At 28.9% G+C, this 288,358-nt stretch overlaps 5 protein-coding genes and 1 long non-coding RNA gene across 12 annotated transcripts; 3 read left to right on the top strand and 3 right to left on the bottom strand.

Annotated features, from left to right (window-relative positions):
• Window positions 1-6,005: 6,005 nt before the first annotated feature.
• LOC141536826 (protein turtle) lies at window positions 6,006-156,287 on the bottom strand. Of its 4 annotated transcripts, none has more exons than XM_074257581.1 (16): window positions 155,805-156,287; window positions 68,904-69,009; window positions 66,371-66,538; window positions 61,052-61,392; window positions 58,935-59,056; window positions 42,676-42,901; window positions 40,628-40,903; window positions 37,259-37,546; window positions 33,792-34,201; window positions 31,881-32,152; window positions 29,665-29,879; window positions 29,017-29,082; window positions 28,476-28,664; window positions 24,710-24,937; window positions 24,530-24,623; window positions 6,006-7,702 (listed from the first exon to the last, which is right to left on the bottom strand). In XM_074257581.1, the coding sequence occupies exons 3-16, from the start codon at window positions 66,517-66,519 to the stop codon at window positions 6,487-6,489; spliced, it is 4,092 nt and encodes a 1,363-aa protein (XP_074113682.1). In that variant the 5' UTR covers window positions 66,520-66,538; window positions 68,904-69,009; window positions 155,805-156,287; the 3' UTR covers window positions 6,006-6,486. The 4 variants fall into 4 exon arrangements, with proteins under 4 accessions (XP_074113682.1, XP_074113681.1, XP_074113683.1 ...); XM_074257580.1 differs by having other exon boundaries at window positions 42,676-42,907; XM_074257582.1 differs by having other exon boundaries at window positions 29,704-29,879; window positions 58,923-59,056.
• Window positions 76,189-82,812, top strand: LOC141537025 (uncharacterized). The gene is made up of 3 exons (XM_074257865.1): window positions 76,189-76,938; window positions 77,125-77,264; window positions 82,732-82,812. Exons 1-3 carry the CDS (start codon window positions 76,824-76,826, stop codon window positions 82,810-82,812), a joined length of 336 nt encoding a protein of 111 aa, XP_074113966.1. The 5' UTR covers window positions 76,189-76,823.
• Window positions 156,288-168,490: 12,203 nt separating the features above from the next.
• LOC141536740 (uncharacterized) lies at window positions 168,491-183,727 on the bottom strand. 2 transcript variants are annotated; one of them, XM_074257454.1, is made up of 7 exons: window positions 183,374-183,727; window positions 183,170-183,266; window positions 181,761-182,149; window positions 181,439-181,693; window positions 172,001-177,714; window positions 169,483-169,605; window positions 168,491-169,384 (listed from the first exon to the last, which is right to left on the bottom strand). In XM_074257454.1, exons 3-7 carry the CDS (start codon window positions 182,110-182,112, stop codon window positions 169,310-169,312), a joined length of 6,519 nt encoding a protein of 2,172 aa, XP_074113555.1. In that variant the 5' UTR covers window positions 182,113-182,149; window positions 183,170-183,266; window positions 183,374-183,727; the 3' UTR covers window positions 168,491-169,309. The 2 variants fall into 2 exon arrangements, with proteins under 2 accessions (XP_074113555.1, XP_074113554.1); XM_074257453.1 differs by lacking the exon at window positions 183,170-183,266.
• Window positions 183,728-191,434: 7,707 nt separating this feature from the next.
• Window positions 191,435-192,797, top strand: LOC141536890 (uncharacterized). The gene is made up of 2 exons (XM_074257674.1): window positions 191,435-192,208; window positions 192,583-192,797. Exon 1 carries the CDS (start codon window positions 191,462-191,464, stop codon window positions 191,912-191,914), a length of 453 nt encoding a protein of 150 aa, XP_074113775.1. The 5' UTR covers window positions 191,435-191,461; the 3' UTR covers window positions 191,915-192,208; window positions 192,583-192,797.
• A 7,692-nt stretch (window positions 192,798-200,489) lies between these two features.
• Window positions 200,490-212,475, top strand: LOC141536741 (uncharacterized). The gene is made up of 3 exons (XR_012480788.1): window positions 200,490-200,652; window positions 210,587-210,703; window positions 212,265-212,475. It is a non-coding gene; the product is annotated as an uncharacterized LOC141536741 (long non-coding RNA).
• An 8,831-nt stretch (window positions 212,476-221,306) lies between these two features.
• Window positions 221,307-278,406, bottom strand: LOC141536849 (uncharacterized). Of its 3 annotated transcripts, none has more exons than XM_074257615.1 (2): window positions 276,875-278,406; window positions 221,307-223,281 (listed from the first exon to the last, which is right to left on the bottom strand). In XM_074257615.1, the coding sequence occupies exons 1-2, from the start codon at window positions 276,890-276,892 to the stop codon at window positions 222,010-222,012; spliced, it is 1,290 nt and encodes a 429-aa protein (XP_074113716.1). In that variant the 5' UTR covers window positions 276,893-278,406; the 3' UTR covers window positions 221,307-222,009. The 3 variants fall into 3 exon arrangements, with proteins under 3 accessions (XP_074113716.1, XP_074113718.1, XP_074113717.1); XM_074257617.1 differs by lacking the exon at window positions 276,875-278,406 and adding an exon at window positions 225,417-226,700; XM_074257616.1 differs by lacking the exon at window positions 276,875-278,406 and adding an exon at window positions 225,780-226,699.
• Between the last annotated feature and the right edge of the window lie 9,952 nt (window positions 278,407-288,358).

Below are 288,358 nucleotides of genomic sequence, written 5' to 3' on the forward strand. Positions count from 1 at the left end.
TATTATTTTAACAGTGTCCTTTGAATTGTCATTGTCGTCCCGACAATTTGCGCTCAATTGACTTCAACCTCAAAATAACTTCTCTATTGAAAAGTACTTGCGCTCTAAATTATTTAATGTAACGTTTATTTTAGTTATATTTTTGGCAATTATGTACAAGTGGGGTTCCATTTATTTTTAGCCATTAAAAATCGGAAATTTTATATACTTTTATTTTTTCTCCGTTTAACGAACCAAAAAAATAGAATTTCTTAAAAATTTTTAGCATTAAAATTTGAATTCGAAACCCGAAAATTAAAAGCAAAGTAATTATTTTTCATTTTACGCATCAATAGACAATTAAAAAAAATTTCAGGTGGTATATTTTCAAATTTGATAGTTACCATTTTAAATGTATGAAAATTGTCAAAACCCAAAAAAATATAATGCTGAAATTAGCCGTCAGCTGTCAATTTTAAAAATTTCAATAACAAATCAATTAAAATAAAAAAATGCTTCTAAAAATTTTCACTTGTAATTTTTATTAATTTTCACATGTGAAACTTTTTAATTAATTTTTTTTTTTTAATAATTGCATTATTATAAAACTTTAAAATAATTTTTAATGTCTGCCAACTTCAGTGTCATAAAAAAATGTCATTTTTTTGTTTTACTTTTGATGAGCAAGAAGAATAAAATAGGAAAAATTTTTAAAATTAATGAAAATGAAGTTAGTCGACATCTAAAAATTTTTAGAATTTTTTTTTATTGATAATATTATTACAAAAAAATAAAAAAAAAATTTGCACATGTAAAAAACTTTAAAAACTACAAGTGCAATTTTTTAGAAATATCTTTTTAGTTGTAATTTAATTAATAAAAAAAAAAAAAATCAAAAATTTTCAGACGTCTGCTAACTTCAGTGTCATAAAAATTAATGCATAAGTTAAAATTTGTTGATAAAAAATAGAATTTTTTAATTTCGGACTTTTAAAATTCTTTTTCTTCTGTTAAATTGAAATTTTTATCATCAATTTAGCAAAAATGGCTAGTAAATCACTCGAGTCTTCAATTTCTTCCAATTCAAAATAAATGAAACCCTACTTCTACAAAATTATAATTTCTTCCATTACAGATACTTGCCACTTGTCACAATCATATTTTTAAAAATTAGTTGTATTAGGTATTCTAAATTTTTAAATAGGAAACTCTTTATATTATAAAACATTTATTATTTAATTACTTGCAAAAAAAAAAAAAATTCGATTGCTATGCAAGATTTTAATACCTAACTTTAATTTCCCTATAAAATGTTAAATTAGTTAAAAATGATCGATTTTAGGCACTAAGTGTATGTAAAAAATGTATTTCCTACAAAAAGTTTAGACTGCCTCGCGCCCAGCTTAGGCATGACAAGTATTTATTACTTTGACAAACAATTTTATTTCCATAATTTAAGATTAGCCTTTATTAATTAATACAATACAAGTAATCATTAATGGATAAACTTTAGAGTAACATAACTTGAGAAAAAAAAACTGTAAAATCTGTTTCGCAAAGTATCGAGACCACGCAGACTAGTACAAATTGAAACATTATAATATCTTAAACTTTATAAATGTTTTAATTTTTATTTAAAAATTCATATCTTCACTTTTCAATCATCAAGTATGATACAACGGCAATGACCGACTACTAATCGAACGTTGAATAAGCTTTTTAATTCACTTTAAAAACACACACTTACTCTCAGAGCCTTTCATTAATCATTAATCATTACCACCATCATTAATCGTTATCATCTTTATAATCATCAACTTATTAATTATAATAATTATTAATATTAATATTAATATTATTTTTATTATTTTATAATCATCGTCTCGTCGTTGGTTAATACGCTACAGCCTACAATTAATTATGATTTACAATTATCAAATAATTAATTCAATTATTAGAATTACTTTAGAATATTGGTACTCTGTGTGTCACCTTCACATCTTACTATTCATTATTTTAAATAATATAATCTCATTCTCACGATAATCATATCTATTTCATTCTTCTTCTTCTTCTCTTATTAATGAGCTTACATACAGCGTTATCGACGTTTACATTATTTGTCGATACATATTTTATTTAATTATTTATTTACCTCAAAGTATAGTTGAATCGTGAGTAGAGCCCTATTTAAACCATTGTTTATTTATTTAATTACATTTATAATTATATTTAGTTTCTTCTTTAATTATTTATTATTTATCCATATATTATGCATATATACACAAGTTATGTATATATACACATATACATATATGTGTATGTGTTTGTACTATAACAAAAGTATAAGATATTGATAAATAACTCGATGACAAATTTTTTAAATTATAATATAATATTTAACGATTTTTTATTTATTTTATTTAATTATCTAATTATTTACTCATTAATTTTTTTATTTATTCTTTCTTTTTAACAAAAAAAATTCATGTGTCGCGTTTCTTCTAATACCAAAGATGCTCGAAACTAATCTTACAATTTAAAAATTTGTTTTTTAAATGTATACAAATACACAAATAAATCAAAACTGTGTTTTACATTTTTTTATAATTGCTACATTTATTTTTGACCATAAAAATTTACGAATTTTTTTTTTTCACGATATTACATTTGAGAATATGAATTTATAAACGTGAAAAATACATATATTAACTTGAAATAATAACTAAATTTTCTCTAAACATTCGCATATTTTTTTTTTAATTTTATTATAAAAGAAATTATTTGAAAAAAGTGAGTTTTAAACATTTCTTCTTTTCAAATTAATGTTTTTGTAATAAAATTTGAGAAAGAAATATGTGATTGTTCAAAAAAAACTTAATCATGGTAATTTTTCAATTGTTTATAGTCAAAAATAAATTTAACTTCAATTCTAATCCATTAAAATTTAGGTTTAACATTAATAGTTTACTAACTCGATGCAGAAGAAAAATTAAAGTCTAATTTTGAAAAAACGAACAAATTTTAATAAAAAAGTATTAAAAAAAGAAAAAATTTACTTTAAAATTTTAAATATATATAAAATTTTTAACACATTTTTATGACTTTCATTTATGTACATGAAAAGAACTTATTGATTAAATTATACTCTCTTAACATGAGCTTCAAAATTAAAAAAAAAAAATGAGAAAATTTTTTTAAGATTGTAAAACAATTTTTTTTTCACGCCTCAATATGCAGAGCTTAGGTATAATATTCTTTTCTTCAATATTATCTCGAAATCTTCCGAACATTTGGTGTTGAAAACACGACATGATTTTTCATGATTAATTTGTAATATCAAATAAAGTACCAAGGAACAAATTATTTTTACACGTGTATTGAAACAAAGATTTGAAAATCGGACGATATTTTCGATTAACGATATAATCGATTGATGAAATTTATATCAACAAATACAAAGTTTCATTATCAAACTAAAAAAATCAACGTTCTAGTGTAAAATTTTCAAAAATTTCAATCTAATGTTCCAACTGATATATTTACAAAAAACAATATTTTCTAATTCAAACTCTTCCAACACCCAAGCTATTTAAATTTAGATTACATTGAAACACTTATATTTTTAATAGAAAATTAAATTTAACTAAAAAGTAAATGTTTTATAAAACTATTCAAATTACACTATTTTACAAGAAATCTTTTACAAAAAATGACAACGAGTTATAGAAAAACATTTATATATGTAGTGAATTTTGACCGAATTTCTCTTAAAATAATGTAAATTAATTACTTTGATAAAACACTTACAATATTTGGTAAATAAAACAATCTAAAAAAAAAAAAAATAAGTGATATCTAAACAAATAGTTAAAGCGTATGAAGCGTTTGAATGAAAAAAAATGATTTTTTTTTTCGTTTAATATTTTAATATAAGGATATATTTATTCATTAACGATGGTAGTCAATAATAAATCAACAAGAGTCATCCACATTATAATAATTATTTAAAATACATTGTGTATTAAATAATTATTTTTACGTTGCTTAAGAAAAATTATTGTGCCGATAATATGTTGGGTTGCTAGCGAAACCCTAAATAGGCAGTGCAGTACGAGAACTTTTTTGAGTTCTTAAGCAATCTCGAGGCAAGCTTCGGCCTAATATCACGTTTCGAGTCCATTGCTCATCGAATTAATTACTTTGTCTTTTATTTTATTTTATTTTAATTATTAGTTTCTCTTTTTATTTTTTTAAACATTTCTTCTGTGATAATTTTACATACGTATTATATAATAAAGTTAACTCCGTTAGGTGTACGCACATGTTTTTTTATAAATTTCTTTGGCGTGTGTTTTTCCCACAGCCATTTTTAGATTCTTATTTGCGCTTAAATGTTTACGTTGAGCCGCCGAAAACACTTGGCACGCAATACAAAAAATTTTACCATTTGTTTTTAGTTTATTTTTATTTTTATTTTATTTTATTTTATTTTTTTTTTTTTTATATTATTACTAATATATAAAAAAAAAAAAACGCTACTTAATATCATATCACTATGTCACAATAAATTTAAGTGCAAATCGATTTTACAATTATAATTAATAAAGAAAATAAAATAATTATCATTCGTTAATTAATCCAGCAAATGTATTTTTTAAATTTTATGATTGTAAAAAAACTTTATAAATTTTTTTAAATTCTATTGACGTTAAATTATTGTTTACTTTTAAAGTAAGTTTGTTATTTTTATTTATAAAATTACTTTATGAGTTATTTTCGATTAATTTACATTTTTAAATTATAAATTAATTAAGTAAAAAAAATATTTAAGAATTTATATCATTTAAACTTAAGAATAACTTTCAGTATATATTAACTAATTTTTATTATTATTTTTACCTAAATTAACATTAAAAGTTTGGTAATTGTTTAGATGTTTTTCGACAATTTTTGATAGTTATTTCGAATAATTTTTTTTAACCGATAAATGTAAACGATCGATTCACTTTTAAAATAATTTTTTTTTTTTTTTTTGTAATAATAAATTGATTTTTACGTAGGTTATTTGATGTCAAATTAATGATTTTTCAAATAATTTTTTTGCGAAAACTCAAGAGAAATATTTGCCAAAAAAATTTAAGTATTGTAGTTTGTAAAAAAAATTTTAAACGACCAAAAGTTATTAAAAATTGAAAAAAATAAAATTTTTTTCATAACGATATCGCAACAAATAATTTTATGATAAATTTCAAGAAATTTATAAAAAATTTACAATTAATTATATTTTTAAATATTATTAGTTAAAATTTAAAAATCTCTCATTTAAAATCGTTCACAATTTCGGGATTTTTAAAAATTACAACTCAAAAATTTTAAAACAGTTATTCGCTTTTTTTTTTAACACGATGCTTTTCTCATTATTTTAAAATCGAATAATATTGAAGATTTTTGAGATTTTTATAACAAATCAATTATGATAAAAAATATTTTTTTTAATTCGCATTTATAATGTTTTTATTTTTACACAGAAAAAATAATTCACTTGAATCAAGTAAATAATTTTGAAGAATTTGATTTTCTTGGTTTGAGTTAAAAAATTCTTAAACTAAGAAATTTCACTTAATTTAAGTACATTTTATTTGATTTAAGAATTTTTTGTCTTGCTTCAAGACAATGAGCTTCTTTAAAATTATTTTCTTAGTTCAAGAATTTTACTCTTGATTCAAGTGAATTTTTTTTTCAGTGTACCAGTGAAATTTTTTCATGATAATATTTTTAAACTTTAATAAGAAGTCCCATTTTCTTGACCTTCAACTGTCTCTATCTTTATTTCACAATTACTTCTCAGAAATCAAAAGTTAATCTGACATAAAATTACCTAAATATATTTTCATTAATTTTCAACCATACTTCCATCATTTCAAGTAAAAACATTAAATAAAAATGTTCATCTTTTGAGATCATTATCATTATCTTTTATAATTATTTATCTGAGTATTATAAAACTGAGTATTTGTCAGAACTTGTTTACGTATAAATAGAAGTATCTATTTATTAATCAATAAATCAAAGAATACAAGTAATTTTTACAATTTATAATAAAAAGAAAGTCAACATCCAAACAATCACCAAAAGTTTTTGTACAATGGTGAATAATTACAATTAAATTAATTAATTTAACAGAAACATACTTATCAATCTCAAGTTACACAAACTTAGTAGCAAACAATTAAAAATTAAGTAAATAAATAATTTCACAATAAAAATAAACGATATATCTTAATAAAGTGAATACTTTAGGTGTGTGAAGCATTTCAATATTAGCAACCTATTTAAAACTCTACAGTAGCGAAAAATTAATATTTTCCATTTAAAGTATTTAAAGTACCTTCTGATCACTAAAGTGTTTTCATTTAATCACACCATTAACAAAACCTTTTACTCGAATAACCGAAACAATACAATCAATAGTACTTAATATCAAAGCAAAAAAATAATTATTTATCAGCAAGCACTCTCTAACTGGGCACTTCGTTTCCTTCTGGCCTGTCTCTGTCTAAACTGATGAAACTCAGCCTTCATAGCCTGGACCCTAGCCTCAATGCTGTCCCTAGAGTACCTCGATGGTTGGTGATGGGTGGTGGTGGTGGTGGTGTGAACCTGGTGAATCGGCAGCTGGATGTGAATGTGGTGAACAGGCGGTCTTTCTTCCCTTGTAGGAGTTGACGCTGAAGTTGGCGTCGGAGTACAAGAAACAGGATCAAATTCGTAGTGTCCGTCCACACTACCAACATCTACCGCCGGATGACCATGAGGAATTTTAACCGGCTGGTCTTGGAGTTCGAGCCATCGGCCCAGAAGTGGTGGGGGTGGCGGTCGATAAGGCGGAGGACGCCATTCAGCAACAGTACTGCCACTTCGTGAGCTTTGATTCTGTTGTGAAGTATTTTTGCTACCAAAACCGGAACTGCTCGAGCGGCTCTCCGGTGAGGTTTCTGACAAATGGAGATCTGGAGAGGCTGCTAATTCTGGAGCAGATCGCGCGTGTTTGGCATGACGAGGAGGCAGTCTAGCACGTGGTCTACCAGCAGTTTGAGGCGGGGATGAAGTTGCCAAAGGATGCACTGGAATAAATCGTTGGGACTCTGCGTGGATTGCTTTCAGTGATGGCAATTCTTGGCTGTAGCGTTGATGGAGGTGTCTTAGCTGCTGGTGGTAGCCTGGAGGAGTTGGGAAAGATCGCTCCACTGAAGATGGCTGTCGGACTGAGCTCAAATCGCTGAGGTACATGGTCGTTGTCGGGCTCCAGGGAACAGAAACTGGAGCGTTGGGGGAACTGGCGAAGAACCCAGGGGATATGGTGCAGATTGTTGGCATTGGTTGCATCAGCGGATTGGTGATGCCGAGGTACGCTGAGGGAGGCATGCTCACTGAAACTCCACTGCCGTCGGAGCGCAGGCTCATTTGGCTCGTACCCACCAGAGGACGTCGCCAGGATGATTTCAGGCGGCTTGATTTTGGAAGGAAACCACCGTCGTCGCTGCTAGATGCATCGAGGATGCTGTTGTTTGCTGAACTGAGCACGGAATCTGCGATTACAAAACGGCCGTCTGCTGCTCGGGATATCTTGCTGAGAGGCCGGCACCGATAAGTGTCCGGGCTGTCTGCAGCCAAGATCTCTCGGAGAAGATTCAAACCTGGTACTCGGCTTTTTCTAGATCTATACAAAATTATTTTCACGTTAGTTTTCGTTGGAAATAAACTTTTACGATTTAGCGAGATATTCAGGTGATAAGATGGTTTGTTTGTTGATATTATCTAATTAAACTTTCATTGTACAATATTTGATTATTCTAAAAATTATATTTTCTTTTCAAGTTCTTGCTTAGAAAACAGAGAAAACTACAATATTATTCAATTACACGATGGAAGAAGAAATTGATCACTTAAAATAATATGCATTTTTTTTATTTTTGAATAACAAGAAAATTTAACTTTTTTTATGGATTCTAGGAATTATTTTCTAAGATATAATAGAACTTTGATCAAAATTTGCTCGCTTTAGGCGAGTACTTTAGATCCTTCAATTTTTTTATTTTTCACTTAACAGCGTTAATTATTTCAAATTTTTGATTACTAACAATTACCTGGAATTTTCTTGATCAAGACTAATTTATTACAGTTTCTTTAAATTAATTAATTCAAATTTTTGAAACGTTGACTAATTTTTAAATAAATTAACACTATTGTTCAAAAACTAGATATAGAAGCTCAGTTTTCTTTGAATTATATAATGACACTAAAATTAGCAGACGTCTAAAAATTTTTGATTTTTTTTATTAATCAAATTACAACGAAATCAATATTTCTAAAAAATTGCACTTACAGTTTTTCAAGTGTTTTAAATGTGACATTTTTTTTAATCGTTTAATTAAAATTTTTTCAATAAAAAATTTCTAAAAATTTTGAAATGTCGGCTAACTTCATTTTCATGATTTATATTATTTTCAAAAGTTTTTGTAAGCACCGCAAGAAGATCTTAGTCAAATTTATTTGGTTCTCAACCAAATTTTTTTAGTTTCCCAATTAAGTTATAAGAATAATTTGTATGCCTAAAATGTCAAAACTACCGCGTACAGTGATCAATTAATCTTTCTTTTTCGCGCTACAAATAGTTTTTATGAAATAAAAAAATTATTTTTCTTTTAAAAATAGAGCAATCAAAATTGTTATAAAATTTTTCAATCATTTAAGAAATTTTTTAATAATTTTATAGCTTAAGTATTTTTTCAGAATTTTTATCAAAGCCAAAATGTAAAAATAAATTGAAAAAATAATTTATCATGCATGAGCTTCAAACAAAAATTCTGAAATGAATTTATTAAATGTACAATGAAATTATTTTGTAAATTTTTTAAGTAAGAATAATTTTTGGTTTTTTTTAATCATTAACATACAATAATATAAATTGTTGATTCAGAAGAAAATGAATCTGTCTCATCAATTAATGTCTCACTATATCGTAATGACAAATACGTGCAACGACGTAATAATAAACACAAATAAACAAGAACAGCAACAATTAATTATGTTAATTAAAATTCATAAATTTGATCAACTCGAATTTAGGATGCAGGCGGGGTAGCATGCACATGCGCATTCTTGTGCAAAATTGGTTGTGAAATGTGAGGAATTTTCAGTGGTGGCAGTGAATGGATTTTTTTTAATCCCTCAAATGATCTTTTTTTTTAATTTCCAATTTTATCATTCAATTATTTATTTTTTTTGTGAAGTTTTTTTTTCTTTAATTTTTTTTTTTTATTATATTAAACATTAATTATTTTTATTTATTTCGTGGTAGCAATTGTGGACTTTTTACAAGGTGCACCGTATATTGTCACCTTTTTTCCTCCTTCGGGTCCGGCGCAGCAGGGAAAGATCGGGGAGAGAGAAGTTTTTGTAACACAACGATTACATTCACAAAAAAATAATTGTGATACTAATAATAATATAGTAAAAATAATAATAGCAGTAATAATTAGATCAATAATAATAATTATAATTATAATGGCAGTATTAATAAATAGATTACTAAATTCTAAAATAATTAAAAATTACATTATCTAGGCGGTGATATTAGGGAGCAAATAGATGTGATATGATCCACATTTTATTTTAAAATACAAATGTTATTTTTAATAGTGTACGAATTTTTTAATGTGCGTCGCTTTATAAAGAGGAAGACACATATTTATAGTAAGGATTTTTGTAATAAACAATATTAACACTGTTATGTGATTTAACTTTAAGCGATTAATTGAGAAAGTGTAAAAACAAAAGTATTCTCATTTATAATTATTTTATAGTCGTAGATAATTATTTTGATTGTCAAATTTTAGAAAAAAAAATTTGTAAAAGTGTCCAAGGCTAATAAATAATCTGTCTTGATTCAAGAGAAATAATCTTTCTAAAAAAGTTTACCAGTTGTCGTGTTTCAAGAATTTCTTGTTTTAAATTTCGTCATCTAGGCTTAAGACATCAATATCTTAGGTCAATAATTATTATTACTTAATTCAGAAATATCGCGTTGCTGATGCTATAAGGACGTATAAAAATGATGCGCCCTTATGGCACCCCGGAACCATAAGGGCGTGTAATAAAAATCCTATTTTTTTTATAAGTCCAAAAAAAATTTTTTTTTTACATTTCTTTACGTTTCATACAAAAATACGTTGATTTCCGAAAAAAAAATTTTTTTTACGCCCTTATGACATCCGAGGTGGGTCCCTGGAGCCATAAGGGCGGATAAAAAAATTTTTTTTTGGAAACCGACGTGTTTTTTCATGAAACGTGCAGAAATACAAAAAAAATTTTTTTCTTCAAACTAAAAATTTCTTTTGACTTAGAAAAAAAAATACAATTTTTATTATACGCTCTTGTAGCATCCGAGGTGGGTTCCAGGAGCCATAAAGACGTACAAATTTTTTTTTTGCATTTCTGCTAATTTCGGACAAAAATACGCCGATTCCCGAAAAAAAATTTTTTATTCTTCATCGATGTAGAAAATTTTCAAATGTATTAAGACCTTTTTTGATTTTAATGACATTTTTGAAACAAGTCCGTAATGTCTTGAACTAACGTTAAAGCGTTTTTTAAACCGTAAAGTGTTTCGTTAAAGTAAAATTTTCTTGGAAAATTTTCAGCTTATTTATTTGAAAATATCTTAAAACAAGACAGGAATTTTGAATAAAACATTCTTCTTGAATCGAACAATTTCTTCAAGTTATTTCATATTAAATAGCGAAAATTCTAAATTATAGGTAATATAAAATAATCCGGGTCACGACAAGTATATTTTTTAGTACTTAAAGTAAAATTTTAATCGAAACTCGTCGACCAATAAATATTAAAAACTTTTCAACAAGATTTAACAAAAAGTTATAACTGTGCTGTGCAATCTCCTATAAAATTTAATACAAATAACTTTCTGAAGAAATTTAATTTTTTGGAGAAAAAAGTTATAACAAGTCAATCGTTCAAGTGTTATATACACACTAAAATAATATTAAGTAATTTATTTTATGAATTTATGAGAATAGTTTTGTTAAGCACTAAAATAGCAAAAATAATATATTTTTGTCGTGCATACAAAAATAAAGTCGGAAAACAGTATAAAAGCTTAGAAAATAAAGTCAAGGAAGTAATAGAATAAACAAAGAATAAAAATAATTAATTTAATTTTTTCATTTTTCAACAAAACCCGAGCAATATTGTTGTATTGCTGAATAGTATTCATGAAATAAATATCGATTATCGAATTCTAATAATGAAGGACGCGATCGACTTTGAGTGGTATCGTGCAAACAAAAATGAAAATAATAAAATAAAAAAACGAATATATATATATATATATATATGAATACAATAATATAAAATAAGAAAGAGCGACAATGAGAATCCGGATAGCGGCAGCAGCTGTGCACAGGAGAAACCGGGTACCTACTTTTATTTAGTGCGGTGTATGAGTGTATTTCATTTTTATTGATCGTCTAAAATTGAGAAACTGAAACGAATAAAAATCAAGAATAGTTAAATTTAGAGTTATAATTGTTAAGTTATTAGACTCGAGTATATTATCATATTTATATATATATATATATATATATATATATATATATATATATATATATATATATATATATATTAGTATTATGGTATGTACTCAAACAAGTGTCAAATCAACTAGTTTTATCAATTTTATATTTTTATGCTGTTCATTGTTATTGCAGAGAATTGGATGTTAAAACTGAGAAACTATCTGATGTGAGGAGATGATGGTAAAATTTTGAATTTGTTGTTTTAAAGTTGTTTAAAAGAGTACTAAAAAATCTAATTTTCACTAACATTATCATCATATTAACAATCATCACCATGATTACTGTCATCACAAATATTACCACTTTAATTATCACGATTATGATAATGGTCATTATGATGGTAATTGTGTTCATGACGATGATGATAATGCCCATGGTTATTAGTAAATTTCATAGAAATCTAACTATTACAATGGTCCTCACGACGAAACTTTTGAAAAATTTTGATATATTCCGACTTAACTCGACGAGCTGAGTCAGAAAATACAAATGGTTCAAAAGTTTATAAATGTATGTATATTAGGGTGTGCCAAAATTCAATTTCCGTGAAGAACCTTTTAAAATTGGAATGTTTAGGTTCCGCTTTTAGCAGAAGCTGTGTTTAGGTATTTCCTAAGATATTTTGGGTGAGACGATTTGACTTTTATAGAATTTTTTACCAGGAGTTTAGTTTGGATATTTTCGCTGAAATTTCAAATTTTGGCCGGAAGTGCCCAACTAAATCTCTTGTTAAAAATTCTATGAAAATCAAATAAATCGTCTCACCCCAAAATATCTCAGGAAACGCCCAAACACAGCTCCTGCCAAAAGCGGAACTCAAAATTCTAATTTTAAAAGGTTCTTCATAAAAATTGAATTTTGGCACACCCTAGTATGTATATAAATATTTATATATGAGGAGATGATTTCCAAAAGGGTACCTTTTCATGTTTTAAAAGAATAGTTTTTTGATCTTTTAAATAATAAGTACTTCAAGAATTATAAAGATTTCTAAATGAAACTCGAATTGTAGCTTCATAACCGATAGCACTTTATAGCTAAATTAAAAAAGTTCAATAAAAATATTTATAATTAAAGATAACCAGTTTTTTGTCTCGATTAATCAAAAATGAAAAGATACCCTTTTGAAACTCAACTCTCAAATATATACGATATAACGCGGCTTGTCACGACGATAGCGTCGCCAATTAACAATGGATCTTTATCAAACTCAACATACTTATTTCAAAATTTTCAAAATCACAGAAATTTATATTTATTTTCGTACTTGAATAACTTTTGAATGGGATAATTTATCGAATTTCTGTAAATTGCATCTGAAAGCTCTTTAAATAAGCTTCAATTTGAGTACCATATCATATGTGTAATCCCAAAATTATGTCTTATTTCGCTATGCCAATTAATAATAATACTTATCATCCTAAGGTGGAAATAACAAGACTAATTAAGCTCATCTTCGAACATGACCTTCATATTTATCTGTAGAATAAGTATGTTAAGTTTGAAAAATTATCCGTATTCATTATGGCTATCGTCGTTTCCGATCAAAGTAATTTTTAGATTTCTACATTTATTATGAAATTTTCTTCGTTTTCGGCTGCCGAATGGAACTTTTTTTTTTTTTTTTTTTTTTTTCTAATGATAATAGTAATGCTAAATTCTTCCATGTCGAATCAATATCGAAATTGAACAACAATTCCTCGTGAATTTTGTGTTAAAACAATGGATAAGTTGTTTGATTTGTATCTTTTTGACTGTAGAGTGAGTTAAATTAATCAACAAACGTCACAAGTAACAATGCACTGAAAACTATCGAACTAAATAGCTATCAACGCTGTCCTTGAATTAAAATCTAATCAGAATTAGTTATTTCTAAAAACTTGACTTTAATTTTTGCCTTCAAAAGCTCAAAAATTTGTTATTTGTATCACAAGTCAATTAACTGACTAATTATTGAGCGAAAAAGAAAATTACTGTAAAGAAACCGTGGTGAGCAACCTGGACAATTTTTACACTGAAAAAAAAGTTTAAGCCCTATTGATATACACTTTTTTAATGAATTGGTATTGCAAATATGATAAAAAAGTTTAAGTATTATCGCAATACTCTGTTTAAGTGAGTGACTTATATTTTCCATACGATACTATTGCAAGTCTAGAGAGTATAGTAAAAAAAGTTCCCGCGTAAAACTCAGCGCGTATTTCGTTCTTTTTTTCCCCGTGTTTATATACCGTGTTTATACCTTTAACCTAAACATGGTTCTCAAGAGCATTAAAAAAAAATATTTATATAATTGACATTAAAAATAATGATTTATGGATCCGTGGGTGAAAAATAAATTAACCGAGTGGAATTTGTCATCCTATCATCAAGTGTTTGAAGGTATGTAATTTTATGATATTGTAAAATTTAACCATTGTGAACCGAGGTTAACCTTTATTATAATAAATGTAACATCCTAACATTAATCTTTAATCATTATTTTTTAATAAATAAAATAAAAAAAATTATTAAAAAATAAAAAAAATTAACATATTTGAGTCACCAGGAACAATTTTGTTATTAATTTTTAAAAATTTTTATAAACAAATATGACAACTCTTATGAGTTTTTTATAAGTACAAAATTAATATCACATTAAAGTTAGCAGTCACTTGATAATTTTTTAATTTTATTTAACAAACAACTTTATTCCAAAAAATTATTTTTTAAAAATTAATATTAATATACCTTGTCCCATATATGTCAATATTCTGTATTTTATATTATAATTATTATTAATTATTTATTAATTTTTAAATAAATTTAATTTTAAAATAAATGGGTTTATTGTCATTTCTTTAATGTATAGCAATATTTATTTACATAACCTTTCTTTTTTTATTCTGTAAATTTATTACTATAAGGATTTGAGTGTATTGCTGATATGAGTTTTGCGGTGGCACTCAAACTCAGTATAAGTGTATGACAAACGAGTTTCAGTGTAGTGCTTAAAAATATTGCGCTGAGACTCAAACAGTGTTTAAGTATATTCGTAATACCAAGTATTTCAATATCACTGAAATTTATAAGTGTGGGACTCATACTTTTTTTTCAGTGTACGGATTATACCAAAAGCCTATGCACAATTGCTTAATGATCAGCTGATACAAACGATTACAAATTGCTCAATAAGATGTCGAGAAGGATTGCATGTTCATGTACTGCTTATATATCAAAAGCACAATCAATTTCTCTTTACTAATTTCACAATGATTGTACGCAGCAATTGAACCTACAATTATTAGTTGAAACAATTCATCCACGAGCATTGAAGCAGTAGACAATTGTACTGATACCGTTTGATATAATCGGCCAAATATGAACGCAATGTCTTTGTACGTAAAATTTTTTTATCAATGTAACTAAAAATCAAAATATAATTTTTGCAAGTTATTCTTGAAGTTTAAAGAATTCTTAAATCGAAATTTATTCAACAAAATGCCATTTTTTCATTCGTTAATTGATTCAAATAAACTTTTGGATTGTTAGCAGTAAATTATCATTTTTTACTCGAAATAACTGACGTTCCAAAGGACATTTTTACTCTCCTTAAATTTAGCATTGATAAAACTTCGAACAACTTTAAAAGCTTTTGAAACCATAAATTCCATTCAGACTAACTGATTATTTTAAATCGGTTCCGTTTAATCTCCCCAACAATTCTTCAGTCGAAGCGTTGCATTGAGATTTATTCTATCGCAAATCCATTATAATCTCAACAATATATTTAGCGCACATTTACCATTAATTAACTAAATTAGCCAACTAAACTATACCATACATCTCAACAACAAATTAAACTTTACATCCTTTACTCCATTTTACCACCATGTTCACTATAGCTACTGACATATATTGTACACGATTTATGATAATGAATTCTAGCAATAAACTAGTGATTGTACAAGTTCGACACATATCATTAAAACAGAAAGTACACTGATAGAAAAACTATTTTGATCCAAGAAATTATCTTGAAGACAACCGAAAATTTTTTTATCTTTGATCTTGTAATCTTGGCTCAATAGAACATCATATTCGGCCGATAACTATCCACTTTATTTAAAAGCTTATTATCTTCAATCGATACCATAACATTTTTTATCCAATAATAATTTTCGGAAACTAACAATAATTTTTTTTTTTTTTTTAATTTTATATGATTCCTTCAAAAATTAGTTTTTTGTATTTAATAAAAATATATTTCAATCGTGGAGAAAAAATTGATTCAACGTGTTGAACGTATTGAACGTTAAAATCGTCATTTGAACTAATGAAGATTAAAAACATATGTTGAACGTATCCAATGTATTATGAATGTGAAAAGAACTAATAATGGGTGAAAATAGTAATATTAAAACTACTCAAATAACGACACATTTTTTATTTTCTTAGCAGGAAGTTAGAAATTTTAAGTTTTTTTTTTTTTTTTTTTTTTTTTTTTTTTTTTTTTTTTTGTAAAAATCCAATAGTACAAAATTTTATAAAATTGTATAAAAAGTTATTATTTTATATAGAGATTTATAAGGTCATTTTTGGTATAAAATCGTATAAATGATATTTCATAAAATTATACATAATTTTGGAAACCATTCCGAGAGTAAAAAATTTCGAAAAAGCATTTCCGTCAAAAAAAACGGTAAATTTAAGCTAAGAAATGTAAAATCTCCGCAACAAAATTGAAAAAAAAAAAAAAAATTTTTTTTGCCTATTTACGTTTGAAACATGAGTAGTTATTTGAGTAATTCTTATATTACTTCTTTTTACCAGTTATCTTCGTATTTATAGTACGTTGGATACGTTCAACATATGTTTTTAACGTCCACTATACGTTTAAATGACGATTTTAACGTTCAATACGTTGATCTTACGTTTTCAACGTCTGATACACTCAACCTACGATTTGAACGTTCAATACGTTGAATCTACGATTTAAATTTCGACTCGGAATATAACTTTAAAATAAATTTGACATAAAATCATTACAATTTTCTTATAAAAATGAAGAAAAAACCTATAATCTGAATTTCGCAAATTTTTTTATAAGGTTAATGCAGATTCTAGAATATGTAGAAGTATTATATCGTTCTTTTATTCAATTTTTCTATAGTTGAAGTGCTTATACACAATTATCAGTTTCTATCGAAAAATATCATTAAATGTTTCACGTTATTACGTTTATTTACAAAAAACTTTTACATAATCTACAACCCGCGATTCGAGTATGAACAAAATTCAATAAAATTTCAATCATTTTTTTTTTCATATTTTTCAGAAAATTCTAATGATTTTATATAAAATTCATTATGAAGTAATACTGCTTGTAAAATCAAAATTTTATATAAAATATACAATATTTTAATCCTCGAGAAAGAAATTCTTGGACAAAGTACAGATGTATCTCATTTAAAAAAATTCGAGAGTTAATTTCCTGAATATTTTGAAATATCAATATTAAATTGAAGAAAAAATTTTTCTTGAATCAAGCGTTTTTCTCAATGCATAAATAGCAATACTGATAATAATAAAAAAGGGAAATGTGGCCAAAATAATAAATGTTGATAAATCAATGACCACATAATAAAATTGATAAAAAAAAAAACTAAAAAATCTATGTACTCCCTAGGCCGCCGAGCGAAGATAAGCTCTGGGTACTGACTGGAAGAACTAATGAGTCCTAGTTTTGCCTGTATTGCCTGAATGTTCATCTGACATCTATAGTTCAAGTTATCACTCATGACAATCATCTCATGACTAAGTAGTAGACAGTAGGTATCGATGGTAGATTAGTAGGTCCTATTAATTAGCAGAGGTAGTAAACATTGCAGAGCGGAGTGTTGATAATAATTTAATATATCTTTTATCTTTTCTTAGTTCGTCCGTACATTGTTCATTAGTTATGCACTCTATCATTGAATAGTTAAACAAAATCAGTCAATAAATCAATTGGTCGGTCATGCTAGATGGTAAATCACTGTAAGGTGGTGTGACTGCGTTTATCTGCGGTCCGGGTTGAAACTTTAATTGGTCTGGTTAGCGGAGATTGGGCTTACTGTTCCGCCTCTCTATGATAAACACGCTCTCGTAATCTCGATTATCGAGATGTAGTGCATGGTGGTCACGGTCACGATTCGAGGGTGCCTCGTGGATCTGCTCCGAGGTGACTGTCACGGGGGTTACTTGCGTAGGAAGTGGTTGATGATGAGGTTGTGGTTGCGGGTTCAACGGGCTGCAACGGGTCAGCGTCGATACTGACTCGCCGCACGCGTTTAAGTTTGTCGACCTACAGAACATACAGAGGACAAGGAGACCATCCACGTTATTCATTTTTCGGCTTGTTTTTTTTTTTTTTTTTTTTTTTTTTTTAAAATACGGAAAAATATTATTTTTTTTTATTGTAGCGAGAGTTTTAATTTTTGATGCTAATTATTCGGTTAAAACTTTCTATCATTGTTGTGCTTTTCGCCGGAGGTTCAATCACTGCAGGAATTTATTAAGAGTTATTACATTCAATGGTAAAAAAAATCCAAACGAGAAAATAAAATTGTTTCTTTTTTTTTTTTTTTTTTGTGTTATGATATTAATTTGCGCAGATTATATTTAAAATTTATGCATAAATGCACGAAAATGTTAGTACATTCTGTGAACAGTTTTGAATATTCAAAAAAATCAATCTACTGTATATAACAATACATAATTGAATGAGTCCATTTTGTTCGCATGCCTGCTATTTTGTCATACACACAAAAAGCAAATTTCTTGCGCCAAGAAACTTTGATTTCATTCAAGAAATTTTCAATCTTCCTTGATATTTTCTTGAGCCAAGAAAATTTACACTCCAGTCAAGAATTTTTTTTTTCAGTGTACTACAAACTTTATTTATTTCAAAATAAGATTTTTTATTTCATTTAATGTTTCAAAGTTTCTTCAATTTTTAAGTTAACGATAAGTTGATGTTTTTTATGATTATTTTCCAGAGGAGCGGCAGTATCTTACGCCAAGTGCGCGTTCAAAGATAAAAATTTACTTGCACCTGGTTTTACACTGCACTTGGGTTACCGTTGTGCTTTTAATAAAAGTATTGTTAAACATTTTTTAAATAATTTAATATACTATCTCAAATTTAACTTCCTGAGTAATAATGATAAAAATATGAATAATACAAATTTACATTGTCGGAAAATTGTCTCTTTGCGGCTTAATGACGTATAACTATTTTTAACGTGATAACAAACGCTTGAAACAAAAAATTTGAGAAATGACAATATTTATTAATATCTCCATTAAATAAATTTCCAAGTATTAATTTTACGGTTTTTAAATTTAGTTCTTATGAAGTTTATGATTTTGGTTAAATTTCTTAAAAATGGTTTCTTACTATGAAGTTTCAAACGACGCAATACGCGTGTCCGTAATTGCACCGACAAAAAAATTTACTCGAATCAAGGAAATAATTTTGAAGAATTTTATCTTCTTGATTTGAGTAGAAAAATTCTTTAACTAAGAATTTTTATTTAATTCAAGAATTTTTCGTCTTGATTCAAGACAATGAAACTCTTTAAAATTATTTTCTTGGTTCAAAAATTGTTTTCTTGATTCAAGTTAATTTTTTTTTTTTTCAGTGTAATTACAAAGAACAATTTACTATATTTGTTAAATTAAAACATTAAAAACTGTAACGTGAATATTATTTTTGTCAAATCAATTTCTATACTTTAATTAACTACACAGAAAGAAAAAAAGTCTTGAGTTAAGTGTAAATTTTCTTAAATCAAAAAAATCTTAAGGAAAACTGAAAATTTCTTGTATTAAGTTAAAATTTTTTGGACGAAGTTAAATTTTTTTAAGCCAAGAAAATTTCTTGCTCCAAAATAACTTCAGTCTTCCATATAATTTTTTTGGTTCAAGAATTTTTTTTTTTGTGTATAAATTGTTAAATTGAATACGTTCTAAGCGCCTCAATTGAAAAACATTTCGAGCGAGCACTGCTTCAATGCAGAGACCAGTTTAAAATTAAAAATTTAAATAGCTCTAAACCTAGATATTTTTATGCTGACCCTGCTGGTATTTTTATAAAAAACAAACAATTTTATTTCCCAGAAAAATAATAATCTTCCATTGAATAAACACGACAATTGAAGCGTGACAAGTATTTAAAAATATAAATGTACAGGAAAATACTTCTGTTAAGCTCTCATTGCTACAATAATAAAAAAAAAATAAGAAAACAAAATGACGAATTTTTTTCCGTACTATAAACGAGATATGTGCACGTGAAGCTCTTTTTTGCTTGCTTCACTTGACGATTATAAGCACTGAAACGGAAGCAATCAAAAAAGATTCACTGTCACCAAAGCGATTACCCCAGTTCCTCTCACTAATTTATCTCTCATTTATCCTGTGCTCTGTACTATACTTCGTCCTTTTCATATTTTAATAATAATAATGATAACAACAATTATTTGTATATTAAATTGTTTTTTTTTTTTTTAATTTTGATTAAACTTTAATTAACCTTACAGAGCGGAGGATAATTAAATTCTCGGCAGTGGCTGAACCGTCCAACCCGTTCTGGATATTATGTAGGCACATGGATGGCATAAAGATCGATCAGCGACACAAAAACTAACCGCGAGAATTTAGCAGAATAAATTTTTTTTAATAATATTTTAATAACGGAAAAAAAACTAACCGATGTGTTATTAAAATTTTTGCACGTTTTTATATAAAAATAAATTGAAAAAAAAAATAAATAAATAGATTTTATTATTAATGAATAATTAGACATGATAAAAAAAGTTCGAAAATTACAAGATAATAATCCAGAATAGGCATCACTGCAGTCGTATTGTGGACTTTTGGATGCCGTTTAAATAATAATTTGCATATTAAAACTATCATTTAAATATATTTATTGATTTAAGTACAATTATTCGATAAAATGATTACGTGCTTGTGTCTTAAACGTTCATTAAATTTACGAGGGCCGATTTGAGTGCACGAGGAACGTGAATAAATAGACCGAGTGCAGTGATTATTCGTCCGTAATGTCAAAAGTAATTCGATGTTTTTTATTTAGTTATTAATCAATACACTACGTCGCACTCCAACCTCGTCCAAAATACCTCTGCTGCTGCGGTTAAATTCTGCCGGTCTAAATAATCTAAGGCTCATTGTTTTCCGAGATTATCAAATTTTTCAATATTCAAATTAGCCTTAATTTTACCTATCGATCAATAAAATACTCTATGCATATATACTGATAATGTTTTCAGCGGTATATATTCATATGTATTTCACTAAATTAAAAACGATTGTTATTGACTCTATAAATTGATCGTGAGAGGTTTCATTATTACTGTGGTGCTTCGGTGGCCTATTGCTCGGGGACTTAAATGCTAAATCTTTCTATTCCAAATTAACTTATTTAAATCATTTGAATTGCATTTGTAATAATTAATCATTAATAAATATTAATGTTACACGTATATTTTCATTCTTGAAAAATAATTACGTATTGTGTACATAACTTTTCACGATTTTGAAGTAAAACTTCTTTACTGATGATTACCTTATAACAACTGTTACCATGAAATCGTTACAATAGAAACAGTTATTATGGCTACGGTTTCCATAGAAAAATTACCATAACAACAGTTACTAAGCAAAAAATTATCATACACAGAAAAAAAAAAATTTTAATCAAGAGAAAAATTCTTAAACCAAGAAAATAATTTTGAACAGTTTCATTGTCTTGGATCAAGACGGAAAATTCTTGAATGAAGTAAAATTTACTTAAACCAAGAAAAATTTCTTAGTTTAAGAATTTTTTTACTCAAATCAAGAAGACAAAATCCTTCAAAATTATTAACTTGATTCAAGTAATTTTTTTTAATGTTTAGCAACAGTTACCATAGAACAATTACTATCGAAACAGTTATTATAGCAACTATTATCATCAAAAAAATTACCATAGCAATCGTTACTATGAAAAAATTAAAATAGCAACGGTTACCATAAAAACGTTTATCATAGCTACTGAAAAAAAAAATTTTAAAAATCCAAATGCAAGTACACAACCCATAATGCTCATTTAATTGTGAAATAATTAAAAAAAATCTTAAACAACTTTACTAGGACGATAATTTACAAGCACTCCTAGTCGATGTAATATTAAAAATTAAATTTCTAGTAGCGAGAAGAGTTAGCGACCATGCGCCACCTGTCGGATATTTTTAGAAATAACTTTGAAAAATTATATGAAACTATACTTTTTATTTTTTTTTGTTTTATAATTAGATATATAAAACTTTACTCTTTACTAGGGAGAAGATTTAGCGGCCGTGCGCCACCGGTTGGAATTTTTTAGAACTAATTTCTAGAAAAAAATTATTTGTGGAAATATCAAAGCGTGTACGGCTGAATAAAGATGTATTAAATTTTTAAATATGAAATTATGAAATTATTGATAAGGTAAAACCCGCAATTATGGACAGGGGTCTAAATATTGACACCCTAAATTATTTTTAAATAGATTTAATTATCTTTAATAAGATTAACTATCATATAAATTTTTATTAAATTCTAATTAATTAAAAAATTTTTTAAAAATTACTTTTAGTTAAAAATATTAAATATTAATTATTAAAAAAAATAAAGTTAGTTAAAATTATTAATAAAAAATAAAGTTAAAAAGTTTAAATTAATTTCTTCATCTAATTATATGATCTTATTTTTTAATTACAATATATGAAAAATTTATATTTGAAATTAATCGTATATTTTACAATATTTTAATAATGGGTGTCAATAATTAGTTCATAATTTTTAAGTTGAATCTCATATTGACAGCCAGTTTACAGCGCTATGACGCCTTTTTTTACTTTAACTTGAAAAATTTACTGTAAGAGTTTGAACTCTTCTGATTAAATAAATTAATTTTTATATGTTTTATAGTAATTAATCATTTATGTGAATTATTATTAATAAACTTTAATAATATTGATTACTTAATAATACGTTTCGATAAATAAGAATAAGCAGATGATTCGGTGTATGCGCAATATAGGTGTCAATAATTGGGGTTAAGGTATGTCAATAATTAGATCAATTAGTTTTTTAACCTGTCAATAATTGGTGTATTTGGATAATCTATTTAAATATTTGAAATTAATTAGTAAATATCACTGGTTACCATTTTAAAAAAATAAATTGATTAGTTAAAACATTGCTTGAGACATTACCACAAAAAAAATTCAACAATATTGATATTTGATTGCTTAAAAAAAATTAAATCATAACTTTGTCTCTTATAGTGTCAATAATTGGGGCTTAACCTTATATCACCATAGATGTTGAATTTAAATAAATATATGGGGCATTCCACGCCAACTCGGACGGTTTTCAAAATTTTAATTTTAGATTTTCACAATTTTTTTATATATTTTAGTGCCCATGAAAAAACTCATCCTCCTAAATTTTGAGATTTTTTTGATCACCGGTATAAAAGATATCGAATTTCGAAAAAACCCGCTCTTTTCATGGTGTTTTGTTTATAACTTCTTAAAAAACGATTCAAATAAAAAAACTCAAAGACTAAAAAAGTTTCTTTTTTTCTATGTACTTTTAGAAAAAAAATACAAATAATTTTTTGGAAAAATTTTTCCGTGTGATTTTCGAGTTTTAAAACGTTAAAGTCGTTTTCTGAAAATCATGCATATTTTGATTTTCCTGAAAATTTCTGATAACAAACTACTATTCATTCCACAACTTTTCAGGTGGGTCCGGTCGTGGGACCTCCATGGTTACTATTTTTGTTCGATTTTTGAAAAATTTTTTTTTCCCTATTAAAAATTATTAATTGTCGTTTTTGTCATTATATATTAATTCTAACATCATTTTTTAATATTTTTTTACAGTTCTACGCAATTAAAGGATTTTTTAAATAATTCGTTTCAACTGTTTATAAATAATCGAAACAAAATATTAGTTTATTTATGAAATTTTTTAAAAAGCTTACATATACACTCTTTATTTGAGTTTTTTCATGGGCACTAAAAAATATAAAAAAAATTGAGAAAATCTAAAATTAAAATTCTGAAAACCGTCCGATTTGGCGTGGAATGCCCCATATATAAATACACAGTCTTTTGATTTTTTATTTTATTTTGTTCATTAACTACAATTAAACGATACTGAGTTACATATCCATTTGCGATGGAGGATCTACAATTCCTTCTAAGGATTTTATAAAAAAAAAAAAAATTGACTGAACTAATAGATTTTTTCACAAGTTACACACTTATATTTCTGGTTTTATACTAGATTGATAAACGGGAAAATTTTTTGAACTATTTTAATGTTTTTTCCGTTTGTATTGAATTAAATCAATTTTTAAAAAATATGGAATAAATCTTCATTAAATTATATTTACAATAGTGTGCAAAATATCTTGCTTCAACAAAAATAGTTGCCGAAATGGTTCGCATTATGAGTTGAGCAAAATGCACTAGCTTTTACGCAATTAATTTTTCTTTCGTTCATTTGAATTTTTACTGTTCTTATTAATTATCTTTTGGTCAATGAAATAAATAATTATAATTAATCTCTACCAAAGTAAGAAGTTTTACTTATATCGCGTATGGCTTACCCGCCCAAATTATTCATCTCAAATAAATAAACCAATTAGTTAAAAAAATTATTACCAAGTGCAATTCTCAGTCTTAATTATTTTCATAAAACATTTCCACAATCCCTAAGAAGGGCCGTGATTAAAAAATCATTAGTAATAAATTATTAAAAGGAATTATCGTTGTAAGATTAAATATTATTTAAATATAAAAGCTTACTTTTTCAAAGGCACTGTTCCCTGGGGCACTTGGCCAGCCCCATTGCGAGCATCTGTCGGCCTGCAGGCTACCAGATTGTATGCTGAAATCAGTTCTATAATTTTACAAAAAAAAAGAAAAGAATAATTAATCGGGGCTCAGGATAAATATATTTTTCTTTAAATTGCTGGTAGAAAATACCTTTTTCTTGTTTTCGCCGTTTCCGCTTATTACATATTTTAACTGCACATATACTGAGGATTATTGCGACAATGAAGAATAGTATACCACCTACAACTCCGGCAGTGATAGCCTTGTGCTTGACGCGAGCTGGCACTGGGAATTTTACCTCATCACTCGAGCTATGAGTCGTCGCTGCGTGTGCAAATACTCTAAAGTAATATGTTCTTCCACCGACAAGATTCTTAACTGCAAAAAGGAAATTATTTATTCAATTATTGCTTCTACGAGAAAATTTTTGTGACGATTTATGTAATTAATTTTTTATTTTGTCAATATAGTATACTTATTAACGTATAATTGAACTAATTATAAGTAAAAGTGAAATTAAGACCTTAAATCCTTGATTCTCCTTTTAAATAATTATTTACCAAATGAATGCCGATGTAATCCTAAATTAAATTTATCTAAAATATTCTTACTTATATAGTTGTTCATGTACTCACAAATAATGTTTAGTTATGTAACAAATGTATTTACTATGTAAAAAAATTTGCCATTTGGCCTGAGCCTTGGCATTAATAAACAAAATTCTAAATTCTAAATTCTACACAGAAAAAAAAATTTCTTGAACCAAGAAAATTATAAGGAAGACCAAAGTTATTTTGGAGCAAGAAGAAATTTTCTTGGCTCAAAAAAATTTAACTTTGGTCAAGAAATTTTAACTTCATTCGAGAAATTTTCAATCTTCCTTAAGGTTTTCTTGATTTAAGAAAATTTACGCTTGACTCAAGACTTTCTTTCTTTCTGTGTATAGTAACATCCAAATAATAATAATAATAATAATTTAATGTATCAAATTTACTAAGTACTTTAAATAAAATACATAAATATTGCTACCTTTTGAAGTATAAGAGCATTTTTCCAATTTTAAACGTACGAAAGTTGTACTTTTTACGTTCAAAATTAGAATTAAAAATATCACTATCTATTTTTTTTATCACTTTGAATATCTTGGTGATGAATCAAAAATTAGGTTTTATTTTTTTAATATTATCAGTATACTTATATAATTGTAATAATTTACAAGTGGGGTCAAACGTATTTTTGGCCATATCTAGGTGAAAAATTAACATTTAAAAATTTTTTTCATTCTGCTTGCTCTTACGGCGGATTTATGGTGGTGTTATTGAAAATATCAAAAAATTGATATTACGATAGCTTTTTTACCTTCAATAGTCGAAAAAAATTTTGGCTTTCATGTTTTTGGATAAAATTTTTATTTTATCTTTTTTTGATGTTTTTGATATATTGTTTTTTTGAAAAGTACATAAAAAAACGAACAATTTAAAACAAAAAATAGTTGAATATCACAATTTTTTGAAAAATTAATAATTTTTTTTTTAAAGTTTGTAAAATTAATTAAAATTGTGGTAATTAAAATTTTTTTTTAATTGTTCATTTTTTTATGTATTTTAAAAAATAAAATATATCATAGTTAAAACAAACAATTTCGTTCAAAAAAATGAAAATTAAAATAGTAGACCCCACTTGTAAATAAATACCTTGTATAATTATTCTACATTAATTTTTTAATCAGATATTTTGAATGAAAATGGTTCAAGTGAGTGACATTAATTAAACATAAATATTAATTATTATTTCCTTATCCTCAAAATTTTCTTTTATAAATTCATTATTATTTTTTCTGTAGATATTGATTGAAAATATATAAAAATTGGCCTGAATTTAACTCAAAATATTCTCTATACGTTATAAAAAATTTTTTCTTATTTAGACGTGTAGCTGATTACTTGTAACCGGATAGAGATGAAAAACTCAGTTTTAATATTTAAAAAAAAAATAAATTTTATTACTGTTATCAAAAAGTTCATCCAAGATAATTCAATATTTGTAAATTTTTTTTTTAATTTTCAAAAGTGGTTTATTATTTCTTGTTTTATGATTAATTTGGTTTAATAATTTGACATTATTTTAAATATTTATAAAAATTTGCCATTTAAAATGATAAATTTAGGCTTAATGATGTTTGTTCTGGTTAGCAGATGAAATATTGTCTAATAAATGTCATTACGGTTGATTCACCGCGCCAGTTTCTCTATATGTTTATTAAAAAATCTCAATCAAAACAGATCAAGGTGAAATGTTTGAAACCCACTTTTTAACAAATATTTTGGAAGTTATCTTTAAGAAATTTCTCTCAACACAATTAACAAAATAAATTTTTGTCAGATATTTTCGTAGAAATGAAGTTTATTATAAATTCAAACAAAATTTTGAATTCTCAGACCAATTTAATCAGTTGATAAATAGGTTCTATGATTCTTTATCCTCGGACAAAATATTCATATGACAAAAAATCCTCCAATATACATGAACGGAAAATCTTTGGATAAAATATACATAGGGGAAGGTAGCCTAAAGCGGGTACCTCGCCCAAAGCGGGTAGGTGCTGTTTTATTGTGACATTATGAGTGCGAATATCAAAGTATGCATTTGTAGTGATCATGGGAACACTCCTGAGTATTTGAAAATTCTGATTGGGTGTTCGAGTTTTAAAAGAAAGTAACAAAATACAAAATAAAGAAATTGCTAAATTTTTTAAAATTACGAATGGAATGTGTCATCAGATGATTTGAACACTACTACACTTATTATAATATTGATGAAACCATATTATTTTTGTACCATTTAACTCTAAAGGACGATACAAATTCGGACGGTTCCCTTTGTATTTTTGACTTCACAATTTTATAGCAAAAAAACGTGTACTGGGGCAAAGCGGGTAGGGCAAAGTGGGTACCTACTTGCGTTGCTCTGATCCAATTCTATATTTATTTTGTCATACAATATTATCAAGTAATACGTAAATATAAGAAAAAAGCGAAAATACATTCTTTATTGAAAACTTATTATCAATTTCAATAGAAAAATGATTATTTTGCTTAAAATTAATGAAATAAAAATAAAATCATTATTTGAATGATTGCAATGCCTAAAAATCTTTTTTTTATGTTAGCTAAATACACAATTTTATTATTAACATTAGTTTTATCATTAGATTTATCTACTTATAGTGCTTATCCGCTTTGGGCTAAGGGGTAGGGCAAAGCGACTTTTTAAACAGTTTTCATTTTTCATTGATAAAAAATTCTTAGGACCAAACTAAGACAATATTCCTATCTAATATTGAAGTGCGATCATTACTATGTCGGATATAATATTATTTATTAGAAAGTCGAAGAAAAACTGAAACTTCTAGGCCTTCTCCGTTAGCTTACCCGCTTTAGGCCACCCTCCCCTAATTTAAAGAATTAAATTGTGTGTGTTTATTCGATATTAGACCAACACAAACGCGGGTAATCGTGTCGCGCCGTTTTAATATGGTTTTTGTGTATGTTTATTCGACATTAGACCTACACAAGCGCGGGTAATCGTGTTGCGCCTTTTTAACATGGTTTTTATTTGTGTTTATTCGATATTAGACCAACACAAACGCAGATAATTGTGTTGCGCCCTTTTAACATGGTTTTTGTGTATCTTTTTTGAAATTATAATATTTTGGATCTTAAACTTCTTTTTTAATGAATTTTAAGATATTTTGTCCACAGATATTCTGACAAAAAATATTTTATCCTGAGGATATTTTGTCTTAAGGAAATTTTGTTCGAGGATATTTTGTCCGAGAATATAGACTCCGGTTACCGATCAATATCAGAGAAAAAAATTGATGCATTAGTATAGATATAAATGGAATAAAATTTACCAAGATAACTAGTTTCTTCAGGTCGAATTTGTCCTTTATTAAGAGTCCTATAAGGTCCATCAGTTTTGTACTTAATATCATAGTACTGGATAAGATGACTTTTTTCCAAAGGCTGCTGCCAAGTGATTAAAAAACCATTGCTTATTTCCGTAACCGTTAAATTTCTTGGGGGCCCAGGTCTTGGTCCAGCTAGAATCGTCAAAATTTATCGTATCAACATCAAGATCACTTATAAATACCAAAAATAATCAACAATTAAGAAAGATACAATAAAAATTTTAATTCTGTAAATTTTAAGGAAGCAACTATTAAATATTAAACAAGCTTTACAGCAATTTTCATTTAAAGTAACAGAATAACCAAACATTAATGTCCATCGGCGACAGCTGGAACTATTTCCTCGGTTTATGAGCTATCAGTTTAAAATAGTTGACCAGGTTAACGATAGCACATCTATGTCTCAACTATTTGAGTGAGCAATATATCCTCAACAGTTTTTATATTATTACTTCAATTATTATTCTGACCAAGGAAAACTTACCGTTTTGATCGGATGTGATGCCTCCAGTATTTATGGGGGTAGTTGCTGGAGGTGCGATGCCAACGTCTGATGAACAAGATTGAACTTTATATTATTTTCCATCCAACGTTTTGTTATTTTGCGAATGATATCCAGAGGTTAGTGAATGTAATTTTTTTTAATTTTTTTTTCAAAATTTTCAAGAATTTAAAAACCAACAACTCTTGATCTTGAAAATGAGATTAAAAAAAATATGAAATGATCTGATTTGAGCCGATATGTGAAATTTTACGGAAAAATATTTAAATAAATTCAGATGGCAAATGGCTGCAGGTCAAGAGATATTGGCATTTAAAAATTCTTAAAGTCCAAAAAAAACCTCGTGTTAATTTTGAAATTTGTTTTATAAATTTTAGCCCCTGACGGCTCGAAATTACGGTAAATTACGGTAAAAATACCGATACCGTAATGTTAAAATTGATGCGTAATTTGATTGTCTGATTAATTGATTGATCTGAAGAAATGAATGATTGATCATTGATGAAAAAGTTTACAAAATCACCGCAGTGTAAGTGACGGTGATTCTGCAATACTTGTACGATAGTTATCGATTGAAATTTTTAGATGGCATTTCTACTGTATTTTATGGTAGTTCTACTGTAAAATTACCGTAATTACGTGTCCGTCGGGGTGAAGAATTAATTTTACCGAGCGTTTTTATTGTTGTTATTTTACTGGTCATATTGTCGCTGATAGCATTTTTACCAACGACCTGAAATTCATATAAGGTTCCTGGTGATAAACTATTGATCGTCACTGATGTACTACCGGATGGAGTAACTGGTATAGGAGTTCTCCAAGTTGATGTGCCGGCTTCACGATACCTGTCATTTATTTATCATTTATTAGTCATTATTGTATAGAAAAAATAACATTTCACTGAGACAAAAAAATTCATTAAACAAAATATTTTATTTTCTTAAATGCCGAGAAAAAAATTTTCTTAATTGTTAAAATAATCAGAATTTTTAACATTTAATGAATAAAAATGTAAGTAAAGTAGGAATATATTTACAGCAAATAAAATATATATTATTCTTCTTGTACTATTTTCTCGCAATTGCTGTAGCAAAAAATTGCTTAATTGAATCCAAATCTCTATTCTAATTTTAAAATTAAATGTTCATTTAGAACGAGATTGAAACTTTAATTAGATAATCTGAGGATTTATTTTCAAGTTCACATTATTTAGGCATAATAATATTGTTAAAAGTAGTTGACAATCAAATTCATAAATCTTCTTCTCAAATCGATGTCTTAAATGATCGAAAATGTATCAAGTTGAAGAAGTATCGAATTTAACTATTTAATGGCACTTAAATATTCCATGAATTCAATTCTGTTTATGAAAACTTTAAACTACTTCTCGCCACTTATCTACTGAATCGGAACTATTTACTGATGATTAGGGTGTGTCAAAATGTAACTTCCGTGATGGACCTCTTAAAATTGGAATTTTAAGAGGTCCATCACGGAAGTTACATTTTGACACACCCTACTGTTGATAAAATTTGTTTCACTACAATTAACAGAAAATATGAAAAAAAAAAATCAAGAATACTGTAAAAAAATTTGGAAAACCCAAAAGTCTGCGCCTCAAAGAGCTCATTTAATTTTTAAGAAAAATGTAAATCGTATTACTGAGTTATTTGTTTTATATGGACAATTGAACAAATTTGACTTTAGTTTTAGATCAGTAAAAATTACTCATTTTAAATATCAATTAGGGTAGAAGTACCGTTTTTGGCCACCTTAGCACCGTTTTTGGCCAGTTAAAATTTGAATTAATCTATAAAAAAATTACAATATTATAACTAGATTTTTGTTGAGTTTTAAAAAATTTGTATTAAAACAAATTGAGTTTGTAATGGTTTATCAATATAAATTTATTTCTATCGTTTATTTAGACAATAAATGGTCACAAATGGTACTTCTACCCTACTTATTATTTTAATGTTCTTCTATAAAGTTAATTTTTTTTCATCTTATAGAACAGTAAATTGTTTACAAATTGAATTTAGAAAACATTGATATCACTTGTTTAAATATAAGGCGCGCAGTAGCCTATCAGATCCGGCCCTTGCTTACCAAAGCACTGGACCGGGTTCGAACCCGGCGTACACCAATGAATGTTATCAATATTTAATCGTATTATGTTGCTCAGCTCAAAAAAATAAAATGAGTCATACCACAAAAAGTTTAGTCCCTACCATAGTCGCTCATGACCTTAGTAGTTTATGCGACTCAAAACAAATGAAAAAAAAAAAAAAAAAAATTAAAATAATTAGTAGAAACATTGGGAAAGTACAAAATAAACTCAATAATATCGTAAAATTTACTATTACCATCAATTTGCTTAAAAAAATTTTTTTTCTTCTATAATAAGTGTTTGAAAAAATAAATAAATTGTTTCTAGTAAAATTTTCCTATAATTGTTTTTTTTTTCTATCTAATAAAATAATATTTTGATCAAAATAAAAAATTACCGTGAGTTAGAGTGTTTTCATTAAATTGAAGAAATTAATATTTGTTACAAATAACTCGAGCTAACAAATAAAATTCTTAATTAAAGTAATAAATCTTCAAAATAAGTAATTTAGTTCAATAAAAATAACTTATTTCAAACATCGATTAATAATTGCTTGAAGAAAATTTTTTTTTCTCAGTAAAATAAAAATTTATAGAAATATTTATGTGTAATCAATATAATTTGAAGTTATACTTTTCTTAAATGATGTATTGTATGCTATGATTAGTTTAATTTGTTGTGTTTATTATAAAGAATAGATACGTCAATTATAATAATAACAATCATGAAAACATACCAAATTGTATAATCTTGCTTATAATCGGGACCTCCAGAGTAACCTGGAAGCCAATGAAGCGTCACTGAAAATTGCGAGGCGGTACCAGTGACATTGTAAGGCGCATGTGGCTGAGACCCTTCCACGATTAATTGAGTCGATGAAAGAATAACTGCTACTTCATTAGAAGCAACACATTGATAATAACCAAAATCATTTCGACGTAAGCCTTCTATCGTCAGATTACCACCAACCATTTTTGCTCTATTGCGTTCCAAGGGCGCGCCATTCGCCTATTTTTTATAAAAAATTAAATAGATAGTAATGAAATCATAGTTGCGAAGCGAAAAATTCATATTTTTAATTAATAAATTGATTGCCGGGATGTTATTTTATTATAAATTTGTTTTTCCATCAATTAATTTTTTTAATTAAAAGGAAATTAATTTAGCCAATTAAAAAGAAAAAAGTTCATTATTAAAAAATTCTGGAACGATATTATTTGAAAGATAAATAATGAAATTTTTTTAATGGAGTGGGAAATTTAAAAAAATTGAAATAGGGTAAGTGTGGATATTACTGTGGTTTTTTCAGTAGGTCTTACTTCAAAAGCATTTTTATTAAATTTTTCAAAAATAACAATAATTTTTTTTTTTTTAATCAAAGTTTGACTCATTATTGACTCAAAAAAAAATCAAGAGTGCGATAAACTAATATTTTCTTTAAATAATAAGCATTTAAAAAAAAAATTCACATGCATGTATTACTGCGGACATAAAAGGAGTTTGTCTCTATTACTGCGTGCCAATTACTGCGTGCCTATTACTGCGGATCAAATTCAATGATAAACAACTTCGGGATCATATAAGAAATTAACCAAATACGTTTGAAAGATAATTATTTGTTTAATAAAATGACTGGATTAGAACGTATTCCTGAAGTCATTTGAATTCATATCAATTAATAATAATCACCGGAATAGTGATGTATAACATAACAAGCCAAGTTTTTATAGTAATTAAAAATATTAGCTTTATCGAAGAAACACAAATCCTGATTTAAAAAAATCATTTTGAATTTTTTAAAATCATTCAGAAAAAATTTTGAATAAAGTTACATTCACTTAATTTAATGAAAATTTCTTGGTTTGAAAGTTTTTCTGCTTAATTTAACACAACAAATTCTTGATTACAATGACCGCTTGTATTTTTTATCAACTTTGATTTATTTGTTTCATTTTTTATCAATTTCTGTTTATAATTTATTTTTAAGATTATTTATTTTTAACTGAGAGGAATTTGAAGGCATTTTGAACTGTCAATTGACAGGCAATATTTTATTTTTAGGGTAGAATATATGCATTTTACACCCGCAATAATTGGTACAAATGCATACAAATAGAGGTGCTTCTATTACTGCGGATTATTGAAAACATTCGCAGTAATACAAGCATGTTTATTTTTTTGGTACCAATTACAGCGTCCTTAAATAAATAATATTAATTGATGAAAATTCAATTTTTAATGCATAACTGATATTAAAGAAAGGTTATCTTACTTTTATATTCAAAAAATTTTTAATTTGAACCATTTTATGTAAAGAAAAAGATCTTTTAGTAGCACCTTTTTTTGTACAGAAACTCACAAAAAAGATATAGTTTACTACCTGTTAGCCAGTCAATTTTAATTTATTAGTAACAAATTGAATAATTGTTGTATGTGTAAAACTACTATGCAAATATTTTCTTAAAGATTTCAATTACAAGAAACAATTTTTTTTTATTCGAAAAGCTCAAGTACGATTTATTTATAATTGAATTAAAAAATTCCGCAGTAATACGCACACTTACCCTTATTCAAGTGTAAAAAATGGAAAAAATGGAAAAAAAAAAAAATTATGTAAAAAAACTGAAAATATTTTCTTTTTACGAACCCTTTGCCATTGAATCGTTGGCTTTTCTGTTCCTTCAGCTTCTTGAGCATCACAAGCCATTTCAACATTTTCACCGATTTTCCTTTGATACATCGGTTCGGGCTCCAATGTAAATACCGGGGGATTTCTCACTAAAACTTCCATAGGTCCTGATCCACCTTGTGTTCCATGAGCATTGTAAGGCGTACATGTGTACTTTCCCTGATGATTTTCGTTAACGCGAGTAAAAAGTAGAGAACCATTATTCATTATAACGATATCCTTAGTCTGATAAGGTTCAAGAAGACGTTTATCTTTGGTCCATGTCACGTATTGTAGAGGAGGGTTTGCTTTAATATAACACTGAACGACACCAGCCAATCGGAACGGTAAAAATTGGATTGTAGGCGTAAAAGTCACCTTTGCAGGATCTTAAAAATAAAAATAAATTATTAGATTATTTATGAGGGAAATTAAGTCAGGGCGCAGTATTAGTTTCTATTGTTCTACACAATGTGTTTAATTATCATCAGCAACTGTATAAATTCAGTCATCTTTAGACTGTTCAGTATGATAATGATGATTCACAACTTTATACATAAAATTTACATTTATTAGCTATCAAGAAACTTAGACGTTTCGCATCGACCGCCTGTTCCTTAGGACGCTTAATATTTTTTGAATACTTAATTCTAAGATAACGACCGCAGTTTTAACAAAATTATACTCGAATATGAAAATAATTATTATTTATTGACACTCGAAATTGATAGGAAGAAAAACTTTTTCGCTTTTTCCGCTTTCACTTATCAGTGATGAATAAAGGTCAGAAATTTGTATACTTTTTATAAAAAAAAAAAAAAACTTTTGGACGAATAAAAATTAAGGAATGTAAAACATATTAACGTTAAAAATATTAAGGTAAACAAATTAGAATACGCATCTGTAAAAATATATTAATTCGATCTAGAAGACAAAATCTTGAATCAAGCAGAACCGTTTTTGTTACTGAATTAAAAAACGTTTCTTGATTTAAAAAAATTTTACTTAATTCAAGAATTTTTCTGAATAATCCAATAGAGTTGCATTTTTCAAAATAATCTTCTTGGTCCAAGATTTGAATCAAATAAATTTTTAACTTTCCGCTAAAAAAATCAACGATTATCTAACAATCGAGAAGTTACTGGTTTCACCTCGGTTTTTAAAAATCGAGTTTTTGTTAGATCTCCACGTTTTTTTTTTTTTTTTTTTTTTTAATAATAATGAATGATTTATTAGCATTAGCATCAGCTATTTACAACAATTTTAAAAATTTTGAGGTCTTAAGAAGCTATTCTGATCATTCCTACGAAGATGTCACTATGTCTGTACACTGATGAAAAAATTAACTTGACTCAAGAGCCAAAATATTAAACCAAGAATACCATTATAAAGAAAATGATTTTCTTGAGTCAAGAGAGTAAATTCTTGAGTTAATAAATTATTGTTGATCTAAAAAAAATTTCTTGTTTCAAAAAAATTATCATTATTTTTTAAATTTGCGGGCGGGATAACTCAAAAAGTTCTCAACCGATTCCAATGAAATTTTTTACACGCCTACTTTATAGTAAGCTTCTAGTTAAGCTTCCAACATTCCAAAAAAATTTTCAAAAATGAACCCTTTTTACCAAGAAATTATCGAAAAAAAGGGTAAAAAATCGAACTTGTTTTCTGAGGTGGGCCAATTTAAGATTTTTTTGATTTTGTTATTGGTTTAACTAAAAGATATATTTTTTATGAACACGTACAAACTAATTTTTATAATTTCCGATCACCGAATGAGAAGTGAGAACGCCCGCAAATTGATGTTTTTTTCCGAGAGGGTTTCGGCAGATTCATTTTTACGGCGGCTATTTTGAAAAAAAAAATTTTTTTTCTGTACTTCAAATATATAATAAATAACCCTACAAAATTTCAAAATGATTCATTCATTCTTTCCCAGTTAAAAAAATCCTCAGAAAACGGTAAAAATTAAGGCGTTTACATGTAGCTTAGCTCGAAGATCATACACCGATAAAATAATCAGCTTAATTAAAGAGAAGAACTATTAAATCAACAAAAGTATTCGAAAGAATTTTTATTACTTTAAATCAAACAGCAAAATTTTTGAGCCAAGTACAATTATTTAAAGAAAAATTCTTAGTTTTAAGAACTGTTTTGTTTGAGTCAAATTAATTTCTTTTGTCAATGCATCAGTTTTGATGAAGAAATTGAATTAATATACAGTTCATAAAAAAATATTCACCACCAGTAACAATTGTATTTCAAATTAAATTCTCACGCTCAAAAAATACTGTGCTTTATTGTTACAAATTGAAAATCATGGAACGTACTCATCTTAAATTATTTCTGCTATTGTTACATTGCTCTGATATTCTATAAAAAGCATCATGTTATAAAAAAAAAAAAAAACACTTCAATTCACAAGCTTTATATCAAAATGAATTCTTGAGTCGAGATAATTATACAAAAAAATCCAATTAAAAATTTTATCGTGGACGTCAATTAATCTGTAGTTTAGATATACGGATATAATTACGGTGACATGATGCTCGAACGACTTCATTAATTGAGCTGATTTTTTTTTTTTTATTATATCTAGATATATTGAAGACATCTGTTCTCTCAATTAAATATCCATTTTGTCATAATTTTCAGTTTATTAATAATTAATAATTGATAAAAAAAAATTTTAATTAAAGATAGCCTTAAGTTTCCGATAATTAACTTCAGTCGTGAGTTATAACTGGTTATTTCCATTATTGAATAGTTTTTATCATTTTTTTATGAACAATAATAAAATTTCTTTTATTCAATTTCATTCAAATAAAACGAAATAAAATTGATTTTTTATTAAAAATCAAATGAGCACTATGAGGCACGCAGTTTTCATTTTTTCAATTCAATAATTCTTTTAAATATTTGATCAAAGTAGTTGAAAAGTATTTAAAAGCGGTGAATATTTAAATTTATTAACGTTATGATGATTTTAAATAAAAATGAAATTACCACAAAGAGTATAAAAACAATTTAAGAGAAATGAATTAATCAAAAATTGAAATTCATCGGAGCACTTTTAACGTAATTGCACCAAAAGCTTGCAGGGCGTAAAAACTCGATTTTTTTTTGTATAATTTAAACCTTGCGATGTGAAACGATAAAATATTTACAGAAGAAAAATTTATTGCTGTATAACATTTTAAATAGAGAATGTTCGAGATTATAAAACGCGCGCATTTACGCGGCTATAAAAATCCAGCAATTTCTATAATAAATTTAATGTCAAATACACTAAAATTTCTATAAATTTTTTATCAGCAAAAGATCAAGAATTATTAATAGCCATAGAGTTATGACCACTTAAATGTGAAAACTTAGCTCGTAAACTGTAAAATTGAAAATAAAAGTGGATTTAATATTTACAAAATAAATAAATAAATAACACTTACATTCAACATTAAGATAGGCGGTAGCACTCTGGGGTTCCCCGATGCCATTAGTTACCTCGCAGAGGTAAAAACCAGAATCGTCGGCACTCACTGGATTGATGACTAGACTTCCATCCATGCGGATAGATACACGAGTGTCTAATGCAGATACCTCTGTAACAGGTGCTCCTTCTCGAAACCAACGAACGGTTACGTTCCCTGGGAGAGCTTTTGCTTCGCAAGAAAACTGCGCTTTTTCTCCTTCCAACTTTGTTTGATTTGTCGGCGGTACTATTATTATTGCTCCTCCTGTAATTTTTGTTGATTTAATGTATTGCAGTATAATACCATTAATTTCAGTGGCGGGTATAATTAAATAAAATTAAATGGGGTATCAGTTTGAAGTAGTTCACTCGCGGATCCAGTTTTTTTATTAATTCTATTAAAACTATTGATATCGATGTTCTCTAAACTCAATTTGTAAAGAATTGACTGTTCTATGCGATGGAAAAAAGATTAAGTTTATTGAAGAACTTTTATATAATTAGTAATCGATATTTGAAATTAGTAATCTTTATTGATCTAAAACTAAAATGAAATTGGTTTAATTTTTGTAACGAATTGTTTTTCCTTAACAATTAAATGAGCTCTCTACAAATTAAACAAAGTCAACATGCTTTATCTGCCCAGGTGGAAAAATATCATAATGTAATTATAATGATTTGCGCATTATAATGTCATTATAATGCGTGTCAAAAAAATTTGTATTTTTCCAAAATTTTCCATAAAAAATCTAAAAAATACCAAAAACTCTGCTTTAAGATAATTAAGTTTGAGCTGGAACCAGTCATAGCGAGAGAGGTCAATTGATAAGTTTAAAATAAAATTTTCTAAAGGATCAGGAACTCAGCACTAAGACGTTTTTTCCATAAGCTTTACTTAAACGATTAAATCAAAGGAGGTTTACTCAAAGTTCACAAAAAAATTGTACAACAATTCAGGAACACTGCGCCAAAATATTTTTCTTGACCTTGAAACGCTGAAATTTGAGCTAAATTAATTTATTAATTAATAATTATTATATCATCTTGAATTTTTATAACTGTTTATTGAAAAATAAGAAAAGGAACTCAAACCTAATTATCTTAACACAGAGTTTTTGGTATTTTTTAGATTTTTTATAGGAAGTTTCGGAAAAATAAATATTTTTGACACGCATTATAATGTCATTAAGTCATTATAATGACATTATAATATTTTTCTACCTGGTTGTCGATAAGAACCAAGGTTAAGTTCGAAATTGAGCTTAATCAGGTGAGTAGTTTGGAAATTACAGGGTTTTGAAATTTTGAAAGTCCTAAAAATTGATGATTTTACCAGTTCAACTTGGTGTAATTACTGAACTAAACAAGATATTCAAATTTGGTAAATTTCTTCGTAAAGCTCTCTTATTAAGCTTAAATTTTCACTGCTCAGAAGTAGTAATAGCCTCAATATTACTCTTTTTAGAGTTTGTTTAATGAATCAGTTTTACTGTTGCAGCCGTTTTCGAATTATTGATTGTATCATAGCATAAACATAATGTAGATTCAATAATCCCGATAATGATCAGTCTTTTGTCTAATGTAATCGAGTAAGTCATCAGTAAATATGTCACAAATTATTTCTAAATATGGTTTTCTTCAACTAAAATTTTATCCGGTTTCAAAATTCTGAGTAACTTGGAAATTGTTGTTTCTAAGCAGTTATTTAAAATTTAGACATTGATAATTCAAATCTCATAATCTTCAAAATCGTTTGACAAATATTTGAAAAACTATTTCTTTACAAGATAATTTTTGGAACAAAATTAGTTCTGAATAATTTTAAATTTATTATTGAATTTTGTTTTTAATAAATGAATTAATTTATACATTATTAGTATCGATATTATTTTACTTCCATTTGGGCTGCTGAATGGTCTTTTTTTTTTTTCATATTTTTTCAATTCTAGTAAAACAAATTTCATCGACAGTAAATAGTTCTACTTTAATAGATAGGTGGCGAGAAGTAGTCTAAAGTTTTCTTAGACAGAGCGGAATACATAGAATATTTAAGTGCCATTAAATATTTAAATTCGATACTTCTTCCACTTGATACATTTTCGAACATTTAACACGTCGATTTGAGGGAAAAATTTATGAATCTTATTGTCAACAACTTTTAACAATATTTTTATCTTTAAATAATATTGAACTTGAAAAAAAATCCTCAGGTTGTCTGATTAAAGTTTCAATTTCTTTTCAAGTTAACATTTAATTCTAAAACTCAAACAAAGAATTGAATCGCGAGAAAACAGTGCAAGAAGAATAATAACACTAAGAATAATATATATTTTACTTTGATTTTAGTTAATTAAATATTAAAAATTATAATGACTTAATTCAAATTATTTTATTTTTAAATCAAAAAATCCTTTTACTATGAAGACAATTTTTTCTCGACTTATAATAAATTAAAATATTTATTCAACCAATTTTTCTTTAAATTTAATACTTATTTCTCTAAGTAGATAAATACAAATATATATAAATACAAAAATATTGTATTAAATTAACGCAAACTATTAAATATACTTATTTGAACAATGTTTTATTTGTATTCCCTATTTTTAACGATAAGATAAACGTGTATGTTTGTATTTATTAAAAGTTTATGTTGAAAACAACCTCCGATAAAAAATAAAAAATTTTTACTAGTCGAGGTTCTAACTTTGGATTTCTCGCTTGTTATTATGACACTATACTTCTAGCTACGAATGTCACGAGTGAACTGCCTTATTAACCATATAAAAATTTAATCCCGACGTAGTCAAACAAAAATAAAAAAGTGAAACTCGGAAACGTAACTCGTTATTCTGACGAATGTTTTGCTATTACGTAATAGCAGTAACCGTCGCGAAACTTTGATAAATAATTTTGCTTACAGTAATAAGCGTAATTACGCTTTCAAATTAGTAACTTTTATGAACGATATTGAAGCCAATGAAAATAAAAATTTACAGATAATGGTAGATTAGTTTATTATTGTAACTACACGGAAAGAACAAGATGACACTGGATATCATCCCAAATTATACTGAGTGGTAAAAAATTTCAGATAGTAGCTAGTATAATCCAGATTATAATGAGTAAAATCCAGATTATAATGATTATAATCTAGATATCGACCAGTATAATCTAGATATCACCCAGTATAATCTGGATTATACTAGCTACTATCTGAAAATTTGTTTTACCACAGATATCACTGAGTATAATCTGAGATGATATCCAGTGTCATCTTGTTCTTTTCGTGTATTATTATTTACAATTGACATATCTTAAGTTTATAATAAATGAGTATATTTACCAGCAATTACTACACGAGCAGAGTGACTAATTTGGCCCTCTCCATTCCTAGCGATACACGTATAGTCACCAATATCATCATTTTTTATTGATGCAATCCGTAGCTCTGTACCCTCATTAAAAATTCCGATAGTACTTGAAGTAGCTACTGGATTGGCGTCCTTGTACCAAACTATTTCCGGTGTCGGTGTGCCCTCTGCTTGGCAATTTAATATAATTGCATCGCCTAGATTAACGTAGATCATCTCTTCGGGAGTCATCGTGAATCTCGGTGGTGCTAGAATAATATAATTTATCAATCGTTTGGATTCATTCACAGAGAATTTGTTTATTTTATTCAAGTAATTATTTAAATCGAAATTTATGTTGAATATTTAATGATAAATTTTTAATAAAAAAATTTCCTTGGATTATTTTTCATAAAAAGAAAGGAATAAACATATTGACACAAATTTTATTAAAGAATTGAATTGTAAAATGCTATAGTTAAGTGGTATTTTTTTGAGATTTTTAAGTGAGTTTATGTAAATATTTTAATTATTTGTGAATCCATGTAAACAAAATAAATACGTGTGTTATCCAACATTTTTTTATGTAACGACTCTTTCAAATGTTCAATAGAAAAATTTAATATTCAAACGATAACAAAGATAAAAACAAAATATGGATTTATTCGACATTGAAGTTTGTGATAAAAATCTTAGTTAAAATTATTGAGTACAAGGTTAAAATTTTTATTTTAAGACTGAAGAAAATATTTTTTCATCCAAAAATTTTCTAATTTTTTTTCTTTAAAAAAACAAACCAACAATAAGAAGATATTTTGACAAAATTAAACACTTGATTCTTTAATTTTTTTTTCTAATCCTAAAAATTCGTAAAAATTATCAGATGTTTCTTGCACGAAACGAACAAAATTACACTGCACATCCTCCCATATTATACTCAGTGTAATCTGTAGTGAAAAAAAATTTCAGATAATAACAAAAATTATCCAGATTATACTAACTTATCTTTGTATTATACTCAGTGTAATCTCCGATGTGACCAAGTAATTTTTCTGATTATACCGCCCCATATTACACTGGATATAATCCGAAAAAATATCCCATATAATTTGAATTATACTTAGTAGAATCTTGGATTATATAATTTTTTCAAAAATTGTGATATTCAAAATTTTTGTTTTTTAATTTATACATTTTTTTGAAAATTTGTAAAATTTGTGAAAATTGTGATTATTAATTTTTTTTTAATTGCGCATTTTTTTTTTAATACATCAAAAAAATCAAATAGAAATTTCGTTCAAAAAAATAAAAATTAAAATGATGATCCCACTTGAAAATATTTACCAAAAATTTTTCAACCCCAAATTATCGGAAAAATTGTGCTTAAATGATCCTTAAATATTTTCTATCCAAGCATTGCATTGCATTTTTAAAAAATACATAAAAAGAATGAACAATTTAAAAATAAAAATAATTATTACAATTTTAACAAATTTTCAAAAAAATTTATAAATTAAAAAAGAAAAAAGTTAAATATCACAATTTTCGAAAAAATTATATAATCCAAGATTCTACTGAGTATAATTCAAATTATACAGGATATTTTTTCGGATTATATCCAGTGTAATCTTACGCGGTATAACCAAAAAAATAACTTGGTCAAATCGGAGATCACACTGAGTATAATACAAAAATAATTTAGTATAGTCTGGATTATATTTGATATTATCTGAAATGTTTTTTTACCACAGATTACACTGGGTATAATATAGGAGGATATGCAGTGTCATTTTGTTCTTTTCGTGTACAAGGTTTAAATTTTTATTTTAAGACTGAAGAAAATATTTTTTCATCCGAAAATTTTTTTATTTTTTTTTCTTCAAAAAAACAAACCACTAATAAGAAGATATTTTGAGAAAATTAAACACTTGATTCTTTAAATTTCTTTAAGCAAATTTTTTTTTCTAATCCTAAAAATTCCTAAAAATTGTCAGATGTCTCTTAGTTTCAATTCAATAATAATAAAAAAATCAGAATTTACCATGAACATCCAAATGAAACCAAGTCCCATTTTTGGGACTATTGGGCGACCTATTGAGGAAGACAACCTTGCACTCGTACCATCCTTGATCATTTTCTTGTATATTGGTGAGGTTGAGACTTGCGGATCCGTAAGGTGAGTTTGGACTGACCCTAGAGACTCGTCCTTCATAGCCCTCTCCACTGTGGGTTGGATACGACTCGTACCAAATGTATATTGGTATTTCCTGCCCCTTGCACCAACATCAACAAGCATCATAAACGAGAGATCGTGACAATTCGTGTCAGTCAAGCTGGCGCAAGTGAATCAAGTACACGCCCATTATTATGTACATACACCCATCATTTTCATATTTTATTTGTGACTTTGACTGTGCATTAAGTACATAAATGTATTAATCTAACCACACAATTGTCACTTATTTATAACCGTACACTTGCGCCAGCTTGCCATTTAATAATAGGAGTAATAATGAACAAATGGATGCAGCATGACAAGGGTGTGACTTCCGATTAATTGTCTGTTCTACCGGAAATCATCTACCCGCAATGAAAGCGTGTGTCAGTGGCCATCCAGATGAAAAAATCAATAACAATTCGCATGCCTCTGTATATTTAGTCATAGTAGTTCCATGATACACCTACCAAATGTCCTAACGTTATTCATATTACTTCATTTTATTATAGTAATATATATTTTATATACTAGGGTCTGACGTTATTTATTTCTATAGTCGAAAATAATTAAAAGGAAATTTATTACATCAATAACTTATTCAAAGAAGAAAAAAGAAAAGATTAACTCAAATTCACAAATTTGAATGCTTGGAAAGTATAAATAATCAAATAAATCGTGACGTAAGTTGTAATTGAAATATTTTGCGGCATTTTCTTATCAAGCTGTGGGTGATCAGCTGACATGCAAGTAAAAAAATTTAACAATTTTTATAGAAGAAATATAGAGGAGTAATTTTTATTGATTTAATGAAAATTTGATAATTATGAGCTTCCATCTAAGAAAATTAATTTTAGCGTAAAAAAATATTTTTATAAAATGCTCATATAAAAAATTGAAATAAAAAAATGCATTTTATTAAATGATGCCTAAAAAATAAGTTTTTTAAAGAAAAGTTAAAAGCAATAAAATTTTTATTGACTTCAGTTTAAGTTCATTTTTTTCTATATTCAATATCATTAAACAACACGGAATTATAAAGCTATTTTTAATATCGTTCGTCTTTACGATAAAACAGATTTAACAGGAAAAAAAAAAATAAAGTAGTCAACTGCAACGTGAAATCAATTTCTGGAACTGTGAGGGTTAAGATATGTGATGGTTGTATCGTCGATATATTTTTATCGTTACTGTTACTATGTAAATATATTTATAAATGGATATATAGCAGCACACTAAAGGCTACTAGGAATGACAATGAAATATAAACATGCGATGTTTTAGAGAATATACAATAATGTAGATAAATATGAGAGAGTTTGTTTTGTTAAGCAGTTTACTGACTAACAAAACTTACTTTAATTAAATTTAATGAATACGTTAATTTGATTGCGGCATATGATAATTAACGCTATTATAGTTCTGGGTTTTAATTAATACGAGTTTTTCAATGGATTGATTAATGCAAACTGTGGTTTTTCATTCAATCTTTTACCGCATAGCGTAGAGTGGTTTGAGTATTGATTTGTATTATTAGCATACTAGCGACTCTTCAAACTTTTTTTAATTGAAAGCGTTTTTAATTTCAATTGTTCTATAAGTTTTATTGTTATTATTATTATTATTATTTATTTTTTTTTATTTATAACGTCTATGTAGCGAGAAATGTAGAACTTGTTTAAGCAAGTTTTTCTAACAACTTTAGAACATTAAGTGAAAGCACTTACGTAATAGTCAACCTTAATACTTGATTTCAATGTCATTAAACGTGTAATTATCAATTATCCGGTACATTTAACTGCAGATAATTGTTACTGTCACTAACCGTCGGTCAATCAACTAATTGCATACATTCAATGACAGAAATTGAATGTTAAAGCTCACAATTGTGCAATAATATACCATGAACCAATTATGCTCAATATATATCATTATTAATATCGAATACAAATGAAGATATATTATATAGGCTTTCATATATTAATAAAGTCTCATAACGGTTATAGAAAAAAAAACTGCTTTTGTCTTTACAAGCTAATTAATTAATACTTATATACAATTACGCGTAGAATAGGGGAAGAATGCCGCCACCTGCATATAATGTAGACAATGAAAAAAATTCTACGATAATAGCGGAACATACGCATAGATTATTTAATTAATTTCCCCTCTTCCTTATTTATGTTTAATTAAAATTTTAATTATTGGAATGTATAAGTTATATTCACATTGTTTTTAATCACTATAGCCAAATCAAAAAACAAATATATCTCCCTTCGAACAAAACTTCGTCGGAGTTAAATTCTTTTGGTACTTTACACCCTTCTAAGAGTTTTCATTTATTGATTCGCGGGTTTAATTTTTAAATTAAGAAAACAGACTACCTCGAAAAAATTTTCGTGAAAAATTCATTTGATTTTAAGAGTAAAATTATAAAATTTTAATTATTTAAATCTTCAGCAAAAATGAATTGCGATGTAGAATGTCAAAGCAAACAATTTTATTTAAAAACCTTAATTGATCTTCGTAAATTATTGAGTTTTTTTATGAATAACAAAATTTCAAATGTTCGAGACCTCATTGTGTAGAAATAGCTTGTCTGACGAAAATTTTCAATTTATGATAAGAAAATCCGTTCAAAAGAACATTAAAAATGATAATAGGACCTCTTAGTGTTGCAATATTAAGAGATCAAACGGTATTTTTTTTCGTCACCCCGAATAATAATTTAGGTACATGTTTGAAAATAAAAAAAATTCGTAATCAAGCGCTCAAAATTACGTTTTTTAACTCGAAGAACTCAAAAGTCTGATAGAAGTTTAATAAAACACTATTTTTTGAATTTTCAAACCGCAATAACTTTTGAATGAATGAACCGATTTTCACGCGGTTGGCGACATTCGACGCAGTTTTTAAAATTCTATAATATACTTTCAAACACAAATTGATTAGACCAGAAATTTCGGTGTAATCCGGAAAAAACACTTTTTGTCGATTTTTTTCGTCAACGATAACTCAAACGAATCAACCGATTTTGATAGGCTTGGTGGCGATCGACGTGGTTTTTTGATGTTAAGAGCTGATTAGTTTTTAGAATTGATCGGTCAAGCCGTTTAAAAGTTATTAAAAAAAAAACCATATTTGAAAAAATTTTTTTTCATAGTTTTTTTAAGATTTCTCAAAATCTACCCCTCGGAATCAGTCCAAATTGTATTCAAAATCTAAGTTCAGTCAAGCCCTTTCAAATGACATCAACTGCGATTGAATCGGCCAAGTCCTTCAAAAGTTATAAGAGATTTACATACATGCATACATTCAAACAGACATACAGACACCATCGCGGTAATAATCAGGGAAGCTTCCTGGGACCTCAAAACGTCAAGATCTGACGAAAACTCGATTTTCGGAAAACGGAGTAAAAACAATAATTTCTCGATTTTCAAAATTTTTCAATTTTCTTAGCGGGAAGTTAAAAATATCAAAAATTATAATAGGACCTCTTAGTATTGCAATGTTAAGAAATCAAACATTACATTTTTCCGTCACTTCGAATAATAATTTAGGTACATGTTTGAAAATAAAAAAAAAAATAGTTCATTTGTTAGGCCCAGTGTAATGGCCACGTATGACCATTTTTAACAGGTAGTGAAATTTAAAAAATATGTACTTGAATAAAATAATTTTTCATAATCTAAAATCTAAAGTACTTTCCGAAGGACATTCCATCTAATGGGGGAGTTTCATGTCTCTGAATAATTAATAGTCTTTCATGACATCTCTATAGATCGCAACGGCATAAAACAATTACTATCACGGAGACAGCCTTCAGGAGAAAACATGTTTTAAATTTAGATAAATAAACCACAATAGTTTATAACAGTGAGGTATACTAAATGTTTTATCAAAATGATCGAATGTTCAATATATTACAGCTATCTCTACTGTTTCACATACATTCTATTTGTAGTGTGGCCTAGTTGCAACGATCGAATTCAATATTAATCGGTCCTGGCGCTTTCTAAGCTCAATATGTATTACTTACTCTTACTATACCTATCTCACTCTCACTCGCACCCTGTTCAATTTATCCCTTATCAATTTCGATTCTTTCTCCCTCGCTCGCCCAGATATCGTGTCAGCTGCGTTATAATTTCATCAATAACGGAAATAACATTCCCGGCTTCGAGTACGAGATTATATGTGTTGTAATATAGCCTATATATGTATTAAATAATAGAACAACATGAGTACCCAGATACTAATCAGTACACACCGTTCTGCATTTACAAGTTTATCAGGATGTTAATATCATTTGCAATATCTGAAATACAAATGTCGTGCAAGAGAATTTCCATTTATTTTACGGATTAGATATATCTATATATATTTTTTTTTTTTCAACACTGCTTTAATAGCCCTTTTCTATTATTACAGCACATTGACGACTAAATATAGACAGAGACAGCATTAAGTAAGTAGACTTTTGATTTAGGTCAGATGGTACGTTGGAGTCTGTCGGGCGTGCTACTCTCGTTGAGCGAATTTTTATAATTTATAATTCATCCCCTAACGACTCGGTGTGGGCTTGGCAGCAGACTCATACCACTTACGGAATAGAAAAACTTTATTGTCCTGCCCTTAATGTAATTCCAGTAAACTCGCGCTGATTATATTTTTAAATACCACCCTCATTTTAATCATCCTCTATAGCTTAATGACAATAAAAAATGCATATTTTGTTCTTTAAAACTACACAAGTTTTTTTTACAAAAAAACACTTTTACTGAAAAATTTTAACTTTGTGTAACATTTTTTAGCGGAATTTAAGAGTTCAATAAATTCATTCCATGCTAAGGTATAAATCAGGAGTTTTTAATTTTTTTTCCGTTGTAATTTATTAACTACACTTTAAAGTGAAGTAAATTTTTTTATGACGTGTTAAGTGTACTCAGAGATAATCATTACGCAATATTTCGTCTGTTAACCCGAGCAAACATCATTAAGCCCAAATTTATATTTTAAATAACAAATTCTTATAAATATCTATCATTATGTCTAAAATAAACTCATCAAAGTTGAAATTATAAAAATTGAGTTAAGATAATTTTAATAATATCATCAACTAAAAATAATCATAAAACGACAATAAACAATAAATCACTTTTAAAAATTAAAAAATAATCTGCAAACATTAAACTATCTCGATTGAAATGTTTAAAATAACAGTTATGAGATTATTTTCTTTTTTTAAATGTTAAAACTGAGTTTTCAATTTTTATCCGGTTAAAAATAATTACACGTCTAAATAAGAACAAATTTTTTATTATCTATAAAAAATACTAAGAGTTTAAATTCAGACGAATTTTTATAAATTTTGAATTGTAATTTCTACAGACAACTACTAATAAATAAATTATTTTAAATTTTCAGTAGAAAGAAAAGTAATATCTTTGACTGGAAATTATTTTTTCTTCGAAAATTCAACCTTTAATATTTTTCGTCGAGTATAACGAAATAAATATCTAAATTTTTAATTTTTTGTTAATGAAATTCGTTAATTATTTTATCGAAAAAATAAATTCTTCGTAGTTGAAAAAAAAAAAAAAAAAAAAAAAAAAAAACAAATTTCTGAGGGCGTATAAGGTTTGAAAAAACCAAAATAAAATTTTTTCGATAAAATAATAACTAATTTTAATAATTAGTTAAATTCACTCAGTTGAATCACTTCTATTTAAAATGCCTGACTAAAAAAGTTGATGAAAAATTGTATACTTATACTGATATTAGAAAAATAAAACCTGATGTTTAAATCATCACTAAGATATTTTCAAGTAATGAAAAAAATTAGAAATATTAATTTTTTGAATTCTAATTTTGAACGTAAGTGGTACAATTTCTGTACGTCTAAGATTGGAAAAATTCTCTTATGCACAGAAAGAAAAATTTCTTGACTGGAGAACAAAATTCTTAGCTCAATTTTCGGGTGCCTGAAGGAAGACCGAAGTAAAAATTTTTCTTGGAATTCTATTCTTGGTGGAAGTAATTTTTTCTTAATTCAAATTATCATAAATACTTGATACAATAAATTTTTATATTTGATCAAGATTTTTAGATACTTTAGGGAAGCAGCGCCATCTAATTCAGCTGAGAAAAAAATTTTCTCACCCTGAGAAAATTTTTCTCTTGAATATTTGATACCCATTTTATATTATTTTAGCGCGCAATTATACATATTGAATGAAAAAAAAATGATTCAATATTATTTGATCTTCTCATTTGACATGTCAATCAATGAAAATTTACTATCGAGATATTTAATTTTTTGGAGCAAGAGAGAAATTTTCTCAAGACAAAAAAATTTACTTCTATCAAGAATTAAAATTTTTGGAGCAAGAGGCTGAATTTTCTCAAAACAAGATTTTCTTGACTTAAATAAATTTTCTTGGATCAAGATACGTATTTTTTAAAGCAAGAAAATTAATTTTGTTGACATAAGTGAAATTTCTTGTGTCAAAAAAAATTTTTTTTCGCTCAAGAAAATAATTAGGAAGAAAAATATTTTCTTGACTCAAGTGAACTTTTTTTTGTGTGTTTCAAAATTAAGCAATACATATTTGTCGCACGAAAGTTACGAAAAATGTCTTCTGAAAATTATAGGTATTGAAAAATTTGAAAAGTAATATCGACAATAATAATAACAACAACAAGTAGGCTTTAAAAGTGAATGATAAATAGAGTATGAGAATGGCGAAATGGTGGTGCGAACGGTGCACTGTTCTGTGCTGGTGGTATCGATTGCCCGTTAGCCAGTTAACCTATAGTTATGTGGCTTAAAAATAGGACAGGAGCACCTCTTTACTTCATGTAGAGTATTTAAGTTGCAGGTGGTGGTTGCGATGACGCTGGAACCGCGTAAACATGAACTAAGTGCACCGTATTCACCGCAGCAGAGAACAAAAAAACTCTGTGTGTATAAAAGGGAACTGAAAGTATTAAAGATATAATGTGTGAGAGCTAAGTATTTTGCGGATGAGCGTGACTGTGCGGTTAAAGGGATGTACTACATTATACAATGCACATGTATATGATTTATAATCATATGATATATTATACAAAATCCCAACGGAAGTCTTTAAGCACTTTCAAGTATGAGTCAGGGTTGCTGGCTCTCGATGACACCCCACGGTAATAATAAAATATATACGCTAGCCAATGATCGAAAAAATAAAGTTGAAAAGTGCATCAGTCGAGATGATATGAAGAGAAGAGTTGGAAGACTGCTATAGGAGCCACTCGACCTCCTTATATTATCAAAGTCTAGTATCAACACCAAAACTCGTTATCCCCTGTTAATTGGCTGACGTGCTTTATTATTTTATTATTTTACAAAATACAACCACTTCAGACACACCTGCTTCAAAGTTTTTTTTTTAGAGTGGCACTTAACGTTTTTTGTCTCTTCACAGCCAAAATATTGTTTTTTCTATGAGAACATTTTTTTATGTTAGACGTATGCAAAGTGTATCAGTTATCATTTGCCGTATATTTTATTGATAATTCAAAAATCGGGTTTTTTTTTTCGGTAAAATTATCGATATACACAGAAAAAAAAATTATCTTGAATCAAGTAAATAATTTTGAAAAATTTCATCTTCTTGATTTGAGTAAAAAAATTCTTAAACTAAGAAATTTTTCTTGGTTTAAGTAAATTTAACTTAATTCAAGAATTTTTCACCTTGCACAGTAAAAAATTTTGCGTCATTGCGTCAAAAAATTTTTATGTTAAATATTTTGCACTTTTATGTGTAAATTTAACATTTATTGTGTTAAATTATTAAAATTAGCAAAATTTTTTACTGTGTGATTGAAGACAATGAAGCTCTTCAAAATTATTTTTTAATTCAAGAATTTTTCTCTTGATTCGAATTAATTTTTTTTTCAGTCTAACAATACAATTTTTCAGTATCAATTTTTTTAGTTAGACATGTCAAATAAAAGCAACTCACGTGAGTGATTTTAATGAATTGTCAAGATTAATTATCAGAATTGATTAGTATTTATTCAAAAGAACTTTAATTTAGTTTTTTAAAACTTTGTTCACCTCTCATAAATTTATTTTTTTTAAACTACCAACAAATTTTTAAAAACCGGTGAGGTTAGCCGAGTGGTCTAAGGCGCACGGCTTATGGAGCACTCGGACTGGCTCACCGGCTGGATGTGGGTTCGAATCCCAAGCTAGTCTTAGAAACTATCTTGGTTGACATTCGATCCTTGCCATGTAGATTACGATTTTCACAACCCAAAAAGACCCCAACGTACCACTCCCAACAGTTAAAGTCGGCGATATGACCACAGAGCAGTTAAAACCGACTCTAAATAACAAGTAATTAAAAAAAAAAATAATTTTAAATTGTCTTAAATAACTAATAAAAATTTTATTTTAGACAGTCACTTTGTTATACTTGATGAAAAATATTAAGGTTGAATTTTTGAAGAACAAAACAATTGCCATTGTATTAAGATTTTATATTTTTTAATATGATGATTCAAAATTTGAAAAAATTGATCTGATTTTGACAGCATTATCTAAACGTTATGAAAGAATTCGTCCTATTTAGAATTGTAAATTATTTTTAACCGAACGAAAACTAAAAATTCAGTTTTTCTATTTAAAAAAAGAAAACAATCTCTCTACTATAATTTCAAACACTTCATTTACTATAATTTTATTTCTACACATTATTTTTATCTTTTTAAAAATGCTTTTTTTTTTATTGCCGTTTTACGATAACTTGGATTCAATGATGTTATTTAAATATTTCAAACTCAATTTCGATATTATTATATATATTTATCAAAATTTATTATTTTTAATTTTTAATTTAGACTTAATGATGTTTGCTCTAGTTAGCAAATGAAATTTGCCTCATAAATATCATTGCGATTGATCGGCTGTGATTTTCGAACTTTGACATAAAATTTCATAATTTGCTTTTTCATTTTTTTTAATTCGATATAATATCAACAGGTTACACAGTATTTATGAAAAAAAAAAAAAAAAATTATCCAACACTATTCTAAAAATTCGAGATACAATGAGCTTTGAATTCAATCGTCAATTTTTTTATTTCTTTTTTTTTTCAAATAAATCGTAGATTACATACCTAGGCCAGTAAAATAAGAAAAGTCTCAGATCAGGGCAGAAAAAAATTTTTTTGACTCACCAACAAATCTCAAGCAAAATTTTTACAAAATTTCATATCCTCTGATATGTTTGATACCGTTGCAAAAACATTCCGATATCAAAATCCCCATGACTTTGATCAGCTCTTACATTCACATGCATCCGATTATTTTTTAATTTTATAGAGTACTCCAATTAAACAGTCTAGTTGGCATATTCGTTGGAAATTAATTGCAACAGCTAACTCAAACTCAGTCAGTACAGAGCTATGTATATGTAAACAGCAACATACATCTACATATGTGGATATACATGTTTTGATACGTTTAGAAGAGATACATCGGTGGAATTTTATGCGGGTTGCCGCTTTCATCCACAAATGCTTGACCCAAACCACCAAAAACCACTGGAGCGCAAATAAAATTCATTCCCGTGTTTGCCCGGTGGCCATTGCAACTACGGCGTATACATACATATGCGAAAAGCGGATGTGCGCGATGCTGCTATCCACTTTTAACCCCTGACCCTACATTCACACATACGTATATACGTAGATCGTATCCAAGCATTACTTTTACAACACTCACCACCCACAGCAACCCAACCCTTTTTACGTTTTTCTCCCTCAGCAAAATTCTCTAGTTACCCAATACTCAAAGTGCACGGCTTACTAATGGCTGGTTCTACAAATTACACGAAATTGAAAGAACAACCGATGTGGATGACCGACAATACTTTTTAGATTTTTCAATGTAATCTACTCGACTTTTTTTTTACTTTTTAATTAAATGTGGGAGAAAGTAGAAAATTTGTTGTCGCCGATAGATTAAAAACTTACGTATATACATACATACATACGGTGCTTTTTTGAATTTATTCAACACGATTGTCATATTTAAATTACTCTTATAACTTTTAACTTTTAAATCTAATTTTGTGGCACTTATTCAAATTTTCTAGAATTTAAAATTTATTTCTCTATTTGATAAAATTCTCGAAAAGAATATTTTAAATTATCTAAATGACGTTGTGATTCAAATAAGTGAGAGTTAAACTATTGATTTTAGATATTGTGTTATTTATTAATTTCCCTTTTTATACAACTATTCAGAGATTTATATTTAAACTTCATAGAGACGGAATTGAGTGGAATGACAATTGCTGAGAATTTCTTCAGAAGAACTGGGCCGATAATCGGTGTGTTGATTTATTCTTGACTAAACTGTTGTAAGAAATAATAAAGCGACCAAGTGAACTGAGATTGAAGGTAAGCATTGTGGAAAGTTTATTTTCACAAAGAATCTGCGCGGTAAAGAAAGAATTGTAAATCATAACAAAAGATGAAAATAAGGAGCGATTTGTCGTGACAATGAAGTGATCTTCATTAATGCAACCCCGAGAGAAACTGAGTATTGATAGACAATTGGAATGAAAATTTTTGAAACCAATAGAAAATTTTTGATTTAAAACTTCTTTGCTGAATTTACGACAGATAACTTCTCCATGTTATTTTTTTGTTTTAAAATTTCTTCACTTGAATAAAGATAAGTTACAAGATATGTTTTATGATTTATTTCAATATTGCACGCGTCAGACCAAAATTTGGTGATTCGTTTAAAATATTAGAGCTGTAAGAAATCTTTAAAGTAGTCGAAATAAAGACCTTTTAAATTTGATAAACTGAATTTTAAACTCTTAGAAAACTTTAAAGAATTCTGGTAAAGAACATTGAACAAAAAAATTCTAAATCGAAGTCATTTCTTTCACAAAAAAACCGTGTGATAAAATTTAGTACAAACGAGTATCCATCTACTAAATGGACTGTAGTAACATATAGGACAATAACCATGTATATACAAAAAATGTGATGCCATTTAATACACTCGCTAGTAAAATGACTACATGATAAATTACAAATGGAGGGAAAAAATTGAGCTTCTACTATTTTTGATGGGAGTTATTATTATCATTGCACCGTAAACAATCCATATACTTGTGTACTAACAGTTAAAATACGTGTAGTTGGATTAATTTTTATTCCTTCTCAAAATTTTTGAAAACTTTTAGAAATTACTGATTAATTAAGTCTTAATTTTTGTGAATAATTCTTTGAATGAAGAATATTTTGGCGGTACACAGAAAAAAAAATTGACTTGATTCAAGAGAAAAATTCTTGATCCAAGAATATAATTTTGAAGAGGATAATTGTCTTGAATCAAGACGAAAAATTCTTGAATTAAGTAAAATTTCCTTAAATCGAGAATTTTTCTACTTAAATCAAGAATATTGAGCTCTTCAAAAATATATACTTGATTCAAGAACATTTTTTTTCTGTGCAGTAAAAAAAAAAGTTTAAAATTTTTTGATATTTTTCAAGTGTTTTTTAACTTCCTGCTAAGAAAATTTAAAATTTTCAAAAATCAAAAAGTTATTGTTTTTACCCCGTTTTCCGGAAATCGAGTTTCCATCAGATCTTGACGTTTTGAGGTCCTAGGAAGCTTCCCTGCTATTCCCGCGATGGTGTCTGTATGTGTGTATGTATGTAAACCTCTCATAACTTTTGAACGGCTTGGCCGATTTGATCGCGATTGGTGTCATTTAAAAGGGCTTAACCAAACTTAGATTTTGAATACAATTTGGACCGATTCCGACCGGTAGATTTAGAGAAATCTTAAAAAAACTATGAAAAAAAATTTTTTCAAGTCAAGTTTTTTTTTTGAATAACTTTTAAACAGCTCAATCGATCAATTCTAAAAACTAATCAGCTCTTAACATCGAAAAACCACGTCGATCACCACCAAGACGGTCAATATCAGTTGATTCGTTCGTAAGTTATATTTAACGAAAGAAATCGAATAAAAGCGTTTTTTTCGAATTACACCGAAACATCTGGTCTTATCAACTTGTGTTTAAAAATGAATCATAGAATTTGGTTAACTGCGTTGAATGCCGCCAACCGCGTGAAAATCGGTTCATTCATTCAAAAGTTATTGCGGTTTGAAAATTCAAAAAATAGTGTTTTATTAAACTCCTATCAGACTTTTGAGCTCGGAGAGCTCAAAAACATAATAAGTGCAATATCGAGCGCTTAATTACGAAAGTAGCGGGAAGTTGCAGGGATGGCCGTCAGGGTCAACTGTTTTCCTAATTTTTTTTTTGTTTATGCTTAGAAAATTTATGCTTAGAAATGAAACATTTAAAAAAAAGCAATTTTCGTAAAAATGAATTCATAAATTTCTACTTAACTTAGCATTTGAATAATTTCTACTGAGAAGCAAGTAATAAACTAAGTAAGTAGAAAAGGAACATAAGTTTTAAGACGATAAGCCGCTATTTGTTAAAATATTTAGCAATGAATACAAATATAGATCATGCAATCATAGCAACCATCCAGATACCAGAGAGACAGAGGCATAGTTTAATCTTATCATATTATAAATAATATTTTATTCAAATTGTACAAATAAAATTATTATTATTATTGTTACCGTAAAATAATTTATTCCCTTATCCATAAAAGTTTAAATTGGAATTTCAATCAAGGTACTCCGACTTTTTTTATTGTTAATCTCATAAAGATTATAATGCATGAATGGAAAAATAGAGCACTCGATATTAAAAAAGATAAAAATTAACGAGCAGAAGACCGGAAATTCTCGGACTAATATTACATTTAATATCGGTATATCGGAAATTTAACCGTGAAATAACTTAAACTCAATTGAAGCCGCATTTGATTGAGTCAAAAGCGATCAATTTTTAACAAAAGTTGAGTTTCAAATTCCGTAATCGGATTACCTTTTCATGAAGTAATAATTACAGTAGATTAAGTCAATGAAAAGGAATATGTTATAAAATGAACATTGTAACATTTACATTAATTTTAAATTTATTTACTAAACGATAAAAGACGCCTCCTGCCCTCTTTGCTTTTTTCTACGTTGCAACATAAATATAATTCAAAAAAGAAATAAAATTTTGAACATGGCAATTATCTTTTGCCAAAAATGCAAAGTACTTTTGTAAGTTTTTTTTTTTTGTTAATAAGCTAATATGAAGCTCTGATGCCAGTATTAAGACATTATAAAAAAAAATATATATACACTGATAGATAAACTATTTTGATTCGAGAAAAATAGTTGTTCTAAGAATCTGATTTTAAAGACAACCAGTTTTTGCACTTTAAGAATTTTTTTCTTGAATCTCGTGATCTTGGCTCAAAAGACCAATATCTTCTGTCGATAATTTTTCTCACTTGATTCAAGAGTATATTATCTTCCATTGATACAGTTAAATTCTTTATTAAGGGACAACTTTAAAATACTAACTATCATTTGATTTTTTTCTAACAACTTTATAGTTTTTATTAAAGAATTAGCTTTTTTTATTCAAAATATCCAAAAAATCTTTTAAAAAACAAAATTTTTACTTTAAAATATTCTGAAACTGATTTAAGAATTCTTGAAGAAGGTAGCAGATATCTAACAATTTTTAGTTCTAACGGCATTTTTGAAACGTCAGTAATATCTTATATCAACGTTACCCCGAGTCGGAATCTCCAACGTTATTCCAACATCTCAAACGCAATTCCAACGTTTCCAACGTCTCAAACGTGATTCCAACGTTTCAAGCGTTAATTTAAAGTTTTGAACTTTACCAATAGATAAAAATATATCTAGACTCGAAAGACAAAAAATTTATATAATGTATAGTGATCATTTCACGTCAAATCGACTACCTTTGAACCCGATCTCTTCCGAATTTTTTCAAAGTGGGATTCCTTCATTTAATATATCAACTTCTCGCTAAGAAAATTGGAAATTAAAAAAAATCGGGAAGTTATTGGTTCCACCCTGTTTTTCAAAAATTGAGTTATCATCAGATCTTTACATGTGAGGTCCTAAGAAGCTAATTTGACTTTTCTAAAGTGTTGTATTTTATTTGAAATTGTTGATTGTATGAGTGTAATTTTTTAGCAAAGAGATTAAATTATAAATCAATCCATGATACAACTTCCAATAATTAATTATTATGTGTGATTTCAAGTTCGTTTTTTTTTTTTATAAAAAAAAATAATATTACGTCAAACAATTGGAGACATACCGCGCCAATAAAGTTAGTAGTCAGAGTAGGTTCCTAGGGCCTCTAAACGTAAAGATATGACTATCTCAATTCTGAAAAGACAGTATGGAACCAATAACTTCCCGATTTTTGAAAATTTTCAATTTTCTTAGGAAGAAGTTAAAAATATTGAATAAAGGAATCCTACTTTGAAACAATTTGCATGGAAAAAAAAGTTTTCTGCTCGGCACTATCCACTGTATCGTAAACAGCGTATTGCTATTGTCACGTTACAACTCGTGAACGACGCTAAACTGTACTGTAGTATTTGCGTTATAAGTCCGAACATGCACTATACTAGAGATATTAACATTAGAGATTTAAAGTTTAGTCATTTTTACAATATGGCATTTATGAGGCACGATTCAATGAATCGCTGTTACTGCGATTCAATTGTATCGTAGATATTCTCATCCATATAGCAACGGTCAGTGAACATATGGTAAATATAACGAAACGGGTCCCGATAGTTACGATCCACACTCGATGCGCCGGTCCTTAGCGTCAGTTTCTAACCTCAATTTCTATGTGTCGATTGAATAACCTTTTCACTTGGTATACATTTTTTGTTTTTGTTATCATTTTTAAAATAACAGTGAATGTTTTATAAATTTAAAGCATGAAATGATTCTGAAATTAACGGGTATTAAAAATTTTTTGAATTATAAGAAAAATTTTATTTTCAATTGAAAAAAATTTTCACATGATTGTATTTTTTTTTTTTTTTTTAATAAAAATAACATAAAAAATAAACAAAGCCAATTGAGTTTCTATGTTATCGTGCCGTATACGATCCGGTAGATCGCTATAGTTACGAAACTGGATCGTAACCGTCGCGATCCAACTTGACTGTCCGTAGATCGTGTCTGGCGTGATCCAACGTTACGATCCGATGTATCGTAACGTGCGTATCGCGTCAGCAGCGATACCGTATCGTGCGCGGCAGAAAACTTTTTTTTCAGTGTGGAAGGGATCGGGTTCAAAGGTGTTCGATTTGGCGTGGAATGATCACTATACATTATATAAATTTTTTGTCTTCCATGGACTAGACATATTTTTTTATTTGCAAAGTTCAAAACATTGAATTAATGCTTGTAACGTTGGAATCACGTTTGAGACGTTGAAATCGCATTTGAGACGTTGGAAATGTTGGAATAACGTTGGAGATTTTGACTCGGGACCGCACATCTTAATCAACGAGAAAAAAAATTTTTGCATGAAAAATATATATTTATCTTGAAATGTGTTGAAAAAATAGAACTACCCTATAAAATTTTGTACTCATTCAAAAGTTATAATTTATTAATACGCAAGTTATCTTTTTGAATCAAGAAAACTAAATATCTCGAAACAAGATAAGATTGTGACAATCATATTTTTTTTGAATCAACTAGCTTATTTCAGTGTATAAATATAAACGATTAACAATCAAAAATCATGTTATAGATTGAACATTATTCAACAAGAACGTAAATTCGAGCTTCACAATAATAGCATTATTCCAATGACGTTACAAATGTATTGATGGGGTTTCGCTCAACACTCGCTTCTGGTGGTTTCAGTTTGTATATTGCTGGCTATAATGATGAACGCTGGTCAGATTGATTTCACTTGATTGTGTTATTTAATTAAGGATAGTCCAGTTAGATTTGATTGATCATGATAATAAATATCAGAACCAGATGCGGGTGTATAATAACAATGAACGAAACCCCAAATATTTAACTCACGAATAGAGAGCAGAGAGGTTCATTGTCCGATATCGTACCGTGTCGCCTACCTTCTTCTCCCATTGGAGAACATAGGGCACTGGATGCTCACCGGGGAACTCAACATGACAGTTGAAGACTACGCTTTCACCCAAAATAGCTGTTATATGCACCGCATCTTGATGACAGAGACCTGAAACAAGTGTAACAATGATAGTTAAGTGTGATAAAGAAAATTTAACAAATTTTTCAAAACATGCTTCAAATTTTGTAATTCAAGTATAAGAAATTCGCTGAAAAATATTTTAATCATGATTACTAATATCTTTGATGGGACATTCAAATTATAATGATAGTTATTAATTTTATTTTACATAAGAGGTACAAAATGTTTTCATTTAATAATTCGCAATCCTAAATCAACGAATCACTAACCTAAAATAATATAAACGTTTATGTAAGAATCACGGCTGCGGTAACTTCGAGATTTTCTAGCAGATGATGATAGAAAATTTAACTTGACTCAAGATCAAGAATCTTAAACCAAGAACACCATTTTGAAGAAAATAACACTTTCGAGTTAAGAAAAAAAATTCTTAAATCAAGAAAATTTTCTTGAACCAAGAATTATATCTTGACTAGAGAATTTTTCCTCTTGACTAAAGAAATTATTTTTCTTCAAAAGGACGTTCTTGGTTCAAAATTCTTGCTCTTGAGTCAAGTTGGATTTTTTATCAGTGTAGCCAATTTAGCTATTCACATCTTTGCGTTGACCAAAAAATTGTTTCTATTAAGAAAACTGGATATGCTTACAAGAGTTATTTGTTGTATAATAAAGTTAAACAAATAGATCCTTAAATCAAATAACAAAATCGTGATTTTTACAAAACGTGGTTTGAAGATACGTTGGATCGTTAATAGATAGGGTAAAAGTACCGTTTATGACCACTGTACCGTTTATGGCCATTTATTGTCCAAATAAATGATAGAAATGAATTTATATTAATAAACTATTACAAACTCAATTTGTTTAAATATACATTTTTTAAAACTCAACAAAAATATGGTTATAATATTATAATTTTTTATAAATTAATTCAAATATTAACTGGCCAGAAACAGTGCTAAGGTGGCCAATAACGGTACTTCTACCCCAGTAGTTTTTAGAAGAAATTAATTTTTAACAAAAGAACGCTATTTTCACATTAAGGTAGCTGGGCCCTGCGCGCAAAATTTCAAGAAACCTTCCAAATCTATAATATAAGTAATTAAATGCATAATGCACGTGCTGTTAAAATTTGGAGACGATTTACCACGTCTAACCGAAGATAATTGCAATTGAAAATGATATTTTTACACAGGCAGTATGGGAGAAGAGAGAGAAAACAGCAAAGTTTTATTATTTTTGTATTGAAGAAATTTTAAGAATTTTACCAAAAACTAATATAATTAGATTAATACAGGTATAATTACCCTAAAAAAATTTGGAATTCCCTACCACACAGTTTTTGATAAATTATTGATAAACTAGTAAAGGAAACCTTAAGTGTATATTGGAGGGATATAAATGTTATTCGATAATAAATGATTGGTACCTCGGAAAATTTTACAAAAATTTCTTGTCATAGAAAAAAAAAAATTGATTTTGACTAATAAATTAAGTATGAAGGTTAACAATAACTTGACTTTGAAATGCGAATATGTAACTTACTGGAGGCATAATTAACACTAAAAATAATACAATTCTCATAAAATTAACGTTTGAATAAAATAAATATATTTTTTTTTGTTCTAGTGTAGTAAGTAGAAACATGCAATATGTTGCAAGTCTTGAGTTTCTCACGTGTTTTTAAAAATTTATGCAAGAATGACAGGAAGAGCAGAAATATATTCAGTAGGGGAACGAAGAATAGTGAGAATAGATAAAGAAAATTGCTGTTATAATTCGACAAATTCTCACACTATAAGAATATTCAATTATCACAATCACAAGGTAATTAAATAATAACAACAAAAAGATAAACAGTTATAGGCAAGTGATAAAAAGATGAAGGAATATTTCTGAAGGAGGGTTGAGTCGAAGAAAAATTTTATGATTTTCTAAAAAAAGTTACGAGTTGTGATCAATAGCGTTGATGTAAGACTCATGTGAGTAATTATTAGTTGCAAGTTACAAATTATAAATTACCTGGTGTGATGAGTAAAACAACCCCAAGTAGAAACGTTCCAACGAGCATATCCGTGAATTGTCGGAAGCCTCTGCACCTTCGTAACCTTCTTCTCTCCATCCTCTCGTTCTCTTGATCCACATTCTCAACTACACTTGACTCACTACTAAGATTGTTAAACGAGGCTTTCAGACTCTCTTGTCGATGGCTTTGCTGTTTCAGACTCACAAACTTATCCTGAATAAGATACGGCCACGCAATGCTGTCATGCACCGTCGATTGACGCTTGCTGCGTGTTTTGCCGATCCCAAGACAGGTGGGCTGTCCGGAAGTGAAGCCTGCTGTTGTCCAGGGAATCGATCTGAAATTAAAAACATTTTCTTATTATGATACGTCCTATCAATTTACGATTACTTGTGGGGCTTTGTTAACACTTCATTAATTACAATAATAATTTTATTGAATTATTATTTGGATCAAGTATTTTATTTTCTTACAAACCGAGAAAAAATTTTCTTTATTGTAGAAAAATCTCTTAATTCAAAAATATTAGAAATTTGACTTTAGTAATTAGGATTTTTAACGTTAAACGGATTCACTATTCCAGTTTGAAAATTTTGCACGACTCATGATGTGAAACATCAGAGAGTGCTTTACGATCGAAAAATTTTTTTCGCCTCATTTTGGCGGCTATTTTTATTATTATAGCCTTGTTAGTTCACGGAATCAAGATATTTTGTATACTATTGTCGAGATAATTTAATGGAGATTAATTCCATACTTTTTAAAAATTGATTTACTGCAATAGAATTTGGAAAAAATACCAAAATAGGTCAAAAAATTTTTCTATCCGTCATGTGTGAAACCCGGAAACACTGTAACTTGTGAAAAAATCCATTATTTGAGTTAAATTTTTTTTTTTTAATTCTAATCGACGATTGTAGGTCACTAAATGCGAATAATTAATTCAGTGTCGTTTAATTGCAATTAATAAAAAACGAAAACTACAAGACTGTATATCTATATATATCCATGTAAAATTAACATGGATGGTGATATATCTATATCTATAGATATTATGTACATTTTATTCCACCAGGGGCGCCTGTGCATCACTTTCCTAGTACAGCTGTTATTTAAAAAAATTTTTTTTTCTTTTTATTTTGCACGACTCATGTGTTTTTTTTTTTTTTTTCGTTATTTTCGTTATTTATTGACAAATAATTGGATAGCTATTTTTTTTTAATTTTTTTTTATATTTCATAATTAAATGAGCATTATGAATCGTATAAAGCTTTGAAAATTATCATTCAAAGTTTGAATTAGAAAAATGTTATTTCGAACTGTAATTTTTCTAGTTTTGATTATGACGGGACACTTATTACTATTTATAATGTAATTTTTCAAGTTTTCTTTTTTTCGTGTAGTTTCAGAGTTATATGTGTTTCTTAGTTTGGGCACTTCCGCTGAAAATTCAAAATTCAGTCGGAAGTGCCCAATTGAATTTCCTGTTAAAAATTCTATGAGAATCAAATAAATTCGCTCACCCCGAAATATCTCAGAAAATGCCTAAACACAGCTGCTGTTAAAAGCGGAACTCAAAATTTTAATTTTAAAAGGTTTCTCACGGAAGTTACATTTTGGCACACCCTAATATATATATATATAAATTTCTTCACTCCGATATATCCTGGAATATATTTTAGAAATCATTTTCAAGTTTTATTTTATTTAGACATTTTTATATTATTAAAAGTAAGTGGCAATAAAATTTCTAAATCTCTTGCCTTAAATCGACGTGTTAAATTTTCGAAAATGTATCGTGAAAATACAAACAAGGGGAAGAAGTATTAAACTAAACTATCCAATGCTAATTAAATACTCGACATATATCGCTATGCATAGGAAAACTATGAACTACCTCTCGCTATCTATCTACTAAAGTAAAACTATTCACTGGTAATAAAATTTGTTTCACTAAAATGAAGGAAATATAAAATAAAATCGAGAACAAGAACAATTTAAGATTAACTATTGCCATCAGTTTGCTTAAAATAAATCTTTCTTCTACTTTCAATGTTTGAGACAATAAATTTATTTTCTTATTTCTAATAAAATTTTTCTTGTATTTAAAGAAATAGTTTCTTGATTAAAGCTAAAGTTTCGATAAATTAAAAAGTGTTTTAGGGAAAATTTTTAAATTACGCGATTTTTTCAAATATTTTATAGCCATTGTTTAAAAAGAATCAACTTTTAGAAGACAATTTTTATTTTATCATTCAAAATACCACCCTTCACCAGATTTCATGTTTACTAAATAGTTAGCAATTAGTTCCAATCTTAATCCTAGTCCTTTGTCTGGTCTATTAATAAAAATCACTTCTTTCCGATATAGAACACATAATTTGCTATAGAGTCAAAATAATTTTCAAATTACATAATTCTAATCATTCACTGGCATTAAAATCTCAAAATTACAATAAAAACTAGACTTTGAACTGATCAAAGTTGACATGCTTCAGTTATCCGATCACTGCATACTAAATACTCCACAGTAAATAGAAGCATATGATAATTTATGCTATCCGCCTTCGATGATTACCAAGCTAATGCAATAAAGTTCACTACAGTGGTTCGGTTCCGCTGGAACTAGTATGAGTAGTTAGTCTAAGGCTGAATACGTCAACATTAGCTTTATTGATGAATTCGTTGACGTACTAGGGACGACACTGTCATATATTATAGACTTAACGGCATCTTACACATGTAACATAAGTTTCGGTAGTTGGCTTAAAAATTTATCGATCATGAATCATGATTAAAGTTGTGACACTTTGTATACGGATCAAAAGTTTGGAACCAAAATTTCATTTTTTAAATCAAAACTTATGAACAGTAGAGATAACTTACATGAAAATCAAATTATCTAACAACATAGATAATTTCAAATCAATTTATTGAACTAATTACAATCGACAAATCCGAATATTTGTTTCTAATTTATTATTGTAAATGAATTAGTCACTTAAATTTAGTTTATTCATCAATAATTATTAACCAATATTGACCGAACGATAAATTTGTTATTCCTCGGTCGTTTTCAATCTGGTTTTATTGAAATTAGTTTCATTAAGGTCTAATGTCTGTTTGTAATAAGGCTTGTCAAAATATTAACACCATAATTATTTTCAAACCATTCAACTAGCTTATTTTGTTAGTTGCAATTGATTGTTATTGATAATTATAGAACAGCAGAACTTTTTGCAAAACCACATTTAATGATATTTATATTTTATTTTGTATTTTTTTATCAATCATAATTTCAGTGGGTAACATATGACTGCGGTAAAACGCGCTAGCAAAAGACTAATCGTGTTCTTCACCTGCGTTACTCAAGCAACCACTTCTCACCCATTTCAGTTAGCTGGCGGTATGTGTACGTTATAACTTTTTGTGCGACATATGTTACGAATACGCCAGCTATCTTTCAAACAAATACGAGGAAATATTATATACGGACAATTTAAACGTTTCATTTGCTGTGTAATACAAACTTTCATGAATAGCAAAAAGTTAAATCTTTGACACCACAATTGGTGCAAAAAAATAGTGTTTTCTTGTGTAGTTATAACCTTGTTTCTTGAACAATTATCTTGAATAAGCTCGAAGATGAACAAAATCGGTGTATTAGTTTAGAAATGCCAGCTATTTAAAATTATCAAAATTGCAACCTACTTTCAATGAGTTTATTTAACTTGTTCGTTATGATAGTTTTATTAAAATATGCAAGGCGAGAAAAACATAGGGATTTTTCCTATGTTGACATAGAAATTTTTCCAATGTTAACATGGAAATTTTTTTTTCATTAACATGATAGAAATATCCATGTGACATAGGAAAAATTCATTTATCACTAAAATTTATGTAACTTAATTTAATAATTACTAATTTACATAACAATTTTCTCATTCGAGTAATTTTAGATAATTTAAAGGTAAAACAGTGATATACAGTCGGTTTGTGATAAAAAAATTCGAGGAAATTTTTTTCAAATTTGGCTTTACATTTCGAAAAAATTAAAAATCCAGTACATTATAGACGGTGTGGCTTAAATTGCCATAACTTTTTCAAAAATTGGTTCATCGGGACGTTTTTTTCTTCAAAATTTTTTTTATCCAATGTTCTGTTTGGAAAAAAATAGAAAAAAATTATTCGAACTTATCTTCATCGTCATTTTTTAGATTTTCCAAAAAAACTCCGAATTCCTCGATGATAAACATTTTTAATTTATATTTTTTTTCTTTCATATCATACTTTCACATTTTCTACAAATATCCTGAAAATTTCAGAATGGTGTTTTTTCGATTCCTATTTTTTTTCAACTGAAAAAAAAATTTTTTTCATGTCGTAAATAAATTTTTCCTATGTCACATATTTCTATCATATTACCATTGGAAAAATTACTATGTTAACATGAGAAAAATTTCTATGTTAACACTGGAAAAATTCCTATGTCAACATAGGAATTTTTCCTATGCAAAAATAGAAAAAATCCCTATGTTTTTTTCGCCGTGTGGAGTTATTTTATAAAAACTATTCTATAAGAGCTACTTTCTATTATTTCTGTGCTTTTTGTAATAATTATCAAAGATAAAACTCAAATTAGGTGCGCAGTAGCCTATTGGTTCCGGCCCTTGCTTTTCAAAATGCATTAGACCGGATTCGAGTCCGGCGTACACCAATGAATATTTTCAATATTTAAGTGTATTATTCTGCTGAGTCTAAAAAAGTTTAAAACGAGTTCCAATCTCAAAAGTTCCACTCATGTTAATAGTAAGTCGCTCATGACCTTAGTAGTTTATGCGACTTTAAATGAAAAAAAAAAAAAAAAAAAAAAAAAAAAAAAAAAATTTCAACAAAAAATCAATTGAAACACTGGGTACAAATAGATTTAAATAATAAAACAGCAACAATATTGATCTCTATAAGAATAGTGAAATCATAAAGCAATAAGATACATGCAACGGATGTCTCTTTTTCTGACAATTACTGTCAATAGCACAAGTATCGATCAAACATTCAACATACATTAGATTACTAGCTAGGTTTCTCCTAGCTATTTATAAGTTCTGTAACATCGCTAAAAGTATTATCTTTTCTCCCATTGATTCTTATGATAATATGATTGTCATTGAAACAACAATGTCGAAAATGGCACAGTTTTTACGAGTTTCTAATTAGATAAAGTAGATATATATAGTTGTCGCGGAGACGCAGGGACTCTTGACAATAGGTAGCTAATGAATTACGAAACATAGGACTACTTTTAATTAAATTACCTCTCGTCATCGAGAGAAGAAACTTCCGCTGAACATTCATTCTCTAAGGGCTGCAAAAATCTTCGTGAACTCTTAGTTCTTCTAGATGTCGTTTTATGGATAAGCCGCCGGTGGAGGTCCGTGGCCTGTAGCCCTCCTCCGCCCTCCATTCCCCAGCTCCCATAGTACCTTAAATACAGAAATTACTTTTTATTAAAATATGCTTTATAAAAAAAGTTGTGATTTATATTAATAAGAAAACAATTTGTCAAGCAGTGAAAAAAAAAACTACGCAATAAAAAATCTATTTTACATCATTCAAAAACGGTATGTATTAACAATTTTTATGAGTTCAAGTAACACTTTTTTTGTAGTACTATTTGAAAATATCGATAAAAATTCAATAAAAATTTAATTCAATTCTCAACAGTCAAAATAAGAATTAATAATTATTATATCAATATAAGACGGTTGATGAAAATACATCTGATCAATAACAGTTAACATTTACTTCGTGTTCATTCCTAAAAAGTATACAATTTTTTGTTCATTTTTTGGAACAATATATCAACACAAAATTTTGTGTTAAAAATATAACAAGCTATTTGTTTATTTATTTATTATAATAAAGGCAAATATTTTATAACACAGGCAGGTATTGATATTGTTTTTTCAAAAAATTAATCAATTCTTGAGCTAAGAAATCTTTTTCTGCATTAAATTTTTTTTTCTCTCAGTGTAAAGACTAATCTAGTTACACTTGAGATAATTGTTTGTATTTACACTAGAAATACATTCATACATTCACCGTTGAATTTATATCAATATAATTATTACAAGCTTTAAAATTTTGTTAATTCCACTGTTTACAATTTACTATTATTTCAGCCTTTTTTTGCCGCCAGTATTCGAAACAATTAATTATTCATAAGCATTATTTTAATAAACCTAATTAATTTAAACTTAAAACGTCGAAATAAGCGTAAATTATACTAGCATTTCATAAATTTGATGTTCAACGTAATTTAAGTTTTTTATGTTTCAACTCCAAGTTTGGTACGAGTATCTACTATGAGAAAAGAAAAGAAAGAAAATTAAGAAACTTTACCCGGAATTGAATGCATAAATAAGATATGTGTTGTAAAAAAAATTAAGCTTTGAATTTTATTAAATTTTAAGAACACTTTTATTCAGTAATTACGGAGCTTTCATGGAAGATAATGTTTGAATTTTGTATAGATTTTTTATCTATCTTTGAGTCTATGGTTAAAACAGTAGATGTAAAAAAAATTTATAAAATTATTTCTCAAAATAAAGTCAATCAATTTACTAATTTTAATGAGAATGACGATGTTTTACTAAATTAAGAGACAAGGGAAATGTGAGCGATCAACGAAAAACGCTACTGCGATCAAAGTGTGGAAAAGAATAAAATCTTTGATCTTACATGCAGGATCGCCTCAAGCATTTACTATGCTCAAAGAGATATAATTAAGTATTCTTATCAAGAAATCAATTGACTGAATGAGCGCTTTGAAGTAGTATAAGTAATTATAAATCTTGTTATTATTGAAACCTTTCATCGCATTTTCTTTCAGTCTCAATAGCTAATTTGAAGTCTGAATAAAAATTTTATCGGAGAGCATATAAGGTTGCTATAATGTTTAGTTGATTGAATATAAAGCATGAAAAGTGACAAGTTATAGTTATCACATTAATGATTATCACGTTAAGGAACTTTTTTGGTTTAGAAATCTAAAAAAAATCGATTTTTTGTATATTTATGAAATTCAAATTTAAAAGTGTTTTTTTTTTTAAGAATTTTTCAAAACACATCGTTAAATATGCTCTTCTCTAAACTATTTTTTTTTTTCAAAACGGTGAGGATATTATCTCAGGTTCTACGAAATCAATTTATATACAATTATTATACATTCCTTTATCGCCTAAACTAGGTGAATAAAAAATTGTCAATTTTAAGTGACTGTGTAACTTTTTGAATTATTTCATTTAAATATTTTGTTGTATAGTCTAGAAGTATTAATAAATATCTCACAAAAATGTTTTTTATTTTTTTTTACTGCACAGAAAAAAAAATTTCTTGATCCAAGAAATTTACAAGGAAGAACGAAGTTATTTTGGAGCAAGAAGAAATTTTCTTAGCCTAAAAAAATTCAACTTTGTTTAAGAAATTTTAACTTCATTCAAGAAATTTTCAGTTTTCCTTACGATTTTCTTGATTTAAGAAAATTTACGCTTGATTCAAGATTTTTTTCTTTCTGTGTGGACTTAGCCATAATTCATAGCTAATTTTGTTATTAAAGATAAATTTGGGCACTGCGGAAATATAGGATAAAGGGTAAGGGGAGACTTTTACTCAATAGGAATTTTTAGTAACTGACAGAACATAAAATTTTGTGCTTCGAGAACAAAATATCCTTCTAACACGAAAAATTTTTAGTTGATCTCAATTGATTAAGTTAATGAAGGAAATAAACATTAATTAATCTTTCTAAATAAATATTTTCTTAAAGACTCATCAATATTATCTTACCCCTGCCGTTTCGCCGCCACCACCGCTGTCCGTCTCGTCTATATATTCTTCTGGCGCCAACGTAAAATAATGTTCAGCCGCCGCGAATTTCAAACACGAACATTACCTGAAACAAAAAATAAAGTTTATCATTAATTATTGATGACTACTTCAAATAAATCATGAGTTTCATTATTAATTCTTCTTGACTGAAGTTTTTTGATCCTACTCTGGAATTTCAGTGATTCCAATCAGTGAATGACAATTTCACTGATGCATCAGTAAAATTCACTGATTGAATCAGTGAACAAAATATCTGCGCGCACGCGCACTGCTATGTCCACTGGTTAAATCAGTGAAATTCACTGATTCAACAGTGAAATTGTCATTCACTGATTGGAATCACTGAAATTCCACTGATTAATTTTAAAAGAGTTTGCAATATTTGTTTTAATAATTTTATTTTTACATTATTAATAATGTTATCAAAGTTTTCATTGAAAATAATGTTTCTTACAGTTGATATGAAATACAAACTACCGACAAGTTATACCTCCGACTATTAATTTTCATACATTAGCATGTAAATAATAATGTATTAATGGAATATTGTATGCCGACATAGTCAATATAGTTATAATGAATTTCTAACTAAAATTCAATTTACCTACAACATTTAGTTTAATTGCGTATAGTTTACTTAGAGATTATATGACATGTAATTGAATTAAGTAAACAATAAATACTCTATCGTTATAAAGTTTTTTAATTAAAATAAATCTTTCTCTCATGAGTATTTGATGTGCATTGTTAAACTCTTTGTCTGAAACTTGCGAATTCACTGATATAACGATTTCCGGAAATGTGGAAGTCGTCAATTAAACTAAATCAGAAAAAGCTTCATTTCTGTATCAACTAAATGTTCGACTTCATTTCAATTGAGACAGACTTCAAAAATTCAACAACTCATGAATGTCAGACGTTAATTAAATACAACAAAACTTTTTATCGATCTTAATGGTTCTCGTAAAATAACCATAAATGCAATCACTTTTTTGTGTCATTAAGCTCTTTTTTTCGAATGTAAACAAATAGTGCATCTCTGATTTAAATAACTGCAATAAAAAAGAAAAGCTATTAAAATGTTCAAAAGCACTCGAGGAAACGTTAAATAGTTTTTACTACAAAACGGGCCGTTCAATACATCGATACAAGATTAAATTGTTACAATAGCTATTTTCGGTCTCGGTGAATAGCATCGCTCTTATAACTATTTAGATTGCATCAAAGATTATAAATACCTACACTTCATACTTGATAAAATTTCTTTACGTTAAGTCGGCATGGAATTTAACAAGTGCAACATCTACAAGTGAAAAAATAAACCACAATTAAGTTTCGAACCTATAACTTCTGACTTCAATAGTATATCTTCTTTTGTGAAAACATTTTTTGATATGGCCATTATAGAAAAGGAAATTGAAAGAAGAAAATTTAAAAGCAAAAGAGTACCGGCTTGTTTAAAAAAAGAAAAAGAAGTTAACATAATATATTTTGAACGTTGTGTTTTATAAATTGATATAGATTATTAATTAATATTCAAATTGTATCAATACATATTTTATGTTGTCTTGCACAGGGGAGTACGACGTGTTTAAAAGATAATAAAATTACTTTCTTATATATTTTGAAAATTATTATTCAATTTGGCACCTTTCTTTTTAATTCTATAAAGTTTTAGTTTTTCGGAGATAAAATTAATAAATTTATCATTTTTCATGCAAGCAATAAAGTTGAAATATCGTTTGTAAGCAGAGTTCATCTATTGGTATCAGCTGTCCATCTACTGGAGATTTTATTCATCTATTGGAGTTTTGGTCTTTTTCTTAAATTTTTCTTTTTTGTTCATTACTACGAAATTTTACCAAGTTTATACTTATTTTTTTCTAGTTAATTAGATATTTTTACATCAGCGGCAGAATGGCCGAGCGGGCTGTCATTATATCTTTAGTTCGTTCGTACATGATGCCGTGAGGCGAGGGTTTGAGCCCCGACGGTTATTAGAATAGTTCCAAACCAACCGTCGGGGGTCGCTCCGGTAGCCGACTTGTACTGGCATGGGTTTTCTCTGTGGTTTCCCCATCGCCACTATTCCAACAAGCCATTCGAAAGAGGTTAGGAATAGGGTAAATACAGTATAGAAAGCACAAGTCGGTCCACAGCCGCAAAATATAACGCAGTAATTATAACAATTTGAAAAGAACAGGTTGGTGATATCTATGTGCAAAAATTGAAAAAAAAAAAAAAAAAGGCAGAAAAAACTTGAACGCAGTGAAAAATTTGAATGAAATTCGAACGCAGTGAAATAGAGAGAGGCAGGACAATTGCGAAGAAAAAATTGTAAAAGGCAGTTCTTACTGCTGTACAATGTAACAAATCTATCTATCTAGATATTTTTACATGTATATGATTTGTTTTATTACAATTTATTTATATTTTACTAAAAAAACATGAAAGTTTGCTTAACCGTTCATCTATTGGTGCATTTACCCTATCCACTGCATAGAAGTTAGATACGATGTCGAGGATTTTTTAAACAACTGATCACTTATTTTAGACACTTCAAATATTTATGTTTCTCAGTTTACAAATATATATTACACGCTTTAACTTTTATTTCCATTGGGAGTTATGATTAATAGAGGATATTGATCTGAGTCTATATGCGTAAAAAAAAGTATCACCAACAAATAGAGTCCGTAATCCAAAACACAGCATTTGATATTGACAATCTACAACAATACAGGGTGATTCAGAATGACCTTCACAGCGGGAAACTGTAGATAGAGGAGACGATTCTATGAATAAAGTTCCTTAGTCGCTTTTCGATATTCTCAATAGTTTTTGAGTTATTCAAAATGTAAATTGACCAATCACAGACAAGCTCTAGAAATAAAAAAAAAAAAAATAAAAAAGAATAATAAATAAGTTAAGTAACACTGTCACAGCAGACTTCAAGTTAAATGATATTTATTTAATTTGAAAAGTTTGATTTCTCACAGAAAAAAAACAAAACATGCAATTATAACCTAGAACGTATTTATATATATATATATATATATATATATATATATATATATATATATATATATATATATATATATATATATATATATATATATATATTTTTATCTTTTCCTTTTCACAGAAAACATTATTGATTTAAGATGATGCAATTATTAAAAATATAACTTCCGGAGAATTGACAAAATAAATTATGTATTTTTAAATATATAAACTTCAACCAAGAATAAAGAAAAAAATTTTAACTAATAAAATTGTCTTACTGAAATAATAGCAATTTCAAACAGACAAAAATATAGATATAGACAATACATAAAATAATTATTGAAAAATATTTGATTTTGCTTGCTCGGTCTCGCTCAGGACTTCGCTAAGCGCTTGATGTATGTCATAGCATATTTGCGAGACTCTCAGCGAGACGGCCAGCGAGATATTCAGCGAGACGTATTTAAAAATACGTAATTTATTTTGTCAATTCTCCGGAAGTTATATTTTTAATAATTGCATCATCTTAAGTCAATAATGTTTTCTGTGAAAAGGAAAAGATAAAAAAAAATATACAAATACGTTCTGGGTTGTAATTGCATGTTTTGTTTTTTTTTCTGTGAGAAATCGAACTTTTCAAATTAAATAAATATCATTTAACTTGAAGTCTGCTGTGGCAGTGTTACTTAACTTATTTATTATTCTTTTTTATTTTTTTTTAATTTCTAAAGCTTGTCTGTGATTGGTCAATTTACATTTTGAATAACTCAAAAACTATTGAAAATATCGAAAAGCGACTAAGGAACTTTATTCTTAGAATCGACTCCTCTATCTACAGTTTTCCGCTGTGAAGGTCATTCTGAATCACCCTGTATATAAATGTATGTATTATATCTGTATGAATATATCGATTGCTGTGCGTGTATTTGTCGCTATGCATACCTACATGATCAATTACTGAGAACATTTAGGAACGTTTGAAGGTGTGTGTGTGTGACATCGACCAATTAGTTTGGACTCTTGCAACATCACTCAATTTTTTCGAGTATCTGTTCTATTTACTATTTTCAGTTCGTATTCTCTTTCATTATCCACTGATACACTTTATTTATATTTATTTTCTTTTTTTAATTCTCTACCATCCCTGTACCTTGAATGTTCGAAGTTACGGGGCCGATAATTCTAAGAATTAGAATTTACGGCAACCTCTTCCGTCAGACCATCCATCTAATAAAAGGAAGGAAGCATTCGTCCTTTCTTGCTTAAAGTATTGCTGAGGAACAGGAGAGGCAACTTCCTTTCTAAAATAGAGAAAGTCGAATTTAAGTGGTTTTAATTCATAGAATACAGAAGTCGACTGTAAACAACTTTTATTTTTGAAATTACGAAATTTCAAGCTATTCTAAATTTTCTTGCTGGAATTTCAAAGGTATAATTTCGCATACTTTGAGTTCATATTGGGTGTGTTCGACTGCTATGCAGAAACTTCTCACTCATCCGCTTACGGTTGATAATAACTACTGATCCTTTAAGTATACTTATATGATATGATGAGTTGAGTAAATGATGTTAAATAAAGAATCGTGTTAAATAAATTTTATGACATTTTAAGGAGCTTATAATGTTTTTAAAAAAAAAATTTGCTAATAGTATATTACACTCTTCGACACCTCAAATACGGCTCAGTAAATTAAGCGTATTAAAATTCAATTTTTTTTTTTAATTTATCCAATTAGGTTACTTACTTGTCAATCCGAGGGAAAAGTGAACTTTACTAAATTGACTTGTAACATTTCATATTTTTAATATTTTCTATTTTAATTAATTATTATTTTCGACGAATAATTGAGAAATTTTCATACGAATCATAAATTGTTTTTTTAGACACAAGAAAATAATTTCATGTAGATTTTTTCTAGAAATAAGAGAATAAATTTATTGTTTCAACACTTGTTATAGAAGATAAGATTTTCTTTCTATCAAACTGATGGTAATAATAAATTTTATACTATTCTTTATTTTATTTCATATTTTGTCAATCTTAGTTGAGCAAAATTTAATATCAGTAAATAGTTCCGGTAAGCAGAGGAGTATTGATTTAATATTCAACTACCATTCAATACTTGGGTTCGATATTTTTTTCGTGATAAATCTTCAAACATTTAATAAGTCGATTTAATGTAAAAGATTTATAAATCTTAAGCATAAATTTTTAATTGCTTAACAAGAGAAGTATTTGTTAAAATATTAAATTAAGCTAATACTAACTATGGAATATACATGGAAAGTTTGTAGATGTTAGACATAAGTGGGCAACGTTTATTGAGCATCAGAGGCCTTAGTGTACTCCCTAAGAGTAATTCGGGCGTGCGGAGCGGAACACAATGCAGTGTCTCACGTATTCCAGAAACGAACAGAGGATTGCAAGTGGAATTTACTTTGTATGGAAGTATGAAGCTCCTTCTATTGCAGGTATACCACTAGTTAAATATAGAAGGAAAGCCTACTCTACAACTACATAATACTAGTACAAATATAGGCTAGAGCTATACACATATACATATAATAGACATAGATAGTGCGAGCAGTGTCTAACTCCTATATTCTTGTCCGCAATATTGCGGCTGCTGGATGTACGACCAAGTTTCCTCGTCTCAGTATACGCAATTATTTGTCTCTCGATATACATAAAGTACAATATAATTTAGTACTGTTTATATGTATAGCGGAATATGCTTGTCCACTTTTACGGAACTATATATATTTGTTCATTAGGGTGATTAAAAAAAAAAGAATATTTTTTTTTTCGTTTGGTACTCTGAAAAATAGGTTCCTAGACACCTCTAAGAAAGCCTCTCCAAGCATGAGTTCTTAATTGTAACGGGAAGGTCCTCCTTCTTACAGTTTTCTATTTTTTCTTATTATCAGATAGAAAAATTTATATCTCGCTTCCAACTACTTGAAAAAATATCTTGTTCCTTAGATTTTGTAGGAAATTGAATGCTCTACAAAAAGGTCTCTTACGATTTTTTCGTAAACCCAACCGTTTAAAAGATATTAACGGTTAAAGTTTGATTATTTTTGGGAAAAATTTTTTATTTCTTATGAATTTTATAACTCAATGAAAAAAATCATTATGAATGATGAAACTCATAGTTTTGTAGGAAATTTACAGCTCTATAAAAATGGTCTCTTATGATTTTCGATCAAGTTGAGCGTTTACGAGATATTCATCGTCAAACATCAATGCATATCAATTTTTCTAGTTTTTGATCAATAATTCGAAAAATTTCAATTTATTCTGTGAGTTTCAAGAAAATTTAGACAAATTTGAGTTTTTATTATAAAAGCAACTCCTATAGATGTTTTCTGTTCAAAAATTCATTTGAAAGTTTTTATTCTAATAATATATTTTTTTAATTTTATCTTTAATAATTTAAAATCTTAATCGCGTTGTCATTTATTATTATGAAATTTGTTCAGTGCGTATTTTTAAATTGTTTTTCACAAAATATACATAAAATTTTCGTTCGAGGGGATTTTTGTTTTGAATTCCATTTCTTCTTCTGTTTGTCTTCTGAAACTAACGCCATCTATGTTTTTACTCTCAACTATCTTCAGTATCTACCCATTTAATACCGTATTTTCAGTGTTCCTAAAACTGATCATCTTGAATACGTAATAAAATAATTCATTTTAAATAAGTCTTATAATCATCACATAAATTTATTTATCATCAATTAACCTACAATGAATAAAGAAATACGTTTTATCGGAATACCTCTACAAAGAATTTCGGAACGTAAGTTACCAAAAGTGAAAGAGGTTATGCGTGTGTTTTTCTACCAACTTAAAATTTTAAAGTATTCAATCAAACAAAGTGCTAAAAATTCAGTTGACCAAGTTATTGAACTGTGGAGAAAAATCAGATTCCAACTAGTGGAGCTCCTAATGCAGTCAAAAAATTTCTTCGCTATCACAGTCAATGGTTAAAATTACAAAAAAATTTCGATAAAAAGAATTCAGCGCAAAACCAAAAGGAAATGAAATTTCAGACTGATCTTGAACAATTATTCGACATTGTGAGCGAAAAATCCTTAAAAGTGCTTGATGATAATATTAGAAAGTTGTATTTGGATCAAAAATTCGGTACTCATAAAGAGATTCTTTCTAATAATGTACCTGTATCAAACTTAACCACAACTATGATAGGAATAGATGAGAGTAGTAAGTATCTGAGATATTTAATTATTATAAAGTCAAGTAGTAGTGTAACTTTTCATAGATGACTAGATGACATTTGACTAGACAATTTTTGGAGTCCTTTCTTAATTATTTGTCATCAAAATGAATAAATTCTATACATTTTCTTCGTTTAATTTATAAAACAGATCTTATTCCAGACTTAGATCAACCGTCTACCAGTCATGCGATTGTTCCAAGTGAAAAATCAGAGTCGTTCTCTACGTATACATTAAGTGGAGTTACAAATTTTGGATCTGATTCAGAGTAAGAACCTCCAATTCCGACAAAACGAGCAAAACTTGATGTCTTAACTCCTGAAGTCATTTTTGGACTCGACCGAGCTAATGTCAGCAGTAGAAATGCGATGTTTATTATTGCTCCGGTTTTACTAGCAGTAGGTACTAAAATTGAAGATACAACGCTCAGTTATAGTTCAATTCAACGAGCTCGTATGCTTCAAAGAGAAGACATTGCTAAAGGACTTAATGACAACTTTAAGACACACGATAAATACGTTGTGCATTGGGACGGAAAAATGCTGAATGACCTTGTTGGATCAAAATCTGTGGAACGGCTACCAGTTATTTTAACTGCATTTGGTACCGAACAATTGCTTGGGGTTCCAAAATGAATTCTGGGACGGCAGACAATCAAACATCAGCCATTTTATCGACATTGAGTGAATGGGGTATTACTAATTATGTTAAGGCGATGTGTTTTGACACGACGGCAGTTAATACAGGTAACTTATCAATGATAATTTAATCTAAAAATATTTAATTATTAACGTTCTGGTTTAATTTTTATTGCTTACTGAATTTCACTTTTGAAATTATTGAGAATTATTTACTCATTTGGATTTTAAATATAATCTACAATTTGTTGAAAATATTAAATTTAACGATAGTTATCTATTTTCTTTATACAGGAATTCATAACGGTACATGTAAGGCAATTGAAAAGACTTTGGGAAGAGAGTTAATCTGGTTACCATGTCGTCACCACATTTTTGAGATCATATTGAGAAGTGCATTTGAAGTATATTGGCCTGTGTCATCTGGGCCAAACGTACCAATGTTCGGAAGATTTAAAAATCATGGGATGAAATAAATAAAACTAATTATAAATCTGGAATTGAAGATACTGTTGTTGCTGATATCATTTTGGATAAAAAAATGAAATATCTAGTTTAATTGCACAATCCTTACAGGTATGATTTAACTGCGATTTTAAGAAAAAAAAATTTTCTTGTTTCTGACAAATTTTTAATTGTTTTTGATAGTTACTACAACCCCGAGATGACTATAAAGAATTGTTGGAATTGTCGTTGATTTTCCTTGGAGAAATGCCTCAAGAAGAAATTTTTTCAAACGTCCTGGTGCAATTCATCATGCTAGGTGGATGGCGAAGGCAATTTACAGTTTAAAAATGTTTCTATTCAGAAATGAATTTAAACTTTCTAATAAAGAATTGGACGGTCTTCGGCAAATTTGTATATTTATAGTTACACTGTATTTAAAAGCTTGGTTTTCATCAACTTCTGCAACAACTGCTGCTAATCATGACTTGCAGTTTTTGAAAAATTTATTCGAGTACAAAAATATCAATTCATTGATTTCTTCAGCAACTTGTGAAAAAATGATTTTGCATTTATGGTATTTAAGTGATGAACTTGCCATTTTATCATTATTTGACGATACCGTTTCATTGGAAGTAAAAAAATATTGTTGGAGCTGTTAATACTCGTAACGGTACAGATTTTAAAGCTAAAAAATTTATAATTGATAAAAACGATTTGAATTCATTAACGCAAAAAGTCTGAGTGACTTTGTTTCTAAAAAGTCTTTAAATCTCTTTAAAATCTTTGATTTACCATAAGACTTCCTTGATAAAGATATTGAATCGTGGCCTACTAATGACAGTTACATTGAAAATAAAGAATACTTTAACCAATTGAAAGTTGTTAATGATTCAGCAGAACGAGCTGTTGCATTAGTTAGTGAGTATAATCAATGCTTGACAAAAATGAAGAGCAATTCCAATACTTATTGCAAATTATCAAAGAACATCGAAAAAACTACCCAAACTGCAATAGAGGAAATTATTTACAGTAAAAGTGTACCGTTATGTTGAAAATATTGAAAATTATATGGCAGTTGATAATTAAATAAATAAATTCTTCGATAAAAAAGTGAAACACATGTGAAACACACTAAATTGAATTATATATTTAAAAAAATGCACTAATTTTTTGTTTTAATGTAATCAAACATGTCCAAGACTAAAAAAACTAATTAAAAAAATAGTTCATAACATATTTCTATTCATAGAAACTCAAATTTGTCTAAATTTCCTTGAAACTCACAGAATAAATTGAAATTTTTCGAATTATTGATCAAAAACTAGAAAAATTGATATGCATTGATGTTTGACGATGAATATCTCGTAAACGCTCAACTTGATCGAAAAATCATAAGAGACCATTTTTATAGAGCTGTAAATTTCCTACAAAACTATGAGTTTCATCATTCATAATGATTTTTTTCATTGAGTTATAAAATTCATAAGAAATAAAAAATTTTCCCAAAAATAATCAAACTTTAACCGTTAATATCTTTTAAACGGTTGGGTTTACGAAAAAATCGTAAGAGACCTTTTTGTAGAGCATTCAATTTCCTACAAAATCTAAGGAACAAGATATTTTTTAAGTAGTTGGAAGCGAGATATAAATTTTTCTATCTGATAATAAGAAAAAATAGAAAACTGTAAGAAGGAGGACCTTCCCGTTACAATTAAGAACTCATGCTTGGAGAGGCTTTCTTAGAGGTGTCTAGGAACCTATTTTTCAGAGTACCAAACGAAAAAAAAAATATTTTTTTTTTTTGAATCACCCTATTGTTCATTGTCTTAACTTTCGGCTTTCATACTACCTTTATTTGACTATGTTCAATCACTTGTTTCATAATTATTTACTTGTTTCGTAATTGTTATATTACCGACTTAAGAACAAAAATAAATCAACAGTACGGTGGAAAAACTTAAGTAATCAATCATATCTTGAAAGAATAAATTTAAAAGGATTGAAGATCTATTTATATATAGGAGACTTTCTATAGATATAGTCACTCATTACGATATCTTTGGAACTATAAGACCGAGAGACTTGAAATTTGGCAGGAATATTCCTTTCGCCGAGTAGAGGTCAGCTAAGAACGAATTTTACGAAATTCCATCCACAAGGGGGGTTGCGGGGGCGTTAACTATGAAAAATTCCCGTTTTTAAACTATAGCTCGTATCTACTTCAAATTTGGTAGGAATCTTTTGTAAGAGATGTAGAAATAATCTATCAATGAATTTTACGATATCTCACCCCCCAGAGGGTTGCGGGGTAGGTATTAGCAATGAAAATTTTTAATTTCTAAGCTATAGCTCCTATAGACTCCAAATTTAATAAGAGTCGTCTACATGTGATACAAAAATGATCTAAGAACGGATTTTACACCGAATCACCTCCAATAAAGATCGCGGGAGTGGGTGTTAACAATAAAAAATCTTAATTTTTAAAATATAGCTTCAAAAAGCTGCAAATTTGGTAAGGATCTTTTATTTGTCATGTAGAGATCATATCAATATGGATTTCAATAAATTCTACTTCCGATTCGATAGAATGTGGAACCTGTGCAAGTCAAAATAATACTCCAATTGAATTTCAAGTCTAGATCTAAAACTACAATTCTGTAAAGTGCCCAGCGGAGCGGGCGAGTAACAGCTAATAATTTTATAAATTTTTATAGATAAAATTCTGTGGAATTTTATTAAATTTCATTAAATTATTTAAAATTTTGTGAAATTCAAATCTGAGATTTGATTAAATTTCACAAGAACAGTTCTTTTAAAGTATTGAAGGTCTTTTTGATCGAATATTGTGCATATAATCTTCATAAAATCTTGAAACTTATGAGAAAACGTTTCTCAAAAGCAACCAGTAACTATTACCATGATCCATGATATTCGTTGATGTAGGTTGCTTTTGGCGTAAAAGAAAGCCATTCTAAACCGCGTTCATAAAACATGAACGGAAGTTACTTCAAAAGATCCTAAATGCATCTACATGGATGTGAGGCTTTTAGCTTTAGAGTGTCACAAAAAAGTTGAAAATAAAAGTTATAAACGTGAAAATTTAATGTTAATCACATCGCATCTGGTAAATCCTCAGTTTCTTCAATAGTATTTTGTCATAAGAATAGTAATTTATGCACCTTGGAAGGAAAGTAGGACATTTTAATCCACGTGTAAAATTTTATTCCAAGCTGAAGGCGAGGGTGGCGGAGATGCGGATTGTAATATCCTACCTTTCCCGCTGGCGCGGGAAAGTTTTAAAGCAACCGAAATTCTCTTACAGTTGTGCAAACTGTCGACTGTTGCAATGTACCTAAAAGCTTAGTATTAGTTTCTAGTTGCGTTAGAACCTTCAAATTGTAGTGGTCACGCAAGGAATGACAAATCTGTTTACCCTTGCAAAATATTTGTCATAGGAAACTAGTGTTGCGTTATTTGTCAACGTCAGTCAATTCGACAAGCAAATGAATGCAGTGAATAACAAAAATAAAAGTTAACTGTTAAATTTGAAGCAGTTAGATTGTAACGCAGTTGTATTTTTTTTTCTTTTTCATAGAATGCTATTTTTTAAAACTCTTTTTTTAACTCGTGTTTTTAAATAGGAAACACAGCACACTTCATACCACTTTACGATGAAATAATCTTTTTCCATTTATAGAGTGAATATTTTAAACTTCGTCATATCATTATTCAAAATTTGAAACTTGTAGACTCTGGAAAACCTTTGGTAAATTCATCAACAACGTTTAAATTACAAGTACAATTAGATTAATAAAAATATTTTCTAGAAAATTTTTCTCTAGTTTTATTTCATTGATTTAAAATCATAATTCAGTCATCAGTTGTCAGAAATATATTGAACTTTAAAATTCAAAATTCTTTTATTTTCGATGGCCCAGTTTAGAAATTTTAACATTAGCGCAGATCAACTAATTGAGGCGTGGTATTTTCTGTGTACGAAAAATTCTATCCTAAACTGAAAAAATGTATTAGCTTCTCTAAGAAACTCTTACTTACGTTCGTTTATAATTTTATGCCCAATATTTAACTCTAATTTGATATCTAATTTGAAATCTAATTTGATACAAAATATTTGTTAAGTAGATAATTTGTATTAAGTTAGTTATGTGACTGTGCTATGTATCATTAATGGCATTAAACATATGTAAAGTTTCTCACCAGTAGGTTATTTTGATTAAGTGAATCTGTAAACTGCATGGTAATCCATTTAGAGAATTCCGAAAAGGCAGAGAACATTCGCAGCTGGTGCTGATCCTCATCCATAAAGAAAATGCAGCGAAATAGGATTTAAAACTATTTACGATAGTAACATAATTTATGATCAGTGATCAGTATTGGTATTAGATTTAAAGCACACAAGTCTCAGAATTAAATTTTTTACCGGATCAAAACTAAATTTTCGGCATATGGAGAAACAACTGGTGTTACATAACATGAGAGTAAAGCTGAAATTCATCATTTCAATTCAAATAACGATAATTTTTTATCTTCTCTGTGTAATGGCATTAGTGAAAATATAATGTCTATAGGAGTTCAAAATATATAACCGATCAGAAAAGCTTAGTGAATATAAGCTTGCTCCACTGAACTTTTGAATTTAAAACTTTTGCAATGTGAACTTTCATAAGCTTTTTATAATTAACTTATAGTTTAGTTGCAAACACGCAAACTCATTCGTTAAATTTTCGTTTTAAGTAGGAATTTCTTCGTTCAAAATTTTATTAGCTTAAACCAAGAAGATTAAATCTACATTTGATAAAACGAAGTTTTTAACTGCTACTTAAATTAACAAATATTTAACATTTTTTATTTTATAATGATTAAATTATTGTGAAAAAAATCCCACATATAGGAATAAAAAAAAAAATCCTACAAATTTTTAGAATTTTATTATTAATTATTTTGATGTCAGTTTATTTGTTATTTCCACCATAATTATGGTCTTGTTTTTCAGTGTGTCAAAATTATGTAAGGCGTGACGGAACGAGGTCAATAAGTCATCAAACTTAGCTTAAAAACTTCTCAAAAATAATAACTAACATCTCGATTGAAATTCCTAATAAAGCCATGTAATACCTAAGTATCATATTATACAGCAACCTCGGGTATGAGCACTTGCGCGCTCATAAAACAGAAACCCTGACTAACCTGACCTATGTCCGGGCGAAGGCGTTGCAGACAAGACTGTATAAACTGGAAACGGCGTGCCAAAACGAAACGAGGCCATGTGCAGCATCTAACTATACACCACACACTCTTAAATCTTTTGACAAGTAAAGCTAAAAAATGAATTCTTGGACAAGTAGGTTCTTATACAAACCTGATGAATTGAAGTTTTGAATCTCAGTTTCAGCTGTTTGCACCTGTGTCCCTTTTCAACATGAATTATTTTAGTCAACTGCAATGCCTTTCCAGGTTAATAACAACCCGAGAAGACTCAGAGATCGGGCGGGGCAAGGATCACCCTGGGATTAAGGACTTTCAAGCTAGGATTCACGCCTGAGTGTCTTTTTTTTTCTACCTGTGCCTGTGTAGTACTTTGCACATTGTCACTTAAATGAAATAACAAACCAATGAATTGGGATCCAGGTGACTGGGTGAAGGGATTGGATTGGGTAAGTTACTTATACTTTGACCTTCGCTAGGACATTTTTGAAAAAGAGTGTTCTTATTCTCCGTTAGGAAGTTATTCGTCAAATTTTTACCTCGTTTTTAGAAAAGTTCGACTAATTTCAGTGCTAAAATTTCCAGTTGCTCGTCATTTTAGTGACAAGCGACACTGATGAAACTATCTTTGGTCTCAAAACTATCACTGATTATTTTTGGATTAACCACTTTAACACTTGCGTCAAAAATTAAAAAATTATTTAACAAATTCTTCAGTCACTAGCTCAGTTCCAAAAAGCTCAGATTTGTTTTAAAAAACTCACTTTTGACTAAAATTTAATAATCTTTAGGTCAGCTTAAAAAATTTGACAGTTCCGATTCACATCTTTCAACGAAATGTTTAAGAAAATTCGTTCAAACCGAAAATACTCGATTAGAAAAATTTGTAACATTTAGCAACGAGTGCATGCAGCGCCATGACAGTGTGCTCAAACTGTTTCGCACCCCCTTTCATGCCCTCTTCTGTCTTCATGTACCACTACACCCCAACAGGGCAGATGGGGGTGGTCGATCCCCCACTCTGATTTTCCACCGATGGCAAATTTCTAGTCTCTATGCTTGGCGTTGTGCGCGACTCTAACCCCACCATGAGAACATATTGATCGGTTTGAGGGCGGCTGCCAGGAATGTATCATCTACTCATAGATCCTGATGCCGAGATTTTTTTGCCAACGTAAATATTCAGGGGAATAGAATAGAAGCTGCTTTAAAAGTTATTGTGGTTCCCGGAAGGACCGTCATTAACGAATTAGGCATTACTCAATATCAACTAGGTTAAAAACTTGAAAACTATTTGATCGAATGAATTTTGAATCAAGACAAATTTAATTGATTGAATTGAAGCAGCAAACTTTCAAATGACGATATAAAAAAACTTTTAGAGGTTCAAAAATTTGGAGTTTATTGTTAACTTTTGATTTTATTTGGGACTGAAAAATCTGCGCGTGCTCATCAAACTCGCCAGATCAAATGAAGCAGACACTAACGAAACTATTGAAATGCAAATAATGTTCATTGATGTGTTGGTATTACATTCACTGGAGGTATATAGATAAATTATATAACTTATAACTTTAACGTACTTTTATATTATTTATGAAAAAATAGTAGAGTGCGCGTTACATTCATTCGATTTATTACTAGAAATATCATTTTGAATTCACACTGATTGTCAATATAGGAGACTTTAGTTTGTGGCAATACTATTATTTTCATTATATTTTATATACACTGTATTGATATTTTATTGTATTATTAGATTGATTTTGTTATTACTATTGCACTACTTAAAACTTTACTATCGGAAAATAAAACTGTCACTAGATCTATTGGTGATTTTTATTGATAAATATCTTTATTTTTAGATTTTCTATTTAAAATTTTTTTTCATTTACTCTATTCTTAACGGTAACGTCATTAGTTAAATATATTCTTTATAACTTGAAAATAAATTTTAATTAACTGCTAATAGACAATGACTTTTTTACGTCATTTCCGTTCATGACACTTGATCAAAGCACAATTATTTAACTATTATTGAATATTTTTTTTAACTTTGTTACTATATCAAAGATAACAGCTATGTATTACGATTCCTTTTTTTTTTCCTTATCTTTATAGTATAATAAATTTTAACATTTGAAAATTTTTGCGCTCGCCAATCCGCCTATAAATAATTTAAAAATAAAAAATTTTTACAATCCCATCAATCGCGAAATTTTTTCAAAAGATCTAAAAAATATAATGTCGGAACTTGAAAATGTTCATTTCTTGATATGTCGATTTTTCAACGAGATAACCAAATCAACACCTTTTAAGAAATCATTAAAAAATATAAGGCCTTTTTCTGCTCCTTTAAAATTATATTTTAATTTTCAATTTTATTTTATAGAGAACTAAGTTGAAGTTCATTATGGAAAAAAATAAATACACTCTTAGTATTCATTGAATTTAATTGAAATTCAAATACGAGTACTAAATTATTAGCATCAAATTCAAGGATAATATATCAATTACGGACTGTCAAAAGGAAAATTATGGAATACTTATCTAAACTTACAAGAGAAACATTACAGTAAATACTTTGAAGTAAATTGAACTTGAACGCATGGAATTTGTTAATATACCTATGATTTGAAATTTACAAAATACACTGCTAATTATAGAGACCGTACCCGAAAAAAAAGTTTTACTTAAACCAAGAGAATCTTAGAAAAACCTAAGCTGTTTTAGGGCAAAAAGAAATTTCCTCAAGACTAGAAGGGTTTATTTCTACCAAGATACTTTTCGTTTTTCTCCATTGAAAAAAATTAATTTGATTAAAGAGAAAAAATTGAGTACTAAAAAAATTATCTTTTTGAATAAAACCCTACAGGCCAATCCTACTAAATCAGAAAATTTGATAGTGACAAATTTCATAATTCGCACGTAATTCCAATATTTTACCCTTTATATTTGCCAATTCGGAACAAATTTCTATTTCTATTCGATCAAAAGATAGCGAGTGATCATTGTTTATAAATTATGATAATAATTTATGAAAAAAACAAAAAATTTTTTTCATCATTGCGTTTAAGAAGGTTCAACTAATCACCCAAAAATTCAGCGGGAACAAAAAATTTGAATTCACGATTTTACAGAAGTCTAAAGTTGATGCTTATTTTGAGACCCCAAAAAACCCCATTTTTTAATCTTTTATTGTTTATATTTCTTGTCAAAAATTTTTTATAAATTAGCAATTTTGGATAGAGTTACATGAAACTTTGACTCATCGATCGATATGTGTCATATTTTAATGACATTTTTTTAAATATAAGTCACTCGCGTTTTAAAAAAATAGTCTATTCTTTTTGACTGTTTAGTAGGATGTAGTATACCAGTAATATAGTTTAAAAAAATTTATCTGTCAATTCTTGTTTACTACTAAGATAGGTGTGGAAAACTATGAATAATAACTGAATTCTACATAGTCAATGCTATATTTAAGTCAATTTCTTCACCTAAAATAAATAAGACAATAAGTTAAAAAAAATGATCATTATAAAGGAATTAAGTACTATAATATGCTGTTAAATAACTTAAAGTATCTTAAATGCAAGAGAAAATACTTGAGGGAACAGATAGTTAAATGATTCGGGAAGGAGGAAATTTTAGCCTCTTATACACGGAAAGAAAATTGAAGCAATTTTTATTATTTCACTATTGTAATTTTTATTCAATTAATTAGTAACGGTGGACTATACTTCTCGTTTAGTAATTTTTACGATCTACTATTGTAAATTTTATCCAACAATCAAGGCTAGCAAGAAACTTAATAAGTCGAATAATAGAGCAAATTATACAATATGTGTTTGTAAACTTTACAATTCAACTATTGTAAAAATTGACACTCGGTTTTTTTAAAAGAAATTTTCGGGAGGGAGAGAGATAGGAGATTGGACTAATTGACACCTATACAGTAACCGTAAAAAGAAATCGGAATTTTCGTCCTATCCAGGAATCGAACCCAGAACTTTTTGCTGGTAGCCAGAGACTCTCCCTCTACGCTATCCGAAATAAACTAGTACTAATGTCTTTTAACATTCACATAAACTCAGAGTCTAGCGCTGTGCACGGCCATTATTCATACTAATTGAGAAACATTCCAATTCAATTATTGTAAAATTTGTTACAGTTCTATTGGAAAGGTACAGAGGCAGCAATGGAAATTTTAATCTCTTACTTTTTACAATAGTAAGTTGTAAAATTTTATAAATTTTCTTCTAAATTATTTGAAAATTTATAGTAATATAAGTATAGTCCAGCTTTACAATAGTTGCATCGTAAATTTTCCCAGAAAGTTTTTTCCGTGTACTTGGCCCCTATTTACCTGATTGTCATGAAACTTTTTTAGTTTTAATTTCAAATGCCTGTGTTATCCGGAGGCACTGTCGTGCCTCAAGCCAAGTACACGTTCAACACACACATAAAATGTGTGTGAACGTGTAGGCGTGAGGCTACAGTGCCTCTATTCTCGAGTCAGATGTCAACATAACCTCACTCTATTTTCAACTTGATTTATTTTGTTACTATATACATGTCCACACTTGTCACACGCTTTAAATAGTTTAATTATTAGTTCTTTTTATGAAACAGCAATAATTATATAGTTTCTTTCATTTTTTAACGTTATCTTATTTTATAAAATTTTCGCTCCCCCGTTTTTCGATACTACGAGAGATTTTATTAATTTCGGTCGAATTTTTTATTTCGAAGTTGGTACTGTTCAATTTTCTGCGAATAGTATACCACTTCGAGTATGAGAGTTAGTCCGTTTCCATTTGACGCCTGAGATCCTCTCCGGATAGTTACTCTGCTCCAGATTTTTTATTTTCAAGTCGGTACATTCCATTTTGTTAGAATAGTATACTACTGTATAGTATCAGAGTTGTTCCATTCCCATTGAAAGTTTGATAAAATAGGCGGTTAATTCAAATCTAGTCTATTTAAAATTGTAATCATATTCTATTTAACGTTTGATTTTCATGATTCTTTTTATTGTTATTATTAATATTATTGTTATCATTATTTAACGTTGTTATAATAATGAATATTTGTTGTAGATATTTGATGTAAATATATAGTGTGAATTGTTTTCATTACTTTTTCAGCTTTGAACTGGGATACTCCTAAATGTATCCAGCAGGTGTCACTATGTGCCAGAAAGGCGCGAATTTGAATTCATTTTAAATATTATATTAAAATTAATTCAAATTTATTGTACTCATACATAATCCTAATACATGCCCGGCTGTAAGCTGTATTGCTTCTAGATGCACCTGGCATGTCTGAAAAATTAAGCTGTTATTTTGAATTTAAATTCATTGACTATTTCTTTACATGTATTTGTAAAATAATTAACACAACTTTATTTTAGAAAACTTTTTGTTATTTTATTTTTTTTAATACTTGTATATTTCTGTCTTTATCATAATTATTGTTATAGAGATATTATTATTATTATTATTATTATTATTATTATTATTATTATTATTATTATTATTATTATTATAGTTATGAAGATTATTATTTAATTAATCTAACATCCGGCTCTCAGTCGAAGGAATTCTAAGTAAACACATAGCGACGACTAATATAAATTATAGTAGTTATAATTTCAAAAAACGCGGGAAATTTTAAAGTTAAAAATTCATATGAAATTTTATTATTATCATTGCAATAATAATAATAGCAATTATAATTCTTCCTGTTTAGAAAAGGATGCTAAATTATTAGTTATTAAGAAAATTATTCAATTTTATTCCAAATAACGCGCGAAAATTCAATTTTCCAAATTTCAATCAAAATTTTATTATTATATTTATAACATCTTATTCCTTGAAGGGGAAGGATGCTATACTAAAATAATAATTATTATTTGTTAATACCGATGTACATACACTATTTGTATGACTTGTATCGTTATAAGTCGACTAAAATTACGTACAGTAAGTCATTTAAGTGTTTCCAGGTACAAATCAAAATTTACTATCAATTTTAAATCACATAATTTTGTTTCGTTTGCTGATAAGACTATTGATTTCTCGAGTGTTAATTTGAATAATAATATGATTAAGACAATGAATTGTGAAAAATTGCCGTAGTTAACAAACGATGGAAATTATCATGCGCAACAATTACTGGCTACCATTAATGATATCGAGTATAGGTTATATATACCAAGCACAAAAAGCTTGCAAAATATTGTACGGTGACTTATTACATGGTGAATAATATAATGATCAGTAAGTAATTTTTTTCTCGACTTCTGTTTTTTTCCTTTGATGTAATTATTATCATTCTCTCTTTACAGTGAAGCACAACGAGAATAAGAGCGTAAAAGATGTGATTATAACAAAAAATGCGAGATATTATGTATGTAACAACTATTTGTTAGTAAATTATGAATAGAACCCTCTACTAAGCCTGCCTATGTATATGGTTGATAAATCCATTTTTTTCAGTCTCTACAAGGGACAAATTTGAAATACTCTGTGAGAATGTAAAAAACGAAAGAACAAATGCAACGTTTTTTATGAAATATGTAATTTCTGTATTTCTAAATGGCGGAAATTGTAATTAAGAAAAAATTTCAATGTAAATATAATTTCTAAAAAAAATCTTAAATTTACTTTGATGATTTTTTTAACTATCCATTAAGAAAATCGAAGATTTTCAAAAATCGTGAAGTCATTGGTTTTACCTCGTGTTTCGAAAATCGAGTGCTCATCACGTCAAAAGAAGAAATTTTCACAAAAAGATGTAAAATCTGAACAAAAACAGTTCCACTGTAAAAAATTACGCCAAGTACACGTTCACAACTCTTGATTTACAAAAATGCCAAGGAGAAATTATCATTTTACAAAAAGATGTAAAATAAAAAAAAAACAGACCAAGTAGCCGTTATGATCTTTCATAATTGAAAAAATTTTGTGATAAATTCAACGAATAAAAACAATTTTTTAGACGTACTTGGCGTGCGTCATTGAGTACCCAAAATTTTTTCATTTCTGATAACTGAGCCAGAGAACTGATATGAAAAGAGATTTTACGGACAATTCTTTCAGCCCTTCCTCACCAAGTCATTAACCCTACTGATGATCATTTTGATGCAACCATATGAATCGATAACAATTGAAATTCATGCTTGTTTTCATTATTTCACGGATAAGATTGATATTTGTACAACTAAATAGCTTCCGAACATTTCATTCAGATCGAGAAAAAATGAATCAGTTTATTAATTGAATGAACTGTTAATTAAATTGACTTCATTAGAAAATATAGCATTAATAAATGTTCAAGAAACATTGGAGCCCTATTTTAAAGTAAGATTTATTTCTCTTATAAATTAAAAAAAAACACGATTTTATCACGAAATTTGATCATTAATTTACTAAGCAATTTTTATAATTAATTCAGTAATCATTTTTCTTGCCACCAGTATATTTTTAACTTCTCGCTAAGAAAATTGAAAATTTTTTGAAGGTCACAGAAAACTTACATGAGTATCCCCACGAGGGTGTCACTGTGTGTGTGTGTGTGTGTGTGTGTGTGTGTGTGTGTGTGTGTGTGTGTGTGTGTGTGTGTGGGTGTGTGTGTGTGTTTGTTGGTTTGGGTGTGTGTGTGTGTGTGTGTGTGTGTGTGTGTGTGTGTGTGTGTGTGTGTGTGTGTGTGTGTGTGTGTGTGTGTGTGTGTGTGTGTGTGTGTGTGTGTGTGTGTGTGTGTGTGTGTGTAAACCTCCCATAACTTATGAACGACTTTACCGATTTCATCGTGGTTGGCCCATTTGAAAAAACATGAACGAACTTGGATTTTGAATACAATTTTGACCGATTTCGATAGATGGATTTCAAGATATCTCAAAATAACCTTGAAAAAATTTCAGAAAAATTTTTGTTTTCAAGTTGCTTTTTTGGAATAACTTTTAAACGGCTCAGTCGATTATCTCCAAAAACTAATCAGCTCTTGATCTTGAAAAATCACGTCAATTGCCGCTTGATCATTCAAAGTCGGTTAATTCATTCAAAAGATATCGTGAACGAAAGAAAACCGAAAAAAGTGTTTTTTTCGGAAGTACTCCTAAATTTTAACGTTCGATTAATGCGAACTTAAAAATTCTTTACGGGGCTTAAAAAACGGCGTTGAATGCTGCCAGCCACTTGAAAATCAGTTCATTCATTGGAAAGTTATTAAAAGTTGTACATTAAAAACGATGTTTAATCAAACTTCTATCAGACATACAGCAATGCTGTGTAGAGGGAAAGAACAGGAGATAAGATGATTATTGAACTACTGATATTTGACATCAATGAGTTACCTGAGGGATATTATCACGTTATCACGATTCATCTAAGAAAATTTTGGGTACTCAATGACGCACGCCAAGTACGTCTAAAAAATTGTTTTTATTCGTTAAATTTATCACAAAATTTTTTCAATTATGAAAGATCATAACGGCTACTTGGCGTAATTTTTTACAGTGGAACTGTTTTTGTTCGGATATTATTTTCTAATTATACATTATTATTTTATATTTTCATAACTCCGACATTATGTACAATAGATACTGTTTTGTATCTAGTGCCATGTATAGTTGTTTAATCAACTCTATATGATACGATAGTATCGTGTTATTATTCGTAAATAAATTAAAGAACTTTTCTAAACGATTCAAATAATAAATTTTTTCAAAATGATTTTTTTAATTCAAGATTTTTTCTCTTTAATCAAGTTAATTTTTTTGTCAGTGTCATTATTTTCTTGATTCAAGAAAATTGATTTTTCAACGAATTGTTTTTTTTTTTTTTTTTTTTTAATATAAAGTGTCACTAATCAGTTAATACATTAAAATGTAACTAGATATTGTCAAATGTGCGAAAAAGTTTCATTATAGAATTAAAATGTATGTTTATACTTTATAAGTAAGGTTTCAAAATAAAAAATGCAAGAGATTATTTTATTACATACAATGCTGTTAAAGATCAAACAGAATTTCCTAATAGAGGATATATAAAATAAAATCTCTTTAAAATTTCACGGGTAATAATAATAAATAACGCCATTAGTAACTTAAAACATTTATAAAAATGACACTGCACAAAAAAAAAATTATTCGTTGGAAATTCAAAAGTATCTTGTCTCAAGAAATTAAAAAAAAAAAAACATTTTTTTTTTTTTAATTTTCTTGATTAGAGTATTTTTATTTCCTAGCAATTTTGAAAATTTTCATAACTTCGCTTACTAGATTTACGATAATAATAATAATATAAGCTTTATTAAATAACAAAAATACGACAGTTGCTTTGAATAATTGAAAGATTATTATATAATCCATGGATATTCAATACAAAAAAAAAATCTCGAAAGTAATGACAATTTATAAATAGTAATAGAGCGGCAAATTTTTTTCCAGGCGTGATAAATATTTTATAAGGTATTTTGAAATATACCAAATTTATCAAACATCATATTCGTGAAGATAATAAAACTTTCTAATATCATTACTTGATATTATTATTAGATCAATTACACTGGAAATTACCATACAATAATGTATAGCATATTTTTATATTTTTTTCATGAAATTGAATTTAATATATAACTATATAAATGCTGTTCCAGGAACAGAGAGCAGTGGGACAAGTTGACATAAATCGGATTGTTCAAAGTTATTAAGAATAGAAATATATTTTAATAATGAGATATTTTTTAAAAAAAATTCTTCCGATGCCCAACCGACATTTCGATTAGCTAATTCGTTCAAGATTAAATAAAATTTTCATCCGCAAACTGATTCATTAAAATAGTTTTTCAAGACTTGAACGCGTCGTTAAGAATCGTCTGTTGAAAATTTGATTTTTAACTGTCAGACTGACGAAAATAACGCTTCAAATCTACTGAAATATTCGACTATTTTATTTTTATTTATAATTAAATTGAAATTGTAAAAAATTTATTTATGGTTCATTCAACTTATAAGGTAGCGTTTTATTTCTTCCTGCAATAATGATTTCATGATGCGTGAATATAAGGGCCTAACATTCACGTAACGTAGATTTTTCAGACTTTTTACGGGTGAATTGAAGTCTTCTATTACAATTTGTGCTCAGAATATGTAATGATGTTATCATATATTTTCATTTTCTTCCGTTTGGATTGAGATATGCGGTAACGTTGATTCAAGATAGTACCGACGTGTTTTAATTATGCCGTTGAACCTAAAGATTCTCGGATTTTTGCTACGTTTTTATAAAAAAAAAGTCTTAAATACAAATCAGAATACTTTGAGTTGACAATTTTATTTTTTGGAAATAAAATTATCCCTGTAAATAGTATATTACACACTTAGAGAAGTAAAGTAGAAATGTCTCAGACCACATGTAATTGTTGACCGAGGCCAGCCGAAATTTTTTTTGCTCGACGAGCAGAAAGCGCCAACTTTCGGCCCGCTGCGCTAAACGAAGTTGCCGCTTCCTGCCTTTGTCGAGCAAAAAAATAGCATATCCTCGGGAAGTAAATAAGAAAGCCTCAGATCACATGTAATTGTTGACCTCGGCTTCGCCTCGGCCAACAATTACATGCGATCTAAAACATTTCTTACTTTACTTCTCCAGGTGTGTAATGTGATATCCCCTGTAGATGGATAAATAGGGATAAGTTTCTTATTTCTAGAAGTGATGACAAGTCGAATCTAAAATGATTGTAATTTTATTAAAAACAATGTCTTACAAAAAAAATGGCACGTCTTTGTCAAATGCTCGTATAGAACAAACTGTCACACTCAGGTCAACTGACCCTCAGCACTCATCCCCTTTTCCTACTCCTCGTACTTACTCTGACATCTCTCAAAAATCATACCTACGTACCTTCGTACATACTCTCGTTCTCATTCTATCTTTCCTGCACTCACACACTCCAGACATCGTATCTTACAGCTAGACTTAAATACTACCTGATGGCCTACACTTTAGGCGTATACTCTTTTTATTTTCAATATTACAGTAATATACTATTTTGATATAGCGATTAATAGTCTAATTTGAGTTATAAATGGCTATATCAGGCTATCTATGAGATGAAAAAAATAATTTGTCATAATATTCTATTTTTTTTTAAAATGTGCACGTTCATTAACATATTTTACTTAATGAAGAATTGGTTTGGAAACAGATTAAACTAAAAACTAGTGACAGATAAGCTCTTTAGAAAAGTGAAGAATCTGAAATTGATATATGACCCTGCAGGCTATCCCCAAAACTTTCCCCATAACAAAAACTCTAAAGGCTCGAAAAATTTCTTATTATCAAGTTTTGTGCTTTCCAAGCTCAAAAATACATTTACACATTTTCGTGCTCTTTGCACTGAAAGAAATTTTCTTTAAAAATTACCGTTAAATTCATGATAGGGGAGGAGGGGGTTAATTGAGCCAAAAAAAGTTTAGCAATTTTTTTATAATTAAATTAAAACTAAATATTAACTTTTTTTCTCTTAGAAAGGTAGTTTGTTAAGTCTACTATCATTATCAATTCATAAATTAGACAATAAATAATGAGAATTTTTTAAAATTATTAATTTACGCAAATGCGTCAAATGACTCAATTGACCCCCGCTCGGGAGCAATTGAGCCACTGCTTGGGGTCAATTGAACCATCAATATTTTAAGTATGAAATCGAACTTTCAATAAATAATATATTAATTATTAATTCTGCAGCTACTACAATTCACACTTTATATAATACTAAAAAAGTGTAAATTTTATTAAATAATTTCTTACCAGTCGAAAAAAAATTTTGCATACCTAAAAATACAAAAGTCTCAATTTTTCAAAATTTATTGATTGTAATGATTTCAAATTTTGACCATGTATGAGTTAGGCACATTAGAATTTAATTCTAAGAGGACAGAGCATTTTTTCAATTTTTTCGATTTTTTAAGTCGAGTGGCTCAATTACCCCGTGGCTCAATTGACCCCCTTCTCCCCTAATCGTGGGATGCATGACGTGACCTAATCATTTGTCGGTAAGTGAGATAATTTTTAACCCCTTTTCAACTAATTTTACCTTAGTCTAACGTAAATTTTAGGGTTGGTATCATATCGAGCAAACAATTAGTTTAAAAGTTATAAACAAAAGTGGTGAAGAAAAAAGAGGGGTTGGTTTTTTGCAAATATCTCGAAAAGTTTTTGAAACATCGTGAATTTGAAAAAGATCCAAAAATAGCATTAAATTTCCTAAAAAAAAAGTTCTACCTACCCGAACTATAGCACCAATATTAATAATTTTAATTGAGCGATGAAAATAGCGAAAAAATGCGTGACTCTGTGCGCGCACGTTTCAGTTAACGCGGACGCTTAAACAAAAATATTTATTTTAACTAATTGAATATGAAAATTAAGAATAAAAAAAATCAGGCACATGTTGGATAGTTGAATAAAAAATCATCTGCATTCAAAAAATGTTTATCTCAATTTTCTTCTTAATAATGCTTTTATTAATTAACAAAATTTTTCAAAATGAAAGTAATCCATAAAACCTCGATTATTCCTGAACCGGAAGTCACAAATTTTTTTCTTTTTTTGCACTTGTTGGTTGAAGGCTTTAGAAAAGATCCTCGTAAAATTTGAAAATTTTTCATTTTTTTACAAACAATTAAAAATGCTGAAAAATAAAAAACATAGAAAAAAAATTAATTTTTTTCAAGATCCCGAGTGATTCGAGCCACTGAAGTAGAGTCTCTAGAAAGAAGTGCCTTTGCGGACACCACCCAGTGCTCGAAAAGTGAACTTACTGACCTAAGATAACGAAAAGATTATTCGTTATAAGCTTATATTTTGATTTGTGACCATGTGAAATTTAAAAAAGATATTATGAATTTCAATATCTGTAATTTTGATTTTGCAAGTCTTTTTTTCAGTTTGTAGTTTTAAGTAATAACTACTTTAATGATTAGTATTGTTATAATAATATAGTTCTTTTCCACCATAAAAAAAAAAAATTTCTTTTTCATTAAATCCTCTTGTGTCTGGATAAAAAATACTAACAATGATAAAATTAGAAGCAGCTTAATGCTTACCACAGTATTCGCCTATTTTTTTCTTTTGTATTGATAAGCAAATTAAGCAAGTGTACAGCGTTGACTAGTAAAGAAAAGCACGTGTTAAATAGTTTAGTATAAACAAATTTTCTTTTGTCTCTAAGTAAACGAAACCTTTTGTCAGAAGCAGCAATTGTGAGCAGTATCGTTTGTATACAACTAAGCATAAAGGCCTCGTCGATTAATTTCCATTTTGCGATTCGTTCGTTGAATTCATGACGCGAGTAAACGCGCACGTCCCACCGCGTCTATTCTTCGCAATGTACATGAAATCTTCTCCCTCGCGTCATCCTTTATCTGGCGCCATGCACACGCTGTTTCAAATCTCATCCCACTGTATAGTACTGGCTTTTGGCCTGCTTCTGTTTCTCTTTATTTCCCATCTCTTCCTTGCTCCAGTTGTCTTCGAAATGTATCTCAAGCTTCATAGATATATACAATCTTTACGTATACTTTTTTCTCCATTATTTTCTCTCGTTTAAATGCAGTACTACTGTTTCTCAACAGTCCAAATCAGCTATTCTACTTAGGTTTATATTTATATTTATGTTTATATATCCTGTCATCTTTTTTCCATTCATATTTTATACTTATTTTTAAGAGTTTCATACACCCTTGCTATTTCTGGAATATCATACCTTGAGCATACTTTGAATAAATAAATTGAAATTTCAAGAAATGATCTGAGAAATTTAACTATAAACTTCGATAACTCTTTAGATCACAAATTCTTCGTCTTTATAACATATAACTAAAAATACCTTCATCCTTAGTTATTCATTCCATTTTTTGAATTAGTTTAACTTCATAAGAAAAAATCATTTTTGTTATACTCGCTCCATAAGTTCAACTTTTCAGCGCTGGGTGGCGTTCGTAAAGGGACTCTTTTCTAGATATTCTACCATACCATAGCCTAGGCCGTGAAGTTTTGGCCCCTCCTTTTTTTTACAAACTTTTCGAGTTCACCCAGATGAAATTGAGAGAGATTGTAAAAAAAAAAAGTCACATTCTAGAGTGCCGATCAATGATTTTAAGTAAATTTTAAACAGTTAATATTGAGTGGCGCTAATTATTTCTCTGCTGGCAGTTTATTATGAAGCGGACTTAATGTTAATAAAATAACAACCATGACATAAATAAATATTAATGAGATTTTGATCTGATTAGATTTTAAAGTTAATCGGTCGAGTTGTTTCAAAGATTTTCAAAAAGTGAAAACCGGAAAAAAAATTTTTTTCAAGTTTTTTCTTAATAACTCGGAAAATTTTAAACATGTCTACTTCAGATATAAGAGACACTTTTTGAACACAATAAACTGCGTCGAATGATGCGTCTAGCTAGAAGAGCTGAAAATCAATCAATTAGAAGATTTTAGAATTTGAAGAAAGCGGGAAGTTCCAGAAGTAGCCTGCAAGTTAATTACTTTTCAGATTTTCACATAATTACAGTCAGCTCAGGGCGCGATCTTATTTAGGACCCTTTCTTGATCATCTTTAGCTCCACCTCGAGCTTGATCGAGTCCATTCCAAGTATTCCAAGTTGCTCCGGGATGTTAGTCAACATCCTCGTTGTGGTCGCACTTTGAAGCTGCTTGTCAATATTGCGGATCAATTCGGGTAGATCGGTATTCTTCTTTAGCGATGTTTCCCTTGACGCTTGAGAGTGTAAGTTTCCCAGAATGTACGTTGCTGCTGGAATTACACACGAGTTAAGAAGTTTTCCTTTTTGCGATACCGTTAAACCTGACTTCATGATCTTGTTTGTCATCTTGATTACTTTCGTTTCCACCACTTGATAGTTTAATAGTATATCTAACTCCAGCTGATGAATACTCCGATTTACACGAATCACAGACCTTTAGTAAGACAGACATCCTTATCACCGATGTCATTCTCCTCTTTATATTCTCTTTCTGTCAGACATACCCTGTTGAAGACTCTGCATTTTCTGGTGAATAGAACAATTTCGATCTCAACCTCTCCTTCGCTGAGTGTTTTAGTGATACAATCTATTTCTTTTTGCGATGGAGCATGTGTCTTAAAACCATCCATAAACGCTTCCAGCTGTTGATTACCTTTACCCATTCAGTTGATCTTCTTATCTTTGAAGGCAAGGTAGAGTAGGAAGAATATTATCATTGTTAATATTATTATAAATAACAGCGGACTGATGGTATCTTCTTGGTAGACACCCCTCTGTACACAAATAGGCCGCGTTTTGTTGTTTTTAATCTGAATGATTATTGACCATTGTTTGATAGCGCTTTTCAACGTTAAGTGATTAGAGTGGTTAATATCTTTGGCATCTCTGCGCTGTTAATGGATTGGATATCTCAGGACCCTTCATCTCTGGTACCAACTTATTAGACTATGTATCAGGATCTAGGCAGGGACTTTTGCCACAGACAAGGCTGTATTTGAGAGCAGAACCTCCAATTTCCTCTCCGATACACCGAGCTTTTATAGGATCTTCATGCTGTGCTTACACTCATCTGTAGTCAGTATCTCTCCCAGTGCTTGAAACACCAGGAGTCTAAACTCATCGGACATCGGTGTACTTTTTCTGAAGTACTTCAACCAAGATTTCAGCTCATGTAACCTCCTCCAAATTATTCTTGGGGATCTCGACCATAGAGTTAATGATATAGCGGACTCGTTTGATGCACTCCTGGACCCGTATGTTTTGCGAGTACGACACTGTTACTTCTAACACAAAGATTTCTACTGAGTTGAAAAGGATGATATCATGATATCCGACCGATTGCGATGCAGGCTGACTTTAACGGCAACTTTTGATCTAGTACGGATGTCCAGCTTGCGATCTTCCCATTGATCTAGCTCACCGCTGTATCATGCCTGGCTGAGTGGATCTGCCTACCACATGCCGATATCAGGTAATACGCGGTCTCTATATTTCGAGATCTCAACCGACATGAGGCACTAATAAGTTACTTAACCCAGTGGACCTGCTTTTCTGCAGCTTCTAAGATTTTTCTAGCGATCCAATCTTCCATTTTAAATGAAGTGAATGCAGGGAATTTTATGGCTGGCTCTTCTTGCACTACTAGTCTTCCGTAGTACAGATATCTCCATAAGTAAAATGGTAGGTCCACCTCCTGTGTATGTCTAGTATGTCCTGCTGTGATGCTTCTCTCCTCGCCAGCCGTCGACTGAAATCTTCCAACTTCTCCTTAGGAATTTTTTGCATCGCTGCTCCTTCTGCGCCGTAGTTCCCCATCACCCACTCCGGGTCGATTAAAGGATTCCTCCAGCTTTTACTTGTGAGCTTCTCATACCTCTCTCTAGTATTCATCTCCGAGTGCGAATGCTAGAAGCCCTTTTCTTCATCATTAGCAGCTCTACCTCGAACTTGACGAACTTTAAGCCCAACCCTCCCTTCCTGGATGGGATATATGTTGATACTCGCGTAATGATGGCACTCCTGAGCTGTTTTTTAACCGAGATCTTCCGGATTAATTTATCTAGGTCGCTGCATTTTTTTAGAGACCTTGCTTTGTATTCCTGGGAGTAGATGTTTCCAAGAATGTATGCTGCAGTCAGGATGACGCACATGTTGTAAAGTTATACTTTTTGATATAAAGCTAACCTGGAATCAATCATCTTCTCGGTCATCTTATAGACTTGCATGTAACAAGATCTGATTATATATCGGCTTATGGATGCTCATACTCAGGCTTGGTCAGCTACGCTGATCATATCTAATTTTGTATAGGTTTATATATAATCTCATATATAATCACTAGCTGATGCCCGCACGCTCTGCTGGGCACTTTATAGAATTGTAGTTTCAGATCTAGACTTGAAATTCAATTGGAGAATTACTTTGACTTGCACAGGTTCCACATTCTATCGAATCGGAAGTAGAATTTATTGAAATACATATTGAGATGATCTCTACATGACAAATAAAAGATCCTTACCAAATTTGCAGCTTTTTGAAGCTATATTTTAAAAACTAAGATTTTTTATTGTTAACACCCACCCCCGCGATCTTTATTAGAGGTGATTAGGTGTAAAATCCGTTTTTAGATCATTTTTGTATCACATGTAGGCGACTCCTATTAAATTTGGAGTCTATAAGAGCTATAGACTATATATATAACTATATATATATATAACTATACCTTGGAAATTAAAAATTTTCATTGTTAATACCTACCCCCGCAACCCTCTGTAGGGTGAGATATCGTAAAATTCATTGATAGATCATTTCTACATCTCTTACAAAAGATTCCTACCAAATTTGAAGTAGATACGAGCTATAGTTTAAAAACGGGAATTTTTCATTGTTAACGCCCCCGCAACCCCCCTTGTGGGTGGAATTTCGTAAAATCCGTTCTTAGCTGATCTCTACTCGGCGAAAGGAATATTCCTGCCAAATTTTAAGTCTCTAGGTTTTATAGTTCCAAAGAGATCGTGATGAGTGACTATATCTATAGAAAGTCTCCTATAAATATATATAGATTTATACTGATATAGAATTGCACAAAATTATTTTCTATCGGGTTGAAACCCGAGTTCAATGCTTAAAAAAATACTGTTAAAACAACAAATTCTAGGATTTTTGACCATTTTTAAACCCTATCAAAACTGTAAAAATAATTTGTATTCCAGTAAGCAAAAATATCAGCAATTTTTTCCGTTGAAATTAAACTTGTTTTTGTATAAGTAATTGCAATGATCGCGTAAGATTTTTTCTACATCTACCCAAAGAATTGTATTCCAGCATGTATGTCAGTGTGTAGCAAAACTTTTTTTGTTGACATAGATGCTGCATGCATCTGTATTCATAAAAGAAGAAAAGTCACTGTGTTACGTTGTGTTTGCATCTTACGAAAAGTCACTTTTTTTTTCTTTATCATTCACATGCAAGAACATGAAAATATCTTATACATTTGAATATATTTCAGCGAAATACCATCTGACGTCAAAAAGATAGTGAGTAATCTGCGTAATCTTACAGATGCAGTTGTGACCTCAAAATTCAAAAATATTCCAAAAGCTTCATTATTTAAGCGCTAAGTAGACTAGTCTAAGAATTCACACATTCTATGTAGTTAATTAAAAAAAAAAAAATTGAAAAATACTATTGCAGAGAAATGATAAAATTTTATGATGTAGTTAATTAATATTTTTGAATTGATGATTTCAACATACTGACAAAAAAAAACGCCGGAGATGCTATGCAAAAAAGAGCACTATTGATTTTGTCTGCATGAAAAGTAGCGTTTAATTTTTTTAATAAAATTTTTTCGTTAATAGATATGACAGATGCACGATTGACAAAATAGGAATTTATCGGAAAATACTACAACTTTTTTCATCACACTTTTTTTTATTATGTTATAGAAAAAACTAATAACTGGTAACACTGATGTTGCACTTCCCCAATTTGATTTATCAATGAAGCAGATATAGTCTTTGATTTTATCAACATGTTCACAGGTTAAAAAACTAGATCAATATGTTTTATTTTTCTTGAATTATAAGTGAAGTAGTAGCTATTATCGAAAATTTAATTATCTCCATTGTCTTTTGATTTTCGTTTTTAATTTTTAACCACTTGCGTGAGGAAAATCAACGGATTATGTTTTTTATAAAATGAAACTTTATTAACGTGAAATTTCCTTTTAGTTATAATAAAAAAACAGTCTTATTTTAAAACATTGTGAGTGTAATTTTTTTTTATTTGTATCGTTAAAAAATTTTGGCTTTGAGAAAATAGTATAGTGAAAAATACTTCTGGATTGATAATGGCAGGAAACCATGAAAAATGCAAATATTAAAAAGCCGTAAATTTCAGGACAAAGTTTTTTTAGAAATGAAGAATATCTGATACCCTGTCTTATAAATTTTGTCCTTTCTACTATAACTTAAATTTTCGTGAACAAAAAACAATTCTTCAAGAAATATTTTTTAGTAGATTTCATAGAAAGCTTAATAAATGAATTCTAATTTGCATCTCTAACCATCGGTCTCAGCTAAAAATTACCTACGCTCTCTGTCTAACTATCGAAGAAAATTTTACTGTTGCATTCACGGAAAAAAATAAAATCGAAAAATTTACAGTATAAAATGTAACGAGGCGCTTCGTTATGAAAACTGAAAAAATTATAGTTTCAGATTTTGAGTATTACAGATTTTATAAGAATTAAATTACAAAATGTAATATTTACATTGAAAGCTTTGAAAATTAACATTCAAAGTTTGAATTAGAAAATAGATATTTATGCCATTAGGGCGTGAAGTGGTGGTTTTCTGACAGCGACGATTTATGCTTTTTTTAAAATGAAATAATTTTTTTTTATTCAAACTATTATTAATTTATATTTATTGAAATTTTTAACACTATTCTTAATTTAAATTTATTTTCTATTTTTTAGTTTGGTTTTCTATCGAACGCGTGTTTTTTAATTTTTTAAAACTATTATCTATTTTATTCATCATGAAATTTACTTCCATTTCAGCTGCCGAGTGGCCTTTTTTATTTATAAGTTAAATAATCGATTGAGTCTTCTAAATTATTTACAGTTATTTTCATGAAGATGAAGAGTAGATAGACAAATGTATACATAAGGAAAAAAAATAAAACATCTAACAGTCTATTATCCGACAAATCATAACACGATAATCTAATTACTAAATGAATACGACGCAGATCAAATACTTTTTTATCCAACCTGCATGGATATTACGATTTCCAGTTATGTTCAGCCAATTGAAGTAAGCCAATTTCAGACCAATACGAATCAGTGGGTTGAAACCACCGGTTTTTTCCCTAGGGCAGAAACATATAGCTTCCGCCCATTGCACTATTTTCTAACTACATTTTAGCTCTGTTAGAGATGCATGAACTATAGAATAACCATATGCATGTCGTTTTAGTTAACCAAGTGTCAGCTCAATTTGGTGTGAGCTATCAACTTCAAATTGTCTAAAATTATTTTCAAAAATGTTGACACAAACGTTACGAAAATCATAAGCGTTTTGAGGCGTGCAGTTTTTGATTTTCGGAATTTTTTAAACATTACAGTTATTTTTACTTATACAGAACTGAATTTTTATTTCAAACATATAAACGCGACAGAAAACTTGGCGAACGGACAATCTGGAAGAAGCAAATGTATGTATAGCATTGATGGAATATAACCAAATAAAAAGAGAGAGAATAACGCAGAAGAGCGTGGAGCGAAGTGGAGGCCGAATAATATTTCTCGGGGTGAACGAAATCAAATTTTCACGGTAAACATCAAGTGTTATGCATTTATGTAACGTTATTCAGTATATATGTATATATAAGACATTTTGAATTCCGTTCTCTGTGACGTTGTCGTGAGAATAGTATGAGAAGCAATATTTTATTCAAAACTCGAACAAACTTTAGACTTTTTTTTCGTCTTCTGTATACTTCGTATTTATAAGTATTTTGAATAAAAGACAAGAATTTACAAAGTTATTTGATAATGCTGGGGTATATATCTCTTCGTAGAAGCTATGTATTTCATGAAAATTTCACTCAAATAAAAATTTGAATCTACATAATTTTTTTGGAATCTAAATAATTGAGAGAATAAAAAAATTTTGTAACCGGTGTATCTATAGTATAAATTTGGTTTCCGCAATTATATAAATTTGGTACGATCAGAAAGATCTTGACTTAATTTTGTACTTCGTCATTGTTTTATATGACTGCTGACAGTTAATTTTTTGTATTGAAATTTTTGAAGCAGTTTTTGATAGTTACGTCATATTAGCAATTGGTTAATTCTAAGGTCCATTTTTTTTTCTTTTTTTTTTTGTATGAAGATTTAAAAACTTATTATTTTGAAGAAACATTTTATTTTTATCATATGCTATTTCGCAGCGAATTCTACGATAGTAATCATAAAAAAATTTTCAATAATCAATTTTTCAACAAATTTTCATTGAAACTTATAGTTTTAAAATTTTATGCCGACCTTGAACCGTTCATAAATTGTGTCCATATAGATCTAGCAAGTTCGAATATTTTTCAAGATTTGAGAAAAAAAAAATTTTTATTTTTTTGTATCATTTCTTCAAATCTTTTTAACTTCCCGCTAAGAAAATCGAAGATTTTCAAAAATCGGAAAGTTATGTTTTCACCCCGTTTTGCCAAAATCGAGTTTTCATCAGATCTTGACGTTTTAAAATCTCAGGAAGCTTCCCTGAATGTTTTCGCGATGTGTGTGTGTGTGTGTGTGTGTGTGTGTGTGTGTGTGTGTTTTCCGAGCTCAAAAGTCTGGTAGAAGTTTAACAAAACACTATTTTTTGAAATTTCAAACCGCAATAGCTTTTGACTGAATGAACCGATTTTCACCAATGGTGGCATTCGACGCAGTTTTTTAAGGCTCATAAAGAATCTTCAAGTTTTAATTGATCGAACACAGAATTTCGAATTGATTGCGAAAAAACCTTTTTTTCGGTTTTCTTTCGTGACTGTAATTTACTGGTAATAATTAAGGAAAAAAAAAAATATTTATTTGATTTTTTTCACAACTGCAAGGTTTATTTCTCCCTCCCAACTTTTTACACTTAAAATTTAATTTACCAACCACATTTTTACCATGTGGTTTCAAGTAATTCTAATACCAACTGCTACGTATTTAAATGTTAGGAAAATTCAAATTAAAAGTTTGTATATTTTATTTTTTAATTGAATTTGCTGGAAGTTTTACTTATCGTTGCTATATATGCATATATATATGACGATAAATAAAAAGCTTTGCGCTGCATGCTGAGCTCCATGACGAGAACGGGTTCCGTCGACGACATGACTGCAGGGGGTACGTATATTCTCAGCGATATATAATACCTACAGCAACTAGAATTGCGTAGAACATAGAGAGAAAAGGGTTGCTTGAGTTTTCATTTTAATTTCCGCTAGCATGGGTACATGAATATACACACCGGTATATTATATATTACATGCTATACATAAATTCATTAATTCAAAATTGCATAACACATAACACTAAAAATAGGCACTTTATTACAGTAAAGCAAGTATTTTTTCTTGCATCACTTTCTTTTTATGTTTAAGTACATTTATTCAAATTTCTTCTATTTTTGGGTTTGTATGATACTATATCAAAACTTTGTGCAATAGATGAGTACTCTTATCTTAAAATATAAGAAAATATAAGAAAATAGAATAAAACTGTACTAGTTACGTTTTAAACTAAAATTAAAAATTGTTTTTTCATATTTATTCATCACTTGCCAATTATTTTTATTGCAATACATATTTTTAATTTATTTTTTCTATAAATAAATTAACTAATTTTATTCAAATTAAAAATTAAAAAGTTCAGTAAATCGAAATGAGCATGCTTTAAAAGCGCTCGTGTCATACGTAAATTAATCAAAGTAAAGTTTAAATACACAAAAAGTATTCACTAATAACTCCAATACTGTTTTCTATTTTTTAATAATTTTATATCAAACATCGACAGAAAAAAAAGTAATCATATACACAGAAAGAAAAATTTCTTGACTGGAGAACAAAATTCTTGAGTCGAGAAAATTTTCGGGTGCCGGAACGAAAACTGAAGTTGTATTGGCCGAAGTAAAAATTTTTCTTGAAATTCTATTCTTAGTGAAAGTAATTTTTTTCTCAATTCAAATTATCATAAATACTTGATACAATAAATTTTTATATTTGATCAAAATTTTTAAATAATTTAGAGAAGTAGCGCAACTTACTTCACCTTGAGAAAATTTTTCTCTTGAATATTTGATACCCATTTTATGTTATTTTAGCGTGCAATTATACATATTGAATGAAAAAAAAATCATTCAATATTATTTAATCTTCTCGTTTGACTTATTCATCACTAAAAATATTAATGAAGATTTACTTCTATTGAGATATTTAATTTTTTGGAGCAAGAGAGAAATTTTCTCAAGATAAGAAAATTTACTTCTATCAAGAACAAAATTTTTTGGAGCAAGAGGCAGAATTTTCTCAAAACAAGAAGATTTTCTTGACAAATAAATTTTCTTGGATCAAAATACGTATTTCTTAAAGCAAGAAAATTAATTTTGTGGGAATAAGTGGAATTTCTTGTTTCAAAAAAAAAATTTTTTTTTGCTCAAGAAAATAATTAAGAAGAAAAATATTTTTTTGACTCAAGCGAACCTTTTTTTCTGTGTACTGAAAACTGCAAAAATAAATTTAAAGAATAATTTCCATAATAAGTTAATTAAAAATAAATTACAAAAAAAAATAATTTTACTTGCAATTAAATTTTAAAGCTCGTCTAAATTTTTCCGCAGATGGCAATTTTCTATTCAAATTAAACGCCCTCTTTCGATCCAATATGTAAATCACAAAAAAAGAACCAATAAAAGACTGAATTACCGACGATCAGTCAGTTACACAATGATGTATTGTTAAAATTTTCTGTGGTTTATGAATTAGTATTTTTTCTGTAGATATTTTTGTTCAAAATTTGTAACAGTCGACCTGAATTCGAATCTGAGTATTTTTCTATACGATTTGAAAAATAAATTGATATTGTACATATTCCTAATTAAAATTGAATGTAGGAATCACAGGTTCTATAATTGGACAAAATAAAATAGATGTTATGTTTTAATGATCGGTTTTATTATTGTACGAAGTTTCGTCCCTTTCGAGACTTTTTCAAGTACTCAATCATTAAAAGTCAAAATATTTAAATTATGAAAAGTTTTGTCTTAATAAAAAGCTCTCTAACTTAATTTCAACGAAAAAAAGAAAATTGAACACTCGAAAGAATAATTTATTATTAAAATAACTAATATTTTTTAATTAAAACATGTTTAATACTAATTAACTCTCGTTTCAAGTCAACTGCAAAATCGTTTTAACATATTGGTGAGTAGTGCCGTAATCAATAAACTTTATTCAGATTTAAATTCACATAATTCCTATGATCAATAGGTCAAGCAGTTTTCATGATAATGAGCAAAAATGTAAAAATATTATTTAGCGCATGACGTGAAATTTAATCAGCTTAATTTTGATGGAGTTTTATTGTGAGAAAAACCTAGATCAGCTAATCCGTTTTAGAGGTATCGCTTATTTGAATGTTACACAAAAGTATTGAAATAAAAACGATTTATCTGCTATAATATTTTTAATTTTTGTTTACGATCGCTTTTTTAGAGGAATGAATTTATTTAAATTCTAAAAATAAACAACAGCAATGAAAAAAAAAAAACGATTAAATTGCCAACATCGTCGAGATATTTTGTATCAGTTTCAGTTCTTCAAAGGAAACGGAAGAATCGATACTTTTTTTTTTTACGTTTCGTTGAAAATATCTGCTAAAGAAATCAAACGATTCAGTTCACACAAATTAAATGACAAATCAAAGAAAGTTGAGATTAAAGACTAGCCGACGATTTTTGATCAGATTTATACTTCAATCAATTGGTCTAATTTATTTTTTACTGACGTTTTTATTGAGATTTTTTTAACTAATCAAACTTTTAATGTCAAACGTAATGACGTAATTAGTGAGGCTAATAAAACTGCATAATTAAAAATGTGGAGATAAACACATACACACCCACGGAATTAAATAAGATGAGGTCAGCCTGTGAAAACTAGGTGGTTAGGTCAACTGTGAACTACATAGTTATAAAGGTAGAAGGTACGACATGGGCTCATACGCCGATGTACGAGTGCGATGCAGTGACGTTGCGGCGTGACGTCATAAGGCTGAGCGGAGCAGAGCTGATGACGTCAGTTCAGTGCGGAGAAGTTCAATACAGAATACAGGTGAAAAGTTGAGACCCACCCCAATTCATGCCATTTTTTTTTCTGTTCTAGAATATAATAGAATAATAAAAAAAATTTGATATTGTACTAGATACAGTTTTTATAAATAAATTTAAATAAGAAATAAATCATCGAGCTGTCAGAGTGAACGAATGGATTTTTAAACTCGATCTAGATTTGTGGTGATGTAGTTTTGATGATTTAAAAAAAAAAAATAAAAAAAATATAGAACAAATAATCGTAAGAATTTTTTTGTGAAATAACTTAAGAATTTAGTTCAATTTTCATTTTTTTTTATTTAACAATTCAAGGAATATTTCATGAATTTACTCTGAAATAATATACATTTAGACAGTTATATAAAAATAAAAATTATAAAGAATTTTCACAATTTTTTTTTTTTTTTTTTTTTTTTTATTTATTTAAAGTCGCATAAACTACTAAGGTCATGAGCGACTTACTATTAACATGAGTGGAACTTTTAAGATTGGAACTCGTTTTAAACTTTTTTAGGCTCAGCAGAATAATACACTTAAATATTGAAAATATTCATTGGTGTACGCCGGATTCGAACCCGGTCCAATGCATTTTGAAAAGCAAGGGCCGAAACCGATAGGCTACTGCGCGCCTCTTTTCACCTTATTATTATCAACAAATAGAAAACAAAAATTCTTAAGAAATATATGCAATGAAATTTTATTTATTAAGTCTTACAGAATTTATTATAAGTTTATTACCATAAATAAAAGTGAATGATTTAATGAATTGTAATTAACATTAATTACTGGAAATTCACTTCTGATTATAAAAATTTTTTTCTGAAAGGAATGATTTTAATTTCTAAGTAATCTATCACACAACAGTAATAGTAGCTGAATCTAAGGTTATCTACGGGATTTCTCATACACAGAGAGAAAAATTTCTTGACTGAAGAACAAAATTCTTCTTTGTTTCTAAAAATTTTTCTTGAAATTCTATTCTTGGTGGAAGTAATTTTTTCTTAATTCAAATTATCATAAATACTTGATACAATAAATTTTTATATTCAATCAAGATTATTAAATACTTTAGGGAAGCAGCGCCACCTACTTGAGCTGAGAAAAAATTTTCTCACCTTGAGAAAATTTTTCTCTTGAATATTTGATACCCATTTTATACTATTTTAACTTGCAATTTTACATATTGAATGAAAAAAAATGATTCAACATTATTTGATCTTCCCATTTGACATGTTAATCAATAAAAATATTTATGAAAATTTACTATCAAGATATTTAATTTTTTGGAGCAAGAGAGAAATTTTCTCAAGGCAAGGAAATTTACTTTTGTCAAGAACTAAATTTTTTGGAGCAAGAGAATTAATTTTGTTGGAATAAGTAAATTACTTGTGTCAAAAAAAATTTTTTTTTTCGCTCAAGAAAATAATTAGGAAGAAAATTATTTTCTTTGCTTAAGTGAACCTTTTCTTCTGTGTACTGGAAATTCACTTCTTATTATAAAAAAAATTTTTTTCTAGAAAGAATGATTTTAATTTCTAAGTAACCTATCACACAATAGTAATAGTAGCTGAATTGAAGATTATCTATGGGATTTTTCATAAATAACGGTGCACTATCTATTTACACGGCCAAAATATTTTACTAAAATTTTTCTTTTGCAGTTCTTATTATATTAAAGAAATAGTTCATTAAAATATATAAAAAAATCAACAATTTTTTTTAATTAATTAAATTTTTCGAATCTTTTTAAACATTTTGATGTTACAAAATACGATAGTTCTAATCGACTTACGGGCAAAACAACAATAATGCGAAAAAGTGTTACCCGTTGAATGATTGCAGTCCTCATTTTTATTCAAGATCGTGCTTCTTTTAGTCCTGCTGCAATTCCAACTGCATTTTCTTTAATGCTACAATTACATCTTCTGACGATCAATACAGATTTGTATCTGCATTATTTATATGTATCTATTTATTTCTCAAACTAGAAAAATTTTGTGAATGACATTCTAATTTTTATAACATCCTTTGCGTGCTAATAATAATTTGTTGTTCGAAAAAAATTAAAAATTATCAACTGTCAACTGACTTTTTAGTATCGTAAAAATAGTTGTTTGAGACTTTGCAGAAAATTCACAGAAACATTTATGAAATGCTTGTTTATAAGAAATTCACTTAATAACAAAAAAAAGTTGATGCGATGTGAAAGTTTTTTCAAGTTTGTAAAGTTCGTTAGCAATTTTTTCAAAGATTTATTTCGAGAATTTAAACTAAAAGTTATAAAGAAAAAGTTGTATGTGAAGAAGTTAGAACTATCGTTTTGTCTAGTGAAAACCATAGGATATATAAAGTTAATATTAACTGAAAACTAATCAGCTATTCCAAACTTATCGCTTTTGATAACCCACCAAGTTATTCGATGTTTCTTCGAAATTTCAATTTTGTTTCAAGATATTCAGATTTTTAATTCAAGGAATCAACCCGTGAATCAAGAAATTATAACTTTCGATTGAGCAAAAAATTCTTTCGAATGATTTTACTCTAATCCAGCACTTTACAGAAATTTTCAACACGCCACCTTTGATCAAAAAGTTACACAAAAAAAAATAAATATTTGTCACGAATAAATCAATTTATTCGAGTCGTTTTTTTAAATATTTCCTTATAACAACTAAGTAAGTTTGGTGCAAGTAAATATAACAGTTAACTCGAATTATTTTATTATTTGTCAGAAATCTATCATTTATTTGTGGTAAAAATGATAAATTTGTCAAAAAGAACGACATCTTTGGTATTAAAACTCTCAACTACTGATCTCATGACATCACTCCAACCGAGCGAAAAGTGACCGCCACTATGACCAAGTGTTGATTGTTTTGAGTACAAGTTAAAGGTACAGCGACGTTTAAAAAAATACACAGAAAAAAAGGTTCACTTGAGCCAAGAAAATATTTTTCTTCCTAATTATTTTCTTGAGAGAAATAAAATTTTTTTTTGACACAAGAAATTTCATTTATTCCAATGAAATTAATTTTCTTGCTTTAAGAAATTCGTATCTTGATCCAAGAAAATTTATTTAAGTCAAGAAAATTTTCTTGTTTTGAGAAAATTCAGTTTCTTGCTCCAAAAAATTTTGTTCTTGATAGAAGTAAATTTTCTTGTCTTGAGAAAATTTCTCTCTTGTTCTAGAAAATTAAATATCTTGATAGTAAATTTTCATTAATATTTTTATTGACTAATATGTCAAATGGGAAGATCAAATAATATTGAATAATTTTTTTTCATTCAATATGTAAAATTGCAAGTTAAAATAGTATAAAATGGGTACCAAATATTCAAAAGAAAAATTTTCTCAAGGTGAGAAAAATTTTTTTTTTCGTTGAAGTAGGTGGCGCTGCTTCCCTAAAGTATTTAAAAATTTTAATCAAATATGAAAATTTATTGTATCAAGTATTTATGATAATTTGAATCAAGAAAAAATTACTTCCACCACGAATAGAATTTCAAGAAAAATTTTTACTTCGGTCAACACAACTTCGGTCGTCCTTCAGGCACCCAAAAATTTTCTTGAGCTAAGAGTTTTGTTCTCCAGTCAAGAAATTTTTCTTTCTGTGTGGGTGTTTTTATGCTCAAAAATCGGCTTACACAAAGAAGATATTATTGTCTGAGATATGATTGCCAAGGTATATTAGCCAAGACATTATAGGCTGAGAAATTATGAGGGCTCACTTTAGTTCTCGATATTTTTTTATTAATTTGATCGTATTAATCGACAATCGCTATTGATCAAGATTTCAAGATCCAAGAGAATAAATTTATGAAGCACCACAACGGATTATCTTCAGAATAATCTTTTTGGCCAGACAAATTTTTTATGAAAGTTAGTTTTCCTATCAGTATAAGCTAGTTTCATTAGTATTTTATAAATTATTAAACAAATTCTTTACAACTAAAAATTATTAATACTTTTACGGAAATCACAACATCTATCTAGATTTAACAATGTCTAGGATTGTACAAGGGAAAATACTCAAAAATATTCCTCAAAAGCTGAAGGAACTGAATAAACTGAGGATATATTAAATCTGAACTGAAATAAAAGTGGAGTCAAACGAATGAAATGAATCAGTGAAAAAATAATTGAAGTTTCTTCGGCTAAGTCAATACGTTATAGGTAGAGTTCTCTGGTTTGAAAAGTTATACTAAGACGTTCTTATCAGTCTTTGTCGAATAGTTGGAAAATCAGGGTGAAGGCAAGAGGGTGGGGCTGTAGTGTTTAGTGGTACGTAAATGATACGACAAGCGAAGCGTGTAGAGAATCGAGTTTTGGTCGCGTTTGTAGAATGCTCGGATTAACCTAAGCGAACTATATATTGAGTAAACTTTACTAGTAGTGTGATTCGAAAGATAGAAAAGAAAAGAAGAGCAAAGAAGAGTTTCGAAATGACTTTAGTAACAAGAATGCTGCATTCTCGATACGAGTACGACTCTCCAGACACAAAGCTCCTGGTGAAAAAGGAACGAGTAACTACTACTTTACGGTAATCCAAGACGCCCCTGAGCAATATTTTAACCGAACAAACCAAACTTTTTTAAAAATTTCCAGTTTTCGAACTTTGTTAAAGCTGTGTTTCTTTTTGTATTAAATAGTCTTATCAACTATTTCATTTTACAAAATTTTTAATAATTTCTTATCAATGTTTATAATTTGATTTACCATGTTAAATCTTATGTTTTTCTTCATTGACAAAAATTATGCAAAAAATTGAAAAATGTTATTTATTAAAAAAATCCAGTTATATCTGTTGACAGCGTATTCAACTATATTAAAAAGCCGTAGAAGGTGCCGCCTATTAACAATTTACTTAACTAAAATAAAAGTTTCTGGGTAGTTTGTTTTATGTTTAAGTGTTATCTATCTCACAAACCAATGACATAAAATCGACACATCTTTTATGAATGTAATATAAATTGTTACTAGCAATTTGAATAACGCGCTTCGTGCGCACCTTAATTTTAACCAATAATGAATCGTAGCCAGTTTTTTGCGAGTTTTGACCAATGACTAACTTCAAGACTTTCACGTATTTTAATTTAGAGAATTTACAATCCATCGTAATGATATATTATGTAGCTGAGTGGACAGGACTCTTGTATAAGAGAAGATTGGCGCAACTAACGGAGCGTGTCTTATACACTACAAGAAAAATTACGATGCTACTATAATAATATTTTTTGTATCACTCAAATTAAAAAGAAGTTTCGGTCACCGAAAAAATAATTTTGAATCACCGAGGAATCGAACCCAGCGCTTCCTCACTGTCACAAGGCCAAAGTTTATCCCCTTACGCTAACTGAGGGAACATCTAAATTTTCTGTTCAGTCACATAATAAGACCCTCCCAAACAGTAGCTCAAATGGTAGAGTAGCCGACATGTCTTCAAAAGGTTTTGGGTTCGAATCCCAGTCCGAGCTTTCTGAATTTTTTCTCGTTGGTTATCTTTCGGTGGTGGCGCCGCAAATTACTGGACTCTGTCTCTTTTTCACTAAAACATATAGTATGCGTCTTTATTCACTTACTCTTATGGAAAAAAAATTACTAAATAACATCGTAATTTTCAATAATTCAAATTGTATTCTGTAGACGGCAGCATCGTAAGAATTTTTATGTTATTTATTACTTACATTATTTGTTAGAATTAAGATGTTCGCATCGTAAAAATTCATAAGCAAATAGTAATTTTTAACTTATAGAATTATAAAAATAAACATATTGAAAGTCTAGTCCTGGATTACGATGTTACTATTGTAATTTTTACGCGATTATTTTTTCCGTGTACTTGATCATTATAACATGAAAAATACTCACACGGATCGGCTGGTTATCAATTATTTGGGAAGAAGAAGTATTAAATTTTGGTGAATAAGTCAAGAACGATAATCTAAAATTTACCATCGAACTTTTAGTCTTCCGCCACGATAATTCGCAAAACTATTAACTAAATTGTATGGCTTGGGTAACAATCGAAAGGATTAATCGATATTTAGCTCTGATTGACTTTCAAGACATTCTGATTAGTACTCCTAGAGGTTTGCACGGAAACAAGCACATCAAGCTTACTGACATTTTTCTAATGTTTATATCACAATAACCCGAAAGCTAATTGACCAATAATTGAATCAATAAAGCTTATTGGGATGAATTATTTAAGCTCCATTCAACAAAAAACAAGTTATCTCCAAATTTGGTACAAAATATATAACAGTAGATTCATTTTTTATGATTTTACTAAAAAAGATAATGCATTCGTGATAAATAAGTGATATATGAGAGATAAAGATACTAAATTTGTGGCAAATAATGAAAAATCTGCACTATCTGTCAAACATTTAAAATTCATTACTCCCATTTCTTCCGCGGTCGAACCGTTTCTTTACCATAAATAAATCACTTATTTGACTCAATAGCTGAATTTCTTAAGATTTATAATATAAAGTTCAAAAGTTTTCAAATTGAACTTGTCAGGAAAGAGATTATTCAAATTTTAAAATTAGTTATTTTTCAAGTGTTTGAACTGTATGATTTTTTAAACTAAAAAAAATCTACAGAAAATAATATATAATTAATAGCTTAAGTTTAAATCGATATCGTATACTCTCCAAACTTATATTAGTAAAAATTTTCTTAAATAAATGAATATTCACTAATTATGAATGCCAATCAAACCACTTCGGTGTGATTGGCACTTAATATTGGTGAATATTCATTTATTCAAGATAATTTGTACTAATTTATGTTTAGAGAGTATACTGATTAAAAAATTGACTTGATTCAAGAAAAAAAAACTGGTAAAAAAAAATATTTTGAAGAATTTCATCGTCTTAATTCAAAATGTTTTTTTAATTTTTTTCTCAAAATATTCTAACAATAATAGTATCTAGCAAAAATGTAAATATATTTGAAATAGAGAAAATCACAGGAAAAAAAATTTCTTGAACCAAGAAAATTATAAAGAAAATCAAAGTTATTTTGGAGCAAGAAGAAATTTTCTTGGCTTAAAAAAATTTAACTTCGTTCAAGAAATTTTCAATCTTCCTTAAGATTTTCTTGATTTAAGAAAATTTACGCTTAACTCAAGACTTTCTTTCCTTCCCCATCTGTGTACACACTATTTCACAGCTATAAGTCTACCACTCGGTACACTTATAGCTGTGATACAGTGAATATTCACTGTTGCAGATTTAGAGTATACTCTTCATTACGTATATTTCAATATAGTAGAAAATAGAATTTCCGTCATGGATCCAACAACCTTAGATGACATGTAGATGCACACCTAACTGATGAGTCTTTCATCGCTGTACAACCTGACGGAGCGTCTCTCACTCCACTACCCTACAATACATATTTCCATCAGTCCTTATTCATGCAAACATTTCTCTCCATTATCTCTCTCTTCCTCTTTGAGATTTAGTCAACCAATGCAATAAGTATGTGACTTATAATCTGTATTTTATAGCTCAAATGTAAACAATTTAGCATAATTGCGCGACTCATGATTCGAAGCATCAAAGAGTAATTTACGATTGAAAAATTTTTTTCATCTCATTACGACAACTACTTTTTATTATTATACCCTTGTTAGATTACAGAATCAAGATATTTTGTATACTATTGTGAGATTAATTTAATGGAGGTTAATTTCATACGTTTTAAAAATTGTTTTAATGCAATAGAAACGAAAAATAAAATCAAAATAGTTCGAAAAATTTTCCCGTCCGTCAATCTAGTACACGGAAAAAAATTTCTGGGAGAATTTTCGATACAACTATTGTAAAGCTGGACTATAATTTTATTATTATAAATTTTCAAATATTTTAGAAGAAAATTCACTATTTATTCATGAAATTTTACAACTTACGATTAAAATTTCCAGTGCTGCCTCTGTATCTTTCTAATAGAACTATAACAAATTTTACAGTAGTTGAATTGGAATGTTTCTAAATTAGTGTGAATGATGGCCGTGTACAGCGCTAGACTCAGAGTTCATGTCAATGTTAAAAGACATTAGTACTAGTTTACCTCGGATAGCGTAGAGGGAGAATCTCTGGCTGCCAACAAAGAGTTCTGGGTTCGATTCCCGGATAGGATCGGAATCTCCGATTTCTTTTTTCGGTTACTGTATAGGAGGGTGTACCAAAATTCAATTTCCGTGGAGAACCTTTTAAAATTGGAATTTTGAGTTCCGCTTTTAGCAGGAGCTGTGTTTGGGCATTTTCCAAGATATTTTGGGGTGAGACGATTTATTTGATTTTCATAGAATTTTTAACAAGAGATTTAGTTGGGCACTTCCGGCCAAAATTTGAAATTTCAGCATAAATACCCAAACTAAACTCCTGTTAAAAAATTCTATGAAAATCAAATAAATCGTCTCATCCCAAAATATTTTAGGAAATGCCCAAACACAGCGCCTGCCAAAAGCGGAACTCGAAATTCTAATTTTAAAAATTTCTTCATGAAAATTGAATTTTGGCACACCCTACGGTATAGGTACCTATTAGTCTAACCTCTCATCTCTCTCCCTCCCTAAAATTTCTTTTAAAAAAACCGGGTGTCAATTTTTACAATAGTTGAATTGTTAAGTTTACAAACATATTGTATAATTTGCTCTATATTATTCGACTTTTTAAGTTTCTTGCTTGTTTGTTGGATAAAATTTACAATAGTAGATCGTAAAAATTACTAAATGAGAAGTATAGTCCACCGTTACTATTTAATTTAATAAAAATTACGATAGTGAAATAGTAAAAATTCCTTCAATTTTCTTATCGTGTATGAAATCAGAAAAACTGTAACTTGCAAAAAAATTCAATAATTGAGTCAAATTTTTTTTTAATAAATTCTTTGAAGGAATTATAGGTTCTCTGTAGCGAATAGCTATTTAATTCAGTGTCGTTTAATTGCAATCAATAAATAAAATAAAATAAAAAACAAAAAAACTGTATATCTATATACTCATATTTACGTAAAATTAATATGTATAGTGATGTATCTATTGTGATGGTATAGAGAGTGAGTGCGAGCGAGATAACGCAGCGACCGCAGTTAATTTTATTATTATTATTATTATTATTATTATTATTATTATTATTTGTTATTAATTGCTCAGGGGGGGTTTCCCCGGAGTCCGACTCTCCGAGGGCCCAGCCTGAGCGCCATCCATTACTGCTGCACCACTCCGCACAACAAGGCGGTTAGTGAGTGCAGCAGGCCAAATTCATTTGCCTAAGTAGACGCAGGGATCCCAAAATGACAGCCTTTTGCATCCGCACTGCTAGAGACACGGCTGCTGAACTGCAAGCCGGTATCTTCGCAAGTGAAGACACAAAAGACTGTTTCATCCCTCCAAGGACGCCGACAACCAAAACGACGAGCTTGACACGGTAACCTGGGTAGAGTTTGCCAATTTCAAACAGGAGATCCTGATATATCTGGTGTTTGTGCTCTTCTTTGGCCGAGATATTGTATTCGGCTGGGGCCGAAAACTCAATGACATAAATGTCACGAGTAGCCTTGTCGAAGAGCACAATATCAGGTTTGTTGTGGTCAATCTGCCGGGTTGTTGCGAATGGTATGTTCCAATAAATTTTGGAACTGTCATTCTCAACAACCTGCGGAATATCTCCTAGCAGATAAGGCAGCACTGGTGTCTCATCGATACCGTAGCTATATCTGAGATGATAATAGAGTACTCGCAGGGCAGCATTGTGACGCTGTATGTAGGCACCTCTTGCCAGCACAGGACATGCCGACAAAAGGTGCATCAGCGTCTCTGGATGTTGTTTACACGTCCGACAGGACGTGTCCGGAAGCTGCGCCTGGAGCACCTTGCTACGGTATTCGAGAGTGTTGATAACACCATCTTGGCAGGAAAATATAAACCCTTCGGTCTCGGACATCAGGCCAGCTGACTTCAAGAAGGAGAATGTCAGCTGGGTGGACAAGCCATGGTCACGGACGTGTTTGAAATACACGCTGTGCATGGATTTGTCCATGTGTTCACCGAGGAGTTTTTTCTCCTCGGCTATCCTGACGACGCTCTTGAACTCCTTTTTCGGGAGTTCAATGAGAGCGTTTATTTCTCCGAGACCTAAGGTATTTGCCGCGTAGATTGCTGCCTTATACAAGAACGACCCCTTCCGCGCATTTTCATGACTATGAGCAAATTGCATCAGGAAGTCGTCCTCGTCTGCTGTGAAATTGGCAACCTCGTATGTTAAACCCAGAACCAAACGATCGTGAAGCCGCTCCAAGCTCTGCAATCCTCTCCCTCCGATGTTCCGGGAGAAGTACATCCTGGCGACTGATGAGTTAGGGTGCATGCTCTGATTCATATTGATGACTTTACGGGTTTTGATGTCGAGATCTTTCAACTCATTTCGAGGCCATTTCAGGACCCCAAAAGAGTAAAGTAGGACCAGGACAGCGAGCATGTTAGTAGCTGAGACTTTGTTCTTGCCGGAAAGTTCTGATGACCAGATCTTCCGGAGTCTCCTAACATACTCGCTGCGAAGAGTTTTTCGGACTTCAGAGACGGCATGCATTCGCCGCTCTTCAATCCCTAGATATCTGTACAACTCTCCGGCGTCTAATTCTCTTAAGAAGCTCCCATCCACTAATTCGACATCTCCACCCGTATCAGAGCACTTACCCTTCGCCAGGTGTACGACCGCACACTTGTCCAACCCAAAAGACATTCCGACATCTCGTGTGTACTCTGCTACGATGTTGAGGGCCGTTTGTAGATGATCTTTGTTGGCACTGTATATCTTTAGATCATCCATAAACAGTTGGTGAGTGATCGAGTATACTCGATCACTCGGTGGCCGAGTGATTATTATTATTATTATTATTATTATTATTATTATTATTATTATTATTATTATTATTATTATTATTATTATTATTATTATTATTATTATTATTATTATTATTATTATTATTATTATTATTATTATTATTATTATTATTATTATTATTATTATCACTACTATTAATGCCGAAGTGTATTTTACAATTTAATCATTTGATGTTTTCTGTTTTTTGTTAATATATTTTTTTCTAAATTTTGTTTATTTAATATCACGAATTATTTTTGTTTAATGAAAAAGTTTATTCAGTCTTAAATATTTGACCGCGATTAAGTATCATTTGAAAATACGCGCAAGTTTTTGAGTTCACCATCACAACGAGAGGTGGCGAAGAATTTCGCCGCTCGTTCGCTTGCAGTAAAAACCGACGAGCTAATATAAACGAAACTGCGTGGCGATAATTTTTGTTCTTTTAAAGAATAAAAATTCATTTTACCTGAAAGAAAGATTTAATTAAAATCTACGAACAGATTCATAATATCTGAATAATTATTTAATTAATTATTTTCATTGCAGAATTAATTTTTTTTACTAAGTCCCAGAAATAAAATTAGTATAGGAAATTATTTTGATAAAAATTTATTAATTGACAAATGTTATTTTTTTTTCTAAGTCCCGAACGACTTTTTGTATGGAAATGATTTTGTATGAAATTTTTTGTAATCTAATGAAATTGATGTGCGAATTTGATATTCGATGGTTGCAAAATCTGAAGTTCGACGACGAGCGATAGGTGGCGACAAATTTTCAAAATCTTTCACTCGTAGAGAAAGGTCTAGGAATTAATAAAAGCAATTTTAATTGACGGAAAAGTCAACCAAGTTTCCCAGTGGTTATAATCTTCTGGTAGAAGACCCTTCACCAGGAAGTACCCAAGGAACTCGTACCTTGTCTCCGACCAGGAACCAGGTAAGTGCTGACTTGTCCATTGGAGGAAATTTGACCACCGGAAAGGGTTGCTTTCCAAGCACCCAGACTGGACTAGGGGCAAGTAGGGCCGGGAAGGGTTGCTTTTCAAGCACCCAGACGGGATTAGGGGCAGGTAGGGCCGTGCGCAACCGTCGGTAAAATAGGAATACTACTGTGTAAAGGTAGTAGACAGAGTTTGGCCACCAGGTGGCACTGAAAAACGGAAAAACAAACGGTGTGTGCGGGTTATGTGCGATATAATAAGTTTGACATAAAGTTTGTAAATTTTATAACTTAAGTTTCGATATTTGTTGTTTGTTGTCTTAATAAATAGAGTACTAATTATAATCAGGCTCAAATTTCATTTATAAGTAATATAAGCTATCCCTGAAAAGATCCTGGACTCCGGCGAGATTTCATTCGAGCTAGGGGATATAGATATTTGAGGAAGTCTTGTCCAAATCACCAACGGTTAAAATTCACTCCTTTTGGAAACCGGAAAAATACCCGTTACACTATGCATATTATATATATTTATTCCACTAGGGGCGCCTACGCATTATCGTTTCAGTACAACTGTTTTATATTTATTTTATTGTTATTTCATTATTAAATTAGCTTTATGAGTCGTGTAGTTTTGGATTTTTCCAACTTTTTTTTTGTTTAGTGGATTTTTATGTAATAAATAGAATAGACAAATTTTATTATTCACGAGAAAAACTAAATTATAACGAGATTTATGTATTTTTATTTAAAAAAAAAACTATTTTAGTTATGGTAACGAGGCGAATTGTCTGAAAAGTTTTCTGATATAATTGAAAAACAAAATAATAACTAAATGATCACTAAAAAAGTATTGATTTATCGCCAAAGCACATTTAATGAAAAAAACAATATATTTCTGTTTAAATCTTATAAATAATTAATTAACATATTCTCCAAGTTAAATTGAGAGAAAAAATCAATTTTTCTTTATACCTCGATCGAAAGTACGCATATTTTGCACCTATTTCGAGGCAGAAAGGTAAGATTTGTGCATTGGTAACGCTGCATATTCACACTCTGTAACATTGGGAACAAAAAATCCTTTCATTAATCCGACTGACATTAGTCATTTGTTGCTAACAATGTTTTGTTTACGCTGGTTATTTACCATTGATAGTACTAAGATACAGTTTGACAGTGACGTGTATAAAATAAATCAAATTTAATTATTATTAATTATTGTCAATTTTCAGTGAATGTGCACGTCTTTTTTATTTTTATGTTTGTTGAATGCCAGAAATTTCAGTTTTATTTAAGCTCAAAAGGTTTCAAATAAAATGTTGGTCAATTATCTACATTGATTTTTTCTTTATTTGATGCCTGCCTCTCCGACCAGCAGCATTCGCTTCGTTCGTGCCGCAAATGTCGGGGGCAGGCATCAATTTTTTTTCGATCCAGTATATTATAATATTTACGTATTTTCGACCGGCTATAAAGAAAAATAGTATATACCACACGGGCAGAAGTTTGAGAGCTCTGAACTGCGCGCCATGATGCCCGAGGCGTAGCCGCAGTGCAGAAATCTCAAACTTTCTATCCTAGTAGTGTAACATACTATTTAACCATTGTCAACAGTAAAATTATCAATAAAACAAAAAAGTTCTAATTGTCCGGTAGCCCGTAATTCATTAAAATTTAATAAAAATTTCTCAGTATTACATAATTTAAGTTAAATTTAGTATTATTGTGAACAGTTCTTAACCCGAATTTGAGTCTTTATAAGATTCTATATGCTTTTCAATGATAATTCATTAACGATAATAAATTTGATTCAACACGTGCCTGTTTTGCGCACTTTATAACAGCTGCGATGCAAACCCTAAATGGCTATTATCGACCAGCGCTTAGAAGGTGATGAAAATCAAAGTAGATCTCATCATTTTCCACCGGCGAAACATAATGGACGAAACCCGCGTTTTATAATAGAAATCGCATCTTATATTCTGAAGAGTGAATAATGTGGTTATATGCTAAATATCAATTCATACACTTTAGGGAATAAGTACAATTTTTTGACAGGCATATCTTTATTTACATACCTTTATCTCTATTTGCATACCTTTACAGACATATCATTAGAACAGTCTTCACTTGAATTCGTGTCCTTTAACGATTTCATGTATTTTTGGGAAAAAGTCAATTTTTTATATCATGTACTAACTGTTGCCCGCCCGCTCTGCCGAGCACTTTATAGAATTGTAGTTTTAGATCTAGACTTGAAATTCAATTGGAGTATTATTTTGACTTGCACAGGTTCCACATTCCATCGAATCAGAAGTAGAATTTATTGAAATCCGTATCAAGATGATCTCCACATGACAAATAAAAGATCCTTACCAAATTTGTAGCTTTTTGAAGCTATATTTTAAAAATTAAGATTTTTTAGTATTAACACACACCCCCGCGATCTTTCTTGGAGGTAATTCGGTGTAAAATCCGTTCTTAGATCATTTTTTTATCACATATAGACGACTCCTATTAAATTTGAAGTCTATAAGAGCTATATCTTGGAAATTAAAAATTTTCATTGTTAATACCTACCCCGCAACCCTCTGTAGGGTGAGATATCGTAAAATTCATTGATAGATTATTTCTACATCTCTTACAGAAGATTCCTAACAAATTTGAAGTCGATGGGAGCTATAGTTTGAAAACGGGAATTTTTCATTGTTAACGCCCCCGCAACCCCCCTTGTGGATGGAATTTCGTAAAATTCGTTCTTAGCTGACCTCTACTCGGCGAAAGGAATATTCCTGCCAAATTTCAAGTCTCTCGGTCTTATAGTTCCAAAGATATCGTAATGAGTGACTATATCTATAGAAAGTCTCCTGTATATATATAAATTTTATATGAATAAATTTGATAAATAATTAGAACAGTCTTTACTTGAATTCGTGCCCTTTCACAATTTTATATATTTTTTGGCAAAAGTCAATTTTTTATATCAAGTATTGGAGCAGCTTTGAATAGTTGATTGATTTATATTCTCAAATACTAAATTAATGAAATTTTCACCTATCAAAATAGTAAGTATGAAAACTACATTAGCTACAAAATCTATTAAAATTTAGTAAGTTAATATGCTCTACTTTTAAATTAATTACTTCTTACAATTACAACAAATCATGAAATCTAAGTTCAGAACAAAATTAGTATCAAAATATTTTTTTCACATAAGAAAATTCATTTGCCAATTATTGAAAATCTACTAATTCAAAATAAGACCACCTTCACTAATTTAAAAAGTTGGTAACTACTAATTCCTAGTAGTATAATCTGAACATTTTGAAACAGTAACTACCAACTATCAATTAGTGGTTTTTCACTAATCCAATTTTAGAAAGCAAATTTATCCGTGACATTTTCTATCAAAGTATTAGCTATTGATCCATTCATAACAATATTATTTTCAAATTAATTTCAAGAGTACCAAACTATGTATATTGAGATGAAAAATAATCGACAATAATTAAACCAAAGTTTCCCTATTCATAATTCTTGGCAGTATAACGCTCACGTAGTGATTGCAGGTTGTTAGCTACCAAATAACCAATCAATACAATGACAGAATTATAACATATAATTTAAAACTGTACAACTTGATAACTTTACCCCGAAACTTTGCTCCTCATAAACAATCGGCAGTTTCATATAGTCATAATTCAATATTATCGTTAATTCAAACTTTACAAACTGCGTTGCTGCCGTAATTATCGTTTGTTTTTTACCGTACTTGGTAGATGAATTTCGCCCTTAAAAGCTGAGCTCAAAATTTTAATATTTGAAAAAAATTATACTCCGTATGCCAATAAATTTTAGAAATTTATGAATAATCGTTAGCGGTGGTTAATAGTATTTCAAAACATTTTCACCCGATCAAAGGTATTAATACTGATAGATTTATACCCGCATACCCTTCGATATATGTATACATATATGAATCTATAAAACAGGTTAAAGTGAATAGAAGTAAGACCATGAACATCAGTCAGAACGTGAACACGAGTCAGCCCCGGGGGGTTGGGGCGCGGCCGCGTTTGCTCTATCGACCGGCGAGGATCCACGAGGCATGTCGACTTCGTCCGAGAGGCCACCGTGTTTCTATATTCACCTATTTGAGGCTGGTAACCTTTACTCTGCTCTGAAAGAGAGCACGAGATATACAATGTTAAGAAATATAAAATATAAGACGAGAAAAATAAAAGTAAAATCAACTAGAGTAACCCAAAAAAATAGAGTAAAGGTACGGAGGAATAAAAAAATAAAAAAAAAAGTAAATACGACTTGTCTTCTTCGACTATTTTGTCAAGCTAACTTTTCCTTTGTACCCACCCTCATTGTTTTCAAGCATATAACAACACTACTTAATCTTACAATACAGAAGAATTGCACACCCGCAACTTGTTTTTACTTCTAAGGCTCAAGTATCGAAAATAGGAGGGATGACGAAGATCAAGGCAAGAGCAGAAGAAAGCGATAATTAAATAATAAAAGCTAAAAAATTGATTAATGTTTCAGTTATTTTCCTTGAAGACAGCCGAAGGGGATAGAAGAATTTTATTCCGGGTTACATTTCATCAACCATTAAACAAAGTAGTGCAGACACAAAGGAGATGCTTGGGCATTGTTAGACGTGTCGTTTTCACTTTTCATCTTGGATTCTCTGCTGGGCAGTATTACTTTTACTGCTATATTTATATATACACTGACTACTGACGTGCGCTTTTAAGAGAACTTCTCGAGAGTTTACTGCACTGCTGATTAATCTTCGCGGACTGCTCACTGCTCCAGCACTCTATAACTAAATGTCAGTGTAAATGTATTAAATTGATGCAGAAAAAAAACAATATCTGCTTTTATAACTTTTGTTAAAGTTTTATTGTAATATTTTTGACAAGTTAAAGAGGTTAAAAATGAAGAAAAATTGGAAAATCAATCCGTCGTTTAGAGACTTTCATGACTTCATGCGAAGCATATTTTAAGTTTAAAACTTGGGAAAGTGATACGGTGATTTTTTTTAATTATCTGGATGATTGAGTCAAGTTATAAATTATGAGAAAGATACGCTTCTGAATCGTTTGATAATACATAGAAAGTTTAGAAAATTAATAAAAATTACTTCCCTTTAAAATATAAGAATATTTTTTTAATATCAGAAGGACCAGTTAATTTCGAAATTATACTAATAGAAAATTAAGTTGATGTGAGAGATAAATTTTTGTACTAAGAATACCGTTTTGAAGAAAATGATTTATTTGAGTCCAGAGAATAAATTCATGGACCAAGAAATTATTCTTGATGATTCAAAAAATGGGGTTTTTCTTCGATTACCGGTATAACTATATCATTTTTTTAATCAGGAATGTTGAATGAAATCGATTAAGTGAGTGACTTTAATAAATTCAAGACTAATTATCATTGAAGCGAAAGAATTTTACTTAGTTTTTAAAACCATTTTTTCTCCGAAAAAAATTGTTTTGTTATACTCGCTCCAAAAGTTAAACTTTTGAACGCTGGATGGCGTCTGTAAAGGGACTCTTTTCTAGAAACTCTACCATACCGTCTTTTTTTCACGGCCTAGGCCCGAGTTTTACCCCCTCTTTTTTTTTACAAACTTTTCGAGTACACCCAGACGAAATTGAGAGAGATTGTAAAAAAAAAGTCACATTCTAGTGTACCGATCAATGATTTTAAGTAAATTTTAAACAGTTACTATTGAGTGGCGCTAATTATTTCTCTGCTGGTAGTTTATTATGAAGCGGACTTAATGTTAATAAAATAACAACCACGCCATAAATAAATATTAATAAAAAGATAATTAATACAAAATTAAGTTTTTTTGCCCTTGTGAAACTTTATAAAATTTAAATATGTCATTGTTCGCCTCCTATCCCTCAAAAGTTAAACTTATGGAGCGATAATAACAAAAAATATTTATGTGATTCGGCCGTTAAGTGACGATTTTGACAACGACTTTTTTTCGATATTCGCTTTAATGTTTGTGACGCGAATTTTCGAAAACAAGCGTAAATTTCCGTCCTCGGCTACGCCTCGGTTCAAATTACGCCCGTTTCGAACCTTCCCGCCACAAACCTTGAGCTCATATCGAAATATCGTCGCTCTCAGAAAACCGCCACTTCACGGCCTTATGACATAAATATCTATTTTTTGAATTAAGGACAAAATTTTTCACAATTGTATGTAGAGATTCAATCTAAATATTTGTATATCAATACAGATTCTTAATTGATCTTTTTGATAAATTTAATTAATTTGGTCAACAATAAATAACAATTTTAGATAGCTACTTTATTATGCTTAACAGAAAATTTTAAAGGTTAGATGTTCGACGATAAAAACAAGTACCAGTAGAAGATATTGCTTTTTCATCTTAAAACTTTTCCTTATTTATTAATATTTTGCCTCGAGATATTGTGATTTAAAATATCGAATAATTGGCTCGAATTTAAGTCTGTATTCACTGTAGAGTATAAAAATAAAAAATTTCATCTCAACTAAGCGTGTAGTTAGTTAGTTATAATGTACCAAAGATTGAAAACTACAGATTGATATATTATTATAAGAAATAGAAGTAATCGAACAAAAATATTGCTTTTCTCAAATTTTCATAGAATTTCTTCATTTTTTTTTTTTTTTTTCGAAAATTGAAATTCAATTTATTTGTATCCAACATCAGAAACTATTTTCAACTGAATTTCCAATATGTTATTATTCATAACATTCTTTACTAAGGACGTTTGCTAATAGCATTGTTTGTTTGAACATTTTTTCAATTTCCATACAAAACCTCATAAATTTTTGAATGACATTATTTCAAAAAATAATATTGAAAAGTACAAAGACATGCCGGAAATTTAATAGAAATAATTTTTTTTTCTACATCATGTTACTGACATCTAAAGCTACATTTTTATAAAGTGATGTAAAAATTTTTTGCAAAGTGGACGTCGACAATGAAAAAAAAAAATTGAAATTTACACAGGAAAAGAATTCAAACATTCAATGGGTAATTATATTACACAATATATACTTTCCATCGAATTTGCAGAGGAATTTATTTAACGAAACATAACAAAGCTATTAGTTATATGATCCAAGACAAAATTGGCTGATTTGAAAGAAAATTTTGACGTTAAATAAGTTCTGATAGAAAATGATCGATTGCATTGCAAAAAATCGCATTTTTTGCTTCTGTCACTATATATGATGAAATGCTACGGCTAAATAAAATTTAATGCTTGCCTGAAAGCTTGCTTCTACATTTTACACATAAATGTTGAATGACACTTATCAACGGAGCTTTTAAAAATTCTATCATAAACTTTTTATTTTTACACATTTTATTAAGAGTCTTAAAATCACTGGAAAAAATTTTACGTAGGCACTTGGTCAAAAATTTGTTAACTTCCCGCTAAAAAAATTGAAAATTTTCAGAAATCGGGAAGTTATTATTTTGACCCCGTTTTCCGAAAATCGAGTTTTCATCAGATCTTGACGTTTTGAGGTCCTAGGAAGCTTCCCTGACTATTCCTGCGATGGTGTCTGTATGTATATATGCATGTGTGTGTATGTATGTAAACCTCCCATAACTTTTGAACGGCTAGACCGATTTGATCGCGGTTGGTCTCATTTGAAAAGACTTGACCAAACTTAGATTTTGAATACAATTTGGACCGATTCCGACAGGTAGATTTTGAGGAATCTTAAAAAAACTACGAAAAAAAATTCTTTCAAATCAAATTTTTTTTGAATAACTTTTAAACGGCTCGTTCGATCAATTCCAAAAACTAATCAGCTCTTGACATCGAAAAACCACGTCGATCGCCACCAAGCCGGTCAAAATCGGTTGATTCGTTCATGAGTTATCGTTGACGAAAGAAATCGAATAAAAGCGTTTTTTTCAAACTACACCGAAACTTCCGGTCTTATCAATTTGTGTTTAGAAATGTATCATAGAATTTGATAAACTGCGTCGAATGCTGCTAACCGCGTGAAAATCGGTTCATTCATTCAAAAGTTATTGTGGTTCGAAAATTCAAAAAATAGTGTTTTATTAAACTTCTATCAGACTTTTGAGCTCGGAGAGCTCAAAACTACATGAAAATTATCATTTTGAGCTTATCGAGTTCAAAAACGTAATAAACACAATTTTGAGCGCTTAATTACGAAAGTAGCGGGAAGTTGCAGGGATGGCCTTCAGGGTCAACCGTTTTCCTAATTTTTTTTTTCTTACTATAACAAAGCTCCTAATGAAGACAAATAAAATATGAAGTTAAACATTACTTCTCAGCATTTTATAGAAATAGAATACAAAAAAACGATTTAGCCTCGAACTTATACTCAAGTTGCTTTTTGAAAAATCTCAAGAGACTCATACGTTTATACATCTATCCAACGTTGTGTCTACTCTCATCAAGTACTTGGTGCTTAAAGAAAAGAGAGAACAAATCTAAGAGAGGGGAAAGTTAAAAAAAATGGAAAAAAAGAAATCTATACAATACGTTATTCTACACCACACTAGTAAGATCTCAACACACAGAATCATTCTGTGCTATGTACTCCGAAAAATCGCCAGACGTCGTCAAGTACGCGCTTTACTCAGTCGGTACTCAAGTCACGCCAACGTCTTCTTGTAAATACATTTTTCACCCTTTTCATGTTACTACTTGTCGTATTACATGGGGTGCAGATATAACAGAGACCCTGCACTTATACAACAATCATTTTGCCGAGGATAGCTTTAATAAAATGTTTTATACCGACAATGTTAATAACTCATAAACGGCAGTGCTTGTCTGTGGTGAAGAGAACTTTAAACATGAGTGGACGTAATAAAAACCTTTAACATCTAGGATAAATTATCAAATTTGCTATATTTTTATAATAAAACAAATAATTTCATTTTGTTTAGGTTAGAAATTCTGCAAGTAAACTCCTCAATTTTAAACACTAGTTATGGTTTTTTTCTCAAAAATTTGAGTAATATTCATCTACTAAGGCAACTACAGTTGAGTACACTCATTTCCGCTTATCGTATTGAAAAAAGTGAGCATACATTTTTACAAGTAACTGTATTATCTACCAGAATTATTCAGTAGCGACACCTGTCCTGTGATATAAGCTTTCTGTGAGCTGATATTCGATATTTATCAAATTAATCCTAAAAAATCCAATTGACACTGATATTCTTAAGTTGAGTAAGTACGCGGATTTTTGGGCGCCAGTTCCTTTTACGCCATAGGAGCGGCTTTGAAAGGGCAAGAAAATGGATTATGGGCACATTCGATGAAATAACTACAATTTTATAACTTTAATGAACAAAATTCTTATAAAATTGTGATAAAATAAGCATTATTACGATTATTTAAGAAACGGGTAAGTATAACCAAAACATTACCAAGTTAGGGAAAGGTAGCCTAAAGCGGGTACCTCGCCCAAAGCGGATAGGTGCGGTTTTATTGTGATATTGAGTACGAATGCCAAAGCATGAATTTGTACTGATCATGAGAACAATCCTGAGTATTTAAAAGTTCTAATTGGGTGTTCGAGTTTTAAAAGAAAGTAACTAAATACAAAATAAAGAAATTGCTAAATTTATTAAAATTACGAATGAAATGTGTCATTAGATGATTCGAACACTATAACGCTTATGATAATATTGATGAAACCATATAATTTTGGTACCATTTAACTCTAAAGGACGATACAAGTTCGGACGGTTCTCTTTGTATTTTTGATTTTACAATTGTTTAGCAGAAAAAACGTGTACTGGGGCAAACCGGGTAGGGCAAAGTTTTACGGGTACCTACTTGCTCTACTCTGATCCAATTCTATATTTATTTTTTCATACAATATTATCAAGTAATACGTAAATATAACAAAAAAGCTGAAATACATTCTTGATTGCAAACTTATTATCAATTGCAATAGAAAAATGCTTATTTTGCTTAAAATTAATGAAATAAAAACAAGATCATTATTTAAATGATTGCAATGCCTAAAGATCTTTTTTTTGTTATACTCGCTACAAAAGTTCAACTTTTGAGCGCTGGATGGCGTCCATAAAGGGACTCTTTTCTAGAGACTCTATCATACCGTCTTTTTTTCACGGCTAAGACCATGAATTTTCACCCCCTTCTTTTTTTTACAAACTTATCGAGTACACTCAGACGAAATTGAGAGAGATTGTAAAAAAAAAGTCACATTCTAGTGTATTGATCAATGATTTTAACTAAATTTTAAACAGTTACTATTGAGTGGCGCTAATTATTTCTCTGCTGGCAGTTTATTATGAAGCGGACTTAATGTTAATAAAATAACAACCACGACATAAATAAATATTAATAAAAAGATTATTAATATAAAATTAAGTTTTTTTGCCCTTGTGAAACATCATAAAATTTAAATATGTCATTGTTTGCCTCCTATCCCTCAAAAGTTAAACTTATGGAGCGATAATAAAAAAAATGTTGTACGTCTTTCGGCCGTTTAGTGGCGATTTTAACAACGACTTTTTTTCGATATTCGCTTTAATGTTTGTGACCCGAATGTTCGAAAACGAGCGTAAATTTCGGTCCTCGGCTACGCCTCGAACGTTAAAATTACGCCCGTTTCGGGCTTACCCGCCACAAACCTTAAGCTCATATCGAAATATCGTCGCTGTCAGAAAACCGCCACTTCACGGCCTTATGACATAAATATCTATTTTATGTTAGCCTAATACACAATTTTATTATCAAAATTACTTTGATTATTAGATTCATCTATTTGTAGTGCTTTTCCGCTTTGGGCTAAGGGGTAGGGCAAAGCAAGTTTTTAAACAGTATTTATTTTTTATTGATAAAAAATTCTTAGGCCCAAATTAAGACATTATTCCTATCTAATATTGAAGTTCGATCACTATTTTGTTGGATAGAATAATATTCGTTAGTAAGTCGAAGAAAAACTAAAACTTTTAGGCCTTCCTCGTTAGCTTACCTGCTGTAGGCCACCCTTCCCTCCATATAGTTTTCATTTTAACTAAAAAAACTTCAATTGTTTTTCTTGTTTTATGCTATCTTCACCAATTTGATTACGACTTATCAGAATGGCAGGATCGACATATTAAATTCCGATAACTTTATTCATGCTACCTATTAAGATTTTGAATTTTTCAACATTATTATCACTGGTGATATAAAATAAGTGAATCAATACGTCCAATGGTAAGCTGTAATGATAACGATAAAAATGAAAAAATGAAAATTCAAAACAGATCAATGTATGAGTTGGAAAAAGAATAAAGGCAAAATGGGGTTCATTTTTTTTTTTTTTTTTTTTTTTTTTTATATATATATATATATATAATATTAAACCCGAGTATCAGTTTGCACTTGCAAAGGATGAGACCCTTCCCACGGTAGTGGAGGCTTTTACATAGGACACTCTTTGTTTTACTATAGTTGCAGACAGGATACTATTCAATGTGGGAAAATAAAAGTATCAAGGGCAAGTCAGTTGTTCGTTAAATTTTTAAAAAACAAGAGAAAATGACCGACTAATTTTTATTTTAGTTTCTCTTCCGTAAAAAAATATTTCATATATTATTTTAAATTGATATGTAATGTACATTACAACCATTAATAAAGAAGTAGTATTGAATAACAGCCTTGACCTTGCCTTCAATTACAAGACTGTATTAATATATGGCTAACAGAAAGGTTATAGAAGTGAGAGCGCGTAGTTTCCATCGAGGTCGTCTACCTGATGATAAGTTAACACACCGTGACGTTTCGCACACTATATACGGCTACGTAGAGTTGTCATGATAAAAATTTCTACCTATATCTCGCCCCAGGTGTTGTAGATGCTTCAATGCTACAATTAATTAATCATTTATGGTCTTATCCATAGAAAATTCTATACATTTTCATACTTATATGCTAGGTGCAAAAATTAATTCGATCATAAATTTTTTTTTGCTTTTCAGAGGATATAAAAATTTCTTTACGAGAAAATGAATGCATATGATGGCAATTCTAGACATTGTTGTTGCAGCAATACTGAAATTAGAATGATGTTATCATAACCGTGATAGATTTTTAAATTTGCATTTTACACTAGCATACCCTAGCTAACTTTGTCGGTCGATTCATTTTTGCACAATTCAATCGGAAAGCGCTGATATTGAGGTTCTATTGTTAAAAAATTTTATTGCTACGACCCAAATTAATATTTTTGTATTCTAGCACCACATTTTTATTGTAGTTCGCTGTATTGTGTTGAAAAATTCATTTCATGCAATCCGTACGTCAAAAATTCAATTTGTGGTCGTGTAATATTTTTTAATGTTTACACTGCTGGTTTATTAAATTATTTTACTTGTTTTTATACTTTGGAATTTTTTTACATAGAAAAAATATCTTCTTGTGTGAGTGCTTCTTTTGTGAGCTCGAAGAGCTCAAAAACATTTTAAGTGCAAGAAATTAAAGGAAATAGGTAAGAAATTAAAGGAAAACTGCAGGAATGGCATTCAGGGTCAATTGTTGTCCGAATTTTTAACTTCCCACTAAGAAAATTGAAAATTTTCAAAAATCGGGAAGTTATTGTTTTGACCCCGTTTTTCGAAAATCGAGTTTTCATCAGATCTTGACGTTTTGAAGTCCTAGGAAACTTCCTTGACTATTCCCACGATGGTGTCTGTATGTCTGTATGAATGTATGTGTGTGTATGTATGTAAACCTCTCATAACTTTTGAACGGCTTGGCCGATTTGATCGCGGTTGGTGTCATTTGAAAAGGCTTGACCAAACTTAAATATTGAATACAATTTGGACCGATTCTGACCGGTATATTTTCAGGAATCTTAATAAAACTACAAAAAAAATTTTTTTCAAATCAAGTTTTTTTTTGGATAACTTTTAAACGACTTGATCGATCAATTCCAAAAACTAATCAGCTCTTGACATCGGAAAACCACGTCGATCGCCACCAAGCCGGGCAAAATCGGTTGATTCGTTCGTGAGTTATCGTTGACGAAAGAAATCGAATAAAAACGTTTTTTTCGAATTACACCGAAACTTCCGGTCTTATCAATTTGTGTTTGAAAATGTATCATAGAATTTGAAAAACTGCGTCGAATGCCGCCAACCGCGTGAAAATCGGTTCATTCATTCAAAAGTTATTGTGGTTCGAAAATTCAAAAAATAGTGTTTTATTAAACTTCTATCAGACTTTTGAGCTCGGAGCGCTCAAAACTACATGAAAATTATCATTTTGAGCTCTTCGAGTTCAAAAACGTAATAAGCGCAATTTTGAAAGCTTAACTACGAAAGTAGCAGAAAGTTGCAGGGATGGCCTTCAGGGTCAACCGTTTTCCTAATTTTTTTTTCGAAGTACACCTGCATACGCAATAACTAAAGCACTAGCGCCAAAAAACGCAAAATTCAAATTTCTCAGTCATGTCTTAATTTATTTCACGGCTGATTGCTAATTTTTAATCAGAATTATTTTATATCAATTTTTTACAACTTCATTAATCTCTTATGTAATTTAACGAAATAATCGTTTTTAATTGAATAACTAATATAAAAAAAAAATACTATTACATTATCAAGTAAAACATAGTAGTTATAATAATAAAATTTCATAACACTGGTCATTTTTTTAATATCACTGGAAGCGTGTGATTTCAGATTTTCCAATACTCATTTTTGTGCATGTAATGTGAAATTTTTATCACCTATTATACGCGACATTGCCTTGCTACCGACAATTATAATGGAGTAAGTTTAAATTATAATTATTTTTCCTTCCTTCCAAGGCCTCTGTCCTAAGCAATTTAAAATAAGAGGTCTAGGTCGTGCCGGTGTTATCTATGCACGCTAGATCGAGCAGTATTTGCATCATGCACATGTTTTTAATTCAAAATGATGAAAAAGATAAAGATAGAGACGAATGAAATCGAGGAAAAGATAGAGTTGTGTATTTCCAGTAAACAACTCGCTAATTTAGGTAAACAACAACTACAAGATCGTGAGACAAGATGATTGCTTGGGAAAACAAGACAAACTACACGTTGATTGTCAGAATCACTGTATTTCTATTTTCTTTTTCACATGAATATCTATGTATATATGAAAGATTAGATGCTAAATTAACATAAGACGCTTAAGTAACATTCCCGTGAAAAAGATTGTTATATACATTGAGAGACAGTTTTATTAAATACTAATAAACTCTAATTTGTCTTCAGTAAAACATGTATTTGGCTCATGCGCAAATAAAAAATTTACTAAATACAAACGAAATTTTTATTTAGACCAGTTTTGAGATTTTATTAGTACTAGAATTCAAATTTGCGCGCACATGAATTTAGGGTTTGCATATATTTTTATGTTTTGATATATTTGACCAATCACGTTACGAATAGTTTGCTTACATGATATATTTTCATATTTTTCATTTAAATTACAAGAGTGGATTTAATAAGTATTCATTGATATCGAATAAACGTTTTTTAGTATTTAACATGTGTTTATCAGTGTGTAATATGTTGAATATGTTTTTATTAATACCTACACAAAATAACGTAGTTTTTTAAGTATAATTAACGAATAATAAGATAAATTTAAGAGTTTCATCATAAAAATACATAGAAATTTTGTTTTTTATTTTTAAAAGTGAATATTTGTAAAAAAATAATTAGAATTTATGATATTAAACTAACGTTTTTTTTTTTTATTGAAAATCTCTACATGAAATTACAGTGTTACCATTCGCACTTATAATGACATTAGAATTAAAAATCAAATAAGGCCAACCACAAGCAGGTTATAAATATCCATATGTATACATTGAATTACTGAAAGAAATTTTTATTTTTATTTAAAATTACGCCGAACTTTACCACTTGACTTTAACATTAAAGATGGCTGCCGTTAAAGCAACTCTGGCGGTGGTTTCAATAAACACATATTAGTATCTAAGAAAATGTTATTAAATACTAATAAAATTTCATTCGCAGCAAAACAAATGATTTTTATATGTAATTAATATTTTTTGACATGTAGGACTAATATAAAAAAATTAGGAAAACAGTTGACCCTGAAGGCCATCCCTGTAACTTCCCGCTAATTCCATACCTGAGCGCTTAAAACTTCACTAATGATGTTTTTGAGCTCTCCGAGCTCAGAGAGATCGCTTTTCAATGCTTTTGAGCTCTTCGAGGGCTTCCAAACGTCGAGATTTGTTGAAACCTCAATTTTTGCAAAATGGGGTAAAAACAATAACTTCCCGATTTTTCAAAAATCATTGATTTTCTTAGCGGGAAGTTAAAAATTCTAAATACGCATTTTTATTCACTGTGAATAAAATTGTCTCTCAGTGTACAAAGAAACAATTTTGGAACGTACTTGGTGTGCGTTATTGTGTACTTCAATTTTTTTTAAGTGTCCTAGTAGATACAATTTAGGAATTTCATAAAAAGTGAAATATTTCGTAACTACGGACACTAAATACGTTCCAAAATTGTTTCTTTTAATTTTTAAATTTACAAAAATTTTTTTTTAATTTTCGAAAATCATATACAACCATATCGGTTACTTGGATTTTTTAATTTTTTATTTGATATCTTTTTGTAAAGATATAAAATTTTTTTATCTTAATAGTCTTATGAACGTGGACTTGGCACGATTTTTTTACAGTGAAACTGTTTTTGTTCGGATAGATATTTATGTCATAAGGCCGTGGCGGTTTTCTGACAGCGACGATATTTCGATATGAGCTTAAGGTTTGTGGCGGGAAGGTTCGAAACGCGCGTGAATTTAACGTCCGAGGCGTAGCCGAGGTCAGAAATCTACGCTCGTTTTCGAACATTCGCGTCACGATCATTAAAGCGAATATCGAAAAAAAGTCGTTATCAAAATCGCCACTAAACGGCCGAAAGACATACAATATTTTTGTTATTATCGCTCCATAAGTTTAACTTTTGAGGGATAGAAGGCAAACAATGACATATTTAAATTTTATGAAGTATCACAATGGCAAAAAAACTTAATTTTATATTAATTATCTTTTTATTAATATTTATTTATGGCGTGGTTGTTATTTTATTAACATTACGTCCGCTTCATAATAAACTGCCAGCAGAGAAATAATTAGCGCCATTCAATAGTAACTGTCTAAAATTTACTCACAATCATTGATCGGTACACCAGAATGTGACTTTTTTTTTTAAATCTCTCTTAATTTCGGCTGGGTGTACTCGAAAAGTTTGTAAAAAAAAGGAGGGGGTAAAACTTCACGGCCTAGGCCGTGAGAAATATGGTATGGTAGAGTCTCTAAAAAAGAGTCTCTTTACGGACGCCATTCAGCGCTGAAAAGTTGAACTTTTGGAACGAGTATAATAAAAAATAATTTACTATCATTTTTTATGTCTTTTAAAAATGTGGACGTCAGTAAACATGTTTATTAAACGAAAATTGGTTTCATAGTTGATTCATTAAACTAAAAATCAATGCCAGATAAGCTCCTGGGGTAAAACTGAAAAAGAATGATTTGTATCATAGTGTTAATACCTCAAACTTTCTTGAAAGAGTACGATTAAGCGATCATGCGCCTTCCTTCGGAGGTTTTCAACACTACATTTGGTCAAAACATTATCTGAGCATGTATGAGCATACCAAGCTCGATGTGGATATATCTAGTATCAGGCCACATCATAAAAACTGTTCGCAGATGATGTTACTAGTTGAACCACAAATTAATAAATCAAAGAGTCTAATTAATTTTGTATTAACAGTCTCACTATCATAAACTAAAATTGATTCGAAGATAGACGTACTTAGGCAAAGCACATGTGCATAATATGATGACTTGGTTGTACTCTGTTCCGTCGTTTGCAGTAATGTGAACGACAGCTGCAGTTAATGCCCGCAACATGTACACCATCACGTGAGAATCGAAAATCGAACGTGACTGTAACCACTTAACTATTTACAATTATATCTATGGATATTGTATTGTGTATTTTATGCAGTATTCGTCAATTAATTACCTACTACGGTTAAATCATTTTCATTTCAAATAAATGTACCAACAATCGACATTATAAGAATAATATTCACCTGGTGTGTTTGATTTATAGTTTTACTATTTTATTATCATTCAACTCTTGATTTTACTAAATTAGTTTATTTTTTGTAATATAAGAATAAATAAGACCACGTATCTTCAATAAATTTGGAGGCCATGTTCTACACATAATGTGTAATGTATGATCATAATCGGCATACTTACTACAATAATACTCGGGTAATTCCTACATATCTTATTCTCATTGGTAGTAACTAGTTTTGCATACTTTACTCGACTATACTGCGGTTTGCTTTGAGTTAATCCACACTCTGTTCTGCATGCCCTTTATCTTACTTTCATTGTGTATTTGCGATGATAAGACCAATAATTATAATGTGTATATTTAATGTTTAAGTAGTGTTACAAACTTTATTTACATACACTACGGATAGTATTCTTTGATGATATTTCATACAAATGAAAAAAATGTGTTTAAAAAAATTAACAATGAGGGGAGGGTGGCCTAAAGCAGGTAAGCTAACAAAGAAGGCCTAGAAGTTTTAGATTTTCTTCGACTTACTAACGAATATTATTCTATCCGACATAGTAGTGATCGAACTTCAATATTAAATAGGAATATTGTCTTAATTTGGGCCTAAGAATTTTTTATCAATAGAAAATAAAAACTGTATAAAAACTCGTTTTGCCCTACCCCTTAGCCCAAAGCGGATAAGCACTACAAATAAATGAATCTAATGATAAAACTAATTTTGAAAATAAAATTGTGTATTAATCTAACGTAAAAAAAAAGATTTTTAGGCATTGCAATCATTCAAATGATGATCTTATTTTTATTTCATTAATTTTAAGCAAAATAAGCATTTTTATATTGAAATTGATAATAAGTTTTCAATCAAGAATGTATTTCTGCTTTTTTGTTATATTTACGTATTACTTGATAATATTGTATGACAAAATAAATGTAGAATTGGATCAGAACAGCGCAAATAGGTACCTACTTTGCTCTACCCTATTTGCCCCAATACACGTTTTTTTGCTATAAAATTGTAAAATCAAAAATACAAAGGGAACCGTCTGAACTTGTATCGTCCTTTAGAGTTAAATGTTACCAAAATAATATGGTTCCATCAATATTATCATAAGTGTAATAGTGTTCGAATCATCAGATGACACATTCCATTCGTAATTTTAACAAATTCAGCAATTTCTCTATTTTGTATTTTGTTACTTTCTTTTAAAACTTGAATACCCAATCAGAACTTTCAAATACTCAGGAGTGTTCTCATGATCAGTACAAATGCATACTTTGACATTCGCACTTAATGTCACAATAAAACAGCACTTACCCGCTTTGGGCGAGGTATAAATATCCTTAGTTAACTACAATAATTTTGTTTTTGTTTAAGAATGTTATGATTTAATTCAAGACCAAGTTTCTTCATCGAAAACATTTATAAAAATAAAAGTTAATTATTGTTTTGAAAATAACTAAGTGTTTCGTTGAATTTTTAATATTCTTAGATAAAAAACATTTTCCCTTTTTATCCAAGAGTTTTATTCGCAAGTGCATTTCTTGAATTAATTCGAACTGAGTAGCTCGAATCAGCAGTGAAATTTTGAAGAGAATATTTTTCATGAATTAAGTAGTTTGTTGTCTTAATATACACCATTTTGTCTGATAAATAGAAACTTGGAAAATTAATACATGTAATCATTGGAGCAATGTAACCGCGCAAGTTTTCGCTGATTATATTAATTTAAACTCTGTGCGTTTATCATACTGAAAAAAAAACTATCTGAGTCAAGGAAACTATTTTCTTCACAACTTATTTTCTTTTGAGATACTCAGTGCTGTTAATTGAATTGTAATCATAAATATTTCCGCTCAAGAATTTTACGAATTAAATAAAGCACTTTATTGTTTTTAAATATGACATGTATACTTCATCCAATAGATATTTATGTTATAAGGCCGTGAAGTGGCGGTGTTCTGACAGCGACGATCTTTCGATATGAGCTTAAAGTTTGTGGCGGGAAGGTTCAAAACGGGCGTAATTTTGAGGCGTAGTCGAGGACGGAAATTTGCGCTCGTTTTCGAACATTCGCGTCCCGAACATTAAAGCGAATATCGAAAAAAATTCGTCAAAATCGCCACTGAACGGCCGAATTACATACAACATTTTTTATTATTATCGCTCCATAAGTTTAACTTTTGAGGGATAGGAGGCAAACAATGACATATTTAAATTTTATGAAGTTTCACAAGGGCAAAAAAAACTTAATTTTATATTAATTATCTTTTTATTAATATTTATTTATGGCGTGGTTGTTATTTTATTAACATTAAGTCCGCTTCATAATAAACTGCCAGCAGAGAAATAATTAGCGCCACTCAATAGTAACTGTTTAAAATTTATTTAAAATAATTGATCGGTACACTAGAATGTGACTTTTTTTTTTACAATCTCTCTCACTTTCGTCTGGGTGTACTCGAAAAGTTTGTAAAAAAAAGGAAGGGGTAAAACTTCACGGCCTAGGCCGTGAAAAAAAGACGGTGTGGTAGAGTCTCTAGAAAAGAGTCCCTTTCCGGACGCCACCCAGCGCTCAAAAGTTGAACTTTTGGAGCGAGTATAATAAAAAAGTCTTTTTTCTGACGAGTCAATTGATAGCGCAAATTATTTAAATTAACCATTCTTCAGGTGAAAATAACCGTTGATAAATCATCCGCTTAATATGTTTCAATATGCTTTTTATCACACTCGAGTATATGTACTCAAATTATATGTATTTAATTGAGAGAACAAAGTTTCAAACTTCAACATTCGTTTATAATTTTAGATATTATAGTATGAATTATGATATTTTAAAAAGTTTTAATGAAACAACTGCATTTTTAAAATATTGAATAATGTGTCAACTCATGAAATATAATACTGGTTTTAGCCATGAATAATTAATTCGGACGAATAATTAACAACGACCGTGTATGAATTGCTCGGGATAGTTCTATTATTATTAAAAAAAACTTAGTACAAAAACTTTTAAATAAATAGTCAACCGAAATCGTCAGCACAATAGATAGTTTACGATTCAATTCATACACTATTGAAAAATAACACATTATTCGTATTTTTATTCATTTTTGCGTTAAAGCATAAATCCCTTTCTGCTTTATACAGTTTGATATATTCATAGATTATCTTTGTTGTTTTTTCATGCATGAAATTTTTTATGAATCCCTTCATAAGTTAATATTCAATCAAACCTTTCTCAAAAATTTGAAAATTGTAAATAATACAGTGATTTTTTTTCAAAATTTCTTTAATTAAAGAGTGTAAAAGATAGTTTGACGGTTGACTGGATCGCAACGTACTGGTTCACCTTGAGAACCCTCTTGAGAATGTTTGCGAATTACTGTTTCATATGCTGGCAAATTTACAAAATTTCATAAATCGTAAAAACATAATTATTAAATCACTTAATGGATGAAATCAATTTAGAAGAAAATATTTTGTTTTGGTTTGAAGTTTCTTTCAACTACATTAAATATTATATACACGGAGAAAAAAAATAGGGATTTTCTCTATTTTTACATAGGAAAAATTCCGATGTTGATATAGGAATTTTTCCAATGGAAACATAGGAATTTTTTCTTTATTAACATGATAAAAATATCCATGTGACCAAGGAAAAATTCATTTATGATATGAAAAAAATAGAAATCGAAACAACAGCATTCTGAAATTTTCAGAATATTTGTAGACAATGTCAAAGTTTCATATGAAAAAAAAAAAAAAAAAAAGAAATTAAATGTGTTTATCATCGAGAAATTTGGAGTTTTTTCGGAAAATCTAAAAAGTAACGATAGAGATAGGTTCGAATAATTTTTTTCTATTTTTTCTCAAAAAAACATTTAATAAAAAAATTTTTGAAGGAAAAAACGTCCCGATAAGTCAATTTTTGAAAGAGTTATGGCAATTTAAGCCACACCGTCCATAATCTGCTGGATTTTTAATTTTTTCGAAATGTAAAGTAAAATTTGAAAAAAATTTTCTCGAATTTTTTTATCACAAACCGATTGTACATTACTGTTTTACTTTTAAATTTGTGACAGGGAAAACTGAACTTCCCATGGTCGTTATCAACCACTTTATTGACGCCACGATAAATGAGGGTTTTCCCTTACCGTTCGATTTTTGACAAGTAGTTCAGACTTGTCACCGGGCGTACAAATCGAAAGTCCCCAAAAACGAAGCGGGGTTGACAATAGGAAAGTTCGAGAACTCGGAGTCAAGGGTTATAAAAGAGCCGACAAAAGAAACATCGAGGCTTTTTGAGTCAGGCCCTGGAACAAGTAACGCTTTTTGAGCCAGCCCTTGGAACAAGTAACACCTTTTGAGCCAGGCTTTTGAGCCAGTGACGTTTTGAGACAGTGAGGCTTTTGGCAAAACAGTGAGTAAGTGTAGTGCTGTGTAATAAATTCTGTCATCGAGATTCAGGACCATCAAGAAGGAAGTCAATCTACGATCCGGAATTGGGAACTCATTACTTGGAGCCGGAAAGTTTATTCGAGACGAGAGAGAGAGAGACCAACCAGCCGCTGATTTCGCCCGTTTCCACCAGGACCACTCAACGTTTGGAGAGTTGTAAAAGTTAAGTCAGGTATTATTATTACAATTATTTCAGGCCAAACTTGAATTTGAAAATTGAGAGGCCGAATTAACTGTAATAAAATTTGTCAATTAATGATCGCTATTGTCTCAGATGTCACTTTTAATTTAATAGATTCTTTTATAAGTAAATTATTCATAATTGTCAATTAATTAGTTTGTTACAAACCTTTTGGTTATGAGAAATTATTTAGTTAAAATTATTTGATTAAGTTGAAATAGTAGAAGCATTTGTGTAATTTAGATAGTCAAGGTCACTTTGGAATATATGTAAGTTGAATATTTAATGAGGCTTGTTAAATTTGTAGAATTTGAAATTTGTAATTTTGTAAAATTAATTCTAGGCCATTGGGCTAAATTCAATTAATTTAGTAAATTTAGTGAATTAATTTTTTGAGAAAACTGTTAAAGAATTTAGTTGAGAAATTTTGGTAATGAATTAAATTAGTGAATTTGGTATTTTGTATTAAAGAAATGTTAAGCGTAAAATTTCAGGAATTTAGAGAATTAGTAATTCGGATAAAGTGTGTATTGAGTTAGCGTCCGGTGGACGATTTTGTATGGAATTAGGGAGTTATTTAGAAACGTTGTATAGACGCCCGAGTCGGGGGTACAACGGATTAAGTTAGGAAACCGCTGCGTAGACGCCCGAGTCGGGGGCGCAGTCGGGAATAGGTTTTAATTGGTATTCCGTCAGGTTGACAAGGAAATTAAGATATTGAGATATTCCGTCGGAGTGACGAGGTTAAGAAAATTGGGTTATTTAGTTGTAAGAAGAATTGGCAAGGGCCAACGTAGGTGAGAGGTTCTCACGATTAAGTTAGTTTAAGTTGTAAGAATAAATTGGCAAGGGTCAACGTAGGTGAGAGGTTCTCACAATTAAGTTAGCTATAAGGAAATTTTTAAGTTTGTAGATTGATTGAATAAATTATTTTAAATTGTTATAAATAATTTTTCTCAGTTTTATTTACAGCCTTTCTCGGACTTCTCACGACCCTGTCTTTTCCCTCTCATGCTTCCCCGGTTTCTGGGACACCGTGTCTAAAATCCCAGTGGCGCCCTTTCTAAAGAGGAAAGGGGTAGCTAACGGGACCTGGGCTAAACCCCCCGGTTACAAATTATCTGAAATTGCTCGAATGAGAAAATTGTTATGTAAATTTGTAATTATTAAATTAAGTTACATCAATTTTAGTGATAAATGAATTTTTCCTATGTCACATGGATATTTCTATCATGTTAATAAAGAAAAAATTCCCATGGTAACATTTGAAAAATCCCTATGTTTTTTTCGCAGTGTAGAATGAAATTTCAAAAAAACAATGTCAAATATTTCTGACTAAATTCATCAATTTTTGATTAATATTGAACAATAATTATCAATTCAATAGAATTTACCAAAACAAAATTCAAAAAAACCAAATCATAGTACTGAATTAAATAATATTTCATTGTAAAAGAACTGTTTTCAATTTTAGCAAAAAAAAAATTTTTTTATCTTTATCGTTACAGTAGCACATTGAAATAATTATTATTTTTCTATGAAAGTTAAAAGACTACTTGAACAATTAAAAATTAGGTCAAACTTGTTTATTACATCGCTTTATTTATATTTATATCAGTATACTTTTACCTATTATATCACATCGACACTGTAAGCTATAAGCTGTTGAGATTATTCACTATAAGTGAATTTTTCAAAACGTTTCAACGAGTATTATGTAGAGCACACTTGACTTTTATAATCCAAATGAGCAAAAATAATAAATAAAATCATCCATAGATAAAATTGTACATTATTATTTGCATGAACGATTAAATGACTATTATCTTGGATAAAATACAATTACATACTTTAAAATGCAATCTTGTAGCTGATAGAAAAAATTTTCATGGATGTCACGTCGACTCGCCTGTTTAATATGGATGTAAACAAACACAATAACTCCCGAAAGACGTAATGAATTGAGCTGAATTTTTTTCATTACCTTTGAATGTCTTTAGAAAATAATCATAGCAATAAGGTGATTTTTTGGGTTATTTTCATTAATTATTTTTATCATTTACCAAAATAGACTTTTTGTTATACTCGCTCCAAAAGTTCAACTTTTGAGCGCTGGATGGCATCCGTAAAGGGACTCTTTTCTAGAGACTCACCATACCGTCTTTTTTTCACGGCCTAGGCCGTGAAGTTTACCCCCTCCTTCTTTTACGAACTTTTCGAGTACACCCAGACGAAATTGAGAGATGGTAAAAAAAAAGTCACATTCTAGTGTACCGATCAATGATTTTAAGTAAATTTTAAACAGTTACTTTTGAGTGGCGCTCATTATTTCTCTGCTGGCAGTTAATTATAAAGGGGACTTAATGTTGATAAAGTAACAACCACGACATAAATAAATATTAATAAAAAGATAATTAATATAAAATTAAGTTTTTTTGCCCTTGTAAAACTTCATAAAATTTAAATATGTCATTATTTACCTCCTATCCCTCAAAAGTTAAACTTATAGAGCGATAATAACAAAAAATATTGTATGTCTTTCGGCCGTTTAGTGGCGATTTTGACAACGACTTTTTTTCGATATTCGCTTTAATGTTTGTGACGCGAATGTTCGAAAACGAGCGTAAATTTTCGTCCTCGGCTACGCTTCGGACGTTAAAATTACGCCCGTTTCGAAACCTTCCCGCCGCAAACCTTAAGCTCATATCGAAATATCGTCGCTGTCAGAAAACCGCCACTTTACGGCCTTGTGACTTAAATATCTATTCTTGTTACTAAATATTTCAATTCGAAAATTTTTTTAAATTGAATAAAGAGTATAATTATTTTTCAATAAACAATTGTTTATTTTTTTATTTAATTCCTTTAAACTAATCAATTTTTTATGAAAAAAAATATTGATTCTTACATGCTATATTTTTCAATTTTTTCCATTAATTAGATAAGTAGTATTTTACACATCTAGGGCAGTAAAATAAGAAATGTCTCAGATCACATGTAATTGTTATCCGAGGCGAAGCCGAAGTCAATAAACATGTGATCTGAGACATTTCTTATTTTACTGTTCTAGATGTGTAATATACTATTTCTGCAGTAAAATGTTTGAATTTACATGAAATAAAGAATATCAAAAATTATTGGACCAAAGTCTAGCTTAGAATTTTTTTGAATTCTCGGCATTCACATAGTACGTACTTGAGGTTGCCATGGTATCTACATACTACATACATTACTATTCATGAACTTAGTTCTATTCTATTTAATGTAATTCCTTTGGCTTGCATCATTTTTGTGTCAATACAATACAGAGTATACATGCTTTGATCAAACGTCGGTGCTTTTGAAGTAAAGCGCGTATAGAGATTTTGTGTACAGTGGTAGCGGTCTAGTCCAGGGACGTAGAGCGTGTGAGTTTCGTTTTTTTTTTTTTTTTTTTTTTATTCCTTTCAAGTACCATACCATACGTTATTCGTAGTACTACACTGTACCTATACAGTTATACTACATGTAAAAGGCTGAAGCTGAGGCATGTAGTAGAAGCATCCACATCAGAGCAAAGATGAGAGTAGTAAGAGTAAGGCTCCCAAGGAGTCGTATTATACGTGGGGAGGGGATGGAACGTGGTTAGTTGACTTTCCCGATCCTGAACGGCTTCTCTATACTCAGGGTGCGGTTAAAACCTCGAGGATATACTATACGTATACTACCCGTCGTATTGGCCTCTTCTCCTCTTCTCTTCCAATATAATACTTGTACAGTTTACCTGTGCTCCAGACTGCCCAGGTGATTACAATCATGCTTTTAAGATACTCGTATTAAAGTTACACAATTTTTATCTTCTCATCCACTATAATATTTGTATTATAAAAACTCAATATGCCATTCGTGTAATTATTTTAGGTACATGACGTAAAAAACAGGGATTTTTCCTATTTTTGCATAGAAAAAATTCTATGTTGACACAGGAATTTTTCCAATGTTAACATACACAGAAAGAAAAATTTCTTGACTGGAGAACAAAATTCTTAGCTCAAGAAAATTTTCGGGTGCCTAAAGAAAGACCGAAGTTGTGTTGGCCAAAATAAAATTTTTTCTTGAAATTCTATTCTTGGTGGAAGTAATTTTTTCTTAATTCAAATTATCATAAATACTTGATACAATAAATTTTTATATTTGATCAAGATTTTTTAATACTTTAGGGAAGCAGCGCCACCTACTTCAGCTGAGAAAAAAATTTTCTCACCTTGAGAAAATTTTTCTCTTGAATATTTGATACCCATTTTATACTATTTTAACTTGCAATTTTACATATTGAATGAAAAAAAATGATTCAACATTATTTGATCTTCCCATTTGACATGTTAGTCAATAAAAATAGTAATGAAAATTTACTCTCAAGATATTTTAATTTTCTGAGCAAGAGAAAAATTTTCTCATGAGAAGGAAATTTACTTCTATCAAGAACAAAATTTTTTGGAGCAAGAGGTTGAATTTTCTCAGAACAACAAGATTTTCTTGACTTAAATAAATTTTCTTGGATCAAGATACGTATTTCTTAAAGCAAAAGAATTAATTTTGTTGGAATAAGTGAAATTTCTTGTGTCAAAAAAAAATTTTTTTTTCGCTCAAGAAATTAATTAGGAAGAAAAATATTTTCTCGGCTCAAGTGAACCTTTTTTTCTGTGTAGGAATTTTCCCAATGTAAACATAGTCATTTTTCCAATGATAACATGGGAATTTTTTTTATTAACATGATAGAGATATCCATGTGACGTAGGAAAAATTCATTTATGACATGAAAAAAATTTTTTTTTCAATTGGAAAAAAATATAAATCGAAAAAACACCATTCTGAAATTTTTAGGATATTTGTAGAAAATGTCAAAGTTTCATATGAAAAAAAGAAAAAAGAAATTAAAAGTGTTTATCATCGAGAAATTTGGAGTTTTTTCGGAAAATTTAAAAAATAACGCCGAAGATAAGTTCCAATAATTTTTTTCTATTCTTTCCCAAAAAGAACATTTAATAAAAAAAATTTTGGAAAAATAAAACGTCCCAATAAGTCAATTTTTGAAAAAGTTATGGCAATTTAAGCCACACGTCCATAATCAGCTGGATTTTTAATTTTTTCGAAATGTATAACAAAATTTGAAAAAAATTTCCTCGAATTTTTTTATCACAAACCGACTGTATATTACTGTCTATTTAACTTGTTTGAGTTTGCTCAGATCTCAGTTTAGCAGCCAGTAAGGGTGAAAAATAATTTATCGAGATTATTATTAATATAAGTTTAAACATTCATAAAAATATCTGTAATAATTTTAACAATTTCTGATAATTTTCCAATGAGAAATTATTAAATTTTGATGAACTATTTCTAAACCATTTTCGTTGAACTTTTATTTTGAAAAGTGATGAAAAATTCAATTTTTTATGAGACTAAATGGACAATATAAATCTATATCTCTTAAAAATAACTTCGGAAGCAGTACCTAGAACTTTTATAGAATGTTAATTGTCAATTAGAGTTTTATAACTTTACAAAATTTTTTAATTCTAAATGTTAATTATGTAAATTTACATAGTGTATTTTATATCAAGAAAATTTTTAATATCAGATCAACTTTGTGAAAAAGCGAAAAAAATTATTTGAACTTCGAAATATTCTTTATTTATCTTTAAACTTTTGTATTGCATAGTTTTATTTTTTTGGTCTATTGGATCAAATTACTCAAACGATAGTTGTGATGTGCCCTTCATCAGAGATTTTCAGCACTACCGTTGGTTTAAAAATTATGTACAGGCAAATATAAGCATATCTGGCCTGACATAGGCGTATCAAGCTAAATAAGTCCTAACATGGCCAATTTTCATATTACGCCATATTAAGGTGTTCCAAAATGTAACTTTGATGATGGACCTCTCAAAATTGGAATTTTGGGTTCCGCTTTTAATAGAAATTGTGATTGGGCATTTCCTGACATATTTTGAGCGTAAAGAATTTATTTGATATTCAGAGAATTTTTTACAGAAGCTTTTCTTGGATACTTCCGGCCAAATTTTGAAATTTTAGTGGAAATGCCCAAACAAAGCTCTTATTAAATATATTTTATATCTTTATCACTTATACATGTACTTTATTATACTATTTTTTTTTGTATACTTTTGCCATTTGGCTATTGAAATTACATAATAAATAAATAAATGAATAAACATATTTATGTGCCAAGTATTCTGTGTTCCAGAGTCATCGATGTGTTACGAAGTGTTTGCATGGGTACTTTTTATTTTAGATTGAAATACCTAACTTATTTTTTATTCTGTTTAATCTTCGATAAACATTTAAATTATCTTTTTTACCTGTGCGTAATTATTATAAACTTTATTATACTTCATTACACTGTAGTCAATAAGTAAATTATTGGTAATATTGCTATTAACTGTAATTTTTTACTATTACCATTGACTGTAAGTCAATACAAAACTTTTGTAAGATGTCATTTAAAAGTTAGCATGTAATGTTATAAATATTGATAGCCATAAATAATTATAATTTTTTACTATTATATTATATAGATTATGGTGCTACGATTTAAGATAGTTCTTATGAACATTATTATAAAGAAATTTTCTGTATAAAATGTAATTTTATCACTGGATTTGATAATAATAAGCATAAATTATTAATATCTATTAGTAATCATTTATTATTCATCTAATTTAATATTGATTATAAGTATTGCATAGTATTATTAAATTGATTTAAAAAACTAACAGCAATTTAATTATTATTAGACTTTTATAGAAATTTTAATTATGCGACTGGGTTAATTAAAAAACAAAATTTTAATATTTATTAATAATGATTTATGACTGATCTGACCCTCTAAATTAAAATACATAAAAGTCTTTAAATTAGTCATAGGTTGAAGCTTGCAAAAACAGGCCATTAGGGTAGATATTTCGGGTGGAAGGGATTTATTTGATTGTCATAGAATTTTTTAAAAGAAGTTTTGTTTAGGCATTTTTGCTGAAATTTAAAAATTTCAAAATTTGGCCAAACAAAACTCCTGTTAAAAAATTCTATGAAAATCAAATAAATTTCTTACGCTCAAAATTTCTCAGGAAATGCCCAAACGCAACTCTTGTTTAAAGCGGTTCTCAAAATTCCAATTTTAAGAGGTCCATCACGAAATGAGAATTTTGGAACACCCTACGGGTCATGATTTCTTATTGGTCGAAATTAAAGCGCGCAATTTAAATTTCCAGTTCTCAATAAGTTAAATTTCCGAAGTATCAAAAAAATTTTAATTTCTACCAATTTCTGAAGCAATTTTTTCTAAAAAAAAATTTTTTTTTTTTTTTTTATTTGTTTAAAGTCGCATAAACTACTAATGTCATGAGTGACTACGGTAGGGGGTTAAATTTTGAGATTGGAACTCGTTTTTATCTTTTTGGGCTCAGCAGAATAATAATACACTTAGGGAAAGCAAGGGCAGGATCCGATAGGCTACTGCACGCTCTTAAAAAAATTAAAATATTGTTTACATTGAAAAAAAAATTTGTTTCAACTTCTTCAAGTACAACTTCGAAAGCAGTATAAATAAAGTATTTTTTTACAAAATATTATAAGCTCCAAATAAATAAAAGTACAGTTAATAATGTAAAATATTCATAACTTGACTGCGATGTGAAATTGATGACTTCAACATACTTGATCGAATAGACTGGTAATTTAATAATTGAAGTTTACGAACGAAGTTTCCCATTGTACATTTTAATCACTCTCGTACGTATTAAAATTACATCAAGATTAATCCTTATCAAAATGTAAATTATCAGAAATAATCGACAATCAAATTAAAACTGCAAAGTTAAGTAAACTTTTTAATAACTTTTCATTTTTACTATTTTTTGCTGCATATGCTTCAGTAATTTAATTCAAATGTTCCATCGCCTTTAATTGAAATTTAAAAAGTATGCTTTACTCGAGCATATTTATAAACTTTGGTAATACTTTTGCATAATCGTGCTTCAATATAAATTAAAAAAGTAAATTCCTATAAAAATAATAAAAATAAAAAAAAAAAAAAAAACAATGAAATCGAGTAAATTTGATCGAATTGAGAGCGGTCTGTCAAGAAGAAAAGCACTCGATGCAAAAACTTTTCTCAGTGCGACTTTAAAGTAATTCTGAATGGATCGCAATTTGCGGCGACGGTATTCCGGTTTCCAAGTGAATTTCCTGTTGGCATATCTACAATCTCTATAAGCATCAGCTTCTATATTGCTTTCCAAACTAAAGCCCTCTTTTTCTAGTTTAAGTTACGGAGACTATTACTCTGTCTCTTTTCTGTCACCCAAATACACCCTTTTACCTCTTACCCCTACTTTTGTGTTTTCAGTATACCAAATGGAAGAAAAATAAAGAAAAGAGAACTAAACGAGAAGTATATAAACAAAAAAAAAACTAAAACTACCACCACTATAGTTTACTATACACAAATGATTCCCTCGTGAGTTTAAACTCTACCATTTACCAATTAGTCTCAAGGCTTATCCTCCCAGGCGGCACATTATGTGCGAGTATTACAAAAACCTTTTAAATTTAAAAATCCTCAGCTTTTTCCTACGGTTGTAAGACATTGTATTACAGTATGAGGGTGTAGACTTATATTTACACCTGGAGTAACTTGAGAATGAGTTTCAATCATTTCTTCAACGATTCAGAAATAACCAAAAATTCATTTATGAGCACTATGGCATTTATATTCACATTCATAATTATATTGATACGTACTAATATCGAGGATACTCTAACGTAATATCGTCAATCAATTTTTTATTTTTTCGGCTTTATTAGAACCATAAGCAGATTCTAATTGTACACTTTTAATTCAAATATATCAAAGAATAATTAATTTTTAACAATAAGTATGAAAATATTCAAAATTAAAATATTTGAAATTACAACCTGACCCTTGAATCATCAATAAAATATTTGGCAAGTACACGGAAAGAACAAAATTACACTGCATATCGTCCCATATTATACTCAGTGTAATCTGTGGTGAAAAAAAATTTCAGATAATATCAAATATAATCCAGATTATACTAAATTATTTTTGTATTATACTCAGTGTAATCTCCGATTTGACCAAGTAATTTTTCTGATTATACCTTGTAAGATTACACTGGATATAATCCGGAAAAATATCCCGTATAATTTGAATTATACTCAGTAGAATCTTGGATTATATAATTTTTTCAAAAATTGTGCTATTGAACTTTTTTCTTTTTTAATTTATAAATTTTTTTGAAAATTTGTGAAAATTGTGGCAAAATATTTACCAAAAATTTTTCAACCCCAAATTATCGGAAAAATTGTGCTTAAATGATCCTTAAATATTTTCTATCCAAGTATTGCATTGCATTTTTGAAAAATACATAAAAAGAATGAACAATTTAAAAATAAAAATAATTATTACAATTTTAACAAATTTTCAAAAAAATTTATAAATTAAAAAAGAAAAAAGTTGAATATCACAATTTTCGAAAAAATTATATAATCCAAGATTCTACTGAGTATAATTCAAATTATACAGGATATTTTTTCGGATTATATCCAGTGTAATCTTACGCGGTATAACCAAAAAAATAACTTGGTTAAATCGGAGATCACACTGAGTATAATACAAAAATAATTTAGTATAATCTGGAATATATTTGATATTATCTGAAATATTTTTTTCACCATAGATTACACTGAGTATAATATGGGAGGATATGCACTGTAATTTTGTTCTCTCCTTGTAATGAAAAAAATGAGAAATACGAATCTTTTGAATTTCAATTAATTAAACGTCAAAATTTAAAAATTCATTCTAGTAATTTATAAAATAAATTCAAGAAAAAAAAAAGCTTCCGATAATTCAGCCGTTGTAATACAAATGAAAATATCGTTTAAGATAAAATTTGAATAAGATGAATACAAATGTAATGATAATGATGAAAAAGGAAAACCTTTGAATGTTAAATTAGCAATATAAAATAAAAAAGATGTTGAAATATAGTGAATTGAAATGACACATAAACAGTTACAAAAGAAAATAGAGGAAAAAATAATCACTTAAATCTTTCAAGTGTCGGCTCGTTGCACCACGTTTTGACCGAGAGCGTATACTCCAAGGAATCCAAAATCAGTATCAGACGAGTAGAGACGTACCGTACGTGACTGCAATAACCAAGCAGTCATAAACGCCAGTATAGTTCATTCTTTTATATAATTCTACTTTGCCAAATATATTTTCAAGAATTTGAAATTTCGAAGTAACATACTTGGGTCATTATCATTACCAAGTTATTCAAAATTTGCAGCCGTAAGTAATTCACCAATTTATTAACCTTAAAAGTGTACGATGAGAATGCAGAATTAATTTTACTTTTCTAAATAAATGGTGATAAGCAGAGTAAAAATGTCTTTTGCAAATAACTAAATGATATAAGAATATGAAGAAACTTTGAAAACGATGTAATTCGTACACAGAAAAAAAAGGTTCACTTGAGCCAAGAAAATATTTTTCTTCCTAATTATTTTTTTGAGCGAAAAAAAAATTTTTTTTTTTCGCTCAGTCAAGAAATTTTTTTTTCTGTGTGGCGAAAAAAAGTACACTGGCCACAAACGATACTTTTAACCTATCTTTCATCCAAGTATTTTTTTCTCTTGTTTTGAGGCAGGTAAAATTGATTCAAGATAATTCCGACTTCTTTTAAGAATGTGACACAAATATTAAAGATTAAATGTAGTTACACTGATAAAATAATTAACTTGATTTAAGAGAGAAGTTGTTGAACTAAGAATATAATTTCGAAGAGTTTGATCATTTTTCAAAATACTTGATTCATCAAGTAGAAAAATAAACCAAAAAAAAAAAAAATATTTTTGAATCACCAAAATCGGCTTTCTTCCGACGAGTTTTCTTAGTTCAATAATATTTTTTTTGAATGAAATAAATTTTTTTTCTGTGCACAGGATATCAATAAGTTCTTTACAAAAGGCTCTTTCAACTTTGCTTATCCATTTATGGCCTTTGGGTTTACGATTATGCAATATCAATAAACATAAATTAATTTTACACCTGATACTCCAATGAATGAAAAACTGTCTTTGAAGTTTTGGACACTTGTAATCGCATCCGAAATGATGCCGAGTACTTATATAATACCTGTTTAAAAAAGTCTACCATTGAAACTTTATGACTTTGACACCTGACCCTCATTCTTATACCTGTTCATATCATCAATAGACGAAAATTTCTCGAACACCCTACCCAAGGACTCTCTTTCTTTTTTTTTTCTTCCTATCCTTCCTTTTTCCATCTTTTTTCCTCGAAAAATATAACTTTGAAACTTTTATTATCATGCTGGTACTATGAAAATCAATCGGAGTTCAATAAAAAATATTCTGCTACAATGTACACAGAGAAAAATTGAAGTCTAATATGATAACGAGCTTCGAAATTTAGGTAAAACTGAAAATTTAAGTGTGAAATAACAATTTCAAGGTTTTAAAAATTGAGTTAAGTAAATACTGAAACTGTAAAATTACAATTTAAAATTGTATACAATAAAAATGATGAATGAAGCTGCAATTTTTCCAATTTGCGTTTAAAGTGGCCCGTATTACCATACGAAATGCTATTTCCTGTGAAAAAAAAATCAACCAATCGCTAAATTTATTATGCTAATAATTTTTATAAAGTAGTTAGTTAGCTTGCCGTGTTTTACATTGATAATATAATTCGAACAAAAAAAAAAGAGATAAGATGTAACTATCAACAAAACACGATAAACACTGATATTAAAATTCAGTTGAAATTCAGTAAGGCAGCAATGCTTTGGAATTAAGTAACAATGACGGGGTGACTTAGCCCACAAATAATATGAATATTCATGAGTTTATTTCTGTATGTCCTCGAATTTAGTTTTCCGTTGGTTCTCTGCGTCTGCTCTGCCACTTTCAAGTACACTTATGAAGAACAAGAGTCTCATGAAATGTTTTGAGCATCACTTAGTCATAAAGTCATAGTTATTTAAAGTGATATAATACCTGTATATATCCTATATTATACGTCTGATAATATTTTCGTGTTTATTTTTAATATAATGTATAGAAATTCAACTATTGCATTTCTTTTCATGGCAGAATGTATAAAAAATTTAGCTATTTGACAAGTCAGCTCATTGAATCGAGTTTACAAAAAAAAATTTTTGATGATTGACATTTTTAATTTTTCTTTTCTTCTCTTTGATCTTTTCTCTAAATTCTATGAAATTTCCAATTGTGTTTTTTTTCCTTTTTTATTTCTTTTTCTCACTAGAAAAAAAAAACCTTTGTGTTTTGGCTTTTTTCTCAAAATGTTACTGTGATTTTTTTTTAGATATTAGAACCTTAAAATTGAACTAGAAACAATTGATAAAAATTAAAAGTGTCAATCATCGAATAAATTACAATTTTTTTCGAAAAAGTAAGAAATAAATGTTATACAAAAAGGAAGAAAATCAAAAAAAGTAAATTGGACTAAAAAATAACACAGGTTGTCTATATTTCGAGGTCCGGAATTAAAAAAAAAATAATTTTCTATCAATAGATGTACACAAAAAATTTTGCTATTTTAAAAAATCAACTCGATAAACAGTTTAATTTAGTAAAAAAAATCTGTGTGTTTCTCAAATCAATAAACCGACCTATCCATCAAGAAAATATTAAAGAAGATTGAAAATTTTTTGAATGAAGTCAAAGTTTCTTGAGCCAAGAAAATTTCTTCTTGCTCCAAAATAACTTTTGTTTTATTTAAAATTTTCTTGGCGCAAGAAATTTATTTTTTGTGTGTAAGATTTGTTCTGATAAAAGATACATTGTTTATATATTACATAAGAATCATGTGTTTTTTCGGTCAAAATAGAACTGTGTAGGAAAATGTGTCAACGTATATTTTTTTAATAACAATATAGAAATAGAAAATTTTTAAAGTTACACATACAATTTTTTAAAAATATTTTTTTGTTCTAATTTAATTATTAAAAAAAAAAAATTAAAAACGTCGGCTAACTTTATTATTCTCGTAATTTTTGGTATCATAAAAATTTACAGAGAAATTTTTTTTACATTCTATTTGTATTAAAAAATATTCATTGTTATTAAAAAAATATACGTTGACACATTTTCCTACACAGTTCTATTTTGACCGAAAAAACACATGATTCTTATGTAATATATAAACAATGTATCATTTATCAGAACAAATCCTACACACAAAAAATAAATTTCTTGCGCCAAGAAAATTTTAAGAAAAACAAAAGTTATTTTGAAGCAAGAAGAAATTTTCTTGGCTCAAGAAACTTTGACTTCATTCAAAAAATTTTCAATCTTCTTTAATATTTTCTTGATGGATAGGTCGGTTTATTGATTTGAGAAACACACAGATTTTTTGTACTAAATTAAACTGTTTATCGAGTTGATTTTTTTAAAATAGCAAAATAGCAATGAGGGTGAAGTGAGCAGACACTTGATAATTTTTTTATTTTTCTCGAAAAATGAACTAGGCATAGAAAATTATTTATAAAAATGTAATTTATAATTTTTCAGAGCTTCTAAAGATGAAATTTTTAAATAAAATTTTCTTGCTATAATTTATTTGTTAAAAAAATTCTAAAAATTATCAGACGTCTCTCAACTTCAGAGTCATAAATAGCACAAGTCTTAAACAAAAAAAAAAAATTATGACAACAGCTAAGAAACCATTAACGAATTTTCCTTCACAACCAACAGAAGTCCTAAGCATAAAAAAACAGTAAGCTTGCGTTTGAAAGAAGAGGTAAAGATGATGGTCGAAAATAGAGAAGGATCATTTGTCAACCGTTCAACGGATATTTGATAAAAATGATCAGCATTGTTGTTCCTGTAGCTTGATAGACCTTGATTTAAGATCACTTTATATCCTAGTTGAGTGTACACTACTTTTACCGAGTATCATCATTTTTATAAGTTATGTTATTGCATTTATTGCATAATACCTGAATTGGAGACGGCTGAGAGGAATTCATCTCAATACATTTAACGTTTTACATAAATGTAGGTACATCGTACATGTATAGCAGAGATGTACTGTGTATATTTACTAAGGGAGCCACTCACAAAGAATAAAGTTCAATGCACTTGTACTCTCGCGTGTGATCAACCTGTGAACCCTTGCTAATTTTTTCACTGTCATCACAATTGCTAAAAATTATTTACAAAATATTTTTAAATTTATAAAAATTTATCTTGAGAATTAATTTAGCAGCTATTTATTAATTTTCTGAATTTTTTTTGAAACAAATAAATTATGCCAAAAATAAACGAGAAAAAAAATTGACATTTAGAAATTTTAAAAAATTATAAATACAATTTTTTAAAAATAGTTTTTCAGAAAAAATTTATTTGTTAAATAAAATTAAAATGAAGTTAGCCGACATTTCAAAATTTTTAGAAATTTTTTATTAAAAAAAGTGTAATTTTTTAGAAATATCTTTTTCGTTAAAATTTAATTAATAAAAAAAAAAATTTTTTTCAGACGTCTGCTAACTTCAGTGTCATTAAATAAAACTAAAAAATTATCAAATGGCTGTTAACTTTAATGTAATAAATTTATCTTAAACTACTTACCATAATAATAATAATAATAAATTGATCAAGTTGTTTTTTTTTCTTCTTTTCTAGAAGAGTAGTGTTGTGTTTGCGTCCAGATAATCAAACAATTGCAAATAAATTAAATCCTTATTAAAATCGATCACTAAAACACAAACCAAACGTTAATAACAATAACAAAAACAAAATTATTAATAATAATTAAAAAAACTTCAGGCACGATTCACTAAATAAAATAATCTCGAAGATTTCGACAGGTCAAGCGCCTCAAGCGCAAAAAGTTGCGGTTCGGCCTAACGCGGCCTTCGTTTAAAGTTTGAATGTTATTATTTGTTGTAATTATGATTTTTTATGATAAATTTTGCAAATACTGAGGAAAATAATTGAGAAGGTGCACAATCGATGGTTTTAGTAGATTTAGGAAGATTTAGACACAGCCTAACCCAACTAGCGTGTGTTACAAGGCAGTAAAACTAGCGTCACTGAAGAGAGTAGGTTAACGCTCGAGATCCTACCGGGTACTGCAGGGTGCTGCAAAGAAATTTAGATTCACGCCGTGCTATCGAACGCACCTCCAACCGGCGACCAATCACCGCTTTACCGCGTTCAAGTTCTCCAATCATCCGCTGTGGTGCTGCTAAAGGCGTAGGGCACTTTTTTTTTACTTTTTGGAAAATTATTTTTGTTTTTGTAAATATTTTTTTATGGAAAATTTAAATTTTTACCCATTTTACCCATGCAAGATTAAAATTATGAATTTTTTGTTAAATTTAAGAGATTTCGAAACCAATATAACAATGCAATTAACTTGGCATAAAAACCTAATAATTTTCTCAAAAAAATATAGAAAAATAAATAAGCCAAATTGTATGATTTTTATTTCTTTATTCGTCAATTACGATTCGAGATTATAAAAAAATTTTATATCTGTGTTTCTAATTTTACAAGTCAAACTGTATTTACCAACCGGATTTTACTATATGTTCAAAGTTTTATTTACACACAGAAAAAAAAAATTTCTTGAACCAAGAAAATTGTAAGGGAAACCGAAGTTATTTTGAAGCAAGAGAACATTTTCTTGGCTTGAAAAAATTTAATTTCGTTCAAGAAATTTTAACTTCATTCAAGAAATTTTCAATCTTCCTTAAGATTTTATCGATTTAAGAAAATTTACGCTTGACTCAAGACTTTCTTTCTTTCAGTGCACTGAAAAAAAAATTTTTGAACCAAAAAAATAATTTGAAGAATTCCCGTGTAAAAAAAATTGTCCTAAAAATGTCCCAAGCTTGGGACATCCAAACGTAATACAATTTGGGACATTTTTGGGACATCTTAGAAATAAACAGAAATTTAAAAATAGTGCATTTAAGTAATTTTTCGTCAATTTCACGTATTTTTTTGAAAATTTTCAGAATAATTCTTCAATTTTACGACAATTTTACTACAATTTTAAACGTTTATTAAATGATTTAAGAAAAAAAAATTTATTTTTGCACAGCTGTAAATTTGTCTAGGAATTGATGAATAAAACATTTATTGACCATTTTTGGGACATTTCAAAAATATTTTTAGAACTTTTTAAAAATATTTTTAAGACAATTTTGAACGTTTTTTAAATGATTTTAAGAAAGACAATTTATTTTTGCACGGTTATAGATTTATCGTAAGATTAATGAATGAAAATTTTTAGGACATTTTTGGGACTTTTTTGGAACAAATTTAGGACATTTTTGGAACAACTTTGGGACATTTTAAAAATATTTTCAGAACATTTTAAAAAATTTTCATTCATTAATGTTACGATAAATTCATGACCGTGCAATAATAAATTGTCTCTCTTTAAATCATTTTAAAAACGTTAAAAATTGTTCTGGAAATATTTTTAAAATTTGCCAAAATTAATTTTGGTATAAATAAAGTATAAAAATTTAATTTATAATGAATTAACTAACAATTTTTAAAATCTTTGATGTTGCTGTAAAGACAGGTAATTAGTAAAACTTTAAGTACCAAAAATGCGTTTTTTGTGGCAATAAAATATTTCAATCTAATTCCGAATAATCTAAAAGCTCTCGAATGCAAAAAGAACTAATTAAGCAAGAATTTTGGGAGGTGGATTAGATCTATTGAATTATAAATTGATACTATATTAGATAGCAAAATATCGTATAATTAGTTGTAAGGAAACTTCTACTTTGTATATTGTATTGGCTAATGAATTTTTAAATCGATGTATATATATTTAAATACTATTGTATTTTTCTGGTATTATGCACCTCTATAGAATGTATATCAGAAGTAAAATAAAATAAAATAAATAAATAAAAAAATTTAAGCACAATTTTTCCGATAATTTGGGGTTGAAAAATTTTTAGTAAATATTTTCAAGTGGGGTCACCATTCTAATTTTTATGTTTTTGAACGAAATTTCTATTTGATTTTATTGATATATTTAAAAAAAAAAGGCACTGTTAAAAAAAACATTGATTACCACGATTTTCACAAATTTAACAAATTTTCAAAAAAATTTATAAATTTTATATTATTTTATTATTTATGGTTCTGTAACAGTTGAACCGCGGACATTTCAACCGCGACAGTTCAACCGCGACATTTCAACCGACGACTTTTCAACCGAAGGACAATTCAACCGAAGGATACTTCAACCGAATGACAATTCACTGAATCGAAAATTATACACTAACAATATATTATTATTTATTTTTAATAAATTTACTCGTCTAAATATAAATAAATTAACTCTTCAAAATATAAATATTTAAGGTTAGGACAATATGCTCTAGCTAATGCGAAAATACCAAGGTATATTTTTAATAAATTTACTCTTCAAAATATACATAAATTCATTCTTCAAGATATTAATAAATTCACTCTTCAAAAAATAAATATTTAAGGTTAGGACAGTATGCTCTAGCTAATGCGAAAATACCAAAATCTCACCAATATAAATATTTGGCTTCTCCAAAAAGTTTACCATTTTATCGACCTCAAGCAGTTCGATATCGATAAAAACAAATACGCGGGATTTTCAAACACTTTCTTGTTCATCGTTCATAATAACAATAATGTTATCGTGTTATTTAGACCAACACAAATGCGGGTAATTGTGTTGCGCCCTTTTAACATGGTTTTTGTGTGTGTTTACTCACTAATAGGCCATTACAAATGCGGGTAATTGTGTTGCGCCCTTTTAACATGGTTTGTTTGAGTGTTTACTCACTAATAGGCCATTACAAATGCGAGTAATTGTGTTGCGCCCTTTTAACATGGTTTTTGTGATCAATTTATCAAGAAAACTGCAGTTAAACTGTCATCGGTTGAATTGTCTTGCGGTTGAATTGTCCGTCGGTTGAAGTATCCTTCGGTTGAATTGTCCTTCGGTTGAAAAGTCGTCGGTTGAAATGTCGCGGTTGAACTGTCGCGGTTGAAATGTCCGCGGTTGACTAGTCGCGGCACCATTATTTATAAATTTAATAAAATTATAAAATCGATACTGCAATAAATTAATTAAAATAATAATTACCGGCTTGTATAACTCATTAAATTAAAGTTCAAGAATACTGAACATAGTTGCATAAAGTTTCGATTAGTATATATGATCATGATTGGTATATTACGGAGGGTCAGCTACTGATGTGTGAGGAAAGCAATAATGTTTCCAGCCCGTGTAAGTTAGTAAGATCATTAAACTATGGAAGGTATTGTGATGGTTGGTAAAATTCAACCCTAACTTACAGTCAAACTCGTTCAACAATGGTTAACCTTTCAGGACACTTAACTTGGACGTCTGGGTCTGGAATACCAGCACCGGCTGCTAGAAAGTTCTCTTGTCCGAAACTCAAATTATCGAGCACCTCGTTGGACAATTTGCTAGGAGAAAACTAAAATTACCTACACAATGTTAAATGCTATAATTTAATGAGAAGTAAATAAATTATCTCGACTAATTATGTTATTAAATATTACAGAGGTGTTTTTGTAAAACGTGAACTAGATGCTTTTGTTATTAACTTTGTTTTATTTTATTTCATTCTTCCATTCTAATTAGATTTCTAAACTCGAGAATTTATTGCAACATTGTTTTATTTAATGTTTTGGTCTTTAGAATGTTTTAGTCTTGGAATTTTAGTTTTTATTGGTACAGTAGTTTAGTTTTAGTAGATATTACATTACATTGCTTTTAATAAAAGTTCAAATGAACTTCCAGCTATGCATGTGGTATTACAAAAGCGAGTTTGTTTTCCGACGTCACTGTTACTGTATACAACGCGAAAAAGCAATATTGATCTTATGTTAATTTTGCAACTCAAGTATGAAGGATATGTAACGTCAACTGGCATATATATGCATCTATATTATGTATTATTCTAAATTCTGTCATTGTTGACTGTTTCGAATGTGGAAGTGCATTAATTTGTATGATTTTAATAAATTTATTGAATGAATTCAACTGATATCAGACATATTTTTTTTACAAATAAATTACGATGAAAAGTAGTTATTTCTAGAATGAATTTTTAAAAGAATTTTATTTTAAAAAAAAATCTTGAACGATAAATTTAGAAAATAATTTTTAACTACGAGAAAAGAACAAAATTACACTGCATATCCTCTCATATTATACTTAGTGTAATCTGTGGTAAAAAAAAATTTCAGATAATATCAAATATAATCCAGATTATACTAAATTATTTTTGTATTATACTCAGTGTGATCTCCGATTTGACCAAGTTATTTTTCTGGTTATACCGCGTAAGATTACACTGGATATAATCTAAAAAAATATCCCGTATAATTTGAATTATACTAAGTAGAATCTTGGATTATATAATTTTTTCAAAAATTGTGATATTCAACTTTTTTCTTTTTTAATTTATAAATTTTTTTGAAAATTTGTTAAAATTGTAATAATTATTTTTATTTTTAAATTGTTCATTTTTTTTATGTATTTTTCAAAAATGCAATGCAATGCTTGGATAGAAAATATTTAAGGATCATTTAAGCACAATTTTTCCGATAATTTGGGGTTGAAAAATTTTTGGTAGATATTTTGTCACAATTTTCACAAATTTTCAAAAAAATTTATAAATTAAAAAAGAAAAAAGTTGAATAGCACAATTTTTGAAAAAATTATATAATCCAAGATTCTACTGAGTATAATTCAAATTATACGGGATATTTTTTCGGATTATATCCAGTGTAATATGGGCGGTATAATCAGAAAAATTACTTGGTCACATCGGAGATTACACTGAGTATAATACAAAGATAAGTTAGTATAATCTGAATTATTTTTGTTATTATTGAAAATTTTTTTCCACTACATATTAAACTGAGTCTAATATGGGAGGATGTGCAGTATAATTTTGTTCTTTCCGTGTACCCGCTAAGAAAATTTAAAATTTTTAAAAATCGGGAAGTTATTGCTTTTACCCCGTTTTCCAAAAATCGAGTTTTTATCAGATCTTGACGTTTTGAAATCCTAGGAAGCTTCTCTGACTATTCCCGCGATAGTGTCTGTATGTCTGTATCTATGTATGAATGTATGGCACTTCCGGCCAAAATTTGAAATTTCAGCGGAAATACCCAAACTAAACTCCTGTTAAAAAATTCTATGAAAATCAAATAAATCGTCTCACCCCAAAATATCTTAGGAAATGCCCAAACACAGCTCCTGCCAAAAGCGGAAATCAAAATTCTAATTTTAAAAGGTTCTTGATGAAAATTGAATTTTGGCACACCCTAGTGTGTATGTATGTAAACCTCTCATAACTTTTGAAGGGCTTGGCCGATTTGATCGCCGTTGGTATCATTTGAAAGAGCTTGACAAAACTTAGATTTTTAATTCAATTTGGACCAATTCCGAACGGTAGATTTTGAGAAATCTTAAAAAAACTACGAAAAAAAAATTTGTTCAAATCAAGTTTTCTTTTAATAACTTTTAAACGACTCAATCGATCAATTCCAAAAACTAATCAGTTCTTAACATCAAAAAACCACGTCGATCGCCACCAATCCGGTCAAAATCGGTTGATTCGTTCATGAGTTATCGTTGATGAAAGAAATCGAATAAAAGCGTTTTTTTCGAATTACACCAAAACTTCCGGTCTTATCAATTTGTGTTTAAAAATGTATCCTAGAATTTGAAAAACTGCGTCGAATGCCGCCAACCGCGTGAAAATCGGTTCATTCATTCAAAAGTTATTGCGGTTTGAAAATTCAAAAAATAGTATTTGATTAAACTTCTATCAGACTTTTGAGCTCGAAGAGCTCGAAACTACATGAAAATTATATTTTTGAGCTCTTCGAGTTCAAAAACCTAATAAGCGCAATTTTGCACGCTTAATTACGGACGTAGCGGGAAGTTGCAAGGATGGCCTTCAGAGTCAACTGTTTTCCTAATTTTTTTTAATATCTTTCATATTTTATGAGTTATTTAAATCTTCTTTCTCGATTCTGGAAAAACTGCAAAAAAAAATCATCAGTTATCTAATTTGTTCAAAAAATATAGTGAAACTCGCTTTTTTTTAACTGAAATTTCTTCATCAAAAACTACAATTCTCCAAAAGTAACAATAATTTTGTTTTTGTTTAAGAATAATATATTTTTAAATCAATAACACATGTTTTATATGCAAAATGGCAGAAAAAAAATATTATACTTAAATTCACTCTGAAAAGTATTTGAGACTTATTTTTGATGGTATAAAAATAATAACTGAAGTCAGAAGATTGTTGATATTCTTGAAGCATATTGGTAAAATCTTTAATCAATGTTATTAGATATATTAATCTGCAAGAAAGGGTAAATCATCTGAATAAAGCGGCCTATACCGAAAAATTATTTATGGAGAATTAAAATTAGGATTGTGAGTAATAGTGTACTCTAATAGAGATACCAAGAAATTTATAAAAACTTTTTTCAAATAAAATTGGATTGTCTACAAAGAAGGTCTTTTATTATTAGTTTTGTGTATCTCCAATGTTCCATCTGATATTTCAATTTCAATTTTTTCTCACAGATACTGATTTAAATAATTTGTATGAAGCGGCTTATGGAAAAATTATTTATAATAAATGAAGATGAAAATCGCGAGTAAACTATTAGAGCTACAAAAAAAATTGTAAGCCGCTTTTTTATAGAAAATTAAATTTCGTACGGAAAAGATTTCCTATAAATTTTTTGCATCTCCTATATTTTAGTCGAAATTTGAATTCTAAATTTTTAGAATTTTTAACTTCCCGCTAAGAAAAATTGAAATTTTTTTTTTAATTCGGGAACTTATTGGTTCATAGTACAAAAATTCGCGTCACTTTGTCAAAAAGTTTTGTGTTGAAAATTTTGTGTTAAATTTTTAACACTTTTATGTGTAAATTTAACATTTAATCTGTAACATAAAAAATTTTAACACAAAATTTTTTGACGCATTGACGCAAAATTATTTACTGTGCAATTTTTTTCTCAAAAATGTTGAGTGAAAAATAGAATATCTCGTTTGAAAATAGTAAATTGCTTCACTGCATTGGTGAAGTTCTTTTTAAATAGAGAATTTTTATGTTTTATCCTCAATAGGGTGTGTCAAAATGTAACTTCCGTGGTGGACCTCTCAAAATGGGAATTTTGAGAGGACCATCACGGAAGTTACATTTTGACACACTCTAATCCTTAAGCATTGTTTTCTTGATTCGTAAGTGAATTTCTTGAATCAATTTGAACTGAATATCTCTAGAATATCTCTAAAAAGTCAAATTTTCATTGGAATATTTTTTTTAATAATATAATTTTTAACTTCCCGCTAAGGTAATTGAAAATTTTCAAAAATTGGGAAGTTATTGTTTTCACCCCGTTTTACCAAAATCGAGTTTTCCTCAGATCTCGACGTTTTAAGGTCTCAGGAAGCTCCCCTGACTATTCCCGCGATGCTGTCTGTATGTCTGTATGTATGTATGTGTGTGAGCGAGTGTGGATGTATGTAAACCTCTCATAACTTTTGAACGGCTCGACCGATTCTATCGTGGTTGACGCCAATCGAAAGGGCTTGACTGAACTTAGATTTTAAATATGGTTTGAAACGATTCGGACCGGTGGATTTTCAGAAATCTAAAAAAAACTACGAAAAAAAATTTTTTCAAATGTGGTTTTTTTTTAATAACTTTTAAACGACTTGACCGATCAATTCCAAAAACTAATCAGCTCTTAACATCGAAAAACCACGTCCATCACCACCAAGCCAGTCGAAATCGGTTGACTCGTTTGTGAGTTATTGTTGACGAAAGAAATCGAATAAAAGCGTTTTTTTCGAATTACACCAAAACTTCCGGTCTTATCAATTTGTGTTTAAAAATGTATCCTAGAATTTGAAAAACTGCGTCGAATGCCGCCAACCACGTGAAAATCGGTTCATTCATTCAAAAGTTATTGTGGTTCGAAAATTCAAAAAATAGTGTTTTATTAAACTTCTATCAGACTTTTGAGCTCGGAGCGCTCAAAACTACATGAAAATTATCATTTTGAGCTCTTCGAGTTCAAAAACGTAATAAGCGCAATTTTGAAAGCTTAACTACGAAAGTAGTGGAAAGTTGCAAAGATGGCCGACAGGATCAACCGTTTTCCTAATTTTTTTTTTAGTGTACCGCTTCAAAAATATTGTATCGATTGATGAATCGAGAAATTTGCATCAAATTTTCTGGTAACATAAGTGCCAGATAGCATTGCTTCCTGAAGAATCTAAACTAACTTGAAATGTAATATACTGAACTATCATATTCAGAAAATAGCCTTAGGCAACGAACATCTATATTGGAAAGTCGGAAAATTCCTTGAAAGTAGTTTCTGTAATAACTATGTCTACATATATCAGCTTATTAGAAGTTCTTACAAGTTACCCTTCAGGCATCCTCAACATGTCCTCTTGAAATGTATATCTTTAGTTCACATAGGAATTACTGTGTTACTTAATTATTAAAATCAAGCTTAGTAATTTATCAATACTACATTTCCTAAGGTAGTTCCATATTATTATATGTAATATTGAGATAACATTCAAACTCTCATATACAAGTTTAATGAAAATACTAGCTATGGAAATGACTGATAACTCGTGTTTGATGTGGTCGATCAATAGACTCATAAGCTTCTTTACCGAAACTGTAAGGGATTTACTAACATTTGGGTCAAAATTGTAAAGTTTAAAGGTCTCGCTGTATTGAAATTAGCATATTGCTTAGTAGTGAGCGTATGGTGTATTTAGGGATGTCTGAACACGCTCAAATTCGTTGAATAAACACTGAATATTCATTTTTATATAATAATATTAATTTGTACTAATGTTTTCCTAGATATGCGGAATTTTATTTGTTTTCGCATCAACATCTCTTTTCCACCGATTAAAAAAATGCTTTCGTTAATTCTGAACATTTACAAATTGTTTTTACGTAGTCACATATGGATAATTCTCTGTAAGGATGTCTTAAATCTGTACAAAATTGTCCGACCAAATTATTTTTGATTTTATTAGAAAAAAAATTAACAAGGGCTACAAAACTATCAGCTTAATGATAATAAATACACAGCCGATTAAATTTTTGTTTTTTTGATATTTGTGTATCTTTTGCCATATTACATGACAGGGGACTGTTTTTTTTTTTATCAAATTGAAAAAAATCAAGCAAACTATTCCAATGCATTCAACTTTTCAAGTTCTCAATCAGTATTTACATTAATTAGAATAATATTAAGACTTATGGATCCAATTTTATAAATAAATTATAAATAAAAATAGTTGCCAGGGAATTGAGTTTTTCGTGGCCCAGACACATCGCGTTCCAGATGCTATAAGGCCGTATAAACCGGCAAAAGGTCCTGGTGAAAATCCATAAGGACGGACAAAAATTTTTAACTTCCCGGTAAGTTATTGTTTTCACTCCGGTTTGAAAATTATAAAAAATAGTGATTTATTAAACTCCTATCAAACTTTTAAGCTCGGAGAGCTCAAAACTACACGAAAATTAGATTTTTGAGCTCGAAGAGCTCAAAAACATAATAAGTGCAATTTCGAGCGCTTAACTACGAATTAATTACGAAAGTAGCGAAAGTTGCAGGGATGGCCTTCAGGGTCAACCGTTTTCCTAATTTTTTTTTCCGGGAATCGACGTAGTTTCGGCCGAAACGTGCAGAAATGCTAAAAAAAAATTTTTTACGCCCTTATGGCTTCCAGGACCCACCTCGGATGCCATAAGGGCGTATAATGAAAATTCTGTTTTTTTTTTTTTTAAGTCCAAGAAAATTTTTTGTTTGAAGAAAAAAATTTTTTTTGGACTTAGAAAAAAAAACAGAATTTTCATTATACGCCCTTATGGTTGGTTCCATGATAATTGATCCCTGGACAAAATATCCCCAACAATTGATACCAAACAAACAGAATTTATTAATAAAACCATATTGTAATTGTGTTGCGCCCTTTTAACATGGTTTTTGTGTGTGTTTATTCGATATTAGACAAATACATACGCTTTTAATCATGCTGTGCCCTTGAATTCTTTTTTTTAACTCTCGAAAATTATAACGAATCCGAAAGATAACTTGTCGGGGATATTTTTTCACGGGAATATTTTGTCCGGGGATACTTTTTTTGGGGATATTTTGTCCAGGGATCAATAAGCCTGATACCCTTAGGGTTACCGGGTGCCATAAGGGCGCATAATTTTGATGATATCAGGTGTTTTGATCCTCCGACAAAATATCCCAAAAATAAATATCCCCGGACAAAATATATCTGAGAATTAATATCCCCGAGGCTTAATATCACTGCGATAGAGTATTTAAATATATAAACATTAATCTTTTTAAGATTAATAATATCGAATAAATACACAAAAAATCATAATGAAAGAGCGCAACACGATTATACGCGTTTGTGTTGGTCTAATGTCGAATAAACACACACAAAAACCATGCTAAAAGGGAACAACACGGCAACAAGCTTATGTTTTGAAGTATTTATTTAAATAAACATACATAAAATCACGTTTAAATAAGTAATATTCCATATATGCGTTATTTTAAGATTAACTATTTATATTCTATAATGTAATTGATTAAATCTTATTTTATTTTATATTTTGACAGTTGCAGTATTCAGAAATATTATATTTTTTGTATTATTGATAATAAATTTTTTGATAACAATTAATTATGTGGTATTCGTTGTTAATTATTATTTCGAAATGTTTCATTGAAAAATTTAATTATTTAAGATATTTTGTCTGGGGATATTTATTTCAGGGATATTTTGTCTGAAGATATTTACTTTGAGAATTTTTTGTCCGGGGATCAAGACGCATGGAACCAATTTTTATACGCCCTGATGGCATCTGTAACGTGACATGTTTCCAGCAAACACGGTGTTTTTGACACTAAATAAAATGGCGATAAAGCGCTAACAGCCCTATGGTTATTAATTTAAGACTAGTTAGATCCTTATAAACTTTACAAAAGGTAAAATAACACGCTAGATTTTTTTTTTTGGCTTTGAACTTCTGGCAGGGAACTGTTCTTAAAACGCCTGGGACAAACTTTGGCTTAATGAATTTAATCAAACAAATTAATTTTCGGTAGTTTTTATTGAAGAAGATTGTTAGTTAACTAATTAAGTTTTTAAACATTATGGACCAAATTATATATTATGGACGAATAATTTAAAATTTAATTTTAAAGTTTTACTTTTGGTAATGGGACAGCCCAGGGGATTGTTATTTCGGTGGTTTACGAATTTATAGCAAAAAAACCAAAATTTATTTCATTTTAGTTTTCAAAAAACATCCTTACAGAGAATCACCCATATACAAATTTTTTTTTTAAACAAAGTTATAAAGGTACACGGTATTAAACAAATCTTGATTATTAATTTTAGTCAAAAATAACAGAAAAAATTTATTAAAAGAATAAAATTCAATATTGAATATAATTTGTACAATGTGATGTTTTTTTTAAATCTTTTTTCTAAAACCTTTGGCAACTTGACTTTAATTTCAATCTTTAAAGTTAAATTTGTTATTTTTTAATCAGCTTGAACTTCAAACAATTTTCAATTCTTAAAACATTATCAAAATACAATTTTATCAATAAAATTTTTGAATTGTTGCTTACATAAATTTCTACATTTTTCTCAACCATTAATATAGTTATATTTTTATAAAAGTTACTTGATAATCAACAAGTGTTAAAGCAAAACTGTGTACCGTCTATTGATAAAACGAGCATTTGAATATTAATAAAGGTAAGTACAAATTTTAAATTTGTAAGCATGAAATATTTTAGTTTAAATTTGAAAACTAATTTGATATTTTATGAATTAAATGTTTCAGTACTCGTAAGATTTATAGATAATTTCTGCACAGAAAAAAAAGTTCACTTCAGTCAAGAAAATATTTTTCTTCTTAATTATTTTCTTGAGCGAAAAAAAATTTTTTTTTGACACAAGAAATTTCACTTATTCCAACAAAATTAATTCTTTTGCTTTAAAAAATGCGTATCTTGATTCAAGAAAATTTATTTAAGTCAAGAAAATCTTGTTTTAAAAAAATTTAGCCTCTTACTCCAAAAAATTTTGTTCTCGATAGAAGTAAATTTTCTTGCCTTGAGAAAATTTCTCTCTTGCTCCAAAAAATTAAACACCTCGATAGTAAATTTTCATTAATATTTTTATTGACTAACATGTCAAATTGGAAGATCAAATAATATTGAATCATTTTTTTTTTTTCATTCAATATGTATAATTGCTCGCTAAAATAATATAAAATGAGTGTCAAATATTCAAGAAAAAAATTTTCTCAAGGTGAGAAAATTTTTTTCTAAGCTGAAGTAGGTAGCGCTACTTCCTTAAAGTATCTAAAAATCTTGATCAAATATAAAAATTTATTGTATCAAGTATTTATGATAATTTGAATTAAGAAAAAATTACTCCCACCAAGAATAGAATCTCAAGAAAAATTTTTACTCCGGCCTTCTTTCAGGCATTCGAAAATTTTCTTGAGCCAAGAATTTTGTTCTCTAGTTAAGAAATTTTTCTTTCTGTGTAAATTGAAATATGTATGAATACTTAAACATCAAACATATATTATTTTATGCAGTTAGCATAAGTTATTGTCGAATTTGAATTTCAACAAATTGACCTATTAAGATGTAATTTATGGAATTTGAAAAAGTTTCATAATATTTGAATATTTACTTTTTAATAATCTAATTGTATTAAATCTTGCTTCACATTTTTGTAGTGCAGCCCTCACTCATTATTTTACTTACAAGATACTGTTGACTAGATCAATATCGTTTTGTATAATAAATTTATTTTTTTAAATTAAATTACGAAACTTATTTACACATAATCTGTTTAACAAGATGCATTATTAGTCGTTAAGCTAATTTATATATTAATTTATAACTATAATACAAATCTTTAATCACAATAGTAGTAATGATTAATTAATTCAATTCACAATTCGTCAAGTTGTTTTATAATGAAGTGAGGTTGGCGGTGGAGCTGGCAAATCACTTGTAAATTGTGTTGCTTCAGAGACCTGCATAATGATAAAAATAGTTTTAATTTTTTAAAAATTTTTTCTAAATTAATAATTTGAAATAGTTGTTATTTAAGCTTTAAAAGTAAAATACTGACCTGCGGTATGTGACTAAGAGTATTATTAGACGAGTAATTAATTCTTTGCGGATAACTCGTTGTAGAATGATTGCTGGGTTGTGATAGTCCGGGTGGAATATTAGGTGGCTTATAACCAGGTAACTGGATTGAAAAATGAGAAGAAAACATTTAATTAATTATCAAAAATTAAGATTTTTAATTATAAGCATTTAATTGATTAACCATCAGAAAATTTAGGATTAATTTAGGATAAACTCTCAGTTAAGATGATCATTTGTGAGCTGATTAATGTAAGATTTGATTACAATAATTGATTGAAATCAAATACAAGAATTTTAGTAAAATTGATTATGTAAAGAGTAATGTTACTTTACTCTCATTTATGATATTAATTGTTTTTGCACGAAAGAAAGTCCTATCAAAATTACAGCAAAATCTATTAAATTTACAATTTTACTTCTGTCAAAACTCAACCATCAATTTTACATTGGAAAATCCATTACATAAAACTCTATAAAATTATAAATGGCCAAAACTCTTATATAATTTTACATATTAATATCAAAAATTTTTTTTCGGGTATGATATTTTTATAGATCCATTCCTGCAAATTTTAATTAATTAATTTAAGTTATTTAAGCAAATTTTAGTTAATTTTAAGAATAAACTTCATGAATGTTGCAAACTATTAGCAATAATTTACATTCAAACTGTTTTTTTACAAAAATATTATTTCAGCAATAGTACTTTTACTATAATTTCATAATGTTTAAGTATGTATAAGTTCTAATAATCCTGTTAAAACTAAAAAACTTTAAATATGTATTGTATTCACATAATATATATTTTTTCTTTTGCCATTTGGCCAGCGAAGGCTTTGGCATAAATCAATAAATTCAATTCAATTTAATTTTACAATTTTTTTTTGTAAAAATAAAATTATTTGACAATGCAATTTTTTCACATTCATACATGTAAACTTGACTATTTTTCTTTGTAAAAATTAACTATGTAAATTTAATATATTCATATATGTAAATTTTAGTTTTTTATTCTAAATATAATGTAAAATGACCATGTACATGGAAAGAACAAGATTACCCTGGATATCATGCCAGATTACACTTAGTGATATCTGAGGTGAAACAAATTTAAGATGATAGCTAGTATAATCGAGATTATACTGAGTGATGTGTGGATTATACTCATTGTAATCTTTTATTTCACACAGTAATATCTCTGATTATACCTCGTAAGATTACACGGGATATAATCTGAGATCGTATCCTGTATAATTGAATATCACAATTTTCTAAAAAATTTATAAATTTTTTTGAAAATTTGTTAAAATTGTAATAATTAACGTTTTTTTTTTATTGTTCATTTTTTATGTATTTAAAAAAAAACATCAATAAAATCAAATAGAAATTCTGTTCAACAAAAAAAAAATTAAAATGATTGACCCCACTTGTAAATATTTACCAAAAATTTTTGAACCTCAAATTATCTTAAAAATTGTGCTTAAATGCTCATTAAATATTTTCTATATATGTAATAATTATTTATAACAATATTGGACTATCCTAATATCTAAAATACATATTAAATATGATAATGCTAAGTGCGCGGGCACTATAAAAAAATGGCAGAGATATCACTGGGTATAATCCAAGATTCTACTGAGTATAATCCAAATTATACACACGGAGAGAAAAGAATAGAACTTATTCCCAGAACCCTATTTTCAACATTAAATAAAAATTATTGTTTTTCAAGCTAAAGTTCCGGAAGTCGAGACGTTTTCAGAAATTTCCTCCTCTTTAAGGATCTTTTTTCCGATTTTTGATGTCACCAATAGTTATTGAGTTATTTACCAAAAACTGAGATTTTTTATTTTGGTCATGTTTTTTTTAAATAACAAATTGAAATTTTCATCAAAAAAATAAAAAAACAACAACATTAATTTCAGAATTGAATCCCGCATTGACTGAGTGATTGTTCATATTTTTATCACAATTTCTAAGATTTTTATTAGCAAATTTACACAGGGCTCTCACAAAAATTTCCGTTACTATGTAACATGGCATTGGTTACCATTTTACATAGGAATAAGACCTATTATTTTCTCTCCGTGCAGGATACTATCTCGGATAATATCCAGTGTAATCTTACGCGGTATAATCAGAGATATTGCTGAGTCCAATGAAAGATAACAATGAGTATAATCCAGATACCATTCAATATAATCTCGATGATACTAGCTATCATCTGAAATTTGTTTTCGCAACAGATATTACTGAGTATAATCTGAGATGATATACAGTGTCATCTTGTTCCTTCCGTGCAATTTTTAAATGACCATTTCTGTAATTTTGACATAATTTTTTTTCGTGTGAATTTTATAAAGGCTTGATGAAACGCGAAACCTCGCGAAATAAATAAATTACAGAATAACTGAAAGTTTGATTGATCATAAATTTGTTCTGGAATTTTCAATCGATTAGATGATTTTAAATTTAAAAAAAAAAATAAGTACCTTATCATTAATTTCTGGAAATATTGTACTCAAATTAAAATTAGTAAGACTAGTTCCCGATGGATGATGTGTCATAGCCACAGAATTGCTTCCCATGCTTCTACTCCTGTTAGAATTGCTGGTCAGTCCCATCCCCATGGCATGGGGAGGATTTTGGTACAGTGAATTCGTATGAGTTGGAGGAGGTGGTGGCGGTGGCAAGAAAGTACTCGAGTGTCCGTGATGATGGTGATGGTGATGATGATGATGATGGTGAGGATAATCCTCGACAGTAACACCCGGAACAGAAAAGTCCATGTGCATAGGATCCGATTTCTTTTTGCTTTTCTTGCTGACACTAGCATAATTCCGCTTGGTATCACAATTTTGATGATGCTTTCCTCCGTTACCGTAGTGAGTATTTTTCCCATTGGTAGTCGTAGTTGAAGCCGAGACTCGGGTCGTCGAAACCGTAACACTGGTCGGCATATCTACCGTCGATTTCGGAGGATTACCAACATTGCTCGTAACATTAGGCAACAAGAATGAATTCGCCTCAAGATAATCCGCTGGGTTGTCATGCAGCGGCATCATGTAACTACTGGGAGTATTCCCAGCGGATATTCCAGCGATGAAATTAGTCGGTGGATAAATATTTGCATTCGGTGAATAAGTATAAGACGTATGATTGAAATTCTGATTCATCACCTGGCCGTAACCATTGCCGTCGTCTGGATTCGCCAGGTAATTTATCGGCGGCATGACCATGTCTGCAGATAAACCACTTGGAAACTTGTTCTGGGAGTAGTCCGTAGAGAATTTAATCGCGTGAAGTTGCTTGTCCGGGTGATTATTGTCTTGAATGCTAGAAGAAGTATTGACACCAATCAACGCTTCCGCAGTATAATTGCTCTTACAATTGCGATTTCTCCATAATCCGTCCTGTTGCTGGTACTTTTGCTGCTGATAAGCGTCAGAACCACCAGCAAATCCATGAGAAACTTTCTGATCGTGTTGCTGCTGCAATTGATCAGTCTTCCTCATTTCCATTTGCCTTCTGCCAGTTGTCCGCGGACTGGTGTTACTTTTCCGCTGATGCTTGCGCTGCGGCTGTTGCTGGTGTTGCTGATGAAGTGAATGACCATGCGAATGACCCTGCTGATGCTTTTCAGCCTTTTCATGCTCCACCAACTGACTGACAGACAAGAAGGACCCGCCCTGAACAGGGTGCTGGACATTCTGCTCGTTCATAACCGCGAAATCTTTTTCTTTCACTGCTTTAGCTTGCGGTACATCATTTCGCTGTCCAAACATGAAACTGGATGATTTCTCAGCAACTGTTCCAAGAGCTAGATCCCCTACAAGCGTTGGTAATGTTGATGGAACCACTTGCTGCTGCTGATGTTGCTGCTGTTGTTGTTCGATGGATTTTATAACTTGGGAGTGGTCTGTGTTCTGGGAGTTCTTTGAAGGAGACCAAGAGAAGTGTTGATCGTCTGGGTAGTAAGTCGTAGGGTCTGTTAGTCTCCGTGAATCAGTTTGAAGAGTCGAAACATTAGGAAAACTAGCTGCGCTAACCGCTACGTCATAATTATTGTAAAACTGGGTAGAAGTCGCTGCCGGCTGATTGTAAGTCGGAGGCTGGCTGAAGATGTTGTTCTGACAGAATTCCAATTCTTTGCCGATCGGGGGGAGGATAATATCAGGCATATTTGTGTTGTGCTTTATTTCTGATGGCATCATCCAGTTAACGGGCGGCCGGACTGCTTGTTGCTGTTGCTGCACTGGCTTTGACTTCAATTGTTGTTGCTGCTGCTGTTGCTGCGGCTGCGACTGTTGCTGCGGCTGCTTAGAAGCATACGGGTCGTGTAAAATCGGTTGGTATTTGATATTCCCGGAATAAATATCTGTGGAACATTTCGAGGAATTTACAGACTCAGGAACATCAAAATTAATTGTCGTATCATAAGTATTGTAACTTTTATTATCCGTTTTTGATGTAACTTGATGACTCTTGGTAGTGTGTCGTTGCTGTTGATCTAATGTGAACTCTTGAGTGTAGTTAGTGTCCATAGGGAACTTCTTTGAATTCATTTTGTTACTACTGTAGTCATCTATTGAACTTTGAGTTTGATTTCGAGATTTTTGTGCTGTTGGTCCAACTGATTTTGTTTTATCAGTTGGTGTGGGAGTTGTTAATTTAGTTTTCTTCTCCACTCCGGTCAAAGATAAGTCAGTAGAAAATGATTGTCCTAAAGCATTGTTAAAGCTCGGATTTTTGTGCAATGAAGAGTAGTTGAAATTCTCGCAAATCGTTTTATTCTCATTCGTATTTTGCTCAGGGTTTTCAAATCTTACCAAATTGTTGGAAGTATTTTTATTTTTTGTTGACTTATTATTAGAATTATTGCCGTTAGTACTGTTGTTATTAACAGCAGTATTGTTTCCACTATTGCTGTTATTATTCGTATTATTATTATTATTATTATTATTATTATTATTATTATTATTATTATTATTATTATTATTATTATTATTATTATTATTATTATTATTATTATTATTATTAGTAGTAGTAGTAGTAGAACTAGTATTTGTATTATTATTGCTGTTATTCGGTGAAATAGTTGTCCAAGAAAGGACACTAAAGTTTGATGAATTTTGTGCTGAAGATTTAACATTATTTGCAACACATTGCTGAGGCTGCTTTTGTTGCATTTGCGGTGGCACCTGATGCGAATAATGAAGCAGGGTAGAAATTTGCCCATGACATTTATTGTTATTACTATTATTATTATTATTATGTAAATTATCATCAAAAATCTTCTTATCGTCCCGCGTATAAGGAATGTAATGTCCGCTGTAATTTTCCGTTATTTTATCATAGTGTTCACTTTCAGAAATTTTCAAAGTTGAAGCGCCAAAATGTTCTGTTGAAATTTTATCCCCCGAAAGTCCAAACTGTGGAGGAATTTTAACAGAGTCAGTTTTCGTTGGAGTTTGTTTGTTCGGGCTAATATAATTAGGATCCAAAGTTTGACCTTGGTTCTGAGTTGGTAATTCATTTCGTGACTCTTTATTGATCAGATAATTCTGATAATCAGTAACAGTTGAATTTGAATTTTTATTCAAATTAGCAGTGTAGGAGCGTGTCAACTGGTCATGAAACACGGTTTCTTTTTGAGCAGCATAGTTTGAAGACTCGTGATTTTCAACGTAAACGCGTTGATCTTGGGAAGAATATTGATAAGGTACGTTGATGCTATCATTATTGGTAGTATAAACTCGTGAGTTATCTATTGGAAGCATTTGTTGATTATCTTCCGTATTGGTGCTGATGAAATTTGTGTAGTTTGATGTATAATCATTTAATAATGTTGTTTGATAACGTGTTGGATTATTGTATTTTGGTAATTTTGTATTATCAATTGTTGAATTGATAATCAAATTATTAGCATTCCTATCATTATTATTATTATTATTATTATTATTATTATTATTATTATTATTATTATTATTATTATTATTATTATTATTATTATTATTATTATTATTATTATTATTATTATTATTATTATTACTAGTAGTAGTAGTTGTAGTAGCAGTAGCAGTAGTAGTAGTAGAAGTATTATTATTATTATCATTATTAGAACTATTGCTAACATTATTGTCAAATTTCGACGACCCAGTGTTAGATTTCTCGTTAATTTTTTTATTACTATCAATATCACAGTTAGTTAAATTTGTTCTTGAATTGAGATTTGAAGCTACACCAGTGACAACAGCAGTCGAACTAACTGAAGTTCCTGACGAGTTAGTCAAACTACTGACACTGGTAGCCACAGGTTTCGAATAAGGAACAATACGATACAACTTATCCTTAAAAGTTTCGCTATTAACTATTTTCGGCAATGATTTAGAACAATTATCCTCAGACTTAGCTTCTTCTCCATGTTTCTGAGTTTTATTATCACTATTCTTAACATCATCGGCTTTAACTTTGAAACTATTGGGTTCTATCGTGCCAATTTGCAGGAGCATCGGTGGAGTTTGGCTGTGGTACTTCAAATCTTCTTTCATATCTTCTTCAAGTACCTCAGTCTTACCGTTCAGAGAAGATACCAATGGGAAAGCCATCAAGAAAGCTGCGGTTGGCGATATCGATTCCGGGTTATGAGAATTTGAGGGCACTTGAAGTGAAGCGAACAAATCGTTGGATAAGTCTGAATGCAAGTCGCGATTACTTATCGGAACAAAACTATTGTCATTGCTGTAAAGCGTTTTAGGTTCTTTTATCAATTTGTCTTCTTTTATTTCCGTCGTAGGAGCAGTTACGGAATCAGTAATAGCACTCGCTGAAGAAGATGCTTTATTGGCTGTTTCAGGCTTCATTGTCGTTGTTGTATTCGTATCTAGGTTCAATATTATCTTCGTTGAATCTATTGTTGAATTGTCTGATGATTCGTTTAGCAAATTAAATCTCGTATTTAAATCACATACTTCTTTAACTTTTGTTGCTTTGTTAATGTCCGCTTCAATTACTTTCTCAATTGTCAGTGACTCTGTTGTTAATTCAACAGCTGACGTTGATTCCACTACAACTGAAGATACTTTTTCAGTAGATTGATTTTTATTTACACAATCTATTTCTGGTGTTAAATTAAATGTTTTTATTACATTTTTATCACCCGAATCGTTCGCTTCAGTTGTTTCTGCATTCAAACCTTCTACTCTAGAAGCTTCATTTTCATTTACACTCACACTTGAATTTCCAGGCTCATTAATCTTTGAATTTCCACGACTAACTTCGCCAATATTTTCACCAATTTTCTCGATAACATTACGCAGACTACCAATTGACTCACAAGTTTCCGGTAATTTTTTAATTTCCGTACTTGTACTCACTTTGTTGTCAATCGATAATTTATCTTCTTTACTTGGAACATCAGTTGATTTTTCTTTCGTTGACTTGGGCGAACTCTTAGCTTTATCAGTTTTCTTACTTTTAGCTCCTTTTGATTTTTTATTTTTGCTTCCACTTTTAAGGTCCGAGGCAGACTTGCCAGAAGTTGTTTTAATATCACGACGAACCACGGGAATAGGAACTTTGTAAGCCATAGTAGTTTTAGTTATTTCTTTACCTTTTGGCAGGATACCTTTGCGTCCACCAATTTTAGTCGCTTCAATAATTGTCTTAACATTTGACACCCAGTCGTGAGAGTTAATCGCTACGTTGGTTCGTATACTTGGGATAGTATTCAATGTTACTTTTTGTACGGCGTTGATGACATTTTGATTTTGGACGGATACATTTTTAATATTATTGCAGTCAACTGATTGCATAAAAATCATTGGACTTGTTGGTGTTTGGTTGCTACTGATAATTAACTGTGGTTGTTGTTGGTTTGATGGCTGTTGATTAGACGTATTTGCATTTACAAGAATATTTGTTGATGTCAGCGGTGTTATAAGTGGCATCAATTTTCCGTTGGATAGTATTAATGTTCCTGACACTAAATTTGTTATTGATGAATTTTGAGACGTCGATGTTGATGATAATGCTATTGATGATGATTTCGATCCTGGTGATTTTCGGGCTGTTTTCGGCGATTTTTTCGATTGATTATCCTTAGAGATTGAGGTTTTTCTTTTTAACTTTTTGCGTGATTCTAGTTTTCGGATTCCAGTACTCGACTTGGGACCAGCTGGTGATTCTATTGCTGGTTCACTGGAATCTATAATTTGAACATTGAGCATTTTTTTATCAATTAAAAAAATAGTTGCTAATATTAATAAATTATATTAGAATAAATTGTAAATCTGATTAAAAAGTATAAAATATTTCAAAATTAAAAATATAAAAATTCTATGATTGAATCGTTTTTGAAATTGACTTTTTGGTTAATAGAAAAATTGATAAAGAATTAACTTTTTCTTTTTATAATTCTATTTTATTTTTTTTTGATTTGTACTGTGGAGTAATATTAAAAAAAAAATTATTTAAATTTTTGAAAAGAAATTTATGAATTCAAGCAAATAGTTGTACACAGAAAAGAAAATTAACGAATCAAAAGAAAAATTCTTAAACTAAGAAAATAATGTTGAAGAGTTTCATTGTCTTGAATCAAGACCAAAAATTATTGAATCAAGTAAAATTTACTTCAACCAAGAAAAATTTCATAGTTGAAGAATTTTTCTACTTAAATTAAGAAAATGAAATTCTCCAAAATTATTTACTTGATTCAAGTAAATTTTTTTTTTGTAATGAATAAATCTATTAAAATCTAATGTTTTATATTTCATATTCCATGTCATCTAATTAAAAAATATTTTACTTGATAAATTAATATTTTTTTCTATAAATAATACTAGCAACCTTGCAGTCACTATGAGACTGCCGTAAATTGTGAACTATAAATAAATAAAATTTTGCTATTTTAAATAATAACTTTTGTTAAATTGCACTGTATTTTTTTTAATTAATAACATTTTTAAAGATATAAACTCACCTCGATGTTACACTTATCAAGAGCTTTCATTTGAGTATCCTCATGCATTTTGACATATTTTTCATATATACATATATATTAGGGTGGGTCAAAAAAATCGAATAATTTATTTTTGACTTTATACTCTGAAAAATAGGTTCGTAGACACCTAAAAAGAATTCTCTCCAAGTATAAGCTCTTAATTATAACGGGAAGGTCCTCCGCTTTGCGGGTTTCTATTTTTTTCGAATAATCAGATAAAAAAATTTATATCTCGCTTCCAACTGCTTGGAAAAATATTCCGTGGCATAGATTTTGTGAGAAATTGAATGCTTTACAAAAAAGGTCTCTTATGACTTTTTCAAAAACTCAACCGATTAAAAGATATTCATAGTTGAAGTTTGGCTATTTTAAGGAAAATATTCGTTTTTATTATGAATTTTATAAGTCGATGAAAAAAAATTATTTCGGATTGCGGAACTCATGATTTTGTAGGAAATTTACTGCTCTACAAAAATGGTCTCTTATGATTTTTTGATTAAGTGAAGCCGTTACGAGATATTCATCGTCAAACATTAACGAATATCAATATTTCCAGTTTTTGATCAATAATTCGATAAATTTTAATTTAAACTATGAGTTTCAGGAAAATTTAGATAAATTTGAGTTTCGATCGATAAAGAAATGTTATAAACAATTTTTTAATATTGTTTTCAGTCTTGAGCTTGTTTGATTGCATTAAAACAAGAAATTAGAGCATTTTTTTCGACATATAGCCAATGATTAGTTTAATTTGAAGTGAATGACATATTTCTTTGTCAAATTTAATATGAAAAGTATTGAATCAAGTGAGAAACAACCAGTATTTAACTTTTTATAGATAAATTTTTTATTGAATTATCAATTGCAATATAATTGTCTATATTTTTAACATAACAGTACGCTATTACTATAAATAATTTCTTTTATTACAATTTGGGAATGTTTTTGATGTTCTTTGACAACTTGCAATAAGTACTGGAATTGTTCTTCATTTTTGTCAAGCATTGATTATATTCACTAACTAATGCAACAGCTCGCTCTGCTGAATCATTGACAACTTTTAGTTGTTGAAAGTATTCTTTATTTTCGAGATAACTCTCATTAGTAGGCCATAATTCAACATCGACATCAAGAAAGTCATACGGTAGATCGAAGATTTTGAAAAGATTTAATGACTTTTTAGACACAAAGTCACTCAGAGTTCTCTGCGCCAATGAATTCAAATCTTTTTTAGCAATTACAAATCTTTTAGCTTTAGAATCTGTACCTTCACGAGTATTAACAGCTTCAACAATACTTTTTTACTTCTAATGGAACGCCATCGTCAAACAGTGATAAAATGGCAAGTTCATCGCTCAAATACCATAAGTGCGAAATCATTTTTTCACACGTAGCTGAAGAAATCAAAGGATTGATATGTTTGTACTCCAATAAATTTTTCATAAACTGCAAGTCATGATAAGCAGCAGTTGTTGCAGAAGTTGATGAAAACCAAGCTTTTAAATACAATGTGACTATAAAAATACAGAAATGACGAAGACCATGCAATTCTTTCTGAGAGAGTTTGAATTCATCTCTGAATAGATACATTTTTAAACTATAAATGGCCTTAGCCATCCATCTAGCATGATGAACAGCACCAGGACGTTTGAAAGAAATCTTTTCTTGAGGCATTTCTCCAAGGAAAATCAATGATAATTCCAATAATTCTTTATCTAACTTATTATAACATTTCTTTATCGATCGAAACTCAAATTTATGTAAATTTTCCTGAAACTCATAGTTTAAATTAAAATTTATCGAATTATTGATCAAAAACTGGAAATATTGATATTCGTTAATGTTTGACGATGAATATCTCGTAACGGCTTCACTTAATCAAAAATCATAAGAGACCATTTTTGTAGAGCAGTAAATTTCCTACAAAATCATGAGTTCCGCAATCCGAAATAATTTTTTTCATCGACTTATAAAATTCATAATAAAAACGAATATTTTCCTTAAAATAGCCAAACTTCAACTATGAATATCTTTTAATCGGTTGAGTTTTTGAAAAAGTCATAAGAGACCTTTTTTGTAAAGCATTCAATTTCTCACAAAATCTATGCCACGGAATATTTTTCCAAGCAGTTGGAAGCGAGATATAAATTTTTTTATCTGATTATTCGAAAAAAATAGAAACCCGCAAAGCGGAGGACCTTCCCGTTATAATTAAGAGCTTATACTTGGAGAGAATTCTTTTTAGGTGTCTACGAACCTATTTTTCAGAGTATAAAATCAAAAATAAATTCTTCGATTTTTTTGACCCACCCTAATATATATAATATATATAAATATATGAAAAATTGATGTGGGTACTTTAATGAAAGCTCTTTACTTGATGAGTGTAACATCAGGATGAGCTTAGATCTTTAAAAATATCAATAATTAAGAAATGACTTTGTATCTTGTGAACTATTGACATTTTTAAAGATATAAGTCCACCTCGATATAACATTCGTCGAGACCTTTCATTTAAGTACTCACATCAATTTTTCATATAATTATATATATATATGTATATATGAAAAATATATCAAAAATGCATGTGGGTACTCAAATGAAAACTCTTGATGAGTGTAACATCAGGATGAGCTTATATCTTTAAAAATGTCAATAGTTCACAAGATAGAGTCATTTTTTAATTATGTATCTAGAGGTAGAGCACAATATTTTGCTTATTCTCTCAATAATATAGATTATAAATAAATTTCATAAAAATCTTTTCATCAGTATGATACTAAATTTATGTTCAGTATTCTAGTCACTTAAAAAATCAAAATGATCTAGATTCATACTTATGTCTTGAAATTATTTAATTATTAAATATACGATTCGTCTTCTAAAAGTAAATTGTAAAATTTATTCAATTTGTATAAATTTTTTATACCTGGATCAGAGTTATTCCGTAGATCTGAAATTTTAGTCGTCGATTCATTATTTTTATCTTCTGTATTTTTATCATCAATATTGCTCCCAACATGATTCTCTTGATCTTCAACGGGACCTATTATTTCCGAAATATCTTTACTATTATTGTTATTATTATTTTTATTCGGGGATACATCGATTACACCAGCCTTAATTTTCTTATTCAAAGGTATTTTTAAACCAGTTGAATTTCTCCGCTTCTCAGGTTTCTTTCCTAAAAAATTAAAAAATGAATTAAAAAATAATACAAGAGATAAGTTTATTAAAAACTCAATGCTCACGTTCTTTAAATCGATCTAAGTATTTTTCAGCATCCTCGACGTTTATTTTATTAGACCATTTCAGTGGAGAAATTTTTTCCAATGCGGGTTCTGCCGGAACAGTTATACCAGCATCTTTCAATAACGCTGATAATAATTGTGTACGCGAATAAAGTTGTGTGACTAATTTTTTCAAGCGAATCAATTCCTCCTTGTGAGCATCTACTGCATTAGTATTAAACAATTCTTCTGTACGATTTGTCAAGTCTTTTATGTATTTTGACGCCTGAATTAATATATCGACCTTGTTGCGATTTTTTCCATCTTGACTTGGCGGCAATAGATCTCCTAGTGTTTTGAAGTACAAATTCATACGATTTCTTCTGTCGCGTTCCCATGTTTTAGCATTTCTGTAACATTTTTTTATCATTAATAATTTAGTAATTTAAAAAAAGACAAAAATTGATAAATATTTGATTTATAGATATAAAAACAAATCAATCGACTAATTTTTTATTTATGATGTAGATATTCAAAAATTATAATAACACTGTAGTTGACAAATATTAAAAATTTTTTTAGAATTTTATAGCAATTAAACTATTAAAAAAAAAAAAATTAATTAAGAATTTTCACATGTGAAAGTTAATAAAAAATTACAAGTGAAAATTTTTAGAAGCATTTTTTTATTGTAATTAATTTGTTAAAAAAATTTTTAAATTGACAGCTGACCGCTAACTTCAGTATTATAAATTTTTATAAAAATTTTCACTACAAAAAAAAAATTAAATGTTAAGGAAAAATTAATTTGAAAAAATGTAAATTCCTTAAATTTTGATATAATTTTTTAAGTAAACAAGTGATAATACTGAAGTTATTGGTCAATTTTAAAAATTTTTCAATTTTCTTTAACAAAAAAATTTGTTCTAAAAAATGATTTTTAAAAAATTGCATTTTTAATTTATCAAAATTTCTACAAGTCTATTTTTTCAATAATTTTTTTTTAGCAATAATTTATTTATAAAAGAAAATTTTAAAAAATTGTGAAGTGACAGTTAAATTTAATGACATTAAAGTTAGCTGTCACTTGATAATTTAAAAAATTTTTTTTACAAAAAAATTTGCTCCAAAAAGTTATTTTTAAAAAATTGAATTTGTAGTTTTTTTTAATTTCTAAATGTCAATTTTTTTTATAAATTTTTTTTTGCTATAATTTAATTGTTCCAAAAATTCTTAAAATTATCAACTATCTGCTAAGTTAATTTTCATCTAAATTTAATGTCATACAATTTTTGCATGAATCTGTAATAATATAATAATAATTTTCTATATTATTACTAATAATAGTAATAATATAATATAATAATAATAATAATAATAATAATAATAATAATAATAATAATAATAAAAAACATGATTTTTCCGTTCACCAATAATAAAAATATATATAATATCCATTATTTTCAATGTCATAAAATACCAAACAGTAAAATTAAAAAAAAATATTTTCCAACAGTTGTCAATCACCTAGAATTTAAAAAAAGTATTAAAATAATTACATAATAAACAAGTAAATCAGTGATAATGAATGATAAAAAATAAAAATAAAATGATAGGTTAGTATTATTACTTACGTTTTTTCTTTGCGAGGCATAATTTAATAATTTATCGTTCATTTAATAACAAACAAACTTATTGCTAATAATGCCATTTTTATTATTACGAGTTATGTATAATTAAAAAATAAATAAGTTTATAGTCTTATATGACATCTTAATAAAATAGCGTCAACTTTGTGAAAGGCATTCACTTTTTTAGCGTTAAAGATAAATTATATCTTGAACTTTTGTGTTTTATTGTTCAGTAATCCATGTGTAATTTGTTATCGATGGTTAATATTTTTGTATTTAGAGTGAAGACTTAATCATTGAATTATTATATTAATTATTTTACATTTATTATGAACCACTATCGAACGAGTTTTTTTAACAGATGACTTCGTAAACAGAGTGTACGCTGCCGCCACCTTGATGCGAGATTTGTAAGTAAGGAGTTTTCAAATATTTTCCCGCTCAAATTTTAATTCTTTTATCACACAAACTATCGATAAAAATCTAGTTTTCGCTTTATTTTTTTTTTATGTTATATTTTTCAATTTTTTACAAATATTTTATGAGAAAGTATTTAAAAATATTATAATTTTTAGTTTTTTAACGAATTTATTAAATAGGGTAAGTGTGGGTATTACTACGAATGTAAGTATTACTGCGGATTATTTTATTTCAATTATAAATAAATCGTAATTAAGTTTTTTGAATTAAAAAAAATTGTTTCTTCTAATTGAAATCTTCAAGAAAATATTTGCATAGTAGTTTTACACCTACAACAATTATTCAATTTGTTATTAATAAATTAAAATTAATTGGCTAACAGGTAGTAAACTTTAGCTTTTTGTGAGTTTCTGTACGAAAAGAAGTGCTACTAAAAAATCTTTTTCTTTACATAAAATGGTTCAAATTAAAAATTCTTTGCATATAAAAGTAAGATAACCCTTTTTTAATATCAGTTATGCATTAAAAATTGAATTTTGTTTAATTAATATTATTTATTTAAGGACGCAGTAATTGGTACCAAAAAAATGAACATGCTTGTATTACTGCGAATGTTTTCAATAATCCGCAGTAATAGAAGCTCCTCTATTTGTATGCATTTGTACCAATTACTGCAAGTTTAAAATGCATATATTCTACCCTAAAAAGAAAATATTGCCTGTCAATTGACAGTTCAAGTTGCCTTCAAATTGCTTTTAGTTACAAATAAATAATATTAAAAATAAATTATAAGCAGAAATTGATAAAAAATAAAACAAATAAATCAAAGTTGATAAAAAATACAAGCGGTCATTATAATAAAGAATTTATTGTGTTAAATTAAGCAGAAAAACTTTCATACCAAGAAATTTTCATTAAATTAAGTGAATGTAACTTTACTCAAAATTTTTTCTGAGCTATTTAAAAAAATTCAAAATGATTTTTTTAAATCAAGATTTGTGTTTCTTCGATAAAGCTAATTTTTTTGACTACTATAAAAACTCTGCTTGTTATGTTATACATCATTATTCTGATGATTATTAATAATTGATATGAATTCAAATTACTTCAGGAATACGTTTTTCTAATCCATTCATTTTATTAAACAAATAATTATCTTTCAAACGTATTTTATTAATTTATTATATGATCTCGAAGTTGTTTATCATTGAATTTGATTCGCAGTAATAAGCACGCAGTAATTGGCACGCAGTAATAGAGACAAGCTCCTTTTTTGCCCGCAGTAATATATGCATATGAACTTTTTTTTAAAATAATTATTATTTAAAGAAAATATTAGTTTATTGCACTCTTGATTTTTTTTTGAGGCAATGATAACTCAAACTTTGGTTTAAAAACAAAAATTATTGTTATTTTTAAAAAATTTACTAAAAATGCTTTTGAAGTAAGACCTACTGAAAAAACCGCAGTAATGCCCACACTTACCCTATAAAGAAATTTGTAAAGAAAATTCACAAGTAAATTAAAAAAAAAAAAAAAAAAAACTATGACTGTAAATTTTTTCTTGACATTTATTTGGTATCATTTTAAGTAAAATTAAAAAATGCTCAGATGTCGGATGTTTTTAAAACCATACCCATGACCAAAATTCTTATAATTATTTAAAATAAATAAATTAAATGTAAATCAGTGTAAGTATAATTTATTAATAAAAATTCCAGATGGCGAACAGCGATTAAAAATAATTTAAAATGTGTTATAATGATTAATGATTGTTTTCATTAGACAAAGAAATTTTAACAATAAGAAATTTATAATAATTAATACAATATTAGTTTGATAAAATATTATATAAATGAAAGACTATGTTGTCCTTCTTCATCTCTTTTATTTCAAATTTTTTTTGATCAGATATCAAATGATTAAATTTATTTTATTGATTAAATTCATGAAAATAGTTCCGTAAAATGAATCAATTGTGATTGAAATTTCGTAATATTTTTATTTCTATTCTATTTTTTTTTCTTTCATTTAATTTGACAACTAAAAATACTTCAACCATTAAATTTAATGATAAGAACATAAAACTATGTTAGCTACTAATTCTTTTTTAACTATTTGTCTTTAAAATTTTAGTATTTAGTAAAAATTGATTTATGATTATTTTGAATCTCAGACGTTGGGTAAATTTCGTTGTGGGAATTCTAAATTTTTATTAAATAGAATAAATGTAATTAAATGATTTTAAAGTCGTACAATTGATAAATAGCATAAAAAATCTAAATGTTTTCAAGTTTTAACACGCTTTTATAAGCTTGACCGACATGTATTTACTTATTTACTTACATAATAGAATTTTTGACTTTATTTTTACCAAATTTAAAATGTTTGAAAATTTACTTATGCATCTCGAACCAAATAAAAATTTGATAACTTTATCCTAGTGTCCTGATCTGGCTTATTGAGATGAATAATGACTAATTTTAGAAGTTAAACACACATTATACGTAGAATGACAATAAATATCATCCTTATTTTAATTAAATAAAATATTAAAATCAAACGTTTTTTTATTGTCAAACTAAACTAAAAGGTAGAAAACAATTTTTAATAGTTTTCTGGAACTTAAAAATAAGAATACAATGATTAACAAAATATTCATTTTATTGTGAAAAAGAAAACGTAGAGTACTTTTAACAATATTTTTGGATTAACTCTATTTTTAAAAATACCTACATAAAAAAAATTAACTTGAATAAAAAAAATAATTTCGAAAAACTTTATCGTCTTAATTTAAGTAGAAAAATTCTTAAATTTCACTTGAATTAAAAATTTTTCGTCTTGATTTATAACAATGAAACTCTTCAAAATTGTTTGCTTGGTTCGAGAATTTTTCTCTTGATTTAAGTTAATTGTTGTTTCATTGTACCAATGAAATATCGACATCAGTTAAATTCGAAATGCTTTATTTACAATAAAATCAATTTTTTGCAAATTACTCTAGTCATAAATCAAATTTATTAAAAGTTATTATTGAGTTAAATTTGCGATTAAAACATGTATTATATTTTTTTTCAACTTTTAGTTTTATTATTCATTACTCTGTATCATCATTATTAGTTAGATTTAATATACAAAAGTTTCATCAAAATTAGTTTAATGTCTTCACGGAAAAAAATAAATAGTAAATGCAACATGATGCAGTCTTGGTAAATAAACATGATGAAATCATGTTGCAGCCACATGATTTGTCATGGTTCGGCTACATGACAATCATGTTGCGGTAGCATGAGAAAATTATGTGGCAGCAACATGATTTTCATCTTTCAACAACACGATAATCATATTGCAGCCACATGATTTGCCATGTTTCGACTACATGGTGATCATGTTGCAGCCACATGATTTGTCATGTTACGGCTACATGACAATCTCGTTGCGGTAACATGAGAAAAATCATGTGACAGCAACATGATTTTCATGTAGCCTCAATAACATGAAATTAAGCTGCAACAACTAAATATTTATGGTTCAGAAAAATTATTTATTATCAAGCAACTAGATTTTTTCGGATTTATAATATTGCAGATGAAAGTTAAAGTATATTATCAAATTAAATCATTTGTAATATTAAATTGTTGCAGCTTAATTTTATGCTATTAAGGCTACATAAAAATCATGTTGTTGCCAGATGATTTTTCTCATGCTACCGCAACATGATTATCATGTAGCCGAAACATGAAAATCATGTTTCTGCCACATGATTTTTCTCATTCTACTGCAACATGATTATCATGTAGTCGAAACATGAAAATCATGTTACTGCCACACGATTTTTCTCGTGTTACCGCAACATTAAAGACTATCATGTAATTAAATTAACTTAAATTAATGTAATTTTTGGATTAAAGTAACATTAAAGACTGTCATGTAGCCGAAACATGACAAATCATGTGGCTGCAACATGATTTCATCATGTTCTTTTACCAAGACTGCATCATGTTGCATTTACTATTTATTTTTTCCGTGTTAAAAAGATATTTAAAGTTCTAAAAATTATCTTTATTCCACTGTTGTAAATAAAATCCATAAACTTTGCTATGAAAATTTTTTGCATTTCAGTGATTCTTGTTAACATAAGTTCACATCATTTTCAACAATTTAGTTGCTTATTATGAAATTAATGACATTGATTTTAGCAAGTTATTTTGATGGACGAATTTCGTAAAAGTGTGAAAATATTTGACCTCGGATTGCAACCAATAAATCTATTGCGATTTAAATAATAATATAAACTTGGAAAACAAAATACGTTTTAAACTAAACATATTTTCTCATATGATAACGCATGGACTAATTTAATTACTAACAATAGAATTTTATTAATTACACAGATGATAATTCATTTTATGGAGAGTAAAAAAGAAATCTTCACTCTAAAATTAAAATTATTTAATCCTCATTTAAAAAAATAAATTTAATGGGTCAGTAAATTATAAGATCCAACCACTCGTTGAATGAGAACAAAAATTACAAACATAACACATTTTCTTGATTACTTGTTAATTATAATTGGAGCCGTACAAGTTAAATAAAATTTATTTACGAATAAATTTAACAATTAATGCGGACACACTTGGACTGAGTGTCATCTCATATTTGTCAGTTTCTTTTTATTTGATTTATAAGTTATTGACGCTTGAATGTACATCGTCATCGTTTTTATGATATCATAAAACAATTCACGTGGTATGAATTGCTTTCAAGAGTTACTCCTATATCTTCTTTTTTTTTTTTTTTTTTTTTTTTATTTATAAGTATACAAGGGCACTCCAGAAAGTGCGTACAATTTATGGCAAGAAAAAAACTATAAAATATTTAAATTGATTAATTATCAAGATAATAATTAGTTTAATATTTTATATCTTAGGTCAGTGATACGCCTCTTTAAAGTAAGACGCCTTTTGGTATATATTTTTTTTATAAAAATATTTTCAGAACTTATCAAAATTTTTTTTACATCCATATATTTTATTATACATAATTTTTATTTTTTTTTTCTTAGAAAAAAAAATGTAAACTTATGATATTTTTTTCTTTTTGCATTATCACGATAAAAATTTTTTCACACGCCCTTTTAGTATTTGGAACGAAATATTCTGATAATTTTATAAAGCGCGTTTTTAAGCAATAAATGCAATAGTTGAACTGGCGTGATTAGAAAAATTCAACACTGAGAAAAAAATTAGGAAAACGGTTGACCCTGAAGGCAATCCCTGCAACTTCTCGTTAATTCCATACCTAAGCTCTCAACATTTTACTTCTTCGAGCTCAAAAGTCTGATAGAAGTTTGTAGAATACTATTTTTTGATTTTCCAAACCGCAATAACTTTTTTGGATAAAAATAAAATTTATATTTACATTTAAAATAAACTAAACAAAATTTTTATAAGAGTTAAGCTTGTTAAAAATAAATTTATCCTGAACAGAAACTTATCTAAAACTTATATAATCAGTACAGAATTACAGGTTATAGTGAAAAATAAGTTTAAAAAAAAAAGAAAGTAAACTTGTATTTCTGTTTGTCGACGCTTATGAAAATCAAACAAAAAATTGTGAGTTCTGACCCACTCAGGTAAAGCGTCCGAATTTTTATGACTCGTAAGCCTTTTCACAAAAGGAATGACAATAGAATATCATTGCAATCGCTTCGGTTTAACAGAGGCCATAAACACTTGTCTCAAATTTTAAAAATTAAATAAATCAGAAAATTTGGTGGTGGCAAATTTCACAATTTGCGCGTAATTCCAATATTTTACCCTTTATAAATGCTAATTCGAAACAAATTTCTATCCCCATTTGATCAAAAGATAGTGAGTGACCATTGTTTATAAATTATGAGAATAATTTATGGAAAAAACAAAAATTTGTTTTCATCATTGCGTTTAAGAAGGTTCAACTAATCACCAAAAAATTCAGCGTGAACAAAAAATTTGAATTTACGATTTTACAGAAGTCTAAAGTTGATGCTTATTTTGAGACCCAAAAAAAACCCCGTTTTTTAATCTTTTATTGTTTATATTTCTTGTCAAAAATTTTTTATAAATTAGCAATTTTGGATAAAGTTACATAAAACTTTGACTCATCGATCGATATGTGTCATATTTCAATGACATTTTTTTGAATATAAGTTACTCGCGTTTTAAGGGGGATAGCCACTGTAAAATTTCGGAAAAAAATTTTTTTTTTTTTTTCATTAAACTGAAGTTTATATATTCAAAATTATGTATTTCAAATTTTATAGAAAAATTCCGAATAGTTTTCGAGTTATAGTCATTTTTATAAAAGCGCGTCGATTGACCGTTTTACGCGCGGCGCTTCGACGAAAACGTCGCCTGCTCGCTCCGTCTTTGATTCGTACGGGTTGGCGATTGTTTTCCCTCACGATTGTCAACCGTTACAATTATTTGACTTTTAACGTATATTTTTTCTTATTGTTGAGATACTGTACCTCATAGTTTAGTTGTTTTGTATGAATACACACTCGTTCTTTAATTTATTGAGTTTCTTAGTGTACTCGTTATTGTTTACTTACTTATTTTTTTAAATCTTCTGATCTTTTTTTTTTTGTTTATTTAACAAAAAAATTTGTTAAATAATGGATCGTAAACAAAGTAAAGTTATTAAAAACGAAAGAAAACTGCCAAACGACAGGAAAAAATTTAATCGACCGCTCAACAGATATGAAACTGAAAAAATACTGGCTCTCAACGACGTGATAGTGCTTCCAAGAGGAAATTATCACAAAAATCTGATTGTACAATTGATTCGAGTATTAGCTACAAAATTATAAATTTTTTTCGATATTTAATTTACTAAGTGGCTGTGTATCGTGTAAAAAGTGTGGTGGTGATGTAAACTTTACTGAGACAAGTATTCGAGGATTAGGTTTTAAACTAGTTGTGAATTGCAAAAATGTGATCCAGTTTTGATAAATTCATGTCCACTCATCAAGAATGCGTATGAAATTAATCGCCGTTTCATCTTTGCAATGCGGATAATTGGTATTGGGTTATCTGGAGCTGAAAGATTTTGTGCTTTTCATGGATTTACCACGACCAATGTTCCATAGCTTTTACGATCGTCTGGTCACACAAATCAGAAATGCAGCTAGAAACTGTTGTGATTTAGTGTTGAAAAAAGCTGCTAAAGAAGAAATCCAAGAAACCTGCAAGCATTTAAAATCCAATGACATTCCTGGAATTTCTGTCTCCGGTGACGGTAGTTGGAAGAAAAGAGGGTTTAAATCTTCATTTGGTATATCTTCTCTAATTGGTTACTTCACTGGCAAAATCGTAGATGTAAGTATGAAATCCAGTTATTGTAAGATGTGTGCGCTAATGAGCTCAAAAAAGGAACAGCTGAATACGATCAATTTATGCAAGACCATGCTCTAGACTGTCCAATAAACCATGAAAATTCTTCTGGACAAATGGAGGTAGATGGAATAAAAGAGATGTTTATGCGATCAGAGTTATTACATAACGTTAAGTATGTAAACTATATAGGTGATGGTGACACTAAAACGTATAAAAATATTTGTGATGCTAAACCGTATGGGGACATGGTGAAGATAAAAAAAAGGAATGTATTAATCACGTGCAAAAACGAATGGGCAGTCGACTAAGGGCTTTGAAGAAGCAACGAACTAACAAGAAGACAAAAACAGGAAAAGAAGAAAATACACAGAAAAGTTTAGGTGGGAAAGGTCGATTAACGGACAAAGCAATTAATGAATTTACAAAGTATTATGGTTTAGCAATCAGACGTCATTCTAATGATGTTGATGAGATGTATAATGCTATTTGGCAAACATTTTATCACAAGTTTTCATCACCCGAAGATCCGCAGCATTTTCTTTGTCCTGAAGGTGCAAATTCGTGGTGTCAATTTCAAAAAGCTGTGGCAACAAATACTTTGGACTCATTAGTTGAAAAACCACCACTTCCTGCAGATATTGCGGAAGCTTTAATACCGATTTATGAAGATCTATCGAATCCAGAGTTATTGGAACGATGTGTCGGTGGGTTTACACAAATAATAATGAAAGCTTCAATGCATTAGTGTGGCAGCTCGCCCCAAAAACAAATTCTTCTTGTTCCCTTATTGTTGAAATAGCTATATATATTTCAACAATTACATTCAATGATGGGGCTCTAGCAACTCTGAAGATATTAGAGAATCTCGATGTTAAAGTAGGACCAACACTCTACTCATACTGCGCTGAGCGCGACGCTACTCGGGTTAAAGCTGCTGAAAGCCGCATGGAAACGGCCAGTAAAAAAATAAAAAAGTCAAGGTCAATACTAAAGATAAGGAGGAAGAACCCTCATATGGCCCAGGACTTGATAGTTTGATGTGAGTATGAATATTTTGTGAAAGACTAGATTTTAAAGTTGCGAGAATCTTCTTAAAACTTTACTCGTGTTTTTCTCAAAACGACTTTTTCAAACTTTCCGGTACTGTAACTTTCGTAAATATGAACCGATTCTCAATTTTTTTGTTTCCCCGTATTCGTCTACTTAGTGGCTATCGTCGCACGTAGGGGATTTTGAAAATTTTAATTTTTAAGATTTTTTAAGGCTGTTTGAGTCCAAAAAAATGAGGAAAAAAGACGAAAAAATTTTCAATATGGCGCCATTTTTTCTCAAATCAAAATTTTCAAAATCCCCTACGTGCGACGATAGCGACATTCCTATAGATTAAAATGCCGTTTGGTTTTTTTGTTTCAGATAATCCGTTTTTGAGTTACAGTACCGGCAATGGAGGGGGAAATTTTTTTGGTGCTCTACAAAAATGTTTATAACTTTGTGATAACAAAATATTTTTGAATAAAAATTTAGGAGAATTATCCTCAACATATACTTTATAAAACAAAAAAAACCCGATCCCCAAATTCCTTTATTATCCTAGTAAAAAAAATTCCCGAAAATTGCCTATTTTTTCCAGCGTCACAGTGGCTATCCCCCTTAAAAACGTAGCCAATACTTTTTGACTGTACAGTAGGCGCTTAAAATTACACTTATGATGCTTTCGAGCTCAAAAGTCTGATAGAAGTTTCATAGAACACTATTTTTTGAATTTTCAAATCGCAATAACTTTTGAGAGAATCAAACGATTTTCACGCGGCTGGCGGCATTTGACGCAGTTTTTTAAGCCTCATGAAAAAATTTTGTTTAATTTGATCGAACTAGGAATTTCGGAGTGATTTCGAAAAAACACTTTTTTCGGTTTTTTTTTATTCACGATATCTATCAAATGAATAAATCGATTTTGACCGGCTTGGCGGCAATCGACATGGTTTTCTGATGTTAAGAGCTGATTACACAGTAAAAAATTTTTCGTCATTGTGTAGAGTGTTAAAATTTGTGTGTAAAATATTACACTCTAGTGTGTAGAATTTTAGATTTCAGTGTGTTAAATCATTAAATCAACACATGATAATGTTAAATTCTACACACTAGAGTGTAATATTCTACATACAAATTTTAACACTTAATACAATGACGAAAAATTTTTTACTGTGTGATTTTGAGAATCGATCGGTAAAGCCGTTTAAAAATTATTTAAAAAAAACATTAGAAAAAATTTTTTTTGTGGTTTTTTTGAGATTCCTCAAAATCTACCGGTCTGAATCGGTCCAAATTATAGTTAAAATTAAAGTTTGGCTAAGCCCCTTCAAATGGCGCCGACCGCGATGAAATCGGTCAAGCCGTTCAAAAGTTGTAAGCGGTTCATATACTCAGTCACATACATAGAGATATAGTGACAACATCGCGGGAATTGTCAGAGAACCTTCCTGTGACCTTAAAACGTCGAGATCTGATGAAAACTCGATTTTTGCAAAACGGGGTAAAACCAATAACTTCTCGATTTTCTTAGCGGAAAGTTAAAAAATTTCTCTTAGAAAAACGAGAATTGTTATAAAACGAAATTAATTTGTCAAAAATTTCTTCTTAGATGAAAAAATTAAAAATTTTTTCACAATAATTTTCTGATTGAAAAAAAGTCTTCTGGTTTGGAAAAAAACAATTTTACATAGACCACTCTCGAATTTTCATCCAAAATTATTTTTTCTCAAATCTAGAAAACTTTTTTCCTACAACAAAGTTACTGTGAGAAAAATTTTGATTTCTTCAGCTAAGAAATAAAATTGTTACATCACTCATTTTTTACAAAAGAAATTTTTTTTCCCAGTGAAGCAGTAAATAATTAAATTTTCTAAACTTTTTACAAAGACATCAGTTGACTATTTTAATGCAGCAAATGCATTTCCAGCAATTTTATGATCATCAATCATATTGTCCTAGTTCATGCAGACATTGTAGTACTATCAATTGATAGGTAGATAGAGTTGAAGTTGTAGATAAGGGATGTATATATGTACATCAATGTCAGAGTAGATGTACAGGGTACAATTGAAACAGAGTATGAAAGTAAATATATAGATATATGTGCTTTCTCAATACTGATATCGATTTTACAACACGTAAAACTGCCGCACCTTCTCTACAACCTCTTTACCCCGTTAAGTTTACCTGGGGATGAAATTATAAAAATTAAACAAATTACTCCTTTGCAAGCAATTACTGTTGTAAAAATAAAAGTGATTACCGCTTGTAATTAAGGCTTTACAAAAAAATTATGACACGAAATCATTGAACTATTGATTCGCTTGAATTAGTAAAACTTTTTATTACCATAATTGTTGTGTGATTAATGTTTAGTAAACAAAATTGAAAGCATTATGTCAAGAGTAAATACCAATTTCAACCACCTAACTGTAGTGAATATCAACAATTAATCTACCTCAATTTAAAGTTTAATTTATATTAATTGAACGTTAAATATATTTATTTATCATCAAATCAAATTGATTAATCTTTACATTAATTTAATTCTTCATTTTTTAGGTTGAAAAGACCTTGGGGCGAGCCATTAAAAGCAGGTGCTATCTTTGACGGTCAATCTTACTGCTAGTTATATATATTTTTCTTGAGAATAACATGAAAAAAAAATATTTATATCTGGCACACATTGAACTCATTTAAAAGTAATTTTTAGTCTGATAAAGCGAGTTACCGATGTACTAGTGAGATATACACGTAAGTTCTATTGGACATTCAATGACGTTGTTTTTACGTCTACTGTTTAATTTATTCAAATTCTATTTTATGAATAAAATAGATAATAAAATATGAAAAGTATAATAATTTCCAATATTAAGATAGTATCACAAATATCACAAGTATCAAATGTTCCATACAAAGCCTTATTTGATTTACGTAGTTAATTTTCCTACACGGCAAAAAAAAACGTACACAGAAAAAAAGGGTCACTTTAGCCAAGAAAATATTTTTCTTCCTAATTATTTTCTTGAACGAAAAAAAAATTTTTTTTTTGCCACAAGAAATTTCACTTATTCCAACAAAATTAATTTTTTTGCTTTAAGAAATATGTATCTTGATATTAATATTAAGGGCCCAAACTTTCAGGGAATTTTTTTTTTTTGGGTTCTTGCAACAAAATTTCACGATGAGACGAAAAAAAAAAAAAAAAAAAAAAGAAAAAATAGTTGAAAAAAAAGCACCCCATGGGCTCATTATCTGATATGTTCTTTTAACATTTTTGAAATCTCCGAATGTGCCCAAATTAGGCTTGATATAGTTACATATGCGATTAAAAATAGTGTTAAAAACATCTGACAGAGAGCGCATGATCGCTGAATCGTCTCCTATTGAGAAAGTTAAAATTGAAGTATTTAAAAAACATTATTTCTGAAATTAAATAATTTTTTTACCCCCCTAGGGTCATTGTCTGATGACATTGAATTAATATAACATGTTAATTGATGAACAGATTTTTAGTAGAAAATTAAAAATTATTTGATATGGCTAGAAATAAAAAATTGTTCGTATCAGAAAATTCTAACCCTATTTCATAAAATTTTTACTATAATTTTAATGATAAGACCATTTTAAAAAATTATGTGAAATTTATTAATAGTGAAGTTTGAAAAAATTGTTACCTTTGGCGTTAGTCTTGTTTTCGACGCATAAAATCTTTCAATTCTTGATTCTAAAATTATACGAGTAAGTCAAGTTATAATCAGTTTTAATCAATCGACAAAGCATAACTTTGAAACATTATAAATTAAAATACTAATGTAAATAAAATTTTGTTCTAACATTGAAGCTGTAATCCACAGAAAAAAAATTTAACTTGAATCAACATGAAAATTCTTGAATCAAGAAATTAATTTTGAAGAGTTTCGCTGTCTTGAATCAAGACGAAAAATTCTTGAATCAAGTAAAATTTACTTAAGCCAAGAAAAATTTCTTAGTTTAAGAATTTTTCTATTCAAATCAAGAAGATAAAGTTCTTCAATAATATATACTTGATTCAAGCAAATTCTTTTTTCTGTGCAAATTTTATTCTGAATAAAATTAATTCAAGAATTTTAATTGGTAATTTTAAACTATTCAGTAAACTTCCATTGAAAAGTTTCTAAAATATATCAAAAACACGCCCTGTCAGGAGGTAGTGGGTGAAAATCGCCAATCGTATTCCCGAGTACTGAAGGGTGATTTTACAGCATCCTTTCTGACTGTTTGATACTGCGCATATAAGGGATTCATCTTGTTTGGGATGAAAATGGCGATGAAAATCCAGTCGTTGAAATCACTGATGAAATGAAAGAAAAATTTCGCAAAATAATTTATTGATTACTGATTTTTATAATTTTCAAAATGTTTGTACCGTAACCGTAAGATATTGAAGATAATTCGTAAATTAACTTATTAAAACCTTTCATTTATTTTGCAAAAACTATTCATGCGGATCTTTTATGTGAAAATATCATTAGCAGTAGCACAAAAGCAACATAAATAATATTTACTTTTCAGTCGGTTTGCGGATAAGTTTTAAGACTCCCAAGGGAAACATCATGGAGTTAAATTCCAGCCGACCAGTCTCGCCATATTAGTCTTTCATTCGCGGTTCTGTGGTCATATATCTATGTATTTTCATGTAACATAACACATATATATGCAAGCGTAAAGGACAATCTACGTTGAATTGACAAGTTCAAAAAATTCTTGCATAATAAATACTTTGGAAATCTAAATATTTTCTTTTTTAAAATTGAAATCACTTTTTGTGAGGAATATTAGATCTATAATATTTCCAACGTGGAGGCAGTTACAGACGCACGTCCTTGAGTCGAAATTTTTTTCAATCTACATGAGAATTCTACTTGGTTTAAATTTGACTTTACTGACTGAAAATCATACACCTATCAACCATGAATAAACAGTTACACAGAAAAAAAAATTAATTTTAATCAAGTAAATAATTTTGAAGTTCTTCATCTTTTTAATTTGAGTAAGAAAATTTTTAAACCAAGAAATTTTTGTAAACTTTACTTGATTTAAGTTAATTTTTTTTTCTGTGCACCGATTTATCAATCATGAAAATAATATTGAATCAAGACTCAATATTCTACATACAAAAAACAATTTTCTTGCGCCAAGAAAATTTTAAGGCAAACAAAAGTTATTTTGGAGCAAGAAGAAATTTTCTTGGCTCAATAAATTTATCTTGTCTCAAGAAACTTTGACTTCATTCAGGAAATTTTCCATCTTCCTTGACATTTTCTTGAGCCAAGAAAATTTACACTGCAGTCAAGAATTTTTTTTTTCAGTGTAAGAATCAATATTCGAGGAATAAGCAGTTCAATTATAATTAATTTTACAAAACGTCATGATTTTCATCAAATAAACAAATGTTTATACACATAATGACATCATTAAATGCATAATCCATTTGTTAAAATTCCCGGTATGGGAAAAGAGAGAGAAAACCGCGAAGTTTTATTACACAGTAAAAAATTTTGCGTCAATGCGTCAAAAAATTTTGTGTTAAATATTTAACATTTATGTGTAAATTTAACATTTATTGTGTTAAATTAACACAAAAAGTGTTAAATATTTAACACAAAATTTTTTGACGCTTTGACGCAAAATTTTTTACTGTGTATTTTGGTATTGAAGAAATTTTAAGAATTTCACGAAAAACTAAAATTACTAAGATTAATACATGTATAATTGCCCTAGAAAATTCTAGAATTCCCTACCACATAGTTTTTGAGAAATCATTGATAAACTAGTAAAGTAAACAAATAAAGTCATCCTTGGAAGTAAGTAATAATAAGGAAGTAATAACCCGTAAGAGAAGCGACACTAGCGAATGAAAAAGACAGCAGTAGCATAAACTATAGGTTGGGAAAGAACTACCTCAATTCATTCGTGAGATATCGTGAACGAAGAATTTGGGAATAGCATATTAATATATCTTGGCAAAGGAAATAAGAAAAGCCTCAGATCACATGTAGTTATTGGTCGAGGCGAAGCCGAGGTCATCAAACATGTAATCTGGGGTTTTCTTTTTTACTTTTCAAGGGCTGTATACTATTTTTTGTCCGACGACGGCGGAAAGTGGCAACTTTGTTTAGCGCAGCGGGATAAAAGTTGCCGTTTTCCGCCCGAAGGGCAATAGTATATTACACACCTAGAGAAGTAAAGTAAGACATGTCTCAGATCATATGTAAAGGCCGAGGCGAAGCCGAGGTCAACAATTACATGTGATCTGAGGCTTTCTTATTTACTTCCCGAGGAGTGTATACTATTTTTTTGCTCGACAAAGACAGAAAGTGGCAACTTCGTTTAGCGCAGCGGGCCGAAAGTTGACGCTTTCTACCCGTCGAGCCGAGACGAAGCCGAGGTCAACAAACATGTGATCTGAGGCTTTCTTATTTACTTCCCTCGGTGTGTAATATACTATTTTTACATAATGTCGACATTTCTTTCTGAATTGTAATCGATTTCAAGAGATGATTTTTAGAGCTTAAAAAACTACGTCGATCGCTGCCAAGAACGTAAAAATCGGTTGATTGGTTCGAGAGATATCGTTGACGAAAAATTTGGTAACAAGTGTTTGTTTTAACATAACTCCGACATTTATTTTCAGATCGTTTTTGATGTAACGAAATAATTATAAGAGCTCAAAAAATCACGTCGATCTTCTCCAAGAATGTCGAAATCGATTGATTGGTCCGTGAGTTATCGTTGTTGAAAAAATTCGGAAAAAATAAATTTTTTAAATTTCTCCAAAATTTTCAGTCTGATCAATTCGTGTTCAGTATTAAATCATGGAATTAAAAAACTGCGTCGAATTTTGTGAACTGCGTGGAAATCGGTTTATTCTTTGAAAAGTAATTGCAGTTTGAAAATTTTAAGAATAATGTTTTATTAAACGTCTACAAAACTTTTGAGTTCGAAGAGCTCAAAAGCATAGAACAGCTAACTTTTTGAGCTCGGAGAGCTCAAAATAACACATAAATTGCTTCTTTGAGCTCGAAGAGCTCAAAAACGTCTTAAGTACAATTTTAAGCGTCTAGGTATGGAATTAGCGGAAAGTTACAGGGATGGCCTTCAGGGTCAACTGTTTTCTTATTTTTTTTTATCCGACTATTTGTTTAAATAATAGAACGTGCCATTTGCTTAAAAAAATAGCTGTTAATGTTGAAAAGTACGTTAATAGAAAGGTTATTATAAGCTTGACTCATGACAAAAATTCTTGAATCAAGACTATTACAAGGAAAACAATAAATTTCTTGAGAGAAGAGAAAAGATTCTTGAGCTAAGAAAATTTTTTTTAAACCAAGAATTTTATCTTAGCTCATGAATTTTCTCTTTTGACTCAAGAAATTCATTATTTTCCTTATCATAAAATTTTTGTCTATTGAATCAAGCTAATCTTTCTATCTCTATGTAAGGTTATTTTTTTAAATTAAAAAACAATTTAAAATAATTTTTTTGGGAAATTCTATAAAAATACGCGAAGCTTGCATTATAATTGAACAAAAGATTTTTAGAGACAAAAAAAATCTTCAAAACATTTTTTTTGGCTTGACATTTTTCTTCTCGATGTCAATCAAATTGATAAAAAAAAATTTAATTTCATTAATTAGGGGTACAATATTTTAATTATGAAAAAACCGCCTAGTAATCAAACTTGTTTCATCGCAATTAATATTGTGTGACCATCAAAGTAAAAAACGATGGAGCGGAGTATGTTAATAATAATAAGTATGCATGACAGTAGAGATTTAAATGTTGAAGTGAAAAACATACTTATATTAATAGCGCCTCGTGAATGTCCTTATTGTGTCCGCGGTGTTTTAAAAACATTTTTTTTTTTTTTTTTTTTTTTTTTTTTCGATAACTGTAATCATATATTGTTGTTCCAGATTATTTTAATCTCTAAAATTACAAAATGATTAAATATAAGCCTCTTTTGAATAAATAATTAGATAATGATATTTTTTAATAAATGATTTAATTATTGTATAGTAATTCTCGATAGAAAAACCTTTCTAAACCTTTCACATTTCTTATCATAAATCCTCTTTATATCGGTAATAATCTTATAAGTATATAAATAGATACAGCTTCTCGTTTAGTTGTCCAACTCAATATTTCTTCTTTTGCTTTTTTTTTTATTTGTTTATTTATTTATTTTTATTTCTGAGCTTGTAGTCGTGAGTCGAGATTGCGCAAGTAAAGAAAGAAATCGGTTGGTTATCTACAACCTGACTATATAATAAATACTAGTGCTACAGTCGAGAGTATGGATCAAATCAGAAGCGATAGGCTGTTTACTCAGTGCTTTGCAATGATCCAAAACGTATTTTTTTCTCTGACAACAACTTCAGGATTACGATAACCTTTTTCGCGAAACGAGTAAATATTTTCTTAATAAAATATGTTTTTATAACGTAATTTATATTGTATTAATGAAATAATTTTTTTTAACTATTCTGATACTAGAAAATTATGATAAGTAGTGTGGTAAAGAGGTGAAAAGAATTTTTCATTATATATATTGTGTATTTTTTTCTGAAACCTACATTTAAAAACAAAAATTATGAAAAGAAAAAAAAAGAGCCGAAAGGTCAATTTGTGAAAAAATTATTGCAATTTAAAAAAAAAAGAGCGATTTTTTTTTTTAATTCGTAACTTTTTTTGAGTTGGGTAAAAAAATCTGAAAAAATTCAGAAAAATGTATTTGGTACACGGAAAGAACAAAATTACACTGCATATCCTCGCATGTTATATACAGTGTAATCTGTAGTGAAAAAAATTTTAGATAATATCAAATATAATCCAGATTATACTAAATTATTTTCGTATTATACTCAATATAATCTCCGATTTGACCAAGTAATTACTCTAGTTATACCGCTCCATATGATACTGGATATAATCCGAAAAAATATCGCGTATAATTTGAATTGTATTCAGTAGAATCTTGGATTATATAATTTTTTCAAAAATTGTGATATTCAACTTTTTTTTTCTTTAATTTATAAATTTTTTTGAAAATTTGTAAAATTTAGGAAAATTGTCGTAATAAATTTTTTTTTTTTAATTGCGCATTTTTTTTTTAATATATCAATAAAATTAAATAGAAATTTCGTTCAAAAAAATTAAAATAGTGACCCCACTTGAAAATATTTACCAAAAATTTTTCAACCCTAAATTATCGGAAAAATTGTGCTTAAATGATCCTTAAATATTTTCTATCCAAGCATTTCATTTTACTTTTGAAAAATACATGAAAAAAATAAACAATTAAAACAAAAATTAATTATCACAATTTTAACAAATTAAAAAAAAAAAATTATAAATTAAAAAAGTAAAAAGTTGAATATCACAATTTTAAAAAAAAATTATATAATCCAAGATTCTACTTAGTGTAATTCAAATTATACGGGATATTTTTTCGGATTATATCCAGTGTAATCTGAAGCGGTATAACCAGAAAAATTACTTCTTCAAATCGGAGATTACACTGAGTATAATACAAAAATAATTTAGTATAATCTGGACTATATTTGATATTAGCTGAAATTTTTTTTTTCATTACAGATTACACTGAGTATAATATAGGAGGATTTGAAGTGTAATTTTGTTCTTTCCGTCTAGGGTAGAAAATGTTAAAAAAGTTCCAGTGAAATCGAAGGGGGTCGGGTCAAAACCTCGGTGATTTGGCATGGAATGCCCCATATATTTACTTACAGCTTTTACTAACTTTTCAATTTACGTGAATCCTAAACTGTAATATTTTCTTGGATTCCTTGAAAAATTAAGGTAGTTGTTTTACCAAATAAATTTTCTTAAATTTTTTTTTATTTTACACAGATTATTATTTAAATTACTCGGCGTTTAATGGTGCAAAAATAAATTTATAAATATTATAATTTTAAAACAATAGTATTAGATAAATGTCTTTTTCTACAGAATTTATTAAAAAAAGTGAAAAATTGACAAGTTTATATTATTTTGCATGAAAAAGTGACAAAAATTTTATTTGTATTATTCTTCTCTAGTTCCTGTTTGTCTAGAGTCGCTTTTAGTTGTGCAGATAGAATGAAATATAATAAATATAACCACTACTTTGCTCTTATTTTGTTCCTTCTATTGCTTATATTTTTTTATTGATTTGTATATTGCACGCTGCTAGCATGAGTGCTTTACTGTCGACTCATTTTGAATTTAGTCAAATATTAAAAACTATTGACGGAATCATCCTTGAAAAAAAAAAATTAACTTAATTTAAGAGAAAAATTCTTGCACTACAAAAGTCATTTTAAAGAGTTTTTTCCCCTCCGGGTGTAAAGCGTCAACTTTAGCCCCGCTGCGCTAAACAAAGTTTCCGCTTTACACCTTCGTCAGGGAAAAAAATAGTATACACTCCTCGGGAAGTAAATAAGAAAGCCTCAGATCACATGTTTGTTGACCTCGGCTTCGCCTCGGCCAACAATTACATGTGATCTGAGACATTTCTTACTTTACTTCCCTCGGTGTGTAATATACTATTAATAATTTTTTGCTTGATTCAAGGCAAATAGATTCTTTAAAATGATATTCTTAGTTCAAGAATTTTTCACTTTAATCAATTCATTTCTTTATTTATTTAGTTTGAATATAATTTCCAGCATACTAATTTCTAACTATTCATTACTTAATAAAAAATCAAATAATTTAATTTTGAAAATCTCTAAACTAAGAACGTTTACAATCTCAAGAGGCAAGTCCTTCCAAAACCGGAATTGAATTATTTTTTTAGTCTAGATTAAAAAACCCGAGTTGGAAAATCAAAAACTTCCAATTTATTGAAACATGAAATTTTAGTTACAAGAAAAAAAAGAACATTCGGCAGCCGAAATGGAAATAGATTTCTCAAATAAAGAAAATTTATTTTAAATAAAATAATATCAATACTAATAATGTATAAATTAATTCATTGATTAAAAATAAAATTCAATAATAAATTTAAAACTATTCAGAACTAATTTTGTTCAAAAAATTATCTTGTAAAGAAATTGTTTTTCAAATATTTGTCAAACGATTTTGAAGATTATGAGATTTGAATTATCAATGTCCAAATTTTAAATAACTGCTAAGAAACAATAATTTTCAAGTTACTCAGAATTATGAAACCGGATGAAATTTTAGTTGAAGAAAACAATATTTAGAAATAATTTGTGACATATTTATTGATGATTTATCCGAACATATTAAACAAAAGACTAATCGATATCGGGATTATTGGTCTACATCATGTTTATGCTATGATGCAGCCAATAATTCGAAAAAGGCTGCAACAGTAAAACTGATTCATTAAACGAACTCTAAAAGGAGTAATATTAAGGCTATTACCATTTCTGAGTAGTGAAAATTGAAGCTTAATAAAAGAGCTTTACGATGCAATTTACCAAATTTGAATATCTTGTTTAGTTCAGTAATTACACCAAGTTGAAGTGGTAAAAACATCAATTTTTAGGGTTTTCAAAATTTCAAAATCCTGTAATGAGCCCCCTAAGAAAAAAATGTTGAAATCCTGAATGCTTTTTTCTGGTTTTACTTTTTTTTAGTCCCTTACCAAGTATTTGACCTTAATTTGCTCAGTTCATTAAAAAAAAAAAAAAAATTGAAAATGTGGGGCAAAATGGGCCACCTTCAGAAAATTTTAATAATATGAGTTTTTCAGCTTGTTTTACTTTTTTTGGCCTTCTACTGAGTTTATGATATTAATTTTTTTGTGTCTGTCAAAATTGAAAAATTGATAAGAGTGGGGTAAAACAGGCCCCTAAAAAAACTCAATATGTTTTTTACTTGTTTTGTGTTTTGAATTTTTGACTTCCCGCTAAAAATCTCAGATTTTCAAAAATCGGGAAGTTATTGTTATTCTTTAGCAGAAGCTTAGTTTGGGCATTTCCACTGAAAATTCAAAATTTGGCCGGAAGTGCCCAATTAAATCAGCTGTTAAAAATTCTATAAAAATCGAATAAATCCTCTCCCCTCAAAATATCGCAGAAAATGTCCAAACACAGCCCCTGTTAAAAGCGGAACTCAAATTTCCAATTTTAAGAGGTCCTCCAAGGAAGTTACATTTTGGCACACCCTAAAATATATATAAACTTTTGAACGAACGACATTTTCTGACTCAGCTCGACAAACTAAGTCAGAAAATGGCTAAATTTTTAAAAAGTTGCGCCATGAGGACGGCTGCAATAGTTAGATTCTTATGAAATTTACTAAAAAGCGTAAGATATTAAATGGATAATGAAATTTCTAAAGGTTAATTCATTTAAAATTTCCGAACAATTTATTTCGATAGCAATCGTGAGAAAAAATCAGATAGCCTAAGTCAAAAGGGTCAGTTAAATAAATGCACTATTAAATTGTTAAAAAAAAAAAAGAACTATCATACATTGACTTTTTTCAAAGATAATGGATTAACGGAAGGCTGAGTCGTATGTTATATCGATGAATATGGAGGCATCGGACCTCTTGATGACCTTTATAAGCCATTACCGCGAGTGTATTAGTAGCTTCCTCTGTTTCGAATAAAATGAAGTATCGCCTTTTTCAATCGCTCATATTTTATATTCATATTACTTCATAATGATATCTACATATTATGTTTGAAGATTGCTTGCTTAATAGATTGCATAATCATAATAATCATATTTTTCACTCTGTTAATGTTCAATTGTTTTCCTGCACTGACCTTTTTTTGCTTACACGGTGCTTCGGTACTTATTTGCGCATCTTTTATATGCATTATTTATCACTTGATTAAATAAATAAGATTAAGAGGAATGATTTATTATCAGCACATAAGAATGACGAATGATTTTTAAGGGTTAGTATATAAAAAAAATGAGAATTATGCAAATATATAAATTTAAATACTAATTTTTAACAGTAGATCTTACATAATTTTTTGAATAATTACAAAAAATTAACATTGCTTACAAGGATAAGTAATGAAAAAATATAATTTACCATCACGTAGAAAGAAAATACAAATTAAAATATATTGTTAAAAAATTTTCTGATAAAACTTGATCGATACTATGAGACAAAAAAAATAATTTATTAAAATTTTTTATTTTTTCTTAAAACAAATTTCTTAGGGTGTAAAAAAATCGGCAAATTATCACCGTTTTAAATTAGCATGAAATTTCATTAAAGATGAAAAGGATGCCAAAATAAAGACCTTATGAATATTAGAACACTTAATATTGATATTTAGAGGTCGTCAATCGAAAATTTCCATTTAAATAACATGGATGAAAATATTTTTCAACTTTAGAATTTTATATTATGTCTCGTCATGCAAACAATTGACCGGCTAGAGCGATGTATATTTCTGCACTGGAAAAAAAATTAACTTGAATCAAGAGAAAAATTTTTGAACCAAGCAACAATTTTGATTGAATCAAGAAGATGAAGCTCTTCAAAATGATTTACTTGATTTGAGTAAATTTTTTTCTGCGTGTAGGAAATTTTTAGCACAATCTTGGGTAGAAAAATTATACACGAGCATAGATTGGCCATATCAGGTCTGATATGGGCATATCAAGCCAGATGTGTTCAGATATAGACTAATATGCTTAATTTTTATATCAGACAATGTCAGAAAGCTTTTTCATGGATCTCTATTAGAAAAACGACACGGAGAAAAAAATTAGGAAAACGGTTGATCCTAAAGGCCATCTCTGCAACTTCCCGCTAATTCCGTTAATACATAGCCGTTTTTTGAGCTCTGCGAGCTCAAAATACAATCTGTGTGTTTTCTTGAGCTCTTAGAGCTCAAAAAGATACCTTTTCTGTGCTTTTGCGCTCTTTGAGCTTAAAAGTCTGATAGAAGTTTCATAGAACACTATTTTTTGGATTTTTAAACCGCAATAACTTTTAAATGAATGAACCGATTTCTACGCGGTTGGCGGTATTCTACGCAGTTTTTTAAGCCTCATAAAGAATTTCTTAGTTTCAATTGGTCAAACTAAAAATTTCGGAGTAACTCCGAAAAAACACTTTTTTCGATTTTCTTTCATTCACGATGTCTCTCGAACGAATCAACCGATTTTGGCCGGATTGGCGGCGACCGACGGGGTTTTTCAAGGTTGAGAGCTGAATAGTTTTTGAAATCGATCGGTTGAGCCGTTTAAAAGTAATTCCAAAAAAACCACTTTTCAAAAATTTTTTTTTCCTTTTTTTTTTTTAGATTTCTCCGAATTTCTCAAAATCTATCGGTCCGAATTGGTTCAAATTTTCAGAAAATCTAAGTTTGGCAAAGCCCTTTTGAATGACACCAACCGCGATGAAATCGGTGCAACCGTTCAAAAGTTATAAGAGGTTTACATACTTACACACACACACACACATACAGACATAGTGACACCCTCGCGGGAATAGTTAGGGAAGCTTCCTAGGACCTCGAAACGTCGAGATCTGATGAAAACTTGATTTTCGAAAAACGGGGTAAAACCAATAACTTCCCGATTTTCGAAAATTTACTTGTTATAAGTGAATAAATTCAGCTGCATTGAATGTTCTGTGGATAAATTATACACAAATTGTTATCTTGTGTAATCAGCGTTGTATTATTATATCGTCAATTCAACCGCTATAAATTGATTCGTCATGAATTATTTCTACGTGGAATCATACATATTATATACAATTTGCACTTTACCACCGTAAATTTATTTATTTTTTACTTACGTTCATTTATAATATATAATAATACATACATTTTTTAATATTAATTATTGCGCTAGAGATAATATGTAACACATGTGTACATTTTTAGTAGATTTCATAAAAATCTAACTATTGCAGCCGCCTTCATGGCGCAACTTTTGACGTCCCGATAAGTCAATTTTTGAAAAAGTTATGGCATTTTAAAAATAAAAAGCGGCATTCTTTAAAAATTCATAACTTTATTTTGATTAGGTAATAAATAGAATTTATCTGTATTTAATGGAATTTTATTTACTTCTGCATTCATTTTAGAAATAATTAAGGGGTTATATCCACTTGTAAGTTTGGAAAAATGTGTTTTTTTATTAATTTTTTCTGGAGAGGCTTTTTATTGAATATGTACATAAAATATATGAACATTTAGCGAATTTAACGTATTCTAAGAATTCATATTTTATTAATAAAAATATTGGGTTCCGTCGTTCCTGTAGAAGATCTCCTGAAGGTCCTCCACAAAAAGGTGTCTGGCGGTGAGGAAGATATCTCTGATCCAAATTATTTTAAATAAAAAAAACCAAAAGGATTACTTTTAGGATAGATAAATACAGGTAATTATCGAAAAAATAGTCAAAATTTTGATTTTAGACAAAATGGTGGCTTCCCAACAAAAAAAATCTTTTTTTGCACGAAAATTTACACTTTAAAGTGACTTAATAAATCGAAATTTTTATCAGAAACTTTATTCCTTTGATCATTACCTGACAAAAGTATCTAGGAAGATTCTGTGAAAATTTCAAGTCAATCGGTCAAGCCGTTTCGGAGAAATATTCCTCACCGACTTTGAAAACATCGTTTCGAGAAAAACGCATTTAAAGTTTTGGCTATTATTTAAAGTTACGGTTCCGCCTACTTTCAAACGCTCGGAGACGTCTTTACAAATACGTTCATCACTCCGAAACTATTTACTGGATTACTTTGAAATTTACAGACAATGTTCTCGAATATATATACATTCAAAATATGCAAAAAAAAATTTCGATTTTTTTAAAATTACAATTGGATACAACCCCTTAATTTAGTAGTTGTTGGATTTATTTTAAAATCTACTTCCATTTCGGCTGTCGAATAGTTTTTTTATTTTTAATTTTGACTGAAAAATATAGATTGTCGATTCACTCTGATGATAATGAACACGATAACAAACTTTCATTCTAATATCGTGTACACTGGAATAAATGTTGAACATCTGAAATAATTGAATTATTTAATACTCATGGTTCATGGTGTATACAAGTAAAGTGTAATGAAACACAATTCAAGTATACGTTATTTTATTTATGTGCAAAGTCAAAGCTTTCTCCCTTTCTCTGATGCTGTACAACTAAAAAAAACATAAAACAATAAAGTGACAATCACGAATATTTTCTGAAGTCAATAAACAAGAGATCGATATGAATTACCTTCAGTTATTTGTTGATTGTAACGCTCAATAATAAAATACCACATAAAACTCGTTATTGCAATAGCAACTGTTTAATTTATTGAGAAATTATTTGCCGTTAATTGCTTTTGTATACTTATGTAATTAAATAAATGGTTTACAATTTTATAACTTTGCTATCGCCTGTGTTCACGCTTTGATGTTGTTGTTTATTAAATATTGTAATAAATATTTATCGAAATATAACGTAATGCAACTGTTTTTATTTTTCATTTATACGATCATTTATTTTTATTAATAACTATACTTATGCAACGTTATTTATTTGTTTATCAATAAACGAGAATTGTAAACATATTTATGCAAAACTGTTGGAATATTTGTATTAATTATAAAAAGTAAAATTTTTTTCTAGAGAATTAATATCCTGTTATCTAAACGATGTTATGATGTGAGTTTATGGTTCCACCACAAAATCTCCCCGATATAATCTCCCTAAGATAAAATCTCCCCGACATAATCTTCCCAAGACAAAATCTCACTGAGAAAATCTCTCTTAACTAATTTTAAAAATTTATTATAATTTAAATACTTTATGATTATTTTATTACCTTTGCTTGTGACCGTGTTGCGCCCTTTTAACATGGTTTTTGTGTGCACTGAAAAAAAAAAATTGTTGGCTGGAGTGTAAATTTTCTTGGCTCAAGAAAATATCAAGGAAGATTGAAAATTTCTTGAATGAAGTCAAAGTCTCTTAAGACAAGATAAATTTATTGAGCCAAGAAAATTTCTTCTTGCTCCAAAGTAACTTTTGTTTTCCTTAAAATTTTCTTGGCGCAAGAAATTTTTTTTTGTGTGTGTTTATTCGACATTAGACTAAGAAAAAACGCGGATAATTGTGTTGCGCCCTTTTAACAAGGTTTTTGTGTGTGTTTATTCAATATTAAACTAACTCAAACGCGGATAATAATATTATAATTATTTTATTTATTTTTATTATAAGAGTCGGGGAGATTTTGTCGTATTTATTTATTTAAAAATGTTCCTGCAATTTCCCGCTAATTCCATAACTAAGCGCTTGAAATTGCTGTTATGACATTTTTGAGCTTTTAGAGGTCAAAAACATAATTTGTGTTTCATTATGAGCTCTCCGAATTCAAAAAGTTAGCTGTTTCATGGTTTTGAGCTCTTCGAGCTCAAAAGTCTGGTAAAAGTTTAATAATCTGCTGTTCTTTAAATTTTTAAACTGCAATTGCTTTTGAATAAATAAACCGATTTTTCATAAACCGATTAGAATCGGGCTCAAATTGTATTAAAAATCTAAGTTTGGTTGTCAATTCTAATGGCGCCAATTGCGATCAACGATTGACACACACATAGGGGGGAGTGGAACATAGCGGCCCACTAGGGTGACAACGGTCCACCTTAAAAATTAGATAAAAATTTATTTTTTTCATTTTTCGTCAAGTTATGACCTCTACAATGTTTTTATGATATTTTAGGCCGATAAAGGGGCTGGTAAAAAATTGAAAACACATTTTTTTCAAATCAAAGCAGTAAGTTAACTGTACTATTATATAACTCCTATTTGAATTACTTCAAAGATGTCTTACATTCTACGCTATTCATATTTCTAATCTAAAATTGATAAAAATATATAAAAAAATAAGGTCTGGTTCAAGATATTACGTATTTTAAAAGCTCAATCTGAAAACTCAACATGTGATTTCAATTAACATAAACTATAATGTAACCAATTATTTGCCGAATACCATCTCTGTACTTTTTCTTGTACGTAGGTTTAAAACCTCTAAGTGCAATAAAAGAAATTAATTATATTATTAATTATTATTTATTTAAAATTAATTAACAGCTTTACACTGAAAGTTATAATAATTTTTTAAAAATTAAATAAAAAATAAAATTTTGAACAAAACATGAAATATAAGTTTTCGATAATTAGGAAATCACATCGAGATAATTTGATGTCGCTCCTTTTTGTCTTTTATATTTTGAGTAATTATGGTGGACAATAAGTTCAATTCCAAAAATGACCAAGCTTCACAGCAAAGTAGCCGCAAACACAATTAAATGAATCGCCAAGTTATCAAAGTCGATTTGTTCATAGTTTTCAGCTTCTTTAATTTTCTTCATCTTCTCTATCTTTTTTCATAGGTGACGGAGCGTAATGCGTGTAGGGGTTCAGAGTGTAGACCATGGTTAAAACTTTTTGTCATTGAGCTAAATCACGTCAAGTGGACCCCCCATTTTCCACTTGACCATCGAATTCAGGTATTAGTATTTTTTCATGAAGTATTCACTATAAAAAATTAATCTCCAAAACAGTTTTTAGTAATTGTCATTTTAACAACAATTTTTTTTTTTAATGAAAATTTTTATGACTTTTAGTTAAAAAATCGATAATTAAAAAACTATTGGAGATATTCTAATGAAATTTTCAGGATTTATAGTTGAATACTTGTATTTTAATGAAATGAATAAGAGTTTAAATTATTTATTTATTTTCATATTGTTAATTAACTTTTAAGTTAACAAATGAAAATTTCAATGACTTCTCCCTCAAAAATCGAAATTTTTTTTTCGGTATTATGCATCAAATATTTAAGAAACAGAATCCGCAAAAAAATTTGAGTGCTCGTGATTAGATTAAACAAAAAAAAAATTATTAATGATGGGCGCCGAGCGCTGTCGGTACAGCGCGTCACTGACTTATCTTTAGATCTACTGAGTAATTATAAATAAGAAACAAAATACTTAATTTTTTTTTAATAAAAATGTTATTCAATTAATAATTTCATTAAAACAAATTGTACAAAATTAGTTTACAAAATATTTTTGTATTGATAAGAAAACAAGGATAATTATAAAAAATTTAACAGTATTCTCTTGTTGTATTTTTCTTATTGTTTTTTAAGAATTCAACTATTTATTATTATTTTAGATTTTAAACATTATTGTCAATTTTTAAGTTGTAATTTTCCTCCAATTTTAGATCTAAAACTGGAGGAAAGTTGGTTAACTAGTAAAGTTTACATTTATTATTAAAAATTATTAAAAAAATCAAAAGATATTATCAGTGGGTTAGAATTATTTGCAAAACTTCTATCAATCAATTCCATCTGCAAGAGAAAAAAGTGATTTTAAAAATAATTAACAATTACTTAAATAAAAAAAAAATTTGGTCATGTTTGAGCTTGACAAGATGGTTTAATGATTTAAATCGATTTATTTTGGTTTTAATGATCCTTATGAAATAACTTACGGAAGACTTATTTTTGAAAAATTAAAATTGTAATTAAACTATTAGAGATACAAAAAGATTAATGAGAACCTTCCTCGTAAAAAGTGCAATTTCTTACAAATAAGATATCTTATAGATTCTCTGTCTATCCTATAATTAAGTCGTAATTTAAATTGTAAATTTTTTTCACTATATTTTCGGATAAAAAATGTAATAATTGATAAAATTGCTAAATGGCGAACTTTCTTTTGTCATCGAATTGTATTTAAAGATAATATTATTCTTGAATTAATTGATTTATTTCAGTAATTAAATTTTTAAAAATTATTTAAATTAAAATATTTATTTTCTTCAAAATAAGTTTATTGCAAATTATACTGGAATGTTTTAAATTTACATAAAATAAAAAAAAATTATTGTTCTTTCAATAAATAATAAATATTTAAAAGCGATCAATATTGATAACAAGATTAAAGAAAGGTCTTGTAAATATTTATAGTGATTAAATATTACTCGAGTCTATTTTATCGATAATCTATTAGCATTAAGATAGAATAAAAAATGTGCAACCAACTACTTTTAATTTACAAGTCAACCTTGCCCTGAAGAACTTGACGTTGATGTGGCCTCGAAACTCGGATCGAATAAGAATTTTCTTGTATACCTTATCAACTTCAGCATTCCACAATATGCATTTTATATAAACTATCTAATTTTATTCAATTACATTTGCGCTGTAATGCAATTTAATGATTCAATAAAAGCTATGTGTTTATCTCTTGCCTACATTTGATCATTTATTTTTCTTCCTTTATGCTTAATTAATACAGAAAATAGTGATAAATTGTATAATAACGTAAGCGAGAATAAATAATCAGGAATAAAATCTCAGAAGGGTAAGTATTTATAAAAAGTTAGTTTTACACGTGGCGGCGGCGACGATCCGGCCAAGTTCGTTAACCGCAGGGATAAGGTCAGCTAATTTGATAGGTGCCAGATTTATATATGCACTGCAATAGTGTTCGTACTTGTATTTTTGTTGCACACGAGTATTATACTGCTTATAAAGATATGTGAATATGTTTTTACAATAATATGTTCTTATTAAAATTCGGAAGACTTGAGTGAAAAAAAATTTTTTTTGACAGAAGAAACTTCACTTATTCCAACAAAATTAATTTTCTTGCTTTAAGAAATACGTATCTTGATCCAAGAAAATTTATTTAAGTCAAGAAAATTTCTCTTTTGCTCCAAAAAATTAAATATCTTGATAAAAGTAAATTTGCATTTATTTATTTATTGATTAACATGTCAAATGGAAAGATCAAATAATATTAAATCATTTTTTTCATTCAATATGTAAAATTGCACGCTAAAATAATATAAAATGGGTATCAAATATTCAAGAAAAAAATTTTCTCAAGGTAAGAAAATTTTTTTCTCAGCTGAAGTAGGTGGCGCTGCTTCCCTAAAGTATCTAAAAATCTTGATCAAATATGAAAATTTATTGTATCAAGTATTTATGATAATTTGAATAAAGAAAAAATGACTTCCACCACGAATAGAATTTCAAGAAAAATTTTTACTTCGGCCAACACAACTTCGGTCTTTCTTCAGGCACCCGAAAATTTTCTTGAGCCAAGAATTTTGTTCTCCAGTCAAGAAATTTTTCTTTCAGTGTATCATAGATACTACAAGTATCAAATACTCCATACAAAGCCTTATTTGATTTACTTAATTAATTTTCTTATGCAAAGCGCATTGAAAAAAGAGAGACAGAGATCATTTTTAAAAGTATTTTTATTAATTATTGTTATCACATGCTCTGAATCTGTACTTTTAATTACGCAAAATATTCATTATGTTTTTTCTTTTCATCGCTCAAATTTTTATTTAAATCTGAACGTTGCGTTTTGTAAAACAAAATAAAAACTGTAATTTTTCATAATAGTTAAAATGTTTAACCCTGAAACTTTGAAAGCTCAATTTTTTTACTGGTTCTCTTGAGTTTTTTAAAAATTTAGTAAGCTTATTATCTTACTGTAATTTACTAATAAGCAAATTTCATCAAATTTTGAATGGCAAATCTTTAACTGAAGGCAGTAGCTTAACTAAAAAAAATTTTTTGGATCTTTGACAAATTTTAGTAGAAAATTTTTTCAATTTTACTTTTTTAAAAAAAATAAGCAAAGAGTGTAGTATGCATTTTTGAAAAACTAATTAGAACAATTTAGAATGAATTAAAAAAATTTTCAGATTGTTTGTGAAATTTGAACTTCGGCCCTTCGTAATGCTAAAGTAGCGCACTTTTTACTGATTTACGTTCCCTGGAAGATTTACACTGGCATAAAATAAAAAAAATACATTAATTAGATAAATAAATCAAAATATAATGTTTAAATTTTAGAAATATAATGTTCCAAAAATTTCCGGGAATTCATGGAAGTTCGAGAATATTCAGAATATTTCTTTATAATTCGAATATAAAGAAATATTCGTCACGACTTAAGATGGCTCAGTGTGAGGATGCATAGGGTTTATGGTCTGGCATGTTACCTTTATAAGTTATTGCAGGCTGGAGAACCAAAATTTCTGCGAAAATAGTTCTGTGATGAAAATGAAAGTGTTAGGCGTTCAGATAGACTTGCTCAGAAAAATGACAATATTACTTTAAAAATTCCTAATTTTAACTCTGTTGTTTTTGAAAGCTTATTCTTAGTGTCAGCTTTACGCCTATGGCAAGAGCTTCCGTTGAAGGTCATAAGCTCATTATCAGTATAGAGTACCAATTAAACTTGGTTGTTAATAGTTTGTAATTTGCAGGAATTAATAGGAGTTGTAAATCTTGTTAACAGTAGATTTGTAAATCTTAAATTGTTATGTTCTTAATTAATTACTTACGAAATCAACTAAAAACTAATTACAAATATATGTAAATATATTTCTTTTGTCTTGTATTTTTGCCATTCGGCTTTGGTCTTGGCATATAAATAAATAAATAAATAAATAAATAAGTAAATAAATAAAATTTTTGGAAAACTATCAAATTAATGTAAATGATTTTTTTTTTTTTTAATTGTGAAACCTTCATAAAAATTTTTCGAATTTCATGAATTAGAAAAAAAACAATCACGACAACAAAGTCGATTGTATTTAAAATTTCACAGAATTTATTATTATTTTGAAGATAAGAATTAAAAATAGTTAAAGTAATTTTATGAAATTTTCTAAATTCAACTTTTTGTTTAGAAATTAAAAGAAATATTCTTTAGCAATAAAATTTATTTCTGAAAAAATAAAAAAGTATATTTTACATCATTTCTTCATTAAAAATAGTCCATCGTTGCTTCAAATTATAAAATTATAATAACTCAATCCTTCAATGATAGTTTCACGTTACACTTTTGATATTAATTAATTTGAATATTCGAATTCGAATATTATCAGTAATTAGTAATTTCTTATAAAAAAGCATAAATTAAAAAATAAATGAGTTACATATAATAACTAACGTTTATTTATTATTTACAAAAATTTAATCATGACACGGAAATTTTCATTCAATTTGGGTCACCCTCAACCGCAAAAGTATATGCTCACCACGTTGGTTATAGACATATATAAACGTATAGCTACCAAAATAGATTCAGTAATTTTATATCTTTCTTGACCGTACAGTTATTGGTAGCCTCAGCTTTACTTTTTCATGCTAAAAATAATAATTAATTTTTTTTCGGACTATTCATTAGCCAATAACAGATGATTGATATTTACTAAAGAAATTATTCGTAGCCACAATATTAATACCTTTATATTTTTCCTTAGAGTTCATTGACTCAGTCTGAGTTTTAAGTCTGACCAGGCTGGACCGGTTGGACCAACTTACTGTCTATATACGAACAAGATGAACACACTCGCCCTCCACTTTTTATTCACAAGTTTTTTTTCTACCTTATCCCTTGCCTGCATTGGAAAAGTTCAAGTTTTTTATTTGTACCGCGCTACATCTTCGAGTTTAAAAAATATGTTATTAATTTTTCTGGTTGCAAATTATAAACAATATGCTAGAAAAAAATTATTTTGTTCCATTGTCTACATTGAAAACAAATATTTAAAATAAAATTAAGCAATAATAATTTATCTTGAGTTCATGATGTGGAGAAGTATTAAAAATTCTCTGAGACGTAAGTATGAAGAGCATGGTATACATTACAAGTTCTTCGATAAGAAACTTCTATCAAGAAATTTTGAAAATGACTTTGGAACCAGAAAAAAAAATATGGAGATCAGTTAAGCGCAGGCCAACCCTAAAATTTTCTGCTTAATTTGAATTTGAAGAGCCTTAACCCGCGTAAAAAAAAACTTGTCTTAAAAGAGTTATTTGCTTAGGATCCTAAACTTGTCACAATTTAGGACATTTTTATGACATCAAACCGAAATGAAATTCAGAATTTAGAAAAATATTGTCGCTATTACTCAGAGAAAAAGTATTGTAAAAAAGGACTTATATGACAATTTTAGGCACTTTAATGATAACCCGTGCAAAAAAAATTCTGATTCAAAATGAATTTAAGATTGAAATCCTGGACAGAATATTGTTAATTATTTTTAAAAAAATGATTTTTCATAAAATATTGCATGATGACGATAATAATAAAATTTTATACTGGACTTAAAATATAGAACATATAGAATGTGCAGACGTAGGGTTGACTATAATTTACCTGGACGAACTACTGGGTTGACAGGTTTAAACAGGTATGTTAATATTAGTTATTTTCACTAGATTTGATAATAGAAAAAAATTTATATCAGCATAAGCGCTGTTTTATTCTGAACACGATGATATAGGGTTGACTGCAAAAAATTCTAAATCAGAATCGAAATTTCTACAGGCGTGCTAATTTCTATTTACAAATCAATTTCAAATTTGAATTGATCTCAAAAATAATTCATGTTTGTGTCAAAATATGAATTTCAATCTTAAATTCATTTTGAATCAGAATTTTTTTTGCATGAAAACTTTGTGATACTTTTATGACAATTTTAGGATACTCTTATGATACTTTTAGGATACTTTTAGGACAATTTTATGATACTTTTGGGACACTATTATGAAGTCTAGAACAATTTTAAGATAATTTTATGACAATTTTAGGATACCCGTGTAAGAAAACTTAAAAAAGTATTCTAAAATTGTCCTAAAAGTATCATAAAAGTATCCTAAAATTGTCATAAAGTGTCCTAAAATTATCCTAAAATTCATAATAGTGTCCTAAAATTGTCTTAAAATTGTCATAAAAGTATCACAAAGTTATTAGTAAGGTGCCAAAATTATCATAAAAGTCCATTTTACAATACTTTTTCTCTGAGTAATAGCGATAATATTTTTCTAAATTCTGAATTTCATTTCGGTCTGGTGTTATAAATTTGTCATAAAAATGTCCTAAATTATGTCACGTTTAGGACCCTAAGTTTATGATTCTTTTAGGACAAGTTTTTTTTACACGGAAAAATGTATTTTTTGGTTAATATTTGAGCTTTTTAAGCTCAAAGCACCGTTCTTCACATTTTGAGCTCGAAGAGCTCAAAATGTATTTATTACACAACTGTAACTTTTGAATGCGTCGTTTGATTTTTATTTTTAAAAAAGTATTCAACGCAGTTCTTGAAGCACAAAAAGAAAACGTACAGGTTTGTATTGATTGGTTGAGAAATCTCGAAAATATTTTTAAAAAATTCCGAAAAACAAAATGTTGTGAATTTTTAAAGAACTATAACTTTTAAATGCGTCGTTCGATTTTCATTTACGAAAACGCATTCGACACAGTTTTGTAAGAACAAAAAATGTATAAATGGTTTTATAATGATTTTTTCTCACGCTCTAAAGTTATCTTAAAAAAACATAAAAATCCAAATTTTGTTTTTTGGTTTTTTTTTATAATTTCTTCGGAATGGCTAGATGGATTAATTCTCAAATCTAATTAGATCTAAGTTTTTATAAATCCTTTCGAATGAAGTGTCGTAGAATTCAATCAGTTGATTAATTTTTGAGATACTGTACGACAAAAATTTCTTTACATACTCACACATGGCCGGACACCTCGGCTGGAATACTCAAAATGATTTGCTGGGACCTCAAAACGCGGAGATCCGATAAAAACTCGACTTTCGAACATCGGACCGAAATCAATAACTTCCTTTTAGTGGAAAATTTTCAATTTTCTTAGCGGTAAGTTAAAAATAAAATTACAATAACTTGTAATAAATTATTTTTGCTATTTTAACATTTACATTCAATTTTTTCCATATCGACGGTCTAATTGGCAATTGATCTTATTTTTCAGAAGGTCATTTTTTAACATTTTGATCTAGTAATAGTCCACTTATAAATTATTTGAATGATCCTAACCGAAATATTATACCTCTATTAAATATTAAATGGTTTTTTGAAGTGATAATAAATTTTGAACTAATTGTATTTTTGTACAAATGGAAGATTCTCTAAAATGGAGTTAGACAATTTGCTAATTAGAATGTCGATATTTAATATCGCATAATACTATCAGAATTGCTCTATGGTCAATGTGAGATAATTAGAAAAATTCCATAAAACTGCCAGCTCTGCCAGAAACATTTCAAGTTGCCCTAAATCAATTTGTTCATTAGACAATTTTTTTTAGAACTAAAACATGAATATCACTAATGAAAAAAATTCAATTAAAAAAATTTGTATCTTTTTTTTTTTAATTTGTAGTCATAAATGAATGAATGCATCAAATTGAAGAAAGCATGTTATTGAAGAGATAAAAGAAGATTTTAGTCTTTTCTTTTTAAAGAAGTCGATCTGAATATTATAAAAAAAAATTCTCACTGACTTGAAATAAATAATTTTGGGAGAGTTTACATTTATAAGATCCAACAAAAAAAAAAGAAATTAAAAAGTTCAAAACTCCAGACAAAGGTCATGAGACTCATTCGTTATTAGACAAAGAGAGTAGAGGAACGAAAATACGTCGGCGACGACAAACTCTGGAAAAATTAGGTCGCACGCGATGTTACTCACCTTCTACTCTCTCTTTTCATACTTTTTTACGTTTTTAAACGTGAATACATATTTTTTATATTTTTTCTTTTTGTATTTCTCACTCTAATGTCCTTATCGCCATATTGTTGTCGTCCACTCCTACGAGAATTAGATTCACGCAAAATAATCACCCTCCTTTATTTTTCTATGTGTGTAACTCGCTAGCTTTTTATGTTTTATTTCTACTTTATTTCCACCCTTACCCTTTATGTATACTCGTATCATTATCACAACCACCACCATAACACTAACAACTAACAATATCTTTTTTTTTGCACAAACACACCTCTTTTATCGTCATTTCATTTCACAATGTGAATTTATTCCTCCCTCGTCACAATAACACGCAAATATGAGCAAAAAAATAAATAATCACTTACCATCGAGACAATTATTGAGTTAACTCACTTATTTATACCCTTAATTTTTTTAATTTTACAATTTAATTTACAATTTTTTTCCATAGGCATCATTTGTGTATAAAATTATAAGTTTCAGAAAGTATTACCATTGCGGTCCGAAACAAATTCATATTTGACCGCAAATACGATTATATTTAACTATCATGAATACCAAATTACACTGAAAGTTATAAACCAACGTTCTAAATAACAAATTGTCTAAAACTTTATATTTTTTAGAAAAAAATGGTTCTTTGAAATTTTTAGATAGCAATAGTCTGGAAATATATTATATGCACGGAGAGAATTTTATATTAACCCTTACACAATACTTGTTTTGTAGATTATACTATCTTTGATGGTAATAAATCTTATAAAAGTTAAAAGTTTACTATTAAATATCTCAAAAACTAATTCAAAAAAATCGTCGAAAAAAATGAGATAAAATATGCAGTTAAGGGGGTCTTCTAGTCTAGAGGCCCGAATTTCGAGCGTTTTTTAGCAGTTTATAAAAAAAAAACATTTGATATTTTTACCGTCCATTTTTTCATCATTTGTTTATTTATATTCAGAGAGTACACAAAATTAATTTCAAAAGAAAAAAAATTTTTTTTATCGAGTTATGCGTCCTTGAAGTAGAGGCGGGAAAAAAATCATGATTTCTGCCCTTGTGGTCATCTGAAAAATAAAACAATGATGGATTCTTGATTAGTACGAATGTTGCTGTCTCATGAACCAACAAAGCTGAAAAAAAAATTTTTTTCCTAAAATGGTGGGTACTCAGAAAGAAAGATCAATTTTTTCACTAATTTTTTAAGTTCGTCGAATTTTTGAAAATTATTAAAAATTTCAAATTTTCATTGTTTGTTGGTTCATGAGATACCGATATTTGTTCTTATCAAGAATCCATCATTGTTTTATTTTTCAGATGACCACAAGAGCAGAAATCATGGCGACGAGTACACGGCCTTCCCCCCCCCTCTCTCTACTTCAAGGACGCATAACTCAATAAAAAAAAATCTGGAAAACGGTTGACCCTAAAGACCATCCCTGCAACTTCCTGCTAAGTTCAGTTATTACGCGCTAGCAATTTTGCTGCGTTTGCAATGTTTTTGAGATCTTCAAGTTCAAAAATTTATTGTCATATTTTGAGCTCTCAATGATTTTCGAAAATTTTGAATTTTTTTAGCGGGAAGTTAAAAATTTTTTTTTTTTTAAATTAATTTTGTGTACTCTCTAAATATAAATAAACAAATGATAAAAAAAATGGACAGTAAAAATATCAAATGCTTTTTTTTTATCGACTGCCAAAAAACACTCAAAATTCGGGCCTCTAGACTAAAAGACTCCCTTAATAAACAAAATCTTTAATACACGTTAGTAAACAAAATATCTATTTTTTTCCATAATTACAAAAGTATAAAAAAATGACCATGTGTCGTTTTTTAAGTAAAAAATTTTTTTTATATTTTTTATACTATTTTAAAACTTTTTATGCTTAGGAACTTAAGTTTTTTTGTGTTTTTTATTATATTAATTATCATAACATATAAACTATTAGTCATACGACATCACTTAGTCTTTACTATTTGCCATAAAACAAAGAATAAATTAAGCCATTACATGAAGTTCTTGAGCAATTATGTATTTATTTTTTTGTTATTATTTATATACCGTTTTCTACCCTGAAGGAAGGAAAACGATTATTTCGGGTCATGCCAAAGGCTTGACCTTTCTGAAATTACCTTCCGCTTTTTTCGCGTATACGGGTCAAAATATTTCTAAATTTTGCCACTAGAGAGGCTTCAAGAGCGTTCTGACCCCCCCCCCCCATTCTATGCTCCCCTCAGAGGTTGTGACGGCTGGTCGAATCGGCTCACGGATCCGCTCCTCAGCACTGCTTCAAAATAGCAGACAAGGCCTTACTCAGGTCAAGCCTTTGGCATGACCCGAAATAATCTTCCTTCCTTCGGGGTTGAAAACGGTATATATTTCAGGTCTATGCCTTTGGCTTGACCTTTTGGAGAGATGTTTGGAATCTGCCGGCTCACAACTTATGGCGTACTGTGACCTGAAAACTATACTATTAAGGAAAAGGACGCTACACTCTACAGAAATTAGAATTTAATTATAGAACACTGAAAACTAGAATTTATTTAATAAGCCTTAAAGTAGACAGCTTACAAATTTACTATGCGATAAAATAATTATTATTAGATAATAATACAAATAAAGTAAACTTCGGTGTATGTTAATTGTTGAACTGTCTTAAAAGATGAAAATAATATATTTTTAGATCTAGTTTCTGGTTTTTTCACAAGCTTACAATAAATTTTGAAAAAATGTTCCCTGTTTCAGATTCCCATTTCCAATAATTCCTGTATCTCCACTGACATCTGGTGAGATATTTTTGTGCTGAATCGCCTGATATTTTGCGTTGAGAAGTGAACTGACATTGGGGGATAAAGTACTGAAATAGGCTTGCTTAAAACTTGCAGTCATGCTCGGGGTAACTTACCATCTTTCTTACCGTCGTCACGTTTCTTATACTTTCTCCTTAACTCTTCTGCATCTTGCTTACGAGAGGAAACGTTAGCTTCTAGCTGTGATTGAGGATTTTTGAAGGAGGAACTCCCAGATCTACTCGATTTTCGAAAGGATCTGTTCTTTGATTCATAGAAAGAAGGTTTCTTCGTAGCTGGCTTTTTGCTTTGTGGGAAAACCTTGTTTAATCCACCTCGATGGTCTAAAAATTTTGAAAGCAGTTCCCCGTCGAATAAGTGGGTTTCTGATGGTGGAATCTCTGCCAACGTCGCCGCATGATGTTCCTCGCTGGGTTTAAAATTTTTCAGCGCATCTCGATAATTTCTGCTCTTCTACCGCACGTAAACTGAAGCAGGTCGTCCGAAGTTTCTTTAAACTGAGAATCACTTAAAAAGGCTTCTTTTATGTCATTGTATGCTTCCGGGTATTTAGTTGCTAGGGATTTCATCCCTTCCATCAAATATTGTCGCTGTTTTAGAAAACCATGAGTCAGAGTTCCTGTTAGCTCGTCCATCCGCTCCAAAAGCGTAAGATAATAGGACTCAGAAACAAGACCCTTTAACTGAGTGTTGATTTTCAGTGAATCAAATACTGGAGATGCATGAAGCTTCTTTTGGACTTCCTTGTACCTCATCGTATTCCAACTTGCCGACCCAAGCTTCTGGCAATCAATTCCCTGAACTTTAATTTCAGATGTTGGTGGAGGAATCAATGATTCCTTCTCCTTGACCTGCGGATTAAATGACAAGGCCTCGAGATCGTTCATCGGCTTTACTGGCGGGTTAATTGGCTGACTTATCGGCCGATTTATTCGAGGATCTTCCATTACCGGAGGGGTCCAAGCCGATGAAATAATCGAGTGAGAATCGTCATCACTAGAGGGCTCTGAGCTGCTCTCAAACTCTTCCTCCTCTTTACTTGATTCTTCTCTCCCCCTTTTTTTACCTTTCTGCTCTATCTTCTGAATCTTCTCAAAGACGATCTCGAACATATGGTTCATTTCGTCTTGTAGTGCTGCTACCTTCGATCTCTCTACCACCGAATGGTTACCGGTATCCTGACTTAACCTTTTTACGCCCTGATAATTTTCTGACTGCGACTCTTCTACTTGCTGTCTCAATTTTTCTGCGGCTTGTATGCGTGAAATACACAAAGACTTTACTGGCTCAATTACATGCAAGAAAATTTCTGCTTGCCTTACCGAGCCCTTAAGCTTGTTTACTAGGGCCGGAGGACTCATGATCAGAGCTCTACAAAACGACCAATTCAACATAGAGATTTTGAGATCTTTATACTGTTTCTCCGGTAAGTCTACTGCCTCCGGATTGAAAGCTTGAGCTAGTCCAACCGTTGGTAAAGCAAATCGCAACTTGTATAAAAAGTGAGGATCAACCTCTTGCTCGCGACCGAACAAACTTTCCTTGGAAAGATCCAGGGTTTTCCAATTTTGCCAACCTGTTGTCAAGGATTCCTGGGCCAGCAACTTTATCCTATCTAGAACTCTGTCTTCCTCAACCGTTCCTGCTCCTATTTGCAGTAACTTTTCCATCGTCATCCATTGAGGTTCTTCGGCCATCTGAAAAATATAAGAATATCATTAGAAGATCAATCCAGATTTAGATATTACGCTCAAGAAAGTTTGTCTGCGAGCTGAGGAGTTTATGCATTATATGGCATAGTATTTATATTTGCGCTTGTAAAGGCGAAGATAGTCAGATAGCTTGCCAAAACATTTGTAACAGGGTAAAATTACCCTTAATCGATAAGTCACCGAATATCGATAATTATTCGACATAGCACTGGCGCGTCTCGATCTTCGGGCCTAAAGGGAGAATAGGAGGGGGTGAGTTTGGGTTAAAATAGGTGAGCCGTGCAGTAGAACAGGGAGAAGTAGTGTGACCGCCAGACTGAGTGCCACGGAAATCAAAAAGGACCGTTCCCGAGAGTAGTGACGAGACGAAGGAAGCCAACTACAACTAGGACTTCATCCTCAACGAGTGAGTTAGATCATCGTTTTGTTCGTCAAGGTGTCAATTATTGCTCTGTGGGAAGGAAGTGGACCGCGGTTTATCCAATACCCAGTTACTTCTCCTAATTATTTATCAATTGGATCGTTAATCGACGAAAATTTAATTCAATAAATAAATCGTAGAACATTTGCTAGTTTTTGGATTGAGTGATTTTCATGGGGGTTTATACCCGGGGATCGCTCGATCGACCTTGCGGGGGAAGTTTTAATATCTAAAAGTTTTCAATCAATTAACTAACATCTAAGAAAATTCATTAAATTAATTTTTCAATAATTAACTGAGTAAAATTGATTGATCTTTGTCATTGAGAAAAATAGACAAATTTTTATTCGTGGAATTTTCGTCAAGCGTCAGTTGTGTGTCGCATAAATTCCAATACCCAAGGTCAAGCAAAGACTTGACTAGCGAATGTTCTAGCAATTGAAATTGACTATTTCGACTCGTGTCGAATTTTTATAATTGATAAAACAATCAGAAAATTGTTGATAATATTTTATATTAAGAATTAATTACTAAGAATGTTTTATATTAAGAAAATTATTAATTGAGAATATTATAGAGTGGAAAATTGTTAAGATTGTTATATTTAGAATTTATTATTGAAAATAAGATAGATCGGAAAATTTTTAAGTATTAATTGTGAAGAATATTATAGTAAGAATTTATTATTGAAAAACAATACCGATCAAGGAAAATTTATTAAGAAGGTTATATTAGGAAATTTTTATCGAAATTATTATATTATAAAATTATTTTAACAAGTATAAATTTAAGTAAAATAATGGGGATTAAGTCCGTAAAGTAATTAAATTAAAATAAATGACACTTGATAATTGTCAGCGTGGATATTAAGTCTAAGTAATCAGTGATATTGAGTCAAGGTCAACACGAAAAAAAGTTTAGTAAGAAATTGGTCATTATATAGGAATTTTCGTTTCACCGATAGCCAATGATTGAGTAAAATAAAAGTAAATTGTAATTAATTTAAAATCATTTTTAAAATTAAAAATAAATTATTTAAGCGAAGTGTGGGTTATGTGTGTGAAGAATTGAACGGGTTATGCGTGATAGAGAGTGTTAATAGTGTTAAGTGCGGTAGTCCTGTGGACTTAGTTTTAAGTTGTAAAGTGTGGAGTTAGTTTTGGTCGTCCGGTGGACGTTAAATTTTAAGCTTAGTTTTAGGTCAGGTGTGGGAGACCGTTCGTTAGAAAAAGCCCAGTAGTTTTAAGCAGATGTGGGAGACCGTTCGTTCAAAAAAGCCCATTAGTTTTAGGTCAGGTGTGGGAGACCGTTCGTTAAGAAAAGCCCATCTAGTTTTAAGCAGGTGTGGGAGACCGTTCGTTCAAAAAAGCCCGTCTAGTCATCGTATCGTCAATTGGAGGTTCGTTTGTAAATATCGTTTATTTCGCAGTTGTTCTCCGCTTCGTTAGATTATAAGTGTGTGAGTGAGCGCTTAAATTTGTTAAGTTTGTTAAATTTTTATTGTTAATAAATATCGATATATTGTTAGTTAAGATTTTATTATTCAACAGCACCTTCCTCCACTCTCTCTACCCTAAGATAAGTTTTCTCGGCTCTGGACCGGTTCCAGGAACCGTGATTAATAATCCTGGTGGCGCCCTGATAATTTTTATTGTTGTTAGTTTTGTTTAGTTAATTATAAAATTGATTAGGGGCCAACCTGAGCAGGTAAAACTGATACACATTTATGCTGCGTATAAAATCGCCTCGAGCCGTTGTGACCCACGGCTAAGAATTTCGTCTCAGTTGAGTCTCGGCTGCGGGTGCAGCTGCAGCTCGGCTGAGAAAGGAGCCCGGAGGGCTGCCTTCCTTTGACTGCAAACTCAACGAGCCTTTACGGCTGCGTCTCATGAGCCTTCACGGTTGCATCTCATGAGCCTTTACGGCTGCTTCTCATGAGCCTTCACGGCTGCGTCTCATGAGCCTTTGTGGCTGCTGCAACGGCTGATGAGCCGAAACAGATACTGCTCGATGAAAAAGTATTCTTTGAAACACAAAATATCAGTGTCGAAGATTTCCTTACCTTTTCTTTATGTACATCCGCTTTTTAGACAAATCACTTTAAAATTCAACGTTACACAAGATTAAAAGGACTCGTATACACTACTCGGTAAACGAAAACGTACTGAGGAGCGGATCCGTGAGCCGATCAAACCAGGCGTCACAAACTCTAAGGGAGCACAGGAGGGGGGTCAGAGCCCTCTTGAAGCCCCTCTAGTGGCAAAATTTAGCAAAATTTAAACCAGTATACACGAAAAGTGCGGAAGGTAATCTCCGAAAGGTCAACCCAAAAGCATAAACCTAAAATATAAAAATTCCCAAAAAAAATTTTTCTTCGAGGTTTTTAAAATTGAATATCTAGTATTGTAATCGTAACAAGAATAGCTTATAATCGTATAAACTATTAAAGATACGGTGAAAATAATGATTACAAAATAAAAAGGGTGCCGTAACATGGATATTAACTTGTAAAAAAAATTAGAAAAACGGTGGATCCTGAAGGCCATCCCTGTAACTTCCCGCTAATTCCATATCTAGGCGCTTAAAATTGTACTTATGACGTTTTTGAGCTCTTCGAGCTAAACAATACTATTTATATGTTATTTTGAGTTCTCCGAGCTCAAAAAGTTAGCTGTTTTATGTTTTTGAGCTCAACACACACACACACACACACACACACACACACACACATTGATTGATAGTTTATTCATGCCAAGGCAAATGGCAATATTCAATTATAATAAATACAAAAAATTTTTTACATATTTAATATTAATATTGCAAGTACATAAATTAAAATTAATTCTAAGCATTTTACTCAATATTTTAGCGATATTAAGCAAATTTTAAATCTTATCTGATTCAACAAATAACTCTAAATTTTAAATAACATTTGAAATATAAAGACATATTAAGGTAAATTTCACAATAATTGAGAGTATTACGGGTCATCAAGCGATTTTTCAATTATCCAAATTTAATAAATGGTCAAAAATTTTATTTTTAAACACCTCCAAACTGCTTGAGTTAACAATGTCGTTAGGTAGCTCCTCCCACACTCTTATCACAGTAACTATAAATGAACGCTCTAAATAGGTAGTAGCAAAGTGAGGTAGTTTAAATACAGTGTGTTTTTTAGCTGCTAATCTACTAGAGCGTCGCACATCAGTTTCTTCCAAGAATGCATCTCGTAGATAGCCCGGTTTACCGATTTCCAGCAACTTGTAGAAGTAACACAGCAAAAAATACATTCGACGATATTTTACTGATAGCCAACCTAGTTCTCGACGATAAGCGGTGACATGTTCATCTCGTCTAAGACCAAAGATAAATCTTATTGATGAGTTTACTGCTCGTTGTAATTTTAGGTCATTATCACCAGTAGCATCAATAAGCACAACAGAGCAATAATCAATAAGAGGCAAGATCGTCGCTGAAACCAATAGTCTTCGGATATCAGTTGAATAAATATTTTTGTGAACTTTCAATGAATGCAATGCTGAATTCACTTTCCTCATTACTTGTGATACATGGTGATTCCAAGATAAGTTGCTACTCAGAGAGAGTAAGAGAGAGAGAGAGAGAGACCATCGTGGGATTAGTCAGGGAAGCTTCCTAGGACCTCAAGACGTCGAGATCTGATGAAAACTCGATTTTCAAAACTTCGAAAAACGGGGTAAAACCAATAACTCTCCGATTTTTGAAAATTTTCAATTTCCTTAACGGGAAGTTAAAAATTTGTGGCTTTCGGTTTCACAATTACTTTTTGTTAACTTTGATTTTTAAAAAAAGTTGCCAATTAACAAAAGAATAATTTACAAGAAAATTGGGATGAAAATTTTTTAGCGACAGATTATTGTTCATATATCTATCCAACAAGTGTCTGATTTTTTTTTATTCCTTAGGATCCATTGTTAACACGTAAAAATAATTATTTTTGTTAAGGAGGTACTGCGGCACATAAAGATACCAATAGGTTATGACTATTGGTTTCTTTCTCACGCACTAGTGCTGCTTCTCTTGACACACTATCGCTCACTCACTTCCACTCACGTAAAATATCGAAAGTCGCTAACTTCAAACACGGAAAAAAAAATATTGTTCAAATGACTATCCAACGTATCTTCAAATGACGTTTCCTTAACATGACGATCCGGATTTCTGATTTGAGGATTCATTTGTTTGACTTAATCATACAAAGAATTTCATATTCTCGTCTTCAAAAACTGATAATTTAATACTATAATTGAGAAGTAATTGAATTTTTATACCAACCGGAAAAAATATAGAAATTAATAGACCTTTAATTGACTTCGTTAAGAGTTTATTAAATATCCTATTTTTTGTCTCTAAGCTTTACTTTTTTACTAATAAGTAATAAAACTTAATAATTGAGTATTTTGATATTGCGTAATTGTTATTAATTGATAACTTTTTTCTAGAATCAATAGACAGGACATCTACAAAATATATAAAGCACTTTATATTTAGATGACGTCATAAAAAAATATATAAATTATTATTAATAAAATGATTTAGACCAAACTGTCCGGTAGCAATAAGATATTGATATTATCGTTTATTTATATTTGTTATTTTCTCTTGTCTTCAATCATATTTTCAGTTGTTTCTTCCTTTTATTTTATTAAATAATATGTTCATTAAAAAACATGATGCAAAGAAGACTATATACAAAATAGTATCAGGACTCATCAGTATAAACGATAAGCGTATATATGGCATAATAAAATAAGAAAAGTATTTTTATGAATATAAAAATGGACATGCGGCATTAAATCTAGAAGACGTTGGATGAGAATTAACGTTAAATACATATTCTATTCGACAAAAAAGACGAACGGATAGAAAAATGAAAATACAAAAAATATGCAAGACTTAAATTTATACAAGATCGTCCTATCCGAAGCGCGTCTTATTTAAATAAAAAATCCAATCCTTGTTTAGTTTCTATTTTATCTCTTTCTATTATGTATTCTCTTTTACTTAACATTATATTTTTATTTTTTATTATTTTTATTCCTTCCTATATCGGCTCGATGTGTAAAATCACATTTTAGTTTCTACTTTTTCTACTCACATTTTATACTCTTAAGATCGATTGTTCTCGGAATTTAACCATCACTTAAATCTTTACATATAAGGATTAAAAATGTCAGATAGCACTATAAGACAGCAATTTATATTTCCGAGTAGAGTTACTTTATTCGAATATTTTAATCGTTCTTACACTAACGTTACAAGTTTAATAATGAATTTTACGTGTAATTGTATGTAAATTGATTTACATATCTCAAGAAAAAATTAATCTTCCTCTATTATTAATTTATAAACTATATTTTGAAAACCAAAAATTACTGAAACTTAAATTAAGACATAATAGAATATCAGACAAATGATTTATTAATTTAAAAAAAAAACTTGGTGATTGTTCAGTTTTTCACGGAAAAATTACATTATATAATGTAACGTGGCGTAAATGTGTGGTGTAAAGAATACTCAAATTCTCCTGAATTTAGGATATGTAAATTATTTAAACGTGTAAAAAAATAAAGTTACATTTCATTCAAGTTTACTGTTTATAAATCATTCGATAAAAAATGTTTTTAGCTACTGTGTAAATGAAAATAAATTCAAACAAATTTTGTTTTAAATCAATTGCCCCAAATGGACCGAACAACAATCTCATTTTTTTGTTTTTGCATGTAGTTTTGAAAAAAAAATACGAAAAAATAATTCAATGCTTCTTTTAATTTTTGATTTAACTTTATTGGAAAATAATCAAATCTTATCGATGAATGTCACTTCTAATTTTTGTTTTCATTTTCTTTTCTCGGATTTTGAAGTTTTATAAATCTACTGAAAAATTTTCAGTGGTATAATGATAACAAACATTTAAAAAAAAAAAATTTGTTTTTTAATTTGGAAAAAAAAATACCACTCTGAAAATTTCAGGAAATTCGCCGAAAATACTGAAGTTTTTTAAAAAAAAAATTAATCGAAAATCAAAAATGTCAATCATCCCCAAATTTTCCTTTTTTACCAAAATTTTCAAAAAAAACGTTGAATATGACTCCAAATAATTATTTTTATACTTTTTCTAAAAAGTTCATTTAAAAACAAAAATTTCGAAAAAAAAAAAAAAACATCTCAATAAGTTAATTTTCAAAAAAATTGTCGTTATTTGACAAAAAAAAAAGCTGTCTTTGTTAAATAACTCGTAACTTTTTTTTGGTTGGGTAAAAAAATTTTAAAAAATTCTGAAGATTGTCTTCAATAGGGTAGAGAAAGATACCAAAATTTCAGAAAAATCGAAAAGGGTCGGAGTCAAAAGTGGTCGATTTGGGATAGAATGCCCCATATATTACATTTGAAGCTGTGAAAATTTACAATCAAAGTTTGAATTTTAAAAATGTTATTTCGAACTGAAATTTTTCTAGTTTTAAATAAAAAATCGAAAAATAAAAAGTTTTAGACAAATTCCATCTTTTTGAGCAGTCATTTATTGTTTTTGTACAAAAAAATATTATTATAAATTGTATCCTAGTTTAAAATTTTGAGAACTAATTTTTTCTTTCTAAGTCAGAAATTTATTGATGTTTGTTTAAAAACTATAGTTTTACAGTCAACTAGATTTCCGGCATAAAAAATTGTAAAATAAACATTTTATTCGTTTAATTATTTTCATATTACCGCAGTTAACAAAAACAATCATAAAAGCCCATGTAAAAAAAATCGTCTTAAAATTGTCGTTTATTTAAGATCTTAAACGTGACACAAACGAAGACTTTTTTAAGACGCCAAAAAAAAATTCTGAGAGCAGATTTTTGAAATTTGATTCTCGAATTTATTATGAAAATTAATTTCTGGACGATTTTACGACTTTCTAACAACTACATTTTTGAGTACGCTCTTTTTAAATTGAATTTGAAATTTTTGAAAACTTTTTATCGGACAATTTTAAGACTTTTTTAAGACGTTCCGTTTTAATGTTCCGGGGCTCTTTCGCTGTTGGCTTATCTTAAAATCGTCTCGAAAAAATTTTTTTAGAACTTTTTTAAGAATGTTTTTAGATTTTTTACATACAATTTCAAAATATTTCAAGACTATTTTAAGATTTTTTTCAAGACGATTTTGAGATTTTTTTAAAACAATTTAAAAACTTTTTCAAGACTATTTTAAAATTTTTTTGAGACTATTTTACTATTTTTTAACACTATTTTAAGATTTTTAGATTATTTTAAGACTATTTTGAGACTCTCTATAATAATTTTCCGGAGCTGTCGCTGTGATATCGTCTTATTTTCATAACAAATTCGCGAATCAAATTTCAAAAATCTGCTCTCAGAATTTTTTTCTGGCGTCTTAAAAAAAGTCTTAATATAGTTTTGGTTTGTGTCACGTTTAAGATAGTAAACAATTTTAAGAAGATTTTTTTTTACACGGGAGTCTGTAAAACGAGATTTTTTAATTTTTATGCATTAAAAAAAATTTTTTTTCTCTTAATTATTCTATTTTGATAAACTAAATAAAAAATATTTTATTGTTCAAAAAATATTTTAAATGTAACTTTTTTGGGTCGAAAAATTATAAATCATGGAATTAAACATTTACCGGAAATTTATTAAAATAATTAAACTCGATAATAAAACTATTAAAAAATGTAGAAATTCAAAAGTAATAAATAGTTATGTTTAAGTAGTGAATAATTTATAAATTTATTTTTATTTGATACTAAAAAGCGAATTTCTATTCTAAAGTAAGATGTGTGTGGTATTCAAATGTATGAAGCTGAAAAAAACTTGTACTACATATTTTTATTCATTAGATTTTGTGTATTCAACTAAAGAGATTACATATTCCATCTGATAGCCGGTAGCACATGAACTTGAACTTGATTATGCCAGTCTGTTGTACAAATACAAAACTGAATCAAATAAAATGAAAAGTACAATAATAAAATACAAAAATGATAAAAAAAATTCATTGGTTGTGTTATTGTAATGAAATTTAAGGATAACTGTACAATAAAATGTGAGAAATCGGTTAGTGTAAGAAATAATATTAAAGTATAGACAGTAGTAAATAAATAAAAAAATATTATTACATATTCAACGATCCGAGATGTGATATCCTGAAACTGGTCCCTGGATGCGTCAAGATATTCATGTAGAGACAAGGCGACTTGAGACGTTGATGTTTGATGTGGAGAGTTCTCAAACCTCAACTCACTGAAATTCCATAATGTATTAGTAAGCACGTGGAACGGAGACGTATCGTGGTATCGCGATTCGAATAATCGATACGTCCTCTTATCTGGATTTCTTTCAGACTACGTTGAGAAATTGAACCAACTCAGACAGAGAATCTGAATTTGTACCATGAATTACTCACCCACCGAATCAAGATGCATCTTAATACCTGCAAATGCAGTTTTATTCTCGGTAAATAATGAATATGACATTTATTTGTCGTGAAAAACACGTTGCATACTTTTTATTATACTTTAAGAAGAATTCTTTAATATTAATATATTAATAGGTATTTTAAATTATTGTGACAAATTTTTGTTCAATAGAAATTAAACTTTTTTTTATGGCCACACAACAAAATAGTTAACACAAATCGAGTGTGACAATATTGTAGAAATATTAATTTTTAGGATAATATTTAGAAATTGGAATTACTGGATAGGGCAATGTTTTTTTTTTTTTTTTTAAATACAAGATAAGCCTTATTAAGAATAAGGGATACACATCTGCTTATTAGCCTGGGTGGTGCACAAAGAATAGATTATACACGGAAAGAACAAGATGACACTGAATATCATCCCAGATTATGCTGCGAGATATCTGGATTATACGCATTATAATCTGGATTGTACCCATTATAATCTGGATTATACGCATTATAATCTGGATTATACTCATTATAATATGGATTATACTCATTGTAATCTAGATTATACTGCGTGATATCTGGATTATAGTAACTACTATCTGAAATTTTTTTTTACTCAGTATAATCTAAGATGATATCCAGTGTAATCTTGTTCTTACCGTGTAGACAATATAAACTCTTTAGCACAAAATATAATAAATAATTTTCTTAAAAATTCGAAGTTAGACATAATTACACAAATCTTTAATATTTTTTTCACTAAGAAATTCAACTTGTGTAGTATTTTAAATTTAAGAAATTAATAATCTAAAGCCTGGTCAAACCTTACATAATAAGTGTGTTTTTTTATATCTGTGAATCCTTAGAATTGTCAGAGTAGAATAAGAGTCTATTCTACATATTCTACAATAATATGTACGTCTCGTTTCTTGAGACATTCAAGAGGCTTATCGAGTATTTCTTTTCTTGTATACTCGTACGGTAGAATGTAGATCTTGTGAGTATGTGTATAAATGTGGTTAGCAAGTAAATGTAAGAGGCTAAATATAAATTCCCTGTGACACTTGTTTCGAGTAAATCAACCCGGTAGAGCGTGGACGCGATATACAAAATGAGTGAGAATAAAAGCTTCAAGTCAATGTAGGACCAGTGGAATAAAGGTAAGACATTAAAAAGACATAAGGATGATAGATTATCCAGCAGCACGAATAATTTTACTTATACTGTGCTATATAATATGTACTATGCACAATTCTATTTGCAAGAAAATTTATTTTATGAGCTAGATATAGTAAAAATAAATTTTCATGGAAAAATTTGAAATATATGAAAATAACGAAAATAATTGTTAGCATAATTGTTAGCAGTAATTTTTAGAATTTAAGAAGTAGTTAAAATTTTAAAAACTTTGAAAACAGGAAAGAAAACGAAAACCAATGCTTCCAAAGATAGAAACGGAGAAAATTTTTTTCATGCACATAGTGGAAATATCATCTTGAACAAAAATAGTAATCCACGCCCCATTGTTCAAGCTAGAAGCACGATATTTTATGATTAATACAGATATTTAAATATTTTTATCATTTATCAATACTAATAAGTAAACAGACGTTTTTTTTTAAACGCTTAACCAAAAAAATAATAAAACCAAAAGACATCAAATTTATCTAATAACACTCATCGTTTCTCAGTAAATGTTTTAAATTTATTAACTGTAAATAAATTCATTTCGGTGCAAGTAATTCATTTATTTAATATAAATAAATGCTTTTAAGCTTTTAATCTATTGTTTTTTTTTTTTTTTAGATAAAAATCACATCTATCAAAAGTTAGTAATAATTTATTAATAATTAACAAATATTTATTAACTATGAATAAATATCTGTTAACAGATAATTAAGCCTATTAAATATCAATAAGTCCTTTTATTGGTACACGGAAAGAAAAATGTGAAAATCGTTCCTATAATTTTAATGAAATGTTTTCCTATGCCATTTTAGGAGCGATTACGTAAATTATGGGAGTTCTACCGATAATTTTTGGAAAATGTTTCTATAATTGTAGAAATGGTTCCTGTAATTATAGAAACGATACCTATACTTACAGCTGTCATATTATCAGCATGATTACCATAATATATAGGAATAATTCTATAATATTATAGGAATGGTTTCCATATAAACCATGTAATGTCGTAAATGTTATAATAATTATAATTATAGTAAACTCTAATTATAAGAATAAACGCTAGATATTATAGGAGCCATTCTTATAATATTATAGTGATGATGCCTATAATATTGAAATAATATTTTTTCACACAACAACACAAAAATCACTTTTCTAATCTATGTAGAAACAGTAAAGTTTCTGTGACCTTAAAAATTTAATGTTATTACACTCGTAGGAAAATATTTCATTGATCATTCGACTAATTTTGACCACTTTAAAGCATTTGAAATTATTAGTAATTCCGATAATTTTACTTGCTTTCCAATGACATCATTTGAAATATGTAAAATAACTAATATTGTTATATCAAGATATTTAATTTTTTGGAGCAAGAGGCTGAATTTTCTCAAAACAAGAAGATTTTCTTGGCTTAAATAAATTTTCTTGGATCGAGATACACATTTCTTAAAGCAAGAGAATTAATTTGTTGGAATAAGTGAAATTTCTTGTGTCAAAAAAAATTTTTTTTTTCGCTCAAGAAAATAATTAGGAAGAAAAATATTTTCTTGGCTCAAGTGAACTTTTTTTTCTGTGCATAAAATCTGTAATAATTACATTTGAAACTGTAATTTTTCCAGTTTTCATCATGAAGCGCCACGTTGCATTATATACTGTAATTTTTCGAGTTTTCTTTTTTCCGTGAATGTCGGAATCATAACCATAATATATTGAAGCTATTCCATTATTGTATATGAACTTTTCCAATAAACCATGGGTATAGTTCCCATAATGAGCATAGGATTGATACCTATAGTGATCATTTTACTACAAAAACCATTCCCATAGTGCTTTGGAAAGGTTCCTATAAATTTCTCTCCATGTAGTGTATAAATAATTACTTTTTTGTAATTTTATTTCCAATGAAGTGTATATTAAAAAAAAAAAAAACGTAATATGCAAAAATAAAAAATATTTTTATTTTTCAAGGTCGACTTATAAGCTTTTTAATTATATCGACACCCCTAATCGTTACAAGTATAAAAATTATAAACATTTATAGAATATAATTGCGAGTAAATAGTAATGTAAAATTAAAAAAATTGCTTTACGAGAAAACATAAAAAAAATTTACACCCACCAAAGCGGACGATTAAATGCCAGTACAAGTATAAAAAAAAATCTCAATTCTTTACTAAAGTACAAAAAAATTAGCAAGCCTTTTCGGCTTCAGCAAATGGAAGGTCTTAGATCTCTTAAATCATAAAAAAATAACACCTGGAGCAGTAATCTTAAAACTTAAGGCCTAAATCTACATCCGCCCGAAGTCTTTCTGAATTGAAACTATAAACCTATAAATAGACGAATACCTAGCCGGAAAAATGTTTAAAATAAACAGATAAGTATTCTGTTGCTATGTTAATTCTTATTAATGTCTACGGAGGGTTGTTGCCATGCGGATCGGTTTCTCAACTCAACATCGTCCAGCTATAGATAGTAATAGTGAATATGAAGTGAAGACCTCACCCTGCTCACCTACATGTTACCACATATTCTGTATATATGCATTTATAAAACACATATGTACAGTAATTGATTGAGCCGCACCCTGGAAGGGTGATATACTTTGCATTATATATAATACAGAAAGTACAAGTAACAAGTCACGAATTAATACTACATATTTCCTGATCCTGATACGCTTTTCTGCACATTAAATAATCCTCCTTTCTAAATAAATAACGCGTGTATCTGTACCTATATCGACTGACTTTTTACTAAAAGCATCACCAAACATGCAATCCTTATCTAATTTTCGAAAATAAATATCCTTCAGGATCCTGGAGTTGTCTTTTATATTCACGTCGTCCTCCACCCATAGACTACGACTACTCATGTCCCTGACAACTTTCTCTTTAGTTGCTGAAGAATTTCATCCTATCATTTTTAAGTATTTTCATTATACTTTTTTACATATTCTATGGTCTTTGTCCAAGCTATTATCTTACACTTTTACTATTATTCTCAAAACTTCAGCTTTTCTTAATGTACCGGAGATTTACATCTACGGAAACATTCTTTAGTTTTTGTTCATTCGAGCTTAAGTATTTGTTACCTGAGTGAAGTTGAGATAATAAAATCTACCTGAGTTTTCCTAAGCCAAGAGATGAAGTTTACTTTTTCTCTAAAACACCCGCCTGTAAAATTGTCAAGGCTTCGTTATTCATGATAAGACAAAAATTTTGTTTTTTAAAAATGCTTTTGAGAAAAATTCTTCCAGAACTTTATTTGCTTTTTAGGAATAAAAATTTATTTTTAAAAAATACTTTAATTAAGTATAATATTGCTGATGTCTTTAGAAAATTTTTGTGTTTTTAATTTACAAAATTAGGAAAACGGTTGACCCTGAAGGCCATTCCTGCAATTTCCCGCTACTTTCGTAATTAAGCGCTTAAAATTGCGCTTATTACGTTTTTGAACTCGAAGAGCTCAAAAATATAATTTTCATGTAGTTTTGAGCTCTCCGAGCTCAAAAGTCTGATAGAAATTTAATAAAACACTATTTTTTGAATTTTCAAACCGCAATAACTTTTGAATGAAAGAACTGATTTTCACGCGGTTGACGGCATTCGACGCAGTTTTTCAAATTCTATGATACATTTTGAAACACAAATTGATAAGACCGGAAGTTTCGGTGTAATTAAAAAAAAAACGCTTTTATTCGATTTCTTTCGTCAATGATAACTCACGAACGAATCAACCGATTTTAACCGGCTTGGTGGCGATCGACGTGGTTTTTTGATGTTAAGAGCTGATTAGTTTTTGGAATTGATCGATCGAGCCGTTTTAAAGTGATTTAAAAAAAACTTGATTTGAAAAAATTTTTTTTCGTAGTTTTTTTAAGATTCCTCAAAATCTACCGGTCGGAATCGGTCCAAATTGTATTTAAAATCTAAGTTTGGCCCTTTAAAGCCCATTCAAATGACACCAACCGCGATCAAATTGGCCAAGTCGTTCAAAAGTTATGAGAGGTTTACAACATACATAAATACATACATACATACATACATACAGACGTACAGACACCATCACAGGAATAGTCAGGAAAGCTTCCTAGGACCTCAAAACGTCAAGATCTGATGAAAACTCGATTTTCGGAAAACGAAGTAAAAACAATAATTTCCCGATTTTTGAAAATTTTCAATTTTCTTAGCGGGAAATTAAAACAATTTCTGAATTAAACGATGTTACACAAAAAAATTAAAAATAATAATTTTGTAAACTTTAAAATATTTTTAAAAAATCTTACATATCCATTTTTATCATTTCTTGTATGTATCATAAATTTATTAAATGTACCTTTTAGATGTAATATATTGCTATCGAAAATATTTCCAACAATATTGTAGAGGTTTACAACTTACAATAATTATCAGCAGATGTGATATCAATTATAACAAGAGAATAGTGTGTTAGTGAATAAATCGTCACGCTATGTTGTGTGATAGAACCGCATTAAACAGCGCCATTATCATTGACATTGTTGTTCAGAATGAGTAGTATTTTACCCAGTCTGCCATAAAATCGACTAAAAAAGCACGAAATTAAAAAGCATTGAAGGACTTTATGCATTATAACATTCATACTGTATATTTTCACTGTAATTTTATTTCTTTTGCGATGATTGAATTTTGAAATTAAAACAAGTCCATATTCGAAGAAAGCTACTGATTAATGTCACAATAATCTAATTCGAATTAAAGTTAATTTTATTAATCTATGAGAATATAACGAAATACAGTAACAAATAAGGCAATACAAGAAGAAGAGCTTGAGATAACACAAGATTTTATCTTGTATTTAATTTGAAAGGAATACATATTTTGATCAGTAACTCAAAGTCAGTTTCCTGCGTGATAAATGGTTTGTAAAGGTTTCCATGGGATTCGAATACTGGACCTTTTAAATGTCAACATTGAAGGCATCCGCTCTACAACTGCATGGAAAAAACGACTATGTAAAATTTACAGAAAATAATCTTCAAAATTTCCACAGTATATTCTTTAAAATTTACAGAAAAAATATGTAATTATTACTTGTGAGTTTACGTGAAAACTACGTATTTTTTTTGTAAAATTTACAGAGAAATTCTATGAAATCTCCCCGATTGAAAAGAAAGTATTAAGACAAAGAAAAAAGTATTGGTTTTCTAGTCAATCCGATACTTTTCAATACTTTTTTCTTTATCTCAATACTTTTTTTTATTCAGGGCTATAAGAATATTATGTGATCGTTGCAGAGTAACTTCTTGAATTAAAATTATGTTTGATTATTGATTAAAAATGTAAATAATAATCTGTTAATAGTAAATTTAAAATTTTTATCATATGTGAACAATTTTTTTTTTTACTGATTGTAAAAAAATAATTTGTCTTGAATTACACAGTAAAAAATCAGAAAAATTAAAATTTTTGAAAAAATTCAAAACCGTGATATAAATTAGTTTGCAATGATGCTGACTCAAGTAATGCTTTTTAATTCAGTGCAATAAATTTCCAATATTAATAACAGAAAAAGTTATATTATAATTACAGACTCAATTTATTAAATTTACAGATTTATAATAACAGAATTTACCACGTAAAAATAACATAGTAAGTTCTGTAAATATTACATGAGTCGACTTATAGATAGAATTTTGTAAATTTTACAAACTTTTTTATAGATTTTACAACGTATTTTTTCCATGTGAAGAGATCGGAAGGACTTTATTTATGTTTAAACATGTTGGTATTTTCGTTATTAGTCTTCCGTTAAATTAAAGTCAGAAAAAGGCAAAAATAAGTCAAGTAGACAACTAAATTTTCATTTAAAAAAAGTCAAGTTGAGGCCATCGATAAGTTTAAGTCGATATAAGGTCAAATTTGAGGCAACTCAATAGTTTTCAAGTCAAAAAAAGTCAATATTAATTCCCGAGTTGAAATTTAAATCGTAGATTCAACGTATTGAACGTTCAAATCGTAGCTTGAGCGTATTAGTCGTTGAAAACGTAAAATCAACGTATTGAACGTTAAAATCGTTGAAATTTTTTAGTCTCACCAGTTCGGGGTTTTAGGTTCTTTAAAGAGCTCAAAAAATTGCGTTGAATGCCGTAAACCGCGAGAAAATCAATTCATCCATTTCAAAGTTATTGCGGTTTGGAAAATCAAAAAATAGTATTCTACAAACTTCTATCAGACTTTTGAGCTTGAAGAAGTAAAATGTTGAGCGCTTAGGTATGGAATTAGCAGGAAGTTACAAAAATTTTCTAAACAATAATTAAATTATCTAAATTCTACAAAAATTTCAATTTTTGCTATTAAAAAAAAATTTGGCTTTTATCGATACAAGATTAAAAATGATCGATATTATTAGCAAGCGAGTAAATTTTTCAACAGAAATACTTCGAATTATGTAGTTATAAACAACAAAAGCTTATCTGATATTAATTATATGATAACTCTTAATTGAATAGTTTCCACCTAAACCATTAAATTTAGTAGAAAGTGCGTGGGTCAATCGATTGGGTTATTCCCTTCCCTATTACTGAGATTTTTTTCACGTTTAATATCGCAAAATAAAAATTAATTATTCGCATTACATAGCTTTACATAATTATTTCTCGAAAAAAATGTCACCATAAATATTGCTTATAAAATAAGCACTAGTATTAAATATAAATTGTCATATTAAATATTTAATTTTATAATATACTCATTTTAGTTTTAGTTATTCCGATAAATGTACAAGGATATACAATATACAGTACATATGTATGTGAAAATATAAAAGGTATATAAAGAGACAAGTTAGCCATCCCAATACGTCGAAGGAGAACCGAACAGGCTTCCGAGTTGTTTGACCAGCTGCCACACGAGATATATATTCTTCTTATTCGTCTCTTTAATCTCACCTGTATCTATTTTCTCTTTCTTTATACTGCCTTTAGTTTCATGAATTCTTGGCATAAGTATATTATAAAAAGAGTATCAACTGTATACAGTCTATATAACAATCCGTATAGTTGTTATCCGACGTTTTTAACATCATACTATGCTACATAATCCAATTAATTATAGATTACGCATTCTTACTAAGATTATAGACATTTTAATTTAATAGCTTTTACTATTTATCATCCATCTTATTATTTATTATTTATTGTATTTAATTTGTGACATATTTATATCTTATTTAGGTGATATATCGAAATCATCAGTCTCATTTTAAATATTACAACATTTTACTTATTTTGTAATTTAAAATTAGTGACGCGAGCTGCAGGCAAGTGATGTCAACGCACGAGTGTCGAATTCTTCAGTGGTTTACAGTATTTTTATTGCACTGCAAGAAAATAATACCTTTTTGCACTGTATTGTGCATAAAGAAGAATGTTCAATTCGTATTCGTGCTCCCATTTTTTTTGTATGATGCATTTATCTTACATGAGTGTCGGGAAGTTTTTTATGACGCATCAAAATATTTTAATTAATTAACTAGTAACCTGTAAATACTATGCCGAGATTTACAAATTATAAATGAGTAAATTTTGGCTTAATGATTTTTTTATATTTATAATCACTCTATACACGGAAAGAACAAAATTACACTGCATATCCTCCTATATTATACTCAGTGTAATCTGTGATGAAAAAAAATTTCAGATAACATCAAATGTAATCAAGATTATACAAAATTATTTTTGTATTATACTCTGTCTAATCTCCGATTTGACCATGTAATTTTTCTGGTTATACCGAGTAAGATTACACTGAATATAATCCGAAAAACTATCCCGTATAATTTGAATTATACTCAGTGGAATCTTGGATTATATAATTTTTTCAAAAATTTTGATATTCAACTTTTTTTTTAATTTATACATTTTTTTGAAAATCAACCCATTCAAAATGTATATCTATATATTTGTCAAGTTGAATCGTTTTTAATTGCTTTGAGCCATTTCGAATCGTTTCAAATCTTTTTTTCTAATTAGGGGTAATTGGTTTTACCCCGTTTTGCAAAATAGAGTTTTCATCAGATCTCGACGATTTAAGGTTCCAGGAAGCTTCCCACGATGTTGTCACTATGTCTGTTTGTATGTGTGTAAGTATGTGAACCGCTTATAACTTTTGAATGGTTGGACCGATTTAATCGCGATTGGCGCTACTCTGAAAGACTGAGCCAAACTTAGATTTTGAATACAATTTTGAACGATTCATACCGGTAAAATTTGATAAATCTCAAAAAAACAACAAAAACAAATTTTTTCAAATTTAGTTTTTTAGGAGTAAATTCTAAACGGCTTTACCGATCAATTCTAAAAACTAATCAACTTTTAACATAAGAAAAACTACGTCGATCACCGCCAAGCCGGTCCAAATCAGTTGATTTGTTCGAGAGATATCGTGAACGAAAGAAAACTAAAAAAGTGTTCTTTCGGAATTATTTCGAAATTCCTAGTTTCATCAATTCAAACTTAAAAATTCTTTATGAGGCTGAAATGTTGGATTTGGGAGACAGGTGGTAATCTCCCAAATCCGACAGGTTATGGGCCCAGGCGCTAGTGCTAAAGTAAAGTAAAGTTTAAGGAAAAAGTAAAGTCTAAAGTAAAGTAAGGTTTAAGGAAAAAGTAAAGTCTAAAGTAAAGTAAGGTTTAAAGAAAAAGTGAAGTCTAAAGTAAAGAACATTTAAGGAAAAAGTAAAGTCATAATGAAGTAAAGCTACTGTAGGTATCATCTTGTCAGTTATACCTTCACCTGTCTCCCAAATCCAACATGGAAGAACTGCGTCAAATGTTGCCAACCACGTAGAAATCGGTTGATTCAGTCAAATCTTATTTTTTATTTCGGAGAGCTTAAAATAACACATAAATTGTATTTTTGAGCTCAAAAACATCATAAGTACAATTTTAAGCGCCTAGGTATGGAATTAGCGGAAATTTGCAGGAATTGCCTTTAGTGTTAAGCGTTTTTCTCGTTTTTTTTTTTTTTTATATTGGCAGTACTTTTATCTCGGATAAAATTTAATCCCGGATTGAAAAACTGGCCCTTATTCTCTTAATTATAGTAATTAACTTCATATAACCACATTCACTCGTACAATCCAAAATAAATACGTTCATTATCATAAAATTATGATCTATTTAAAAGTTTTTCGAAAACTAATCATAATAAATTAACAATTGCTGAAAAGCACATCAAACATTAAAAAGATAAAAATTCAAGACCTTTTCAATAATACTAAACTTAATTTAAAAAGCTTATTTAATCATATAAAAACGCCTAAGACAAAATTTTCCTTATTCTCTTAATTATATAAAGCTATTGATAGTTTAAGAAATTTTCAAATTAAAAACGCATTTAACGTATTCTTGTTCTTCTCGTATTTCTATTGCTGGTCAATGACCCGATAAAAAGCCAGCACTCCATTTCAACGAACTTAATATAACAGCAAACCACAACCAAGGGTACTAATTTGTCATATGGAACCCCAATTTTACTTCCCTAATTTCGTTGTGTGTATAACTGTTCTTTTTTTTTTGCCATTCATTATCTTGAAGAACAAGGTTAAAAAATTTTCTAAAAAGCCTTCTTAGCTCCTTGGTAATGTCTAAACTTATTAAATAGGTCATTTTAAAAATCATTTATGATTTGATAAAATATAAGCTAAAGAGTTTGCTTTGACCGACAGATTATAAGATCAAACTTAACGTAAAATATTAAATGCGTTGTATTTGTCGGTGCATGAGCAAGAGAAATAACAATAATAATAAGAAATAAAGGGCATCACGTACAGAAAAAAATATAAAGGGCTTGCGAAGCGAAGAAGCTATTGTTTACGACCGATTGAAGTCCGCCATTAGAGAGATAAATATCTTTTGGTAAAAATAGGGTGGGACTACGGGATATGCTTGTATGTTGTGTACAATGGTGTTCTTTAATCATGTGTGTAACGTACAGTATGGTCATTTTTTTAGTGTAGTGATGGTCAGACGGGATTTTGAGATGATTGAGTGTTAAAAAGTCAGAGAATATAAATTAAATAAAAATGCTAAATGATTATATGTTAAATAATTTTCATATTTATATTTGGTTTTTAAATTTCTCAAATTAATTTTTAGAGATAATAGGGAAGAAAAGAATTTTAAACTTTAACAGCTGGCATATAATTTGAATAAGAACTAGAACAGAAAAATATACAATTAAAGAACTAAAATTGTTTCATGGAAAAAATCGATTTTAAGTCTTTTTTTGACTTTTAAAAACATCTATTTTATTAATCGGGCGTATTTTTTTTACAAAATAGTGTTGAGAATGAAAGTGAAGATTTTTTTTTATCGAATTACAAAAATTCTAACAGCTAAAAAAAATGTTTTAAAGATTGTGATTTCTTAATTATTAGCCGAAACTTCAAATACAAAATTGTCGTAATCTATTTAAATGTATATTACTCTACTTGAATGAAAACTTTGTCTTTATCAAATAAATATAAACAAGAGAGTAATAATATGCCTTTTACTTGATTTTAATATTCAATAATGGTCCTGAATTGGTAATTACGTATATTAATTATTTTGCCGCTTTGCGCATGAGAATTCTAAACTATCTATTGCCACCTATCAGCTGTCATAGAATTATTCTCTAAACTTATGACGAAACTACATCATTTTTCTTTTTACATGCAAAATTCAATATTATAATGATATTAAAATAATAAATCTGTGAATTTTTTTTATTTTATAATGAAAATTAGGTAAATTTTGAAATTTCATTGACAATCTCAAACGCAATTTTTTAAATTAACATTATAAATTTCTTGTGGAAATTATATTTTTGATTCAAGACATTAATTATTACTAGCAACGATATTTATCGAATAAATAATCCTTTTATTAATTTTATAGAAGAAAATTTCTTTAAGCGGATGATAATAGAAAAAATTACGAAAACGGTTAACCCTCGAGGCCATCCCTGCAACTTCCCGCTAATTTCAAATCTAAGTGCTTAAAATTGCATTTATGATAATTTTGAGCTCTTCGAGCTCAAAAACATAATTTACGTGTTATTTTGAGCTCGCCGAGGTCAATGAGTAAGCTAGTAAATTCTGTTGAGCTCTTCAAGCTCAAAAGTCTGATAAAAGTTTAATGAAGACACAATTTTTTTATTTTCAAACCGCAATAACCTTTGAATGAATGAACTGATTTTCGCGCGGTTGGCAGCATTCGGCGCATTTTCTCAAATTATATGAAATATTTTTGAACACAAATTGATCAGACCGGAAATTCCGGTGTAATTCGAAAAAATCACTTTTTTTTCAATTTTTTTCGTTAATGATAACTCACGAACGAATTAATAGATTTTGACCGGCTTGGCGGCGATCGGCGTGGTTTTTTTATGTTAAGAGTAGTTTTTGAAATTGATCTGTAAAGCTATTTAAAAGTTATTGCAAAAAAACCAAAAAAAATTTTTATTTGGAGTTTTTTTGAGATTTCTCAAAATCTAAGGGTTTGAATCAGTCCACATTGTATTCGAAATCTAAATTTGGTAAATCTCTTTCGAATGGCGTCAACCGTGATAAAATCGGTCGCGTCGTTACCCAGTAAAAAATTTTGCATCATTGCGTTACAAAATTATTTTATTAAATATTTAACACTTTTATGTGTAAATTTAACATTTATTGTATCAAATTAACACAAAAAGTGTTTTAAATATTTAACACAAAATTTTTTGCCGCATTGACGCAAAATTTTTTACTGTGTAGAAGTTAAAAGAGGTTTACATACAACCATACACACACACACACACACATACATACATACAGACGTTCGGACAGCATCGCGGGAATAGTCAAGGAAGCTTCCTAGGACCTCATAACGTCGAGATCTGATGAAAACTCAATTTTCTAAAAACGGGGTAAAACCAAAACTTCCCAATTTTTGAAAATTTTCAAGTTTTCTTAGCGGGAAGTTAGAAAAAGTATTTAAAAATTTTCATCTTACAATCGAATTTAGAGCTCGTGTGTGGCATATATTAGAATCTATATTTACCATAACATAACCTCCAACACACTTCAACGACGCCATTTTATTTTTTAACTACACACATCTAAGAAAACTTAAATTCCAACAAAGTATTTCTCCTGAAGGCTTGTAAAACTTAACAATAAATGTTCTCATATAAATGATCTTATTGGCCTTAGTTTAAATTGATATCAACCTATTAACAGTCATATTGAGATTATTCTAAGTAAACAAAAGCATATTAATAATTGATGTACTTATTATTAAAAAATCCACCTGGCAAACACTTGTATTTGATTAGCAACTGTTGCCACATAAGCCACATCCACATCATCATTACAAATACTTAATGTCGATAATTTTTTTTTTACATTTCTTCTCGATTTTTATTACCTCTCATTTGATTTTATTAATAGTTTTGGAATTTTTTATACTTGGTCTTCTTTACTTAAAGTTTGGCGTGTCACTTAATTAACACACTTTTGTCCATATACATTCTATACACTCAGAGAATCTGGATGGAAATTCGAGCAGGGAACCAAGCTAAAATTATCCAGCCGTTGTTGGTTAAATATACATAAATAAACTGAATAGAATAGAATAGAATGTTACATCTTATTACTAGGTTATATAATACAAAGGCTATTACCAATAGCTTCTGTATATAATTTCGATTTTGTCTCGAAATTATTTGAGACACAATACTTTAGAAAAATTTAGAATATTTAAGAATGTTTAAAAATATTTTTCTTGAATGAAGTTGATTTTTTTTATTTTTTATGTATAATCATTCATCTTACAAATCAAATGTTCTGGGCCTATAACCTGTTAAAATTTATGGAAATTTTAATAATTTGAATTTTATTATTATTATTATTATTATTATTATTTTGTTACTAAATGCTCAGGGGGGGTATCCCCGGAGTCCGATTCTCCGAGGGCCCAGCCTGAGCTCCATCCGTTACTGCTGGACCACTCCGCACAACAAGGCGGTTAGTGATCACAGCAGGCCAAAGTCATTTCCCTTAAGAGACGGAGAGAACCAAGTATAACAGCCTTCTGCATCCTAACTGCCAAGAACTTAGCTTTTGATGAACAAGCTGGAACTTTGGCAAGTGAGTTAAACCCAACACCAAATGGTCGTGAAGCCGCTCCAAACTCTGCAAACCTCTCCCACCGATGGATCGAGAGAGGTATAATCTGGCGACAGATGAATTGGGGTGCATGCTCCGATTCATATTGATAATCTTACGGGTTTTGATGTCGAGATCTCGTAAATCCTTTCGGGCCCATTTCAGGACACCGAAAGAGTATAGTAAGACTGGGACAGCGAGCATATTAGTAGCTGAGACTTTGTTTTTGCCGGAAAGTTCGGAGAACCAAATTTTCCGGAGTCTCCTAACATACGCGCTCTGGAGAGTTGCTCGGACTTCAGAGACCGCATGCATGCGGTGCTCTTCCATGCCTAGATATCTATACAACTCTCCGGCGTCTAATTGTCTTAAGACACTCCTATCCACTAACTCGACATCATCACCCGAATCAGAGCATTTACCCCTCGCCAGATGTACGACCGCACACTTGTCCAACCCAAAAGACATTCCGACATCTCATGCGTACTCTGCTACGATGTTAAGGGCCGCCTGTAGATGGTCTTCATCAGCACTATATAGCTTCAGATCATCCATGTAAAGCAGATGGGTGATCGAATATTTTCGATCACCCGGAGGCCCCACAGAGTACCCATGAGTTTTACGAAGAGCAACAGATATAGGCAGCAGTGAGATGCAAAACAGCAGAGGGCTCAAGGAATCGCCTTGGAAGACCCCTCGTTTATACTCTACAACTCCGGTAACGTGCAATGCGTTTCCACTTCCAATGTGAAAATGCGTTCGCCAGAGCTGCATTGTACGCCGAATGCATTCCACTATTTCAGGATTGACCCCCAGGCACTTGAGGAGATATAAAATCAACTCATGAGGAATTGAGTCAAATGCCTTGCGATAGTCAATCCAAGCCATTGACAGGTTGCGTTGATAGTAGATCGCATCTTGTAAGACGCATCGATCCACTATCAGGTTCTCCTTGCAACCTGACAGGCCTCTTTTACTGCCACGTTGTTCATATATCTGTTGCCATACAGGCTCTATCTGCTGCAAGATACGGTTATTTAAAATTTTTGTAAAAATTTTATAAACCGCATTCAAGCAGGTGATAGGCCTGAAATTCTTAGGGTCAGACAAGTCACCTTTTTTAGGTATCAGTACGGTTCGCCCTTCTACAAGCCAGTCCGGAATCGGATCGTCAGCTCTAATGTGCGATGTAAATATGCGGGCCAGATGGAGGTGGGTAGAAGTAAACTTCTTCCACCAAAAGACATTAATGCCATCTGGTCCCGGGGCAGCCCAATTTTTACTACCATTTAGAGCTGAACGAACTTCATCCACACTCACTGCAGGGCTCTCTTCATCAGCATTCTGCCGACGGCGTTCCCGACAGAATGCTTTGAAGTCGTGCAGAGCTGGAGTGTTGGCGTTCACGTTTGGTTGATCTCCATACAACTCAGTCCAAAAAGCTTCCACCCGCTCAGGTGTTGGATAATTCCCGGTAACAACGGTCTTTGGTGTCAGAAACCGTGAAGGGCTGGATCGAAACAACGAGTTGTCGACCAACCGCTTCAGTCTTTTCTCTAATGACTTTTTCGCAGCCAGTAGAGCCCGCAATTTATTAAGAGACTCTTCCTTGATGACATGAAGAGTACTCTTGTTCAGTGTGTGATGACGCCACCGAAATTCAGCAGCAATGCGCCGAATTCGGGGCGTGTATGGTCTTTGAGTTGTGTCGAACTCAATCACACACTGAATGCGGGAGACCTGTTTCCGGGATATGTCAATTTTCAAGCCAAGTTGTGAGATGCGCTGTTTCAACCTTGCCTCGATCGAGAGACAATGTCTCTCTCTCAGAAAAGCCGAAACTGCTGCACCATACACAACCTGGCTCACAGTGAGTAGGATGGAATCCTCCAGGATGTTTGCACGGAGATCTTCGTTTACCGCGTCAAGCTGTTGTTGGGAGTAAGTTATCTTTTTAGATATACTTACTTGCCGTTCTACAAAGGGATTGTTGTTGTCCAAGGAGGAACGGCGTCGCTCTTGGTGTAGTTGCGCCGGAAAGGAAAGTCTATTAGACTGCCTTCTGTCCGGCACAAGCGATCTTCTATTTCGCCGAAGATGAGCGGCATAATTACGCAGGTGTTTGGGCGTAAAATGCGCTAGCTCCGGATGCATATCACTCCAAAGAGTGTGCATCCGGGCCATATAACCGCTCACCCCCGGCTCGCTACGTTGGTAGCACACCAAGAGATCGACTCGTAGTTCCTCCGTCCACTTAAAGTTTGTCCTAAAAGCGCCAGAGTCGTCATCGTTCATCGTGTCCGGCGTGCTCCTCCCACCTGATGAATGGTCCTCATCCGAGAAAGACCGGTTGTGGAGAGCACTTCTGAGTTGATGTCTTGTCGTAACTCAGCTTTTTCAATGCAGTGGGTAGTTGGCCCACTGCACTGGCTACGTTGTTCGCCTACAGACCTGGTGTTATAGTCTGCGTTTCCCGCGATGCGCCGTTCAATCAAGTTTTTTTTTAATAACTTTAAAACGGTTCGATCGATCAATTCCAAAAACTAATCAGCTCTTAACATAAAAAAAACCACGTCGATCGCCACCAAGCCGGTCAAAATCGGTTGATTCGTTCGTGAGTTATCGTTAACGAAAGAAATCGAATAAAAGCGTTCTTTTTCGAATTACACCGAAGTTTCCGGTCTTATCAATTTGTGTTTAAAAATGTATCATAGAATTTGAAAAATTGCGTCGAATGCCGGCAACCGCGTGAAAATCAGTTCTTTTATTCAAAAGTTATTGCGGTTTGAAAATTCAAAAAATAGTGTTTTATTAAACTTCTATTAGATTTTTGAACTTACTCTCTTAAAAGAAATCAGTGAAATTCCACTGATTCAACCAGTGAATGACAATTTCACTGTTGAATTAGTGGATTTCCACTTATTTAACCAGTGGACATAACAGCGCGCATGCGCGCAGATATTTTATTCACTGGTTGAACCAGTGGAATTTCACTGATTTCTTTTAAGAGAGTAGAGAGCTCAAAAGGACTCAAAAATTGTATTTTAGAGCTCGAAGAGCTCAAAAATGTAAGAAGTGAAATTTTGAAAGCTTAAGCATGAATTATAATCGGGAAGTTGCAGGGATGGCCTTTAGGGTCAACCGTTTTCTTAATTTTTATTATTATTCCCGAGTCGAAATCTCCAACGTTTTTCCAACGTTTCCGACGTCTCAAACGTTGGAATCGCGTTTGAGACGTTGGAAACCGTTGGAGATTTCGACTCGGATTATTTTTAAATGATTGGAACTAAAAATTTTTTGGTTTAATAAAAAAAAAAATAAATAACTAAAAATAATTTTTTGAAAGCTTGTATTCATCAATTTATTATAACGAATAACAACTCTTATTCTTTCATTCTAGAAAAAATGATTTAGTATGATTTAGTATGAAACGAATCGCCAATATAATGAATCATCGTTTTTTAGTACAGTAATGTCGAGAGCTCTTGAAACTTCTCACGATGACTTTATTGTAACTTCTGATAAATAAACATCAGTGGCAGCTACTTACGATAAATTGATGACAAGTCAATATTCTCTAATCTTTTAGATAAAAATATACATGGTATCTTATTTTTCGTTCTTTAATTAACCAATGTATAGTAGATAATTATATCTACTGTGTTAAAAATATATAATAGAAATTTATAAGATAAACTTTTTTATCAGACATTCTAGTGAAATAAATATTCAATATTTTTTCATTATGCCTAAACATTGATATTAAATATTGTAAATATAATTTATTTTTGCTAAAGTATATTAATTACATAAATCAATTTTTATTTCGAATAAATTTATTTAGTACTTTTAATAGGTACTTGATCCACAGTTTCGAGTATCACCAGTGGTTTTGTGGCTATGTCCTCGACCACGAAATGAATTAGAGTCGTGAGATTAAAAAATAACATCATTACATTTTTTAAAATAATCCAACTACACTAATTGATTTTTTGTGAAGTAATGTTGTGTGATATAATTCAATTTTAGTCAAAATTATGTCCTTTAATATTATGTTTAATTTAAAATATACTCGAGTCAAAATCTCCAATATTATTCCAACGTCTCAAACGTGATTCCAACGTTTCAAGCGTTAATTTTAAGAATTGAACTTTACATATCCTAGGACCTCAAAACATAAAGATATGACGATAACTCAATTTTCGAAAAACTGGATAAAACCAATAACTTCCCGATTTTTGAAAATTTTCAGTTTTCTTAGTGGGAAGTTGAAAATATTAAATGAAGGAATCCCACTTTGAAAAAATTTGGAAGGGATCGGGTTCAAAGGTGGTCGATTTGGCGTGGAATGATCGCGATAAATTTTATAAATTTTTTGTCTTCCATGACAAGATATATTTTTATATTTATTTGTTTTATATTTTTTTATTTCCAAAGTTCAAAACATTGAATTAACGCTTGCAACGTTGGAAACATTGGAATCACGTTTGAGACGTTGGAATCGTATTTGAGACATTCGAAAAACTTAATATTACTTCAATTTTTAATTTTGCTTAATAGCCGAATACATTTATTAAACAAATTGCCGTGTAAAAAAAAATTGTCTCAAGCTTGGGACATCCAAGCGTGACACAATTTAGGACATTTTTGGGACAATTTTGGGACATCTGAGAAGTAACCAGAATTTTTAAAAAGGTGCATTTAAGTAATTTGTCGTCAATTTTACGTATATTTTTGAAAATTTACGGAATACTTCAATTTTATGACAATTTTACTACAATTTTAAACGTTTATTAAATGATTTAAGAAAAAATAATTTATTTTTGCACAGCTGTAGATTTATCTAGAAATTGATGGATAAAACATTTATTGACCATTTTTGGGACAGTTTAAGTACAATTTTAGAACATTTTTGGGACATTTCAAAAATATTTTTAGAACTTTTTCATAATATTTTTAAGACAATTTTAAACGTTTTTCAAATGATTTTAAGAAAGACAATTTATTTTTGCACGGTTATAGATTTATCGTAAGATTAATAGATGAAAATTTTTAGGACAATTTTGGGACAACTTTGGAACAACGTTAGGACATTTTTGGGACGTTTTCGGAACAATTTTGGGAAATTTTAAAAATATTTCCAGAACAGTTTTTAACGTTTTTAAAATGATTTAAAGAGAAAAAATTTATTATTGCACGGTCATGAATTTATCGTAACATTAATGAATGAAAATTTTTTAAAATGTTCTGAAAATATTTTTAAAATGTCCCAAAATTGTTCCGAAAATGTCCTAAAATTGTTCCAAAAATTTCCTAAATTTGTTCCAAAAATGTTCTAAAATTGTCCCAAAATTGTCCTAAAAATTTTCATCCATTAATCTTACGATAAATCTACAACCGTGCAAAAATAAATTGTCTTTCTTAAAATCATTTAAAAAACGTTCAAAATTGTCTTAGAAATATTTTATAAAAGTTCTAAAAATATTTTTGAAATGTCCCAAGAATGTCCTAAAAATGTCCCAAAATTGTCCTTAAATTGTCCCAAAAATGGTCAATAAATGTTTGATCCATCAATTCCTAGACAAATTTACAGCTGTGCAAAAATAAATTTTTTTTTCTTAAATCATTTAATAAACGTTTAAAATTGTAGTAAAATTGAAGAATTATTCTGAAAATTTTCAAAAAAATACGTAAAATTGACGAAAAATTACTTAAATGCATTATATTAAAATTTCTGTTCATTTCTAAGATATCTCAAAATTGTCCCAAATTGTGTCACATTTGGATGTCCCAAGCTTGCACGGAAAAAAGAATAATAGAAAAATTGCAGTATATAATGTAACGTGGCGCCTCGTGATGAAAACTGGAAAAATTACAGTTTCAGATTTAAGTATTACAGATTTTATAAGAATTACATTGTAAAATGTAATATTGACACTGAAAGCTTTGAAAATTAACATTTAAAGTTTGAATTACAAAAATATTATTTCGAACTGTAATTTTTCTAGTTTTGAATACGACGGGACACTTATTATTATTTATAATGTAATTTTTCAAGTTTTCTTTTTTCCGTGTGGGACAATTCTTTTTACATGGGTTAATTATTAATTATCCACAAATACATATAAAAAATAGAAGTTAAAATTTTAAAAACTCAAAAGCATAATGTATGGTTGAAAATTTTTTGAAGTTATTAAAACTGCCCAATTTCAAATTTCAAACCCTAATTTTTGACTTCCAAACCTGTACTACGAGAATTTTTACCTGAAGTTTTAGGTACAACTTGCTTAGTAATTTTCTTACCTGTTCAATTTTTACAACTTCTATGGGCTTCAATTTTCGGTTTTCAGAATACACATTACTAGAATACTCTTGAAGGAATGTATTACAAAAGACTCAATTTCAGGTCATTGTACCTTTCGGCACTTTTCGTATTTATTATGAGTTTAAAATGATCTTTTGTACAACATTGTCACGATAAAGGAAAATCTTGGCTGAAGAATATATTTTCTTTCTGCACAGAAAATTTTCCTTCGTTCTAAATATTCTGTATTTTTCTACATATATTTTTTTTGTTACATTTTTTTCCCGATAGGAAAATCAAAAATTTTTCTTAATTTTTGCTTTTAAGGCTTTCTTTAATTACATAGTTAAAACAATTGGAAATTTTTTTAATTTTTCATAGAATTAACATTAAAAAATCTTCAAATTTTTTTTTCTTTCAATAAAAAAAAGAAAAATTTCAACAAAAACATTTTTTTTCTCCAACCCAAAAAAATGCAACTTAGCAAGATTCTGCATTTTTTTTTTAATTTCTCAAGAAAAAAATTTATATCTACCAAATGTTTTAAAATTTTCATTTCTTTTTTATTTTTTATAAATGATCGAATTAAATTTTTCCATGAATAATTAAAAAATTTTAATTTCAACCTCAAAAAGTCATCGAGATTTAAATTTAAAAATAATTGTATAATTGATGGACAACTTAAAGTGAGTTATAATGAATTACTTGCAACCTTACTCCCCATATGTTCCAAGCCGAAGCATTAAACAGTTTTCTTCAGGCTGCGTAAAAAATTCTAGGCATATTAAATTAAAAACTAGTTGTAGTTGGGCCAGTGGGTGTGGACTGATGTTCTTTTTTGTCCATCTTTCAGTAGCCCGGATAGGAGAAAAACTTAAAAAAACTCCCGTGAAGTAAAATGACACATCTCTCATGAATTAGTATGACCGTTGGGGCATATAACAGAAGAATCTAAACGGTAGTAGGCTAAATATTGAATGATTTAACAGAATAAAATTCAAAGCAGGAAGAAAAGCCTCCAGATCCAGGTCCACCTCTTGGTTTGAATTTAGATTTGGGTCTGATGGATGTACTTGCACATTTGTAAGTAAAGAAAGAAAAAGAAAAGTTTGATCTCAGGGAGAATATTTGTGTAGTGGACTACACGCATTACCGACTATGTGAAGTAAAAAAAAATGTGAAAAGGACGAGGGGCTGGACTCCCGGAGCGAAAACGCATGTGTTTCACACGTGTCTTTACCACTTGGCCTGGTGAACCAAACCCATTTACCAGAGCATTGCATTCACAAAAACGATCAAGTATGTCTTTTTTTTAATTTTATTTTCATAGTGCAGGAGCTGAGGGTTCTTTACCATATGGATCTCAACCAGAACCAGACAATATTCACTAATTGTATCTTCTAACCAAGAATTTCTCGATGCAACTCGTCGTCTTCTTGATGTTATTATGTGTTATTATTTGCAATTTTATTTAATATTCATTCTCACGGATCCTCTTCATGAATAAATTAATTTTTATCTTAGTGATTGTTTATCTACATTTAGATCTTTGACATTAATTTTTATGGTAATTGTAGGGAATTACAATTTTTAAGTGATCCTTTTACTGAAACCAATAAGAAAGAATACGTTTTCTTTGAATACTGGCGTGAAGACAAGAAAATTAGGTGTCAAAAGAGTGATAGATCAATTTTTTGAATCATTGTTGATGAAATTTTATAATAGAAGAGGGAACAAGAGAGAGGATTAGAGGAGACTAACTTTTTCAAAATTCAAAATAAAATACATTTTTGGCTTTAGTCTTTTTTGATCGAGTTTTTAGGAAAACACAAAGCATTTTGGAGAAAAAAAAATATTTTCTTAATTTTCAAAAATTTTTTTAGTTTGATTTTTTTATAGTGATATAAAGAAAATGTCATCATTAAAAGTCATCATATAAATGTCATCATTTAAAGTAATTGTTTTGGGTAATAAACAAAAAAATCATAACCGGTTTTGACTAGATAAATAATTGATGAATTAAAAAAAAATATATACAGTCAATTTAGACTTTTGATGAATTTTGTCAATTTTTTAACAAAACTGAAAATTATCTACTATATAATATCTGATTTCTATAAAATAAAGTTAAGAGCGGTTGATAGTTAATTTTTAAACGTGTTTTGCTCATTTATAAGATAAAATTCCGAAAGAAAACGCTTCGCTCTTCGATAAATAATTAAATTATCTGTTAAGGAGCAAAGAGCTTTTTTGGAAAATTTTTATTTATTTATGCATAAAATGCATTTTAAGATTCCATTTGTTATACAAGTATCACAGAGATACTTCCGTTTGACCAATAGAAGACAAGAGAGAAAAAAGTGTAAACCCTTCTTAAGTAAAAAATTTTATTAATTTATAAAAGTTCTATTAATTGGACTTTTCATTCTGCTGTCGAGATTTTTATGAAAAAAAATATACTGTTTTCTCGTTTATCCTTGGATTACTCACACGTACGTCCAATTAATTCATTGATTTTTCAGTATCGTGATGTTTGTTCACGTTACGAGTGATATTAAAGATTATTTAGTTTTTTAAATATACTTTGATGAATTATTTTAAGTTTTTTAAACGATATTGTTATTTTGGTTGAAAAACTAAATGTATCTTAGATAAATAAATTCTTAGATCAAGAAAATATCTTTTGAGTCAACATAAATTTTCTATCAGTGTATATTAGAAGTTATCGACTTGTCCTTTCAATAAATCCATGTTTTCATAAAACATTTTGGGATAAATAAATCTTTAATTTTATAAATTATCTGATTTTTCAATATTAGATTTCAATGACCTCGACATTTTTTTTTTTTTTTTTTTTTTTTAAATAGCTTACACTACATCCGTCTGCATACTTGGCAAATATATTATCTTATTCATGTATGTATGTATGAATGTATGCACGTATATGTATGTATACACTGGATTAAGCTGTGCGACAGGGCCATGTGACAGAAAATGAGTAAAGATACAAATGCCTGTATTCATATTAACGGAAGTATGTTTCATATAAAAGATATCACGTGATGTGGGAAACTCAACTTCAAACTTAAGGCTCGAAAAAATCTCATGTCAGTTGCTCTCAATGTAAAAATATTTTTCAATATAAATTACTACAGTATAATTGATACTGTTAATTTTTCAAAAAAATATGACGGGTAAATTGATAGTAACCAAAAAAATGTTCAATTCAAGTGAAGGTTATGACTTTTTTATTTCGTTGGAAAAAGGTTTTTGTTGGCCATTTGATTTACATTCTCGGTCAAGTTCACTGCTCGCGAATCAAGCATCATGTCCTGAAGAGCATAACAGTATGTAGATTGCAAGCGACGCTCGTTACGAGTCATTAAACGAAATTACCGAAGCGTTTAAGCCGGTCTCTATCTCGCGACGAGAGTGATACGACCGGGCAACTTAACCGGTGTGTATAAATTATTGACTCTCCCTTCTTTTGGTCAAGAATAAATGTATCAGTTTATTTCCATCTTCCATCGCTTCATAGTAGGTACACTTTTGAAACTTCATTATTATGGATTTATTAAAATTTACCACAGGCTTGTTATTACTGAACGTTACAAAGTATTAAATTTATAAACAATAATCACGAAAATCTTCGATAAAAAATGGATATTCACAATCTAAGGATACGCAAACATGTTCAGAAACTAATTGTAAGGAAAGTTTTCATTTTCGAAATTAAATGCTAAGGTAATAAAATAATTGATAATGATAATCTTATTTATTGCCGTGAAATAGACGGAACAAGAGGGACGTTATTACAGAATTGATAATTTCACTCAATTTCACATTACATCATTCACATTTGTTTAAGAATGTTTTACGGGGTAAAAATAAAGTCTCAAGACAATTCTAAATATAATGAAATAGAAATTTTGTTTTTTTTTTTTTTAAAGACTTTTTGTTATTTTTAATGAAAAAATTGGTATTTAAGAAGAGAATATTGAGATCTTAAAAGAAGACAAAATTCTTGTTAGTTTTCGAGAGTTATTCTTCGATAAAGAATTTGATTGAATTAATCGAAAGTAATATATTCTTGAATCAAGTGTTAATAGAACAATTGAAGATATTGGTCTTTTGAGCCGAGATAATAAATTCTTGTCGGGCAAGAACTGGTTGCCTTTAAAATATGTTTGTTCTTGGATCAAGATTATTTCTCTTGAATGAAGATAGTTTTTCTATCAGTGTATAACTTCTCGTCTAAATATTCAGACTTAATAAATTTTGAAGATTTTTACAACAATTCAAACATTAATATCTCGGTAATCAATAATCGCCCAGAAAATTAACGAGTCGTTTCAGAAACTATAAAAAATTTCCTACAAGTGTCTACTTTCATGAGAAAAAGTACAATTTTTTTCTTTTTCTTTTACATGAATGTAATTGAAATGTTTTTTGTTAAGTTGCCGCAGCACTGATTGAAGATCTTATTTTTCACTTAAAAAACAGTTACTATATCATAATACTTTGAAAAAAAATTATGAACCTACAAATAAAAAATGAACTGACTTAATCATGTAATTTAATCATTATAGTATTTACAACGATTTAGACTGTTAATTAACCACACAAGTTTGCTGAATGACATATTTTTTTCTAATTAGCTTATGACAGATAAAATTGATTGCAAAGGAAACTAGAAACAAATTATCTGTGGATTCGTACATTTTTTTTTCTGTTGTTGCTAGCGTTTATAGTAGAAGCATGCAAGATTTTGCATATCATTTCAGTATCAAGAACATCACACTTCAAAAGCTAATATTTTTATAAATGACGTTCAATTTTTCTACGATAATTGGGCCAATTCGTTCAACTAAGTGACAATAGATCCCAGAATTAAATTCCAATAAAATTGACCGCTTTATTGCTGTAGATAACTTCAGTACATTTTAACAAAAAACTTCATGTTATATTAAATTAAATTTTTTTTCTATTTCTTTAAGGTGAATGCAGTTGAAATGTCTTCGGTTAAATTACCGCAGCACCGATTGAAGATCTTATTTTTCACGTAAGAAATTCTTTACTATACCAGAAAAGTTAGAAAGAGTATTTTGAACCTACAAATAAAAAATGAACTAACTTATTAATGTATTTTGACCATTATAGTATTTACAAAAATTTTGACTGTCAATTACATATTTTTTTTGATTAGCTTATTACATATAAATTCATTGCAAGTTAGGCTAGAAATAATTGTTGATAGATTATCTGCAGATTTATACATTCATTTTTCTCTGCTATTGCTAGCGTTCATTCACGGAAAGAACAAGATGATACTGGATATCATTCCAGATTATACTGAGTGAAAAAAAAATTTCAGATAGTAGCTAGTATAATCTAGATTACTATTAGTATAATCCAGATATCACTCAGTATAATCTGGATTATACTAGCTACTATCTGAAATTTTTTTTCACCACAGACATCACTGAGTATAATCTGGGATGATATCCAGTGTCATCTTGTTCTTTTCGTGTAGTAAAGACGTGTAACATTTTTCAGTTATTATTATAAAGGTACAACGTTTGGTAAACCATGTCTTCACAAAAAATAATTTTTAATAAGCTTCAGACTAAGTGGCGTTTGTCGAGTTAAACTATTATTGGACCGTTTAATAATATAAAGAGTAGAGTTAAGATGATCAAAAGAGCTGTGAATCGTACAGTAGAGTATTACCAAGAGAGCGAGAGAGGATCAATAAAAAAAGATGGAAATAGGAATAGGAAAGAATATCCAAAGTGGTTGAAATGAAATGAAAGAGCATCACATGACAGGGTCTAAAAGATCTTCTTTTTTTATTCAGCCGGGTTCACTGTCTAGATTATTCTATAGTCTGCAAATCTTAGCAATCTCGTTACTTGATGAATTTAATGCTAGTGCAATTCACGAGGAGCTGCTAAGTATAAGGACAGCAGACAACAGCAACAAGACAAAAGTCTACGTGCCGTCTTGGAATCTTTATTGCGACAAGAGGTACGCATTAATGTGAAACAATCTCTTTTCCTTTTCCTTTTTAAACTTTTCTACCTACTCAATTTAATATCCTTGTCTTTGCGGACGCTAACTCACCCAACGATTTGCCAGTAAAGTCGCGTGTATGCTGCTCATACACACATTATTTATTCTCGTATACGCATCAGTGTAAGATTACATATGTATTTAGCTACACAAAGGTTGCGGTTATCTTCTATGATCGCGAGAAGGTAAACCACGACCTTAACGTAGTATAACAGCCAGTCAAAAGTGACGACAAACACGAGTTCAGATTCAATCGCTATTACATCTTATTGAATCGTTACCAGCATGCATCCAGTATCTATTTTTTAACCTTTTACTCTGTAAATTTTCAAAAGGTTAGTTATTAGTTTTTTAGATCTTGATTTCTTTACAGATATCAACTTTGTCAAGGCTTGGAAAGTTGCTTTAAATCGTTTTTTAAATTCTTATACGAGTGGCAACTAGTTTTATTCATCAGAGATTTTTAAGAACAGTCATTTAATTAAACCCTCGTTTTTTTTTAATATTTACAAGTTGGTGGCGGTAAAAAACAAAACTAGGGTTGAGAACAAAATCTAGAACCAGAAAAAATATTTTGAAAGTCCATTTTCTTGAATTGAATAAACAAGTTCTATATAAAAATAATTTATACAAAATTATATATGTACACTGATAAAAAAAATTAGGAAAATAGTTGACTCTAAAGGCCGTCCCTGCAGCTTCCCGCTAATTCCATATCTAAGCGCTTATAATCCCACTTATTACGTTTTTAAGCTCTTCAAGCTCAAAAATATAATTCTTGTGTCATTTTCAGCTCTCTAAGCTCAAAAGTCTGATAGAAGTTTAATGAAAACACTATTTTTTGAATTTTCAAACCGCAATCACTTGTAAATGAATGAACAAATGCCAAAAAGGCGTGTAAATTTTTTTTTTACTATTCGCTTTATTAACACTTTCTAGTTCTGAAAATAAAAAAATAAATTTTCAAAGCCAAAAGGACGTATGTTTTAACTTATACGCCCTTTTAGCTTTAGGGCATTGAAAATTTAGTGACCTAAAACCAAAAGGGCGCACAATTTTTTTTGCCGATTGCTTTGAATTGTGATTTATATGTTACTAATTTTGCTGCAGAATTGAAAACATATATTGATTATTAAATTACAAATAGGTATTATTAAAGGTTATTAAGGTAAAAGATCCAGTTATTGACACTGGCTTTGTTATTGACACTTGCAATTTTATTTCAATTAAAAAAAAACAAATCAACTCTAATAAATTAAAAATATAATTTTTGAATTATCAATTTTAAGAAAATTGGTTTTTTGAGAACATTTGATTTTTTGAATTAGAATAAAATTGCAAGTATCAAACAACTAGGCCAGTGTCAATAACTGGATCTTTTACCTTATTGCAATTTTAGTACGAATTCTGTTTATAATTTTAATTGAAAAAGAAAAAAAACAGTTGCGATATCTAACATGGTTGCTGAGTTAGAGACGCGAAATTCAACAATATTAAATGATCTGGATTTATTTTTTTGAGTTAAATTTTATACTTCAGAGCAAAATTGAAAGTTTTTTATACGCCCTTTTGGCTTTAGGCTAAACTTTTTCTACAGCCAAAAGGGCGTATGTTTTGAGATATGCCCTTTTGACATGAGGACATTGAATAATTTTTTTGACAAATCTTTACGTTTTGAGCAGTTCTAAGTTGAATCACGAAAAAAAAAATTTTTTTACGCCCTTTTGGCATAAAACTCTATCTAGCTGCTGTAATAAGCCCTTTTGGCATTTGGGTTGCGATATCTAGATATATATAGGAGACTTTCTATAGATATAGTCACTCATCACGATATCTCTGGAACTATAAGACCTAGAGACTTGAAATTTGGCAGGAATATTCCTTTCGCCGAGTAGAGGTCAGCTAAGAACGGATTTTACAAAATTCCACTCACAAGGGGGGTTGCGGGGGCGTTAACTATGAAAAATTCCCGTTTTTAAACTATAGCTCGTATCTACTTCAAATTTGGTAGGAATCTTTTGTAAGAGATGTAGAAATAATCTATAAACGAATTTTACGATATCTCACCTCACAGAGGGTTGCGGGGGTGGGTTTTAACAATCAAAATTTTTAATTTTCAAGCTATAACTCCTACCGACTCCAAATTTTGTAGGAATTTTCTGTAAGTGATGAAAAAATAATTTATGAACGAATTTTACGATATTCTACCCCAAAGAGGATAGCTGGGGCGTTAATAATGAAAAATTCCTGTTTTTAAACTATAGCTTCTATCGACTCCAAATTTGGTAGGAATCTTCTGTAAGAAATGTAGAAAAAGTCTATGGGCAAATTGTACGATAGCTCATCTCACAAGGGTTTGCGAAGGTGGGTGTTAACATTAAAAATTTTTAATTTCCAAGCTATAGCTCCGATAGACTCCAAATTCTCATTTCAAATTTTTTTTCTTCGCGTCAATTATTATTCATTTTTGAAAAAAAGCCACGCAAACATTATAATGATTGCACATTGAAAGTTACAATGAATATTAGCTGGAATAATTACGTGGATAAAAGGTATATGCTAATTCGATGAAATTTGGAATTTGTGAAAGTCAAAACAATTCTCTAATTAAATTTCAAATTTAGATCTAAAAATACAATTCTATAAAATGCCCAGCGAAGCGGGCGGGTAACAGCTAGTCAAGCAATAAAATAATCACAATTATTATATCTGTATGTTTGAAGTGTTATATTAATTTAATCGTTGTAATATTTTGGTAAAAGATACATCATTTGATAATAATGTAAACCAATTTACATTACCGAATGAATGTTGTAGCTTACAAAAGCAATTAATCTCATTAAATTTTGAACATACTGGAAGTAAACCAAAATTAATTCGTTTAAACAAACAATACAAATAAAATATTTTATAGACAGAATGATTCTATTTCAAAAACACAAAATAATATGTAACATATCTAACACAGAGAAAATATTAATAAATTGTTCTTTTCTTTATCACATCGATTAAGTTTGTCAACTGTTGAGCCAAGTGGGCTGGCAATTTGGCCAAGTCGCATAGCATGAAATGAAGTGACCCGCGGCGAAACGAATCGTTGGGAGCTCATCGAACTTGGTACGATCGTTTGCCTCAACGGGTGGCGATGGTGAACTGGTAATAGTGTCCACGCTACACGTATGCTGGTAAAATACTATTGGTTCATTTTATTTGAAATTTTTCTTATGTGTGTGCATACGAATGTACAATACACAATACAACTATATCTATATAAATATCTGTGTGCGTATGTATATGTATACAGTGAGGGATTGTGCGTGTATGAAGCCAAAAGAACGGCACGAATGAACTAACTAAACCTACCGACCAGCCAACCAACCAACCAGTTTTATTTAGTGTACCATCGTCCCTGAAAGTTAAGTCGACGACTCGACATCCGTATCGTACATTACATGCCACGAATATTAATCCACATCGCGCCTTATTTCCTTGATTTCTCCTTCTCTTTTAATATAAAGACACATTTTATTAATAAAGTTTATCATCCGGCCTTAACTCTCCTTTCATTCTTGATCTCTGGTAATTAATTTTATATAATATGAAGTTTTTTGCTAAAATATACTGCAGTTATCTACAGCAATAAAGCGGTCAATTTTATTGGAATTTAATTCTGGGATCTATTGTCACTTAGTTGAACGAATTGGCCCAATTATCGTAGAAAAATTGAACGTCATTTATAAAAATATTAGCTTTTGAAGTGTGATGTTCTTGATACTGAAATGATATGCAAAATCTTGCATGCTTCTACTATAAACGCTAGCAACAACAGAAAAAAAAATGTACGAATCCACAGATAATTTGTTTCTAGTTTCCTTTGCAATCAATTTTATCTGTCATAAGCTAATTAGAAAAAATATGTCATTCAGCAAACTTGTGTGGTTAATTAACAGTCTAAATCGTTGTAAATACTATAATGATTAAATTACATGATTAAGTCAGTTCATTTTTTATTTGTAGGTTCATAATTTTTTTTCAAAGTATTATGATATAGTAACTGTTTTTTAAGTGAAAAATAAGATCTTCAATCAGTGCTGCGGCAACTTAACCAAAAACATTTCAATTACATTCACGTAAAAGAAAAAGAAAAAAATTGTACTTTTTCTAATGAAAGTAGACTCTTGTAGAAAATTTTTTATAGTTTCTGAAACGACTCGTTAATTTTCTGGGCGATTATTGATTACCGAGATATTAATGTTTGAATTGTTGTAAAAATCTTCAAAATTTATTAAGTCTGAATATTTAGACGAGAAGTTATACACTGATAGAAAAACTATCTTCATTCAAGAGAAATAGTCTTGATCCAAGAACAAACATATTTTAAAGACAACCAGTTCTAGCGCAACAAGAATTTATTGTCTGGGCTCAAAAGTCCAATATCTTCAATTGTTCTATTATCACTTGATTCAAGAATATATTACTTTCGATTAAATCAATCAAATTCTTTATCGAAGAATAACTCTCGAAATCTAACAAGAATTTCGTTTTCTTTAAACAAAGTTACAAAATCTCTTAAAGAAACAAAATTTCCACTTCAAGATATTTTGAAACGTATTTGAGACTTTATTTTATTTAGAAAACACAGTGATGAAAAAATTATCTTGATTCAAGAAAAAAAAATCTTGAACCAAGAACATGGTTTTGAAGAAAATGTGTTTCTTGATTAAAAATTCCAAAAGTATATTGTTTTCTATCGATTCAATCAAATTATTCATCAAAGAACAACTTTCGAGAACTAAAAAGAATTTTGTCTTTTTTTAAGATCTCAATATTTTCCCCTCAAATACTAATTTTTTTATTAAAAATAACAAAAAGTCTTCTGAAGAAACACGGTTTTGAAGAAAATGTGTTTCTTGATTCAAATTTTCTTTTCTTGAATCAATTTAACTTTTCTACCAGTGTATCATAAATGGAAAGAAAATTTTAATCAATAGTATATTCGTATCTCGTTTAAAACTGTATATTTTGAAACAAAAGTTGCATATTTAAGAAAATATTTTAATGAAATCCAGTTATGTTCTTCAATGTAGAGTCTACAAATCATTCAAGTAATAACGTGAATAATTCATCGTTAAATTTAGAATGAAAACCATTTACCACAATATTTAAATATAAATGTGATACTTTTGAAATCCTCTGTTCATTAAACAATTAAGCCGTCGCATTTAAACTTCAGTTCAAATGAAATCATTAATCATTTTATTTGTTAACAAGTTCAGACATGTGGAAAATTGATGATGAAAAAAATTAACGGTCTTAAACTACGGATGTGAAGCACGTGTGCCTGATTTTATGAAGAACTGACAAGTTTACCGGTCTCTTGAAATTGGATCTTTGTTTTACATTCTTCTATGTGAACTTCGCAAAATTACTTTTTTCGCGTTTACAGTAAAGTATTTTTAGAAGAATATCAAAAATTGTTTTTAATCATTTGTTATTTGAGAAAATTTTCGGCTTGAGAAGAAAATTTGAAAAAAAAAACATTATTTTCCTGATTTTTGTGTATATTTGTTTAAATCGTTTAAATGCGTCAGAATATTTTCAATAGACAATCCACGACTCATTTTAGAAGAAATAATTTGTAACATCTGGAATCCAGCAAAGGATGCACGTTTTTTTAACGTTACAGTTAAATAATAATAATAATGAACACGACTATCATATTGCGCAATATACAACTGTTGTTCGTTTCTGGAATCTATATCAAGTTTTCTGAAGAACTTTTGAATTTGAAACTGACCATATTTGTGATATCAAGATTGAGAAGTCCATACATCTTTTTCAGTATTTTCAAAAATTCTCGATTACAATTTTTGATTTATCAAGACTGAAAAAAAAAAATTAGAAGACGGTAATTTTTGAATCGAGTCAAATCTTTTTTGTTTGATTCAAGACGATGAAAGTCTTCAAAATAATTTTCTTGGTTTATGAGTTCCTATTTGTACACGGAAAAATAACTGTTAAATACTCAGTTTGAAGTATTTCATAAAAATGTAATTTTTGCAATTTCATAATGTACTTCTTTTTTACAATTTCATAATGTAGAGAATTTGGGAAAATGCTATTTTAATGTAGTTTGGCTGTCGCAATCCGAGGTCAAATTAATAGATTTTTTTTTCCTTTTCCAAGTGATCACTCGAAAAATAGCAAAAAATATAAAATTATTTTTAATCAGAATTTAATTGAATAAATTCAATTCATAATTATGCATGGAGAGAACAAAATTACACTGCATATCCTCCCTTATTATACTCAGTGTAATCTGTAATGAAAAAAAATTCTTGGATAATATCAAATATAATCTAGATTATACTAAATGATTTTTGTATTATACTCAGTGTAATCTCCGATTTGACCAAGTAATTTTTCTGATTATACCTTGTAAGATTACACTGGATATAATCCGAAAAAAATATCCCGTATAATTTGAATTATACTCAGTAGAATCTTAGATTATATAATTTTCTCAAAAATTGTGATATTCAACTTTTTTTTTTTTTTTTTAATTTATAAATTTTTTGAAAATTTGTAAAATTTGTGAAAATTGTCGTAATCAATTTTTTTTTAATTGCGAATTTTTTTTTTTTTTTTTTTTAATATATCAATAGAATCAAATAGAAATTTCGTTCAAAAAAATTAAAATCGTGACCCCATTTGAAAATATTGACCAAAAATTTTTCAACCCCAAATTATCGGAAAAATTGTGCCTAAATGATCCTTAAATATTTTCTATCCAAGCATTGCATTACATTTTTGAAAAATACATAAAAAAATAAACAATTAAAAAAAAAATTAATTATTACAATTTTAACAAATTTTATAAATTTCAAAAAAATTTATAAATGAAAAAAGAAAAAAGTTGAATATCACAATTTTTGAAAAAATTATATAATCCAAGATTCTACTGAGTATAATTCAAATTATACGGGATATTTTTTCGGATTATATCCAGTGTAATCTTACAAGGTATAATAACTACTGCAGCGATCCTAGAAGACTTTAAAACAAGGTGCTACAATCACTTAATGGCAATAGAGCAAAATGAACTCTAGGTTGGATAATTAACCGTGTGATATTTGGGTGAAATTCAATGTGAAAATCTTTAAAAATTGAAACATAAGAACTTGATAACATGCAGGGGACGTGAGAGAGACCTCTTAATTTTTGTAATATTTAAAAAAAAAACAAAATATTTTCTATGATTTTTTCTAAAATTGATCTGTATACTATTCAAATATTTCACTCTCTGTATTATATTATATTACGCTATGTATTTCTTCTGGCTGTTAGGAGACTTTGTCCCGCAGTCAATCAATAAACAATTACAATTACAACTACAAATAAACAACGTAAATTTCGATAAAAATCTCAATAAAAAATAGAAATTTGAAGAAAATTCAGTAACATCAACGATTTTTGTAACGAAGTTATTTTTAGTTGATAACTCATTCGTTAATAAAATTATATTTATAGATGCTAACATTTAAGTATTATCATCAGTAAAAAAGACGGTCCTCAAACCTTAAAGTAAGGATGAAACGCACTTGAAGCTATAAATCACTAAAAAAAAGATAAACTTCAAGAAAATCAAGGGTATACCGCCCAGTAAAACCTTTACTTTATATCAAGATAAAGTATTATATTGGGACTTTGTAAAATCAAGGGTATAGTTATAAAAAAATTCGTCTCGGCAGTGCTTTGGATCCAAAAAATAACCGATGCATTTGTGAGTGTGTGAAATTTATGGATAAAATTATATTGGTACTTCAGTTGCCTTAAGAATGATAATAAATTTTAGACATAACAACGCATATGAACATTATAAAAAAACAAAATTGCTGTTGAATTGAACAAATCGAAAATGTTGGGAGAAAAAGTTTTAAATATATAATTATCATTACTGTTATTGAATTATCCAAAATTCAACATTATGAACAATATGTAATTTTTACAAAGATTTATATAAAAATAAAAATTACTGGACTGAAAGTCTGGTTTACAATTGCCTTTGAAAAGTGTTTTTTTCATCAATTTTCTTTAATAATCCACAAGTAAATTTGTGAATTTGTTTGATTAGAAACGCAATAAATAAGTGGTTTATATTTAAAACATCAATAGCAATTTCAAGCAATAATAAGATAAGAACTCCAATAACCGGTCAGTGATCTATACCTGATCACTTTCAATATTATTGTATTTATATAAAATTATTATATATTACATAAAAATGTTCGCTATTATAATACTCTGAAATAAGTCTTTAATATAAATTTTATCTTTCACTACTTATATGGAGGTAGTACCCTCAGTTAAATATTTGCCGATTCAGAATTTGATGAAATTTGAACTTAAAAATTTTTGCGTTTAACATTAGATCTTATTATGAGAAATGGCAGTTTTTATTCTCTTTTACTAAAAGTACCGTCAAGATTTTAATATAAATCAAGACGATGAGAGAAAATAACATATTGAATACTTTTGATAGTTGAAAGTACAGATTTAAAGCATTTGATTTTAAAAATTGATAAAGAAAATATCAAAAATTATGTCCCTATTTTTCCGACGCAACGTTGCATAAGTAAATTAATACTTAAAACAAACATTTCTTTAAATCAGATGTATTTTTCTGAACATATTAAAAATATCTAAGTAATTTTATGTATGTGATGAGATCTATGCGGAAAAATTACAATGGTAACACTGTAATCCAGGACCAGACTTTCAATACGATCACTTTAATAATTTTGCATTTCAAAATTTACTATGTTACATCATAAAAATCCTATTTACTACTTTTATAAGCATTTTTACGATGTAACATCGTAAATTTGAAAGTGTGAAATTATAAAAATAATCGTATTGAAAATCTGGTCCTAGATTATGACGTTATCATTATAAATTTTCCCAAATTTTTTTTTTCCGTGTACCTAATGAAAATTGGTAAAAATCAAATTATTTTGTAAAATTTTTTTTTTGTAATTTTTCAACTTAGATTATCATGTAATTTCTGTAGCTAACATTACGATAACACTGATATTGAATGATTAAATTATATTAACTTGATATGTTAATCGGATATAAAGATAATATAAAGATGAAAAACTTCATTTTTAATATATTAATCCATATTAAATACACGTAAAACAATTTTTTGAAAAAATTTGACGAAGTTTTTGTGTAATTATTAATGACTAAAAATTGAACTTTTAACATTTACCATAAAAGAAAGCAATGTCACAAACCATGTGTCGTATCCAAACAACTTTAAGAGCAAGAGTCATAATCTAAGATCATTTTGAAGAATTTAATCATTTTGGATCACACAAAAAATTTGATGATTTAAGAAATTTAATAAGAAATTTTCTCGGTCTAAGTTTGATAGCCAAACTACTTACACTTGACCCCAAATTTTGTAATATCTAGTCGAAAAATTATGCTTAAAAAAAAAAAAGCCGATTTATTGATTCTATTGTTCAAGAGATATAACTAAAGTTATGCATAACAAATGACCTTTTATGAGTGTCCTTGTTTAACAACGCTAGAAATTGAAATTTTTGAAAAAAATCAGTAAACAATCAGTAAAAAATCATAGTTTCAATTTGATAAATTTTTCAATATTATAATTTGATTTCTGTCTTTGTTGTTTGGCGGAGACAAATTTAAATTGTAACTAGATTTAAAGTTACTAGAAATTTGAATAGCGCGCCATGCGCGCGCCTTAATTTTGACCAATAAGGAATAAGTTCCAATTTTTTGCGAATTTCGACTATTGATAAACTTCACACTCTCATGTATTTTCATTGTAAGGATTTTTGCATAAAAATTAATGTTACCATGCATACAGTAATTTTAAAAATTTTTTTAGCCAGGTTAAAACAAAAAAAAAACAGTAAGAACAATGAGAAAATTTTCAATCAGTCGTCATTTTTTTTTGAATGAAAAATTTCAAAATTCCTTACGTACGACGATAACCACGTCCTTACTAACTAAAAAACAATTGGGGTTTTTATTTTCAGATGATCCGTTTTTGAGTTATCGAACCGACCATGGAGAGGGAAATTTTTTTTAGTGCTCTACGAGATTGTTAATAACTTTGTAATAATTAAATATTTTTTTATAAAAATTCAGGGTAATAATTTTTAGTGGTATCTGCTTTAATGACATAAATATTGTAATTTTAAAATTATAAAAAATCGGTGACCTTAACCGACTGGTCATTCCGTAACAGCCGCGCGGAGTCCTTTTTTCAACGTCAAATTAAAATTATAAATAATGGAGATAGAGTTGCGGGAATTTCGGCTTTTTTTATTGGAAATTTCTTCCTCTTTAACGCGCTTTTTTCAGAATTGCCTAAATATTAATTTTTTTCGAGTGATTAACAAAAAACGAAATATCATTTTTTTTCATCATCAAAACACAGTAATTGACAATTTGAAGATTTTTAAAAATTTTTCTTATTAAAAAATAGTTTGCGCGCCAAATTGATAAAAAATTTGGTTTATGAATAAAAAATACTTTAATATAAATATTTTCAAGAAAAATTACTTGAAATTAAGGTCTAAAAGTTATAAGAAATGCAGCAATACTGAAAAAAATCAGGTATAAGAATTTTGTAGTTACTGTATTTTAAAATTGGGCAGCTGGCAGCACTTGAACTAACTCACCGGCCAGGCGTGGGTTCGACTCCCAAACTGGTCTTAGAGACCAGCTTAGTTGAAATCTGACCCTTGCCGCGTAGGTTAAGATTCTCATAATCCAAGAAGACCCCAACGTACCACCCCCAACAGTCAAAGTCGGAGGTATGACTACAGTAGTTAAAACCGACTCGAAATAAGGAAAGTTTGGAAAATCCAAAAGTGCACGCCTCGTAATTTAATTTTTTACAATAAAATCGATTAAAATAAAATACACAAAGCAAAATACTAAAATAAAAAAAAACTCTGTGGTTTAGTGGCGCCGTAATTCTAAGGTGAGGAAAAAAACACTATAATAAAATGTATAGATAGATATACAAAAAATATAGTCATATATTAGTTTTTTATAAACAATAATTTAACGACAATTAATTGAACGCTTATATTAATTGAAAAAGTCTGACGTGTGTTACTTTAGACAATAAAAATAAAATTATTTCAGTACAGAAAAGATTATTTTGAATGTTATTATTTACTATGTTAAACAAAATAATTGTTATTGAAATATATCTTATGTGCCTGAAAAATTATTTGATTTGATATTAGTACACTCATATTAACCTGTAAGTGCAATATAAATAAAAAAAATCTATTTCAGTATCGACAAAACCGCTTTTTTTGAAATGTCAAGAGTAGATCACTTCCTCAACGTTTCGCTTATGAGGCGTGGAATTAATTAATTAAAAAAACAATTTTAAAACGCCAATCTGCCATAAGGTTGTATGTTAAAAATCTAATTTTTCATCGTTTATAATTTTTTTAAAGAATCGATAACGAATTTTCAATTTTTGAAGGAAGATCATAATATGATTAAATTTCTTTACTTTAATTTAAAATAATTCAAATAATTTAATAATTGATCATTTTTACTTATTTAATAAAGTAAAGTAATAAAATGACTTTCGTATTTATAGAAAGATAAATAGATTTGGCAATAGCGCGTTTGATTATCCCCATCGAAAAGACGTGCATAAGTGTGTGAGTTAAACATTTCTCTCTCTATAACTATATTTCTATTTTTTTTCCCTCAGCTGTTGACGCGATGTTGTCAAATCTTTATTCGAATAAATACTTGACGATAAACGAGTTACAAACATAAAATTCAACTAAATATTTCAAAAATTATATCAGCAATGTATAATTATTAAATTGTTTTTATATTTTGCAATAATCCGAGTTTCATGGGTATAGTTTTTTATTCGTTAAAGTTGGCAGGTTAATATTGAAAAAAAATAATTTAAGTCTCGACAAAAATTTGGCCGCCAAAAGAGCCCGTGTATAAGGAGATAAAAAATGTGATTTTTGAAATTTAATATCTAAGTAACTAAACGGTGAATCTTTTTTAAATTTTGAGATTAGATAAATGACGTATTTATTTATACGTATACTTAATTTCAAAGCTCGGTTGGAAATTATTTTTTACATGAGATTCGGTCGAACCTCCTTAATATTCTTGATTTAAGGAAATTTTACTTGATTCAAGACAATTAACCTTTTCAAAATTACATTCTTAGTTCAAGAATTTATCTCTTGAATCGTTAATTTTTTTTTCTGTGTATCCTAATAAATAGTTGCCAAAATGAAGCAAGAAAATTTTTTCGATTGTAAAACACTCTCTGATGCTTTGCATCATGAGTCGTGCAATTAGTATTCTCAAAGCGTTGAACCGAAATAAAATTAACCAAAAATTGTATTAGCCATTATGGTAAAACCCCAAAACAATCACCCTTTTTATTCCAATTATCAGGAAGAAACAAGGAACAACCCTCACAGAAAACGAAGCTAATACAATTAAAGTAGTAAGCTTGCCGTTAAGTGAAAAAATAATAACAATGGGGTTGTACAATAACCTCGAGACGGTACATACACCAAAATGGAGAATAAGAAAGTTAATTCGTTTTCCGAAGGACTTTGTTGAGTATGGGCTATTACGTGAATGTGGACGTAGATATCTCCTTTTTTTTACTTTATACTTGTACACTTTTACACATTATACATACATGAATATATATGTGAGCCTACGCAACGTCCACAGTACGGTTCTGAGAATTTTTTCCACTACACGTTAACTTTTTATCACGCAAATATCGAATAATACGCGTCATAGTTGTGGTTATTAATAATAATGTATCTGATACTAATCCGAACAAAAGTTTTAGAGATAAATATTATAAAAAAAAATAAAAGTATATGCATCATTTTTTTACTCAATTCAACTAATTAATTAACGGTTTAATCCACTCTTATAATTTAAATGAAAAATATGAAAATATATCATGTAAGCAAACTATTCGTAACGTGATTGATCAAATATATCAAAACATAAAAATATATGCAAACCCTAAATTCATGGGCGCGCAAATTTGAATTCTAGTATTATATATTTTGAAAAGTTCCAGTTAGCAACTCCATAAAAAATAAATAAAAAAAAAAAAGGCCATTCGGCAGCCGAAATGAAAGTAGATTTCATAATTGATTAAGGAAGATAATGAAGTATGTGAATTGGAGCTTATTTAATAAGCTCTCAGATGCAATTTACGAAAAAAATGAAGTTATCGCATTCAAAAGTTATTGTAAGAAAAATCAAAAAAAGTTGAATTTTTTCGCGATTTTTGAAATTTTTAATCTGCTCTTATTCGTGATCTACTTGATTGAGGGAAATAAATTAGCATGGAAATTGAAGGTTATTAAATAAGCTTCAAAATGCAATTTACAAAAATATGAAAAGTTATTGCATTCAAAAGTTATTTCAAGGAAGACTAAAAAAATTTGAATTTTTCAAAATTTTTTGAAATTTTGAATCAGCTCGTATTTCTAAAATAACCGACTGATTCAGCTCATCCTCGAACTTAACCTCGGTAATTATCCGTAGAATATGGACGCTAAGTTTAATGAAGATCCGGTAAAAATTGATCGAGTTAGACAAGAGACAAGGCCGGTATACATACATATATAAACTTTTGAACCATATAAATTTTCTGACTCAGATTGACGAGCTGAGTAAGAACATACAAAACTTTTTTGAAAATTCTGACATGAGAACCAATGCAATAGTTAGATTTCTATGAAATCTATTAAAAATACCTAAGAATTTTTTTAATTTTCAAGGGCACTATTTCGTTCAGTAATTTTTATAATAAATTTGTTATAAATAAAAAAATTGCCGGACATCTGCTGCAGTTATAGTTCTATATTCAGCTTTCAAATCCAGCGTATTTATATAAAAAATTTCACTTCTTATAATTAGTTTAATTTGTAATTAAAATCATATTTATTGCAGAAGTACGCTGTTTAAATGGTAATAATCATGTTTTTAAAAAAAATCGAATAAAATATATAAAAATGATGAAAAATAAATATATAATTATTATGTTCTGACATCTTATTAGATTTAATAAGCGTAAAATTGATTTATGAAAGTGAATATAATATATAATAATTATAAAATGTGTATGAATATAAAAAATTACAATTTATAAGTTAAACACTATTCTTGTATTGTATTAATTTATAAAATAATTTATTGCATAAAATTTCATACTTTCATGTAATTTCTATTTAATAGCAGATGAATGATCATTTCAAGAATTTTTTCAGATGTAGACAAAAAAAACTACATGAAGAAATTTTAAATACTAATTTTTTAAAATATATTCAACCAATTTTTCAAATAATTTTGAAAATTTCAAAATATCAGGTATAAAAGTGCCAAAAGTCGAGAACTCAGACCTGATCTCAGCGACGTGCGTTATTTATTCTCAATTTTACTCCTTTTTTTCTTTATATACATTTTTTTCTTAAACATAACTTTACGTAGACATTTCTGGCCATGGTCCAAATCCGTTTGGAGCGTTTTAGTCTTGTCGCCCTCGAAATACGCAAACGTTACTATAATGTTGTAAGTATGTGTCTGTGAGAAGACGATGACTGGTGACTTTATGTCGTATACCCATCTCGAGTTTGTTTAACTCCTTCCTCACTCTCACTTACGCTCAATTTTATCTTTTATATTCTAGCTATGCGTTGACTCACTAGAATATAAAGACGACAACGTATCACTTTTATTTCATGTGTAAATATATTTATAATTATTTAAAAAATTTTCGCGTTTCTTGTAGAAGCCAAACCGTTCATAAATGAACTTAATGTTTGAATTTAAATATATATAAATACATTCTGTAGATGATATCCAATAAAAATAGATAGTTTATTTTATTACACTCGTTAATTTAGTTTATGGTTTTCTCAAGCGTCTCTCAGTTTTTTTTCACTTAACAATTTTTTCATGTTATCGCTTTCTATAAGAAAATTTACAGAAAGTTATTTTTGTTATTAATTAAATTCAAAATCAATTAGTTGTAAAGTTCTTGGAATTTCTTCAGAAATAAAAAAAATTCCACTATGAAGAAAATTGTTCTTTTCTTTATCCTAACTTTGCTTTTCAAAAATTTTCACTCAACACTTAACAATTCCTTCGACTATTTACTGTGTAGAAATTACATTTACTTAAATTCAAGAATTCTGTGAATTTTTTTCTACTTCTAAGAAATTATTTAGTTAGAAATAGTTCTTAGAATTTACAAAATTACTTTTTATCAAATTTTTTTTTCAATTTTCTAAAAGAAGTAATTTTTTCTAAATTTATTTTGATAATTATTTTCTCAAAATTCAGTAAACATTTCTCTAAAAAAATTTTTTTTAATTATTTCAGAAAACCTTTTTAAAATTGTATTTATAAAAATTAAATTCAAAATATTTTTTTTTCTCTACAATATAATAAAAGTTTGGTAAATTTTTCTTTTGAAGAAAATTTTTCACAAAATAATATTTCTATTTTTTTTTTAGATGAAGCATCAAAAATTTTAGTAGCAATTTTTCTCTAATTCACCGATTTTCAATCTATTAATGAGGGTGAATTCAGCAGACAGCTAATTTTTGAGAATTTTCAAATTAATTTTAATGAAAAAGAAGTTAGCCGACATTTCAAAATTTTTAGAAATTTTTTATTGAAAAAATTTCAATTAAATAATTTAAAAAAAAATTTCACCTGTAAAAAACTTGAAACAAGTGTAATTTTTTAGAAATATCTTTTTAGTTGTAAGGTGATTAATAAAAAAAATCAAAAATTTTCAGACGTCTGCTAACTTCAGTGTCATGAATTTGAACTTAATGGTTATAAAAAAAAATCAAAAAAATTGCATAGAAAAAATTTGTGAAAATTTCCATATGATTTTTTTTATACTATTTCTTCTGTAACAAATAAATTGTTTATAAATTATAAAAAAATCATCATATGTCTGCTAAATTCACATTCGTACCTATTAACTTAAAGCTGAATTGATATTTTTATATCAACTTATTAAAAAAAATTTTTTTTTGAGTACCAAAATCGGTTAATTTTTTAAACGCGTAAACTCACAACCACTAAAACCAATTTTAAATAAAATCATAACTGTAGAATTCGGAATCCTGACGACATCTTTACCTGACAGTATTAGAAATTTCTAATATAAATCTAATGCTGCCCGGTAAGATGTGAACAGATACTCCGTCCGAAGAAATTCTCCAAGTCTTGCACAAACATTAAACACTAGATAAAACTCAAAAAAAAAAAAAAAAAAAAAAATTAAAAGAAAAAAAAACAGCCACTTGAATAACTTCTATAGAGAAATGATAAAAATATCAATTAAAAATATATTCACATCACTGTTTAACGTCTAGACGTTCCACGTATCGGCCATCGAAATTTTTTTAGGCAATTTAAAAAAAAACTAAAACCTCTACTTCGGAGACAAGTTTTATGTAATCACCGAGCAAACTCTACGGGTCTCGGTATTAATACTGGTAATAAATAAACGCCATCATGGAGACCTGATCCGTAGACATGCTGCGTCTGAATCTCATACTCTCTTTCTCATCGTCATTCTAGTCCATCCACCTTGTCTCCTTTTAAAACTTCTTTTTCTTCTTCTTCTTCACCACCGCCATTTTCAACCATATTTTTCCCCTCCAATACTTCCCCACTATTCTTAATTTTTTTTTATATCTTAAATATATTCAAACGCCGAATCATACTCGCATTTACATGCAGGTGTCGTCATGGATAAAAAATAATTATAATAAAAATGAATAAAAGAAAAAATTAAGACTTCACTTCACTGGATCCAAGACATGTTCATTTTTTCTCCATTAAAATTTTTTATTGCAAGCGCACATGAAATAATTTATCGATATATATTATCTCTTTTAATAAAGAAAAAGAAAAATTATATTTTATTATTTACTGATTAGATTAACCGATGATTTATTAGATTTTTTTTATTATCTTATTCGACCGCTAATTTTTTTTCCTTTTTCATCAATATTTATATAAAAAATTGATGAATATAAAAGATAAGAAAAAAAAAAGAGATAAAAAATAATGACCGAAGATTTCATCGAGCAACACTCGCTCGTTATCGCCCGACCAGTTGTATCAACCGTATCCCGCCTTTATGCAAATTAAAAACTCTAATATCCATAATGAGCATTAATTTATTTTTTATTCTCGAAAGATGGCCGTGTCGGATACTTTTTATTCGATAAAATTTATCTGAAAATATTAAAAAAAATTAGTAGATATTTTTAAAACAAAATTTTAATGCGCGCTTTTTTGCAAATAAAAAATCAAAATTAAAAAACCTGATATTTTTATCGTAAAATAAATTTTGAAAAAATTTATTGAAAAAATTGAAACAAAAACGATGGGAGTGTCACTTAATACGAGTCTAGAGTTAAAAAATATTCCGGCTGTTTCCGAATTACATTCTGCCATGCGACCCTCGTGGTACCCGCCGGAAGCCTCATATGTTTAAGAACGACCTCTGTTCACTTTCCTTGAATTCATTTTTGTCGGGTAGCAACAACGATCTCTTAATAAGTTTAATCAAAAAAAAAAAAAAAAATCATAAAAGAAATCCGCCATGTTTTATTTTAATCTTAACCTCAACCAACACAAAAACGGATCTTGGTAAGTTTCTTGGTCACCGCAACAGACGACAACTAATAAAATTAATAATCGAGGACTCTGTAAATGAATTTTTATTAAAATTCAAATAAGAATGCAAGGTAATTGCTACTTGAATAAACAAGCTCGCATGACTAATTAAACGGTATAAATAAATTATAATCCCGAGGTTATTGAATAATAAATTTTAAAATAAAACTCACCTTGAAATATAACACCATCGTCTTCCAAAAACTTCTGGCATATAAATGGCTGTGTCTGTGTCTGGTAATGTAATTTTTTTTTCTTTATTCTTTACTTTTTACTTTCTCTCTCAACCTCTTTCTCTATTTCGTGCAAGAAACAGCCGGTCAAACAAAGATCGACGATGCCGACGTCCATTTTAGTGTCTCGACGCCGGTGAGTCGCGACGCGATTTTTTACTTTTATTTTCCACTACCGGTCTAATTTTAACTCAAGTTTATTTATCTATTTTTTTTTTAATTAATTTACTTTTTTAGTTGGAAGAAAATCATCACATTTATTATCCGGAACGTGACTTTATAGTCTTCCCGTTGATCACCGCACTGCGAAACAGGTAAAAGTTAAAAAAAAAAATAAAAAAAAAAAAACATGCACAATTATTACTTTCAATAAATTATTTAAAAATTAAAAAAACTATTTTTTTATCTACAGAAAAAAATAAGGTGCAACTGCGTTAAAACTCGACCGAACCACGTTTTTTTTTTTTTTGTTTTAGTAAAAAATTTCCTAAAAAAAATAAGGCAAAAAATCACGGAACTGAAGATCACTAATTTGAAAGAATAAAACTGGTAATTTTTGTTAAAAATGTTTTTATAAAATGTATTTTAGTTACTAGTTAATTTATTTACTATTTAGTGGGAGCACAAACTGGACGACGTCTATCCCGGTGTGCGTATGAGACGCAAGTGAAAGAGTCTAAGTACTTTTGGAAGAACCAGAAAAAATGAAGCGTGGAGACTTGGAGAGCCGAGAGGGAAAGTGAGTTGGCAGTAGGCAGTAATGGTAACAGAAAGCAACACGAAGGCACATTCGGATGAAAAGACCGCGCGACGCAAACTGAGCTGCGCGTTAGATAGATTCAACGGCGAGGAATTCGATGCGCAAAGTTGCGACGCGGCAAATCGAGTGGGGACAGCTGAGTCTTTCTCACTTTCTCCTATGACTGTTTTTAATTCACCCTCTCAATCAGTGTCTCGTGTCTTCATCTTCATCTACACTCTCATTTCAGGTCCTGATGTATGTAATTTTTTTTTTATGTTCCAAAGCATGCGCAGACGCAGTCACTATGCCTGCGTGTCACTACGCATGCGTGTGGTAAAATTAGCGGATGAATAATCGGAGGAGAGGGAATGAAAAAGCCGGTAAAAATGCGCGGGAAAAAAATAATACGTAGGGAGAGAGATATTGTACCAAGACAATGGTACAATAGACAAATGGTATGCCTGTTGTAAGTAAATTGCTATACTTTGTAGAATAGGAAATATATATACTATGTTTAATTGTATTTCTCGGTCACCTTGACAATCAAACTTTATTTTTATTTTACTTGTTGTTTTTTATAGTCACTTTTATGTATTTTCGACTTGAGAAGAAATTTTAGAATTTTTATTTCAACAAATATAGTTAAGATAAATTTGTTTCTTTTAGAAATTAAGAAAACTTTCAGTTTATTTAATTTCTTTATGCTTTTTTCAGGTAAAAGATGATCAATTGCTAAAAACTTAATAAAAGTTTAGTTTAGTTTAGTTTATTTGTAATTATGCCAGGGCTGATGCCAAATGGCAAAGACAAAAAAAAGATACAAAAGAATATGTACATTATTTACATTCTTGTGAATCTTAAACTAAATGTAATACATTATTTACAAGAAAGATTAGAATTTATATAAAGAATTAACTAACAGATTTAAAAGTTTATAAAGAATTAACTAAACAGATTTAAAAGTCATAGAGATAAAGATAAAACATATTTAAGGAAATTATAATTATAAAGAAAAAGAACTAGAGAATTGACGACAAGCTTAGGATCATACATCAAGATTGAATAGATAATCGAACATCTTGTTCGATAGATCTTGTAAACAATAGATTATTTTTTATAAAATTTTATAAAGTAAATTTTATTTATAATAGACTTCTAAAATTCAAGTAATATTCTGCTTTCAATTATTTCGCATTCCTAATGACAAAAGGGCGGATCTCAATAACTACGCCCTTTTGGCTCTACAGAGCCAAAAGGGCGAATAAAAATTTTTTTTTCACTCCACGTAAGCTAAAAATGTTTATAACATTTAGATCTGTAAGAAAAGTGAATAAAAAAAATTTTTTTTGCATACGCCCTTTTGGCTCTAAGACAAAAAAATTCGAAAGCCAAATGGACGTATCATTTTTTTTTAATAGTAATTAATTATTAGCCTTAAAAAAAAAGAAAAATTATAACACTGGTAAAAATAATGACTCTTCTACTCATTTTATTTGAAGAGAATATCTATTTGTTTAAAGAAGAAACTAAAATATCAATTTAGCTAGGCACTACTCCAATGCCGTCTCCATTATCATTATCTTTTGCTTCTGAAAGTAAAAAATAATAAATATATATTGCTTGTAAATGTAAACTTTGAAAAATACTTTAATCTGATATGATTTTGTAATTTATACAATCAAACATAATTCATTATACTTTATCAGTGGAGACATGATTATTGGGTCAATAGAAATGAAAATTTTGTGATTGAGTCAAATACATTTTTCTTCAAATAGAATGTTACTGTGATTTTGGTTTTTTTTTAAATAAATTGAGTTGAAAATTCATTATTTTTACCGGTGCTATAACTTTTTTTTTTTTTTTAAGGCTAATAATTAATTATGAATAAAAAAAATGATACGCCCTTTTGGCTTTATAATTATTTTATCTTAGAGTCAGAAGGGCGTATACAAAAAAAAAATTTTATTCACTTTTCTTACAAATTTAAATGTTATAAACATTTTTAGATTATTTGGAGAAAACAAATTTTTTTTCCACGCCCTTTTGGCTCTGCAGAGCCAAAAGGGCGTAGTTATTGAGATCCGCCCTTCTGTCACTAGGATCGTGAAATAATTGAAAGCAGAATATTACTTGAATTTTAGAAGTCTATTATAAATAAAATTTTAGAAAAAATAATCTATTGTTTGATTTATTTGGTAATTTTTGATAAATTTTTATTTAAAAATTGAAAGAATGAATAGAAGAAATCATAATTTATTAAATAGTTACTTTATGAACATTAAACTATAAATTAATCTAAAGATTCAGCTTACGCAATTTCAATCGAAAGTAAATTCTAAAAATTGCAACCTGTTGTAACAATTCATTAAAATTCTGGTTGAAAAACGTTCGATTATTTATTTAAAGCGAAGCAATGATTTATTGTATTAAAATGAGTCAGATTTTTTGATCCAGGTAAGCGACGAATTTTTGTTCTTTTCTTAAAAATTTTCCTAAATTGTCTGACATTTTACATTATATTTTGTACAGTGTGGGTAAAGATTTATCGTCGAGTGATCTGGAACTTAGTAACGAGGTCCGGAATAATAATAAAGGAAATAGTTCAGTCATTTCTAAGAGATGACATTCCTGTGGTATGATACATTTGAATTATTCAATTTATTTTAAATAAAATTGAAAATTTACTGATACAACGTTAAGAATTATTAGTCTATTACAATTAAGAAGAAATTAATTTTGAATGAGACTCAACTCAATTTTTTTTTTTTTTATCACATTCTTAAAGAGAAAAAGACAATAAATGTTATTTTTTGATTTATAGAATAGAAGTGAATCAATGCAGGTGATTTGTAGCATAGTTAACGCTCTGAATATTACAGAGGGTCAGAGTTATATATTTTAAGAAGAATTTTTTCTATAGCTCATGGCCCCCTGGTGTTTGCTTACGATGAGATTCGACTCTAAATAAATTAAGTAGGGAAATGTTAAGTTTCACTTTTGAGTGTACAGAAATAGCGAACAGGTGCAGACGAAAAGGCGACTGGAAAGTAGTTGCCGTAAGAAATGAAGGTGAATAAAAAATAATGAATAAAATAAAATAAATAATAAATAAAAAATAAAGGATAATATAAGGATGATGTGTCTTCACAGAAGTTAAACTCTGCTGTTAATATTCCGTATTTTAATTTTGTCTGGTCTTATTGACGCCAAGTTATACGGTAAACGAGGCGTGTCCTCGCAAACGACACGTCTCTGCTAATTGCAACCTGGCAAACGATTAATGCGTTGTGAAAAAAAATCTTCATATACACGCAATACACACATTTAATTAAATAGAATTTTGTGTATGTACGAGTAGAGAGTTGAGAGTTGAGAGAAAATAATAATAAAAAGAGAGTGAATAAGTAGCGAGCCCTGACTTGTAATGAACGTAAGAATCTTTAATACTCAAAGTGTTATTGTTTGAACAAATAAGTTAAGACATTTCTGATTAATGGAGTTGCATTTAAACGTTTTTTTGCTTTTATGCTATTTGCTAAAAGCTATTTTACTGATATACCTACACATTAAAACTATAAAAGTTATAAATATACTTTGATTGATATATGTATATCGTTTACATACATGTTTAAAATATAAGAATTGAGATGATAAATTGCAAGATTTTTCAAGAAGATTTAATCAACAAATTATATCTTTAGACATTACAGTCTATGTAATTAAGAGAATAAGGGGAATTTTGTCTCCGGTGTTTTTTATGATAAAATAAATTTTTTTAATTAAAATTAGTATTATTGGAAAAGTCTTGATCTGAATTTGTGCTTTTTCAAGGTTTCATATGGTTCTCACACGGAAAAAAAAAAAATTTTAATCAAGACAAAAATTGTTGAACCAAGTAAATAATTTTAAAGAATTTTATCGTCTTGAATTAAGTAAAATTTACTTAAAGGAAGAAAAATTTCTTAGTTTAAGAATTTTTCTACTCAAATCGAGACAATAAAGTTCTTCAAAATTATTTTCTTGATTCAAGTTAATTTTTAACTTACCACTAAGAAAATCTAAGATTTTCAAAAATCAGAAAGTTAGTGGTTTTAAAATTCTCATCAGATCTCGACATTCTAAGATCACCAGAAGCTTCCCTGACTATTTCCGCGATGTTGTCACTATGTCTGTATGTATGTGTGTAAGTATGTGAACCGCTTATAACTTTTGAATGGTTGGACCGATTTCATCGCAGCTGGCGCTATTTAAAAAGGCTTGGCTAAACTTAGATTTTGAATACAATTTGGACCGATAGATTTCGAGAAATCTCAAAAAAAACTGTGAAAAAAATTTTTTTTCAAGTGATTTTTTTGGAATAACTTTCAAACGGCTCTATCGATCAATTCCACAAACTAATCAGTTATTAACCTTGAAAAATCACGTCGATTGCCGCTAATCCGGTCGAAATCGGTTATTTCATTCAAGAGATATCGTGAAGGAAAGAAAACCGAAAAAAGTGTTTTTTTGGAATTACTCCAAAATTCTTGATCTAAAAAATTTTTGTTGTCAATTCTTTCAAAGGACATGAAAAACTGCATCGATTGCCGCCTATCGCGTAAAAATCGGTTGATTCATTCCAAAGTTATGACAATTTGAAATTTCAAAAAATAGTGTTATATTAAACTTTCATCAGACTTTTGATCTCGAAGAGCTCAAAAATGTCATCAGTGCAATTTTAAGCGTTTAGATATGGAATTAGCGGAAAGTTGCAGGGATGGCCTTTAGGGTCAACCATTTTCCAGATTTTTTTTCTGTGCAGTGATAGTTAATTTAATATGACAAGTTTTCGGAGTAGTTATAAATATTCAAATCCCGCGCTAAATAAAATTTGTTTATTTATTTATTTTATTTTGTATAGTAAATGTAGTTATACGTTGACTATTAATCTATAGAATTAAGAGAATTTACTTTTATTATTTTATTAATTTATCTTTACTATAAAATAGATTTCCATGGTTAAATTCGTTATCACATTTTATGCCGGATATATTTTTATATCAAAAGGGATTTTTGTAGTTTAATTGAGAATCATAAAAATTTTTATTTCAGACATATATTTGATTATATTTAACATTTTGTATCAAATTTTTGAACTAGTTTTGAATAATTTATTGGTTCTGTAAATCTTTTTCGTCGCATTTTCCATTAAATAATTGTTAATTTCTCCTGTTATACCAATATTATTCGGATTTATTTCAAAAGTACCCAAGCTATGAATATTGTGATTAAAAATATCAAAATATCCTTGAGCCAAAGTTTTCTTATTCTGTAAATCTCGGTAGTCACTTAATGACAAAGTTATGTCTACATAATCGGTTATTATTTAATTTATATAAAATTGCATATTTTAATTAAAATTTTCTTGACACCAACAAAAAAAATTTTATGAATACAACGAAGGAAATAATTAACAACGTTTTTTTTAAATTATGTAAGTTGTGGTTTTAAAATTAACTTTATTATACAAATTTGATTGCTGCACCCGTTATTTATCTCATTAGAAACTCATTTCGAGAAGAATAACATTTTTGTTTTCATGATTGTATCTTCTCTTATTATCATCAAGGTGTTCACAACATTTAACTTAAATTCTGGTATAATTTCTATAACACTTAGGGACCCTGTCATTAGCCTGCCGGCTACTGTGTCTCTTCAAAAGAAAGGAATAATGTATTAGCACGTAAGGAATATTTATAAAAGTAAATACGTTTAAAGAAATAAAGCAACAAAGGAAGTATAAATTTAATATTAGCCTTAAATCTTCTCTGAGTAATGCTAAATAATATGTACTAAATAATTCTCAGCATATGTTTATTATATTAGAGTTCCTGGAAAAAAATATCTACATTTCATAAGTGTGTATAGATTATATTTATAGCTCTAATGATAATAATACGAAAGTACTTTTATAGAAATAGTCTTGACAATAAATTCCTAAGAATAGTCTCTAAAAATATTTATTTTATTGGAAAAAATGACGATGATAAATTTATTATAATACATCAAAATATTATTGCTTACATGTATTTAATTAAAAACTAGAAATTTCATTATTAAGTGAACGAAGGTATTATATGTTAACAATTAATTTACATTACATATTTTCTCTCAACTTTCACTCCATATGTTCGTGTCATGCTCACTTGTTATGTTAAGCCCCAAAAGATTTTTAAGAGATCGGGTTTATTGATGAGTTTCTGGCGTGTACTATGCATGATACGATGTATAGCTGAATGAACACATTCTACAGTGATAACGTCAGGTTTTTTCACATTGATTTTTTACACTTTTAGCTCTGGTACAATGTTGTATTATTGATTTTTTGATTTTAAATTTTTATGTTTCTCTTATTTATTTATTTTTATTTTCAGTCACGAAGCACGGAAACATTCATTATAAAATTTACAAACATATGTAGTCTTATTTAGGAATTATTTTCAATAATAATTTGTGCAAAAATTACTTTTATATTAAGAAAGCAATTTCCAAAGTTATAAATTGATTTTTTTTATTGATCTGCACTGATAGAAGGATTTATTAACTATTAATAATATAATTCAATTGAAGACAATTATTTAACTTATTAAATTTTAATAAATATTTTTTAACATTCAATAAACATTTATTTGGAAGGAAAGTAAATATATTAATAGTTAACAAATACTTATTAACAGTTAGTAAATATTTTGTTGAGTGAATTTGTTTCGCTTGCTATGTCATATGGTATGAAGATTGCTTATAAACAAAAAATCATTTTTATAAATTATTTGCATTAATTATATTACATTACTAGTTGTTACCCGCCCGCTTCGCACAGAAAGAAAAATTTCTTGACTAGAAAACAAAATTCTTGGCTCAAGAAAATTTTCGGGTGTCTGAAGGAAGACCGAAGTTGTGTTGGCCGAAGTAAAAATTTTTCTTGAAATTCTATTTTTGGTGGAAGTAATTTTTTCTTGATTCAAATTATCATAAATACTTGATACAAAAAATTTTTATATTTGATCAAGATTTTTAGATACTTAAAGGAAGCAGCACCACCTACTTCAGCTGAGAAAAAAATTTTCTCTCCTTGAGAAAATTTTTCTCTTGAATATTTGATACCCATTTTATATTACTAGAATTCAAATTTGCGCGCACAAGCGCGCGCATGAATTTGGGATTTGCATATATTTTTATTCTTTGATATATTTGACCAATCACGTTACGAATAGTTTGCTTACATGATACATTTTCATATTTTTCATCTAAATTATAAAAGTGCATTTTAACGTGCAGTTATACATATTAAATGAAAAAAAAAAAAAAAAAAATGATTCAATATTATTTGATCTTCCCATTTAACATGTTAATCAATAAAAATATTAATGAAAATTTACTTCTATCTTTATATTTAATTTTTTGGAGCAAGAGAGAAATTTTCTCAAGACAAGAAAATTTACTTCTATCAAGAACAATATTTTTTGGAGCAAGAGGCTAAATTTTTTCAAAACAAGAAGATTTTCTTAACTTAAATAAATTTTCTTGGACCAAGATACGTATTTCTTAAAGCAAGAGAATTAATTTTGTTGGAATAAGTGGAATTTTTTGTGTCAAAAAAAATTTTTTTTTGCTCAAGAAAATAATTAGGAAGAAAAATATTTTCTTGAAGTGAACCTTTTTTTCTGAGTATTGCACTACAATACACACAGAAACTTTAAATCCGTTAGTAACTGTATTCTCATTTATGTTAATATACAATAGTTAATTTTCCGAAGCTAAGATAAAAAAATAACCACATCTTTTCACGTTTAATTAAATAATTTTATAACTATATTAAATATCAAAAAAATAAATAACAGAAAAAGTAATAATTATGTAATATTGTCTTAAAATATTGGCTTTATAAATTACTGGATTGTTGCTTAAATTTTTACAGCAACAAAATTTTAATGTCTAATAAAAAATGTACTTAAGGATGTCAATTTTGAAAGATATCCTTTTGAGTCCCATGCTTAAAAATAGCTAAATTCTAAAATAACTATCGAAACTGTTTGCGGAGTAGTCGTCTATAAATATTACACGCTTATTAACAGACTGAGCACGGCATTGACCAAGCTAATGTAATATAATGATGATAAACGATGTCTTAATTAATTTCTTACACATCATTGATGGCTTTTATCCATCAGAAAAATAAACACGAATCTTGGAGCTTTTATTGAACTTTGATTTCATGTTTTTATAAATAATATTCTTATTTTATTACTTTGAAAACGAGAAAAACTTTTCTATTATTTTTAAATCAAAAAATCTGTTTAAAAATAATCGATTGATGAGATCAGTCTCTTCAGCCAAGATGAGAATAATCAAAACATGAAATTATTGAAGACCATTCTTTTTCTAAATGTAGTCATCTATGTCAAGACTAAAATAAAATTTAAAGTATGAAAAATTAACCATTAAAAAACAGAAAATTAATAAATATCTTCTATTTTTGGTGAGTGATTAATTTTTTTAATAATATGATCAGGATCACGGGTAATTGAAAAAAATATTGTCAATCAATTCAAACAATCATTGATTTGCAACGTTTCGTCTTTATTCTTAAGACTTTATCAAGCTCTCAACATATCCAAATAGTCGTCAAATTGAAACAAGTAGATACACGATCTTTTTCAATATAATTATTATTCCCGTGCGAAAAAAATTCTGATTTAAAATGAATTTAAGATTGAATTCATATTTTGACACAAATATGAATTAGTTTTGAGATCAATCAAAATTTGAAATTGATTTGTAAATAGAAATTAGCATGCCTGTAGAAATTTCGATCCTGCTTTAGAATATTAATAATGACTTGAAAATATTTAGGATAAATTTTATCTGTAAAATATTCTTAAGTCTTAAAAATTGATGTTTTCACCACTTCAGCTTGGTGTAATTACTGAACTAAACAAGATATTCAAATTTGGTAAATTGCATCGTAAAGCTCTTTTATTAAGCTTCAATTTTCACTACTCAGAAGTGGTAATACACAGTAAAAAATTTTGTGTAAAATCAACACAATTTCTGTGTTAAATACAGTCGACACAAAATCAGCGTTTAAATTCAACACACTCTATGTTAAAATGACACAATCTTTGTGTTAGAATAACATAATCTTTATGTTAAAATAACACAGAGTGTGTTGAATTTTAACACTGATTTTGTGTAGACCGTATTGGTTCCATGATAATTGATCCCTGGACAAAATATCCCCGACAATTGATACCAAACAGACAGAATTTATTAATAAAACCATATTGTAATCGTGTTGCGCCCTTTTAACATGGTTTTTGTGTGTGTTTATTCAATATTAGACAAACACACACGCTTTTAACCATGCTGTGCCCTTGAATTGTTTTTTTTTAACTTTCGAAAATTATAACGAATCCGAAGGATAACTTGTCGGGGATACTTTGTCCAGGGATATTTTTTTTGGGGATATTTTGTCCAAGGATATTTTGTCGGGGATATTTTGTCCAGAGATCAATAAGCTTGATACCACCGTACCACCGTATTTAACACAAAATTTTTTACTGTGTAGCCCCAATATTACTCCTTTTAGAGTTTGTTTAATGAATCAGTTTCACTGTTGCAGCCGTTTTCGAATTATTGGCTGTATCATAGCATCCCTTATTAAAACAAAGATTTAGAAAGAATTCAAAATGATTATATTTTTAATCATTTTGAATACTTTCTTATCTTTCAAATTCTTTTTAATACTATCTCTTATGGGCATTTAACATGTGAGATCATTTTTAATTCTTTTTTTTAATAAGGGATAAGCATGATGTAGATTCAATAATCCCGATATTGATCAGTCTTTTGTCTAATATATTCGGGTAAGTCATCACTAAATATGTCACAAATTATTTCTAAATATTGTTTTCTTCAACTTAAATTTCATCCGGTTTCATAATTCTGAGTAACTTGGAAATTGTTCTTTCTAAGCAGTTATTTAAAATTTGGATATTGACAATTCAAATCTCATAATCTTCAAAATCGTTTGACAAATATTTGAAAAACTATTTCTTTACAAGATAATTTTTTGAACAAAATTAGTTCTGAATAGTTTTAAATTTATTATGGAATTTTATTTTTAATCAGTGGATTAATTTATACATTATTAGTATTGATATTATTTTATTAAAAATAAATCTTCTTTATTTGAGAAATCTACTTCCATTTCGACTGCCGAATGGTCTTTTTTTCTATTTTAAATGGTAAAAATATGTAATAAAATTTTTTTAATGTATTTCAATTATCTTTAGTCATAAAGAGATGAAAAATTCTTGAAAAAATTCTTATATCAAGCACCCAAAGTAGAACGCTGCTTTAAATAATAAAAATTCTTGATCGAGATCGTAAAAATATTTATTTCTAATAATTTGAATTTAATTCACGCGCAGCTGCAAACGATTTTTCACAACATAAATATCCTTTTTCAAAATTAGACATGCAGTATGTTAAATGTTACATATTAATCATGAAATAATGTCCTTAACAAACAAAGGAGTGGCTTTGTTATGAGATCGGTGATAAAGTTCAAAAGTAGATACGAAAAATGTAAAAAAAAAAACGAAATGAAATAAACACAAGCACAGTGTTTAAAATTT

This window comes from Cotesia typhae, unplaced genomic scaffold (genome assembly GCF_013202065.1).
Source record: "Cotesia typhae breed Kobodo isofemale line unplaced genomic scaffold, CoteBio_Ctyphae scaffold_45, whole genome shotgun sequence".
Classification (NCBI taxonomy): Eukaryota; Metazoa; Arthropoda; class Insecta; order Hymenoptera; family Braconidae; genus Cotesia; species Cotesia typhae.

What these genes read in the sequence shown, in the direction of transcription:
- LOC141536826 (XM_074257578.1), bottom strand. Translation starts at nt 66,519, where the DNA reads ATGGAGGGCGGAGGAGGGCTACAGGCCACGGACCTCCACCGGCGGCTT. An exon ending in TGCTCGTGTAGTAATTGCTG is followed by an intron (nt 37,547 to 40,627) that starts GTAAATATACTC and finishes CAAAAATTACAG; the next exon opens with GAGGAGCAATAATAATAGTA. An exon ending in CAACGATTCAATGGCAAAGG is followed by an intron (nt 32,153 to 33,791) that starts GTTCGTAAAAAG and finishes TATAAAAAATAG; the next exon opens with GCGAATGGCGCGCCCTTGGA.
- LOC141537025 (XM_074257865.1), top strand. Translation starts at nt 76,824, where the DNA reads ATGAATTCTGGGACGGCAGACAATCAAACATCAGCCATTTTATCGACA. An exon ending in CACGACGGCAGTTAATACAG is followed by an intron (nt 76,939 to 77,124) that starts GTAACTTATCAA and finishes TTCTTTATACAG; the next exon opens with GAATTCATAACGGTACATGT. An exon ending in CTGTGTCATCTGGGCCAAAC is followed by an intron (nt 77,265 to 82,731) that starts GTACCAATGTTC and finishes GAATTATTTTAG; the next exon opens with TCAACTGCAATGCCTTTCCA.
- LOC141536740 (XM_074257453.1), bottom strand. Translation starts at nt 183,393, where the DNA reads ATGCCTCGCAAAGAAAAAAC. An exon ending in ATGCCTCGCAAAGAAAAAAC is followed by an intron (nt 182,150 to 183,373) that starts GTAAGTAATAAT and finishes AAAATGTTACAG; the next exon opens with AAATGCTAAAACATGGGAAC. An exon ending in ACGGAATAACTCTGATCCAG is followed by an intron (nt 177,715 to 181,438) that starts GTATAAAAAATT and finishes TTCAAATTATAG; the next exon opens with ATTCCAGTGAACCAGCAATA.
- LOC141536890 (XM_074257674.1), top strand. Translation starts at nt 191,462, where the DNA reads ATGGGCAGTCGACTAAGGGCTTTGAAGAAGCAACGAACTAACAAGAAG.